The sequence below is a fragment of the Coccinella septempunctata genome, chromosome 5, assembly GCF_907165205.1.
Source record: "Coccinella septempunctata chromosome 5, icCocSept1.1, whole genome shotgun sequence".
NCBI classification, from domain to species: Eukaryota; Metazoa; Arthropoda; class Insecta; order Coleoptera; family Coccinellidae; genus Coccinella; species Coccinella septempunctata.
In genome coordinates this window covers 38,849,831-39,138,188 of record NC_058193.1, presented here as the reverse complement: position 1 = coordinate 39,138,188, position 288,358 = coordinate 38,849,831, and the positions used below count along the sequence as shown (strand labels likewise).

General features: G+C 38.8%; 22 protein-coding genes across 33 annotated transcripts in view; 8 read left to right on the top strand and 14 right to left on the bottom strand.

Moving 5' to 3' along the window:
* LOC123313683 (keratin-associated protein 9-1-like) overlaps nucleotides 1-84 on the top strand; it is a 1,532-nt gene extending 1,448 nt beyond the window's left edge. The window contains exon 1 of the mRNA XM_044898657.1: nucleotides 1-84. This exon is cut by the window's left edge and continues 1,448 nt beyond it. The gene's annotated coding sequence lies outside the window, so the exon portion shown is untranslated.
* LOC123313684 overlaps nucleotides 1-1,293 on the bottom strand; it is a 1,297-nt gene extending 4 nt beyond the window's left edge. Inside the window, exon 1 of the mRNA XM_044898658.1 lies at nucleotides 1-1,293. This exon is cut by the window's left edge and continues 4 nt beyond it. Coding sequence (XP_044754593.1) covers nucleotides 110-1,204 — 1,095 coding nt within the window. The 5' untranslated portion in view covers nucleotides 1,205-1,293 and the 3' untranslated portion in view covers nucleotides 1-109.
* A 474-nt stretch (nucleotides 1,294-1,767) lies between these two features.
* Nucleotides 1,768-17,382, bottom strand: LOC123313681 (mucin-17). Its single transcript, XM_044898655.1, has 6 exons — nucleotides 17,084-17,382; nucleotides 11,615-11,698; nucleotides 6,588-6,665; nucleotides 5,304-5,483; nucleotides 4,390-4,584; nucleotides 1,768-4,311 (listed from the first exon to the last, which is right to left on the bottom strand). Exons 2-6 carry the CDS (start codon nucleotides 11,688-11,690, stop codon nucleotides 2,291-2,293), a joined length of 2,550 nt encoding a protein of 849 aa, XP_044754590.1. The 5' UTR covers nucleotides 11,691-11,698; nucleotides 17,084-17,382; the 3' UTR covers nucleotides 1,768-2,290.
* A 4,782-nt stretch (nucleotides 17,383-22,164) lies between these two features.
* On the bottom strand, nucleotides 22,165-25,561 carry LOC123313256 (protein kintoun). The gene is made up of 2 exons (XM_044898056.1): nucleotides 23,357-25,561; nucleotides 22,165-22,912 (listed from the first exon to the last, which is right to left on the bottom strand). The coding sequence occupies exons 1-2, from the start codon at nucleotides 25,402-25,404 to the stop codon at nucleotides 22,708-22,710; spliced, it is 2,253 nt and encodes a 750-aa protein (XP_044753991.1). The 5' UTR covers nucleotides 25,405-25,561; the 3' UTR covers nucleotides 22,165-22,707.
* A 366-nt stretch (nucleotides 25,562-25,927) lies between these two features.
* On the top strand, nucleotides 25,928-28,321 carry LOC123313257 (uronyl 2-sulfotransferase-like). Of its 3 annotated transcripts, none has more exons than XM_044898059.1 (6): nucleotides 25,928-26,087; nucleotides 26,143-26,712; nucleotides 27,490-27,647; nucleotides 27,702-27,824; nucleotides 27,888-28,054; nucleotides 28,112-28,321. In XM_044898059.1, the coding sequence occupies exons 2-6, from the start codon at nucleotides 26,362-26,364 to the stop codon at nucleotides 28,234-28,236; spliced, it is 924 nt and encodes a 307-aa protein (XP_044753994.1). In that variant the 5' UTR covers nucleotides 25,928-26,087; nucleotides 26,143-26,361; the 3' UTR covers nucleotides 28,237-28,321. The 3 variants fall into 3 exon arrangements, with proteins under 3 accessions (XP_044753994.1, XP_044753993.1, XP_044753992.1); XM_044898058.1 differs by having other exon boundaries at nucleotides 25,929-26,046; nucleotides 28,109-28,321; XM_044898057.1 differs by having other exon boundaries at nucleotides 25,929-26,087; nucleotides 28,109-28,321.
* A 925-nt stretch (nucleotides 28,322-29,246) lies between these two features.
* LOC123314145 (adenylate kinase 9) lies at nucleotides 29,247-55,243 on the bottom strand. The gene is made up of 9 exons (XM_044899266.1): nucleotides 49,153-55,243; nucleotides 48,895-48,958; nucleotides 42,782-42,909; nucleotides 42,547-42,722; nucleotides 40,121-40,198; nucleotides 36,006-36,103; nucleotides 33,693-33,839; nucleotides 30,685-30,781; nucleotides 29,247-29,583 (listed from the first exon to the last, which is right to left on the bottom strand). Exons 1-9 carry the CDS (start codon nucleotides 55,226-55,228, stop codon nucleotides 29,350-29,352), a joined length of 7,098 nt encoding a protein of 2,365 aa, XP_044755201.1. The 5' UTR covers nucleotides 55,229-55,243; the 3' UTR covers nucleotides 29,247-29,349.
* Nucleotides 55,244-113,637: 58,394 nt separating this feature from the next.
* LOC123313847 (transcription factor Sp9-like) lies at nucleotides 113,638-197,527 on the bottom strand. Of its 5 annotated transcripts, none has more exons than XM_044898914.1 (2): nucleotides 197,232-197,527; nucleotides 113,638-115,508 (listed from the first exon to the last, which is right to left on the bottom strand). In XM_044898914.1, exons 1-2 carry the CDS (start codon nucleotides 197,238-197,240, stop codon nucleotides 114,177-114,179), a joined length of 1,341 nt encoding a protein of 446 aa, XP_044754849.1. In that variant the 5' UTR covers nucleotides 197,241-197,527; the 3' UTR covers nucleotides 113,638-114,176. The 5 variants fall into 5 exon arrangements, with proteins under 5 accessions (XP_044754849.1, XP_044754848.1, XP_044754847.1 ...); XM_044898913.1 differs by lacking the exon at nucleotides 197,232-197,527 and adding an exon at nucleotides 148,302-148,500; XM_044898912.1 differs by lacking the exon at nucleotides 197,232-197,527 and adding an exon at nucleotides 130,027-130,274.
* A 717-nt stretch (nucleotides 197,528-198,244) lies between these two features.
* LOC123313848 (transcription factor Sp9-like) lies at nucleotides 198,245-201,250 on the bottom strand. 3 transcript variants are annotated; one of them, XM_044898918.1, is made up of 2 exons: nucleotides 201,016-201,250; nucleotides 198,245-199,267 (listed from the first exon to the last, which is right to left on the bottom strand). In XM_044898918.1, exons 1-2 carry the CDS (start codon nucleotides 201,076-201,078, stop codon nucleotides 198,386-198,388), a joined length of 945 nt encoding a protein of 314 aa, XP_044754853.1. In that variant the 5' UTR covers nucleotides 201,079-201,250; the 3' UTR covers nucleotides 198,245-198,385. The 3 variants fall into 3 exon arrangements, with proteins under 3 accessions (XP_044754853.1, XP_044754854.1, XP_044754855.1); XM_044898919.1 differs by lacking the exon at nucleotides 201,016-201,250 and adding an exon at nucleotides 200,846-200,990; XM_044898920.1 differs by lacking the exon at nucleotides 201,016-201,250 and adding an exon at nucleotides 199,444-199,837.
* A 4,551-nt stretch (nucleotides 201,251-205,801) lies between these two features.
* LOC123314276 (putative acyl-CoA-binding protein) lies at nucleotides 205,802-208,568 on the top strand. The gene is made up of 4 exons (XM_044899446.1): nucleotides 205,802-205,945; nucleotides 207,374-207,391; nucleotides 208,161-208,275; nucleotides 208,334-208,568. The coding sequence occupies exons 2-4, from the start codon at nucleotides 207,377-207,379 to the stop codon at nucleotides 208,471-208,473; spliced, it is 270 nt and encodes an 89-aa protein (XP_044755381.1). The 5' UTR covers nucleotides 205,802-205,945; nucleotides 207,374-207,376; the 3' UTR covers nucleotides 208,474-208,568.
* A 128-nt stretch (nucleotides 208,569-208,696) lies between these two features.
* LOC123313409 (lysozyme P-like) lies at nucleotides 208,697-209,645 on the bottom strand. Its single transcript, XM_044898282.1, has 2 exons — nucleotides 209,450-209,645; nucleotides 208,697-209,028 (listed from the first exon to the last, which is right to left on the bottom strand). Exons 1-2 carry the CDS (start codon nucleotides 209,581-209,583, stop codon nucleotides 208,731-208,733), a joined length of 432 nt encoding a protein of 143 aa, XP_044754217.1. The 5' UTR covers nucleotides 209,584-209,645; the 3' UTR covers nucleotides 208,697-208,730.
* A 275-nt stretch (nucleotides 209,646-209,920) lies between these two features.
* On the bottom strand, nucleotides 209,921-217,244 carry LOC123314144. The gene is made up of 8 exons (XM_044899265.1): nucleotides 216,385-217,244; nucleotides 214,525-214,750; nucleotides 214,228-214,447; nucleotides 213,869-214,142; nucleotides 212,007-212,897; nucleotides 210,609-210,834; nucleotides 210,335-210,554; nucleotides 209,921-210,279 (listed from the first exon to the last, which is right to left on the bottom strand). The coding sequence occupies exons 1-8, from the start codon at nucleotides 217,171-217,173 to the stop codon at nucleotides 209,970-209,972; spliced, it is 3,156 nt and encodes a 1,051-aa protein (XP_044755200.1). The 5' UTR covers nucleotides 217,174-217,244; the 3' UTR covers nucleotides 209,921-209,969.
* Nucleotides 217,245-217,770: 526 nt separating this feature from the next.
* LOC123314143 (UDP-glucosyltransferase 2-like) lies at nucleotides 217,771-218,454 on the bottom strand. The gene has a single exon (XM_044899264.1). The coding sequence runs from the start codon at nucleotides 218,452-218,454 to the stop codon at nucleotides 217,771-217,773; it is 684 nt and encodes a 227-aa protein (XP_044755199.1).
* A 3,015-nt stretch (nucleotides 218,455-221,469) lies between these two features.
* Nucleotides 221,470-222,526, bottom strand: LOC123314363 (UDP-glycosyltransferase UGT4-like). The gene has a single exon (XM_044899617.1). The coding sequence runs from the start codon at nucleotides 222,516-222,518 to the stop codon at nucleotides 221,658-221,660; it is 861 nt and encodes a 286-aa protein (XP_044755552.1). The 5' UTR covers nucleotides 222,519-222,526; the 3' UTR covers nucleotides 221,470-221,657.
* A 1,037-nt stretch (nucleotides 222,527-223,563) lies between these two features.
* Nucleotides 223,564-224,388, bottom strand: LOC123314142 (UDP-glycosyltransferase UGT4-like). The gene has a single exon (XM_044899262.1). It carries the CDS (start codon nucleotides 224,386-224,388, stop codon nucleotides 223,564-223,566), a length of 825 nt encoding a protein of 274 aa, XP_044755197.1.
* Nucleotides 224,389-225,411: 1,023 nt separating this feature from the next.
* LOC123314141 (UDP-glycosyltransferase UGT4-like) lies at nucleotides 225,412-226,242 on the bottom strand. The gene has a single exon (XM_044899261.1). The coding sequence runs from the start codon at nucleotides 226,240-226,242 to the stop codon at nucleotides 225,412-225,414; it is 831 nt and encodes a 276-aa protein (XP_044755196.1).
* Nucleotides 226,243-226,870: 628 nt separating this feature from the next.
* On the bottom strand, nucleotides 226,871-231,946 carry LOC123312920 (Bardet-Biedl syndrome 1 protein homolog). The gene is made up of 10 exons (XM_044897507.1): nucleotides 231,640-231,946; nucleotides 230,776-231,038; nucleotides 230,125-230,320; nucleotides 228,418-228,631; nucleotides 228,121-228,363; nucleotides 227,828-228,056; nucleotides 227,581-227,742; nucleotides 227,396-227,523; nucleotides 227,196-227,330; nucleotides 226,871-227,123 (listed from the first exon to the last, which is right to left on the bottom strand). Exons 1-10 carry the CDS (start codon nucleotides 231,690-231,692, stop codon nucleotides 226,923-226,925), a joined length of 1,824 nt encoding a protein of 607 aa, XP_044753442.1. The 5' UTR covers nucleotides 231,693-231,946; the 3' UTR covers nucleotides 226,871-226,922.
* Nucleotides 231,947-232,205: 259 nt separating this feature from the next.
* Nucleotides 232,206-249,362, top strand: LOC123312918. Of its 3 annotated transcripts, none has more exons than XM_044897505.1 (14): nucleotides 232,206-232,340; nucleotides 233,786-235,649; nucleotides 236,929-237,026; nucleotides 245,575-245,696; nucleotides 245,788-245,980; nucleotides 246,256-246,624; nucleotides 246,684-247,102; nucleotides 247,169-247,361; nucleotides 247,414-247,756; nucleotides 247,810-248,011; nucleotides 248,064-248,326; nucleotides 248,383-248,539; nucleotides 248,723-248,927; nucleotides 249,090-249,362. In XM_044897505.1, exons 2-14 carry the CDS (start codon nucleotides 233,860-233,862, stop codon nucleotides 249,245-249,247), a joined length of 4,512 nt encoding a protein of 1,503 aa, XP_044753440.1. In that variant the 5' UTR covers nucleotides 232,206-232,340; nucleotides 233,786-233,859; the 3' UTR covers nucleotides 249,248-249,362. The 3 variants fall into 3 exon arrangements, with proteins under 3 accessions (XP_044753440.1, XP_044753439.1, XP_044753441.1); XM_044897504.1 differs by lacking the exon at nucleotides 232,206-232,340 and adding an exon at nucleotides 232,485-232,796; XM_044897506.1 differs by lacking the exons at nucleotides 232,206-232,340; nucleotides 233,786-235,649; nucleotides 236,929-237,026 and adding an exon at nucleotides 242,777-243,654.
* Nucleotides 249,363-251,452: 2,090 nt separating this feature from the next.
* On the top strand, nucleotides 251,453-264,238 carry LOC123313440. Of its 2 annotated transcripts, XM_044898325.1 has the most exons (19): nucleotides 251,453-251,576; nucleotides 252,585-252,705; nucleotides 254,186-254,346; nucleotides 255,421-255,636; nucleotides 255,693-255,900; nucleotides 256,754-256,914; nucleotides 257,117-257,251; nucleotides 257,308-257,487; nucleotides 257,538-258,141; nucleotides 258,191-258,600; nucleotides 258,657-258,968; nucleotides 259,023-259,134; nucleotides 261,820-261,894; nucleotides 262,048-262,178; nucleotides 262,267-262,404; nucleotides 262,457-262,661; nucleotides 262,716-262,867; nucleotides 263,398-263,619; nucleotides 263,691-264,238. In XM_044898325.1, exons 2-19 carry the CDS (start codon nucleotides 252,621-252,623, stop codon nucleotides 263,868-263,870), a joined length of 3,687 nt encoding a protein of 1,228 aa, XP_044754260.1. In that variant the 5' UTR covers nucleotides 251,453-251,576; nucleotides 252,585-252,620; the 3' UTR covers nucleotides 263,871-264,238. The 2 variants fall into 2 exon arrangements, with proteins under 2 accessions (XP_044754260.1, XP_044754262.1); XM_044898327.1 differs by lacking the exon at nucleotides 261,820-261,894.
* A 1,642-nt stretch (nucleotides 264,239-265,880) lies between these two features.
* LOC123314140 (serine protease easter-like) lies at nucleotides 265,881-268,326 on the top strand. The gene is made up of 6 exons (XM_044899260.1): nucleotides 265,881-265,896; nucleotides 266,050-266,397; nucleotides 266,554-266,641; nucleotides 266,963-267,150; nucleotides 267,209-267,301; nucleotides 267,410-268,326. Exons 1-6 carry the CDS (start codon nucleotides 265,881-265,883, stop codon nucleotides 267,718-267,720), a joined length of 1,044 nt encoding a protein of 347 aa, XP_044755195.1. The 3' UTR covers nucleotides 267,721-268,326.
* A 296-nt stretch (nucleotides 268,327-268,622) lies between these two features.
* On the top strand, nucleotides 268,623-270,434 carry LOC123312804 (putative uncharacterized protein DDB_G0271982). The gene is made up of 5 exons (XM_044897303.1): nucleotides 268,623-268,728; nucleotides 268,793-268,997; nucleotides 269,065-269,945; nucleotides 269,998-270,144; nucleotides 270,293-270,434. The coding sequence occupies exons 2-5, from the start codon at nucleotides 268,795-268,797 to the stop codon at nucleotides 270,373-270,375; spliced, it is 1,314 nt and encodes a 437-aa protein (XP_044753238.1). The 5' UTR covers nucleotides 268,623-268,728; nucleotides 268,793-268,794; the 3' UTR covers nucleotides 270,376-270,434.
* Nucleotides 270,435-270,524: 90 nt separating this feature from the next.
* LOC123312801 (rapamycin-insensitive companion of mTOR) lies at nucleotides 270,525-277,705 on the bottom strand. Its single transcript, XM_044897301.1, has 20 exons — nucleotides 277,333-277,705; nucleotides 277,238-277,279; nucleotides 277,025-277,178; nucleotides 276,838-276,969; nucleotides 276,593-276,783; nucleotides 276,314-276,536; nucleotides 276,085-276,238; nucleotides 275,721-276,030; nucleotides 275,497-275,638; nucleotides 275,300-275,441; nucleotides 275,143-275,244; nucleotides 274,691-275,085; nucleotides 273,735-274,407; nucleotides 273,432-273,672; nucleotides 273,171-273,362; nucleotides 272,450-272,681; nucleotides 272,276-272,394; nucleotides 272,055-272,217; nucleotides 271,613-271,998; nucleotides 270,525-271,485 (listed from the first exon to the last, which is right to left on the bottom strand). The coding sequence occupies exons 1-20, from the start codon at nucleotides 277,388-277,390 to the stop codon at nucleotides 271,001-271,003; spliced, it is 4,536 nt and encodes a 1,511-aa protein (XP_044753236.1). The 5' UTR covers nucleotides 277,391-277,705; the 3' UTR covers nucleotides 270,525-271,000.
* Nucleotides 277,706-277,909: 204 nt separating this feature from the next.
* LOC123312803 lies at nucleotides 277,910-281,311 on the top strand. The gene is made up of 5 exons (XM_044897302.1): nucleotides 277,910-278,148; nucleotides 279,581-279,693; nucleotides 279,792-280,026; nucleotides 280,101-280,239; nucleotides 280,329-281,311. The coding sequence occupies exons 1-5, from the start codon at nucleotides 278,112-278,114 to the stop codon at nucleotides 280,522-280,524; spliced, it is 720 nt and encodes a 239-aa protein (XP_044753237.1). The 5' UTR covers nucleotides 277,910-278,111; the 3' UTR covers nucleotides 280,525-281,311.
* The last annotated feature ends 7,047 nt before the right edge of the window (nucleotides 281,312-288,358 follow it).

Here is a 288,358-nt window from a genome sequence, read left to right as displayed (position 1 = left end):
TGTCCTTATAGTTTGTTTCTTTATGGAATGCGAATTTATTGAAATGATAGTTTTCGATACACAATGTACTTCTGCTTAAACTAAGACTCAATGTTTTTTTTTTCTTATCCTACCACTCGTCACATTCATCATGAGGACTTTCCATATAACTCAGTGGACAAAAAACGCAAACTTTAGTCGGTTCAAACCTACAGGCATCGTTGTGCGATTCGTAAATGACTTCTGGAATCTTCAAGACTTTAGGTTCTCTACGACAACAGGTGAACATTCTGATATCTTGCGAGGGAGGTTCTTCTGGAATACGACTGCAAGTCGGGAAAGACCGGCAGAGTACTTTTCGAGGGTTTACAATCTCATAATCGGGGTAGTTAGGAATGAATGTATCGTCTAGATCTTCATGGAAGGCTGGTGGATCGATTCTATGATCCTCGTACTCGTATAATGGACAATCATAATCTGCGTCATGGAAATCTACATATGTAGGGTCGGAACTAACCCGTGTGGTTATGTCAGGAAGATGTTTTCCCCCAGAAAATCGACTGAGATAACAGGTTGCAGGTCTGGTCTTACATTTGGGGTTCCTAAGGCAGCAGAATCTCAGGCACCTGTCTTGCAAACCGTTGGTTTTATCACAGTCACAACCTCGATACATCAAACCACCTCTCAACTCCCTGGACTGACAACATCTCGGTGGTGGGATAGCATTGTGTTGCAGTTTTCTCAAAGGTCGGTTGGCTCTACAAACTGCAGTTTCCATTTGTTCTGGATCATCAGTACTGATCAGATATAATTTTGGGGATTTTCTTTGGGTGTAAGGACATCTTCCACCTCTAATTGGTGAGGACCTAGAAACTCTGTAACTATTGGACTGGTCATATTCTCGTGGCACAGCCGACTTGAAACAAAGAGTAGTATTAGGTGAACATTCATGGATTTGAAAACATTTTTCATAGGGTTTCTCGCGATATGGCACCAGAGGATAATTTTTTTTTCGCAACGTTGATTCGAAGGGAACATTTTCTCTCCTAGGTGGACATTTTCGAGCCATAGCAGGACATGTTGGATATTTTTCGCGGGAAGTCGTTCTGTATCTTCCGAAATTTCCAGCGTCCCCTGTTCCGCATTGTTGAAGATCATTATCTTCGTTCAACAAGTTGAGCAAGGTTTTTAGTTTTGTAAGGGCGCATTTTCGTCTTCGGTCCATGAAAACTGCCGATTTTGGAATAACCGAAATGTACGAAAATTTGGAAAATTTACCTACTGGAACTTTCACAAACGTCAGATTCAATGATAATATTGAGTGATCATAGAGATATTAAAAAACGATCAGTGTGATATACCCCTGGAAACTTGTCACCTTGAGTATTATCATAGATTAATCTATGATTATGATTTTATCTATCATGCTCCTGCCAAAAATTGTTAGTGGAAAAAATTTGTTTCCTCAGAAAATCGCTTCTAAATCCTTGTAAAATGAATTGTTGCTCTTGCTGCGAGCCATGGGGTCCCCAATATTACAGAAGGTCCTGTATCGATCCTCCCAAAAGGGGAAAGGCTTGCATTAGGGGTTGCCCTCCAAGAAAAGTCATCATCAAACGTATAGAGACATGGGGGGCTCATAGGTTTACCTTCAAGCAAGACCCCTTCGGTGGAGCCAAATCGTTTCTAGAGCCCTACGATGATTTCTCTTACATGTCTGACATGATCTATGAATATCCTCAGTATCCAATAAAAAATATTAAATGTAGGTGTAGGTCATGAAAACAGTTTTCTTTGTACATCTATTTTTATTAATAATTTAATCAATACAGGAAGGAAACGTTTCAAACAAATACTTCCATTATTGAAAGGTACCTTCACCAAGTATAGCTTCAGAGCGTTTGGAAATAAATAATGACATTCCTTATCACCCTGAAAACTTTTTTGAGCAGTATCAGCCAGGTACCCATCAATTTGCACAGACCTCTCAATAAATATTATCCCAGAATTCTTCAAAATCAAGTCTTGTGGTTCATTCAGAAATTAACTCTTTTTAAAGTTTAAATATGAAATTTGTCAGTTCTCCTGTTGTTGCTTTTCACCTTATTCCTATACTTGATAAGAGGAAATCATTTCTTACGTAATTAATTGTAAATTACCTATATATCAGGAATATACAGAGGGGGAGTTATAACAGAGTAAAGAATTACGTCCAGCTATCTAAATATTTGACGTTTTCCTTGAAGCTTCACTCTTTGTCGTATCAGTTCTTAGCAGCAGCACCTTCGCCAAATCCTATTTTACCACCACTTCATTTTGCGTTCTTTTCGTAAGCCTTATACTGAGAACTGAAGAAGTCTCTAAGAGCCCTCAAAACCCCGGCGTCCAAGGGCTGTGAGCCTTTGAAAGCTAATTTTGCCAACGCCTGACCGACTTTTTCCAAAGACTCGGCCTCTTTACTTTGAGATCCAGGTGCGAGCTTCGATTTTGGGGTGTTCGTTTCTTCCAGTAGCTCCTGGAATATCTTACGAGCTTCGGAATCTTCCTCTTCCGGTGTTTTCGGTTTTTCCGTGCTTCCCAATCCCAGTTCTTGCTCTAACTCTGCGAAGACAGCGGCATCTGACGACACTTGAACGTTTTCTCTCTTGGTTAAGGTTCTATTGGTGGTTAATTTTTCGGGACTCTTGGGTACTGACGACGTGTTATTTTTTTGTAATTCCTCCACGTCGATCATCTCAACATCGGTTAATTGACGGTCTTCTTTTGGACTTTCCGAGCTTATGTTTTCTTCCGACCTTTTTTGCTCTTCGTCGTTAGAAAGGTCTATGGTGTACTCTCTGACGAATAGCATATCGTTTACCTCGGAGCTTTTGGAATCATCGGCTACACTGGCGTCTTCATTGGCCGTGAGTGCTGCATTGTTCACAGAGGTCGTTTGTTCACCACTGTATTCCCCAGAGTCCTCCAAAGTTTCCACCGATTTCGACGTATCGGTGTTTATCAGTTCTGTCAAATTTTCGGCCTTAACAGTTCCCAGTTCCGATGTTTCTGTGGAAGTTGGAACATCAGGGGTGGGATCGGATGTCGTAGTTGAAATCTCATCCAGTTCTTCCTCTTCTCGGTCGCTTTCAGCAGGGGCGTTTAGGATCTCAGGAGGCAAGGCGGCCTTCAAGTTGATCAGAGGCGTGAACTGATCGGAGTTTTCTTTCAACCATTCGATGTGGGTCGTGTTGGTGGGCACCGTTTTGTTATTCCTGATCTCCAGTATTTCCGGGAGAATTTTGAATTTTTTCTCTTGGATCTCCTTGGGAACTTCCGTCTGATTCGGTATTTCCGGTTTCAGCCACACGTCTTCGGCTAGTGTGTCTGGTTGCGTTGGGTAAGCAGGATTTTGATTTTCTAGCTCTAATATCATGGTGGGGTCGTTGGTGATTGAGATATCTGTGATGTTTATCTCTGGATTCGTCAGAATTTCGGTGATGATCATAGTTTCTGGAGTTTGGGATGGATCTTGAGAGGAGGGTACGATTTCAGTTGAAGATTCTTGGGTTGACGATAGATTCTGAGCTTCTGATTGGAAATCCGAAGATGTCGATGGGGTTGAAGTAAGATCTTCTACAGTTGGCGTTGATGGATTCGGGTTAGAAGAAGGTTTTTTCTTTTTCTTCACAAGGGAGAGAATGTGGGATGAGCTGGCTGAAACCAGGTCGTTAGTGTTGTCTTCTGAAGTGGTAGATGAGAAATCTAGGGTACTCGAAGTGAGGGCGTCTAGGCTGGTGTTATTCTCGACTTCCTCAAAACCTCCTCTTTGAAGACCCTCAGCCCCTATGAGGGTTATGATGGAAGATGGAGTACTGCTTGCATCTTTCTCGTTCACCAACTCGTTCTTCTTCAAGTAGAGCAAATTATCACCGATTCTAATGACAGGTGGAGGACTCTGAATCACCTCGGTCAACTCGCTGGATTCACCCTCCGAATCAGTCACGAAGAGGTCGTTTTCCTTCCCAATTTCCTCAGTTGCCTTCGTCTCTTCGATGATGAGTTGTCCCTGAGGTTCCATTTTGGATTCTTCCTTGGGATTGGAGGTGATCGGTATCTCCAGTATCTCCGGGATGATCTCCTGGATCGTGATCTTCGAATTCTGCAGGGAATTGGCCCCTTCTGAACCATCGGGTTGTATTTTGTTGTCGCTATCCTCGGAGGCATGAAGATAGTCGTTGGTCGACGGTTTGCTCGTTAAAGTCGACACGAATGGAGTTTCTTCTGGGGTGGAAGAATCTGGAAATGAACTCAAACTGAAGGTAACGTTGAGGGGAACCTTCTCCAAGGAATCTGAAAAGATAAGGCGTGGTTAATGGGGGGATATTTGTAGATGGCTATTTTCGTTGATTTTGTGAAGGATTTTGATACCTCTGGTGGGACAGTGGTCGTATTTAGGGCAGCATTGTCCAGGTACTTGTTTGCCCTCACAGTCGTTTCGGACGTAGCAAGAGACGTCTGCGCATTTGATTTCACCCCCTCTGCAATAGCACACTTTGCATTCGTCTCCTAGGGATGTTTCTAGCCGTTCTCCGTTGGAGTAAAGTCTTCCCTTGTACTCGCATTCTAAAAGGAAAAAATCATGAATACACTTGCAGAATTTTGCTTTAATTCTTGTAGAAAAAAAGTATTAGTTTCTATAGAAGCCCTGTGCCGAAAGGAAGATGTGAAATACAGCTTCTGAAACATTGTAGCAACGCAGGCATGATATCGAAGTAATGAAACCACATTTTTCGTTCATAACAGAACAATTATGGGAGGAGGTCGCGGAAGATGGAGAATTTAAGTACGCTGGGGTGCAATTCAGTTCGGCAACTTCCTAAGACGTTATAACCGCGGCAGAATACAAATTCGGAAACTTGTAAAACTCAGTATAACGTTTATGTTGTGACCTCAAAACGTGATAGAAATTGCAAGGAGGCCGGAGAAAATATTTTATGTAATATTGCAGTAATTTGGAGGGAGACTTACGTTGGATGCTCGAGGAAAGAGGAGAGCTCAGAGACCGCGAACGAGAAGCTGTTTTCTACCATTGTTTTCTCAATATGCGAAGTCTTTACTCACGTATTAGGGTTCGTTATGTCGAATAAAGGATCTGGGAGAATAATATGTTCATTATTATGATAAAATACGAAATGTATGAGTATAAGTAGAGATTTTTATATTATCAACTCGATTGAATCAGTCTTAAACATAGAAAAATAGCAAAGCTGTATCAAAAGAAACACGATGAGTCTCAGAAGCAGATGTCACTTTTCACTTGATAAATTTCCAAACGTACTCACCGCACTGGTAATCTGGACAGCATTCGTTCTGTCTATGAACCATTTTACAGCCCGGTTTCTTGTTAGCACATCGTAAAGCTTCGCACTGAACTCCAGGAGGTTGACATTTGCATTTCAAACACGGCTGTTCCGAGGGAACTGCCTCGTTGCTGCCATAAACTAAGTCTCCGACTATGCAAACTGCGGGATGAAAAAATTGGATAAGAATAAGTGCCTAGATGGTATTCCGAGGAGGCGTTAGATGGATTTTGACAGCCGGCTACATCTGGCGGTTTTGCATCAGTTTCGTCGGGATTGGACAGACTCAAATTCACGTGAATATTCGAGAAAATTGTCCTACACGGGGCGAATCTTTGGCTCGTACAAATATTTCAACAATTTTTTCCCATTCGGCCCTGATAAAAAGTTATAGCCATTTTGAGTTTTCATTATGAGTTGCAGCTTTTGGAAAAACGAAATTCCCTTCAGAATAACTAGCTGAATCTGTGACTCTAGATATCTGTGGATCTCTTGAACAGAGTTGCATTCAGCCAAAGTATCCGATTTTTCGAATTTCACGAATATTTTTTATCTTTGAAATGACTCGAAAACGGTGCATTATACGAGAAAATACGAAGAATACTTTTATTTTACGGGACGTTCAAATATTCATAAGAAAGCGTCCAACTCAGTTTCAAGAGTTGGGTTCTTTGGATTTTTGGTATTTTATGGTACGTAATGGCCGTAATGAGAAAACTGGAAGACGTGGGTGACATCTTGTGTTCGAAAAAGATTCATCAAAAGAATGAAAAACTATATTCCAAAATTCATTTCATTCGATGAAACCGTTTGTGTGATAGAGCTAAAAATAACATTTTTTTAAGCGTTTTTAAACGGCCTGGACCGAGCCGATTATTAAAAAATGGTTCAGGAAAAAAGTGTTTCTTTTAACTTTAAGAATCTACTGTTGAAATATTTGTACGAGTCAAAGACTCACAAGCTGCTTAAATGTGTCTTAAAGGGAACTTGAAAAGGGTGCATTTCTGTATGATAACCTAGGGACACAAACGGTAAAAATAACTTCAGTACAGCATGGGAAAGTCAGCTGAACATATACTGGTTTTTCAACAGCCTGTATCTTTTAAACCGAGTCGATTCGGAAAAAATGGTAAAGGAAGAAAGTGTTTCTTTTGCCCTCAAGAATCTACTATATCTATTTTGGTTCGGATATATTTACCACACTTTCACCAGAGTCCTAGGATAATTAATCAGGATAACAATACAAAATGCATGCATAAGCCTTACCCTGCGATTGGTTAACGTCTGCGTCGGACTCAATTTCCGGATAAACCTCCCTAGTCAGCCTCCTGGACCTTGCGGGACCTGCAAACCAGACGTATCGTTAATAAATAAGACACAATCCGTATCGTGTACCAGTAAATAATGTCCGTGGCTTAATTGTTAAATGGTCCGGATCTGCACAGTACGCAGAGTCCCGGTCTGCGACGTCAGAACGGGATGAAATAGGGACGGGGCCGATCATCCTTGAAATTCAACAAATCCATTAGGAATAACGTTATTGGGAGACAAGTTTATGATACGACCGGAGTCGGATCGATTTCCTGCGAGGGCGTTGAACATGCAGATAGACGTTTCCGAGCCTTTTGGTTCGGGAATTTTTCAGGATTATTCCTGGTGTGTGCTGATAACCGATGTGGGACTCATCGGGTCGGTGCTTATCTGGATAGGTGAGTGGATGGAATGGAAAAATTCATCCGAATGGAATAATGAACCAAAATCAACTTTCCCACCAACTCAAACTAAAGAACCAAACGCCGTGGAAGTGAACACCCTAGAATAACTCCCCCCTATTGACAAACCTTATTTGAATTGGCGAAACTTTTTCACTCCCAACAAAAACCGGGAAATTTCCTCCACTCCGTACGTTGAAAAGCACGAATCGTCAAGTTGATTCGAGACCCGGGTGGCAACTTCCAAAGGGAGATTGATGAAGGAGGAACGGATCTGGAATAGTTTGCATAAAACTACAGAGTGATAAATTACTCTCGGTTCAAGTTTGCTGGAAGTTCGCGCGTTTGCGAAGTTGCTAATTGTCGTCATCTAGTCCTAACCTCTCGCAACAGATTAGGGCTTTTTTGTGAGAGTTGCTTTAATGGGGGGGCGATTTGATAGCTGAGATCTGTAGAAATTAATATGGGGTATATCAAACAGGGTTTAATTCAGCTTAAGTACCCAATTTTCCCAATATCCCAGTTTTTTTTCATATTTGATCATCAATTTACTCGAAAACGGTGTATTATACGAGAAATTATGAAGAATACTCTTTAGAAGTGTCAGTGTGAAGTTTGAAGTCAAAAAAGTAAACCAGAGTTACGCAATAAATTAAAAGAGAGAAGATGTCCAACGAAACTGTGAAAATCGAAAAATTGGAGTATCGAGCCATCATCGAGTACCTACATGTATTTAAAAGGGTTAAGAGGTAAGCAGATTCACGAAAATATGCTTAGATAATACCCTTGGTGATCAATGTCCTTCGTATACGACCGTGAAAAATTGGACTGCAAGCTTCAAAAGAGGTAACTTTTCCATTGAAGATGATGACCAATTGGGAAGGCCAGTTCTGTGTCAGTCTCCGAAAATATCGACGCAGTTTAAGACATGATTTTATCGGACCGTCGAATTGGGCTAAAATGGATATCTGAAGCACTGAATATTTCATACGAACGCGTTCATCATATGGTTCACGTCAAATTTGGACATAAGAAAAACTGCTGCAAAATGGATTCCCAAATGTTTGAATGTTGATCAAAAGCGTGCAAGGGTAGAAGCATCGCGTTCGATCTGTGCTCGATTTGAAAACGATGTAGACTACTTAAAACGAATTGTTACTATAGATTAGACTTGGGTACACTTCTACGATCCAGAAACAGAGCAACAATCGATGGAATGGCGACACTCTGGTTCTCCAAGACCTAAGTTTCGTGTCAAAAAATCTGCTGGAAAAGTTCTTGCTTCAGTTTTTTGGGATTGCCATGGAGTAATCATGATAGATTTTTTGGCTGAGAGTAGAACAATAACCGGAGATTACTATTCGACATTACTGACCGCTCTTCGGCAAAAAATTGAAGAGAAGAGACGCAGAAAGCTATCCAAAGGTGTTTTGTTTTTGCAGGACAACGCCCCTGCACACAAATCTTATGTTGCCTTGCAAAAAATTCGTGACTTAGGGTTTGAATTACTAAAACACCCCCCTTATTCACCGGATTTGGCTCCATCCGACTATCATTTCTTTCCTCAACTGAAAAAAAGTTTAAAAGGTCGTAAATTTTCTTCCGACGAGGAGGTAATAAAAGCTGTGGAGGTCTGGTTTGCATAGCAAGAAGAAACATATTTTTTGAAAGGTCTAGAGACGTTGCAGGTTCGATGTAATAAATGTATCCAATTAAGAGGAGAATATGTTGAGTAATAAAATATTTTGACATTGAAATTTTGTTTGGTTCTATAGTAGGCTAAGAATTTTCCAATATATCCTCGTATGCACCATTCTCCATTCAAATATTGCAGGCTTATTTCCAATGTTCTTCTCAAAAAGGTCTTCAATGAAGGCGAGTGGATGTGGAACAACTTCTACTTTACATTTCGTCAATTAGACACAGTTCCAGCGAACCTAATTCAGGTTTCTGTCAATTGGGACCTTTTCCCTATTATTCCCAGTGAGCCTATCCCAAAACCACCCTTCCAAAGGGAGAAATATCGAATTCGTTCGGTATTTATCTTGTGAGACAAGCATCAGTCAGGTACAGATTCCTCTCTCGGCCCACTCAACCAACTGCCGTTCGTTCGAAGAGCCCCATTATGAAATAACTCAATTAATCAGCACCAGCGCCATAGGTTTTCGTTATTCAACGCATCAAATTAACCCCGTCTACTTTGAGATGAAATCGTGAATTATGGATCAACTTCGCTCCATCGAAGTTTTCATGTTGACTGCCACGGAGCTCCTGCTGGCTCCGTACATAATATATAAGAATTTCGCTAATTTCCAGATTCGGAGTAATTGAATATTCGAGTTCTGGAGTAGTTTAGTGCTCGCTCTAATTGGATTCCTTCGTTATTTCGATTGTGCCGGAAGAAGCTGGTTAAATTGGAGATTTCTTCTGATCGGAGTGGGACGTGTTGGGTTTTTAGACGTTCTCTGATCATAAATGCTCATTTCTCAACTAGGTATAGGTTTTGGGAAACGAACAACTGCATCAGACTATGGCAGTCCAAAATGCCGATATGAAAAATTTCAATGACATTCTTGTTATGTGTCGTCTATCGTTTTACCCATCCCTAGCAGGGCCACGAATTCTACATTTGGTAAATATAAATCGTTTCACAATAGTTAGGGATTGTCTCAATACGAGGTCTAAATCTTTACTCACTTTAATTGTCTCCTGAAAGCAGGAGCTTATTCCCGAATGCTGATACCATCAAATTGGCAGCATGTTAAAACTCCCAATGTACAAAATCCTTACTCTTCTCACGTATTGTTCGTATTCGTCCCGACGTGGGGCGTATAAAAACCGTGAGCTATAAGCGAAGCACTACAAAGCGTTATAGCGACATTTCGCCATTTTCGACATAACAGCCCCTGTAATTAAAAAAATTTTCAACTCCGCCACTTTTCCGTTCGTTCCGTCCAATTAAAGGGATACAATCGTCATTCCTGGGCCGGCAAGGACGAGTCGAAAAGTCGTGGGAGAACTTCTCAAGAATTTATCACTGCGAATAAGTTTTATGATCGAATTTTCGTAGAGAACACGGTCCACATTTCGAAGTTTAATTTTTGGACGCGATCCCTCTAGAATTGAGTTAAATTCGACGCCTTAGTCGATACGATCGAAATTGGTATTGGAATGGTGCTTTCACTTTTGCTACGGACAATAGTCGGTCTGCAGTTGGACTTGAACCATCTTAAAAGACCATCGATGTGCGGATGTATGATATAATTTGTATTCAAGTCGTGATTCACAGGTGAAAGACTCGATCACATGGATAATTAAGGCGCTTAATGGGTTCAATAGTCCTTTCTAGACGAGATATATTATATTTCGTAGAATAAGTACTAAATTCTTCAATCATAATCAATCTCTGGAGTTTTCAGACAATCAATGTCAGAAAATTTGCCGTCATAGAAGAAAATTACGAAAATCTGTGGTGTTGCTAGGGATGGGTAAATCTATGACGACAAGATCTGTCAGTAAGCAAATGTGTCCACAGAATCTATATCCGACCTCCGAACATTCAGACCAAATCGAGTGTCGCAGCCCTAAAGGTCAACAGTATCAATCAAAATCGGAAATTCTGCTCGTTAATTGCGGGACTTTAAACGCAAACTACCGCATTTCGCGAATCTGCACCTTGTTACTGGTAATTGAACGCATTATATAACTTTTCGATACGTCAAATTGCCAGGAAATTGGCTCGAAAGGTAAAATACATCGAGAGCATAGCGTAACTTTCATGAATAACTATCGTCCGAATGAACCCGACTCGATTTCAAACACAGAGGCACTTCCGTTCCGCGGATTGTAACCATCGCAGATGAAACTGTGATTCGGGATCGGAATATGCTCTCTGTGGTTCGAAACGGCCGCTTTTTAACAAAAGCGAATTGATCTGAGGGATGTTTGGATTTGACAGCATGGGATGATTGTAAATAATTGATTTATACAGCTCTTTACCCCATGTCATAATATTCTTTGGTTCTTTTACCATCCTGTTCCTGTTAGCAACTTAACAACAACAAAATGATAATGATGAGCCCTTAACTTCTAAGGTGATTTTGTGCGTTTTGAGTGCATAGAAATAATCATATGACGTAAAAGTACATGGAACCGGCAACGGTGCTCTGTATGCTTTATTAAATTTCGAATTGAAGGTAGGAATTGGCGAATTATTCGCAAACAGGATATTCGTATCTGGTTCAACAATTATCCACGTATTAAATGGATGTTTATTGTTCTCTGAACATCCATATCCATCACCTCTGAACAATTTTGTAATTGATAGAATCGTTGAAGTGGTATCATTTCAGCGTTGAGCATTTGTATTTATCGGTGTCCATTTGAATAATGGATGGAGAATTATCTGGTTTCCTCCAAGATATTGTACAATTAATGGAGTATTCAGGGTTTTCCGAAAGTGATTTGGGAAATTGTCAGTTTTGATCCGTTTCGCATTAGAATTAATGCAAATTCGACAAGGATGTTATTTCGTAACTTTTTATCTTGATTTCATCGAAGGAACACCAAGTTTGAATTTACCTGCTTCCACATAGATCCTCAGGATCGAGAAGTAAGCAATACTTCCCAAGATTAGCCCATAGTTTCTTGTCTGCATGGTCACAACTGAAACAAAACGATATTAAAGTTCATGTTGTCCTGAAGACGTAAATCAATGATTCATGAGAAGAAACACTACAAATTTCACGGGAAGTTTTCCGTGAAGTGAGTTCAAAAGTTTTGTGTTCATATTCAATATCGGCCAAATATCGGTCTTTGTTTGGAAGTAATTAACCAAAAGAAATGAAATTTTTCTCTGTCCAAAAAAGCCGTTTCATATATACATCAGTCAGCTACAGTCAAACCTTTGGTCGAAAATCATCGACCTCTAATAGAAATCCGCACAAAAGATTTCTGCAACGAATTAGAAGCAGTAAATTGCGAACGGGCACACTCAAAGAGAAGAATTTTCCCGTCCATTTAATTTCCCTTTAATTAGATCACCGATTCCGCTGAACAGCGTGCGGCATTTTCTTTTCATCTATCGGGTACATATAACGCAATCAGAACCGAAGTTCCTGAATTAGATTCCAGGAAGGCAATGAGAGAGTCAACGTAGGTACATAATCAGGCAGTCGTGTAACTGGGAGATACCTGTTTGCTGGTATACGATGGGACAAAATTGTCTCATTCAATGGGTAAATCGCTATTAGAGAGAAACAAGACGGAGTTAGAAAGGGAAACGGTGTTTTGGTGGTATTAGTTTGATGCATACCCCATGCTGCTTACAGTGGGTAGGGCAGCTGATATATTACCTAGACATATTAGATTAGATTGTTACGCAGCTTCCGCTTTATTACAGGAAAACGCTACAAATTTATTAGCAGTGCAAATGAATTTCTGTGGTTTGAAAAGAAGAGATAGCGAGGAAGAAAAAGTCGAGATGTCAGATCACATTTCGATGGCACATCTATCATCTGTCAAAATCTGACATATGTCAACATGACACTAGTTCTTCATATCAGATTCAGGAGTGGCCTGCGTCAGACTGTGAAGTGAACCTTTTAGTCAAAGAGCTGGATATTTCTAAAGGTGCGGAACACGAATATTATTTCATCCCGATGTGATAGCTTTCGCAGTATTTTTTCGCATTTGTTATCATTCACGTGCAGAATCTGCTTTGCATTGGAAAACAGACGCCAGTCCTTTGTGGAGCAGTGGATCAACGATGAACATTTAAATAAAATAATGGAATAAATTTCACCACGACTCCATTCTTGCGTTAGGCGATCTATTCTCGCGGAAGATATGCAGATTTGGACGAGTTGGAGTAACTTTATAACAGCGGATAGCTGGACGTACTTGGACCTGTTCGGACGCTAAACAGCGTCCATTTGTTTGATGGACGCCACGATTAACGTGTGATTTGCGAGGCAGGATTTCATACGACAAATCCTGGATTAATGCGGCTGCTTTGAATGTCACAGATAGATGTGAGAGATAAGTCGGATCAGGGTATGGCGTTTTCCAAGTTTCTAACGAGATTTTGGTTCATTATTTTCACTAATGAACCTTTGACATCACTCACAAAAACCTAATTCCATATCTTTTCTAGAATTCAGAGCAAATGTGGCGAACATGACCACTGAGTAACGTATGTCATAGAATGAGGGTTGGAAATCTGTGGTTTCACCAGGGGTGGGTAAATCGATAAACGACGAATCTACTGGCAGGATAGATTGGAAAGTTTAGGCAAATATGTTGGCTCAAGTTGCGTATATGCAGATCATTTCTCGAAATTCTGGTTACAGCAGCGGCGTTCGCCGTAAACCTTGAAAAACTCTGTTCCAACGAAATTCACGTCGCTGTCCAGTTCTTCGAAACGAGAAATTTCCAATCGATTTCGAAATTCGTCAGTTTAATCGGAACTGGGAGCACCCGGTATAAACACGCACCGCTTGCGAGGGAGATGCTGCAGGTCGATGCAAATTCCATGACGCTCCGGCAGTTCTCCGAGCCGAAGAACAAGTCCCTCGATTTAATTTCGAGGAAATGCTTCGGACAGACGATGCAGCCCACCACTCACTCGATGACCTAATTGAATCAGACTGTATACCGTTATTCGATTATTTAAGAATGTGGAAAACAAGAAACGGAGACGAGATGACGAAAAGAAGACGAAGCCAGATATTTCACAATACGAGAATTTGAAATTCGTATCGGTTCGCTCAAATATATTCGGCGACACCAAAATTGTTACAGTTCCACTTGATTTCCCCCCAGAAGCAAGCTTTCATAGCATTATACACCTTCTATTTTCGATTATTCCTGATCAAATTAGCTTATGAGAGCTGACTACTGTAGATTATGGATAAATCAAGATGGTACTAGCCGTTTGACTCACTTATTTCTCTGCACCAAGCCAGTCGATCACTATTGCCATTGGGTCCTAATAAATTCATTGATATTTGGTGTTTTCTTTTCTATGCCACTTGGAGTATAATAACGAGGGTCTATGGTTCAGATGTTTTTGTCGTCAACATTTAGGTTAACATTTTTTGAAATTTCTTTTCCAAGAATCACGACAAAGAATGGGAGATCGTGTTCAGCGTAAGAAAAATTATTTGACGATATAAAAAAAGGGTAATGGAAGCAGCCAAATGGAATATTTCATTAGCGGTAGACTGGATAACAAAGTGTTCGTCGGCTCAGTGAACTGATAATCCGAAGCAGCATAATGCTTTTCGAATGGGAGTTAGATTCGGCGTTAATTCAAAAAGCCGAGGTATTTTTCGGTGGATATAATTAGGAACGGTGTAAGGTCGGTCCGGAGAGAGTTGTTTTTTCGGTATCCTCATCCTCGTTTTCAAATGGGGGTGGCTTATTTAATCAATAAGTCAAATCGCCACATCCTCATACCAGTTTTCACAGAATCTGAACGAAAACCACAAAATGTTACCTGAACCTGAAAGATTCAAGCACAGAATATCAACCTTTCAAATTCCATAACTCGTCGATGAATTTCTTTTACTTTCGTTAAGTCACCGGAGACAGGAATGACACTGGAACATAGAAATGCTTCACGAATTCAATCCAGACGTCCATAAAGATAGGAATTTTTCAAATCAGAAAAATCCCCGACGTGAAGACATTTTACAGATACAGTGAGCATCATCTGTTTCTGCGATAAACCTTTATAACTGGTATAAAGTTAATTGAAGCAATTTTATTCCTCGAGCACCATAAATCAGTAATTACACGAAATGGCCACTCAACAGACCACTCTACCCATGGGAATCGGACAGGTATGTAGTAAACGACGTTGATGGTTCTTCTCCAGAAGAATTGCCCTCTTATTACACAAATTTTTGACGGACTCCACAGACATGGTTCATCTCAGCACTCGACCGAGCCTTGGGCTATAGATTCTTCTTCCGTTCAGCCACTTGAGCATTCCTACGGATCTTCAACTGGTACATGTCTAGCATCCATAATTAACCACATGAATCGAAATCCCTTACATACTCCGAAGCACACATGCCTCGTTTCATTTTTTCACGGTCGTTTCACCCTCCTCTCATTGCCTTCGTAGAATCATTCTCAGAACGTCCGGTTGAAATGTAGAAAAAAGGTATTCTATGCAGGATATATGTTGGTGAAATACTTTGGGAATGGGCACACAATTGAATTCCTCGGTGGATGTGTACTTGAAGAGTCATCTATTCGAAAACTGGTTGTTGCAAAATAATTGTTACGGCAGAAGAAAACGATCTCACGATGTGCATTGAGGAATAGGTGGATGAAGGAAGAAAACAATTCGTTCTAAGGAAAGAAAGGATGAAAATTCGCTCGTCAAGGATCAAAGGAAATATTGTATTATTGCTTCATTCGTGTGAAAAATTGCAGTGGATATTTCGAACTATTCCTCGGTGTAAACTATAAATTATGGACAGTTATGATGTTATCGAATATTTCACAGAGAACAGATACAATTAATAGTTAGTTCCAAACTGTTCAATACAATACTCCCCTACGTAGCTCGAACGGGCTTTGTTCAACTGATTTTAATTGAATTAGTTCACAATACGTGGCGTTACGTGAAAAATTGACTAAATATATCACATTATTCGAATTGGAGTAATTAATTTTATCGATTTTATCGTGGATATTGTCCATATTCAGAAAACTAGGAAAGTTACTGTTTGGGGTGAACTTAGTTTAGTTAATGACAGGAGAATGAACTTCTTTTCGAAAAAACCTTCCAACTGAGCGGAATTCGAAATATAATGAAGAAGAAAGAATAAGCAAAAGGCCTGTCTCTTTAATTTTAGAGTTTCTTCGAGTTTCTCTCTCAAGTAGGACTAAGAGAAGGTTTAAAGTTAAAGAGACTTTGAAATTTATTGAGAAACTGGCTGATTCTGGGAAACCTACCGTTTTTGACTTATCATAAACAGAGTGACCGAATTTAACTTCAATATTCATTAAATTCGAGAGATCGAAATTTGGAAAAACACTTATTATCCCCAAAAACTTGTTTTTTCCGATTATTCGGCCAAAATTTGACAGAGAAGGTAGACATTGTGTATGAGCTGCTGATTTCATTGAACTTTCAACGAAGGAAAACGTTTCTGGAGAAAATTGATATCTACACTTGGTTGATAGTTGAAAGTATCACGAAGCATCGATCTCCACAAAGAAAATGTTTCATGATGATATGCATTCCAACAGAACCACTGACTTCTTTCAACCAAACAATTCGATACACCCAAAAACTCCAACCTAATTTGTATCTGTCAAAAAATCTCGGAAATACCGGTTATTTGGTGTCAAAATTAAGTAGCTTTAATTTTCCAAGGGTTTAGGGTATAATTCGATAGAAAGTTCTTTTTATATTGCCACCTGTAGAATCGCTGGTCCTGCAATATATTTACATCGAATTCAGACAGCCTGTAGATCAAGCTGTACATAGGAAAAAGTTCCAGTACAAACATATACATATTAACTCTCCGAAAAATTTTGTGACAAGACGAGTCGTGCATTGATAATTGTTCAACAAGCTGGAAATAACATTCATTTTCCCTGAGTAGAATGAGCAGAGTTGAAAACTGCAATTTTTCTACGACCCCCACATAAATTGGCCAAATTTGTACTTCACCAGGTACAGAAAACCCTTCTTGTTTAACACCTTGTCATTTTAAAATACAGTGCAATTAGTGATAAGTATGTTATCTAGACTATTTCCGTTCACGAAATATTATGTTATGATGTGCAATGAAAATGCTGCAAGGAATGTTCATTTCCCACTTGGATGCTGTTGAGCTTTTGCGGAAACGTGAAATTCGTGGGAAACGAGTATCATTGTTGAACAGTACAGTAATGACGTCATTACCGTATCGGATACGGAAATAATTTCATTGTAGCATCACAAACAGTTGCACAAAAACAACATTACATTACAGGCGTGGAAATTGATAGAAAATGACAGTCGAGGTCCACAATCGTCGTTCTCACCTTTTGTTGTCGCCTCAACCCCAAAAGCGCATAGTAAACACACAAACGCACTCGGCACAATAGCGCTCCGGATTGTAAACAACCCCGAAAAACCGTGTCGGGGCACCGCACTGACCGTACCAGTTCGGTGTCAAAAACCTTATGCACGACCTCAAGAAAAATGTGAAAAATTCAAAATCAATCGAGGAATCCGGTCGTCCGAGTCCGGTGTTTCCGGTTTGACGGACGGTGGGCGCTTCTTCGTCGTTCGTTCGCGGTTCTAGCAGTTCGCGTGGAGGATCCTCCGTCGACTGTGCCTGAGCGTTGATTCCGCACTCGGAATCCAGGCGTGCCATGGCACAGCGACCAAATAAAAGCGCATTTTCCCTCTCTTTCGAACGGAAGGATGTGGAGGCATAGCGCTGCTATGCCCGATTCCAGTTTCCGACACATTTAACTAGCCCATTTTCGGCTATATTTGAACTCATTACGGTTCGTTTATCGATCAATCAAGAGGTTTCCCCGAAGAAGCATCGCGACATACTTGCGACATTCTTCCGGGTCCCCTGTATACTCGAAGGATTTTTAGGGAATTTTAGGCTCCGCTCTTGTATTGGCGAACCAATTAGTTCGTTTCGAAAATAACCATTATGACTCTTCAGTTTTCTGGGCATTTGGCTACCTTAGTCATAATTGCAATGCATAATTATGACTACCTTAAGGTAGCAAAATGCAGAATATTCAACATGGCTCTATAAATTCAATTCGATTGGATTCGTATTTTCAAAATATTGGAAAAATAAATTCTGGAAACGAAGCGTTGGACTAACTAACCACCTGGATGGGTGAACGCAATTTAAGCAAAGGGACATTCTTCCAATTATTCGAATGGAATTTATATGCCTAGATCTTTTCTCGGTATCGAAAAATCTATCATTGCCAATCGATTGACCATTATGAAATTATGAAATTCGAGTCAATAAAGGGGTGCGTTATTCAATGAAAAGCGTTAACCTATTACGAAATACATAGTCACAATTCGCTTGATGCATTCGTAGGAGCCTAATGCGTATTCGTTATAGCAATAAAGATGGGCAATATGGCTGAGACATCATGGCAGTAGGTGGATGCTTAACATATCACACTGTTTGTTCTATTGTGCAACGAGATTTCTCAAAAGATACTGCTTTCTAGTCATGTAGTTCCGCATGATGCATTGGTCAATTACGTAACTTTCCTCATTGTGATGATTGTTCATACGTTTTTGTTCCACGGACGGTTCGATTGTTCCCTCTGGATCTAATTCCATCTATCAAGCTCGCTTTTCGATTCCGAACAATAATTATTGAGGATAATGCAAGTGTTACGTGAATTGATTCGATCATATTCGGAGCATGTGTAATTAAAATTGGGACAGTTTGTGTTTCCGAGGGAATTTTTGGGTGGTTACAGAAAAACAGATTCCAGGCCTACTTTTATCTAAAGGGGGTCATAAGCAATGGCAAAAATCATTTTTTAATATCGATTATGGAATAAACTGATAAAAAATTCCTGTTTCAATGATTCCCCTCTGTTAAGTATATGGGTACATTGTTTGAATCTACACTCATTTTACTTCCGGAAAATTCAAAATTCTTTGTATGAATATTTGTCGAGGATTTTTCTTATAAGGTCAGAATCGTTTTTACTCTTACGTAGCCTGAATAAGTAAGTGTGGCTCTATAAGTATAAGGCATCACCTTGACTTATAGCCAAACACTCTGAGATGCATAAAATGATCTGCTTAAAACACTGACGTGAGCCTGGAGATACTTCACATTTTCAGAACTGTCGTTGCATTTCTAGGTATCTCTTTTGCGTCTTGAGGCAGTATTTGTTCTATCGTCAGTCAATAAGTATTTAGAGACGTATTCTGAATATCAAAGAGATGTTTACTTGAATCTGGCATGATTCTACTCTGGATTAATTCGAAAAATGATGTTTTTTCGAAATATTGCATCAGCGTGACAATTACATGTATTTCTGGGGAATTTTAGCTTTTTCTCGAGCAGAAAACTGAATAATTTCCACACCCTTCCAAATTCACCTATTCCAAAATACCATCGATATCAGGTTGTAGAGAATAAACAGTTCTGTTACACGGATTTTTTTTCACCTTCGATTTGGTTATTATCGAGGATACCATCGCCCTTGCTTAGGTACGTACAAAACGCTGGTGGCCTCAAATGTGACAGTATTGTTAATATAAATGTAGTTTCTTCTTCCACGTTTAAATGATACGCAAAGTCAATGTCAATCGTGCGACCTTCAAAGAAAGTTAACCATCGTTAATGTGTGTCACATTCATTAAGTTGTAATTTCGAAACCCATTCATGAAAAAACTCTGTACCTACCTTTGCCTCATCTGGACGATGATAACCAGAATTGAAAATTAAATTTTTCTCCGATAGAATCTTTCATTCGATAAGTTGATGAAGAAAATTCGGAAAGTCTACTTTGAAATATTCCAATATCTGTCGATCCAAATTCGCAACTGTGAAAAAAATGAATTCTCTTAATTCAGCATCCCCTTTTTCATTTCAAAAAGTACTGAATGGACTTTACGCATTCATGGAAACATACTTTTTCATATTATGAAGATTTTCGTGTCGTTTTTTCCTCGAAACATTCTGAACGACTACTCCAATCATAATTCACGTGAAATGAAAGTTGAGACTGTGAAAATTGTTCTGAATGGGAGAAAGGCCTTTCTGTTCAGGCTAAAAGATGAAAATACCGGTAAACGTTGAGATGTAGATTGCGCCCTTGTTCTTTTGTTGCACGATTTTCGAATATTCAAGGATTTGTTCTGTTGGAAGGGATAGATATACCGAATTCATTTCTACCTGAGAGAATCCTGGAGATTTCACTGTTAAAAATAACGTACATATACATTGAACATGCAATGAGTAAGAATGGTGGGGTACTACTATGTACTTCAATTAATTGTTGTTATGGGAGCATCCACCATTATTGGAGATTGAATTCTTTGGGAATGAGGCGCATTCACCATAATTGTCTCGAATATTTAGAGGTTCACATCTCAAAACTTTATAATTGAATTGAGGAACACTGGTTTCTATTATGACTGCTGTACTGTCATACAGATGAATTCATACCAATTCGGTATTAGATATGGAGTGAATTTTACGGAAAACAGTTCTGAAAACCTGATTGATAACTTATGAACGAAAGATAGTCATTGAAAGACGAATGCATAAGTGTAAATTCAATATTCATTTAATTCTTCAAAATAGAATTCAAGACTAAATCACATTTAAGAGTATGTATAAGACAATTCACAATTTCAACACTGATCCAGCATCCAGCCCGTCACAAATCCGTGGTTTCCCAACTGTCCGGTTCATCTTCCCCCTCTGCTCCTGCAGGTTCATGTTCCTGTTCAAAACTGGTATCGTCCATCCTCATCTGATAGTTTTCCACAATTTTCTTCTCCAGGTCCGAGTCCGTCTTGCCGCACAGGTACCACCCGAGTTCCTCATCGTCCGGCTGGAATGGAATCTTGAGCACCACCTTCTTGGCCTTTATCTGCAGGTCGGCATCCTCTATGGACAGCACGGGCAGTTTTACCATGAAGGCGTAGTGCGTGGCCGCGTGGGGGTTCATCGTGATGACACTAAATCTAACACAAACACTTCTGTCGTCGTCGTCCACGACCACCTTTTGGGAATTGGGCACTACGTCTTCCACGAGGAGGTTAAAGGTCACCTTGTTCCTCTTGTTCGAAATTATGCACAGGTACTCCGGGAGTTGGTAATCGATGCCGTCCCGCAGGAATTTCGTGCCGTAATGATCGCCATTTTTTATTAAAAACTCCTGCTCGTGTCCTGCTGGACCGAAAATCGCGAAGGGTAGCATCTTGTTTTTTCGTTTTCGAGGAAGACTGCGAGAATAACAATGAAGATTGCATATGATCGATTATAGATGACATACATATGGTGGTATATCTTTCACAGGTGGGATGTTTATCTAAGAAACATCGGCGTTTCAAAGGTTTCAGTGTAGTCCATTATTTTTCTATATACGGCCACGATATCTAGAAAACTCTTCTTGTTCAACTGTGACTTAGATACAGGGCGAGTCTTTGACTCGTACAAATATTTCAACAGTAGATTATTGGGCTGTTGAATCTTTTTCGAACACAAGATATGACCCACGTCTTCCAGTTTTCTCATTATGACCATTTCGTACCATAAAAATATCGAAAATTCTAAGAACCCAACTCTTGAGACTAAGTTTTGGACGCTATCTAATGAATATTTGAACGTTTGGTTAAATAAAGGTATTCTTCATATTTTCTTGTATAATGCGCCGTTTTCGAGTAATTTGATGTTCAAAAATAAAAAAATATCTTTGAGATTCAAAAAATTGGGTACTTTAGCTGAATGCAACTCTGTTTAAAAGATCCACAGATATGTATTGTAGATTTAGCTAGTTATTCTGAAGAAAATTTTGTTTTTCCAGGCTTGACAAAGCTCATTATGAGAAGTTAAATGGCTATATATCTTTTTATCATATCTCAATTTTGAATAGAATAGGGTTAAACTTACAGAGCTCATCTGCCATCTTGAATTTTTCAATTTTGACAGAGGAATCATAACCCCATACCATAAAACTGCACAGAGGTTAAGTTAAAGACTACCCTCCATAGATGACAGTTATGGAACTTATCCGCCATCTTGCATTTTCATTTTGACAAAGGAATCATAATCTTCGACCAAAAAACCTCTGGATACTAATTTTGTATAGAATCGAATCATAATAAGTAAAAAACTCGTCCGCCATATTGATTTTTTCAATTTTGACAGAGAAATCATAATTTCCTACCATGAAAACCCCCAGGCACTTATTTCGAATAGAATTTTTTGAATAATCATAATCACCCACCCCAGATACCAAAAAGAAGACAATTTTTAACAAAATCACAACAAAAAACGAATCCGCCATATTGGAAACCTCGTTTCATTTCCAACAGCAAAACCTTTTTTTAACCAGGGAGAACATAAAACAGTACATTTTTTCAGGGGAAAAAAAAACCGTCCTTGTTTTTTCTACGTTTATTTGAAACATTAGTACTCAAATTACATGATGAACATTTTATAAAATACATACATGATCAAAATTTCATCACTGGTGTTTTTAATACAATAAGAATTAAAGCAATAAAAACAGTATCACAAGTGTTCCGAAAATGAAAGTTGTACTAAGTACCCATTCATACAATATCACTGGGACAAGCCTGAATCCAAACAATCACCTGCCAACCTTGGAAAAAAAGCATACCGGTGTTCAAAAGCAACAACTTTCCTATACATGAAAAAAAAAAAACTAAAATTTAAAATAAATATAATTGTTTAGTTTTAGTAGTACGTCCGGGGAAATTTTATAGGTTTCAAAAAGCTATTAAAAATTCGAGAAGTCTAAATTTTTTGTTGACAACCAACAAAAATTTTTGTAGGGCAGAAAAAGATTCCTGAATGGAAGATACATTGAAATGGCAACAAATCCAGACATGAAAATTGCATCCTTGTTCTAACCTATTCTATTTAACCCATGAAAAACCTATTCCTTCTGAAAGAACTCCCTTACATATCCATTTGGAAAATATTTTCGTCCCTTTTAGGTGACTTTTCAGAGCTGAGATCATTATTTTGAGGTTTAAGGAATTTCTCCTTCTTTTCTTCCACTTCAGAGGCTTCGCTTTCGCTGCATTTCTTCTCGTGAGCCTTCTTCTTCTTCTGGGCCTTTTTCTGATTCTTCTTCCTCTGGCCAAGAATGCTGGAATTGAATCTGTACAGGGGAAAAAAAGTTCTAGAGCTCAAAGATTAAAAAATAAATGAATTGTTAGAAAAATGCAAGTACAACCACGAAAAAAACGTTTTGAAATATTTATTGATTCATAATAATGTATAAAAATACAAGTAAGGAAAGCTTAATACAGTTCATCCACTTCAAACTTCGCATTTTGCTGTTCACTTTTCTATTTCAGAAACCAAAACAGGGTTTTTCCTAAAATAACAAAATGATTCAGAGTGATTAGTTCAAAATTTTAAGTATGAAATGTTACTTGGGGATTGACATGGCAAGTAGAGGCTAGTAAGAAAAGATGATTTCTCTGGAGCTCAATCTAAGATCTGTTTCAAGAAATTGGATACCGAAAAAATATCATATTTAATGTTAGAGGTTGTAGATTGTCCGAAGTATCACAACAAAAATAGATTGATAATAAATTACCTGTAAAGCTGCTTAGACACCACATCATTGAACCTCACAGTTTTCTTCAGGCTAGTAGACATTTCAGCCTCATGCTCGTTGTTATCTTCCGGAATGGGTATATCCAATCCCTCAGGATCTAAGGAACCGATGCAATCGTCTAAGCTTGATTCAGATATGCTCCTAGAGAAGGTTTTCCTCAGCGAACTCCTCTTCAATATTCCCCTGCTCCTGCAGGGGCTCAAACTGCAACTCAGCTCGTCCCCACTGGACTCATAGTATGATCCATAATTGGTGGCACTGCCGGAATTATTGGATTCTTGCACAGAGTTTGAAATCTCCTGAGGTTTCGTTGCTTTATTTGGTACTTCTCCTTCGGAATCACAGCTCTTTTCTTTGTTTTCACTCTTAGTAACCTCTTTCTCAGAAGAAAAAGATGACGCGGTTTGTTTATGAATGGCGTTCAAAATATGGGGCTCTTCCAAAAATTTTTTCTGTAATTCTTCTTCCGACAAACCAAACATAAACCATGTACATTCGTTATCACAATTTGCAAAAGGAACTTTCAAAATAACATTATTATCCCAAACTTCAACAGAAACTGAGTCTTTCTGAATAGATTTCACTGGCAATTTGAGCATAAATGCATAATGCACCTGATAAAAACTAGGACTAACACTTACAAATTTAACATGAACAGATTTTTCGTCTTCATCAATCAATTGTTTCAAGGATTCTGAATCAACATTTTTAACATGAAGTGTAAATGCTATAGTATCATCGAAAATGTGACTGGTGAACTCAGGTAGACAGTATTGCACATCGTCTTCAAGAAACTTAGTCCTAAACTGCTCGTCACTTTTCACTAAATGTTTACTTTCACGCTCATTGTCTGTGGTAAATGATTTTTCGATGTTTTCATCTTCTGATTCTGGTGAAATAGGAGAACTGTGATCACTGTCAACCCCACTGTCTTCTCTAGCGGAATCACGTCTATATGTTTTTCTCTGAACTGGCAATGTTATAAAAAGTTTTCCTAAGGTCTTGTCGAATTTAGCATTTCCAGCATCTTTCCCGACCTGGTATGGTAAAGTAAGGTCTAATTTGTACTTGGCAGGTTTCTCACTGATCAATTGTACTGTTTTTTCAGTTACATCGAGGATTATGTCATCTGCTGATTTCAATAAGGGTAAATCAACTTCAACAATTAATTCCTTGGGAATCGTTGAGTTCAGTTTGGACTCTTTATGTTGAGTAAACTCTTCCATTTCCACATGTCGACGATGTTTAATTAAAAATTTTGGTGTTGTATAAGGTGACTTGGGTTCTCGAGAATTTTTATTGCTTTTAGATCTCTTACTTTTCTTGGGAACTTTATAACTTTGTGTAGATTCATCTGCTTGAGCATAAAGTTTATCGTAAAACTCCTTCTCTTCAGGAGATCTTTCAATAGGTCCTTCAGAAGAAGGTTTTCGAATAACACTGGCTCGGGCCATCCCTTTGTACTTGAGTTTGGGAAATCTAAGGTTATTTTTATCCAATTCCACGTCGAAGTGTGTTTCAATGGCGCTGCATGCGGTGTTATTAACCATGTTTCTAAATGCATTATTCTTCTGTGCCAAATGCAACGTATCTGGGTGGAAAAGCACATCGAAAACTTTACATCTTTCCCCTTTATTATCCAAGTCTTCAGATGGAGGAGACAGAGAATGGGGTAACGACCATTGAAGCCCCCGCGTGCCATCCTTCTCAGAAGGGGAGGAAGAGGGTTGCTTCACCAAATCATTTCCGCAAATATTGATAAAACATTTTTTATCGCCATCGAGGGTTGTTTTGATGACGTAACAGGGGGTTGGATGCAAAAATGTTATATCATTACCCCGTTCTCTTTCCAATTCAGTGATTTCATCCTCGTACAACTTCTGATTTTTGGGATCTTGCACTTCATTCACGTAGTCGATCAGTAATTTTCGAAATTCGTCCTTTTTGAGGGCCTCCCCAAGTCGGTCAATTTCATCTCTGCTGAGATCCAATTCTTTGAACCTCTCGAAAGACGGAGAGTTTTCCATGTTGAATGAGTATTCCTGGAACCGGTACTAGCACTTTTATTACGCAGTTGGCAAATGATTATATAAATATGATCAAAATTTTATCTGACAGCACTCGAATAAAAATAAACACTGTCGTACGTCTAGAATTTTCCAGTTGTTCACGTGGACTAATCAGATTCAGCCGGCAGGGCACGACGTTGCCTATAATCCTGAAAATCAGATAACCTAAAATCTTATCATTACATTTCCTTCATCAATCGTTCCCTATAATTTGCTGCGATTGTGTGGATAGTAGCATATTGAACATGTTTTTAACAGTTTATGTCCTAAAGGATGGAAATGAGGGATCTTTGAGACCTGGAGAGTTGTAGTCACATTCTTCATTTCCTTAGATTACCGGAGTTTCCGCGACGCTTGGCAAACATGCTGGAAACAAGGTCCTTCGCAGCGCCAATTTTAAATTTTTCAAAATTTTCTATTTTTAAACGTAAATAAGGAAGAACGTTAAAATTGTGCGGTTACGTTTTCTTGGAGGAAATTCGGAAGCCAAATATTGGCACAAGTTCATATTACGACCGAGTAGACTTTTCAATGAAATTTATTTTCTCACGTATTTATTTTGTTTCTCTTGTTGATCGTTGTATTTTCAACATCGATACGGTAATTAATAAATTAAGTTTTTTACAGATTTTATCAATTAGGTACATTCATCAGATTTCTAAGTATATTTGCGATCTCATTAAATACCAATTACAGCACAAACATCTTCAACTTTCATCATAACTCCCTCCTGCTCAAACAACATGAAAGTTAAGTAGGTGAGGTATTTGGTATAGATTGACCTGAGTCTGTCTGTGTTCATCGTACCATCCAAAGCACCTTTCACCTTATTCGGAGATGATACAGCACAATAAGAAATGATTTCAACCTTTACCTCACCTCTACAGAAGAAAAAGTTAACGAAATTGATGCAAAATGAACATGTACTTCAAAGTGAGATGTATCCTTTACTATTCAACCCTTCTCACCATCATAGTGTTCGTATTTTTCTTGAACACCGGGGAAGAAACGGAAGATTTCGATTCGGAAGTTATGTTTATGGATGTGGGTGAGTCATATACAACCGCCGGTCAGAGGATGGTCACAAAGTCGATGGCAGATAGGGGGAAGATGGACTTGGTGAACGGTTATTTTTTGTTTTTGAATCAGGTGCCTAATTGTGGCGGGGAGTTTTTGGTGTTGTTGTTGCAGAAGCTGCAAGGAATCAACAGCTACAGACATGTCAGGTTGGGTAGAGGCCCTAAAATTCTTTCAGTGATAGAACAAGTGAGTTAATTTGTATAAGGATTATTTTGGGGGAGAACTCTTTCGAAATGTTTCATCCTTAACATCGATTAGAAAAAGGATAGTTCCTTTTATTTAAGGATATGATCATTTCCGAAGGAAACATTTGATTTAGTTGAATACCCTGCTTATCTAGTTTTCTGGACTCAACAAAATGGTGTCAACATTTTTATCAGTTATCACATTGCCACTGCAATATGAGGAGATAATTATTGTTTGTTTTGACCAAACCAGACAAGCTTTTACTTTAATCAGTTCTGATCATTTTTCATTTTATTACTGTTATTGACCTCAGGATTATATAGGAGGGAGATAAAACCTAAATAAGTATGTTTGTTTATTCTCTATTTGCGGATTAAACTTTCTTATTGGGTCTAAGAAAAATGCAATGTATATAGCAATTTTCTACAGGAAATGACGAAAACACAGTCCGATTTCACTTCATCCCAAAGTTGAACGTTGTTATTTTAAGATTCATTCCAAATACGGCTAGATACCTGAGTTAGTTCTATTTTTATAACCTTGAGAGTCTCCAATCGTTAGATTTGTAACAACACGTTTTGCAAAAACTTTCCATTTATCATAGAATTCATCAGCTTAGTGGAAGATCTTTGTAGGCAACTCACCGAAACAAATCTGATTAATTCGGCAGGGTTCAACATCATGAAATTTTTCATCCAGTACTTTGATTTATTCCATGCTTTACGAAGAACCATGTTTTCTCAGCGAGTCCAGGATTAAAAGTGTATCAAATTTTAGGAAGAATTGATCGAAAGGATGTACAAAAGGATGAGAAATGAGGCTATTCCCTTGAGTTTCGACAAGAGCGTATACTTCGTAAACTTCACGCAGTACGACCGGCAGTTTCCAACCCACATCAACATTATCAGGGACCCCATAGAGAAGCTGTTGTCGAGGTTCATCTGTTCGAAATTTACGAAAAATCGTTTTATTCATTGAGAAATTTTCAGATCGAATTCCAGTAGGGAGAGCAGCCTGTTGAAATGCATACACATGCAGAGGAAGTGCATGATCGGCGAAGAAATTTACGAATTTAACATACCCTATTTTTGTGGACAAGATGCGAGGTGTAGGTGAGATATTCTCCCTTAAAAAGTTGTCTGTCTTTCCTCAACTCTTCATTCCTTTATCTACAGGAGCGGAAACAGTGAATGGGCATTGCAAAACGCTAAGAAAAACGTCGAGAAATTTTATCCTGTCGTTGGAGTACTCGAGGAATTGAACATGACGGTCACAGCCTTGGAAAACAAACTGCCCTTCTTTTTCCAAGGCTCGATGCAAATTTACGAGGAGAAACTATCAGGTTGGATTAAGGATAAAATTCAATTATACTTCGAATGATGAGTTTATTTTCCAGTAGTTCTTCCTAAGCTGAGCTTGAAGATGGACGCCGTCAAGAGGGATCTCCTGAGAAGCGTGCTGAAGACCGAATATGAATTCTACGAATGGATCAAGAAACGACTAGCTTCACAGATAAATGGATGACCCAGATTGTGTCGAGTGTAGTTATATTGTTATCGCAAGACTGATTATTTTATAATGTAAATAAAGTTACCTAATTCTTTTATGATTTCGATGTATCAATTGTTCCAAATCATCGCACATTCAGGAGTTTTTGTTAACACGTGTTGTTCCCACATGAATTATTCAAGAAGAATTACAAGAAGTGGGTGAAGCAACAAAGAGACGACAGGCTTTATCCACATTGATGCTTAACTGGTCCCAAACTTATTTAACCTACAGCTTTCTTTCCAGAAAACTATTTACTAGGCGCTCCTGGAAATTACTTTCAGTTTTAATAGCAATTTAACAGAAAGATTTATACAGGTGTCCCAGAATTAGTTCACCATAGGTATTCAACGATCAGATATTGACAATCTCAAATAGGTAGATTTCTTTTATTCAGATTGCTAAACGGTGCTCCATCTAGCGCACAATGTTCGAATCTGTAGGAATTGGATGGCATTGGAAGCAGTTCCTTTGAAATATGAAATATTTTGAAAAATTTTATAATTCGAGAATGCAGAATTTGAAATTTTCACAGGAAATGTCACTTTTTTCCATAGGATGACTTTCCTACATTCGAGCGCCAGATGGCGTACCGTATAGCAATCTGAATAAAAGAAATCTACCTGTTTGAGCGTTTTCTGTAATGAAGAAATCTACGATGATAAATTCCAAACTACCGTTTTCCATAGGATATCTCGCGATTTTTTTACGAGAAGACATTTCCTTCTCCATAACCTGAAATGAAATTCGTTCAAAAAAATCCCCATACCTGACGAACAAAAAATTTCCAAAAAAGTACCTCAAAAACGGCTGGATCGATTTTGAGAAAATCACTAGGCTTCGTCAGTCAAAATTGCGTTCCCAAAACGATTTTTTCGAAAATTTTTTCATCAGTTTTTTTGTACTGCCTTCCTATCATCCTGTAAACTTTTTTCGGATAGACTCCACATTGCGGGCGAACTTCAACCTTCGAATAAAACAACACCTTCAAAAACCAATCATAATTTATTCCTTAAATTAAGTTGTTATCGCAAATCATCAAGCAAAACATGCAGTGAAGTAAATAAAGTCTTATACGAATAAATATGATCATTTTTTCTTGGCGTCTTTGAGACCCGCGCCAGCATTGAACTTGAAGAAAATTATATCCCCGTCCTCCACCACGTAATTCCTCCCTTGTTGTCTGTATTTCCCTGCCGCCTTGCAGGCCGACTCGGAGCCCTCTTCCTTGAAGTCCTGGAACTTCATGACTTCGGCCATGATGAAACCTTTCTCGAAGTCGGTGTGGATGCGACCTGCTGCCTGTGGGGCCTTGGTGCCTTTCTGCAATGAAAAGTTACAGCGGCGTCAGCTAGATGTCGCGAGTCGTTCCATGATCTCACTTGTATATAGGTTATTCAGGTTATAATTGAACAGTAAATCTAAGATTTCAGTGACTTTGTATATGAATTTTGGAGATATTTTGACGAATTTAGCATTTTTGAAATGTTCTTCGAAATGTTTTCATAATATTTCACGCCATAATCTGAAATTCATCACGAACTCATATATTTCATCGACAGCCATTTCAAAATCTATGCTTCGACCACAAAATAATGACATTTGGAAATTCTGTGTTGTGACTAGAAAAAAAACGATATTTTTTGGCCGATCGCGACGCATCTCACGTATACCCATCCCCCGAGGACGTGAGGGTTTTCCGCATCCGAGTTTTTCCGTCAGAGCGAGTCGGACAGACATTCTCATGCAAATCGGGAGAGACTGCGGGACAATTTCGCCCTTAATTTATTTCAGTTTACGTTTCGCTGTCGGTAATGGCGGAAAATGGGCCCTTTCATTTCCGATTTGCATAAGGGAGAGACGGGCGTCTCCGACCCGACGTCGCAGCAGAAAATTATCGTCGTTACGAGATTCGCGACGGTACAGATGGGCAGGTTTGCTGCTTGGAGGTGGGGGGAAGGGGGAACAAACAACTTGTTTCGGAATATGGCAATTTTTCCCGTATTGTACATCTTTCTATTGGTTATGACTGTCCGGTGGATGGAAAATGAGAAATTTTACCCTTTACGCCGCCCGTTAGGTCGCGGTACGCCTATGTGGAATCACGACATGAAATAAGCTTGAGAAAAAGGTAAAAATAATTTCTTTCCCGACATAAGTCAATGATTTCACAGTGTTTTGACAATCGATGTCAGATTGTGGTAAACGTCTGTTTTGACAGGTTTGACAGAAGTCAGGTTAGGTTAGCGGTTTTGACAATCGATGTCAGATTGTGGTATACGTCAGTTTTGACGGAAGTTAAGTTGGCAGTGGTCACAGGGCGGACTATTTTACATTTGGGCCAGAATTAGTGTTGGAATCGAATAACTCATTTGAATTTTCTGTGTACGAGATAATTTTCACTCCTGCTACTATACTACTTACTTGTATTGTCCACGCCTTAACCTCGTCATGACCAGCAGTGAAGAAGTATTCCAGTTGCAATGCTTTGTATCCATTGACGACGATCTTGTCCAAAGCACTGTAAATAGCAGAAAATTCTGTATGAAGAAGTAGGCTGTAGAATTGTGACAGTAAAATTCTGTGCACGAACGTAACGCTTAGCTTCTACAGTCAAGCTAAGTGCTACATTTAGACACAGAACGTCAATCTTCAAAAGTTAACTTGACGAATTATTTTGAAATACCTCGACTCGTACAAACTCCAATGAAGCATATTCATGCATAACCCGGATTCTTATGGAGGGCTTTATTATATAGCCCTTCATAAGATCCAATAATCCGGGTATTCAACATCGATCTCACCAGAGCCAATGCGAGGAAAAACAAGAACAATTTCCGCATTGCTTGAACAAATCGTTCACTATCTGTGTTTCGTCCGATTTAAACATCCCATCTAACCAGTTTTTTAGCTCGGACTAGATGGCGCTTTTGTAATGATAGGTTTGGATAGATTCGATATTTCGAAGTTCAATCTTGCGACCATAGGAGGGTGGACCATTATTGATGATAACAGTGATCAAATTTTATCTCGGCCGTTGACGAATACAGTATTCGATGAAGCGCCTGCCTAAAGAAAAATGAGCCCTATTGTATTAAGTTCCTTTGAAAAATTCTGCTATGGGTGATTAAATCCTCAACTAATTCAAAATCTATCATTTTAACAGCTACGGGTGGAAAAAATATGATGGTAGGCATGATTTTTTGTGTATGATAGCAGCATATCCTAGTCGTAGTTTGTGACAAGAAGTGCTATACCAAAACTATATGAAAATTACCCATTGGATCGAGGTGGTAGCCTCAAAGCTACATATTTGTGCTCTTATTGTGATATTTTCCTTCAAATCACTAATATGCGTCAGCGATAGAGCTGTTAAGAATCAAAATTTAGTTTGAGACATATTGGAACCATCATTGACACTTTAGGGAGTGGATATTTTTCTTCGGGTCGTCAATTTCTTCTACATAGCTGCTCTATATTTGTGGTCTTATTGTGATTTCCTCCAATTTTGACATCATTAATAGATAATCATAATCATAACTTATTCAGACAGATGTGTTTCTTATTGGAGAGGACTGCTATATAACTGTTACTTATTAGTACTCAAATTGTGATATAGATGTGACATAATTCATTTCTGTTTCTTAGCTGTTTTGCATCTGGGCTCCTTTTGTGATAAAAGTCTCTAATTTTCACATCACCAATTTGCGTCAGCGTTAAAGCTATCCACGAACAAATTCTAGTTCGAGACATAGTTTGGACATCGAAGCGCGAGCATCTCCGATACATAACTGCTCTCTATTTGCGCTCTGCTTGTGATATGTATGTGACATGATATATTTCTGTCTCTCATCTCCTCTGTTTCATCGGCAGAGTGCTTTATACTCGAGAGGAGATTGATATAACTGTATGCAAGTCTCTATGAATGAAAATTGTTAGAAAAAGGACCGAAAATATTATCGATTTTGCCTTTGTTTTGACTGTTTTACCCGTAGAATTAACTAAAACGATATGTAAGAATCACCTGAAAGCACTGACTCATCCGCATACGACGACGTTTCTGAGAAACCGATCATCCCCAATTAGCTACCTCCGCGACCCGCATAAAATCCCGAAAATAACGACGTCTCTCCTCTCCTCCATCTAGGGGGGGCCAGCGAACAGCCCAGCCCGCCCTCTCATTGTCCCCGTCTCGGGATTATTAAATGCGACATTCGGAGAAACTATAATAAAGAAGACAACGACTGTTTTTAATGCGATCAAATGACGGGGTAATTTAATTTGAATTCCACGTTGCGGTCTACCTAGGTAGAAAGGATACCTCGTCGCCGACCACCGACGGCCGCGCCCGCGCCGCTCCGTTTTGTTGTCTGACGGCCGGTCGTCCCCACACGCCCACCGTTACCGCGCCCACAGTCCTACCTTTTCCAAGGAAGAAATCGCCAATTTTCACCGAAATTTTCGATTTTTCCTCAGTACCAAACTCGTCTGGGTAAAATCGGCATTTAGAACTGCTTGATCATCACGTGACTTCCGGAAATCACAGAAGGGAAGCGAAATGTCAAAATTATGTATCGAAACGTCAGGTCGTGGATTCCTTCTGTGGTTTCCGCAAGCCACAGTCTAAGAGATCTTCTCATAAACGCCCTGTACATTTTCGGTTCAAACTGCAAACAGTGTTATAATGATCCAGAATGGCAAAATCGAAAATGGTGAAAGAATGTCGATACATACTGCATAAGATATACAAGGCGTCTATTCGAAATAGCCTGAAAAATTTTTCGAAAGTTTCAAAGCCTACCATGATGGTAGGCATGATTTTTTTTTTGTAATAGCTGCATATCCTAGTCGTAGTTTCTGACAAGAAGTGCTATACCAAAACTAGATGAAAATTACCCATTGGACCGAGGTGGTAGCCTCAAAGCTACATATTTGTGCTCTTATTGTGATATTTTCTTTCAAATCACTAATATGCGTCAGCGATAGAGCTGTTAAGGATCACAATTTAGTTTGAGACATATGTGAACCATCATTGCCACTTCAGGGAGTGGATATTTTTCTTCGGGTCGTCAATTTCTTCTACATAGCTGCTAATGAAATATTCAAAAAAGTGTGACCCCTAATTTTTACCATAAGAATCCCAATAACCAATAACTCGTAAATCGTTGAGTTTTTAACCAAGGTATGGCACACTGTTGAAATTGCCATAAAACCAGCTATCTAACGATGCATACTACATAAGATATACTGGGTGTCCATTCGAAATTGCATGCAAATTTTTTCGAAAGTTTCAAAGCCTCTTCCTGTGTTCATCCGTATGAAAAACAGCACTACAACTCGATAAAAAACAATTGAAACGAAGAGCTAACCGACGTAACAAGTTTTCCTCCCTATTTCAGCAAATTCACACGACTAATCATTAGCTTTCTCACCTGGTGACGTTATTATCCTCCAAGAACTTCTTCCTGAGCACAGGATCCTCGAACTCCTCGACCAGCTTGTGCTCGAAGGCTCCAGAGAACGGAATGATCAGCGCCCCCGGGTCGTGCTTGTCAACCCATTCCTTTATCTTTATTAACCTGTCGGAAAAAGGGGCATCTTTTGAAAGGAGTTACAACGCAAAGTGGAAGGCTTTTCGTGTTCATCAACAATGGACGAATTTCTCTTTTACCGCAAATTGACGGCATATGTTCGACGATGTCATTAATACGCGCGTAATGATATTATACTTTTGTATAGAGTGGGTAATTGGGGGTTTGGGAATGTCGAAGAAGAAAAAAACCGAAAAAGGGATAAATATACGTTTGGGTCTTTTGTACCGATGGAAGTTTGTTGTGGGAATTTTCGTTGTATCGAGTATCAGGATTTCGATGTTTGAAGCCAGTCGAATTGAGACGAAATGATCGTTTTTATGGAGGCAAATGTGAATAAGGGAAGGGTTGAGGTAGCCATGTACAGGGTGTGACACGGATGACACATTTCCGAACTCTTTTTTAGAGAAAAAAACCCGGGGTTTCATAATGCTTGATCGGAGAATCAACCCTTGATTGACGAATAGACGTCAATTTGTTGTCAATCGATAATTCAGTCATGATCATTCAGAATATAATTCTCGCATCAAATTATGATGTTGATACGTCCATTCAATTATTCTCAATTGCTTCTTCAATATATTCAGAAATGAAAACGTTTCAGTGATTTCATTCTAGAAATCGAGTGATTGTCAAATCGTTGATCGGACAATCAAAGTTCTATGAAACCCGCTGAAAGAATGGTGAAAACCGTAGCCTCCTTCGATATTGAGTTATTGACCAAAAAATTAGATTTTGACGAATTCGAAGAGTTCTCATAACTTTTTTGTCTTTGAAGTTACAGATCTTAAACTTGAACCTTCTTAGGCACTTCTATACGTAGAATGTATTGACAAATGATTCATTCAAAAAAACCAAGTGCCTGTAGAAGGTTCAAGTTTCAGTTCTGTAACAAAAAAGTTACGAAAACTTTTCGAAATCGTCAAAATCTCATTTTTTGCTAATAACTCAAAAACGAAGAATCGTAGGAGGATACAGTTCTCACCATTCTTTGAATCTCTGAAAAAGAGCTTGGAAATGTGTCATCCGTTTTCTTCTAGCTCTTATAGTTCTCGAGATCCTCTCAGTAGACAATGACCGTTGCCCACCCTGTACTATTCATGGAAAAGAACTGAAAATAGAAAAGGAATAATAGAAGAGTCGGTAATTCAAGCATTCTTTTTCGTCTTCTAGCTTTGTTAGACTCTCAGGAAGACAAATTATTTTCTAATTGTACGGGGTGATTGACGTAGACCGGCCAGTAGAAGTTTTAAGAGAACCATCGTCAATACTGAGCTCAAACTTCGTATCTTAGGGCTTTGGACAACGATATATTTGGTACTGAGTGTGCTATTTGAAATGAGAATGTAATGTACTGTTTCCGGTCTCTTCTATGAGAATATTTCAGTTCTTTCAACACTTCTAGAGACCAGTCTACTTTAATCAGATTTCAGAGCCGAAACTAACCTGAAATTCGCTTACTCCAATAGCTCATAAACATCCTAATCCGCCAAAAGTGCTACTTTAGGCGTGAATCTACCTTAACGCCCTAAATCGTTTCCGTGAAAAAAAAACCACGTAGCGTCTATCGACGCGCAAGTTCCTCGTTGATACCGATCGACTCTCTACGTATTAATTAAAAAGCCCTAATAACGCCAACAATGGCCGACCGTCCGTTTTCCACGTGTAATTAAGTCCTTTTCTGGACGCATCGCACAGAACGTTACCGGTGTTGAATGGCCGACCGGGCAAAGAACGGAATTAGCGTCGATTGACGTTGACAGTTCGGGCGGCCGCGAATCGGTCGAGATCAAAGCAATCAGCCGTCATTATGCCGGGCTTTTAATGAACCGCGTCGATCATTATCGGTAGGCGCGGATGGAAGCGCTCGATTTCGATTGTGTAGGCGGTCAATTGTATCGAGATCGCGACGTACAGATTCGAAACGGTAGAAAGTAGCATTGACGAACATAGAATCGGACGGTAATTGAGGGCGGCCACCCTGTATACATCCAGTCGCACAAGTATGACGAAAATACGTTATGATCATTTTTAGCATAAAAAAACAGGAAGTTTGGAAATTCCAATCTGTTCAGATGTGGAGGAATCCTTCATAAAATGCACAGTAAGAAGTTAACCCTTCTGCTATCAAAACATTAAGTGGTTAATACTTACCATTTGTTCTTTTTCTTGATGTAATCTTTCTCCGAAAGATTGATGAGGTAAAGTGCCGGTTTCGACGTCAAAAAGAGATACTTATTGAGTATCTCAATCTGGAATAAATCACCAATTTGGAGTTGGAAAATTAGTAATTCAAGATACAGTTCTTCATTTTTTAAATAATATGTAATCTATCGGCTAATGAGTTAAAATTATATGATACTGATCAATCAAGTTTGCATTTAATATCTGGCTTTATACAGGGTCTCTGTAAACAAATGCAAAGGACTGAGGGAGATGATTCCTCGATGAAAATAAGCAGGGGCAGTTCCTATAAATTTTTTCGGAATGGATATCCCTTCCAAGATAGCCTTTGTTAGTTTGATAGTTACTTCTTGTAACTATGACTCTTCTAAGGTAGTAAGGTTGTAACTATGACCTAAGGTAGTCATCTGCATTGCTACCTTTAAAGTCATAGTTACTTCTTGTAACTATGACTTAAGGTAGTCATGGGCATAAGACTACCTTAAGGTAGCCAAATGCCTAAACAATAACACTGACTATTAAAGTAGTCATGGGCATAAGACTACCTTAACAAACAAATAGGAAGAATTATGAAGGCTCCCCTGAAACCCGAGCAGAAATGGGACATACTCCGAAGCTTCCTGATTCCAAGTAATATTCACTCCCTCCAGTCTCCCGCCGTGTATAAGGTCTTAAAGAAAGCAGACCAAATGATCAAGAGAGCTGCCAAGAAGATTCTCAAGCTGCCTATCTCTATAGTAGACGAAGCCTTGTACACCCCAACATCCTTAGGTGGCCTGGGTCTGTTCTCCCTGACCCGAAAGATCCCAATCATCATGAGGGACAGAATGGAAAGAGCAGCTGCAGCGTCGCCCTTATTTGCGGCAGTGCTGGAGGCCAACAGCCGCTGGGTACAACGAGTTCATCGCATGATCCACCCAGAAAGAACGACGAAGTCGGCAGTAGATCGGGCCAACGCTGTGACGCTGGAAGGGTCTTTCTACGGCGGAGGAACTCAACAGGCAAAAAACGACAACGCCTCCCACTTCTGGATAAACAGCCCACCTAGAATATGGAACACGCGAGACTTGGCGGCAATAAAACTGAGGACGAACACCCTTCCCACACGGGGATTTCCATACGGAAGCTTGCAGGCAAGATTGTGTAGGGCTGGATGCGGCAGGGTTGAATCGCTCTGTCACGTTCTTCAGAGATGCCCGCTTGGAAGTACGAAGAGAAACGCACGTCATAACATCATCGCAAGACGACTTTCCAAGATGGCTATGCCGAAGGGCTGGAAGGTGACCGAGGAGCCGAACATTCGGGATACTAGGGGTCGTCTCAATAAGCCAGACCTTCTCTGCGAAAAAGATAACGTCATAATAGTGGCTGATGTTGGAGTGTACGGGGAGTGCCCCCGTTCACTGCCTGAAACCTATGACCTCAAAAGAGCCACTTACAATCAACCCGAGTTCCTGGAGGCGTTGGCGGGCATATATCCCAATAAAACTGTCCACGTCCTCCCATTCATAATAGGAGCCAGAGGTCTATGGTGCAGGGAGAGCAACACCCTCCTCGATGCTCTCGGAATAAACACCCAATACAACCGCAGAGATCTGGTCACAACCACCATGAGGGGCAGCTGGTCGATCCACAGAAGTGTGTAGACGACACTGGGACGAACTGTAGTGTGTGAGGGCACGTAGTCGGTTGGTGTGGTGCGGTGGTATAAATGTTTCGTTTCCGTGTGAGCTGCAGTGCCGGGTGGTGCGGCATGCAATTCGCTACCTCTGACAAGTTCCACAGAGTGGAATGAATCTTTAGGTGCGTGGTGGGTCGCTTGGTGCGGGAGTGATGGCCTGTTATCCGCCTGTAGTTATAGTGTAAGTGTTTTCTGAACTGTTATTCACTCAGCTCCCCATTGTTCTTGTTTGTGAATGATGTAATGAGTTTGTTTTATACCTCCTTGGTCTTTTGGCCCTTACATGTACCCTTACATTGAATAAAGATATGTCTAGCCAAATGCCTCAACAGTAACTGTGACTATTAAGGTAGTCATGGGCATTTGGCTACCTTGTCATAATTACAAAAAGTCACTATGACTTTTCTTGACGAATTTTTAACTAACCCTTTCATTTTCGGTAGTTTTCGATGGACTATTATGTATTTGCGTTCATCTTTTCAAGCTGTACTCAAATGTCGAATTATAAAGGGTTCTATCTGAAGAAAATGTAACTTTGTATTTCCATCTTGTATACGAATGAGCTAACCATATCGTATTACAAAATGATGTAGACTCGTTAATCCCAAAACACGTCTATTTGAGATTTTTCGTAACTTCTAAGGAAGTTTTTTCTGACATCGTCTCGAGCATCTTTTGAATAACAGAATGATGAAAATTCGTGTCATAAAAGAATCTACATTGTTGCCATAGGAAAGGAAGTGAACTATGTGACTCGTTCCACTGTTCTCGTAGACCATATCGATCGGTATACCCACAGAAAAAGTAAAATCATCCTCAGGGTGAACAGAATTCAAGAGATAGCCTGTTTTTTTTTTCCACCTCGATCGAATTCAATCGAACGCTCGGTGATATATTATCGCGATGACTTGGTGCAATGTAAATGCGACCTAATAATATCGCCTCCCGGTGACTTTCTTTATTCCGCCTCGGTATCGACACTTTACGGCATGCCCACCTAGCGGCAGGCGGCCTGTTTCACGGCGTCGATATACGCGGCGGAGCGAGAGGAGAAAAAAAAAACCTATACGGGGGGGACGACAGGGTGATGAGCGATTTTCGAGTTCCATTCATCATCCGGCGGTGCGGGTCCTTTTTTTTTAACGACGCTCTCTGTCGAGGGGGGCTAATTGAAAAACTTGTACTTGCGACGGCGCATTTTCCATTTCGTCGTCGGCGACGATTTATTTTTTGGTTATCCGGTGTGCTCGTTTCCATATCAATTTCGTATTTTGTCTTCGTAGCCTTATACAGTCTGAATACGGGGTGATTCACCACTATGGCCTATTGTAAGGCGTTTAGGGAGAAATAATCGTAATTTTGTGGTGAAACATTTTCAGACCCTGCAACTTTCGGATATAGGATTTCTTATTTCAAATGGCAGTTGGCACACCCAGTATATCTTTGCGTCGTTCGATAGCTGATTTGATGATCGATTTCGGTTCAACTGAGTGCCGTATCTCGGATGAAAACTAAACGGTTTATGAGTTATTGGGATTTCTATGAGAAATTGGCTAAAATAGGCCACTCGTGTCTGAATATTTTCACAGGGTAGGTTTTTTCCATAAAAACCTTCAATTTTTCCATTGTTCGGCAGTATGACACTCTTTGCTGTTGGCGCCGAAAATGTATAGGGTGTTTAAGAAAATCATCAAGTTCAAAAATCGAAGATTTTCAAATAACAACCAACATTTTTTCCACTTCATTAAATTCTACGTGAAAAAAGGGTTGCTTACCCAAATAAACCCTTTACAAACTTTCGAGGAAAAACTCGATGTAAGGGAAAACAACAATTACGAACTGCCTGAGTAATCTGTCACGTCTAGAAACCACAGAAGCCAACAAATTCGATGCTCCGATAAAGAATTTTGACATTTCATGAATTGTATCTGATAAATTGTTTCTTGAGATTGTTGAGGATCCATAATTCATGAAATGTCGATTAGTTTCCTTCCATTTCTTCCATAAGAATCCCAATAACGCATGAAGAGTTGAGTTTTTACCCAAGGTATGTCACACTGTTGGCGTGAATTCATCTATCTAACTATGCAAAGGTATACCGCGTGTGCCATTTGAAATGAGAAAGAGGTACGTTGTTTCCGGTACAACCAGAAGTTCCAGAGGTCTGAAAATATTCCAGGCAACAGGTAAATATTCCATCACAAAATTTCGATTAGTTCTCAAATCTATATAACCCTGTATAAACGTCTAATCGCACCGAACCACCCTGTAGATAGATGAAACGTCGGCTTCATTCAAATTGGTTAGATTTTTTAGTTTGAGAAAATAATACTGATGAAAATAATAAAGACACAACCAAAAACGAATGAAAAAAGGAAGAAATAAAAAAAAATTATATACTCACATCCTTAGAATCCCAGTCGGCAAACCTGATGTGGTTCTTCTCTTCCACCAGCACATGCTTAACCTTTTGTAACGTATCCTTTGAACAAACAGTACGAAAAAATCAGGATAAGGGGAATTCCAAAGTTTTGTTGCGAATAATGAACCTAGCATGGACAAATAAAAACACATTCCACTGAAGAGTAAAAATTTAGCGTTTATTTTCCCATGCTACGTTCATTTTACGTTAGCCTGGAATACGTCTTTGACCTCTTAAGCTTGTAAAAAATTATATCACTCTATTTTCTGACAAGAAATCACCCCTTGACAATAAATCCACATCCTGTATAAAATTCCTGAAAGACTCTCATCAAATGTTGACTCAGGACGCGTTGAGATTTTGCAGAGAAAGTGCACAAGCAATAATTTCCCAAGTCAACTGATGAGTATCGTTAAAAGAACACGCCGAGATGAGAAAAAAAACCGTCGCGCGACTCTCCAGAGGGGGCTCGTGCCGCGTTGGGGCGTGTTGCCCCCCGGAGGGTCGACACGCGGGGAGGTACCACCTACAGGTGTTACCTCATTAATCCAAACGTCCGTTTAGGATGTAAAATCCGTGTCCGATACGGCATTCTCCGGCTCGGCCACGATGTTTTGATTTATGATTTGTCATCTTGAAAATGATACCGAGGTTGTAGTGTCTATGACTATCGCTGGGATGACGAGGTTCAGAATGCCACGAAACAATTCATGAATAAAACGATCGATGACTTATCAGAATTGAAATGGGCGAAGGTATTCTGGCGTAGGAACAGAAGAATCAGTGAAATCTGGACCAGGACAAACAACTTTGGCCCACGTATGGAAGCTCAGAAAGTACTAATAACTGGACACTGAAATCTATCCAGAATCATGAGCATTGTAAGTTGTAAGTCTTGAAATAGATTCAGCGTATTCGAAAACCTATATTTTCATACCAAAGTTTGGGATATCTAACACTGTTTAGGAGAAAATCGAAATTTCTGTTTTTCCACTTTTCATTTTCGAGTTCACTTTGAAGAGCTCTCTGGAGTGCAATTTTCTATTGAATAACGAACTGTTTGGTTTTCTGGAATTTACAGAACAGCTTCTATGCACTTCGTATCCTAAGAAACCAATAGAAAACCCTGATTTTCAAACAGAGGGGCAAATATGTCACTTTAGGGGGTCAAACCCCTTGCTCATTTTCGACCTAAAAATTCGGGATTTATGAAATCCAGTTTTTGTTCTGAGATTGAAGCCTAAGCAATGCTGATTATAGAACTGGAAGTCCCAATTGGATCGGAGGAATATAACAGGAGATATCGCAGATTGACAGCGGGTTTCATAAACCTTTGACTGTCCGATCAACGAAATCATTTAAACCTTTTCATTTCTGAATATATTGAAGAAGTAGCAATTGAGAATCATTGAACGGACGTTCAAGATCATAATTTAATTTTAATGATCATGACTGAATTATCGATTGAAAACAAATTGACATCTATTCGTCAATCAAGCGTTGATTCCCCGATCAAGCTTTATGAAACCCGGGTTGAAATTTGCAGTCTTTGAAAAATGCCATTTCGCAGATGAACATCTGAACGAAGGGAGATAGGCTTCTCGAATTGTTTGCAGTAGATTCGGCGTATTAGAAATCCTATATTTTACTACCAAACTTATGGATATCTGTTTACGACAAAATCGAATTTCTTGTTTTTCTAGTTGACTTTGAAAGGCTGTCTAGAGTGCAATATCCATTGAATCTTCCACTGTTTGGTTTTCTGGAATCACCAAAACAACTTATATGCACCTCGTATGCTAGGACACTATTAGAACACCCCCATTTTCAGAATGAGTAGCAAATAAGTCATATCTGTTAGGAATACTGGTGATTCTTGTTTAGACAGTCTGAGATTCTTCATTTGAATCTCCCATAATATGGATGAAAATCTAGTGACGATGACTGTCACATCTCAAGTCATTCCGTCGACTACAAACGTCAACTGTCAAGTCATACGAACGTTTGGACACGACGGTGACATTTGATAATTACGAATCGATCGAAGACTTTTAACAGACGTACAAAACACGACATTGTCGTCGGTTTTCAATCGAAACAGCGCCTCTGCAATCTTTCCTTCATTCATCGCAAGGAACCCGCTGACACCTCCACCTACAAATAGCTGTCAGACGTGAGTCGTGTCGAATCAGAGATTACGACCGACCAGATCGCTGCTTTATGATGTAACGGCGGACGTAATGAAATCTTCGGGCCACACAACAAGTTGTCGCTCATCTCCCAAGACCAACAATGGGTATAAGAGGTCGCATCTGTCAAACTTTACCTTAACCAAGACGCGACACACTTCTGTGACGTTTGGATGTTTTGATGCCAAGGAAATTAAAAAGAAATCTATCCAGACTTACGTATTCCGGTTTCAGCTTCTTGTCTCCTCCTCTCTCTACAACCCTACCGAGTTTGTCCAGAGCCTTGTTCAGAGTTTCCTCGTCCTTCAGTCTCAATTCTTCGTTGATGATCTCGAGATCCCTGACGGGATTCACCTCACCCTCCACGTGGGTCACGTCGTCGTCTTCGAAGGCTCCTGAGAAAATTGAGCGTTCTGGAGTTCTTTCGGAGGTCTTAAGGTTTGGCGATACTTACGACACAGGTGGAAAATGGCGTCGCAAGCGCTGATGTGGGACAGGAAAGCGTTTCCGAGACCTTGTCCTTCGGAAGCACCCTTGACCAGACCGGCTATGTCGACTACGTTCAGGAAAGCCGGGACTTTGCTGAAAAAAAAGTATGGTATAACCATTACCTGCATAATACTGCATTTGAAGCTCTTGAATGCTCCAAAATTTCATGCTTTTTGAGCAATGTATCACATCACTCGATAAGACTGATCTATCTGCGAAAGAGGACTTTTTCATAGAAATTCTAAATATTTGATGCCCTGTGTGTGATTTTGGGGGACCAGAGCGTTCAGCATCATCGGTGCTTGAATGGCCGCTTTAATATTTAGCATAAGAGTCAATAATAGTTGTTTTCTCTAGTGAAAATTCACCATTATGCTTGTCAAGGCACTGTTCGTCTTCAGGAGTATTTTCTTCATAAAAAAACAGTGTTTGATCAACACACGGTCTCAAGAATAACCAAAGTGAAGCCACCTGAACTACTGTAACCTCTTAAGTCTAAAATGACGACAGATGAAAAATTTGACAAGTATGGGCTCTTAGAACGTCAGTGTTACCCAGAAATCACGCAGGTATTTAACAAGGTTGCCATATACATGGTGAATCTATGACTCGTAAAAATAATTTAACAGTAGATTCTTGATGTTACAAGAAAGACTTTTTTCTATACAATTTTTTCAGATTCAGCCCTTATAAGATACGAGGATGTATTGATATCTAGTTAGCCTAGACAAGTTCCATGCATAAAACAATATTGCGTTACCATAGCAACGAACAATAACTCATTAGAAGTGTCAGTGTGAAGTTTGAGGTCAAACAAGTAAACCAGTGTTTCGTAATTAATTAAAAGAAAGAAGATGTCCACCGAAATTGTGAAAATCCAAAAATTGGAGGATCGAGCCATCATCAAGAACCTCTATTTAAAAGGGTTAAGAGGTTAGAAGATTTACAAAGATATGCTCAATACCCTTGGTGATCAATATCCTTCGTATGCGATCGTGAAAAATTGGACTGCAAACTTCAAAAGAGGTAAATTTTCCATTTAAGACGATGACCGATCGAGAAGGCCAGTTTCTGTGTCAGTCCCCGAAAATATCGATGCAGTTCATGACATGATTTTATCAGACCGTCGAACTGGGCTGAAACGGGTATCTGAGGCACTGAATATTTCATACGGACGCGTTCATCATATAGTTCACGTGAATTAAGACATGAGAAAAATTGCTGCAAAATGGATACCCAAATGTTTGAATATTGACCAAAAGCGTGCAAGGGTAGAAGCATCGCGTTCGATCTGTGCTCGATTTGAAAACGATGTAGACTTCTTAAACCGAATTGTTACTATGGATGAGTCTTTGGTACATTTCTACGATCCAGAAACGAAGCAACAATCGATGGACTGTATCTCTTAAACCGAGTCGATTCAGAAAAAATGGTAAAGGAAAAAAGTGTTTCTTTTAACCTCAAGCAACTACTGTTGAAATATTCGTACGAGTCAAATGCTCACGCACTGCATGTATCAGACCAGTGATGTAGTAGTTTACCCAAAAATCATTCTGTAGGGAATCTCCACAGCTATAATATCCCATAAACCGAAACTTTCCGAAACCCCCAAATGAACGTTTATTAAACCGTTGTCGCTGACAAAAACGGTCGGAACGTTCGTTTTAATCAATGACCACAGAAATACGGAATATAATACGACGATGCGATGTAGTCACAGACGCCAAATTGTTATTTAAACGATCCCGTATAGACGGGCCAGTTTAAAGATCGACAGACACATACCGAGGTTTACGGCGTGTCCCAAATTATCGCGGACGATTTTTGTGTTCCCACCGGTCTATGGGCGCCCGACAAATTGGCATCACCCCTATTAGGAAGGACGATTAGGTGTAAACTTGGAACGGCGTCGGAAAAATGGGAATACTTATGCCATTCTTAAAAAAAATGGATCATTCAGGATGGTGACGGCGTTCCATTAATAACAACGTTTCATTGTTGCCCTATTGGCGACCCTGGTATTTGACAGGTGCCCTTGAGGATGCCTCCGGTCACTGACGTTCAGAAGATGTAATTTGACGGATATAGCGAATTTTCGACGATTACATAATTCCATTTTAACGCGTCCAACGATAGATCTTCAAAATTCCATTTGAAAAGAGATTCTGAACGTGAAAGATTTTTGTCTAAGACACCCTGTCAGAATAATAAAAAAAACGATGATTGTACATACTCGAGTGTGTCAGATTAATAATAATAATAATAATAATATGCATTTATTTTCCAAATTATCATCACGACAATAAAGAGAAAACAAGTCAAAAGAAAACATTACATAGCTTGATAGACTCCAGAGAACAAGAAAATCTGCTTCAGCGCTCACAGGCGCACTTAAATTCAGAAATCGAATAAGGTTCAATATTCATGATGAGTCGGTGAAGTGATTTACGAAAAGTAGTGTATTCCTTAATGTCCCTTATGTGTTTCGGGAGAAAGTTAAAAAGTTTTATTGCTGTGTACATAGGATTATGTTCGGTGAGAGATAACTTATGAGTGGGAAAGAAGTATGCGAACTTTCTCCTTGTATTATTCGTGTTTTCAAAATCCTGAAAGTAGTTCTTATTTTTGTGCATAAAAAGCATGGTTCTGTATATATAAAGGCCGGGAAGAGTCATAATATTCTGCGCTTTAAAAATGTTCCTACATGATGTCCTGTAGCTCATTCTAAACATTGTCCGCAGTGCCTTTTTCTGTACAATGAATACACGTTCCTCCTGTGATCCACCTCCCCAGAATATGAGCCCATAAGCCAGCAGAGACTGGAAATTTGCGAAGTATACCGTTTTTAAGGTATCCACATCGACTTGATCTCTCAATATCTTGAACGTATAAATGACGGAATTCAACCTGGATACTAAGGCATCACAGTGCAACGTCCATCCCAGATTACTTTCAATCATCACGCCTAGCAGTTTGGTATTCTGATTAACAGGAACCTCACCTTCACCAAGTGTAATCTTCTCTGGAAATAATAGATTAGTTCTAATGTTAGAAAATATGACAATGTTGGTTTTGTCTGCATTCAGATTCAACTTGTTTTCCGTGCACCAACCCTGAATACGCTGCATTGTTTCTCGTATGTTTTCTGATAGGGTCTCAATATTGTCACCACTCACTATGACATTTGTATCATCCGCAAACAAGCAAGCATCCCGACGCACCGGCATATCAACCACGAAATTCTCATCCTGAATCCTTGTGGGTAGATCATCGATATAGACCACAAACAGGATCGGCCCCAATATTGTGCCTTGAAAGATACCCTCCAGAACAGAGGCCTCAGATGACATATGCCGCCCCCCAGGCGAGTCCAAAACGACAGCCTGTCTTCTGTTGCCATTAATTAAGATATGTATGGTTAATATCATGTTGAATAGTATACATTCCCTTAATCTGACAATTTAAGCGTGACGGAAGAGTGTGGGGGGTGCCAAACTTGCAAAAAAAAACGCCACGTGTATCTACATTCTCGAGCTCGGTGACTTTTTTCTCAATTTGAAGCTAATGATTCAAGGATAACGGAAAAAATATAATCTGACAGTTTCAGCAAACCGAAACAATAATAATTGGACATAAAGGTTACGAAAATCAGTTTTTTTGAATTATCTCCTCTCCCGGGCTTCAAATTGTTTTCCTATTCATTATAAAAGTTGTATAGCTTGACATTCTCTACGAATTTTGTCCGAAGCAATTTTCTCTACGTTTGAACGTTTTTGAGATATATGACGATGAATGAACTTTAGACTGGGTTTATACATTGACCTTGGCCTTTTGCATGTGTGGCTAAGCTCCTCGCCCTTATAGCCCTCTAACTCGAAAACAGTTGAGAGTAGGTAAAATTGCTTCAGACAAAAATTGTATAGAATTTTATTATCTACAACTTTCATAATGAATACAGAAAGGATTAGAGTTACAGGAAGGGAGATATTTGACAAAAATGTCTAGTTATCATCTTCAAACTGTCAGATTAAGAAAACTACCCCTGATTAGCGGCAGATTAATGGGTCAACACGTCTACAACACCGAGATTAATCATCTGTATGAAATCTGACACGTTCGAGTATGCACAAGTAACGATTTTTTTGCATTTTCAAAGGACAGTCAGTCTCTTGAAATTTTCGTTGGCTCTCTGAGTTTCATGTGTAAGGAACGTAACGATCCCAACGCAGTAACGCTAAATTTTCCATTTCGCGATTAAGCCGTCCAATCGCATTAAGGTCGAACCGCCAAAGTTGCGCGGGGCAAATTACAACCTTCAATACGTTAATGGCTCGGCAAATGGAATAAGGCCGAGGATCGTCGTCGATATAATCGTCCCGGGGTACGTAATATCGTTTCCGTGTCGTCTGGAATCCTCCCCATTTAGCGTTTTAAAACGTCCCGTCGGCGGCGACCGCCTCCGAGACGGCATCCGCCGCAAAGATTTTTTTTTTAGCATTTCGAGCACGCGAGACGTACGGCGTCAAGTCGGCCATCTACGCGGAAGTTAATGGTTCGAAAACGCTCCAAATTGCCGGTTCGGCAGTGGCGGCTCGTGATCTAGTTCACTAGGGGGCTACTTTTAGTATAATAATAAAAATCGAATAAAAATTTGAAATTTTAAAACCAGTTTTCCGCAAAATTTTATGCAATTTATAATTCTTTTTGAAACATACCTGTTCTTATCTACTTGCTCGTTGTGCTTAATAATATTATTCCGGTATTCTAATTGAGCAGCGATATTAGTCGTAACCAGAAAAGCTAATTCTGTCGAACAATTTACATGCTTGGCAGATAGCTCATGCTTCTTAATTTTTTCATTAAGGTGCTTCAAATCTCTAAATCCTGCCCTTGCCCATACGTTATCAATTGTTATACACTTGTCTTGAGAAGTTTTTGGAGTTTTATCTGCCTGGGTTAAATTTAAATCGGGAGTCGGTCTACCCAGCAGTTGAATACAGTTTTTTTCCGCCAGCGAAAGCCTCGCGAAATCAGTTTTTAAAATATTTTGAACACTATTGTCCGCCGTGATTTGAAAACGTAAACAAATACGAACGCACGCTAAGATGTCTATACGCTAGCCGGCAGCGGCTAGCTAGAATGAAGCGGATAGGGGCGACTTTTATCGTAGCCCTTTTACTCCTTAAAACGACCGACACGAAGAGTTGCGGCTGGAGCCGAATGACTGTCCGAATGCAAGAATTCGGGGCTACACGATTCATCGCCCATGCAGGGACGAACTGCTAGATTATGATTGAACTGCAGGAGTCGCATGAAAGTTTTACATTAATAAATTATATAAATAACCGTGGAAAGTAATATTTTCATTGAAAATCGTATGGGAAGGTAAATAGCATAAAAGGATTGATTTCTTGTGATTTCTTGTATTGGGGGCTGTAGCCCTATAGCCCTCACAGACCAGCCGCCACTGCGGTTCGGTCTCTAATTGAACGGTTCATTCGCAAATGGACGTCTGGGATCAGTCGATGAATGAACGGCAATTCTTATTCTGCACTAGGATGAAAGAATGGGGAACACGAGGATTTATTGTACCCCGAATCGTCTAAACTTTCAATTTTCGAATCAAAATACCCCTCTTTCTTCTTCAAGACCACGGCCGTTGAAGCATTTCGAAAATTCAGTTTTCAAAATGTCCTGAAGTGAGTCTGCTTCTAAGCAAACTAGCTTAAGTAAATGTGAAAGATTGTTGATCCCAATCTACCCTAATGAAAGAAGATCTGTCCATCTCAAAACTTAAGTAGCAACCCCCGTATCTCTATGTTCAAAGCACTTGCCATACGGGGACCCCAGCAGCTTCCAGTTGTGTCGTCTGTGTTTGTAACCATGGACGTCCCTATCTCTGTGACTGTGACCATGAAGTTTGACAGATCAGCGAATAATGAATAGATTATGATCATTTCAATCAATGATTTTGCGAACAGAATACACTTTATCCTTGTTCGTCGAAAAATATACTATACTCATGTTACTACTGGTATGATTCTGGTCAATATCATTAAGATAATCTCTTAAACTTACCTTAAAGGTTTGAAATATTCGCACAGATAGTCATATCTTGCATCTGGCACCGGAACACGACTTGCTGGAACAAATTCTTCTATAAGATTGATTGACTACACACAAATTAATCTGATACAATCTACAGCAGACATTCTATGACAAGCAAAACTCATCTTGAACTCAAAATGTATAACTTGGCCTAAATAAAAACACGGAAACGATTGAACTTATACTTTATTCAACAACACATAACATAAAAACCAATCCATCCCATCTAATCCTCCCCCGGTCCTTCCATCAAGTTGAACGCCTGATCCGGATGGATCTCGGTATAAGACCAAGCGGGCACGGTATCCCCAAACCGCTCTTTGATCCACTCCGTGATCTTCAACGCCGGCACCGGCTCCTCGTAGTAAATGAAGGGGTTCCTGTACTTCCTGAACATCTCCAGGTACTTCAAGAGGTCCTTCCTCCTCTTCTTCATGAGATCCAGCGCCTCCTTCTGGACTCCCCTCTCTTCCGCCGACAGACGCCCGTTGTCGATCTTCAGATGCATGGCCATGGTCAACAGGGCGGACTGCTGGATGGTCAATCCGGGAAGAACGGGTCGCATGGCCGCCGTGGCCTTTATGGCGTTTATGACGTCTTTAGCCACGAACTGCTCCAAACAACCAAGCGGCGGTAGGTCCTTGTAGTTGAGGGCTGGATACTTGACGTCTTTGAGCGTTATCGTGACGTTGAAGTAGGTCATCGGGGATTGTCTAAACTTCTTATCGCATTCCTCGGTATCGCACATGTATACGTAATTCCCGAACTTGGTGGCGTACTCCAAGGTACCCTTGACGCTCTTCATCTCATCCCTGCCACAGACCACGCAAAAACCATTCTGATATACGTTATCAGGCTCGTCATCAAGTTTTACTTTCTGCGGGAGATCGACCGGTAGCTTGTTGGGGTTGTAAGGCGGTAAAAATTGACAGGGCGTCTCCAGGAACTCCTCAATGTGATCGGCACAAACGTAGTAAAAGTACTTGCGGAAGTGCACCAAACCGGTACGATCCGGTGGAAAACCGCCGGAAACCAAACTGTTCGAATGGTACAGACAACACGGACAGTACGTCTTGTATATACTCTCGCGTTCCATGAACTCCAACGGCGATACCAACATGTTGGCCAGACGCAGAGGCCAACCGTCTTTGCAATGGATGAAGTAGTGCCTGATCTCGTAAACCGCCGCTTTCAAGAAATCGTACGCCTTCTCCCATATGTCCCACATGCAGGTGTTGATCGGCACCCTAACCATGTTCTGGTATTCACCGTCTAACCAGGTCCTGTAACCCTCCTGGTCGTTTTCCCAAATCTTATAGCGGTACTCCATGAAGTGCTTGCTGTAGGGAGGAGAGAATATCTTGGAGGCTTCGGTCGAGACGTAATCGTAAACTCCCGGATCTTCCGTGTACAGATCTATCACCAATTGCGGCATCAAACCCATGGACGTCAAGTATTTGACTTCTTTCGCGCTGTTGGGGAAGCCGTCCATCACGAATCCCTGGGTGACTGCACGTGGATCGTACGTGACGGCCTCGAAACAACTCAGCACCGTTTTTTCCTTCAGCTCCAGCCCCATTCTCAGCCTGGATTCCATGGAGAGTCCCAGAGCCGAATACGGAAGGTAATTCATGACGTATCTGGCCGCCTGACCTTTGGACACGACCTTCAATCCGAGTTCTATCCGAAAACGATCGGCCAAGGCCGTCTTGCCGCACTTTGGCGGCCCAATCAGAGCGATTCTGATCGGTAGAAGGGGAAAATTGAAGTTATCTATATCGACGTACCTCAGGGGATCTTTACGGAATTGTTCTTTACCCTCTTTGCCCACCAAGAAGTAAATATATTGCCTATGTATCATCGGGAACACGTTGAACTGTTGCTCCATGGGAATAAACAGCTGGACCTTGACGTCCTGCTTGTGGTATTGGATGGGGCAAGTCCTACCGAACATGCTGAGAAAATAGTACCCGCTGGCCAACAGTCTCTCGGCCACCTCTATGGAAACCTCGTAGGTGCGTTCGAAGAACGACCTATTCCTGAACTTATAGCCGTCGACGGCGAGAAGGGCGGCGTACTGGGTCATCTCCAATTTCTTCTCCGAATTCAATTCTTGGTAAGGTATCGGCGCCGTCAGTAGCATCTCCTTGATGAGTTTCAGGAAATCGATCTCCCTGGAGTACCTATCCTCGAATTCCACCTTGATCTTTTCCGATACATCCGCTATGTTCTCGATATCGATGTCGAAAAGAGGTTCCGGGAGTTCAGCTGACAACTGCTTGTTTACCTCCTCCACGTCGGCCTGTTCCGCGACCGAATCGTAGGTGACCTGAGACTTGGAACGGAAGGAGGATAGCTCTTCGTCCGTCTCCTGCAAATCTTCCATATACGGCCTTTCCGGTGTGGCCTTTTGGACGTTTTCGCCCTCGTTGACAACGCGTTGCTTCCTCTCCGCGTACCTCTGCTGTTTCTTGGCCTCCATGAGTTGTTCGAACCGCTCTTTTCTGCTCTGTTCCCACTTGGTGTGCAGTTCCAGGTGTTCTATGTGCCGTTTGGAACGCACCTCTTGCATCCTGTTCTGCCAATCGTCCAGTTCTTTTCCGAGGGTTCTTTCGTAGAGTTCCTTCTTGGGAACTTTCATACTTATAACCACGTCCGGTATGGTTTTATGATTGGTTATGGCCGTTATATCAGATGGTCTCTTGGGAAAATCGTCGATGACGAATCCCATAGTTCTGTAAGGTTCCTCGAACCACAGGGGATACAGAAATTCCTTGAGTAATTCCTCCTGTAACGGCGTGTCGGTATGTAAGTATTCTTGTATGTTCTGGTAATTCTCGCTGTTTTCTTTTTCGGCTCCTTTGGCCCTCAGGAATTCCATGAAATCCATGTAACAACAGGCGAAATTCTTCGATATCGTTTTGCTCGTCGATGTTCTACCGCTTTTTGAATGTCCTATCACGCATATTCTGGGAGGAGGAAACGATCCGAAAGGTTTGTCGATGGGCAGGTACTTTCTTGGTTTCTTGATGAAAGCGTCCAGGTCTTCCTTGGACGAACATAAATAAAGTTTCCCTTGGAATTTCGCAGCGTGGTCTTTCTTTCCCTCCCACAGCACACCTTTCTCGTGGAATGTTACGGGACAATATTTGAATGTATCTCCGTATCTTCTATTCGCCTCGAACTCTTCTTGCCCCTTCAGATCAACACCCTCGCCAGCGCCTTCAGCGTCCGCGTTATACCCGAAATCTGTGGCTTCCTGCAAACGGTCGTGGTCGCTAAAGACCTCGGCGGGTAGACGATACCGGTCTTCGAAGGAAGACAGGACTTCTCTCATGAGATCCACCAGCGTCTTATCTTTGACATCCAAGACAATCGCGTCTTTTTTCATCTTCACCAGGAAACCGAGTATTTGTTCTTTGGAAACGTCGAATTCCTCCAGTTCGTTCTTATAGTTGATCTGGGATTCTCTCCTCTCCAACAGAACTTCCTCGGTGACGTCTTCAGGATCTTCCGGTTTGATCAGGAACTCTTTCTGGGTGAAAACGTCACCTAAAATATCCTCGATTATCCTATCTCTGGTAGTTTCGTGATCTTCGTCGACGACTCTCTCGGCTAAGTCGGGTCTGTCGATGCTGCGGAAGAAGCCGCGATAATCGTGGAACAGATTAGCTCCCCTGGTTCTGAAACGATCCAGGAGAAAGTCGCCATTAGAAGAATCTTCCAGAATTATTACATGGTCCGGTGGACACTCGTCGTAAACCCTCTGGAAGAAGTTAAAATCGTAGCTGAAACCGTCGATTATCCATCCACCCCTGCAATTCTCGCGTTCCATGTATTTGGCCTCTTCCTGCCTGATGGCGGTGCCGTACATCTCCAGAAAGTCCTCTTCGCCCAGGATTATTTCGTCCATGTCCGATTTCTGCACGTAATCCTCGATCTCCTCGAGTATGGACTCCTCGAGGACGGTCACGGGGACGTAATCTTTCACGGTCCTCCTCAGCTCTTCCGGCAGGTACATCAGCATCCTGTCGGGATGATCCACCAGGTCCCTGGCGGTGGATTCGTTCAGGAAGATCCCCTCGAACGGGACCTCTTTCTCGATGTCTTCCCGGTTGACCTTGAAGCCCATCAGGACGGGAAACGACGAGAGTTGGAGGTGCACGTCCGACTTGGATCTCTTGGCTTTGAGCACTTCGTTGTCGATGTAGTGGCGGAATTTCGATAGCCATATGTTGACCTTCTCCTCGAGGATTAGCTTTTCCAGCTGGTGATTACGGATGAGGTCCGTGTTGATCATGGTCAGCTTGTCGGTTATCATCGCTTGTCTCATCCTTTCCAAGAGGTTCTCCCGTTTTTGATTGACGAAGTTTTTGTACAGTTCGGTCGGCGATAAAACTGTCGAATTGAGGTAGTACCCGAGGCAATTGGATACGGCCGTTTTGCCCGAACATCCCGGACCTATAACGTAGAGTTTTCCGTGAGACCTCGGATTGGGCGGTAGTAAGAACGGTCTGGGGTTCCTGTAGAACTTGATGAACGCCTCCTGACTCGATAAGAAGAAGATGTGGTTCATGAATTGGACGGCATACGCTGGATCGCCATCTACGTACTTTCCCTCGGTCATGGCGACAGGACAACGTGGCCCCCAATCGCTGTATTCCCACTTGAACATCGTATTGACTATTTTCCTGCGGCTGAAGTCCTTGAAGCATTTCTCCATGTTCTCCATGTTCAGTTTCTTGGGGAACTCGGAATCTTCACCCTCCGTCCCCATGGTATCCGTAGATATGATCTTTTCGGGCAACAGGACCCTCTGGACGTTGGAGGTTCTCAGCTTCCACTTGACCGAGTTGAATATCCGATTGGTGCAAGTCCTACCGTCCACCTTCAAGTAATACTCCGGGTCGTGTTCCAAGATCACAGCTTCGATTAGACTGGCGGCCACGTCGTGAAAACGCTGCAGCTGAGTCTGCACGTGTGCTGGGAAGTCCCTGGGTAGTTTTACCAGATGGACCAGTTCTGAGCTATCTTTTAGGAATCTGGATACGTTCTCGAATATCTCGTCTATGGGGTTCAATACTCCCAGACCTAATCTAGTCTGGTGGGAGAATAGAGAGAGGAGGTTCTTGTCGGTTTTTTCCTTGAGCAAATCTATGACAGTCTGGGAGTATATGTCATACCTGTAGTCTCTTCGTTTACGTATCACGTCCTCGCTCTCGCAGATCATGTATATGATCATGAAGGGACCTTCGAATAGGTCCATGATGAAGTTAAGCTGTTCTTTATAGTTCGTACTGATTTCCGGAGGATCGCAGACCTCAGTTTGCAGATCTCCGAGGTCTGGTGGAACCACGTTGTCGACCAAATCGCGAACGGAAGGAATTTTACCAGATTCTTTTCCTTCCAAACTCTTTATAGATTTTGAATCAGATGCGGGGATATCGGTGTACTGGAATTCCCCGAATTCAACCCTGGAAGCTCTGTAACTACTCGTGTCTTCTATGCTTCTCAATCTCGGCGTAGACGGCATCAAATTTGGGACAGGTACAACGGTGGCTTCGTACGCGTTGTCTAATATCTCCTCGAATATCTCTTGAACGGTGAAAACGGCGGATTCTGCGGATACCGGATCCTCCTCGTAGAGATCATTGGGGATTACTGGTAGACCGCAAAGGACGAAACCTCGGTGAAGCACAGATTCAGTCTTGACTCGTTTCTTGATCAGCCTCAGTATGACGTCGATTCCTATGGCCCTTCCGCACCTCAGATTGAACTCTATGCATTGACCGGCCCTGGAACCAGACTCCATCTCTTCCTTGATCAGGGTTTCAGGGTCCAGGTAGACGCATTGCCAATAATCCGCCAATTGTTTTCCAAGATCTTCTTCGCCGATGGAAGGCTTGCCGAGGATGAGGAAAGATAACGGTTTGGATTCCAAATAATCGATTTGGGACTGTCTGGTCGAGTATAAAAATTTCCTCTTGGTATTCTCGGTCTCGTTTTTGAAGGAGGTTGTGGTGGTTGAGGACGATCTCAAGCCCAGGAGATGGTTCGTTCTTGCGAAAGCATCCACTTGCTCGGAAAAATTGTAGTAGCTGTTGCAGAAGGGAAACCATTCGTTTATGTCGAAAGTTGGCTTTTTCTTATCGTTCTTATCGTCTTCTACCGAAAGTTTGGAGTAGATTGGACCGGTTATCTTAGGTAGGAAGCTTTTCTGGCAGATGATCAGAGGGTTGGAATTGTAATCTTCCAATTCGTTATGATCGATTTCGGTCAATTTACACAAAAGATCGACCGACATTTTTAAACTTATTTGACAATACAATCGAAATATTGACGTTTATCGTAGGTTAGTTTAATCATAGACTCGTTTAATCTGAAGAATATAGAAAAAATACTTATTTTCATTTGGGTCGATGGTGCAGAAAGGAAAGTTCTCGGCAGCTGCGGAGCTCTTCGTCAGAACGTTGAAAAAAGTCGATTTTCCAACATTTGGGACGCCTACGATTCCTACCCTTAGGTTGGTACCCACGCGTCCAATGAGAGGCTTCTTCTCGGGTTCTTGGACTTTCTTCGGCGGCATCTTTTCTGCTGCAAAAAGTAACATGATCAGTTGAAAAACTCAACTTGATTAGAACACATAAACATAATTCAGGAAATATAGGGAAAATATTTCGTCTGGATGCCAAGAAGCTTTGAGTGAGTTGAGTATTTGCATGGGTGGCCGCACTGGTTATGAAAAAATTCCCAAAAGCCAATGCATTCCTCATTTTGTGCATTGGCATTTTTGCTTTCCGCTATTGGAATCACAAATCTTTTCTTTTTATTCAGGATTCCATAAAAATACCGTTAGTAGTTCCACAGCGTCTCTTTTTTCACTTTTCCAAACATTTTTGAAGTAAGAATCGTTCAAAACGACGAAAATAATCGTTTCCTTGCTTATCTTATGCAAATCAATGTTCTATAAAACCGGGAAATAATAACAGATATTAAAAGAGGAAACTGCAACTTAATAATTTCGTTAGATCGGGCGCTCTCGATTCCACGCGAAATTGTACATTGCGAATTTTTTATTGTGTGCAGCTTTTATGAAAAATACGACCTAATGACCGGTTTCGAGAATGCGCACGCTGCAATTTCGAATTTACCACCATTTCGCCACAATTCCTATTATTGTAATTTTCCGATGATTTTTCCCGCTACCGCCGGGGGCCAAGCCAAAGGGTAATTTCTTCATACAGATAAACTCCTAAAATTATAGACCAGCTCGCCTGTACTTCGGCACAGCAAAACGGCAATCACCCAACCGAAAGGATCCAATTCCGACCTATATTTTCCTTTTCATGAATTATCCCACAAAAAATTTCTAACGTTCCGATTCTGGCTTCTCATACATGCGATAAATAGCAAGTACTTCAAATACTAATAAGATATCACATTATTATGAAACCTGGAAAATTATATACATAATATGGAACACTTTTATTGAAGGTGTTATGCTCTCACTGAAAATATTGAAGAATTCTGTAGGTTTTCCTAGAGCGGCACTCTGTCTACTCCATAAAAGATGTCGCCACTTCCACGATACAGAAAAAGAACCCTAGCTTCCACATGGCTATGCTCTCATTAAAACAACATTATTACAAATAATTTTTATCAGCAATTTCAATAGACGCAAAACTCTGCCAGTTGAAGAATAATTCGAAACCCCTCCATCACTCATCGGCTCAGGGAGTTTCATCAAGTAATATTAAATACTAATAAAGTGTGGAACTAACCTCAAAATCCTTTGAAATAGAGAATAATCGCTACTAAATTGATTCCGCTTGAATTTCTCGTTGATAAAGCACCAGCTTTGAAATACCGATCGCCTGCAGCAACTCAAAACAGTTTTTTCGCACTACTTTTGCAAATTCAAAACATATTTCACAATTTAAACGCCTGCGATCATACACCGACACAAAGAGGCACAGACATGGAAATCTGTGGTTGATTTCTTAGGGAATTTCGTTTGGCATCATTCATAAATCATGTAATTTCCTAAGTAAATTATTTGGTAGGTTGAAAATTCTTTCATAATTTCAAGTTTGAATTCCTAATATATTATGGAATTAACTAAAAATGAATATAAACCAACGTCTCAATGCGCATGTGGGGATTGATGGATGGCAGGTCCATTGGCTGGAAGCTGTCGAAATTCAAATGATTGAATTATTTTACATATAAGTAGTCTCTAATGAAACACAAATTGAGCCTGTTTGGATGAAACACCTCGGAGCTATTGACGAACAGAAGCTAGAAGAGGACAAAATAATTACAGGGTACGTTCGGATGATGCTCTATGAATTATCCACGAGTATGCCATAACATACATTAAAGACCTTCGACATCAAACAAGAAAGAAGAAATTCGCCGCAAGGTTTTCGGATTTACATATAAAACGAGAATATAAACGAATTTAATGCGTACTCAACTGAATAGGAGTGTCATTTAAATTCTTCTATAATAACTGAACAGTTAGGTTCTTTTGGCTTGTTGGAGTTTTTCGATACCAGAGATCATTATGTATTTTTATGGCGCTTCCAGAAGGTTTTTGTTGAATCTCTATTTCCAGGATATTTGGGTCCATAGAGACTCCACCTCTATGGATCCAACACGACTTTTAGAAAAAATTACTGTGAATGTTCCCTTCTTATTTCATTTTCAGTAGTGGGTTTTTTCTATGATTCTTAGTAATGATAGTTGAGCGTGAATATCAGAAACGAAATAATCAGTAAACATTGAATATGAAGATTTTTTGACGTAATTTTCGTGAATATTAGTGATAAAAGTGTTGGTTCCTTGGTTATAAACTTTTTTGCACATCTTCTAGGTAGGTTCTTATGCTAACTAAGTAAATTACGACCATATCTCTTCGAATTACATTTTTACGTTGATTAAGACGCCATGTTAACACCCTCATTGTTGTTAGACTTTCTAATGAGCTGTAAAATGTCAAACATCTCCAATTAACTGAAATATATTAACTTTTTTACGCCTTAAAAAACAGGGAAAAAAGAACTGATGTACCACCGCAGCTGGACGGGACTCAATGATCGATATAAATTCCCGTGCATTCCTATGGGATCTTCGTCATTTATAATTAGACCCAATTAACTTAACCAGATAAGTATACGGATGCCTGGTGCTCCATTCAGACTGAGAAAACTTTTCCAATTTTTAACCACAGCTTTAAACGTGACATTCTATGTGAGCCTGTTAACTCTGAGAGAAAAGAAGGTTCAATAATGGTGCTTTCCTTTGTTCCTGTCATTATTCAGGATAACTTAGGATGTTACTTGTTTTTTACACGAGTATTTTAGCCAGCTCTCTGGTTGACTGCTTGATGTGTAATGGAAGATCATCGAAATTCATTGTCAAGTAGACTATAGAATTTTGACAAATGAGATTCTATGTTTGAACGTAGAGATTAGTTTGTTTAACCCTTAATAACCTGAGTTTCTATGATTATTCTAATTTAATAAAAACCCTTTATTGGAGTTTACAAGACAAAAACAACTCAATTTTTCTTTGAAAAATGTATGGTTTTTGAGAAAATTTGTGTTACATATATGTAACTCTAATAATATGGAGCTAATAGCTACAGTTACTGAGAAATAAAATAGAGTCGCCAGTGAAATTTGCGTTACATATGTGTAACACTAGGTTATTATGGGTTAAGCTAGGTTACTTACAAAAACTTTTCCTTCTGTGCTAATAATACCTAAAAAATGATATAAACAAAGAATATCATCATAATAATAATCTTCATTGATTTTCTACTATATTGCTTCGATCCCTCCTTTATTTCCCCAAATAAAGACCCCTTTCCACGACTAAGTTGGACCGTGTGATCAGTCCATTAGCGCCAGGGGGCATAATCACCATTCCTTCATTTTTAAAATGACCGTAAATGACATTTTGATAGGCGTCCGCGGTCAGACAGGCCTACTGGATATGTTTGAGGCTCATAACGAGAAGGGACACACGATATCGTTCACTTATTCCTACCTCAACTCTTATTTTATTTAAAAGGTTTAACGACATCCTTGTAATTCGAGTGATTAAAAGTTAATTATGGAAATGGAGGATGGTTCCAAACATTCACGAGTTATTAGGGAAATTGAAAGGGTTTGTTGTGGTTAATCTGATTGTTGATGGGGCGTCCGTTATTTGGATACGCTTCGGAAGGGGCTGGCTTCCGACGGCCATCGACAGAGGTTTCATCGAGCAAGAAACCGATGCTTTTGCATATTAGAAGTTATAAGTTCATGTCGTTTAAGTGCTATGCTTGCTTTGGCGTTGGTAGATCAACACAACGGTAGTTCAAATGCCACTTAGTTCCAATGACCGGTAGTTCTAGCGATTAGTAGTTCTAATACGTGGTAGATCCTCAGTTTATTGCGAATGGAAGAATTTCGAAAATTACTGACGAAAAACGATGAGAATCGGATCTTGGAGCTTGAAATTCGCCAGAGGAATGCGTCGAACGCTTGGTAATTTTTCGCTCGAAGATCCGCGAGATCCTTATTGTAAATTCAAGCGAGAAAGACAGGCAAATTACCATACGGAATCAATTAGACTCGTACAGGTAATAATTACAGGCGGGTTGACTGAACGTACGCTATACGAATAAATTATAAAAGTGTTTTCCAATCAAATTAATTTTCCGGGCACTGTAATTTCTCGGAACTATCGCCCGTCGTAATTATTCAGCGTTATTAAATTTACGCAGAACCGATGATACGGCCGATCTCGTCTTTTTATCGCCGTCAAGAGATATATTAGCTGTGGGACGCCGTTTGAGAAAGTTTGAGTTATTATGACAAACATCAGGAACCTTTGGATTCAATTTTCGTTCTGAAAAAGTAAAGTGTTCCACTACTTTTGTTCACCCCTCTATATAACAAGAAACAAAGTAAGAAACTTCGTAGAGATTTCGCTTTGTTTGCAGGAGATTAGAAGGTTTTAAAACAATAAATGAGTGAAAATTGTGCTAAAAACAGTTTGCAATTACGTTTTAACCTCAATGAAAATGATTTTCCCATGTAAAGTCTATGGGAATTTTGAAGTTAATTATGCGATGCATTCAAATATCTATCCATTTACCATAACTGTTTTTCTTTTTTTAGAATCCAAAAAAATCGTAAACTAGTTGATACCTATCTCATATTGGACATATAGAACATTTTCCTTTCAATTTCCTAGAGAATAAGGCTCATTCCTATCTCAGAAAGAACTCAAGGATAAAAGGAATATTGTGCAGAAGTTTTGAACACTCTATGGCTCCCCTGTCAAAAGTTTGCTGAAGTAAAATTAAAGGAAAAGATGCATTAGTGAAATGATTCCTATCAATCTTCGTCACTGTCTGAATTCTAAAACTGAAATCCATGGTTTAAGCTCAATTTTGTAATATATTCAATAGGTATAAGTCAAAAAATCCATAATTCCCGTTTACAAAGATTCACAACTCTGTGTTGGCACCATCTGTAGTTGTTTGTGAAGGAGATCTCGATGATTGTTGAAGTTGATATATGTCATTATAAGTCTCCTATTGTTGTTGAAGGGTTGATGTAATAAGTTTGTGGAACTGTTCATACATGTTTTGGTATTTAGTATAATAATTTGACTATATTTCCATTCCTTTTACGGTGTCTCTGTGTTATGTAAACAAGAATGAACAACATTCGGCTCACGATGAGTTGCTCTTGTGTATAGGTAAGTGGTTTTTACATTCGTGTGTTATTCATGATTTGTTATACTTAAAGTAAGGGTGTGCAAACTAACAGGTACAAAATGGTCAATGGTGGTGATCGTACTTTTTCGAATACCTACTCGTCACCTACGTCATAAATGGTGTTCTGGTAGAAGTTACACATTTTTCTCCAACCGAATGGATATAGACGTCACAAATATCACGTAACACCGGGTGTCGCGACCATTTGGTTTGGTGTAATGAAATAATTTCACTATGGTAAGACACGACCTCAAATATTTGGTACTGAGGTTTGGGAGGTTCTTAGAAGGATCGAAATTGTGATTTGAATTGATTAGATAGAATTTGTAATAAATCGAAAGAAAAACGTACTATGCTTCTGGTTTTGGCGGGATGATTGGGCTGGTGTATCTTTAAGCTTAGTAGTCTAGTCTACCTTGGATAGCTGTGCTTTAAGTCACTTCCTGAGCCAAGTAAATGTGAATTTTGATGTTATTTCTTACGCTATAGGTCACAGCTTTGCTTTTGAAGATTATATGAAAGGCCTTGTCTGCCTTATGGTTTTCTCCAGAGGTACCATTGGGGTACATGTGTTATCCGTGTGATTACGCTGAATTTTTATCCTATAAGTGGCATATATCATCGTGTATAGGTAGGTGAATCAATTTTTTGCGGTGGATGCCGAGGCAACTTTTCGAAAACGCGAAAACAACCCGAACATCGCAAAATTACCATAATGGTGTCGCCGATCTTGGCAATCTACCTGATACCGCGACCGTGGAATCAAAATGCATTCGTGCTTTTACCTCATTAGTAAATGAATATGATCAGGGAACTAACGTTTTGATACCAACTGTTCATTATACCCCAATGATTCTCTTGAAGTCGCTGTAATTGCAAGAACACACGTTGCTGCCATATAATTTGGGCAGAACGGGGTTTTTCAGCAGTGTCCATCCAGACTCGTATATACCCTCTCGTATCCGCCATCGTATGGAGGTACGAGAGTAAAATATAGTGGTCGACAGTCGGGAGCACCAGAGTTAGATACGCCCAATTTAAATATTTCCAATGAGAGGGTTCCGTAAGTTTTTATGGATTCGTGCAAACCGTTTATCCGTGTAATAGAGCCCGATAATTTCCATATCTGGACTGATGACGGGGTCGCCATCTTGGTTCAGCATACCCCGGCTTCCCTGATTATGGTGATGATCGTGCAAACGTTATGTGCTGCCGGCCCAAGGCGCCGTTCCAATGGCTATCGTTATTACCCTCCGATTCGGATTATTTGCAGGATTTCCTCGAGTTTTTCGTACCCGCCTAAGATGCAAATTGTATTCTTGACGTGGCGCCCGCGGGTCCTCGGCAATTTGCGGGATGCGAGCGGAGGTACGAATGTCAATTAGATGATTATCATCATCTGGCCGGCGATCCGCGGGGACATAACGTCGATAGAATCGCCACCTGTTTCGTTGCGATGTCGGTGTGTATCAACCAGTTGTGGCAACTGCTACCTGTTGTCGAGCGCCGATAGCGATGGGGTTGATATCCATCCTTTACTACACTTAATCTACGGAATCTTAAATTCGGCCATTAAAAGAATCTTTTCGAAGGCCGACTGAGGAAAGACTCCTCAAAAGAGGCTGGGACCCTTAATGAGAACCATTGGTATCAAAAGTAGATCGAATATTAGCTCAAAGCCTCGGAGAAAGACTTGTAAAGAGCATCCGAAGAGGTTTCCTCAGAGAGACCAGCGTTTACGATTCAAAGATGACATGGAAGTGTTGAAGGGCCTCTAGGATGGAGAAAATATCACCAGATCCCCAGGTTACACAATGCAATGTTACATTCCTAGAGGAGCAACGCCTTGGACGATCCCAAATACTGGTGGTCTTCAAAACTCTGGAACTGGAGGACAATGGTAGATTTATAGGTTTATCTACTTGTTGGTCAGACTACCTCTGACCTTCCATTATGAGTAGTTCTGCATATGTTAATGAAGAAACAAGTTCTGTTAGATGAATTTCACCCTCTTGTCGCAATCTTTGGAGATTGGGAACGTTAATATCTTATCAGATGGAATAAGGTCTAACTCTGTCTGTCGCAGAGAATGTGTTCAGTAGTCTCTTCTTCATCTAGCACAGCCTGCACAGGATTTCATCGACAGTATCAGGTTTGCACAGATTGAGAGTCTCATAAAGATTGCTGTAATAGTGTAAGAACTGAGACACTTCTCGAGCAGTCTGATTTCCAGCCATCTGTTAATATCTTATGCTGACAACCGGTTTGATTCAGGTTTCTTTGTGAGTTTTTCTGATCTCAGCCTTTTAAGGCCATTTCCTACGTCCAAAAGACTGAAGATTGACCCGACCTAACCCAAACCAACTTCATCCAACCAAACCCAATCCAACCTAACCTAACTCAAACCAACCTAACCTATTTCAAAGCAACCTAACCTAACGCAGACCAACCAAACTCCACCAAAACATAACCAAATCCAGATCCTAGCGTGACCAAGACATTCGATTTTGCGTTGCTCTTTATCGCTGCCATTATTAACTTTGTGCTAATATTGAAATGAGAAAACATTTTCTTTTCATTCAATATTGATCAGATTGTGATATCACAGCGGGTTTCATAAAACTTTGATTGTCCGATCAACGATTTGATGGTCACTCGATTTCTGAAACGAAATCACTGATACCTTTTCATTTCTGCTAATATTGAAGAAGTAGCAATTGAGAATAATTGAATGGACATCACAATTTGATGCGAAAATGATATTCTGAATACTCATGACTGAATTATGGATTGAAAATAAATTGACGTCTATTCGTCGATCAAGCGTTGATTCCCCGGTCAAGCTTTATGAAACCCGAGGTTGATTTTCATGCAATTTCAAGGATTTGTCATGCATATTTCGGGATCTATATAACATGATGTTCTTCCTGAATGAAATAGAGGTGTATTAAAACCGGTAGCCTAAAAATCGAACCAATTTCACATAACATACCAATAGCCTCGTTATCTCCGAGCATCGACGTATTTCCTGTCGTTAATAGAGACATCTTTGCGGTCGTCAAAGACCTGCGAAAATATCAAAGTGCACATCCGAGAGACCGACGACAAAAGACGACGTCCAATTCCGAAAACCGCAATCGAAACATTTGTAACAATCAAAAACGCATAACGACTTCATCCACAATGGTCCTTCCACATGCGGATGTCGGAACTTTGCTAGTTCGTAACGTCTGCGTCAAAACGGAAAGGAACCGCAAAAGTTGAAAGAAGAAAAGGGCCCGAAGTGTAACGTTACCCATTCTCGTTGTCGGCAGGAAGTTGCCACAGTAATTCACGTTTTGTCACCTCATTGTTGGCCGTGACACAACCTGGATGCTGGATTGTATGAAGCGGCAAAGTGGAAGTTAAAAAGGACATCAATCTACACTTTATGGAATCGTTTCGTTATGCTGCATCCGTGAAAACATGAAGTTATTCATGTATTTGTTAGACATTTGGTATTTTATCTCAATTTTCTCAACTCTACCCTCCATAATCTCAACGTATAAGCAGCTCTGCTGCCTCTTTTTGACGTAATTACCACAGAAACCCAGTCCTACTCTTGACAATCTTAAGCGAGTAGTTGTTTTTCCTTCAGTTCATCGTGATCGTAACCATCAGACTCAGTGAGTTGAAATCGCCTTGAAAACGTATAGCTCGCTTGAAATAGCCAAATTTCTAGATAATACTGATGGTAAGTTAACTTTCTTAGGGCTATGTTAAAAGATCTTAAGCGACCTATATCTGGTCCATCTTTCCTTCAGTTAATAGAGACTAGACTAGACTTGAACCCATATCCCTCTGCTTAAACCGAAAGCAAACTACAATTTATTACATATTTTTTTCACAATTCATTGAATTTTATTACTCATTACATTTGCCATTCTTGAGTTATGCCTGTTTGGTCTAGATTCTACCTTAAGCTACACCACCCACTTGTAACTTTTGATGTAATTGTGATAAAAATGAACATTATTTGTGATTTACCTTATCACATTGTTAACTGAAAAAAAATTGACGCGTGTGTGAAAATCACGCTTAATTGTCCAACGACATTCGATCCTCAAATATATAATCAAATTTTAGCCATTAACGCCTGCTTTTCCTCACGCTGCTCCTCACAAAGACCTCACGTGGTCACCCATCATCCCCCCCGGAGGGGGTCCCGCTCTAGAGGGGGCTGTTTGGGCAAACAAGCGCGTGTTGTACGCCTCCAAAATCCCGATGAATAGTGCGGGAGGAGCACCATCCACCCGGACGCATTTCAACCACCTAGACATTGTGCCAGTGGAGGTGCGTTAGGTGTTGCTGTCGGTCGGCCCCTTTCCCGTGCCCTGCGGAACGCCCTGTACAGCTGTCACATTGTAGCGCAGCAACAGAAGTGGCATACGACCATGGGCGTATTCGCGGGTCCCAATTAAGAGGCATGTGCCCCTGATAATGGGACGCAGGAAACGGAAGCAAGCTGGAAAATCCGATCTAAGTTATTGTGTGACTTTACGGTGTCTTGTTACGTGGCAACCATGCGATTTTGTCACCTTCTCGGCATCTCATATGGGATGAGATTTGCAGAAAATTATCCCACTCAATTTCAGATGACAGGAACAGATGGTAATTCGGGAGGTTTAAAACGTGATATTGATTACCCAGCCATATAGATACACAATACTTATCTTATAAGGATGGAATTTATGTGATTTAGGATTCTCATGATACGGACAATTTTCTAGTACTTCAGGTCGGATCCATTGCTACATGAGCTAAGACAGCCACGTCCCTCGCTTCGTCTCTGACTGTAGTGAGAGTAGAATCTTCGCTATCTGCGATCCAGAATATGTATCAGATTTAGATCTGCGATAATTTTCCTGGAAGAAAAACTACTCGCAAGTTGACCATCGAAAAATTCCCAAAAAGAAGGGGTCAGTTAGAACTTCCTCAAGACCGAACGGTTGTGCCGAAATCGATGAAATTCTCAGATTTTCCACTAGAACAGTTGCTCTTTCAGAATATGTATCACATTTAGATCTACGATAATTTTCCTGGAAGATTAATCTACTCAAAAGATGACCTTCGAAAAATTCCCAAAAAAGATGGGGTCAGTTGAAACTTCCTCAAGACCGAACGGCTTTGCCGAAATGGATGAAATTCTCAGATTTATTACAAGAAGAGTTGCTCTTTTAGAATATGTATCACATTTAGATCTACGATAATTTTCCTGAAAGATTAATCTACTCAAAAGATGACCTTCGAAAAATTCCCAAAAAAGATGGGGTCAGTTGAAACTTCCTCAAGACCGAACGGTTGTGCCAAAATGGATGAAATTCTCAGATTCATTACTAGAAGAGTTGCTCTTTCAGAATATGTATCACATTTAGATCTACGATAATTTTCCTGGAAGATTAATCTACTCAAAAGATGACCTTCGAAAAATTCCCAAAAAAGATGGGGTCAGTTGAAACTTCCTCAAGACCGAACGGCTGTGCCGAAATGGATGAAATTCTCAGATTTATTACAAGAAGTGTTGCTCTTTTAGAATATGTATCACATTTAGATCTACGATAATTTTCCTGGAAGATTAATCTACTCAAAAGATGACCTTCGAAAAATTCCCAAAAAAGATGGGGTCAGTTGAAACTTCCTCAAGACCGAACGGTTGTGCCAAAATGGATGAAATTCTCAGATTCATTACTAGAAGAGTTGCTCTTTCAGAATATGTATCACATTTAGATCTACGATAATTTTCCTGGAAGATTAATCTACTCAAAAGATGACCTTCGAAAAATTCCCAAAAAAGATGGGGTCAGTTGAAACTTCCTCAAGACCGAACGGCTGTGCCGAAATGGATGAAATTCTCAGATTTATTACAAGAAGAGTTGCTCTTTCAGAATATGTATCACATTTAGATCTACGATAATTTTCCTGGAAGATTAATCGACTCAAAAGATGACCTTCGAAAAATTCCCAAAAAAGATGGGTTCAGTTGAAACTTCCTCAAGACCGAACGGTTGCGCCGTGGTGGATGAAAATTCGATTTTCTGATAAACGCTATATTCTCTCCATCAACGAACCTGTGTTTTCGTACGATCCCACTGAATCGCTTGGATCCACCTCGAGACATCGAATACCATGAACACCCGCCCCCAAAAAGATGAAATATCGTCCTATTCCGAGCTACCTTTCTACCCCGATTTTCATGCCCCATTACGGTCACCTCAGAATCAATTAATATTGCCTCTAATAAAGGCAGATCGAAAGCGGTCCCGATTTGTTACGCACCTAGTCCGGGAGGACTCTTAACGAGATCATCTCGGAAAAGGACCCGCTGGCGCCTCGCAAGGATATCGTTCCTTTCGGTGGGCGGCGGACCCCCGGAGTTACCCGGTCCATCTGACACGCGTCAATCTTCATTGTTTGTCGGGATGAGAGGAGTGTTTTTGATTACGCCGCTTCCTTTCTGTCCGATTTTCACGATTCTATGGATGTTTTCGTGGACACCCATGTCGTAGGGGACCCACTCCTGACATTCGTGAAGCTAAATTGAGGACTAAGTACCTTGGGGAAGTTTCAAACGAGTAGACTGTTCAAACAATCCTAGATTAGGGCGAGCAGAGTTAGAAGCTTGAATCTACATGAGATCTGATAACATTTCAAGTGAAAGACGAATTTTTAAGTGGCCCCATCATTTTCTCTCGTATTTCCCAGGAAAATCATAGCGGAGCTAGAAGTGATATATACTCCGAAAAAACAACTCTTTTAGTGACAAATCCCGAAATCTCATCGACCTCAGTCAAAGCGTTTGGTCTTGACGAATTTTCGAGTGATCTCATATTTTCCGGAATTCTTCGAATATCAACTTTCGACAAACGTACCTCTCAGACAAATTATCGTAGAGCTAAATGTGACACATATTCTAAAAGAGCAATTCTTCTCTCTTCCAGTAATAAATCTCGCAATTTCATCGACCTCTGTGCAACCATTCAGTCTTGAAAACTTTCTGAGGGACCCCATCTTTTTCGGTCAATTTTAGACAATTTTCTTTTCTAGAGAAATCATCGTAGATCTGAATGTGACAAGTATTCTGAAAGAGCAACTCTTCTAGTAATAAATCTGAGAATTTCATTCATTTCGGCACAACCGTTCAGTCTTGAGGAAGTTTCAACTGACCCCATCTTTTTGGGAATTTTTCGGTGGTCAACTTGCGAGTACCTACCTAGTTTTTCTCTCAGGAAAATCATCGTAGATCTAAATGTGATACATATTTCGAAAGAGCAACTCTTCTAGTAAAAAACCTGAAAATTTTACCCATTTCGGAATAACCGTTCGGTCTTGAAGAAGTTTCAACTGACCCCATCTTTTTGGAAATTTTTCGATGGTCAACTTTCGACACGTGTAGCATTGAGGAACTTGAAGCGATGTATATTTTGAAAGAGAAACTCAATGGCTCTCTTTGCAAATGGGAGATGTGGATAAGTTTTCGATTACTCAGGGAGCAGAGAGCTTTTAATTGTGGTTTTATCGGAAAAACGTTTGGCTAATTCGGCTTCTTCACTGTTTTCCTCATTTGTCAACCTCGTATCACTCCGCACAACACGAATTTAACAAGTTTCAGATGCTCAAGATGTCTCTCTTGGAACCTAATAGGACCTCGTTAATGCTACCGAAAGATGATCGAACTTTATGGACCGATTCATGCGTGGCCACTACCACCCTCAGTTAACGCAAAAAACGTGGTAGTATTCCTGACGTATCAACTTGTTAGTCGTTCTGCTGAATAATTGCCTCCGCGATTTATAATTGGAAATTGGAACGTTTTCAGGTTTCGCCTGTCGGGACCTGTCACACGAAAAAGAGCCCGTAATTTCATAGGGAACTCGTGTTTTGTCGGGATTTTTATCGGTTCCATGTGCGGAGAAGACCTCCGCGTGTGGTCCCTCATCTTTCACCGTCCGATGAACGACATTTGCAAGAGATTTCGCAGTTATAAATCTGGAAGGAGTTGTGGTCTGCTTTGAGCATTAAGGAAATTAAGATTTTGCAGTTACACGAGCTTTCACCGGATGAATTGATGGCCGTGGCGACTTTGACAAATCTCGGTTCTCGATTCCGGATAGCGTTTCTTGGCTCACGCCAATTTTCTCTCGTCGTGGAGATGATATTATATGATCCAATTTCTCATCAACATGATGTGGTTATGCAAAACCGTTCGGTCTTGAGGAAGTTTCAACTGACTCCATCTTTTTGGGAATTTTTCGATGGTCAACTTGCGTGTAGTTTTTCTTCCAGGAAAATTATCGCAGATCTAAATGTGATACATATTCTGAAAGAGCAACTCCTCTTGTTATAAATCTGAGAATTTCATCCATTTCGGCACAACCATTCGAGCTTGAGGTATTTTCAACTGAACCCAACTTTTTGGGAAATTTTCGAAGGTCATCTTTCGAGTAGATTAATCTTCCAGGAAAATTATCTTAGATCTGAATGTGATACATATTCTGAAAGAGCAACTCTTCTAGTAATAGATCTGAGAATTTCATGCATTTCGGCACAACCGTTCGGTCTTGAGGAAGTTTTAACTGAACCCAACTTTTTGGTAATTTTTCGAAGGTCATATTTCGAGTCGCTTATCTCTCAGGAAAATTATCGTAGATCTAAATGTGACACATATTCTAGAAGAGCATCTCTTCTAGTAATAAATCTCAGAATTCCATCCATTTCGGCACAACCATTCGGTCTTGAGGAACTTTTAACTGAACCAAACTTTTTGGGAAATTTTCGAAAGTCATTTTTCGAGTAGATTAATCTTCCAGGAAAATCATCTTAGATCTGAATGTGATACATATTCTGAAAGAGCAAGTCTTCTCGTAATTAATGTGAGAATTTCATCCATCTCAGCGCAACCGTTCGGTCCTGACGAATGTGTGGATATGGCTCCACAAAAATCCATACCTATATACCTACTTAAATGAATCAATGGCAGTTTTCAGCCGCTGATTCCGTTCTTCATTGAACACGGTGATAAAAACTACGAAGACCGGTCACATCTGAACATCCCACCCTCCCACGTAGATCTCTGTATATCCTCATCGGAAACAAATTCTTCTCCATTTCCTCCTCCGGCCATGAATAACGCATGAACGCGTGTAGGAGATACGACCGTGGGCGACCACCGCAAACTACATCTCTCGGTCCTATAGAAATCGGGCATAAAGTCCAAAAGGGGGAGTCGACGACAATTTCTCCGCGATGTCGTAAATAAAATATGCGTAATTATTATGAATTATTGTCCGGCGATGCATGTGGTCCCGCTGAAAGAGTTTAGAGACCGTCCCGTCGGGATTTATGTGAAAAGTTGCTGCATTGCATTTCCAACAACAACGGTCGGATCCTGGAAGAGGTAGTATTTGTTCTCGAAGGATCGTTGGACCGATGATCCTGCTCTGAATGAAAATTTATCCAATATCTCTTTCAGTAGGGGTACAACAAAGATAACCTCACTAACAGTACTCCAATTCACTGCTGTATCCCGTTACCGAGAGTAGATTTACAAAAGGACCCAAAAAAAAAACTTCTTAGGGCTAATTACGACTGTGTGCTGTGACTGAACAGACCCAACCGTGACCTACAGATCCTTCCACACTCCGGGCATGGGTAGTCACCAATCAGATCTGGCCGCCGCTGTATCCCTCTAGAGTCTCCATTATAACTGTTGACCAAAGACCTCCACTGTGATCTGTCTAACGCTAGTTGTTCCCAGTTATGATTGCCATCAACTGATTTTAGGGATTGATGCAGTATATCCTTAAACCTCTTATACTGGCTTCCTGGTTTCCGAGCTCGCTCTGTGAATTCGCCATACAGAGCTATTTTGGGGAGTCTTGTGTCTTGCAACCTCAGAATGTGGCCGCTCCATCTAAGTCTGGCCTTGTTACTTGAGTCTCAATTGTTGAATAACTCGCGTGGTGCAAGAATTCTGCATTCGAAACTTTGTGGAACCATCTGATGTGCATTATTTGTCTTAGATGACGTTGTTGCGTTTGTTCTAGCTGTTTAAAGTGTCGCCTGTAGGGCGTCCAGCTTTCGCTTCCGTAAAGAAGCGTTGGGAGGACCACTGCTTTGTAAACAGCTGTCTTGGTCTTCAGATTGAGGTCGTGATTTTGAAACACTCTGTCTTTCAGCTTCCAGAATGCCCTTGATGCCGAATATAGGGTTGTGTATTTCCGTGTCCAGGTTAGCCCTAGTATTTATGAAGCTTACCAAGTATTTGAACTGCTCGACCTGTTCTAGAGTTCCATCCTCCAGGCTGATATCTGTTTGAAGGTTTTCAGGCGGACTTACCAGGATTTTGGTTCTGTCATTATTGAGTCTTAGGCCTAAAACTTCGTATATATGTTTATATCTGTAGATCCTGTGAGCTACTAGCGATAAGTGCGCAGTCGTCTGCATATTGAAGTTCCTTGATAAACTCTGTACGGGTTTTTGCTCTGCGTGCTTCAGGTTAGATTAGATTACATTAGATTAGAGAAGGTCATCCAACCTCGCATGCACCTTGATCTTAAGATCTATTGTGCATCCCAGCGCTGTTTACCAGTCAGGCAGTAAAAACTCAATGAACTTCAACACCTTTCTGGGGGACACATCCATCACTTGTTCCGGCTCTAGGAACCATGAACCAAGGTGCTGTAGCCTTTTCCGATGAACAGCTCCGCAGCACTCGCTTAACAAGTGTTTGGCTGTTTCAGTGGCTTTTTGACAGAAGCGACATGTGTCATTGGGCGTTTTTCGCATATGTTGGAGATGATACCTCACGGGACAGTGTCCTGTGAGTGCTCCCGTCAATTTCCCCATCTCTATCAAATCTGAATCTTATTCCAACACCTCTCACTGTCATACTCATGTCATTTAACACGTGATATCGTACGTTTGGACTACTGAAAATGATACAAACTTGGGAGTCTCAGTATCCTCAGTATTTTCTGGTGAAAATTGTCATGTTTCCTGTTCAGTAATCCAAGGTTACATTGTTTTTGGCTGTATATAGTGAGTCTCATTTAACTGTCGGTACTAATTGATCATGCTTTGTTTTTCTAGTGTAATCCAGCTTCAAGGTATAGGGGTTTCATTCGACCTGGACCCTTTCCTCTCACTAGGCCACATTGTCACAACAGCTGTATTCGGGTTCGGCTTTTGGACGGTCCGAGGATGGTTCTAGAACTGCGCAGAGGATTTAATACTAGGGCGCAAGAGTTTTGCGCAGTCCTAGAACAATTCTCGGACTGTCAGAAAGCCGAACCCGAATACGACTATAATTAAACCGTATTAACGAACCCGAAGCTCACTCGGAACATAATTCTTTATTTCGGCACAACAATCTCGCTTGATCCTTTGAAAGCACGAGTTGTAAAAATCCACCAGATGTTCCGTTTTCGCTCCCCGTCAACGGTCCCGCGAAATCCCGGGGAGGTAATGGGTACACGCGTCTGGTTGAACGCTATCCAGCGGCGTCCTAAACGCTTCTTAAGACGCCAAGAAAGGACCGTGTAATTGCTACGTATTAATTCAATTTGCTAACACTTCCGGCCCTAACAATGACCGAACCCTTTTGTGCGCCTGGTACGCAGGAAGCTGCAGTACCCGCGGAGTCGGAATTACAGGTCCAAACCCTGCAATTTGTCCACAAAGGATACATTGACGTATGTGGGACAAAGAGTTCTGTTGGAACGATGGGATTGGGGGCGTCGTTTCTGGACTATAAGGGTGGAAACGGTTGGAGAAAGGCGCACCAACTGTTTCGATAGACTCTTGTAGGAACGACGGGGGTAAGTGTTGCCGAAAAGAGGAAAAGCGTTGACGTGGAATCTAGGCTTTGTGCGCTTGTCAAAATAAATGATCTGGTCCGTTTATCCATCCAGGTACTGAACTGGACTAACTGATTTTCCAATATTTCCAAAACGACTTATTCAAAGCTGGTACTTTAAATCGTTAAAGTTGAGCTGGGTTCAAACTTTAACTCAGCTTTTGAACTTGAACCGAAGGTGCAGAATTTGAGCGCCATGTCACATTCTACGAATATTTTGATACTGATAGCTTTTTTGACAATTTCTTCTTTATTTTCTAGCGATCTGGAGGAAATACTTCATCAGTCTTCATATGGTAAGTTGTCCATAAATAATTCAGAATTCCAGTCTGTTGGTCAAAGCAAATTTGAAATATATTCACAAAAATGCACAGAGATTACATTGATGATATGGAAATGAAACAAACATGGTTTTTTTGTCCCTCAAGTAACGTCAATTCGAAATGATGCGTAAAATACGAGGATATATTGAAAAATTCTAAGCCTACTATAGAACCAAACAAAATTTCAATGTAAAATTATTTTAATACTCAACATATTCTCCTCTTGATTGGATACATTCATTACAGCGAACCTGCAACATCTCTAGACCGTTCAAAAAAAAATGTTTCTTCTTGCTCTGCAAACCAGACCTCCACAGCTTTTATTACCTCCTCGTTGGAATGAAATTTACGATCTTTTAAACTTTTTTTCAGTTGAGGAAAGAGATGATAGTCGGATGGAGCTAAATCTGGTGCATAAGGGGGGTGTTCTAGTAACTCAAACCCAAAATCACGAATTTTTTTAATGGCAACATGAGATTTGTGTGCAGGGACGTTGTCCTGCAAAAACAAAACACCTTTGGATAGCTTTTCGCGTCTTTTCTCTTTAATTTTTTCCCGTAGAGTGGTCAGTAATGTCGAATAGTAATCTCCGGTTATTGTTCTACCCTTATCCAAAAAATCAATCATGATAACTCCATGGCAATCTCAAAAAAATGAAGCAAGAACTTTTTCAGCTCATTTTTGGACACGAAACTTCTAAGGTCGTGGAGAACCAGAATGTCGCCATTCCATCGATTGTTGCTTTGTTTTTGGATCGTAGAAATGTACCCAAGTCTAATCCATAGTAACCATTCGGTTGAAGAACTCTACATCGTTTTCAACTCGAGCACAGATCGAACGCGATGCTTCTTCTACCCTTGCACGCTTTTGGTCAACATTCAAACATTTGGGAATTCATTTTGCAGCAATTTCTTCTTTTCTCATGTCCAAATTGACGTGAACTATATGATGAACGCGTTCGTATGGCATATTCAGTGCTTCAGATATTCGTTTTAGCCCAATTCGACAGTCTGATAAAATCATGTCATGATCTGCATCGATATTTCGAGAACTGACACAGAAATTGGCCTAGCCGATCGGTCATCATCTTCGATGGAAAATTTACCTCTTTTGAAACTTGCAGTCCAATTTTTCATGGTCGCATACGAAAGACATTGATCACCAAGGGTATTAAGCGTATCTTTGTAAATCTGCTTACCTTTTAACCCTTTTTACAGAGGTACTTGATGATGGTTCGATACTCCAATTTTTCAATTTCCACAATTTCAGTGGACATCTTCTTTCTTTTAATTCATTGTGTAACCCTTGTTCACTTTTTTGACCTCAAACTTCACACTGACACTTCTAATGAGTTATTGTTCGTTGCTATGGCAACGCAATATTTTTTTATGCAGGGATCTGGTCTAGACTAACTAGATATCAATACTTCCTAGTATAAAGCACTACGTTCAAGCATGTCATATCGACGTAGGAGGATATTTTGGAAGTCGGAAAATTTTCCTAGGAGTATTTTTTAGACACGAATATAAAAACTAAAAGGTTTACAATATTTAGTTTTCTAAATGCTACTTTCATAAATTCACCCTCTTTTGATCGATTTTGTATAACTGTGTGACAGGAAATGATGAAATAATGTCGCGTATGTTCGTCGGTGAGGGTTTTTCACATTTTCCCATGCCCTTTAACCATAATGACGCAACCAAGTCTCCCAGTTCAGACCTACGGAAAGTTGGGATGCAAAATCCGAAAGCAATCATCACCGGCGCGTTGTTCTACCTGTCTTTTTATAATTTATTTGGTCCAACCAACCTCTGGAAGTTATAATTTGCTGCTGCTGATGGGATTCCACTGGCGCCAGTGGCTCATAACGCGGCACTTTCGTCTTAGTAACATCTTTAATTGACTTTTTGCTAATTTTATGATCTCGTTCACAGAAAGCCGACCAGAGGAAGAAGATTCCTTTTGTCTCGACTCAATCTGGCCTCTCCAAAACGCCGCCTTTAATGTTTTTCTTGACGGTTTTCTCATTAAGGTTATGAGGAATGTCCATAGTTTTGCGGTTGGGAAAAGTGATAGATAGTACCATTTTTCTTCATAAACGGATTGTCTATACAGGGTGTGTCTTTGATTCGTACAAATATATCAAAAGTTGATTGTTGAGGTCAAAAGAAACACTATTTTTTCTTTACCATTTTTCCCGATTCGACTTTGATAAAAAGATCTAGCCATTTTAAGTTTTCATAATGAACTGTGCCACCCCTAGAAAAACAAAATGAACTTCAGAATAACTAGCTAAATCTGTGGCACCACACATCTGTGAGTCTTTTAAAAAGATTGATCAAATGAATGCAAAACTATATTCCGAAATTCATTTCACTCGATGAAACCATTTGTGAGATAGAACTAAAAATAACATTTCTTTATGGTTTTTCAACAGCCTGTATCTTTTAAACCCAGCCGATTTGGAAAAAATGGGAAAGGAAACAAGTGTTTCTTCTGACTTCAAGAACCTACTTTTAAACTATTCGTACTAGTCAAAGACTCATCCTATATATGTAGTTGCATTGAAGCACCACATGTATTTTCTAACGATCGTTATCGATCGAAAATGTGTTGTCAAGTGGGATATGGAGTGTTACAGATCAATATTCTATGCTTGAAGGTAGTGCTTTAGTTGTTAAACGAGATAACATTCTGTGGTTTCCTTCCTGAGTCGAAACAAACTATCTTGTACAAGAATTTGCTAGTATAGCTACCTAGTTTGTCTATGCATACCTATTCTTTGTGGTTCGTTTAATCTTTTAATGTATATTAGGTTATTCTCATTGATATTTATATTTAGATATTCTCAATTTAGATATAATGGTACAATCGAACCCATCAAATTTCGTGTGATCAGTGGTATCTTCACGTTTTTGGTTATTGTCAAACTGACGTAGATTTGTTTACATTTCTTTTTCGCTCTTTTCCGCTCAACTTGTGTTGAGCCTATAGCTACTGGTGTTAACTGCTAAGATCCTGAAGCGCTCTCAAAGTAGTCCTGTATTTTCCCCAATAAACGTTTGTAATTCCCCAAATTCATGACTATTCGATGGGACCGTTCTAGTGTCGGAATTTCTACGAAAACCACCCGCTAAATTACAGACCTAACTGTCAAATTTCGTGTGACAGTCGTCGAAGAACGAATATAAATGACGGCGTGGATTTTCAGGTACCACCCACCGCATAGAATTAAATAACAAACAACGTAGAAATTGTTTTCGATAAATAATGAATTAGACATGCATAGTTAACGTAAATAAATAGACGGAATGACATGGTGCAATATCCACAATACAAATGACAGAACGCGGATCGCACAGCGGTAATTTATGAAAATGTAATAGAGACATGCACATCTAGGTAAAATTACGTTTCAGGCGTATAATTACCCGGACGATTCCCATAAATGTTTTATCGGTAATTACCGAGGATATACTAACTAGGTACGTACACCCGATGTTTATTTGAGCCAGAGAACTGTTACGGTAGCGTGCTTTTTTTTTCCTCGAGCCAGAGGGGTATATTTTGCTCCGGACTCCGGATTTTATTTTGATGAATGGACGACTCGTCTAGTGTATCGGTTCGCAGGATGCAATCTGTGGTTCCAGCGCCATTTTGTCGATTACGCCGACTTGGGATCTCGATGATGGTTCTCACGGGGTCGGTGGGTTTATATGAATTTTATACAGCTTTCGCCTCAAGAGAAGGCTGAGAACATGCGCGTTTTTTGCGAACTGGGGAAATCGGGGAGAAACTACAGAATTTCTCATGATTAGGTATATTATTTTCATTGATCACGCTTTGCTGGTTGAATGTGTTTTAAAATCGGCGAGTAAATCTCTAGAGATACGATACTAGATTCACTCTTTTCTTGACAGTTTGAGTGTATCTACCACAGTTAATAAGAAATGCCTGTCAATTTTGCATCTGATGAGAAAAGTGGAATAAGAAAGGAAATTTTTTCATTGGCATTCTATACAATTTATCGCCAAAACCCTTATGTTCATTTCGTAACAGAATAGGTCTCATAGACTTACAATTCTCGGTCCCTGATTTCATCTTGAACATTCAGAAATGGAACCTTAGGTGTCTGTTCCTCCACTACCCACTACTGAATGCTTTTCATTCGTCAACTGTCTACAAGGGCACAGAGAAATGTCACCAAACTAATTTTGAAAGAGGAAAGATAGTCAAGGCAGCAAGTAGATCATTGCTGAATTGTTTCAAACCACTATTTTTTGAATATATCGAAAATAACTTCAAAGTTGAGCTTTGCTGTTCGACTTTTTCACACGAAAGGCATAGAATGCCCTGTACGAGGCGTTTATGACAAAACTATCTTATGTTATTCAAGAAAAAATGTTATTTCAATTCGCTCATTGTGCACGTCAATCACGTACAGAGATTCTGGCTGCTGCAGTGGCGTTTGTGCCATATTGATACGTTAGTTTCTTCGTTTTATCCGGTAGTTGAAATTTTGCTTAAGATTGATGAATGAATGTTGTAGATATAGAAGTTACAATAGTTACAATAATAAATCCATACACAATTGTACACAGTAAATGAAGCAAAGATTCAAAGAAACCAGAATTCATTTTCGGACCATGCCAAACCTGAGGATTTTTCATCCATTTAACCTTGGAGCGTGAGATTCTTATTGACTTACAATAATGATTTCCAAAGGCCTTAGGTTTAGATAATAAATTCCCTCTCTAGAACTGTATATCTCTTGAATTCATATGAAATATCGACATTTCTCATTGATTATTATAGTCCGTCAAACTTCAGAAATCATGTATACAGGGTGAGTATCTTAGTCATACAAATATTTTAACAGTAGGTTCTTGAGGTCGAAAGAAACACTTTTTTCCTTTACCATTTCTTCCAAATCGGCTAGATTTAAAAGATATAGGCTGTTGAAAGACTATAAAAAATGTTATATTTAGGTCTATCTCACAAACGGTTTTATCGAATGAAATGAATTTCGGAATATAGTTTTTCATTTCTTTGATGAATCAAAACAACAAAACAAGATATCACCCACGTCTTCCAGTTTTCTCAGTATGACCATTACATACCATAAAAATACCAAAAATTCAAAGAAACCAACTCTCGAAACTGAGTTGGGCGCAATCTAATGAATATTTGAGCGTTTTGTGAAATAAAAGTATCCTTCATATTTTCTCGTATAATGCGCCGTTTTCGAGTAATTGGATGTTCAAAAATAAAAAATATCTGTGATATTCCGAAAATTGGGTAGTTTGGCTGAATACAACTCTGTTTAAAAGATTCACAGATGTGTAGTGTCACAGATTAAGCTAGTTATTCTTAAAATAATTTTGGTTTTCCAGCAGTGACACAGCTCATTATGAAACTCAAAATGACTATATCGATTTATCAGGGCCGAATCAGAAAAAATGGCATAGGAAAAAGTGTTTTTTTCACCTCAAGAATCTACTGTTGAAATATTCGTACGAGTCTAAGGCTCAGCCTGTTTAAAACATTACTGAAATATTCCTTGAGACCTGAAGTTCAGTTTTTCGCAGTGGTGGACATCAAACGGTCCAGACCTGAATCCTATGGATTTTTTGTACTGCTTAGGACTACCAAGTGGACGCTTTTCCCCAGTTGCTTCAACTTATTTCATCAATTTTCTCTCAAATAGAAACTAAATAGAAGTTGTTGAAATTCTCCTGGTCGGACTCGATATAGAGGTATTTCGAGCTGGTTCCGCTAAAGCCCACGGCGTCTCGGCATTGGTCGACCGCAATTTTTCGGCCGACTTCTCCAACGAGCCAACAACCGAAGGATACCGTTTCCATGGAATTAATTCACCACGATATCAAAGGCCTCCGTAAATAGCCAGGTATCGCGTGCTGGTCGACTCCCAGTCCCCACCTGGTGCTCCCTCGCTGGGAGCCAATCGTCTCGGAGAACAGGCGGAGCCTTGGCTATCATTACATTCTCATATTACATATTCATATATTACAACGACCATTTTATCCAACGTTTCATTACTTCTACCTCCTTTCGATATTTTCCAGCGATAACGAAGGCCGCCGCGCGGCCGCGTTCCGCGCGCGCTACTTTCGGAACGCACCCCTTTCCCGAGAACGCGATCGACGTGATCTGCACGGAAAAAATGGCTACGGGAACGGATATCGCGATGAAAATGGGTAGGATAATGTCGGAATTATGTATGAGAATTCATTCGGATACAATCGCGAGCGTTTTCTGACGAGGTTTAACTAGACGGCCGCCATCTTGTCGACCACAGATCGAATTCGTCGTTTGGAATCGCAAAATCTGTCGTCTTGGTAGCTGGAGTTGTCAAATTTGACAATTGTTGTCGAACTTATTCGATTATCTGCTCTGTGAGTAGTTTTCTATATTTCTGTGGTCTATAATCGATCAATTTTGGTACCAATCAAGACCAATTCGGTTTATATGAGCCACAATCGGTATTGCCAACCGACACATTTCACTGAAGCATGGGAGAATTGAAGCAGAAAAATAATATTACTTTTCGCTTTAGTTTACCTTCATACCACGCTGACAATGCCAGGTCACGTCCGTACTACTATAGTTATTCAGAGGAAAAATGTCTCAGTGGTTGATTACAAATGACCTCCCCATTAAACGTTCGTGTCCGTTCTTCATTGGGCCGAAAGAAAACATTCTTACAAAAAATCACCTTAGGTATACATACAGGGTGTTTCTGAAATCCTGATCTTACTTCTTCATTACTCCATTTTCTGAATCTCTTTCAACTGACACATCAATCCGATAGCTTGACGTTTAAAAATATAGATTACTACGCTAACGGGCCCTCAAAAAAAAATCCAAATGTACAATTCCGACCTGCTAAGTCAGAATTCTGAGTTACAAGTCGGAATTCCGAATTTCAAGTCGGAATTCTGAGTAACAAGTCGGAATTCTGAGATACAAGTCGGAATTCCGACTTGCAAGTTGGAATTCTGAGTTACAAGTCGGAATTCTGAGATACAATTCGGAATTCCGACTTGTAAGTCGGAATTTTGAGATGCAAGGCTGCAGGAGGGCTAAAATAGGTATAATGACTCTTGTTTTTTTGCATTTGATCAGTGAATGTGTTTTTGGCTTCTTGGAGGAATTTTGGATGAATGAAATGATAGTCTATTTTTCTCTTCGGTTGCACCATAGCTGAGGTGTCCCAAAGCTTCGTGCTCAGTGCTTGTGAAAGCACTTGGAGTATTTTTGTACTCCCGAGAATTATGCTCTTTCTTTCAAAACCTTTCTTAGTGTTTAGTGATTCGAGCACTATCGAAATTCCTACATGCAGTTTCAAGTTTCAGTTTGCAAGTCGGAAAAATTCTGAGTTACAAGTCGGAATTCTGAGTTACAAGTCGGAATTCAGAGTTACAAGTCGGAATTCTGAGATACAAGTCAGAAGTCTACTTTATAGAGGGCATTTTGCACACATGATTCGGCAACAATCGAATGCAACAAAACATTCAACCAATTCTAGCTCCACCACTGTCTTGCATCTCAGAATTCTGACTTGTATCTAAGAATTCCGACTTGTATCTCAGAATTCTGACTTGTATGTCGGAATTCTGACTTGTAACTCAGAATTCCGACTTGTATCTCAGAATTCCGACTTGTAACTCAGAATTCCGACTTGTAACTCAGAATTCCGACTTGTATCTCAGAATTCCGACTTGTAACTCAGAATTCCGACTAGCAAGTCGCTTTCGTACATTACTGCAATAAGTAATCAAAATTTAATCAATTACTTTTGCAAATTCTTCTAACTGAGTCAAATCATCATTTTTGTTTCCCGTCTTTCAGAAGCTCGCCTCGTGTTGTCGTTTTCGCATTTTAGAGTCGAATTAGACTATCATTGCCTTCTCCACTCGCATTAGAAACGATCATTCCACGATTCATCCGAATAATTCAAACTTCCAACACAATGGATCGTAAAAAGTTGAACGACCATCCGAAATATTCATGACAGTCAGTTCTCACAATCCCTGACGCCTCTCAATTAACACCGAACGTTCCCATAGAATCGCGTATTAAGCCCGAAATTTTCCAGGAGAGCGATCCGCAAACGGGCATCGGTATAATGCCCTTTGTGTATCCCTGTTTCGCTCCCGTAAGGTCCCCTTCGCGTCTAGTTTGACGTCGATGTTTCCAGCTCGACAGCTCCGAATGGCCCCGGTCGAGAACTTCGGGCTAATCAACCGATCTCCCGGACTTTGACGTGTGCCACCCCGCGTCAGATTAACATTCATCCCGTTTTAAAATCGACGTCCTATTGTCGTCGCCCGTCGCGCGACCTTTCAATTGGCGCTAATTTGAAACTTAGCCGGAGGCCGAAAGATTCGGCGAGAATTGCGGATTTTGGATTGAGGGTGCGTTGGCACCGGGGTTCTCGTACGAGAAGTTGGTGTCGAAGTGTATGGTCACCTTTATTTCTTAAATTGGTCGATGTGTAACAACTAAAACAAGCATCAGAATTTTTTCGTTGTTTGTATACTGATACTAGTCTACGTACGAAATTGCAGATTTCTAGGATTTCAGGAATTGCACTTATAGGCTCGGTTTTAGAATCGGTTGAGAATTACAGAATTACTATGGTTAGGTTGCCAAAGCTCGATGGTTAACCTGGCGTTTTACAATGATTTTATTCCATTTTGACGTTTAAACACGACGTTATTCAATCCATAGAAACAAATAACATGAGCACGAGTGGATAAACGTCATATTGCTCTTGTTGCTATGGATTGAATAATGCCCTAGCAACAATCAATCGAAGCGACACCTTTAATGTCATTCCATAAATTAGCTTGTTTTCTGGAAAGTGTAATCAAAATGGAATTTTGTATACAACACGTGAGTTATAAATGTTTATACATTCGAAGAAATTACCATGAACCTTAAGCTAACTTTTACCTAATAGTAGATTAATTGATAATTTTCTCTGTGGAAGAAGTGACATTTATCTGAATTCGTAAATGTAACCAACATATGGTTGAATCGGAAAATTATAGAGATTCAACGTTAAATCGAATTCTTTCGTTGAAAATCAGTTCAAATTTTGACATTCGATAAATATTTGGTGAGTACGTAATGTTTGTGTACCCACGTATACCAAGAAGCATAAATATTCCCTACAGTTTGCAACCACCCCACGAACAAACTTTGATTATACCATCCTGTTAGATGAGCGATCAAATGTATATTATCTTAGATACTGGGAAGGCATCCTTTCGATAGTCTGACCCAAATCTTTTATAGTAAGATCGTTATTTGACAGTTACTCGATTTTCAAAATATAAGCACTGAAACCTTAACATTTCTGAATATATTGAAAGAGTTGCAAGAGAGAATCATTGACCTCGGGTTTCATAAAGCTTGATCGGGGAATCAACGCTTGATTGAAGAATAAATCGTTCATCATAATCATACAGAATGTCATTCTTGCATCGAATTATGATGTTTATACGTCCATTCAATTATTCTCAATTGCAACTTCTTCAATATATCCAGAAATACGAAGGTTTAGGTGATTTCGTTTTAGAAATCGAGTGCTTGTCAAATCGTTGATCGGATAGTCAAAGTTTTACGAAACCCGGGATCATAATTTGATGCTAGAATGTTATTCTGAATGCTCATGACTGAATTATCGATTGAAAACAAATAGACGTTTATTCCTAAATCAAGCGTTGATTCCCGGATCAAACTTTGTGAAACCAGCTGTGAATCTTTTGAAAAAATATCATAATCGGTCTATGACAGATCACTTCAGGTCATCGAGGTTCCTCTTCCTCTTCATTATTGCTATATACGTTCATATATTATCAAAATCCTAATAACATAACGATATTGAACTCTTCAAAACGATTCTTGGCAACTGAAATCTCTATAATTAAATCGTTGATTGAAGTATACTTATAAATTCTGTGATTCAACTTCTGGTTAACCGATACCCTCGGTTAAGTTTACTAATAGTCAACCCCTTTTTGAGTGATTGTGAAAAATCTGAACTTGTGGAATTTCCTCAACCAAAAGGTAACCTTAGATTGTAAAACCGTCATTGACATCATATCTCTAAAATTTTATTATACATCAGGTATTGTCCAACCATAAGTTATGCTGAGCATTTCTCTTGACGTTTAAAAATGGTACAAATTGTTGAATAATTTGGAAATTACTTTCGAAAACTCACATCAAACTATTTACAGATTTCAAAATGTGAAAACGAAGTTAACTGTTTCTTTAACGTTCTGCCTCTTAATGTTCATGCATAATTTAACCATTTTTCATGCTGGAATTTTTGGCCACGTAAACCATGTTGTCTCTACTGATATCACATGTTTTGATCGCCGAAGAGGTAACAATGACTCGGTGGCGCTACTCTGGAAAGCTTTCCAGCGTTACGAACAACAGCCGGAACAAAGACCCAACCGAATTTAGCATTTAACATAAAAAAACACTCAGCCAATCATGTCGTCAACGCGGGCCCGGGGCGGATGTAATAAATGTCCCGATCAGACGGTCCGATGTAAAATTACCGAAAATCGACGGCAACGATTTGAATAGAATAGAGACCAACAAAAGATATCTTGGCGCGGTTACCTTAATTGAGGCGTTTCGAAGGAGAAAAATCCGCAATCTTTTATGCGGGACGCCGTAGAGAAGAGGCCTTTGTGCGTCGCTGAATAATAGGAAAAGAGTTTTATTGGCCCGGTCGTTTCCTGACACCGGGAAAGTATTCAATTACCGGGCTCTGTATTCTTTCTTGACGCCGTTAAACGGATGTGGAAGGCTTTCAAAGGTTGTATCTTTATGTGTGAGCGTTTAAGTACCGGAGGATCGGTTTTCCCTGCTGATTAAGACTGACATGTGTCTATCAATAGCGATCGATGCGATAGAATATTTCGACCCTGGGGGTGAATCGATCCAACGGGCTATTCTGTGAGTTGGCCGCAATTAAACTGCTCTTTTGAAATTAAAGATATTGATGCATATTCCTCCTATCATATCGAATGACCCGGGTCATTTTTTCGATTGATTCGAGGTCGTAGATTACGAATATTCAATTAGATTTTTCCTAGGATCAGTATTTTCGAAAATAAAACACTTTTAGTGAAAATTTTCGGAAAAATTTGTCAAATTTGTGGAGCTGTAGAATCCAGAAAAAAGGCACTGGACAAATACTGATTTTTTTTTGTGATATAGTGATCCTTCGTGAATAGAAAAATCTAAATTTCATTGACCTACTGTGACTAGTTCAGATTTTATGATTTTTTCCGCGAAGGTCTGAAATTTCGAATTTTTCATCGACCATAACTTGAAAACTAATTGTTTCAGCGAAGATCAGTTTGCATATTCGTGATCTACGCCCTCGATTTAATAAATATCCCAATTTTGGTGGGAATCGGGAAGATCGAAAATTTTGTCAATTTTTCCATACGTGTATGGAAAAAATGCGATTTTTTGAAAAAAATTTTTGGTCTCCGATTGGAATCAAATTTATACTGTTGACTAATTCGAGGGCGTAGATAACGAATATGCAAACAGATGTTTTTTAAAAAATTTATTTTTCAAGTTATGGTCGATGGAAAATTAGAAATTTCAGACCTTCGCGGAAAAAATCATAAAATCTGAATTGTTCTCGGTAGATTCATGAAAGTTGGATTTTTTTATTCGCGAAGGATCAATCTATCACCATAAAAATCAGTATATGTCCAGTGCCTTTTTTCCGGTTGCTACAACTACTCAAAGTTGACCAATTTTGTCGAAATTTTCCACTAAAAATGATTTTTTTCTCAAAATATTGATGCTACAAAAAATTTATTTACATATTCGTAATCTACGACTTCGAATTAATCAGGAAAATGACCCGGGTTGCTATAGCTAAATGAATAATTTTTTGCTCGGTGGTGAAGCGCGGGTAAACACAAGTAGCAGACGGAACTTATTCTAAATCCGAATTTTTTTATTATATTTTTCGAACTATACCGACCCTGATTGATTTTTTGATTGATTCGAGATCTTAGATTACGAATATGCAATTAGATTTATCCTAGGGTCAGTATTTTTTGAAATAAATCACTAGTAGAAGATTATTTCTAAAAAATTGGTCAACTTTGAGGAGCTGTAGCAGCCAGAAAAAAGGCACTAGACAAATGATGATTTTTTTTTTTTTGGTGATAGATAGATCCTTTGTAAATGAAAAAATCTATTTTTCATCCACTTTCCGTGAACAGTTCGGATTTTATGATTTTTTCCGCGAAGGTCCAATATTTCGATTTTCCATCGGCCATAACTTGAAAACTAATCCTTTCAGTGAAGATCGGTTTGCATATTCGTGATCTACGCCCTCGATTCAATAAATACTGCAATTTTGGTGGGAATCGGGAAGATCGAAATTTTTTCCAATTTTTCCATACATATGCATGGAAAAATTGCGATTTTTTTTTTAAAAATTCTTGGTCTCCGATCGGAATCAAATTTATACTGTAGACTAATTCGAGGGCGTAGATAACGAATATTCGGACAAATATTTTTTAAAAAATTTATTTTTCAAGTTATGGTGGATGGAAAAGTCGAAATTTTGGAATTTCGCGGAAAAAAATCATAAAATCTAAACCGTTCGCGGTAGGCGGACGAAAGTTGGATTTTTCTGTTCGCAAAGGATCAATTTCGCAACAGAGTATAGATATCTGACCGACGATTATCATATAGCCGGACTCCTTCGCTATATTAGAACGTTGTCCCCTCGACAAATTCGATTATCGAATTATTATAATAACCGCTGAAAATTATAGTAGACGGTCGTCATTCTATTCCTCGAAACGAATGTTGTTGCGAAAATATCAAGTTTACCTTCACTGGCCATATGTCTGACCGCTTCCTGGGTATAATGTTCCGCCAATGCTGCATAATTGGCGGTAATTTTCGAAAAAAATGGGATAAGGGAATTTTCAGAATGCATTAATAGAAAAGTCGGTGTTTCCTATTCAAAATTTGGGATTTTTTGGGTGAAAAAAGGGTTACGTTCATCAAAATTATTGTACCTTATTAAATAGCGCATTTTTCTTATCGCAGTCGTGGCAGTATTCAGATAAACGTAAAGGGAAATTGTCATCTTTTCTGAATATCTAAAAATTGAGCCATTTATTGGTATTCGTATGGATGTTTTCGGAGAAGACTAAGTCTAATGTTAGTGCTAAGTTCTTTTCACGTTGGTCATTATAAATTCATCCAATTCTTCACCAATAATGGAATTCTGTGAAGCAAAAAGACTGCAACTGAAGAAAGCACTGTTTCTCCAATAAAAGACGGAATTAAATATCGTTTTTTGATTGAGGCCAGATTCTCTTCACTTCTCATGATAGCTGATACGTTTTTCAGCAATGTAGAGAATCTCCAGTGCGATTTTCGAAGATGCAGTCGTGAATTCCCCCGTTTCTCTCCACGGTTGGAATTTCCCATTTCCTCCAACAAGTTCAACGGGAACTTCACGGGACAATTATCGTCTAAATGGGACTTCCGGATCTGCTCCTTCGGGTTGGATCGGCCTTAATGGGAACCGAGCACATGTATATCCTACTTGCGCTAACTAATTATTGATATTAGTCCTTGCTCTCCTATTATTTACCGTCCGTTCAACAGGAAAAATAAGTATTAAATTACATACAATTTTTGTGAAACACATGTGCGGAGTTGCTCGGCTATTGTTACGTGCCACATATATATTGTTCTGTTAAATTTTCATGCAGACATGCGATTGGTTACCGTCGGTTTCTATATGCGAGGGCGGTATTTCGGTGCACCGAACCCATTCGGGTTGAAAAACTTCGAGAATACGATCAGATGTGGGAGCTGAAGATTTTCCAGTTTGATCAGTCGAATCGATGAAGCTAGGGCGAATTTTTTGACACACTAAGTCAATGTGTTAGTTGAAATCTTTTATTGTTTAAAATATAAATAAAAAACCGTTGAATTTAGAGGTTTACGAGGATATATTGAAAAATTCTTAGCCTTCTATAGAACCAAACAAAATATTTTATTACTCAACATATTCTCCTCTTGATTGGATACATTTATTACAGTGAACCTGCAACGTCTCTAGACCTTTAAAAAATTGTTTTTTCTTGCTTTGAGACCGCCACAGCTTTCATTACCTCCTCGTTGGAAGAAAATTTACGACCTTTTAAACTTTTTTTCGGTTGAGGAAAAAGATGATAGTCGGACGGAGCCAAATCTGGTGAATAAGGGGGGTGTTCTAGTAATTCAAACCCAAAATCACGAATTTTTTGCATGGCAACATGAGATTTGTGTGCAGGGGCGTTGTCCTGCAAAAACAAAACTCCTTTGGATAGCTTTCCGCGTCTTTTCTCTTTAATTTTTTCCGTAGATTGCTCAGTATTGTCGAATAGTAACTCCGCTTATTGTTCTACCCTTATCCAAAAAATAAATCATGACTCCATGGCAATCCCAAAAAACTGAAGCAAGATCTTTTGCAGCAGATTTTTGGACACGAAACTTCTTAGGTCTTGGAGAACCTGTGTCGCCATTCCATCGATTGTTGTTTTGTTTCTGGATCGTAGAAATGTACCCAAGTTTCATCCATAGTAACAATTCTGTTTAAGAAGTCTACATCGTTTTCAAATCGAGCACAGATCGAACGCGATGCTTCTACCCTTGCACGCTTTTGGTCAACATTCAAACATTTGGGGATCTATTTTGCAGCAATTTTTCTCATGTCCAAATTGCCGTGAACTATATGATGAACGCGTTCGTATGAAATATTCAGTGCTTCAGATATCCGTTTAAGACCAATTCCACGGTCTGATAAAATCATGTCATGAACTGCATCGATATTTTCGGGGACTGACACAGAAACTGGCCTTCCCGATCGGTCATCATTTTCAATGGAAAATTTATCTCTTTTGAAGCTTGCAGTCCAATTTTTCACTGTCGCATACGAAGGACATTGATCACCAAGGGTATGAAGCATATCTTCGTAAATCTGCTTACCTCTTAACCCTTTTAAATACAGGTACTTGATGATGGATCGATACTCTTTTAATTCATTGCGTAACTCTGATTAACTTTTCTGAACTCAAACATAACACTGACACTTCTGATGAGTTATTGTTCATTGCTATGGTCGTGTCTTTTCACCATAGAATCAACTAATTATTTTTGGATGTCGATCGAGAATAAAACATTTGATTTATTGAAGCAGCAGATTGCGTATTTTCTGCGGTAACGATCCGTATACGATTCGGTCACTCCTTCAGGTGGCCCTTTAGCCCACGATTGTTCCCCGAACAAAAGCTATGAAACGTCTTCTGTTGAATCCGTGCAATTTTTCCCCAGAAATCGCCACAAAGCGGACTGGGCAAGAAGTCAAACACCATAATATCTTGTGGTATCGCCCTATTGAACTGCGATCCATTCATCAGACGTCCTCTGCAATAACTCAACGTTTGTCATTAGCATTCACCAGATAGAGATCCGAACCGGCAGATATAATAAATCAGAAACATATTGGATAAGCCATTGTCGCCGATGTAACCTAACCTCAAAGCGGGAGCGACGCGCGGCAGCACATCTCACATCTCTCCACGACCATGAATGGTGAGTTAGGTCTCCCTAGTTAGTAATAGCCTTTAATGGACCGCTATTGCCATGAAATATAGATGGAAGAACCCCCCGGGCTGTGCGGCAACCCCTAACAATGAACTTTTACAACTCCGATTCTCCACGCCACTCGGTGAGAACCCCCTGGTTACTTTTAGCGGGTCATCTATTTGCCGGAGGATGCATTATAGGAGATCATGTTGTTGTTTGGGTATTGTTTGGTACTCTGGCTTATGCACTTAGCGATTTCGCAGCCGAGCACCGTGTGAGCTTTTGTTGCAATTTGTCTTGTACACATACGATGTAATTCCGAATCTTTATGCCCGAAACTCATCAACTAAACCCTCAAAAAATCGTATTTATCAGGAAATTACAAAATATATTAGGGCTATCAATAAGAAGGTTGGATGGGACGTCTTTAGAAAGATCAAGATTGTGATTTGAATTAGTCCATCCTTCAAAGGCTACAGGTGGATGGTGTAGCTCCAGATGTGACCTACATCAGACAGACATACGAGGATATATTGAAAAATTCTTAGCCTACTATAGAACCAAACAAAATTTCAATGTCAAAATATTTTATTACTCAACATATTCTCCTCTTAATTGGATACATTTATTACAGCGAACCTGCAACGTCTCTAGACCTTTCAAAAAGAATGTTTCTTCTTGCTCTGCAAACCATACCTCCACAGCTTTTATTACCTCCACGTTGGAAGAGAATTTGCGACCTTTCAAACTTTTTTTCAGTTGAGGAAAGAGATGATAGTCGGTACTAGCCAAATCTGGCGAATAAGGGGGGTGTTCTAGTAATTCAAACCCTAAATCACGAATTTTTTGCATGGCAACATGAGATTTGTGGGCAGGGAAGTTGTCCTGATGCAAAAACAAAACAGCTTTTCGCGTCTTTTCTCTTTAATTTTTTCCCGTAGAGTGGTCAGTTATGTCGAATAGTAATCTCCGGTTATTGTTCTACCCTTATACAAGAAATCAATCATGATGACTCCATGGCAATCCCAATAAACTGAAGCAAGAACTTTTCCAGCAGATTTTTGGACACAAAACTTGGACACTCTTGGAGAACCAGAGTGTTGCCATTCCATCGATTGTTGCTTTGTTTCTGGATCATAGAAATGTACCCAAGTCTCATCCGTAGTAACAATTCGGTTTAAGAAGTCTACATCGTTTTCAAATCGAGCACAGATCGAACGCGATGCTTCTACCCTTGCACGCTTTTGGGTTTTTGGAAAGTTTCCAAAAACGTCCGAGAGGAAGTATCATCTTTGATAATTATCAGATTCTACTGCTCCTCGAAGAGATGAGAAGTTCATGATAAAAACCTGTACAGTATTTTGTCGAATATGCAAATATACACCCTTTATTCAATGTTGTTGAGTTGTACTTTCTGAAATTCTTTGAAACCCCAACAAAGGTGTGAGTCAAAGCGTACAATAATTGATCCCGAAAGTAACCATTGAAAATTTCCAATCGTGAATGAAAATCGCCATCTCCCCTTTCACCAGATCGATCGATCTTAGCCTGCTGCACCCATATATGAAAAAATATGACAGATTGGCGGCATACAGAAGGTACCAGTGACAAACATCCGCCTGTAGCTGTCACTGCCAAGCGATGAACAATGGCAAGTTACCCTAACAACTGGTGCAAATTATACGGCACTTGGCTTTATAACCGTTTAGGAGGGATTGTTGGCATTATCGAAACGGATTCTGGGATCCGAAGGGAAGTTACTGTATGAAATCTAATGGGCGAGTTTTATCGGCGACGGATAGCATCTGGAAAGGGTGCGGAGATTCGGATTCAGCGCGGGTCTTTGACTTTTGGACCAATTTCGACGGTGGGGACCTCTCATGGAATAGAATATCAACGAGAAGTCAAAAATGGCCCAGTAGAAAATGGTCTGGTATTATCCAAGCCCAAGTTACGAAAGTTCAAAAAATGACGCCCACTCCACTAGCTTCAAAGTTAGTTGTAAGGAATATTGAGACTTTACATAGAGGCTGTATAATGTATGGTGATTCTGCATGCCAGAACTTCTACCCCACCTTTCCCTGCAATTTTTCCACAAGTACCCACTCGCCATAATGTCGACAACCTTATTTTTTGTCATCGAGTGTCGTGACGAATCCAGAAATGTATTCCGACCATGCCGGATCGCGATTTCTAAACAGCTGTCCCGTAATAGACCGACAAGCCCTCTTGCCATTCATCCACCGGTCCAAAGAAATCCGTGACAAATATTTCGAAAAGGAGGCGTTAGAACGCTGCCTGCTCAGATGTGGGACTTGAATCGAAGGCAGTTGACCTTTGATGACATTTGCGCCGAGGGAATGAGCGTTGTTTCAATCGGCGTTACTAAACTGCTCGTCAAAAGTCGAGGGTGTGGGTTTGATTTGTGTCTAGTCTTCGGAAAACCCGATTTCCTTTTGAAATATGTAGAGTTATTCGATTTTTCACGGTTTGAAACCATTCGAGAGAAATATTTCAACAGTAGATTCTTGAGGTCCGAAGAAACTCTTTTTTCTTATACCAGTTTTTCCGATTCGGACCTGATGAAAAGATATGCCCATTTTGAGTTTTCATAATGAGTTGTACCACCTCTGGAAAAACAAAATTACCTTCAGAATAACTAGCTTAATCTGTGACACTATAGGGGGAGCGACCACCAAAGTAGCGTAGAACTGACATGGCACATACATGACAAAGGCGATGCATAATTTGTGTCAGTTGCGTGAAATAGGCTGTTCTCAGTTCAAATCTAAAAATTCTGCATCGCCTTTGTCATGTGTGTCTGCCATGTCAGTGGTCATTGCTTCGCTACTTTTGTGGGCGCTCCCACTAAGGAACTTTCAAAAAAAATGCATTCGGTTAAAGTAACTACTCAGTTTTCCGAATATCACAGATATTTTTTATTTTTAAACTTCAAATTACTCGAAAACGGCGCATTATACTAGAAAAAATGAAGAATATTTTTATTTTGCAAAACGTTCAAATATTCATTAGATAGCGTCCAACCTAGTTTCAAGAGTTGGGTTCTTCGAATGTTTGGTATGTTATGGTACGTAATGGTCATAATGAGAAAACTGGAAGACGTGGGTGATGTCTTGTGTTCAAAAAAGATTCATCAAATAAATGAAAAACTGAATTCCGAAATTCATTTCATTCGATGAAACAGTTTGTGAGATAGAACTAAAAATAACTTTTTTTATGGTTTTCCAACAGCCTGTATCTTTGAAACCGAGCTGATTTGGAAAAAATGGCATGGGAAAAAAGTGTTTCTTTCGACCTCAAGAATCTACTGTTGAAATATTTGTACCAGTCAGAGACTAACCCTGTGTATATAGTACATACTACTGAGAAAATCTTAAAAATGTGTATTTCCGACACATAGTCCACGATTGACTCTCTACGATCGTTATAAGTTGATAAAATTGAAGAAAATTATTGGGATGATATGGAAAACATTAATATCTTCAACATTAGACGAGCTTTGTCACTATACTCCATTCACTTTTATTTTAGCACTCGGTTGGCCATGGAAATTTGACACATTTCACGCTGTATAGTACGAAAATGTGGGGTTATGACGCTTGTCAAAACATTTTTGGGTTTCAAATCAACGCTATGTTGACCGTTCTACGTAAAAGTTTCTGTTATTACGTATTTTATCACAATGTCGAATCTCTTCGGAAAATATGTGACGAACATAATTTAAGTTTATACAAACTGATTGAAGGCATACCAAATCCAGTTATTTGCATGGAAAATACAAGAGATCAGAATAATATCATAATATGCACTAGCTTGAGGGGAGTTGATGTTCGTTATCTTCCTTGGCTAAAGTTTGAATACGTTACATCAGTTGTAGATTATAAATAAATTTTCGGGAACTACGATGACATTCATCGAAAAACATGTAGTGAACTTTTCGCATTAATTCACTCAAACATAAAATTGTCAAATGCCACCACTTTTGTGGGTCCCCCAATAGAAGGAAATTCTTTGTCATCCTCTTCATTCACAATATTTCTGATTATGGAAATATTCAGCTGAAATATAAGTCGTTTAGATTCAGATGAAACATTATATAAATTCTCTTACATTGAATATGTTCGCTACCGTCTGACGTATTGTGGATTTTAGAATATCAGGATGTAACTATTTGAATGAGCGGACCTGAATTCTAAATAGCACTTCCTGAAACCCTGTCTCTTTTTTCAATCACTTTCGGCATTTTCGCAATAAAAGTGATATTAGTTGTGGCAACGACGTTATGACATTAACGACATTTCATGAATGCCAACCTTACTCGGTTCTAGTTACAAAAACTTGAGAAAATTATTTCATGGCCAACCGACTGCTAAAATAAATTTGAATGGAGTATAGGTATGGCAATCATCCTACTAGAGAATTAAAGGTAAAAATCCTTATATTTGCATCCTGTACAAACGATGGAATGTCAGAGTGATGAAATGATAGAATGAAAGTGGAAATGAGAGACAGCCATAACCTTCCCCTCCCACTTTCTTGCTCTGCCGATCGTCCTTGTCAATTAACAATGGAAAGTGGCCCCATCATAAATAGAGAGACTTAATTATAGGATTTAATTGAAGCGTATTATCATTACCGATGGGTAATGAACGAGGAAAGGCTGGCAATTTCTCCCGCCTGCCCACACCCATCTACGCCTCTTGGCAGCCCCCAGTATTCCTAAGGGCGTTTTTGATCCATCCTCCTTTTACTCCACGATATCGACTCGGGACACTCCGTCGAAGAGTTAATTGAGCGAATCGAATATGCACAGATGAATTTAATCGACATTTCCATTCTAGGTTCGTCGTGACATCTTCACAATCCAAAATCTTCCACTGTAGAAGAGGTTGCACCTTACATCGATACCTGATTGTTTGGGGGACAGACTGAATACGTTTTTTAGTCCATAACCCGAAGAAAAATCGACCGTTTTTATCCGGGACCCGGGTTGGCGTTTATGCCACCACAAATCGATGAGTTTCACACAAACAATAATCACGTCGGCATAAAAACGCAAAAAATGTCATTATACACCGAAATTATGTCCCATCATAGTCCACGAAACCCCTTATTAGTCATTAATATAATGAAATCGAATCATTCCGACCAATTACCAGTTCAAAATAACGTCCGATAGAGAGCAACTCAATCATCCGAGTCGATGTGCACTTGGTCAAATTATATCTTGGTCTCAAAGGGAGATAGATACCTATATAACGTATAGCAAAGGCCGTATAACGATCAAAATGTGTTATTACTGTCTATTCCAAATGTTTGATTACAATAATTCCGTACCTGAAGACCTTCTAATTCGAGTTTTGGGACTGTCACGTATCATTATAAAAAATTTTGATGGCGAGGCACGGTTCATGATGGCCGGGACTGTCTCGGATTGATAGGTCTACCAGTTCATGTATTTGCGGACTGTTGAGATCGATTCGGAGTCGGGAAAACCTACGAATACGTATTCGTGAAAAAACAACGAAGATTTCCATCTCATAAGAAAGGTATCTCATGGAATCATGGTAAAAGGTTGAATAAAATTTTAAATTTCGTGGATCTGAGTTTGTTTTTCATGGGAAATGTTTGAAACTGAAATAGAGTGAGAATTGAGATAAGAATAATTACAGGTTACAAAGAGAGGAAAGCTCTTGAGACACGAAAGGATTTTTTGGAAGCTTTTTCGAATTAATAGTTGCCCAACACTTGAAAAAACCAATTTTTTTCAAGAATACAGATTCTTTATCGTCATGATCGTTGTACTAAGTGCTAAAATGAAGCATATCTACTGAGTATCAATTGAATTGGATCGATTTTCCTTTAATTTTGAGGAGGAGAAATTTTCATCATGATTTTCGACTCAAATTTGGCACAACTCTCTTGTTCAACTAGTTTCTCCTTCATTTAATTTTGAGAAGAAGAAATTCTCATCATGATTTTCGACCTTGTTCAACTATTTTCATTCTTTTCGATAAGAAAGAAAGGTGTGGAAGACTCTTTCCTCAAATATGTGCCCTATAGAAAAAGAACGAGAACCAAAAATATGCTACCCATTCGCTAACATCGATCTATTCAATGTAAGTTTTTGAAGAATGATGGGATTTTTATTTATTGACTCGGTAAATACATGTGAATACGTTTCATGGTAACCTCGACTCCCTCGTACTCGGACAAAGGCATGAAATATTCATTCAACTGCTTGAGTGTGATCATTGTTACGTCCCGATACAAACCCCCAATAACACGATTCTTACCCCAAAACTACTCTTATACTGAATGAAATATCGTTAGCGAAATCTGTTCCTTTCGAAAAGTTATAAATTATGGGCCAAGTTCTGCCAGAGTATTATATCGAGGTTTCATCCATCCTATGGGATTGCTCTCGAGCATGTTTGTACAACTCTTAGAGCGTCATTATAGTTTTACACCTATCTGTGCTTTGGAATCCGCATTGACAACGTTTGTTCGGCTTGTATCTATTGTTAACGTATTTGCGAAGAGCTTGGTGGTCTAGTATGGATGAAAAGGGCTATTCAGCGAGGATTCTGCGATATATTGTGACATTCAAAGCCGGGGTCATTGTGAAGTGTAGCAGTTTTGGTGCTCGGGAGTAATGTCATGGGCAATTTGTCTGTTTTCTGGCATCTAGAGTAGATTTCATGGAACAATACTTCAAATAAGAACAATAAACTGCCTTTTTTTCAGGGAATTACTAATTTTTATGATAACTGGTGAAATCTCATTTGTATTTCCTAAGTTTTCGTATGTCCTCTTTCAATTCCTTTCAAGTGGAGCAATTTCTATCTCTTTTCATTATGTGGTGAAGGAATTTTCGATCAGCGCATCCACCACAGTGATAAATTCTTACAACCACAATTTAAAAGTACTTTCAGAGAAAAGTTTCGAAAAGAATTGCTCCAAAAAAGATCGTTGGGGCACCATGCTCTCAAACTCCTCATTTCACTCAACTGTCACTGGCTGGATTATTAAGATATGAGGAAAATTGGCATTTCTTCAGAAAATTTCAATACAATTTCGTTTAATTCAACTCCAAAACCTTCATTCCTATGTTGAGTACTCAAGAGAGTCATTTTCAACGAATTGAGACCGAAAGAGTGTTCTAAAAACATCACTAGATAGCTTAGTTCAACACTATCCTTTCAATTTCATAGTGGTAAAACTGATTTTTCAACTCTTGTGAAAAACGGATCATAATATCTAGAATTTCACGAAAAAAGGCTGAAACTCTCTAACTTGGAATGAATTCGGTAAATAGAAGAGAGTTTTTCTGTTGTAAATGTCTTCACTGTGTACACATTTACTTACATCAGAAAGAGCGGTATTTAAACTACTAATTTACCTGGCCAAGCATATTCTAAACAAAAAACTGTCACTGAGTTGCAGACTCGCACTGTATATCTTCTATATTCTTAAGTAAAGCATCCAGGAGACTAGACTTACCCAATAAAATTGGGTGTGTAGGTGTTTCGTGCTATAATCTTGAAATTCAATCTTTTTATCCACGATTTCCAGTCAACTGACCGAGCCCTAAAAAATTAAAACGATCTCCGCCATCTTTATCTCATAACGGCGATTCGTTCGAACCTAGGTACCAAAGTAATAATTCCACACACATTAGGGGATATCGAAAATAATGCGTGTTAACCAGGTGTTAGCCTCCATTCGGGATTTTCATATTTTGTCACCCGTTTTGTCCTCCGTATGGATTTATCCCCCCGGTAACAATGCGCCACTGGTTTTTTCCTGTATATATGCGGCACATGGGCGTAACCATCGTCCCCTGGAATTACTCGATTTGATACAGGGACTCGTCCCCGGCATTGTGAAAAATGATTTGTTTAAAGGGCGGGAGCCAGTTCTTATGAAAGGTGCTATCATAAAGGACACGGTGATGTTGACAAATTTTATGTTACCGTGCGTAATTTTTCAATAAACCCATGAATTCCGGAAGAACGCCCACTTTCTCTTTATGTGCGTCCAGGATATGGCTAATTTTAACGTGTCATGTTTTTTTGGCGCATGCTACTGGTCGGAGTTTTTTCGGCGATGGTAATTAGGTGCTGTGGCGTTTTTGGGGTGGCTGCGACTGTATCGTGTAAATGGAGCTGAATTTGCATACGTTTCTTGATATATTCCGTGATGAATTAAGGAAGAAAATCAAGGAAAAGTTAACGAGAGGTTGATTCATCCGTGTTTGTGATCCTCTACACTGCTTTGTCGGTTAAATTCAAATTAATTCAGATTCACTCAAGACCTAGTCTGTATCAACATAATTTTTCCTTTCGAAATGCCCAAATGACCAATTTACCACGAATTTGGTACGGAGTTAATTTCCTATACAGGCGCCTCCAATTAACTTAATACACCCCTGCAGGACATGGACGTTGACACCATGGCTCCTGAAGATGTTCACGAATTTGAAGGAATTACGGTATTCTTCCAGAACGCGCGATTAGCATAGAAATAGCCGTATCTAACGTAAGTTGATTTTTAATTCGATGAATTGGTCGGATCTGTAAATACCAATTAGGAATTTATCAACAATTTCGATGCGGTAGGATGGACGTTGAAATTCGGATAATGATATAATGTAACGTACGTTCGAAAGAAGGTTGATGTTCTTTTATTTCTTGCTTCTTCTTCTGATAGATTCAAAAAGGTGGCTTAGGATGAGAAGATCTAAATATTTGAGGTTTCTACAGCTGTGTTGTCCATTTTAACATAGAATTTGCCTGAATTTTGACTCTGAGTTTTCCAGTCTATTGTACATCACTTAAATCGAATTATAAATGTCTGAGGAAGTCATTACGAGCTCGAAACCAGTGAAATCCATTTGTTTTTGTGTTTCTGATGAATTGAAAGGAATGACTTGATAATTGATACATTTTATTCCTCATTATTGTTGTTACAGTTTGCCCTTGATCGATCGAATTTGAAACTTAACTATATCCTTGATGTCTAGGAAGAAAAATTGAATTTTCGAAGAATCACGCCATAATATCTAGGATGTATGACTTCAGACTGTGGACTCATGTGTAGAACCAGTACAGTCAACTTTTTTCTCTGTGAAAACAGTTGACAGATTAATGATCCACGTGTTTAAAATTTTTTGCCATTTCTAATTCTCCTAAATCGCCCCTCAATTGAGAATTGAAATTGAGGAAAATTGAGGAAATTAAAGTTGAAACCATACCATCATTTTTCATGAGATAGTCATCTCGTGTCGATATACTAATGGTACTTTTTCATTCGGTAATCAACGATGAAAAAAAATCCGATCAAATAGTGCGAGTAAATTGATCGACAATTGCTGGCAATCTGATATCTTTTTTTCTTCATGCTGTTTTCTCAACAATAAATAATTGATTTTGAACAACATTTTTTCATATTCTCTATATGAGTGGCTCAGACCATAGAGAACAGGAAAAAACTTCCAAAACATAGGTTAATGTTCTCAACGATCATTCATCAGAACACGAGATGTTACAAATGAATAATAGTTCCCAATTCGGACCTGATGTGAATTAAAGGAGTGCTTACTGGAGTGGGTCTAAAATTTAACACTTTAACAGCGGAAATAGCGGAGAAGGTGTGTGTATACTACCGTCTGAAACGATGAAGATAGAATCGACTCGAGTTGGCAAAGCATGTCATCTATTTAGCTGAATGAAAAACCCGGTATGTAATTCATCATCTTTTTATGTCTCCTGTCTCGCCATCTCATAAGACACTCTAATGAATCATACTTTCAACACGTCTTCCAACAGATTGCTGTGAAAAATTGGTGTGATTTCTCACAATTAGGGGGCGTTGGAGTTGTTTTATGGCTGTCAGGATTATTTTTGGTGAGCATCCTTCATTTCTGGAAGAGAGAGGGAAAATCCTGCCGATAAAATGGGGAAATTTCGTGTTAAAAATTAGGAAATTTTATAGATGAAAATAATTTCATTCATAGAAAAGTGAGGATTGGAAAGAAGTTAAAATACATTCCGTCCAGAGCTTTCTTCTTCGAAGAAATAACATCAGTCTGTTCACAAATGTGACTCTGACTCGTGAAATTTGAGCTCAAGAGAATCACTTTTTTCCTATACCATTTTTTTCAGATTCAGCACTGATAAAAAGACATTTTAAGTTTTCATAAGCTGTGCCACCTCTGGATAAACAAAATTTCCTTCAGAATAACTAGCTAAATCTATGAGATTACAAATCTGTGGATCTTTCAAACAGAGTTCGGTAGAAAGTACCCAATTTTTCGAATTTCACAGATATTTTTCATTTTTGAATATCAAATTACTCGAAAACGGCGCATTAAACGAGGAAATATGAGGAAATTATTTCACAAAACCTTCAAATATATCATTAGATAGCGTCCAACTTTGTTTCAAGACTTGAGTTCTTCGAATTTTTGGTATTTTTATGGTATGAGAAAACTGGAAGACGTGGGTGATATCTTGTGTTCGAAAAAGATTCATCAAATACAGGAAAAACTATATTCCGAAATTAATTTCATTAGAAAAAGCTGTTTGTGAGTTTTTATGGTTTTTTAACAGCCTGTATCTCTTAAACCGAGCTGATTCCTAAAAAATGGTATAGGAAAGTGTTCCTTCTAACCTCAAGACAAGAACTCATGTTTTAATCGATTAATCATTACAACAGAATGTTGATTACAAGACCGACTTAATGTGAATTCTATGAAACTAGAACCTAGTATTGATTGATATTCGCATTTTCTTGATGAAGATATTAATGAAGTCGTGTGCTTGCTCTCGCTTGAGATTCAGATATTCAAACATAGTTATTTCCACATTTATTAGACATGTTGAAACCAATAGATCCTGACAAATTAGACGAGTCAATCGTCGCTCATTTCATACCGAGGCATAAATATCAAACAAGGGGCTGAAATAAGGTTATCTTTGCATCTATGCGCATTCATAAACACTGATATGCAATTAAAAATACAATTAAGCTGCAATTAGTATTCCGATGATTATACCCCCAGCAATTACGATATTATTCTGTTCATGTTATCATTATAATTATTCGAAATATTACACGGCTTGTATATGTGATATTATATTTTAATCATTTAATTACAATACGGTACTGGATGATAAAAAGAAAACCGTTCGTGTTCTTAACAGCTCGTGGGAGAGAAAAAATTTGTAGGAATGCGTCTAGAATTGAACGGTAATCAGGTGAGTCGATTGTAGAAACACTATTCGAAATAGAGTGTCTACACCAGAAAAATCACCCTGGCAAAGACGGAAGCTTCACGAAAAACGTAAAGTGAGATGGTGGATACAGTTTATCAGGATTACGTTCATCGTTTCCATTTTTGAGCGGTAAAATAGGTTCCGTAAAGTTTTGATTGCGACACAGGGTACTGTATCATCATTACGCATCCCTTTCCAACGTCCCATCCCATTGTATCTCTAGCGTAATCCTCCCCGATGTCAATGAGACCGATGAATGGCAAATTAGCGTTCGAATCTGTCCAAACACGCCGGATTTCAATATCGCGTAGCCCTGTGATCCCGGCCAAACAGGGCATTAGAATAGCGCGTCGTTTGATCCGTCAGAGGGCGCCCGGCACGCGCCCGGGCGTCGCCTCATTCGACGCCGGACAGCGTCGGGGCGGAATCGACAATGCGATTCGGCTCTTTGAAACTTAAGCCGTCAAAGCTTTCATTATTCCGGGTTTTCGCATTAACCTTTATTGTGACATGTCGCATTTATATGGCCCCCGACGATGGCATCGGTTATTTCAGTTTCGATTCCTGATGGGGCGCCCACGCCGGTGGAAAGGGGGTCACGTGTGGGAGGGTGCGATGGGAGGCGCTGATCGACGTTTTGGGTGGATTTCGAAATGGGAATTTCTGCGAAGGGAATTTTTTTGGCGATGCCTGATGACGGTTGTGTTGACTTTGCCTCCCGTTGACACCTTTGATGTGTCCTATGACCCTTCCTACTTCCTACATACACAGGGTGGTTCAACGAAACGATTTTCGGGCTTTAAAAGGAAAATCTGCAAAATCGCTCGGATACGTCAATTCTTGATTCGAGGGGGAACACCTTTTCTTCTTTTTTCATCCTCGTAACTTCAACCCCCTAACGGGGGTGAACACAACCCTTTGATTTTGAATAGGGATGGGGGTGTTGCGATACCTCATGTTGAAGATCTTATCGAGTACTATCTGATCCTGAAATTTCACTTTAAAATTCCCCTCGATAACGAAATGACAGATAAGATAATGAAAGAGTATCTACTTTCTTCTGTGATTAGTTTATTGAATGCTGGAAATGGGCACCATTCACTTCTATGCAGTAATATAAGTTTTGTTGAAAACGTTCACGTACATTAGGACTCAAGATTTCTGCTGTAATTTGACGGCATTCATCAATGATCCTCGTTAGCAAGTCATCCAAAGACTAAGGCTATGGGTGGCGTAAATCTTGGATTTCAGGTGAGCCCATAGAAAAAATTCCAGTAGAGCTAGATCAGGTGATCTTTGTGACCACTTGAAATGTCCCCTTCTTACAATCCAGGGGTGAGGAAAATTTTCATCTAAGAACTGACGCACAGGTTGAAAGAAATGATCGTTAGATAGTCTTCTGCATCCTCCAAAACTTGCACGAGGGCTGGATAAATAGCGTTCTCCAATAGATCCGAATAATTTTTACCGGTGAGATACCCGGCTATAAATAGAGCCGATTATGTGATTTCCATAAATACCCGCCCAAAAATTTAATTTTTGGGGAAGCTGAGTATACACCTCACGAAAGAATCTTGGATTTTCATCTGACCAATACCCACAATTATGCCAGTGTACAATGTCGTTGAGGTAAAATGAACACTCGTCCGAAAAACAGATATCGATCATGTAGCTTTGATTACCGTTAATCATTTCACTGACCACAGAACTGGAGTCGGCGATCTGGAATCGGGATCATATTGATTGAGTTCCCGAATCAATGGTATCTTATCTGTATAAGCAGACAGTCGATACCTTTTTACCTGAATGAGATGGAATTTATGTCATTTGAGGATTATCATGATTCTTTTGCGTGAAACACCTGATACATCGGACAGTTTTCTAGTACTAAAGGTTGGATCGATTGCTACATGACCTAAAACAGCCACGTCCCGCGCTTCGTCTCTTTCTGAGGTCAGCTGTGAAGATGATCCTCAGTAGAACAAGGGGTATCGTTTTTGAGAACCTCTTCCCTTCCTTGCCCTTTCATTCTACATCCTTGTGTTCCCTTTTCTTCTCTTTTTCCTTTGCCTCCCTTTTCTCGCTTTCCCTTTTCTTCCCTTCCCTCCTCTTCCGCTTATCTGTTTTCCTCTGGTCCCTTCCCTTCCCTTACTTTTCCCCTGTCTACCTTCCCTTCACCTTTCTACTCATGTCTCCTTTTCATTTGCTCCTCATCTGTTTTCTGCTTTTTCTTTGCGTCCATTTTTCTTCTTACTGTGATTTCTCTCTTTTCCTATCCCTCCTACTCTTAGCTCTCCTTGGAAGGTCAACAAGACAGAGAAAGTTAGAGACAAAGGGGAGAAATGCGCAGAGGAATGAACAGATCGAGTAGTAAAGGTATGATCATGCTGGGTAGACTTGTTGAACCTTTCACCCTTGGCGTTGGGTCGATCAAAAGACGTTTTTCGTCGACCGTATCGCATATCCTTGAAGCCGGTCACCTATCACGCCGAATAATTCACCCAATTTCCCGTCTCATTGCACCCGAATGTACATCGGCGCGATTTTCTCACATCTGCCAATTCGTGAAAGCCGAAGGCGTCTCTGGGCCTGCCCACAGAGTTTTTCTGTCTGCACGGGGTGGAAACACACTTCCGATATATCGGCGAAAAAAAAAACGCCGTATCGTGCCGGCAGTCTTCTATAATTGAATTAAGAACGCGCCGCGGCATCGAGGAAAATAAACATCAGCTGTCAAGTGAATTTGATTACGTTCGACTCTATGCCTCATTCAATTTATCAGAGAGGTGTGTCTCCGAAACAAACAAACTCGAAGCGATTAATCCGCGGATTATGAACGTGTCCGGGCGATGTTATCGCATGGCTGCACTTCGGGTTTTTAATCGGGAACGGGGGCATTGTTTTCCAATTACGGAAAACGACGGGGAACTCTAGGGGCTTTTCTTATTTTCGGAGGAGGTCTCGGGGCTTTATTTGGCGCCTTTGAAGCGGCGAACAAAGGGTGCCGTGCTGGGGTTTTGTGGTTCGGTGGCGGTTTTTACGTTGGCCTTCTTGGGGGATGAAACTGATGGGAAATCTTGGTACGAGTTCAACGCAGCGAAGGTCGATTTTGTAAGGAAAAGTATCACAAGAGTGTTGGCCTGCAATGAAAAGATCTTGAAAATTTCTTGAGTCTTGTCAGAAAAACGTCAAGACAAGTTTTGATATGTCAAGAAAACGTCAAGACAAGATTTCGGAACAATTCGAAAAGTCCCCAGAAACCTCACTTCAGACCCAAGACATTCTATACTCCATTTTCTTTTCTTTTCTCCATTTTCTCTTTATTTAGCAGTCGGTTTTTGTTCAAAGGTGAAGTTCATCTTGACTTGAAACTTCCTTTAATTCCTTTCACTTCCATTGATGCAAGATAATTTTTGTTGAAGAATTCAACATTCTTATAATTATCTGTTAATTCCTTCGGGAGATACCCATTCCCAACCACTGCATCATATGCATTTCATCTTCGGGTTAATATTTTTGAAATCTACAACTGATGTAACGTATTCAAACTTTAGCCAAAGAAGATAACGAACATTACCTCTCCTCAAGCTAGTGCAAATTATGATGTTATACTGATCTCTTATATTTTCCATACAAATAACTGGATTTGGTATGCCTTCAATCAGTTTGCATAAACTTCAATTATGTTCGTCACATATTTTCCGAAGAGATTCGACATTGTGATAAAATACGTAATAACAGAAACTTTAACGTATAGAACGGGCAAAATAGCGTTGATTTAAAGCCCAAAAGTGTTTCGACAAGCTTCATTACCCCACATTTTCATACTATACAGAGTGAAATGTGTCAAATTTCCATGGCCAACCGACTGCTAAAATAAAAGTGAATGGAGTATAGTACCCTCGAAAAATCTTTCATCCCCCATTTAACCGTTGACAAATGAACACCGCATCCTCTCTTCCAGCCTTATTTATCGACGCGGGCTTCCGTTCAATTAAAATTTTTAAAATAAACGCCGCCGCGTCCCAAACATCGTTCGAAAATTATGAGTTACAACGGCAAACAGTCCGCGTATCGGTCGTAGACGCTCAAGATTAATAATGACAGATGGGTTTATGTTAGCGATGACATCAAACAACAAATCCAGAGTCTCATGGACATGTGTAGCTTATAATTTTTTATTTTCTATTGATATCATTACACCGGGCTCAATAACAGTATAATTGAGGAAAATTGGTCGTGGTAGATAATATAATTGCTGCTTTGAACACGCTGTTGTAATTTGTATTAAGATTGTGAATTTGTTTCTCTTTCATTTTTCCGCTATTTCTGCTGGCACCAATTAAATTCACTTAATGGTAATTGTTCTTGCTCGTATAATGTGAATGTCATAGCATTAGTCCTAATGGTTCTTTTGCATCCGATATTATTCAGTTTTCGACTGGCTGTGTGCAATAACGAACCATTGCAATAATTGTTCAAAGGATGATTAATTATATCGCAGAAATTCCTAGAATACCTACCTTTGAACTTCAGGGTATGCTGGTTCCTACAAAAAATTAGTTTTTGCGCTATTGTTTCTGTATAGTTTAGTAGATACGAGGATATATTGAAAAATTCTTATTCTACTATAGAACCAAACAAAATTTCAATGTCAAAATATTTTATTACTCCACATATTCTCCTCCTAATTGGATACATTATTACAGCGAACCTGCAACGTCTCTAGACCTTTCAAACAAAAATGTTTCTTCTTGCTCTGCAAACCGAACCTCCACAGCTCCTCGTTGGATGAAAATTTACGACCTTTTAAACTTTTTTTCAGTTGAGGAAAGAGATGCTAGTCGGATGAAGTCAAATCTGTTGAATGAAGGGGCTGTTCTAGTAATTCAAACCCTAAATCACGAATCTTTTGCATGGCAACATGAGATTTGTGTGCAGGGGCGTTGTCCTGCAAAAACAACTGGTCAGTAATGTCGAATAGTAATCTCCGGTTATTGTTCTACCCTTATCTAAAAAAATCAATCATGATTACTCCATGGCAATTCCAAAAACTGAAGCAAGAACTTTTCCAGCAGATTTTTGGACACGAAAATTCTTAGGTCTTGGAGAACCAGAGTGTCGCCATTCCATCGATTGTTGCTTTGCTTCTGGATCGTAGAAACGTACCCAAGGGTCTCATATATAGTAACAGTTCGGTTTAAGAAGTCTACATCGTTTTCAAATCGAGCACAGATCGAACGCGATGCTTGTACCCTTGCATTCAGCAATTTTTCTCATGTCCAAATTGACGTGAACTATACGATGAACGCGTTCGTATGAAATATTCAGTACATTCAATACATGTCAAAACAGTAAGAGCAGAGTCCTCGAAAGATTACGAAGGATAGCCTATGAGAACGTGGCCAACGATGCATGGGCATTGGATCTTCAACTTATGATAGATGAATGAGCACATGAGTCTGTCCAGGGAAAGAACGATCAATGATGAAATCAGGAATCATTCTGCAATTCGAGCATTGAGTTTGCAATGAAAATCGTTAGATAGACGTGCTAAATCATAGTTTGAATGCTACTCTGAAGCTCACAACTCATAACATTGAAAGCATGAACTCAGGATCTAGATCCATCTGAGCAATGTTAATATCCGGTCTAACCATCCGTTGCACGAAGACTCTCATAAATGTCTTCTATGATGGGAAAATATCGAAATGGTCGAATCGCGATAAATCCAGTGCGGGAATCTCAGCATCTAGATCGTAAATATTCCGCATTGCTTTCTTGCGCCAAGTGATAAATTGACATGTTAATAGTGATTGAATCAGCATTTAATTATTTGATTATAGGCAGGCCACAATCGATAAAATATTTCCGCATCGGAAAAAAAACGTCCATAACTTACTATTCGGCTCATTCATTTGCACCTGTCGCACGGCGTACATGCACTGAAATTATCGTGTACTAATTGCTATGCAGGTATAATCATTCACGTCTGAAATAAGGCCGATATAGAGGCTGATGGCGGCCACGGGTTGAATGATACGAAAACGACGGGGTATAAGACGACCAGGAGGAGATTATGGATTATCGATTCGGAGGAAGAGCTGGTGTTGATTTGTTCCTAGTGGGACCTGGTGGTATGCCAGATAAGCCGGTTGTCACATCTACCTATACTATGGTTGAATGACTGGTGACATCTGGTTGTAACGTTCCTAAATGGGGAAGCTAACGAAGAAAGATGCAGTGACTAGTTGGTGCCTCAGAGAATCGGTTATATTCTCTAGATACCAGAGGATATAACTACCCTCTAGACACTAGAGTGTAGACCCAGAAGGTAGTTGGAGAGTTTGGATACATTTCAAGAATGCAGATCCAAACAAGTTGAGAAATAGTAATAGCGAGGATATTTCATAAAAGTCCAGGAGTAAAATTGAGGTTTGCTGTGAAAAATTGATATTACGTTAAGGGAACTTTGACGGGGTTTTCAAGGATGGTGTAAGATGACTCTCTTAAGTTTTCCAGCACTGAGACCTTGTGATCAATGTCCTTCGTATGCGACCGTGAAAAATTGGACTGCAAGCTTCAAAAGAGGTGAATTTTCCATTGAAGATGATGACTGATCGGTGAGGCCAGTTTCTGTGTCAGTCCCCGAAAATATCGATGCAGTTCATGACATGATTTTATCAGACCGTCGAATTGGGCTAAAACGGATATCTGAAGCACCGAATATTTCATACGAACAATTAAGAGGACAATATGTTGAGTTGTTGAGTATTTTGACATTGAAATTTTGTTTGGTTCTATAGTAGGCTGAGAATTTTTCAATATATCCTCGTAAAACGTGCATAGCTCAATCGAAACATATCCATTGGACCTGAGAAACTCTCACAAAATTTTAGGATCTGCTATTTGACTACTCATGACTACCTTAATAGTCATAGTTACTGTGTAGGCATTTGGCTAACTTAAGGTAGTCTTATGCCCATGACTACCTCAAGTGTGATAGTGACTTTTTGTAACTATGACAAGGTAGCCAAATGCCCATGACTACCTTAATAGTCATAGTTACTGTTTAGGCATTTGGCTACCTTAAGTTAGGTTTAATTTGTAACTATAGGACTCTCTTAAGATCACCAAATGTCCAACAAAAATAAATTTTTGATAGCTTGATTTCTTTTGAACATCTAAGGTCTCTTGTGAATGCTTGCCAAAAGTTATGGTTTTTGAGAAAAAAAATAACGTATCAACAGGTACGTAGCGTGAGACGTTGAGGTTGGGATTACTCCTTCAATTCAAAGAAATCTAATTTTCCGTCATATTTTCCGGCCGCGAAACAAACGCAATACGTCATTTCCCGTTCGACCCGAACACGCCCCCTACAGGCGTGATGGATAAACAGGCAATTGGACCCTTTACTTTCACAGATGGTTTGAAAACGTAACAGCTTCACGCGCTTAAACACGTCGTACATCAAAACTGAAAATGTGCGATTCATACGTCGAACGTTCGCTATAAACGCGTAAATATAGACCGGTCTGTCACACTCGTACACTTTGTCACTCGGTAACGTGTGTGTAGAGTGGGCTTTAGTCGCGGTAAACTGCTTGTTTTAGCGTTCGCACTTATGTTTCATTTTTAACGGAGCATGTACATGTGTCTAGTTGGTTTTATGATGGATTGTTATCAGGAGAGCATTCTCTGTTGGGATAATTGTGAGCAGCTGTTTCGGGATAGGTTTTATTACCTTTGCTGCCGTTATACGATATTGCTCCGAATGTACCGCCGATAGCGCATCTCCGGCATAAGAAGACTACAATATTTTCAAGTCTCACTGCTACTGAATTAGCTCAAGAGAAGGAACAGAAAATCAGGTTCTTTTCGATCTTTAGCTTCGAAAATTCGTGGTAATTTGGTCTATGGTCTTTGTACAGACCGCTGCGTCTCGCCGATAGCTTAAAAACCAAACTAAAGCCGAAAAATCGACCGTCCAAGATATCACTCTAAACCCGGACAGAGAACGACCAAAAGCAGCCCGAAAATTTGAGATTTTTGACGTTTACCAAAATAAAATATAATAATAAGGAATTTTTGTCCAAAAGCAGCAGTCACTTCAAGAAATGACCCCTGAATCGAATCAATTCAAACGTATTCCCACTTCACCTAAACGGACAACAATTTCCGCGCATCTATTACTCCCGAAAATGCCGATAAATTTCCCTAAATTATTCAGTTCGCCATCGATGGATAATTGAATGAAATTTGTCACAAATCCCGCTATTAAGTACATGATTTTGATGCTTGTAGAAGGGCTCCCACTGCGAGATTTATGCCCCGGTCGTTAGGCTCCCCCAAACTAACCGGGGTTGAAATTATGACTACAACACAGACCTCGTTAAGGGATTGAAATCTAAGATGCTCTTGTTGGAGGGTTGAAAATGGGACGGGGAATTATCTGTGTCCCCTTTCTGCGATCCTGGCCGTTCTGGAGTGAATTGAGGGTGGAAAATCAACTCGGTTATACATTATTTGATCCCCGTTCCGTGGAATTGAGGAAACTGAGGAATTGGTTCGGAGAAAATAGAACTAGAGGAATCGAAATCATAGGGAAATGTGAGTCTTTCCCTAGAAAATTTCGTAGATGTGTTTTCTGAAACACCCTGTAACTGAATACGGAATGGAGGATGAAAAATTGTAGTTTTTCTATCAGGAATGGTGACAAATTAAATGTCAGTCTGTATTTGCTTGTCATAGTTACAAAAAGTCAATATCACACATAAGGTAGTCATGGGCATAAGACTACCTTAAGGTAGCCAAATGTCATGGTTATAACTATGACTATTTAGATAGTTATGGATATTAGATTTAGAAGAGTCATAGCTACTTTAGGGGCCGGTTTCAGGAGCTGCTTAAAGTTTCAATAAACTGGCAATTATATTTTATTTCTGTATGTATATACGCTATAGGCGTTTTTCTATGATTTTGATATTGTAACAGAGTCAGTATGGATTGAAGGGTATATTTGAAATTACAGAGGTGAAATAAAATCCATTCAACATTTTGGCGTCATCTTTTTTTTTAAAAGGGCGCATAGTTTGTATACCGACTCCCGTTCGTATGGTACAACTGCACAAGTGGAAACGATTCATTCGAAAATTGAAAAATGGTTGCTCGGTCACGATATCTCGAAAAAACCGACTGACCGAAATGAGAGACTGGACATCCCGGGTGTTAAACTAGAAGAATCGTTAAATCCGTCTAGGTAACACGAGATCAAAGGATCCCCTAGCGACCCCACCGCTCGTCGACTCCAAAATTGACCGATGGCCCTGATCGACCAGAACAGAAATATGATTATAATGAGGCAAAACGACCTTTAGTTTGAATATCACACCACGGTCGGTATCATTTCGGACCGTCTCGTGTTTCACGAGGACTCGCTGAAAGGAGTTCCAGGAATCGGGGCTTATTAAAGTTTGTAGGAGGTCTTGACACGGGACGAGATCTGCATATAGGAGGATGTTTGACTGGCCGCTGAAAGACGGATCACGGAAGAATCCGAGGGTGAGTTATGACCTAGCTCAGGTCATCCCAAATTTTGCAGATGATAGAAAATTTAGGGGAGCCCACGATGTTTAATGGTGATTTACTCGAAAGTTAACTGCGTTGGATGTACGTCATGATTGTGAGACTAGTTGTCACTTATGGGGCGATAATCTAAGAGGATATATTGAAAAATTCTAGCCTACGATAGTACCAAACACAATTTCAAAGTCAAAATATTTTATTACTCAACTTATTCTCCTTTTAATTGGATACATTTATTACAGCGAACCTGCGACGTCTCTAGACTTTTCGAAAGAAATGTTTTTGTTCTGCTCTGCAAACCAGAACTCCACAGCTTTTATTACCACCTCGTTGGAAGAAAATTTACGATTTTTTTTCCAGTTGAGGATAGAGATGATATGTGGATAAGGCCAAATCTGGTGAATAAGGGGGTGTTCTAGTAATTCGAACCCTAAATCACGAATTTTTTGCATAGCAACATGAGATTTGTGTGCAGGGCCGTTGTCCTGCAAAAACAAAACACCTTTGGATAGCTTTACTCGTCTTTTCTCTTTAATTTTTTCCCGTAGAGTAATGTCAGTAATGTCAGTAATGTCGAATAGTAATCTCCGGTTGTTATTCTACCCTTATCCAAAAAATCAATCATGATTACTATATGGCAATTCCAAAAAACTGAAGTAAGAACTTTTCCAGCAGATTTTTGGTTACGAAACTTCTTAGGTCTTGTAGAAGAAGAGTGTCGCCATTCAATCGATTGTTGCCTTGTTTCTGGATCGTAGGAATGTGGCCAAGTCTCATCCATAGTAACAATTCGGTTTAAGAAGTCTACAACGTTTTCAAATCGAGCAAAGAACGAACGCGATGCTTTTACCCTTGCACGCTTTTAGTCAACATTCAAACATATGGGGATCCATTTTGCAGCAATTTTTTTCATATCCAAATTGACGCGAACTATATGATGAACGCGTCGTATGAAATATTCAGTGCTTCAGGTATCCGTTTTAGCCCAATTCGACGGTCTGATAAAATAAAATGTTATGAACTGCATCGGTATTTTCGGGAACTGACACAGAAATTGGCCTAGCCGATCGGTCATCATCTTCAATGGAAAATTTACCTCTTTTGAAGCTTGCACTTCAATTTTTCACGGTCGCATACGAAGGAGATTGATCACCAAGGGTTTTAAGCATATTTTCGTAAATCTACTCACCTCTTAACCCTTTTAAATACAGGTAGGTACTTGATGATGGCTCGATACTCAAATTTTTCGATTTTCACAATTTCAGTGGACATCTTCTTTCTTTTGATTCATTGCGTAACTCTGGTTTACGTTTTTGACCTCAAACTTCACACTGACCCTTCTAATGAGTTATTGTTCCTTGCTATGGTAAATGGTAACGCAATATATTTTGTATGATGGAACTGGTCTAGGTTAACTAGATATCAATACATCCTTGTAGTTCTGAAAAAGTAGGAAACTCATAGTCAACTCTAAAGAATCTCTCGTTATGACGTTTGTTTGCGGAGAATAGTGAAGACATATTCGAAAGGAAATTGTTCGAATTGGGTAGCGCAGTTTCGATAAGATCGGGGCATATTTCCACTGCCGAATCTACTCCGAATAAAGTGAACATAATTTAATCGATGCGACATCGTTGAGGGTCTGTTTATTTTCCCAACGCTCAATTGAAAATACCCCGTCGGCAATCGGCCATAAAACCGAGAATAAAATTTATATCCAATCTGGCTTCTGGTACGCGTACATCGGAGTAAATGGACCCCATGCAATCTACCGCGAGCGACCGCAACGAGTGAGAGTTTGAATTGTTAAAATACCCCCGGAATTCTCTCTACATTCGGTTTAATCATATCGGGGGCCCCCCCGGTGCCGTCATCAATTCAGGGAGTCTCTCCTAATGGAAACGAATATACTGCTCGTGCCGTATTGTCTGGATTATTAGTGGTATCCAGGGATTGGAGAGGGACAGGGCCGTTCTAGGGGGGTTGGAGATTATGTGTTGGTCGATACGTTGGTAGCTGGATGAGCTTTATTCGAATGGCCAAGGAAAAATGCTGGGTATTTGACCAATGGACTCGTTATTTAAGAATTTTCTTATCCATGAATCACAAACTGAGGAAAAAAAATCGACGAATGCCTAAATTCAAAACTGGTCACACGCCAACAAGAAAATCTGCTAATAACTCAAGATAAGATTGGAGTTTATACGATTTATGTCTCAAATTTATTGGTTTCAACTTCTTTCAGTTATTGGGGGTAAATTTCCACAAGAATAGGAAGGAGGAAATCCAAGCATAGCTCGTAAATATGTAAAGATGTGGCATAAATGTATGAAGGAGAGTTGAATGATAGTCGACACAGAACAGGTCGCTGTCAGATGACGTTAACGTTTGTTAAAGATATGTGATCTCTTTTCTAGTGAGGTTTATTTGTTTTACAATTCGTATCCTCTGTTTTTAACATCTTTGTTCGACACAATGAACATGGGGAACATTTTGATTCAAATTATGTATTTTTGTATTCGTAGCCTTGATCCAAAACTACACTGCTGAACAATTGAAAGGAATCACTGACCCAAAAGCGTTGGATAAAGAGAAAGTTATACCTACGTGATCCTTGTCAATTGTTGAGCAGTGTATTCAGGGGGTGGCTTTGACTCGTACAAATATTTCAACAGTAGATTCTTGGGGTCGAAAGAAATACTCTTTTCCTTTACTATTTTTTCCTAATCGACTCAGTTTAAAAGATACAGGCGGTTGAAAAATCATGAAAAAAATGTTATTTTTAGTCCTATCTCACAAACGGTTCTATTGAATGAAATGAATTTCGGAATATAGTGTTTCATTCATTTGTTTCATTCATTTCAGAACACAAGATATCACCCACGTCTTCCAGTTTTCTCATTGGGACCATTACGTACCACGAAAATAGCCAAAATTCAAAGAACCTAACTCTTGAAACTAAGTTGTACTCTATCTAATGAATATTTGAACGTTTTGTAGAATAAAATTTATGTATTCTTCACATTTTCTCGTTTGATGCGCCGTTTTTGAGTAATTTGATGTTCAAAAATGAAAAATATCTGTGAAATTCGAAAAATTGGGAACTTTGAGCAAATGCAACTGTTTTTAAAAGATCCAGAGATCTGTAGTGTCACAGATTTAGTTATTCTGTAGGTAATTTTGTTTTTCCAAGAGAGGCACAGCTCATTATGATATATATTTTTATCAGGGCCGAATCGGAAAAAATGTTATAGGAACAAAGTATTTCTTTTGAACTCAAGAATCTAGGTACTACTGTTAAAATCTTCACACGAGTCAAAGACTCACCCTGTATAGACGAGACGTAGAAAATCCCCCTTCACATCAATTTATTAGTTTTTGAAAAAGATGTAATGCTTAATTTTGGATGGTGGGTGGTTGCGAACTTTTTTCATAGCTCCATGTCCTCGAATACAACCCTGTGCGAGTTGTGCCCTATTGTGAAATTATTACTCCCAATCTAAACCGCACAGCGTGATTGCACAGTTTGCTAATAATATTCTGGCTTTGGCAATGCGTTGAAGAGCTAACAGTTTTATCAGATTAGGCTATCATCAGTCACCCTCTGTGTTTTCGATATAGTGCCTTTCAATTAGAGACACTAATTCAGAATAATGTTTGATCTTTCGCTGTCCCTACTGATTTGGGGGAGATTTTGGGGATTTAATTTTGCGCATTTAATCGAGTAATCCCTGATTCAGTTTGACATCGGGGAAAATATAGTCCCTGTGCTTTTTATTATCTAATTATACTCTTGCAAATCGAACAAGATCTGAGATTGTTAACATACAAGGAGTACTTCATGATATTTCTCAGGCTGATGAGCAAACGATCTAACAGCCTGAGCTCAAGAAAAATCAATTATGTTGATATTATATTAAGACAATTCTTCTTTCTTCTCCAATTTTGAAAAATTTGGAGAGTTCAAAGTTGAAAAAATGTGTTTTCGAAGGCATGACCTTTTGTGATTTTCACTCTACAACTAGTATTGGTATAATATTAGATCAATACATTTTAGTTTGAATAGAAATTATGGTCTTATACTCACCTTCATTGTGTTTTTCGTTGGGTTAGCCACTTGAATGAATATATATGAGGGTGTGAAAATTAAACCAGATGTTGAGTCAAATTCGAAAATTATATTTAATGTCAACAAGTCACAAAAGCGTTTAGTACGATTTATACATATATTTATTGTTCACAATTTACAATATAACAGATCTTTGGCGGAGAGAAAAACATTAATATTCTGCAACACAAACGATTACGTCGTATTTTACATTAATATCACGTTCATATTCATAAATAAATCTGTGCGATTGCGCGTCTGAAGGTAGACCCTTTATATTGATATGTAACGCAATCTAATTATGTATATCATTTTCTCCTCACCTAATCTGTTCGGATAGATTAAAATTATTTATAATATGTACAATAAAATTTCAAGCATAATTCTCTTAATCCACAATATATACAGAGTTACGATTTATGTAAATAACAAATTTCATTCTTATATGAAATCGAGTAACATAAGAATTTAGCAGTTTAAATCTTCAAAGTGACTAAGAATTATTTTACAAGTCTTTACATAATCACACTTGGAGCCGCTTGCGCTAGTGATGAAACCCTGGATAGAGCAGCGCTGGGCCCCACCTAGCTCAAACCAAGCCCGGAGACTTCACATCTAACCCTGTGACCATATCCAGACCCATGTTAGATGATGGTGGTGGCGTCTGGTTGATAGAAGCTGGAGAATTCACGTTATTCGTTAAATCGCTCTGACTGTTCTCTTCCGAATCGCTGCAAGACTCTGAACTTCCCTTCTTGCCCGTACCGTTGTGGGTCTTAACGTGCTTGGCTAGGTGATCCGACCTCATGAAACGCTTGTTGCAAATGGGACAAGCGAAACGTTTTTCGCCCGTATGGGTCCTGAGATGCCTCTGTAACTCGTCGGACCTGGTGAATCTTTTACCGCAGAACAACCAGTTGCAAACGAAGGGTCTCTCGCCGGTGTGCCACCTCAGATGGGCTTTCAAGTGCGACGTTTTACCGTAAACTTTACCGCATCCAGGTATGTGGCAGCTGTGGATGTTCTTTTTTCTCAGGTGAACGCCAGCAGGGCCCAACCTTTCAGCTTCCTGGCAGTTTGGACAGTCGCAAGTTGCTCTACCGGTGTATCTCCTCTGCGATCTTGGAGAAGGTACTTGGGGTGGTAAACTTCCAGCGCCCCCGGTTGGGGATGATGCCGGACCGGTGTGGAGGCCGAAAGATGCAGTGACGCTCTGAGCCCCAGGCAACATGGATTTGTAGGTGTCTTGTAGTAGGTGTTGCCCCGAAGAGAGTAGATGGTTGGAGGCGGCCAAGGAATGTGTAAGACTGGAGTAATCCGAGGAATAATTGGCGGCGGCCATTTGGGCGTGCATACCAGCGGCGCCGCTCATATCTAGCCAACTGCCAGCGGTGGAATGGACGTCCCACCAAGCGTTAGCGCCTCCGACTGAGTCGCTCTTGATTCCGCCGTGGTGAGTGGCAGTGGACATCGTGTTGAACGGCCAAGATTCGTACGGGTGTCTGGAGTAAACCGAACCGAGCGCAGCATGATGGGCGGTGGCGGCACCTTCGACTTTACCGAGCAAAGAACTCTGATGATGATGATGGTGCGAATTGTCGGCTACCGAAGGTTGAGTAGTGGCCCCGGGAAAATACAGGTCGCTTCCGTAGGAAGCAGTGGTCGGGACGCTGGCGCAGGAGGTCATCACCGATCTGCTGGTGTAGGAGGTGTTGCCCGAGGAAGAACGCTGGGACGCCAGAGAGTTGGCCACCGAAACGTTGGTGCTTCCTGGAGACGGGGCCCCTTGCGGACTCTTCTTCCACGGGTGGAAACCCTTTCCAACAGCCGCGTCCGCCAGTGGAGGAGGTGACTTGCTCGAGAGCTTGTTGCATTGGGCGGCTAGCATAGCCAGTGGCGTTCCCCTCAGACTGGGATGGTCCTGAAACAAAGAAATCGCATTTAGTAATTTGATAAAATTAATGTATATGGGAATTTATGGTTGAGGTTGAGAGAAAGAGTGGCTTACTGAGCTTTAGGAGCGTATTCATTTAGGTGTCACGATATAAATCATATGAGGCAAAGTGCTGGAGAGTGCTAAGTGAATATCGGAAAATCTAATGGGATTAGGTTGATTGAATACTAATGGTAAATCAATAAAGTTCCCTATTTTCAATTACAGGCCGAAGACTATCGAATGTCAGTGTACCAGGGTCTCGAATCTTGAAATATTAACCCCCTGTAGCAATGGTCGAAGAGGCCATACGAACGAATTACCGATATGAGAAATGTGCATCATCCTCAATCTTCATTATTTATTCATGAAACTCCTCTCGACTCATCTTAGCCGTATAAATTTGTACCCTCGAACAGTAGCTACCAACATAAAGAAATGGAATGATCCCCGTCCTCCGGCTTATCTCGATTCGGGATCTCGACCGCCAATCAAAAAATGCCACTGGGCGTATTAAATTTTATCGAATATTCTCTCGTTGTGAGGACACCACTCAGGCAACCTTTGAGTCTCTTCCGATGCCCTGGCAGACAAAAGATCCGAGAGAGCCCCAATAGGTATTAGGAGCCAGCGGACTGACAGATCCGTCTGAAATGGAGCCCTAATTATTGTACGTCTTCATGTTGCGTTATAAGCGCCGGCCGATACGGAGGATGACTCTTCGAACAGATTCGTTCTATTAATGACGGTGCAGAAATCGATAATTGTGGTGCCAGTCTGTGATCTATGAAAAATGATAAAGTAATGAAAATAACGACCCGTATTTACGGACTCATCGCTCGCCTGAAGTGTCTGATGAGCTTGACTCGTTTACGTCCCGAAAAATGTACTAAATTACGATCCCGCTCATTAAAATTAATCGCCGAAGGTTGTTGATTTTGACGGAGTAATCGGACAAGTTCGACGCGGTTTCCCAAAAGAAATCCTCTCAGGCCTGAACGCTTACTGTCAAAATTCCATCATTGATATCCATTTTTAGGACGGTATGAAGAATATCTTTGTACGCCAGCTTCATATAGAAGTTGGTGCAGGATCTGCATGCACACATAACTGGCGCAACTATAAATCTCTGGTTTCATGGAGAATTCAATTCATTAGACCACGGACCGCCGCAATTACACGACCGCAGATAGTAAGCCGAATACGCCGCAACTATGGGCGTCCTAATTTACAATGGTCTCTGTTTCTGTGCCAATTAGCCGGACATCATTTGCCGCAGAGGAGTAATTCTAGTCGGGTGCCACCTAATTAGGCCTCGTGAGGGCTTAATGAACGCTGAACTTTATGACGGATCGAAATTGGAGGCTGCAGACTGACTGGTCGCCGAGAAAATTGATGAAAAATACGCGTAAACGCCGTCGGCGGAGATTGGGGCGCTAACTTCTGGAAGGTTCGCGACGAAGATTGGCCATTTAACCCGTTGTACTCATTCGCTGATGTAGAGATTGAATTCAAACTGTGAGAATCTCTTGGAGATCTAGGTAGAAGATGTTAATGCGTGAGGCGTCTGAGTTAAGGCGTTGTAAATAAACTTTTCTATATCGAATTCGTTAAAATTTGGGAATAAATAGATTCAACTTCACTTTCTAGACATTTATGGTTAATCCGTTACGCAAAGCATTCGAACTTAACAGCAAACATACAAAATTGTTGAGAAATTGTTCGTCCTACTTAACTTCAACACCCTATATCTTTGGAATGAATCAATTTTGGACAAACGTCCATATGAACTTTTCTTCGTAAAATATGCCTAGAAATCACCTCCTGCACTTGCTGTGACAATTTGAGCGAATTGAATTGAGTCGTTTCATTACGCCTTCCCATATAAATTGGCGTTTGGTATGATAACTTTACGAATTCACAGCCGAATTGGATCATTTCTTCACAGTATTGACAGGAAAATAGTATCGAACTAAAGCCAGCAACAACTGTTTGAATTCACCTCATAGTTTCGTGTGAAAATCGAAAAAACAGCAAAACGGCCGAATGTAGGCTTATCGGCGCTTTATAAGTGTAACTCGGCATCTTTGTCGTGTTTGCAGGTATATTTTTTTCAGATTTATGGTTGAATTTAGGTAGAATTTCATGAAGCATGATCAGTTAACGATTGATATCGAGAAATTATCCAATTTCTGAGAATATGGTGAAATGTTACTCGGCGGACAAGAACCGCCGACGAATTCAGCACCTTTCCCGCTATCGATCACGGTCTAAACGGACGGCGAACGACTCTCGAACCGACATTTACACGTATAATAAAAACTTTCACGCTTATTACCATTGTTTGCCGTGCATTAGGCCCCTCGACGAGGGGGCTGACGCCGTTGCCGACGTCGAACGCTACCTGGCCCGCTTGATTAATGACGATCCCGTTCGCGGAACGCGAAACTTTGTTGCATGTGCAACTCTGTGCTCCTCGTCGATCTGTGGTCGGAGCTGGCTCAATCAACCGGCGTAATGAAAAGTTGGCGCCTCCGAGTCGCCCGCGAGACACGCATAGCTACACAAAAAGAATCGGGAGACGTGAAGAGTGGCCGGGTTATTACGGAGAGCCGAAGGTCCTTCGGCAGAGACGAAAGGACGCTAATGGACGGTAACCCTAGCGCGGCGTTGCCGTTTCTGCCGTGTCATTTTTCAATGTCGGGCCGACTGGATGGGTTCTTGTTGCCAACTGTTCGGATTTCAGTGGTGATTAGACCGAATTCGTGAAACCGCCATATCAGGGTTGCCAACTGAAGTAAAGGTGACAAGCATGGTAGGTCTGGAAGAAGTACAACTTACAATTATACAGTTTCCTTGACTGGCTGAATTTTTAAGGTTTTACTGCAGGTAATTCAGATAGGCAGAGCTGTTTGTTAATTATACGAGTTATTGGGTGATAGCGAGCACTATCGTTGCGATTATGGCTTTGTGGTGTTTATATAGCATCGACTAGGCGAGTCTACGAAAACTGCCGCGCCGCAGCGGAAAAAAGATTGCAAATTGCGCGAGTGCGGCCCGATAAGTGGCTCGATAATAAAGAACATGAAAACGAAAGAGCTGTATCGAAACGAGCCATTACTGTAACGACTCCTAATTAGTTTAATGTCTCCAAGTCCTCGCGCGAGGCCTTAGCCAAAACACAAATTCATTATTCCGTGAATAATTGATGAATCGGACGCGAAATGGAGTGTTAGACGTAGGTGTGAGGGGTAAATCAACCGAAATGACTTTTTAATAATGATATATCTGCCGTAATAAAGAATAAACAAGGATAAAACGCCGGCAAATAGGGAAAAAGCCATCGGATATGTCGTAATGGAGAATTGATTGGTGTACCGACGGACAGACACAAACTAGACAGCTGTGACGTCGTAGATGGCGTGACACACATGGCCGCCTTGTTTACTTGTTTTGTGGGTTATTCTGAACCGCTAAGTTGTTTGATGTTTGGGGTGTTTGGTCAACCCCTTTCTGTATTGGTGCGCAAAATGGGGTTTACGACCGCGTTCGAGGTTTACCGTGCCTACCCCCGACGCCGGTGCGGTTTGTCGAATTTCCTCAAGGATCCCACCTCAATACTAGGATATTTTAACAGTAGATTTTTGAGGTCGAAAGAAACACTTTTTTCCCATACCATTTTTTCCAATTCGGCACTGATAAAAAGATATAGTCATTTTAAGTTTTCATGATGAGCTGTGCCACCCCTGGAAAAGCAAAATTACCTTCAGAATAACTAGTTGAATCTGTGATACTACGCATCTGTGGATCTTTCAAACAGAGTTGCATTCAGCCAATGTATCCAATTTTTCAAATTTTACAGAAGCTCCCAACTTAATTTCAAAAGTTGGGTTCTTTGAATTTTTGGTGTTTTTTATGGTACGTAATGGTCATAATGAGAAAACTGGAAGACGTGGGTGATATCTTGCGTTCGAAAAAGGTTCATCGAATAAAGTGAAAAACAACATTCCGAAATTCATTTAATTCGATAAAACCGTTTGTGGCATAAGTAAAAATAACATTTTTTATGGTTTTTCAACAGCCTGTATCTTTTGAACCGAGCCGATTCGACAAAAATGGTATAGGAAAAAAGTGTTTCTTTTGACCTTAAGAATCCACTGTTAGAATATAAATAAAATTCAAAAGTTCGGGTAACATAAACATAAAAAATTGATTCTCAAACGTATCTTTACGTGTTCGATGAGTTAACATGGGTCTTTCGAGGAATATACCGAGATGAATATCAAATTCCTTAATTTCTCCCATTCTCGTCCTTTCAAAACGTCGGATATCCTACAGGGTCGAGCAAAACAACGCATTATGCCGATTTCCACCCGCATCATTGTGCTCGAATCTGCTTACCAACCATGCGGAACTAGGTCTCGTATTTGCGCCCATTCAATCACACTTGATCCTACTCGAGACCATAAGAGGATTAGTCGTTACACTCTTGACAACAGCTAAAAGCACAACAACAATAATCCTCTACCTGCGTCCTTCAAATCTCGAGTGTTTACCGAGCTTTCCACCATCGGGGAACGCTTATGTGTGCGTATATCTGAATGGCATTCTCCGGGCCCATCCGAGCGCGTTTTTTGCGACAGTTTCCAAGCTTGTGACGCAACCGTACGGGGAAAAAGAGGTGCCTTGTACATTCCGAATCCGATACTTTGGTCGATGTCTCAATTTATGGGCTCACCTGTGCGTAGATCTCGTGGGTGAGTCGTTGTCATTCGATACTTTGGCATCGATCTAGGGTTGTACATTGCGATTTGTTCACACGGTGCATTCAATCCCTTTTCGGGAATCGCTACAGTCGATCGATGGTTTTTCGAGGTTCAAAGGGCTTTGAGAAAGGCGAAACTCTAGTTTCCTGTCGTGGGGGTGAAAAAAACTCGTACTCGAGTTACGATTTTGACTACTGAATGAAATCAGAAGAAGGGAAGATTCGGATGCAATTCCTTCGACGGGATCTCATGGGTTTTGACGTAATAGCAGGTGGGTGCTGGGAGGATTCGATTTCTCGTAATACCTGCATCATAATCCTTGTTCTAAGGAACTTGTGGAATCAGAGAACTCTTAAAATGTGAAAAAATTACTAATGTTGGATGAATTGGAAGTACACATTGATTTGGTCCGATTTTTATGGTCAAAAATGTATTCACTGCAGAATGAATTGAATGAATAGATGATTCAAAGTATTCTCTATTGCTGGCTAGAACTTTTTTCCTTCTCTGGCACGATTTTCGAATGCCATCTCGAAAAAATGCCTCGCCTTCGAGGGGATCCAAGTTGAGAGCCAATTTTTGATTTTTTCGAAAGGTGTGAGCTATTATATTGGTCAATATCTGGAGAATAACGTTTCACTTGATCGTTTTTGAATTTTCAATCAACTGTTCAGTTTAGGAGGCCTTGCTTTTGTATGATTTCCATATCAATTTCCATGCAGCATCCAGGAAAATGGGCGTTTTAAGTGATTCTTATTCCATTGAGTATTCGACCATTTTTCGAATCGACTGTCAGGCCCAACCAGACAATGTAACATCCAGAGGCGAATCTGTGAAACTCACAGCCTTCAGGATGAGAGCCGAGCTTATATAAATCATAGCCACCGAATTTGACCCTCATCAACATAAGAAACGACCATCGACTCGGGCGTTTCTAGGAAGGAATGGAAATTAATTTGGCTACTAGCACAATTTCGTCGTTTAATAATTATTTGTCAATCTTCTTACCCTTCAGGCCCGAAGGGCATCCCAGGTCTTTCGGTTCTCTGCTACCGATTATCATTTTTTTTCTCCTCCGTACAGATTTATTCGAAAATTATGCGGTAAGATGTTTGGACGCGTTGTATTTTAATTATCCTCAGTCTTAATGTGCTGGTGGGAGAGCTCCGTCTGGTAAATTAGTATTGGGGGCCTTTGTCGGGTGAAACAGACCGGTTTCCCTTCTGGGAAATGTTTGAAAAAACGTGGAGAATCCGAATCAATAAGCCTGGATATTGGTTTGAAAGCACCACCGCGAAAAATTGATTTTTATCGAGTTGGTTAGAGTCATTATTATTGGTACTTCTTCTATCGCATGTGAGCTCTACGCAAATTGGTCGGGACATGTTCAGAACCTTGAAGCACCCCTTGGAAATGGCTGAGATCTCATTGTCGTCGTTCTTGAATCCCGATTGTGCCATTCCTCGCGATTCATAATTCATAAACATTTAACAACCTTGTTGGACCCATTACGAGCCTTTCAAGCAAAACGGAAAGAATTATTGGAGTAATTGGTATTTATAATCAGGAACGCGAACTGGTCTTGTGTACATTCATTATACGAAGGCAGAATCTGGTTTATGGTCTACGCCTATGCTCGATTCAGCGAGAACCGTTTCGTATTTTGGATTTTTGTCGTGTTTCTGGCACGGTGAGAGGAAGAGAAAGTATATACGGTGGGGTGCAGTCGTTTGAAGGAAAAAATGTGGAAAGTTCCACGGCCTGTTTTTATCTCCGACTTAGAAGTTGGGCAATTTTGATTCATTTGTCGAAATGAGGGCATGATAATCGGGAAGGAAGAAATTTTAATAGCTTTTTGGAAAATGTAGGTGCCAATCAACAATAAAAAAAGGATTGAAAAGTGTATTGAATGTATCGTATCTTTGCAGATCCTTTTTGTGTCTTAATCATTTAATAAACCTTGGAAAAGCGATGGCTATGGAAGCCAAGTGAGTTTGTATTACGTTTTCAAGAAAAGTTTTGACATTATTTGGTAGTTTTTTCTGGTTTTGTTCTCAAGTTTAAGCTTTCTTCGCAGAACACCTCAACTAATAAGATGTTCTGTGGTGGTATCAAAAAGCTTTATATCAACTCAACAGGAACTTTTACATCTACAATTGAGACTTGATACAAATAAGGTTCTTTGGATAACTTATGTTCGGTTGTCCGCGATAATCATGCATTAATAGGAAATCGAGCATTAATAGGTGTCATTAACGGATGGTTCCTAACTGACTTGTGCGGAAAAATAATTTGTTGTTAACAAATCCTTATAAACGCGAGAAACAACCGCGTTGAGCTTGTTTAGGTCAGCTCGCCTTTCTCTAATCAGAGCTGAAAACATATCCGACGATCCCCCGCGGGCAATCAATAATAACGCTCCTAATTAAAAACCAACCCGTACCCAGAATTCAGTAGCGCAGCTTCCCACGCCCGACCTATAATAATGCTTCGAAACCGTATTAAAACATTTCATTATCGGACTTGGTATTACGGACGACTACCGGTGTTAACTCCTCGTGGCATGATGAACGCAAACATAACGAAACCCTCAAGTGTCTTAACGAGCCAACGTCGTAAACCGGGAACGCGGGTAGGTAGAAGAGCGAATTTATATGCATGAGATGCCCGAGGTACAAACTATGTTGAGATTTTTATGGGTCAGAACGGTAGAGAATGGACGGCGATACTGAAAAAGGAACGGACACTTCCGAAAACGGCCTTTCAAACTGCCAGGGACGGATTCGCGAATTCGAACTCACGAAAATGTCCCGAAACAGGTCACAGCGCATGGAAAACGACGAAAACTAATATAAAAAATCTGGATAGAGTGAAAATAACACCATTTTAATCTACGTCAATGGAATTGATCCAAAGAAGGAGATGCTTGCGTTATAATAAGATATATTGCGTGATGGTGATGTGTGAATATGAATTTTCGAAAAAAATATTTCGTCTCAGCTCAGATAAGTCCAAGATTTTTCATGACAGGTTATATCCTCATATTGTTCGGTTCAAAATGGCGAGAAATGCAACGTGTGTCGAGTCCGGCCCTGTATGTCAGCCCGAGATACAATCCAAATTATATGTACCACACTTTGTAAACTCACAATACACTCTTCTCCGAGAATTCTTCGATGGAACGTACATAAAGCGAACGTAAAATGAAGTAAACATTACAATGTTTGCAAATCCTTTTTTTTTCACGAGAATACAATGTTAGTAATATTTTTCCATCGAGAACTGCAAGGATTTCGTTGTATTCGGAACAATGGGCTTTTTGACAAGAGGAGCCATACTTTGAAAAGAAATTTACTGCTTAATATTGTGGAGAAATAGCTAAATCAAAATTTCGTGGGTTCCCTTTCTAAAATATGTTTTTTTCTTGAATCTTCAACCCTGGAAATCGCTGGTGTGGATCCACAAGCAAAAAACGTATAAAATCAACTTTGGTGTTGAACTAACCTTCAGTATTACCCTCGAAAATCTCTAAAAGAGAACTGACAAACAATTTTCATCTTTTTTTCTCAGAAAACTACGTGTTCCAATTGTAAAAATTTCGGGTGGTTCTAAATCAGAAAGCGAATAACCACGACAGAACAAGAGGAGAGACAGGAAGTCCCTGGAATATAAAAATGATTAATAGTCCGTCCATACAGACTTTCGGGAGAGCTTCAACCGCAAAGAACAACATCTGGATTCATTTCTCATATATGTATATGGAAGTTACCTGAAATTCGCCGTAAAATAACCCATTAATAAAAATGAAATATCTCAATTTGAGGGAAGACCATATGTGTTCGGTTTGAGGGTCAACTCGACGCTAATTGGCTATCAATTTGAGTCGCTATTTGCACGCACATCTAGTTTTATGCGCTAACGTCATCGCCGGAAAAATAACAGAATTCGTTGTTGGTTAATAATTGCTGTGTGCTGGCTGAAACCGAACGAATTGGTCGGAATTGAGATGGAGGCGACACTGACAAATCGACGGGTTCTTAATTAACTCCCGAAAGAAGCTTTTATGATTAAAACACGCTGGATGTCTTAATGGGTTCTCTATTCACGAACTATCTATTTTTTTCTTCGAATTTCACTATTATACTTCGAATATTTAAAATGTTTCATGAGTTGATAAACAGACGCAGGAAAATAGTTGAGTACGGTTTCGATACCATATACAGGGTGAGACTTTGACCCGTACAAATATTTTAACAGTAGATTCTCGACATATAAAGAGACACCTTTTTCCTACAACATTATTTTCGATTCGGCACTGATAAAAAGATATAGCCATTTGAAGTTTTCATTATGAGAAACAAAATTAGATTCAGAATAACAAGCTAAATCTGTGCCACTACAAATCTGTGGATCTTTTAAACAGAGTTGTATTCAGCCAAAGTATCACAGTTTTTTTTTTATTTTTGAACATCAAATTACTCGAAAACGGCGCATTATACGAGAAAATATGAGGAATACTTTTATTTTACAAAACGTTCAAATATTCATTAGATAGCGTCCAACTTAGTTTCAGGAGTTGGATTCTTTGAATTTTTGGTATTTTTATATGGTACGTAATGGTCATAATGGGAAAACTGGAAGACGTAAGTGATATCTTGTGTTCGAAAAAGATTCTTCAAATAAATGAGAAACTATATTCCGAAATTCATTTCATTTGATGAAATTGTTTGTGAGACAGAGCTAAAAATCAAAATTCATTATGGGTTCTTAACAGCCTGTAACTTTTAAACCGAGACGATTCGTAAAAAATGGTAAAGGAAAAAAGTGTTTCTTTTGACCTCAAAAATCTACTGTTGAAATATTTGTAGGAGTCAAAGAGTCGTCCTGTATATACTAAGATCGACATTTCATGAAAATTCATAGATATACAAGCAGCATTCTCTATCAATACTGTCGAGAGGTGTAGAAAATTATATGAAGAAGATAGATTCCCCTTACACTAAACATAAATGTACAGAATAAATGTCAGAATCAACAAAGTTCCTTCAAGGGTTGTTTCATTTGTGAATCTGTCAAACGCAGAAGCTAAGCTCACTTCAACAACCGATAAAGGTGCTGATCTTACAACAATAAAACGACATTTCAGGTGTAACAGTAAGTTGTATTGAGGATTGTATGTTTAATAAGTTTGATACAGCAAGAAAAATACAAGGTTCTGCTTGTATTAACCGGTATTTAAAAGAAGAGACATCCACTGATTCGGCAAGAACTGAAATCGATGACAATTACAAACTTTTCAAGATAAAACAAAGAAAAGAATGCCTATTAATATGAATTCAAACAATTAATGAGTAGAATGTGATTGATTCATTATTTCCCCAGTGGATAAAATGGTACTCGGTATGGTGCATAAGTGTGGAAAAAACTTCAATTATAAGGTGATTGTGGATGAATGAAATTAAGCGCGAAATTAACATCTGATTTTACCTTTCGTACTCACATTCCTCATCTCAGAGATCAGCAATGTACAGGGGGGTCTACCGCTTCGACACTGCTTGTACTGGACTTTCGTTTTGGTCGCATGCCGTATAAATGCATCCTAAATGACGCGCGCCGTCATCAGATAGACTTAATAGCCTCCCGCGAATCGAAAATTTCATTAATTGTCCCTCATTGTCCTTTTCCCATTCAAATCAACCGACGGCGGACCGGATTTTTTACGTTTGTTTGCACACATTACGAGATTTTCATTATTACATGCGAGCAATTTAAAATCCATCAACTGTTTAATGTTCTCTCCGCGGAATTATATGTGAAATTAATTATTCCAACGACGTTGGTAATGAGATATTTTTATTGGAAGTTCCGTTCTAGATTAGGACGTTATATGTACGCAGATCGGTCCGACGCACGAGTTGATGGACGTGAAAAACGGTATAACGACGCGTTTTTTCTGCGTTTCGCGGTTTTAATTGCGCATGCAATCGGTCTTAATTTGAGTTAATGCTTTCGGCTTATTTTAATGACGGAGCCGATTTTAATTGAGTGTCGGTAAGGAGCGAATGAGTTCGTTTTTCATTTCAGCGTCACTTACGTAGGTAAACGTAATATCGTTTCTATGTAAATATGGATAGATTCCACTCGAATGACGTTTAATTTCTTGCCTTGATCGAGTGGAGGGAAATTCATTAAGCGTTTCTAGGAAGGGACACGCGCTACGCTGGAAAAAATGCTAATAAACGAGTGATTATTGGTTTTTTCGATGGAATCGATCGATGAAAACGTTCAGGATCGCTGGGGAATGAATTATTACTGCCAATGAGTGACAGTAACGTTTGAAAGTGGTGTTGTAAAGGAACAAAGCTATTCTGGTATGTGAGCAAGTGAAATTGTCGAATTTCGTTGGGCAACAATACAAAAAATTGTATTGACTTTTCAGTCGGTGTTTGTCGGCAAAGTGCCCTCTGCGTCTAGACCAAGCATCATAGCATCATCGGCGTATCTACATATTACCTGAACTGCCGCTAAACTTCGCCTATCAACTCCTCGACCATATAAGCTTAACAAGTTTCAGAAGAAATAATTATAAAAACCATCAAAACATCGCGCGCGGCTAGGCCACAAAAAGAACACAGAAACTGGCCGACCAACTAATAACCCTGACTAGCAGTTCCTAACAACCGGCTGAATAGAGATTGAAAGAGTATGAAGGAACGTCTTCAGATGGTCGGCCGAAGGCTATTTTGAAGGAGGAATCGATCGGGCCAAATTTTGTTATTGCGTCGTTTTTTCGAGCTAGATATTCTGACTTTACGGCGGTTTTTTGCAGAGGGCGCAAAAAAGGTTTAGAATAGTGTTTACACAAGGAACACAAACAGGCTTCTACTTTTTTCAGCACATTGTACCAACGCAACTAACCTAAGATTAGGAGGGCACATTGATAACTCGTCTTTTTAGAATTCAGTGGAGCAACAATACTGGGTGTTTATTAAAGGTGGCACGAGAAACGCCGAATACATTATTTCGTGCAAATAATGCGCGTCTTTGAGTCGTACGAATATTCTAATTGTAGGTTCTTGAGGTCGAAAGAAACACTTTTTCCCTTTACCATTTTTTACGAATCGGCACGGTTTAAAAGATACAGGCTGTTGCAAACCCCTAAGAAATGTAATTTGTTAGCTCTGTCTCACAAACGGTTTTATCGAATGAAATGAATTTCGGAATATAGTTTTTCATTTATTTGATGAATCTTTTTCGCACACAAGATATCACCCATGTCTTCCAGTTTTCTCATTATGACCATTACGTACAATAAAAATACCAAAAATTCAAAGAACCCAACTCTTGAAACTAAGTAGGACGCTGTCTAATGAATATTTGAACGTTTTGTAAAATAAAAGTATTCTTCATATTTTCTCATATAATGCGTCATTTTTGAGTAATTTGATGTAATTCAGAAGTATCTGTGAAATTTGAAAAATTGGGTACTTTGGCTGAATACAACTCAGGAAGATCCACAGATGTATAGTTTAATAGATTTAGCTTGTTATTCTGATGGTAATTTCGTTTTCCAGGGGTGGCAGAGCTCAATATGAAAGCTTAAAATGGCTATATTTTTTTATCAGGGTCGAATCGGAAAAAATGGTATGAGAAAAAAGTGTTTCTTTTGGCCTCAAGAATCTACTGTTAAAATATTCGTACGAGTCAAAGATTCACCCTATATGAGGTGTCAAAAATACCCTTTTGTATTGTAAGAATTGAAATGGACCAAGATATTTCGTTGGCACTTCCGATATGTCAATAGTCTTTCATTAATTCGAACAAAATAGCATTTTGAACCGTAGGCAATAACGATCATTCTGTGTTTGTAGCACAGTATTATGGGATCGTGATTTTTTTCATCATGGATCGCTCTGTTTCGTGGCCTCATGATGAATCAGAGGTAGAACCGCAAAAGTTTCATAAAACCGCACGTTCAAACTCCTTTTCACCACACGTATTATACGTCCACAAAGTCTCCGACATATGCGAGGCGTAGATTTAGGCATAAAGCGTATTTTTACCGAATCCAGGTCAATCTTCACCCTTGCCCTAACTAACGGCTTTCAATCATCTTTCTGATAGGGGATTGACAACCTGGAAAATTACAGCGTTGCTTTTAGAACGCTGCTCAACAACTGGTCTACATCCATCGGTATCTGACATTCGGGGTTTTGTATACCTTCTTCCGATTCAATTGAGATTTGCTGAATAGATAAACTCTGTAATTTGTTTGAAGAGAAAATTTTGACTTCGTTTTGCGTTAATTTCTAAGAGCTGGAAATTATTTTTGCCCTGAACCTCATAATACGAAAAATTTAAAAACTGGATTAAAGTATACTTTGGAAATCGTTTTTTTCCTATTGGAAAGATTTTGGTCCTTAGGATATTGAAATGTCGTGGTTTTCATGACGGAACAATTTTATAGTATCTCTATCTATACTATCAGGGGTAGGACAAAAAACATTCCATTACCTTTTATGGTCAGGATGCTAGACCATTGATAGGAAGCCCGTATATAAATTTCTCTTTATTCTTGGCTTTTGTTGAGTAACATCTGTTAAACATGTGTTCTTCTAGGAAAAACTGGGATGTTTTAAGTGTTTTTCAATCGTACTTATTCTTTTTCTACTTTATCAAGCTCTTGCCCTCTGAAATCCATCAATTGTACCTAAAGTTGATGGTATTTGTTGCTAAACTTGTTTTTTTCCAGTTTGAACGCATAACTTGCTGGTTTGTTTCTTCGAATTAACTGTGACTACAGTATACCTACTGGGATGAGTGAGGAAACCTATTGAACTAGCAATTTGCGCCGCATTTTTGTCGGAAACCTCAAAGACAATGAGACGAAAAACTTCGCACGACCCATCATCTCGATTTCACCACCGAAAACCCTCCGATAACCGTCAAAAAAGACCGGGGCGATGAATATTCAGGGCAACAATACATCATAACCGATCCGTTGCACGCGCAGCACCGTCTCTTCTGCCCGTCGCTCGAGCTGTCACAGCGTGATCGCTGTCGAAATGAGCAAAGTACCTTTACCTCATGTAGCTACTGATGGATCTGCACAGCGGGACGTGTTCCGAAGAGGTATTAATCCTAATGGTGTTTTAATCCCTTCAACACCAACTGTTCGATGAAATGGGATCGACACTGCTGTCAATTTTCACGAAAAAAACAGGAGAGGTGATGATCGATTAGAATGTTTCAAGTTTATGAGTGAGAATGGCAGTTTAACGTACAGTCAATGAAGGTCGTAGAGAATTCGAATTGTTATCGATGTTTTCAATTGCACTAGGTTTTAAAGGGCCATAGTTTTTTGTATTCGTCACTGAAAATCGTCATTTTACTCTGTGGTTTCTATTTCATTCTACTGAATCACAGTTGGTTGAAAGGATTGAACAGTGCCAAGGTAAAATGATACTTTTTCGAAAGATTCCAAGACTCCAGCTGACTTTCTAATTGGATTAAGAAGAAAACTCACTTTCAACCTTGAGAAGCTGTGAATGTTCGCAGGCAAACCCTTATTTTTCCGTTGTGAAAGATTCATATCCAATGTCACTTAACTTTCAGGTATATATACGAATATGATCAAGGTAGTCATTGAAAAAAGCTCTGGATAGGGTTGTCATCTAGACATGACAAACCCAATTTCTGACAATTGAACAAAATCGAGAAAGATAAAAGTGTATTCTTACCGCAGCTTTGACATTCATGGTCATAGCGGGTATCTGGGCTCCGTATAGCTGCCCAGCGGTGGGTGTCATATCCGTCAGCATGATGCCCGACAAAGCCAAAATATCACTTTTCAAAGATGCACCTTCGACGATGAGAACATAAAACCGTAACGAATATCGATAACGAGAAACAATGGACTCGTAGAACGCACCTGTAACGACTATACAAACGCGCAAACCTATAGAACTGGTCGCAAGAGCCGCTATCCTGGCTCGGTGGAATTTTGGGTAGGGGTTAGGATACTCTGGAAAATCACAGGTTCCCCTACTGACCGTCTGGCAATGGAGGCGCGGCCCCTCATCCCGTCCAATGGGACGCGTTGCCATTGATACGTGGCCGCGCCCACCGATATCCAGTTCCTAAGAAATTGGCTCATGCGCGTTGGCGTTGGACCGTGGATACCTAACCTCCTGGATGATGCCTCGTTATGCCTATCATTTCGCGCGTTCCGTATAGATGGCTCTTTAACGTGAAAGCGGGCATTATATACGTCGTCCATTGAAGGATGGAATTGAGCTAATGATTCGGTTAGAACCTGTCAGAGAGGTGTTATTTTCAGTAGCAAGTTTATCTCCACATGTAGATATATAATAACATGGATTTAAATGTTGGCATTAAAGATATCGAGTTGGTTTCATTGAGACTGTAATTTGGGTATGGATTTGATGGCGATTCAGGGCATGGTGATTGAATACCGTTCAATTTTTCAACGGCCGCTCATTAGTACAATCCTATATATTTATCTTAAATTTTTTTTCGAGATTCAGTGGAAGGATTCACTTTTATGGCTCCTTTTCTATCGGAATGTAGTGTCAATGATCTCAGATATAACAATTTACAGCATTAAAACGTTGATTAGTTAAATTACATGAAGTATAACCTTCAACGACCTGAAAATGACGATATAAAGGAGAAGTACATATTTTTTTCTACATTAGCCAGTTTTACTAGGGACACCCTGTATATATTGGATGGCTTTGTCACTTGTACAAACCATTATTGGGTTAAACTAAAACCTGAAGAAAGATTTCAGGTAACCCCTTAGAAAAAAGTCCAGTGGAAACAGATCAGGTGATCTGGGTGGCCACTCGATATGTCAGTTTACTAGACATACTTAATAATTTAGGTATATCCACCCATAACTTGTGTCTTTATTCAAGCAGCCCCATTGGTGATCTTCTTCTCCAAAAGAAACGATGTTTGTGGAGAATTCTGTGTAGCAGAAGAATTTTCTATTAGACTGGGTACCTTCAATCTACGAAAGCGCTGAAGGGCCACACAAAAAAAAATCCAAATGTATAATTCCGACTTGCTGAGTCAGAATTCTGAGTTACAAGTCGGAATTCCGAATTGCAAGTCAGACTTCTGAGTTATAAGTCGGAATTCTGAGATACAGGTCAGAATTCTGAGATACAAGACGGAATTCCGACCTACAAGTCGGAATTCTGAGTTACAAGTCGGAATTCTGAGTTACAAGTCGGAATTCTGAGTTACAAGTCAGACTTCTGAGATGCAAGACAGTAGTGGGGCTAGAATTGGTCGAATGTTTTGTTGCATTCGTTTGTTGCCGACCCTATCTCTTTTCTTTCAAAAGTGTTTATTGATTCTGACAAGCTCACAGAGCTTCTGAGGGGTTCGTCGTAACCCACGGGGAATCAGGATAATATGATAATATATAATATATCTGTAGTATCCATATATGCTCGTAGGGTGACAATAAGTCGATCGCTTCTTCCTGTTTTGACACGATTTGCGAAGGCCTCTCGCGAGCACTTTATAGGGATTACTAACGACTAATGGCCAGTTTCATAATCAAACTTAAAGCCCCTTCAATTTTAAAGCTTTTCTTCAACTCCACCGAAACTGACACTAAACGAAACTTAAAGTGACTTTGAACTTGATTATGAAACTGGATGTAGGAATTTCGATAAAGTGCTCGAATCACTAAGCACTAAGAAAGGTTCTGAAAAGTTCCCAGGAGCATAATTCTCGGGAGTACAAAAATACTCCAAGTGCTTTCACAAGCACTGAGCAGGAAGCTTTGGGACAGCTCAGCTATGGTGCAACCGAAGAGAAAAATAGAATATCATTTCATTCATCCAAGAAGCCAAAAACACATTCACGGATCAAATGCAAAAAAACAAAAGTCATTAGACCTATTTTAGCCCTCTCCCTGCCTTGCATCTCAGAATTCCGACTTGTATCTCAGAATTCCGACTTGTATCTCAGAATTCCGACTTGTATCTCAGAATTCCGACTTGTATCTCAGAATTCTGACTTGTATCTCAGAATTACGACTTGCAAGTCGGAATTGTACATTTGGAATTTTTTTTTTGGTGTGGTACTTCAGCGCTTTCGTATCAATCTACAAGTTGCCCTGCGCACACATAAATTCTCGATCTTGAATCAAATCTAGAGTTCCACCCCCGCTCTAACCCCCGTAAGAAATCGCCTAACCGCAAACTTGGGAAAAAAATCCGACCTAATTCCCAACTCCCTCAAAAAAAAAACCCGTGAGTGTTTCCCAGGACGACCCGATGAACCATTACGATCATCAGCTGGCATGTGGCAGACTGCCCTTTATCTAGCATCTATAACCCGGACTATCAGCCTGGCCGAGGGGGCTGCAGGGGGGGCCCGAGCCGTAATTACGCCCCATCTCGGTCAATATTAGCGGCGCCTGTTGTATACCAGGCCCGCATTATCGTCATTATATGTCGGAGTCATCATCATCATTACGTTGACTGATCAGACTTCAACTTCTCGACCGGCCCGACAGAGACGATGCACTCCGAAGTTGACCGGCCACGTCTTGCACACAAGTGGGTTATCAGACCGAACGCCAAATTGGTCCGGTAATCGTTGTTTTTTATCGCGCATTCCTGCTGAAACGACGCGAAGTTTCGTGGCTGAAATATCTTCAGAACATGACCGAAAACCTTACGTCGTCTGGTTGGTTGACATCATCCGAGATCGGTGCGATCAAACTTATGATTTCTTAGGGCTAATTGCGACTGTGTGACCTCCAGTTACTGAAGAGACCAAACCGTGACCTACAGATCCTTCCACACTCCGGGCATGGATTGTCACCAACCAGATCTGGCCGTCGCTGTATCCTTCTCGAGTCTCCATTATAATTGTGGACCAAAGACCTCCACTGTGATCTGTCTAACGCCAGTTGTTCCCAGTTATGATTGGCCTTAACTGATTTCAGGGATTGATCCTTAAACCGCTTATACTGGCCTTCTGGTTTCCGAGCTCCCTCTGTGAATTCGCCATACAGAGAGCTATTTTGGGGAGTCTTGTGTCTTTCATCCTCAGAATGTGGCCGCTTCATCTGAGTCGGGCCATCGTTACTTGAGTCCCAATTGTTGTACAACTCGCACACTGCAAGACTTCCGCATTTGAAACTTTGTGGAACCATCTGATGTGCATTATTTGTCTTAGATGACGCACTGAGAAAAATCTTGAGGTTACAATGTGAAATTACCCACATATTAGCTGGACAGGTTACAGTTACACGGTTGGATTATTTTTTTCACAACTAATATCTGGATGTTTCTACAAGGGTGTTGCGAAATTTCATGAAAAATGTAAAACTATCATGTATATTTACAGTGAATATGAAATTTACAGAAAATATGTGTTAATTCTCTGTGATATCACAAGGGTTGTAATATTCACCTGAAAAATTACAACTGCAATGCAATATTACAATAAATTTGCGAATTTCAACATGAAACGGTAATTTCACAACATTATTGTGATCTAAATTTTTTTTGAATCACAATAATTTCGTGAATTATCACATGAAAATGTGATTTCACAACGTTATTTCACAAAGTTATTGTGATTTGAGAATTTTTATTGTGAATTTGCGAAGAAAAAAATGTTGTGTTGTAGAATTACAATGCAGAACAGTTTTAATTTTAAAATTCCTTCACAAATGTGCTTATACAATGTGTTATTACGGCGGTTGTGAAATTACCACGAAAAAATATAATTGTACAATATGATATCGCGGCACAATTTCCTTCAAGGATAGAACACTTTTTATTTACATGTCTACAGCAAGAGAAAAATCTTACGCGAAATTATTGAAATTTATTATGGTCAAAATATTTCTCTCGAATATGGAAACAGAATAAAAAAAAAGATCAATCGGTTTCCATTAGAGAGTTCCAAAGATGCCGCTTGAAATTTAATAAACAACTGATGATCTTACGAAGGCCAAAATTGTGCTGTTCTTTTTCCGATCCACGAAGAGTCTCATCTGAAGCTGACTTTTCAGAAGCTCATCTAATGGCAGCTCCAGGAGCTTTCCGGTGTAGATCGGTGAAGGAAAGAATTTTTTTGTTGTTATAACTATTCTGTGCATGTCTAGGAGTGTGTGTACAGGATTTTTTTTTAATGCTTCCTCCCCTCCTCATTTTGGACTGCTGCCTTATATTGATCTGTGTCCACACACCCCATTGCCTGTACCTCTTTCTAATTTTGATCCATCAGTACAACATACAGTCCATACAGATGACTTTTTGTCTAATTTATTCATCGCATTGAGACAGTCCACAATGACGTTTTTTGTAGAAATTTTTTTCTCGACTTGTTCTTTATATGAATACATTTCTGAAGATATAAATAAAATATATCTTATTCTATTCTTTGTATAATTCATATAGGAGAATATAGGTTCCTGCATTCCTCCTCAACCATAATCGAATAACAAATTCTGTCACTTGGTCAGAAAATATTTTGAGTAGGTACCTACTGCTGACAAAACTCGTAAGTCTGGGTATTTTTGTAAAATATCTATTTTAAAAATGTGTTAAACACATTCATAGCTTGAGCGTAATATTACAATATGATTGCAAATATCAAGTCATTTTCCACCTATGCGGTACGTGACGTCGCTCGGCTGGATCCGAATTCACAGCTTCAATGGAATTTCATAATGCAATTGTAAAATCACAACTTTTATCTGCTTCCAGATTCATTCTGTGGCCAATCAAAACCTTTCCTGCAACTGGCACCTGCTCGTTGCCCAATCCCATATCCTATCGTAGATACTCACTAACTTACCCCATAACCCAATTCATTCTGGAATGATCCACTGTGTCTTCAAGAACTCTGAAGTGCGAAGAGTTATACATGGTTCAGTTTTTTGTTTAATATGATTTAGTTCTTTCAAGTTCCAAGTATTTCTGCCTTCCAAGTTCCTTCAAGGTTTCAAGTGTGTGACAAAAGTAATATATACTGGAATATTGGTAAGTGGATAGTTATAATTTTTTGAAAGCGATGTTTATTTTTTCGATTTGTGGTTTTCCTTTGGCATAAACTAATGAAAAAAATTGAACACCGCATGCATACAACTTATTATTCATTTATTCTGTATCGAAATATTGCCTATTGGATTCCTACTTATTTAATTTTTTTTTTCAGGAATAAACCACCGATACGAATTCTTTATGGAAAAACGATATGTGTTTACAACCTATGTATTCAGGGAGGCCCTCAATTTAATCTATGGAGATGTTCCGAAGGATGCATTTCAACATTCATCCGGATTCTGGAAGTAAGTCAAGCACGACAAAAGCAAGTTTTATAGAAAACAAATTCATAAATTTATCTATTCCAGAAGATTGTGTCTTTTTTGTTGGAAAAAGACTAGGTATACTTTGTTTTTGAATTTTAAGTTTATACTCTTATGATATGAACCGCTAAATAAGCGCACACTCATATCAATATTTTCAGAAGCTGATATTTCACAGTTGAATGCTTCACAATTATGTTGATTTTTTTTTATATTTTGAAAAAAATGTTTAATCATTTTGGATGATATTTGTGGTTGTTGTTTTTGTTTGATGTAATGTTTCATATTGCTTTTTATATTGAAGATTATATTAATTTCATGTTGTGGTTGTTTTTTACCTGATATAATGTTTCATATCTGTTGTTTTCCATATTGATGACTATATTTTATGGTGTAGTTGTTATTTTTAATTAATTTAATATTTTTCTCCATATTGATGTATATTTTAGGCAGTGATTGTGCCAAATTCAGTTCTGTACAACTACTTTGATGAATAACAAAATAAAGACAATTATCCAGTAATTTTCATGGTTATTTCACGAAGTAATTTTAAAAGGGTGTGGGGTATTTCTACAATGAAATCTGGAATTTTAACAAATACTTGAAATTTACAATTAAATTCTGTGAATCTGCTCTGTTTATTCACAACATTATAGTATTTTACGGTCTAATTGATGCTAAATTTCACGACGTATTTTCGCGAGAACAAGAGGTGATTCCACAATGAATCCTGTAATTTTCCAAAATTTTTTAATTTTACAATTTATTTCTGTAAAAATCCTTTGCGAATTCACAGAATAAATGTAATTTTACAGTTGTGATTTCACAATGAGTATTCACAGGTTTAGTTTCTAGAAAAATCATTAGAATAAATTTCATGTGAAATCACAACCAACTTGTGATTTATATTTTCTGTGATTTTACAAGGTTTTCGTTTCAAAATATTCCTTGTGAAATTCCAGTGATTATCGTTGGTCACAAATAACCCAAGATTTTCACTGTAATTTCACTATTTCGTTCTCTCAGTGCGTTGCGTTTGTTCAAGCTGTTTAATGTGTCGCCTGTAGGGCGTCCAGTTTTCCAGTTGGGAGGACCACTGCTTTGTAAACACCTGTCTTGGTCTTCAGATTGAGGTCGTGATTTTGAAACACTCTGACCTTCAGCTTCCAGAATGCCTGTGATGCCTAACTGATACGATTGTGTATTTCCGTGTCCAGGTTAGCCCTAGTATTTATGAAGCTTCCCAAGTATTTGAACTGCTCGACCTGTTCCAGAGTTTCATCCTCCAGGCTGACATCTGTTTGAAGGCTTTCTGGCGGACTTACCAGGATTTTGGTTTTGTCGATATTGAGTCTAAGGCCTTCAACTTCGTATGTATGTTTGCAGGTGTCCAACATTATCTGTAGATCCTCTGAGCTGCTAGCGGACCTCATCCAAAGAAACGACCCACAACACCCACGTTCAGGTTGAGGCCTTTCCAAGAACACCTTTTAATCCGAAGGCATATAATATCCAAACAATCGGCCGATAAATAATCGAGTTAAAAGACCGACAGATGCGGTATTGAGCGATAAAAGAAATTAGTTGTGCGGACATTCCAAACAACAAATTGTTATATGTGCTCATTTCCAGTGACGGCTCGTGCCCATAAGGTGTGGGTCGGCCAGACCCAGGATATACAGGGGAATATCCTGAAATAAAATTAATATCTATTTTTTCAACCAATAACTGAAAATGAAAACGTGGAATCCCACCATAATCTCTGTTTTTCTAAAATTAAATATTGATATATTTTTTGTCGATTAAGTTTCTGAAGATAAGTTGGATAGGGTTGCGGCTAAGGGATGGAAAAAACTATTCAATTTTATTTCCCAAAAATAAATGCAATCAGAAATGACATGTTTTTCAGCATCTTGATGTTAAGTTATTGGTTGAGAAACTACTCATTGATAGAAGAAGGAGGTAATTGAAAATCAATTGGTGGGTTTCAGTGTCTTCATTTTAAGTGGTTGATTAATATTGAAGAAATATTAATTTTATTCCAGACTTATGCCCCATCCTGTAGATATAGTCTGATTTATTTTTATACAACAGTGTATAAAAGTTTCGTTTTCAATGCGATATAAAGTCTTGTTTTTGGAGAAAGAATGTACAATACTTCTTTGTTTTTGCCCAGCTTTTGAATAATAGTTTTATTCTTCTTCGGTGTCTCTCTGTAAATACCGATAACAAATTTATTACAACACAAAACGTCAATACGAATCAAAATTTCACTGAAACACATCTACAATTTTGATTTTAAGTGAAAATGTACTAATTTTTCCTTTCTTTATTTCACCATTCTTCCTTCTACTGTCACATGATCTTGTGACCGGATGCAAAGTTTGTTTCGATTTGCTACTACTCCAATTATTCAACAATTAAAGAAATTTAGAATCCACTCAGATTATCAAAATTTACGAAATGAATCGAAGAAAACTGATAAACACGTGCACCCCTTTCTCTTATTCTACGACACTGACCTAATTCAATTCATAATATGGGAACAGCGATGCGGATGCGATTCTTATATCCCCACTCCGAGGCTCGGCCGGCCGGCCTACGCGTATTCAAGAAGCTTCGAAATCACCGTGCCCTTATAAATTCACTAGGAATTACGAATTTTTATGCTCAAAAAATCACTAAACTTCTCTTATACGGTCGGAATACTCTTTTTCAAAAATTAACTATTCATTTAATGATAAAAAAATCTAACTATAATTAGGGATATATTATATTTTCATTGACTAAAACTACTCTTAAAAGGTGCGAATACGCTCTTTTCTAAAATAGACATAATATTTAATGATTAACTATTCATTTGATAATATAATATCTTAGAATAGACAATGAGGAAATCTAGAAATATGACAAGTAAACGACCAAACCATAGCAAGGTAGGCCCAACTCGTGCTGGCCGACCGTGTATGTATCTAGCAGCGACGTAATACGATGTTCAACTTGGTGATAACTGCGTGCGACGTAGGTGCTGTATAGTACAATAACTTGAAGCGTTTCGCTAGGCTACTGCCGGCTGGCCGACCTAGCGTGTAGCGTGTTTATCGTAAGGAAAGAGAACTTCGAAATAAACTAACTCAGGGCGACAGGGGCGTCACGTTGATCGAAATAAGTTGTCGTACGTATTACTAGGGAATTAATCGAGAATTTAATATCAAAATTAATCATTTGGAATAAGTTTTGAAGAATAAAATAATTATAATTATTTTCCATTTCTCGATTATTTTTGGGTCGGCCCGGCCGACCCTGCATACCCGGACGAGCCGTCATTGCTCATTTCAATTTATCCGATTTCCAGCCACTGGCCGGTCCGTTATTTATTGACAGTTCCTCGTAGATGTATATTTGTCTTAGGGAAGATTTACGGTCCATTGTTTGACCGTCACAATTTACATTGTTCGGCTTGCAAGACTGGTGTCAATAGGAGATAATAGATATTGGAGGTATTAGCGGATAGTGCGCGTCGTTACCTTGAATTGATACTTGGGTGCTTGGCAGGACATGGGGTGGTCATGAAATATGCGCGAAGTCCTGGGATGTAGAGCTTGTCTATACGGAAAACTTAGAGCATGATTGAAACCTCAACGAACAGGTATTTGAAAGCGATTGAAGGATGCCCTGAAATGCAGCTTGAAAGACAATCAGAGATGTGAATGTGTTGGAAAAAGTCTCACTAGTCTCAATGCTCAAATTGAAGTGGATATTCAATAGCAAACCTACTTTTTGCACTTTAGTTCTCAAAGAGCAACTTTTCTAGTAATGAATCTCGACATTTCATCCACCTCGTCGTAACCGTTCGATCTTGAGGAAGTTTTAACTGAACCCAACTTTTTGGGAAATTTTCGAAGTTCATCTTTCGACTTTATAAAACTTTATAAAACTTTATTTCTACTTAAGCAGATAATATACATGCTCCTCCTACAGCCTTAATTTTATCTTCAGCTTTTTTGGAGAAGAATTTTGCCTTAACAATGACGGGTTGAGGTGGAAGTCTTCCTTTTCCCAAAAGCTTGTAATATCCAGCTAGACTCGTATCTCCCAGGAAAATTATAGCGGAGCTAGAAGTGATATATACTCCGAAACAACAACTCTTTTAGTGACAAATCCTGAAATCTCATCGACCTCATTTTTTTGGCCAATTTTTCGAAGGTCATCTTTCGAGTACTTTTTCTTCCAGGAAAATCATCGTAGATCTAAACGTGATACATATTTTGAAAGAGCACCTCTTCTAGTAAAAGATCTGAGAATTTCATCCATTTCGGCACAACCGTTCGGTCTTGAGGAATTCTCAAATGATATTTGCAATTTTTGAAAAATGCCATTTCCAAAATGAAAATCGGAACGAAGGGAGATAGATAGGTTAACCGTATCCACTTCAATGTTTGAGCAGTCCAACACCCCAAAATCCAATAAAACCGCCTTACGCCTATCTCAATAAACAAAATCTTAATTGCCTCCTATACAGACTAGATCTGGGTAAAGATCTATCGAAACATCGACGTGTTACCTGATCTCCCAAATTACCAGATATCCATTAGAATATTAACTTGTTCCTCATGGAGGAAAAGATGGTATAGATAAGACGACGATTATTATAATTTTCTTGGTGAATAAATGGACGGTGCCCAAAATTGGGCGTTTCACGGCACAACACCCATCTCGTTATTGCGTTTTATGGGCATCGGAGCAGAGATGTTTTCAATTAAATTTTTAATCTCGGGGGAGGTAATTGGGCAGAGTATTCGATGGGTTCTCTCGTGTATATACCTCTTTCAGGAATACGCATCGACAGTTTCCCACAAATCTGGGATAGGTTCGACTGATGATCATCTGATGCGATATAAACGATTCGATGAAGGAAATTACAGTTTTTCACATAAAATGAAGTCTGAACATGGGAGCGCCAAACGAAACTCAATGAGTGCGGTGACTTTTTTTCTTAATTTTAAGCTAATGAGTCAAGAATAACGGAAAAAAATATAATGTGATACTTTCAGCAAGCCGAAACAATAAAAATTGGTCACACAAATCAGTTTTTTTGAATTATCTCTTTTCCTGAGCTTCAAATTGTTTTCGCATTCATTAAGAAAGTTGTAGAGCATATCATTTTCTACAAATTTTGTCCGGAGAAAGTTTATCTACGTTTGAACGTTTTTGAGATATATGACGATGAATGTACTTTAGACTGGGTTTCTACATTGACCTTTTTACCTGTTTATCGGAATTACTGTCTCAGTTGCGACAACCGAGCATTGAAAATAATCATCACGTATTATTCCACATAACATCCCATTAAATTCGTCTGAGATCGTACGTCATAACCCCGAATTCGTATAGGTTTAACGCCTCGACCAATTAGACGAGTCGGAATGTGTGTGTTTAGGCGCCGACATATCTAACGTTTCGGTCCAGTTCAACGTATCATCAAGGCACCGTGTCCAAGTCTGGAAGCCGCTAGGACATGACCCACGAAATTATCAGCGTTCTAGCCCCGGCATTCCCACTGTATATGAATAAGTCCCTCTATTATATGATCGTAATTATGAGCAGTCTCTCAGGAGCGTTAATAGGGCATCGTCGAGCGGAAAGGCGCCACTATTTTGGCTCGGATACGGAATAAATTTGAAAGTTTGTGAAGGTAACTCAACCGTCTGGTAGATTCGGTGAATTTAGGGAAAACATCGAATTGGAATTTTGGCGAAAAAGTCAGAAACCACGAGATTGGCATCTTCTACTCTTCGATGGGTTTATGGTGTTTCAGTTGATTGTCTTGAATGTTGGCGTGACTGGTTCAATGAAGAGATAACAGTTGTTATTAAGGGGTGAGCTTTACGTTTGGCTCGGATCTTTACCCATTTATGCTAAAACCAACTATCCCTACATGATTTATCAGTTGAAGCATTGTCACCACGCAAGCATCCACAAGCATTCGATGCATTTGTGCTGCACTTTTATTCAGATTAAGGTACAAAACTTGAACCTACCCCAAAGTCTTTTGGTTAACACATAATCTGGCATAGTTAACATAGGAAAGAACAAGGTTTTTGTACGAAATTCAGAACTATATGGACTGATCTCTAATCTCTTCGGAACAACCAGAATCAGCTTCCACTACGAGGCATTAATAATAGTCAAAGACTAATTTGTAGTGGAGAAGACTTGATGGTATTTCCAAAAAATTAGACGTTACCTTGATACAGCGTGAGTCTTTGGCTCCTACAAATATTTTAATAGTAGAATCTTGAGATCAAAAGAATCGTATGCCATTTTTTCCGATTCGGCCCTGATAAAACATTTTAAGTGTTCATAATGTGCTGTGCTACCCCTGGAAAAACAAAATTACCTTCAGAATAACAAGCTGAATCTGTGACACTACACATCTGTGGATCTTGTAAACAGAGCTGCATTCAGGCAATATGTAAATCCACTTTTTCAAATTTCACAGGTATTTTTTTATTTTTGAACATCAAATTTCTCGAAAATGGAGCATTATACGAGGAAACATGAATCATACTTTTATTTCATAAAACGCTCAAATATTCCATAGATAACGTCCGACTTAGTTTCAAGCAAGGGCGGCTCTGCCATGAGAGCACATGAGCACGTGAACCCCCAAACAAAGTAACGTAAAATCAAATTTCCTCTCTTAACTAACCAATAAATTACCGTTCTTAAGTTACAATATTATTTTGTACCTAGTATCTATTTATGAATAATACGAACATGACCCAGCGACGAAGACAGTGCTTTTCTCTACTCTTGCCGTCCACATACGTCGGTCGCACGTGCGAACGATAGGAGGGGTTTACGTCGAATTGCCTGACAATTTTTATGAGCAGGCGGAGGGGGATGTACGCCGTTTTAACTGAAGCAGGAGCACAACTTCGCTGTGCTCAAACGGTTAAATCTACGGAGATCACGTTCGGACTATTTATCCCTCGACACGCGACGTAATTCATTAGGTGAAGTAGAAATTATACGTTCATTGTTTGCATTATGAATGTAACAAAATTTGCTGTGGAATATTTAAAACAAAATTTTAATTCATTGAATTATGAAGAAAAACTCCGCGTTAAAAGAAATGGTAGACCAAAACCTGAGCGGCATTACTTTTTTGCCCAGACAAATTTGAAAACCGTTTTCCAATGCAGCATGTAGATTCAGCAGTGGACGCATATCCATTTTTTGATAAAATTAGGTTGAAAACCGAATTGGAGATTATTTACAGAAGACCTGATTTCAGAAATCTTGGCTTGTTGAAACTTATCATTGAAAATAACCTATAACTGATATTTTCTGCCACTTTTTCCCTTTTCCATTTACTTGTGACAATTCCGATGACGACAGCTGAAGTAGAAAGAAGTTTTTCAACATTGAAGAGAATTAAGACCTTTTCAAGAAGTTCGATGAATAAAGAAAGACTTACGGCACTAGCGATGCTATCTATAGAAAAAAAATTCATTGAAAATTTACAAAATTTTAACGATGTGGTTATAGATAAGTTCGCTGCAAAGAAGGAAGGAAGAATGGATTTCATTTTCAAACACTGTACAGAATGGTGAACACTTATGTAAATTCGTGAATCTTTCTCATTCAATAAAATCATTGGCTTTTTTAATTTTGTGAACCCCTGCTGCTTAGGCCCACGAGCCGCCACTGGTTTCAAGAGTTCGGTTCTTTGAATTTTTTGTATTTTTGTGGTACGTAATGGTCATAATGAGAAAACTGGAAGACGTGGATGATATCTTGCATTCGACAAAGATTCATCAAATAAATGAAAAACTATATTCCTAAATTCGTTTCATTCGATGAAACCGTTTGTGAGATAGAACTAAAAATAACATTTTTTTGTGGTTTTTCAACAGCCTGTATCTTTTAAACCGAGCCGATTCGGGAAAAATGGTAAAGGAAAAAAGCGTTTCTTTCGACCTCAAGAATCTACTGTTAAAATAACAGCATGAACCCACATCCGGAAAGGGCTTGTGCTTTCGAAATAGAGGCTATGAAAGTGAATTTTCTGAAGACGGTTATTTTGGGCTTCTTCTTCTTCTATGGAGGAAAACAAATGAAAATTTGTGTATTTCTCAGATTTTCGGGACTCTATGAGTGAATTACTGCAAATGTCAACTGTCAAAGACATGGTGGGAAGTAATATTTTTTGAAACTTCAGTCCTGATTTACTGTTGTGATTTTTCACTGGAACACTTTTTATTTTCGTATATCGACTGGTTGTCCAAGTCGCTCTTCATCTTATCATGAACGATTTTCGACGAAATTACCACCGCCAGCATAACGGCAGATCGATCCAACACCCCCAACGCCGACGTGAATATTAAATTGCCCTAAAACGGGGGTAATTCCCGAAATTAAAATATTGTCGCCGGCTAGCAGGGGTAGACTGATTAGTAAATCTGGCGATTTCTCGGCAATATCCGGCTACGGCTCCCCCAACGACGATTTTTAACGTCCCGCGTGCCCCCCCGGGCCCGGGGTGGCTGTCGGTGTCTGTCTGCCGGCCGCCCCCGGCTAGGGTCGCGTTTAAAATCGTATTTTCAATTTCGACGGCGCCGCCCACCGATAATATGCAAATTATTGATGGGACGATTGGGTTCGTCTGAACAAGGGGTGGTTATAGTTCGAAGGAAACGGATTTGACGGCGGCGGGAGTTTTAAATCGCGCGGAACGACGTTAATTCGTGATTTCGGTCGTTAAATCCGCGTAAAACCGACAGAGATCGATCTGATGTATCGTATTTTTTTATCCACCCCTGACGGGAGCATAGATTTCGGTACCTTCTATGATCCTAAGGTACAATTCTATGATTTTCTCGCTGAATGTCAGTTGGTGACGTTTAAGCTGGATTATGCCGTGTTTGCGGTCAATCGACCAATTGCCACCAGGAAAACCGAACTCCGCAGCCGGAAATGGCTCAATTCGCGAGCCACGAAAAATCGCACCGCAATATACCTGTCAAAATTGCGACCTCTACCAGATGCTCGACGCCGACGTCAATTTTTCCGACGACATGTGTCGTTCGGTACACGCGTGGCCGAGAAAATAACTAAATTAGTTCCAGTTTTTATGCGCGTCAGTTTCTCCCCCTGGGGGGCGAGATTAATTATCGTAGGTGGGGCAGCCACCTCGTCGTCAGAGGCCAGCGGACGTATGCAAATTTTATGGCGTTTAATTTGCTGCCCGGAAATTATGAGAGACGTTGATGGATGCGCGACCTATCGGAAAAAATCTGTTATGGTGACGATCGAAAAAAAAACGGCTTGATTGATTTCTCCCGGTATTTTTTGGCCGGACAGCCATCGGGTGGCGATTTTTCACGAATCTCGTCGTTTGGTATCGCGAAATCCACAGGGCCACAGGGTGGTCAAGCAAAAATTTAAAACCTCTGATGATTAATCTGATCTGATGAATCTGATTCTCTCGAAAATTGTGGGTATCAGAATATTCCAAACATTTCATATTCCATGAAAATTTTCTTTGAAAATCCTTGTTCCTTGAAAAAAGGGTAAACTGAAATTTTGAGGAGAATATTTTACTGAATTCCCGACCAAGAACAATATTGTTGACTTTGTCAACAGACTTAATTTGGACACTTTGACATGGCGCTTGATGAAACTCTGTGAAACTGGCAGTAAATTTTTTCGAAAATACGGAAAAAGCAGGGATTCGACTTTGAACTGACCGATACGGGACGACTCAATTGTTGACTTAACCTCCTTCCTCTCTTTCTACTACTCACCGCTCAGGCCACTCATTTTTTCGCATCCTGGAAGTACTTACCTAGAAAAAAGAACAGTTATTAGCGTCGTCATATGAGGATGATTAGAGGAATCGAATTGCTTAAACACGGGAATTACCGAACATAACAATCAACAAAATTGATGATACATATTCAGGCCTTGTAGTCTTCAAGAAGTGGTCGTACATAATCTCGATAAATTGACAAAATTAACAGGTTTCTCTTTGAATTAATTGAAGGTTCAGAGGCCTGAATACTCATGTAGGTTTTCGCCGATATCACATCGCGGACAATTAGGTGTATTATGATCGAGAGATAATTGGCCCAAGATGAACTAGTTCAACGCAAAAAAATGGCGAAGATCCTGCGATAGTGGCAAAAAACTGGAGTCTTTCAACGAGGCACAAAATGCGTATTTTTCATTGATTTTCATCACCCTATAAGACATTCATCAAGTGAGCAATTTGTGGGAAGAAATATTCCATATTTAAATTCCACTACAACTCTCTTATCTCCAATAAAATGTACCTTACAGACTGAACTTTCGATAATTCCTCGATTTGCGTATGTAGATTTCAAACGTGCCAGGTTTTCACAGACGACCTCGTGGATCGTGGCCATATAAACGCCCCAAGAAATCGTTGAACTCCATTTCCATACCGAATCTGTTCACCCGTTCAAAAGTTGCGCAATCCAGCTACCAGATTTCACACAGAACTGGTTCACGTTTCTGTAATTGGTTGTTTGGTATAATTCCACGTCACACACAATCTTTTTTCATGATACGCGATAGGAGAGTTTAATTGAATGAATCGATGATGATTGAAGACGTTCGGGTGATTAGGAGATGATGAGATCTTGACAATGAAATTAGCGATAAAGGATGGGGAGATTGTGATTATAAGATCGATATTTTTTTTACATCCAAAAAAGATAATCTCGACGAATCATCTTCTGGTATGTTAAGCTTTCAACCGCAACTATTCTCTTCGATCCCAGAACAATTCGAGTGGTATATTACAAGTCTAATCCACCCGAAATGACTGTAATTACTTCTTGTCATCATTCAATCTTCCGTCGATAATTTGGTGGCGGATGATTGACTTAACGGCATCAACAGATAAATTCGATAACTATTCGACCACGAAACATGCGATTCGTCTATCAATTCCGTGAATTGCTCTGGGAAAACCCTGAAAAATTGAGTTGTTATAGAAATTGGAGAGGCCTGTTATGATATCAGGGCAAGAACCGAAGAGATGGTACTATGTAATATGTTATACATACGTACCTTTATAAATTATAGGAAAATTATTGGAAGTCAATTCGAGATTCTATGATATTCAGTTTGGAACTCTTTAGTAAGGAGGGTTACAGAACAATCCAAAGCCTGCCCACTGAACCTAGCGTTGATCTGATACTTTTCAGTGCATGTAGAGATATATAGAGTACAGAGTCTTTAACTTGTACATATATTTTAACAGTAAATTCTGTAGGTAAAAAGTAACACTTTTTTCCCATACCATTTTTTCCGATTCTGCCATGATAAAAAGAAATAGCAAGTTTTCCTTATGCCTCTCCTGGAAAAACAGATTTTTCTTCAGAATAACAAGTGGAATTTATGACATTACACATACGTGGATCTTTTGAACAAAGTTGCATTCTGCCAGAGTGAACAATTTTTCAAATTGCACCACGTATCAAAATAGTGATAAAAAATAAGGGTTGCTCTTCGAATTCTCACTGTATAACAGGATGTGAAAATCTTGCACGATTTTCATGAAGTGTTGATTCTCCACTGAAAATTTCTTCTGGAGAAAACCCATCATTTCTACTAAAATTATATGTCATTTTCATTTCACGCTTTGGCATAAGTATATTGGTAAAAAACTATGTAAAAATTCCGTAATGGATTTTTTTTTTAACAACCCAATTTGGTAGAAAAATACCTTCCAAAATTTATCCATGACTTTTTTCAAGGTTCGGAACTTGAGGAATTGAATATGACTTTTCTCCTCTAGCATTTTTCCGAATCAGCTGGTTTCGAAAAATACAGGCTGTTGAATACCCATAGGATAAAGTTATTTTTAGTTCTCACAAACGTTTTTTTCGAAGTGAAAGGAATTTCGAAATATAGTTCATCATTAATTTGATGAATCATTTTCGAACATATCACCCACGTCTCGCAGTTTTCTCATCATGACCATTACGTACCATAAAAATACCGAAAATTCAATGAAACTAAGTTGGTCACTATCTAATGAATATTTGAACGTTCTGTAAAATAAAAGTTTTCCTCATATCTTCTCGTATGATGAGCCGTTTTCGAGTAATTTGATGTTCAAACATGAGAAATATCTGTGAAATTCGAAAAATTCAAATTTGACGGAATGAAACTCTTTGAAGGATCCACAGATGTGAAGTGTCACAGATTTGGCTGGGTATTCTGAAGGTAATTTTGTTTTTCCAAGGGTGGCAAAGCTCATCATGAAAATTTAAAATGGCTATATCTATTTATCAGGGCCGAATCGGAAAAAATGGTATAGGAAAAAAGTGTCTCTTTTGACCTCAAGAATCTACTGTCGAAATATTTGTACGAGTCATAGACTCACACCTGTATATCAGATGGTGGATTAAGAGCCTCAAGAGTTGGGGTTCAGTGGTCAATTTCTAAATATTTCGAAGAAAGTAATGGTGAAAATTTTGCAGCTCTTTCTCTGTCTAGATCAATACTCATAGAGCTTTTCATTGATCTATCGACGTTTTCTAAACCTCCAGACCCTAGAGGCCGAAGCCATGACCAAAGAGCTCATTAACCCATAAAAATACTAACCTCCAAAAACTCCGCACCGGTAGCTGCCTGTGGAGACGTGGCCTGGACCTGATAAGGATACGTGCAATGCATACTGTCCCTTAACTTTCTGTTCCTCAATCGAAAAAAAAAAAATAACAAAAATGTCACCGTCTCATAACACCAAGAACCAATATAGTCCTCGAATCCTGCAAGCACACTCGCGCCGTGCGTATATCGATGAATTAAGCCGCCAACACACGCCCGCGAAAAAACCGACTGAAGAGGAGAGAGGAAGGTGGACCGAAACAAAACTGTCTGAGGAGCGGACTGCTGCGTGGATGCGGCTCACGCTAGAGGGCTCGCGATGCGTTTGGGGCCCGCCCCCGCTCGATGGGGGCCTCCGGACCGGAGAGTCACGTTCTCGAGGCTCATACGGCACGAAAGGGGGGGCTCGAGGGAAAAATCGTCCATTTTATTCTGGCCGAGACGGTTGGGCCAGTTTTTGGAGGTATCGATGAAGAAAGCTGTTTGAAATCCCATAAATATAGGGCAAATTTTTTGACTGATGCTCCAATAGATGAACGAAAAATTGTGTCTTCAACTATAACATATTTTGTTCCTTCCTATGTTTCCCTTTCATTCTAGCAGTGCATTATTATTGTTCTGATTAAAATTGTATCTATATTATTCACAAATCGTTCTCATGGTCACTTTTTGAGCATATATTTAAGAGCTATAAAGCTTCGTCGTTATTATTGCAAGAAAGGCCATGTTTGAAGTTTTCTGACTAACTCTGATTGGGATAGAAATGTGAATGAAGCCTTCTCAGCAGTAATGAGGCAAGTTGCTTTCTCTCCTAACGTAATTAAGTAATTTTTACACAGTTGAAATTTTCAGTGGAATGTATTTTCTTGTGAAACTTCGTTTGTTGGCGTCCCTGTGAATGGAACTTCCAAAAATATTATTACATAGATACTTTTCATGCAATTGAACATTTGAAAGGGTGTTTTCAACATTTATACCAATAAGAAATAGAAAATTCTCGCCTTTTGATGCAAGAAAATTGTCTCTCTATCTATACATATTATATTTATAGTAGGCACCTATTTATATTCCACTAGACATCTTCAACCCTTTTTATATTGTCTCTTAAAAACTACGATGCTTGGGTTTTTTATGATGGTGGATGGGTTTATGAGCTCTTTGGTCATAGCTTCAGACTCTAACGTCTGGAGGTTAAGAAAAAGTCGATAGAGCAATGAAAAGCTCTATGAATATTAGTCTAGACAGAGAAAGCGCTGCTTGGGTGGAAGTTGCAAAATGGTGCATGCTCCTACTACATCACTCAATAAATCCCCGGTTTGACACATATATGCAAACTTTGTTGACAGACCCACATGATTTCTGGGTAGTAGTGATCTTCAAGCAGTGCCTTCTTGGCAGTATATCACATGTTGACCATCAGTTTAGAGGGTACAGTCGTTTTGGTGACCCCAGTTTTGTTATTTCCAAGTCGATCAATAGAAAGCAAATGTAAAAGACTGAGAAACTGCTGTCTAATAAAGACGATGCTCCGTATCGAATGACACCGGTCAAATGAGATGAACTACGTTTCGAATTGCTACTGCACTCTCTCAGAGCGTCACACACAGGGTGTTAAAAAGTCAGAAGAGCACTCTCTTAAAGAAGAGTGTGTTGGTGATCAGAGAAGAATCTCCAAAAAAAAACCGTTTTTCTTAGTTAGATTAGAGGGTTATTGAATGAAGTAGTTTAAACTTTAAACCATGTAATTGGCAAGAACAGAATATATATCGTTGTTTGATTGCTGTGTCAAAATTGTTGTCTTAATCCTTCCATCGATAATTTCAACCTACAATCGCGATAAAATTGCCTCGTTAGAACAAACCGAACGTGTCAATCAACCTGTCCATCGTACAAGTTCTCTAAATACCGCATATGCATAGATGAATCTCGAGAAACACGAAAGGTTGTCAACAACGGTAGCGCAAAGTTCGGAATGACTATGATTTGAAATCCTAGGAGGCGTTGCCTCATCGTTGCACGTCTATAATTTCGCGATGTTTGGAGATAAAGATGGCGAAATCGTGAAGACACCAGTTTCGTATAGACGTCTTTCAGCACGCCCGCCCGCGGTTACACACGTTTCTACGACTGTGCAGTTTTTATCACTGTTATGCAGTCACTGGTGCAAGGCAGATGAAACTTGCTACGTAGACAGGCTCGGGATGCTTTCGAGAAAGTCTAAGAAGATTCTACGGGTTCAAGGAAACGTTGTTTACGTGTTGGATGAGATCTCTTCCATCGAGAGAGAAAATACCAACGAAGTCAAATGCTAGAGGTTCAGAGCACCTGCAGACTGAGGTTTTAAGGTTTTTTTGACCCAAAACTGCAACTGTAAACAGGTCAGTTCATTAGGAGGAAAAGGAACGAAGTCTGGTACAATTTAGCGTCTGGAAAACACTAACAACATTTCCTAGAGGTACCATACATCAGTAGTGAAAGACCAACAGCATGGAAGTGTGTTTTTCTGGCAGCAATCTTTCAGATTATCCCAGTAAAGTGAGAAGAAACTGATTTTCCAATTCCAAGCAGTTGAAAGCTTTGTTTGGGACATCCATTCCCCATAAAGTCACATGAAAACCTTTCCTCTAATCTGGAGCGAAGAGTTTTTCTCGTTCCACTTTTTACACACATTTTTCTCTGTTGGATTCACGTCTGCGGAAGTGGATTGAGATTATTGAGAAGATGAACCATCTGCTCCGAATTGATGATGTTTCCAGACTGGTCCGCTTGACCCATTTATAGGTTTCTTCCCACATATACGCATAATAAATCTCCACCTTTGCGCAATATATGATTTTCGTGTCAATTCCTTCAGGAGAACAGATGACGAAGGTTCAGGGTTAAGATTCCAACGTTACAGCGGCCGAAAATTATAGATTAGCCCGTATAACCCGCGGCATCATCTACTGGTTAAAAGTCGAATTATTGTGTTTTGTTCCTACACGAATGCCCCCTGTAATTAAAGGCTTTGTTTCTGTGATTTTTTATTTCGTCGTGATTTATGGGGTAGATTGCCGCGATACTGGACCGGATGATTTGTTAGGGAGGCTGTTGAGGAGGTTGTTCGGTTGAACCGTATTTGAAGTTTTAATTCTGTCGAATTTCGTCACAGAAATTGGTTTTTTTTACGATCATCTTGAGTTCAACGATTTTAGCGCTTTCTTAATTTAAATACTGACATGAAAAGAGAAGAGAGAATTTTGTATATTTCCATATAAATTTAATTATCTAGTAAAAAAATGAACAGGTTGAATGCTTGATTGGAAAGCGCGGGTAGAAAGCGCGGGTAGAAAACGAGGGTAAAGAAGTCTAAAGCCTACTTCTCTCTTGTTTGGATTTGCATGCTTGAAACAGAATTTTTCGAAAATTGCAAATTCCAAAATGTTCTTTGTGTTTTGTCCTTTCAATGTCGTATCATCTCGTGGATAAAGAGCGCGGGTAGAGGAATCGAAAGCCTATTTCTTCCTCATTTAGATTTGCATGCAAAAAACATAATTTCTTCTTGTTTTGTCTTTTCAGTTCCGCATCATCTCATGAAAGTTGATTGTTGTACTGGCATAATGACAATAATCCCCGGTTTGGCGTCGACACCTTCTACCAGCAGTCGTCGACTTGTTAGCACGCCAAATAGCGACACGAGTGCTCAGCCACCTCCTTCGTCCACGAAGACTATAATTCGGTTTTATCGCGAAACCCTGAGCCAACCTTAGAACGCCCAAATGACAGCCTGGATGGTACTCCGGCTACCGAAGAAATAATCTAACAGCGATTCGTACAAGAGATCCATCCAGGTGTTTGCTTCTCACACGTGCTCGCTCCGGGAAACTCCCAGTTCCGCTCTTTGACAGCCCGGTATCGAGTTTCTGGGACACTCCCACCACGGGACTCCTTTATTCCTTGTTTTAACGCGGATCCGAGCCGTATATCTGCGCTGTATATCACTCGGATCTTCCCTTTATGTTACCTAAACATGCTAGAGGACTCTTTTATCCTTATTTTGTAACCCCACGACCGACGCCTCTCCTTCTGTTATTCCAATAACAAAGCGCTTGGGAATTATTCGGTCTATCTTCGTGTTTTTTTTTGCCCCGTCTGATAAATAGGGCCTTTCCGGTCTTCTCGGGGGTTGTTTTTTCTTGGAGGTGGACTGGGATTAGCCGTCTGTGTTGGCGATTGAAAAATGAGGGGTGATGCTCGGTCCGACAATGGATAATGATGCAGTTTCGAGAGTGTCCAAACCCGTCTAGTCGCTTCAGGTCCTGTGCGTTAATATAACGAATGATATGCAAAGATTGGAAACTCCTAGAATTGCCAGAAGAAAAAGAACGAGACAGCAGTAGTGTGCAACGCACCGTCCAATTGTAATACTGAAGGATGCAAACTCCTGCCTTTTTCTTGTTTTTCTGTAACTTTACTTTCCCATGTAGTAAAGGAAAAACTCTGGAATTTATAGTAGGATGTATTTGTATCTAGTTTGCCTAGACCAGTTCCATGGATAAAAGAATATTGCGTTACCAAAGCAACGAACAATAACTCATAAGAAGCATCAGTGTGAAGTTTGACGTCAAAAAAGTAAACCAGAGTTAGGCAGTAAATTGAAAGAAAGAAGATGTCCACCGAAATTGTGAAAATCGAAAAATTGGAGTATCGAGCCATCATCAAGTACCTGTATATAGAAGGGTTAAGAGGTCAGCAGATTTACGAAGATATGCTTAATACCCTTGGTGATCAATGTCCTTCGTATGCGACCGTGAAAAATTGGACTGCAAGCTTCAAAAGAGGTAAATTTTCCATTGAAGGTGATGACCGATCGGGAAGGCCAGTTTCTGTGTCAGTCCCTGAAAATATCGATGCGGTTCATGACATAATTTTATCAGACCGTGGAATCGGGCTAAAACGGATATCTGAAGCACTGAATATTTCATACGAACGCGTTCATCATATAGTTCACGTCAATTTGGACATGAGAAAAATTGCTGCAAAATGGATCCCCAAATGTTTGAATGTTGACCAAAAGCGTGCAAGGGTAGAAGCATCGCGTTCGATCTGTGCTCGATTTGAAAACGATGTAGACTTCTTAAACCGAATTGTTACTAAGGATGAGACTTGGGTACATTTCTACGATCCAGAAACAAAGCAACAATCGATGGAATGGCGACACTTTGGTTCTCCTAGACCTAAGAAGTTTCGTGTCCAAAAATCTGCTGGAAAAGTTCTTGCTTCAGTTTTTTGGTTTGGGATTGCCATGGTGTAATCATGATTGGATAGGGGTAGAACAATAACCAGAGATTACTCTTCGACATTACTGACCACTCTGCGGGAAAAAATTTAAAGGAAAAGACGCAGAAAGATTCCAAGGTTGTTTTTTTTTGCAGGACAACGCCCCTGCACAAAAATCTCATGACGCCAAGCAAAAAATTCATGATTTAGGGTTTGAAGGTTCGCTGTATCCAATTAAAAGGAGAAAATATTGAGTAATAAAATATTTTGACATTGAAATTTTTCTTGTTGGTTCTATAGTAGGCTAAGAATTTTTCAATATATCCTCGTATACTTACTATTTCAAAAGATGTGATGGAGAAAAATCACTGGTGGAATTTTCCACTTCAATAGGGCCCTTAAATTCTACCCCTTCATCTCTCCCTCAATTCTCACCCAATCAACATCGAAATTCAAATTTATTTCTAGAGAAAATTCCAAATTGAGACCTCAATAATTAGAAGCAATCATCCCAACGAAAAAAAAAATGCCACTTTCGCCTGAGAAACGCCACCTGACCGTCCTGAATTAGCCACAATTAATTCAAGTTTACCGTACGATCGTTCTTTTCGTAGGAAAAAAAACGTATTAATAATGCAGGCCGAATTAGATCGATTTTCTATGAAGCAATAGACCAAATGACGCAATTATCGACGAATTCTCGTTTCGCCACAGAGAATTTCCGAAACGACACACTTAATCATCATGAATAACTTAATTTGGAGAAACGAAAGCGGTCTTTGGGGTTTGTAATTCGTCGAACAGCCTTCGCATTCGGTCATCGGCGATTGTTTGGAACAATTTTAAGAGGCCTTATAGGACGAAGAAAGAAACATCCATATATGTCGCTCGTGATTTGAGATTACAGACTGATAAAAGGAACTTTGGCCTTCGGTATTCACTTTATAATACTTCGATTCAATGGAGAATAAGAGAAATCTGTAGAAATTAGAAAGACGTACTCATTTAATTATTCACTTCGTCCAGTCCAAGGAAAGAACTGTGATAAAATCCAGTTTCACGACAACCAGTTGCGTGTAATTAAGTAAGAAGGATATATTGAAAACTCCTTAGCCTACTATAGAATCAAACAAAAAATTTCAATGTCAAAATATTTTATTACTCAACATATTCTCCTCTTAATTGGATACATTTATTACAGCGAACCCTTAACGTCTCTAGACCTTTCAAAAAAAATCTTTCTTCTTGCTCTGCAAACCAGACCTCCACAGCTTTTATTACCTTATTACTTTTTTTCGCTTCAGGAACGAGATGATAGTCGGATGGAGTCAAATCTGGTGAATAAGGCGGGTGTTCTAGTAATTCAAACCTTAAATCACGAATTTTTTGCATGGCAACATGAGACTTGTGCGCAGGGGCGTTGTCCTGCAAAAACAAAACACCTTTGGATAGCTTTCCGCATCTTTTCTCTTTAATTTTTTCCTGCAGAGTGGTCAGTAATGTCGAATAGTAATCTCCGGTTATTGTTCTACCCCTATCCAATCATGATTACACCATGCCAATCCCAAAAAACTGAAGCAAGAACTTTTTCAGCAGATCTTTGGACACAAAACTTCTTAGGTCTTGCAGAACCAGAGTGTCGCCAGTCCATCGATTGTTGCTTTGTTTCTGGATCGTAGAAATGTAGTCTCATCCATAGTGACAATTCGGTTTAAGAAGTCTACATCGTTTTCAAATCGAGCACAGATCGAACGCGATGCTTCTACCCTTGCACGCTTTTGGTCAACATTCGAACATTTGGGGATTCATTTTGCAGCAATTTGTCTTATGTCCAAATTGACTTGAACTATGTGATGAACGCGTTCTTATGAAATATTCAGTGCTTCAGATATCAGTTTTAGCCAAATTTGACGGTCTGATAAAATCATGTCATGAACATCATCGATATTTTCGGGGACTGACACAGAAACTGGTCTTCCCGATCGGTCATCATCTTCGATGGAAAATTTACCTCTTTTGAAGCTTGCAGTCCAATTTTTCACGGTCGCATACGAAGAACTTGATCACCAAGGGTATTAAGCATATCTTCGTAAATCTACTTACCTCTTAACCCTTTTAAATACAGGTACTTGATGATGGCTCGATGCTCCAATTTTTCGTCTTTCACAATTTCGTTGGACTTCTCTTTCTTTCAATTTATTGCGTAACTCTGGTTTACTTTATTGACCTCAAACTTCGCACTGACACTGCTAATGAGTTATTGTTCGTTGCTATGGTAAGGCAATATTTTTTTATGCATAGAACTAGTCTAGGCTTACTAGATATCAATACATCCTCGTACTTATTTTTCTAATTCCACGCTGTGGATTTTCAAAGGCTTATGAAGAAACCCGTCGAACACGTCTCGCTCCTCAAACACAAAAAAATAGATAGCTCCTCTAGGTACCTCCTAAAAACAGACATGGCAAGGTTCACACGACCCTTGTCTGTTTTTCACCAAGCAATCCGATTCGGAATAACCCTTCGAATGAGAAAGGAACGGCTAGGGCAGACGAGACCGCCTGTAATTAAATATCGCAACCCTGTAATTATAGCCAGTAAATTTCTATATGCGGGGGCATCAGCACAAACAGATAACGCTTCGATCTTCAGTCCCATCTCTCTCTCCCGCTTCACCAGGGCCAACACGGGCGATTTGATAAAAAGCGGCCTTTGGCGAATTGGCCCGCGTGATCCGTTTGATATTTTTCGTGTCGAGGACGCTACGAAAGATGGTCACTCTATCTGGGATCGATCGAGAGAATATCAAAAGTTTGACGACTTTTTTCGTGTTAGTGCAGAGATATCTAAGAAATATATTCAGGAGAAATTGCAACTGAATTTCACCCTTTCAATTACAAGGAAAGAAAAGAATTTCCTCTTGCATAATTCGTACTATACTATGTTTCCTGAAAGAAGCATTTATTTTCCGGTATACATATTTATAATACCAGTGCTGAGGGTCATAAGTTTATCCAGAAATCTCTCACATTAAACGTCTGTGCATTACGAGTACTTTTGGATCAACCCTGTCATGGATAATGAATGAGATGAGCCTCCAACTTGAGAGGACAATCCAGGGGACTTACATGCTTTGATATTCCAGCATAGTCCTTGCATTCTTTTGTAATCAGCCCTTAACAGGGTTTAAAACTTCAGAAACAGCTTGGTATCTGAGAGAAATGAAAGACTTGATGGTTAGGCTCCTTGGAGACTCCTGTAGCCACGACTAAGGCTACAACAAGCATGAGGTGTGTTCACAAATCATTTCGGAAAGAAATACAAATGTCTCAGTCATCAATCCTACATCGTAAAAGTGTCTCCAAACCACCACACTCGCTAACGATCGCCCTCTATACCGAAGAATGATTAGTCGCATTCGTCAAAGCCAAAACCGACAAGTGTCACCACGATAAAACGGAAGCATCAATCACGAGAATCGATCTAGGCGCGAAAGACACACATTTACCAAGTCACGAAATTCATAAAGCCTATACTATGGGTTCTACCCTATACCAACACTGTTTTCATCGTCAATTATCTAAGACATTACGTCCAGGTCGAGAGAAGGCTGGTTGCCACTAAGTTATAAATAATTATTACAAATGGCCATAGCGCATGCTTCGAAAAAACTGCTTTTAATAAGCACCTTCTTCATTATGGCCTTCTGATGCATCATGGATCAGATAAGTGTATAATTATAACGTCGCCTAAGAGGCTGTTATCTGCTAAGAGCGTCTTCGACCCTTCTTGGCACTCTTCCTTCCAAGAAGTTGTGGACGAAATTATGGTATGTTTAACCATTATGGTTAGTTTTTGGGGTTTTGCAATGGGGAGTATCTTCTGTGAATATATGATGGTAAAAATGCCATTCGATAACTGAATGAGAGATTTCCAGAACTACGAAATGACATTTAATAGAGATCTATCAACATACAATGAATATAGATGCACAAAAATTGAATGGATATTGACTTATGATATACGAAGAAAGAAAACCTGAGAAGGTAGACCACAGGTTACAGTGAAAGAACGCCTTTCAAAGTAATCCAGGAATCTCCTTCTGAGTGCTCCAGTTCTAATCAACTTTCATCTGCCTACCGATTCTCGCCTAGTCACCTTAAATAAATCCCATTAAACGTTCCAAAGTGAAAATTGTGGAGACCGTCATTACCGTGTTTGTGACCATCGACTGTTGCAGTCAATTTGTCTCTATCTTGATCCAAACGTCACTTCGTCTTCTTATCGGCGTTGGCATCTCGGTGTTAGAGGAAATGTTTCGCAACATTTTCATGGGCTGCTGGTTGACGCAGATCTTCACAATCGATCGTTCGCTATCTGATCGGGACGTAGAATTAAGAAGATTCGAGTAATTTGGTCGCAGGACAGATGGGTGGGAGTTTATTCGAATAGAACCAACTGTTGTGGTTTTAGGACTGACATCATTGGAGGTAGAAAAGAGAAATTCGTGCAACCAAAAATATTCATCCTGTATAAAAACATTCTTAGTTTTCCAATCCGCCCCTAATATTTCGTTTTGTGAGCTAAACAGGTACAACCACGGCCATTTCGGTAATAACGATATTCATTACTCCGAAATCAATTCCGCTGGTTATGCTTATTGTCGTATGGCATGAAAACCCAGGCTAACAGTTCAAATTAGGTCCTACGTCATGTGAAACCATCATTTATTCTGGAGGATTAAGAATTCCGATTTTATCCGACCTTATATTTCTTGCTTTCTTATCGACAGTTTTTCCTAATCTACGTACGAAAAGTATGGTTTTAATGCGTTACCTCACGTGATAAGTGTTAAAAGACCATTAAGATATGGTGGAAATAGGCAGGGGGTTTCAAGTGATCCGAATCTTTGCCGGATGGTCGAAGTTTCAGTCGATATTCTTATTTGACCGGCTTGATTTTGTGGTCAAACAATTTTTCTGAGAAAATTTTCACGAGCTACTGGTTGACACTCCAGAATGGGAAGTGGCTGATGATTTTACTGCAGCAATAGGCTGGGTTAGGTAAAGTTAGGTTAGACACACTTGAATATGAAGTGGTTGATGATTTAACTGCTGCATTAAGCTGGATTAGGTTAGGTTAGGCACTTTTTAATGTGAAGTGGTTGATGATTTTATTGCAGCATTAGGCTGCGTTAGGTTAAACACTCTTGAATGTGAAGTGGTTGATGATTTTATTGCAGCATTAGGCTGCGTTAGGTTAAACACTCTTGAATGTGAAGTGGTTGATGATTTTACTGCAGCATTGGGTTAGGTTACTTTAGGTTAGACTCTCTTAAATGGGAAGCGGTTGATGATTTTACTGCAGCAATAGGTTATTGTATCGAGAGAAAATTGAAAAGGTCCTCTTCTATCTTTGAATTTTGAGTTTCTAATAATGTGTATTATAGCAGAGCCAAAAGCCTAAGGCGGCGATCATACCAATACTAATAAAGTAGGTATCTACCTACCTATCTACCTTTACCTATTGTCTATGATTTGACGCATTAACCAAAAAATTGATTTTGCGACCTAGCAACCTTTAAAATACGGCAAATTTGAATCTTAATATTTCGCGAGCCTCTTACTGCATTGTTTCATATATAGAACAAAAATAATGAAGCTGACAAAATAAAATAATTAATAGGTATGCAATTTCTTTTCTTCATCAACTTCAAGCACGAAACAACACACTTCTAAGTTTCGTTGCATATTTTCGAAAGCGTGTTTTTGATGTGTAGGTAACTTTAGAAAAATTGATCAAATTAATCATTGTATTTTCTTGTTGTTGGGTAGTCGTAGGAACAACGTGTGAGGTTCTACCACGTCGGCCATCTTATTTCTTATCTCGTAGATTCCGGGATAGGATTTTGTTTAGAGCGATTTATCAATGTTTCTCCGACCGCTTTGGTTGGTCGTCGGTTCTGTTCTGACCGCCGTGAAGCAATTTTTTAATTGGTCTACGCCGAAGACCCGATCTCTTAGTATGCAGCACAACCTGACGACGTAGGTAAGGGTCACGAACAGACCTAAAAAACGAAATAAAAGCGGTCATTTCAATCTCGAATCCAAGCAAGGATTCTCCTCCATCTTTTATCTCACGCTCGCTAAGGCCTCAACGTGTTTTTTTAATTAACTCCTATACCCCGTCTCTCTCGTTCATTGCGCGCTCATTTTTCGATTAGCAGTTTTCGGGAATTGATAGGTTTTCGTTTTATGGGATGAATGCTAATTAACACCGATAAAACTATGTGGGAAAGTCTGAATTATCGTGTTAAAGCATGATAGAATATTTAATTAAACGCCTTATCAGTATTTCCATCTATGATCGAATCTTCGAAAAGTTATGAAGATGTGTTTAACGGTTTCCGAGCTGCGGCAATTATGATTTTCGATTAATTTATAATGATGTTATGGTTCGGGGTTTTATATCTTCCATTGGTTCCAATATATTATCTATCGGTATCTCTGGAAGATATACTCTCAAGTTTCACAAGGGAGTTAGACAATTTTTACATTTGTAAGAAAACTCTATTTTCTTTGAGCTCCTACTTATTTAGTATAATACAAAGTGTCAGTCTATAAACGAAAACAAGATTGAAAAACAAAAATTGCGACAATTCTCAAAGAAGAATGTCAGGACCATCCCTATAGCTGTCATTTTGCTCCATGGTGTTACTAATGCGTATTCCCCTATGAACAATTTGTATAGATATGTGTACAAAAACAATAAAGATAAATTTCTACCAATATATATGTTCGGTGGCAGATATATAATTATTTCTCTCTGCGATCAAGCGACATGAGTCATGTTTAATAGATTCCACATTAAAAAACTGTTAGAGCTCTCTATCTCGACCTTATACGCCGCATATGCGGGTAGAATGTTATAAATTTTTTCATATCCAAATCGCCGCCGACTGGATAATTTTTCCTGGGATATGATTTATGGCATCTGTGGACTCCCGCATAGTATTGATTTTCAGGTAATGAAAATGTTTTTGCTTCGGGGAGGCAGTATATCGGAGATTAGGTGTGCCCTTCGACAGGGTATCATCGAAATATGAAAAAGATTTTTTCGATGTCGTTCGGCATGTGTAGTCGGAGATTTTGAAGAATTAAGGCTATATGTTGTTGATAAAAATGGTACTGGGTAGGTTATCAATATATTCCTGTATTGAGTTCTTCATGGCCAATACTATTCACGATTTATGTGAACAGTCTACTACTAATGAAGAAAAAAGGAGAGGTTATCAGCTTCGCAGACGATACTGCAGTATTGTATGAAGCCGAGAGTTGGGGGAAATTGAAGTTAGAGGCCGAAAAAGATCTCCTCAGGATAAAACAGTGGTTTCAAGAAAACAAGCTAACCATCAATTTAGAAAAAACAAAATATCTACCGTTTTCTTCTTATCAATCGGGTCTTCCAATGATGGGTAATATTGAGGTTGACAAAGATACTTTAATTCCTGAAGCCGAACATATAAAATACTTAGGGGTCACAATAGACCGACAACTCAGATGGGACAAACACATTGAAAACTTGGTAAAAAAACTAAGATATTTACTTCCTAAGTTCAGATACCTCAAAAAATATTTGAATATAGCAAACTTAAGACAGATTTACTTCGCCCTATGCCAATCACAAATAAAATACGGAATAATTGGATGGGGAGGAGCATATGACAACCAAATCAAAAGAATTGAGGTTATCCAAAAGTGGATATTGCGGATCATTTACGAAAGGCCACTTCTCTTTCCATCGGACGAACTATACAAGATGTCCAGAATTATGGACCCCCATCAATTGTTTGCCCTAGAGATGCTTCTCATTATAAGGTCAGGGAAACTACATATTTCGAAACATCAACATGATTATGGGACAAGAAATAAAATAAATCAATATCTTGTTCCTAGAGCCGAGAAACGCATAGGACAAAGATGTTATACGTATCTAGGACCCCGCCTACATTCCATCACTCCTGAAAAACTGAGAACAATTAAGAACTCCTATAGCCATAAGAAAGAAATGAAGAAGTGGATATTCGAAAAAGGAAGAAGCTTCTTTGACATGTTTATAAAACAACAATGATATCACAACAAAGTAAGCAGTAAATGAACAGAACATGAAGCAGACAAAATTTTGATCACCCACAAAATAGAACAATATCTTTAAATGACGCTCAGAAACTTTTCCAAGTTAGTCTAACATTATTGAGGATACTGTAAATTATTTTGGTTGAAATATTTCTCACGTACAGGCTTACGCCTCTGTGAAAGATGTTTATCCTGTAGTTTTCAGAATAAACTATATTATTATTATTATATTATTATTATTATATACAATAGTAATGAAAAGTTTTCAACTCGGGCTAATTCTACGGTCACCCACCGTGAGACACCCTGTATAGTTTATGTAATTTCAGACTGGTTAACCTCCATAAAGGCAAACCTGAAAGTTCTATACCAGAATTTCAACGAACATTCCCATGGAACCGACAAAATACGATACCATAAACTAAAAAGCAACACATAAATAGATAAATAAATCGATACAAACATCCATTTCGCGGAATAATTATTCAAATCGAGCGTATAAATCCGGGAATAGGAGGAAAAAACCATCTCCCAACGCCGATGCCGCAATAAATAAAGATATTTTGATGGCTCATGCTCAATTTATCCTATGTATTACGTTTAATTGACCATATGACAAGATTTATATGGCGGACACAGATAGCGATCTTTATCTTGATCCGAATAAACGCGGCTGAAAACGCCGATAAAAACGGCGTTCGCCAACCGGCTACCCGGAAATTTATTGGATGTCCTTTGTGCGGATTAAGCCGTATTACAAATGTCAAAATATTTTTAGGTTATGTCGACAGTTGTTTCCGTCACGATTCCAGCGGCTATGAGTTATGCATGAGTTGGCTGGGATGGGGTTGTTTGGGGTTTTCCGGCTGTTTTTTTTTTTCACCCCTCGACGTACGAGAGGACTTGATGCACCCAGTTTCCGATTGATCGATCTCTGAAGCTCATAGCTTTCTAGGACTGAAATCTAACTGAAGAAGACGGTTGATTAATAGTATCATTAAAGGGGGGTTAAGATGGAAGTAATGTCTATGAAAAATCTGTTTTAACAATGAATGGGGAAACCCTGCTTAGGCACCTATTTCTCAAGATGAAGAAGATTTATGCAATTTTATCCATGTGGTCGAAATACTGGATGCTGAAGGCTGCTTGCCTTATCAATGCCTATGTTTTTATAGTCTATCTTAGAGTAGAGAGAAAACAAGATAAGCTGCAGTGTGCAGTATAGGAAAGAGCATATGTACCAAAATTTTGACGAGAGCTTGCGCTAGTCAAAATTTTACTTCACAACCTGTTGACTGTTGAAATCGATACTTTATGTCGAAAGTTCCTTTATGGCTTATTGAATACCTATCCTGTCTCGTAGAGTCCATGCATGGTCCATCAGGGTATTCAGGGTGAGTATTTGACTCATAAAAAAAAGGATAATTAGGAAGAAGAATTATTCGAGTAGATGTTACTTTGAATCGTCAGGAATTGAACTCTAAGAGTCACTTGCTTATATCAGGGGAAGCTGTAAGGGCAGAATGAAGAATTGATCCAACAAATTTTTTCACACTCCTCAGAGAGTCCATCTCAGGTTATGCTACTAAAAAGGATTGATTCAAGCAAGACAATAATTTTAATAGAACCCCTACAAGTGAATAAAATGGTTCTTAAGGGTGGATATTCTTCAATTACATTGAAAATTTTGGATGAACTCCTCTATATCGTCCGAACTGTTGAGGGACATAACCGAATGGTTCTGCCAAAAATGCGCCCGCGGTTGTCATAACAACAATTAAATTAGGACAACGTATTAATTATGGATTGAATGGGGGGATAAATTACCGCCGACAACGTGTAATACATTATTTGTCCATTAATAACGGGGCCGCTGAGAACCACGTCGTTTTTCAGCTGACAAAGAAATAAATCGTTCAATGTTTCACAGACGCTCAACCAGACGAAATTCATATATCATACATGCCTCAGCACTTGTTTCTCTTTTTCCCTGGCTGTGTTTAATTGTAGGTTAGGTTGGCTTTCCGTGGAATTCATTAATGGATTACGATGGAAGAAGCGGCATGAATGTGGGAAGCATAAATCATGTTCGTATCGATGATATATTTAGCCGAGGGATTTATCTTATTTATTTGTATTTTCTTTTGTTGTGGGTATGTCCCAACATTCATATATCTGATTCGATTCGTCAGTGATTATGCTTGAATTTCAAGTGGTATACCCTCGAATATAATACGTAGGCGGCTGCCTAAGATGATAAGATTTTGAAACCAAAAAATTCACATATTGGCAAACGAAGAATTAACGAATTAACTGACGCGAGCAAGAATCACATAAAGTTCTCGCCTCTAATTATTATTACAAGCACGTTCATGCTCGAACTGAATATGTCATTCTAGCAGCTTTTGATTAAACTGAAAAACATAACTCGTTCAAAGGTATAATTACATATTATAACGTGTCAAGACTGTGATTAATCTGAAGATATCTGTATTTATACACATATTTAATGTTTTGCTCATTACCAACGGGTGCCTCTACTGATCCACTGATATCGTGATAGTATTACAAAGTTTTTGTGATTTACGAGTAACAAATCACGCTCGTTTCTGGCCTGTTACGAGCATTAAACCATTTCCTCAATTTGAACTGTTTTAATGCACTTAAGCTCTGCGTCAACGAAGAGAATTCTTGTGCCACCAATGTGCCACATTTTTCTGGCTCTCGATGAACTGATTTTCAATGGAAAAAAATCAGTTGGTTGTCGTGTAGTCGGCCTCTTTGCGCCATTAAGTTTAAAGGCTTCTAAATTAAAATCGTGTCTTCGCAGATTCAGTTCTGGCATCCAAAAACGACAAATTCATAGATCACGTACGAAAACAATTACTCTTCATTCCTGTTAATGACTTCAAACCAACGGCCGTATATTGCAGCATTACAGAGTCAAGGTGTAAGTAATTAACGGCACTTTAGTGCCCATCGAAAAATGAAAAATAATATGCTGTGTATACTATTGCGTGCGAAACAATTTAACCATTTTACAGCCGCCGAGGTATATACCTATATCATGACCAGGTAGTGTATAAGTGAAACCGACAACAAATTGAGGAATACACACGTGAGAGTAATTGTTTCCTGGAAATGCATGGGTATTAAAATTGTTATGCCGCGAAAAAATTGAGGAATTCTCTTAATTTACACCCGCGTCTCATGTAACGAGCTAGAGATGTATTTCATTGGCTTGAAATTGTCGTGATTTACTGTGATGGAAGGCCATTTCGATTGAGTCGATGAAAATAAGTACTTGGAGGTAGGTACACTCCAAATTTTTGCGAACTAAGACCTCAATAACTCGGTAAACTGGAAATTATGGTTCCCCGAAAGAATCCATGTGGAATACCACTATCAGAGCGAAAGCAAACGAAATAATTCGATTGGATTTAGGAAAGGAGATCTACGATTACTTTTATCGAGGGATAAACGACTCGAAAGCTGACCTTCGAAACATCCTGAAAAATATGGTTTCAGTTAAAAATTCGTCAAGACCGAACGGTTGCGCCGAGATGGATGAAATTCTCAGATTTATTACTAGAAGAGTTGCTCTTTCAGAATATGTATCACATTGCCATCTACGGTTACTTTTATCGAGAGAAACTCGAAAACGACTCGAAAGCTGACCTTCGAAACATCCTGAAAAATATGGTTTCAGTTAAAAATTCGTCAAGACCGAACGGTTGCGCCTAGATGGATGAAATTCTCAGATTTATTACTAGAAGAGTTGCTCTTTCAGAATATGTATCACATTTCCATCTACGGTTACTTTAATTGAGAGAAACTCGTAAACGACTCGAAAGCTGACCTTCGAAAAATCCCGAAAAAGATGGGTTCAGTTAAAGATTCGCCAAGACCGAACGGTTGCGCCTAGATGGATGAAATTTTCAGATTTATTACAAGAAGAGTGTCAGCAAGTGAATTTCCCAGAATAGGTCGCCATATTTCTTGGATTCTTGCCCAGTCACGCGCTCTAAATACGGAATATTTATTTATTCAAATGAACCTCCACCAGGTCTCGGTGTTATACTGTGAGTATTGTTAAAAGACCTGGAAAGATTGATGTCTTTTCTCCAGATATACATCGGGCCATAATGAGTCGTTTCAATTGCAAATGCTAGGTCGCATACTGGCACGCACCCCTGTGAATGGCGTAAAAATTCATTTCTACCTTCTGGACGAAGGGAGTAATTGCTCCAATCAAAAATACTTTCAATATAAGATCATGAGATTATTTTGTGGGAGGTGAAAATTTGAGCATTTTTTACTTGTTAACCATCTGATTAAGCGTGTCTAGAAATTTAGAAGATTTAATACGAATTAATACGTCAAAATATAGTGCTCAGTTCTTGACCGATCAAAACTTCATTTGTAGTTCTTCGATCGAGCTTCCAATTTCAAGATAACCTATGGCATTACGTAATAGTTCGAGTAGTTAGTTACCGATGGAAACTTGTGGGGGAAAGGTGGTCGAGTTAATTTGCTAACCGATAATTAACTTGATGATACACCGAACTGATTAGAATGATTGGGAATCGTCGGGAAAATGTCGTGACCTGTAATAATAAAATGTGCCCGTTGTTTTGAGCGGTTAATTTCGACGAAATGGAATTAGATTTGATCGGAAACGTAGCTATAGAGTCGGCTATCTCGGGCGAGAGATGATTTATGTGGTAATTTGATGAATTCTTGCCCTTATCTTCGGGTGGAGTAGTTATACGTCAAATGGGGAATTCTCCTCAATTTGGGTTATCACTGCATATGCATAAGTTTATTTAAACTGAATAATTATGAGTTTCATTCGTGATTTTTTCAAATGCACCGCGGAAACTATTCAGAATCATTCTTCAGATATGGGGTTTTAAAATTTAAATCGTTTGGATCCGAGTTTACGATTTGGCAACAGCGCCTACCAGACAATGAAAAGAACAATGTCCGATCAGCTTGTTTATAAAATGACAGATGTTGATTTATAGGTGCCTACTTACTGGCGAGCTTCAACTGCAACCAGCCATAAAAATCCCATAAAATTTTACGACCTTGCTCGTTCGTCGCAGACTTCATGGACAGCCATCTTTGTCTATCTCATCAAGATAATGTATTTGTTGTCCTTATCAAGGCATATTTCAGTCGATGTTGCCAGCTTGTGCAATTCTCACAAAACGCTTTAAACTTTAAATACCCATTTTTATTTTTAAGTGCTTTCCTATTGGGTATACTTGAGATGAATATCTACAATTTGACAGTGGAAACAGTCAAATTTCAATTTGTCACATACTTCATCTTCACAATTTGCCGTCCTGAAGAATCATTCCAGCAAACTGAAGGAGAAGAAGCTTCAGTCAACGAGGCCTTCACGAACCTCGTTAAAAACTCTGACATTTCGACGTCAAAAAAGACGCATCTTTCGACACTTGTGACAGATATCACCTGAAGCCCAAATGACAAAACGGCGAATGACAGTCCACGTGAACCACGCCTCCTCGTGTCCATGGCAACAAGTGCACGCGGCGGGAGTGTCGAGAGCTTTCCGCCCACGCAGGCCGGCATCTTAAACGCAGCTTTCTTGATTAAAAGCGCCGCACATGCACCGCAGAGTTTTCCACACGTTCGATCGGGTTTATTGCGGAAGACGCGTGTCATAACACGTGTTTTTTACGAGCGGGGGGGGGGGGTGAAATCTCTTCCGTCGCTGACGTGACAAGTGACAGTCAGAACCGAGGAACACCCCGAATTTGTCATAAATAACGATATTAATTAGCGCGGGTGGGTGGGGCGGTTGGGGTTGGGAGATGTGTTATTGTTCGGGGCACGCCAACGTCGGAAATGTTTCGAATTCATCATTGTTGTATTATTTTTGGTCAGAGCGTCGAGTTTTTAGGTCGTTGGCTTGGTGGGTTCCTGTGACACTGAATCGGGTTGTCTTGGTGGCCGGGAAATTTGAGGAAAAGGATTAATCCTCGAAATATTCGAATTGACGCCACTAGTTTCCGAAATTTCCGATGCCCAAAAACATGTACAGGGTATCTGAAGCGAAACTGTGAAGTTTCCCCTGACCCCTAACTACCTACGCTCATGCACAGCAGAGAGCAATACAGAGTTGCGTACCTATTTTAGAATAGAACCCCTTTCAGTTCATTCTACATTTGAGTAAAGCTTAAATTCAAATGTAGGTACCTTGCTATACACAGGGTTAGTCCGTGACTCGTACAAATATTTGAACACTAGATTCTTGAGGTCAAAAGAAACACTTTTTTCCTGTACCATTTTATTCGATTCGGTCCTGATAAAAAGATAGAGCCATTTTGAATTTTCAAAATTAACTATTTCACCTCTGGAAAAACAAAATTCCCTTCAGAATAACTAGCTAAATCTGCGAAACTACATATCTGTGTATCTCTTTTAAACAGAGTTGCATTCAGCCAAAGTACCCAACATCAAATTACTCGAAAACGACGCATTACACGAGAAGATATGAAGAATACTTTCATTTTACTAAGCGGTCAAATATTAATTAACGTCCAACTTAGTTTCAAGAGTTGGGTTCTTTGAATTTTTGGTCATATTATTCCGAAATTCATTTCATGCGATAAAACCGTTTTTGAGAGATCCAAAGATAACGTTTTTTTTTTGGTTGGTTGGTTTTTCAACAGCCTGCATCTTCTAAACCGAGGCCATTCGAAGAAAATGGTAAAGAAAAAAGGGTTTCTTTCGAAGAATCTACTGTAACGTAAAAATACTGTTACAGTATTTTTACGAGTCAAAGACTCATCCTTTATAACCTGATGGACCATGGACTCTATAAGACAGGATGGGTATTGAACAAGCCATGAAGGAACTTTCAACAAAGTGTTGATTCCAGCAGTCAACAGGATATGAAGTGTGTGAGTCAAAGACTCACGATGTATAGGCCAGATATTTGTCTTCAGACTTCTCTCTATGATGTCTCCATTTAGAGAGAGAGATCTCATAGCTGGTTGTTTTCTTTTCCGTGTAACTTAAATCACTGTGGTGTTGGTTGTGTTTTGTGTTGATCTTTAGCCCCAGTATGTGAGCTAGTTCGATCATGCAAGATAGTATAGTGATGATCGAGAAATCCACCATGCAGTGTTGATACAATAACAGTGGCGTCGAAAACTAATCAGAATCGTGTTCAAGACAAGACAATCACTGCCTCGTCCGTTTTGATCCATCAATAATCCCGTCACCTATGTAAACACATCATCGGGACAAACGCACCTATCACGGCCGACTAATGAGCTGGAAATTTACGGTTAGAAAACTATTAAAACAACAATAACAATAATTTCGTGGGGAATTTATACGCAATTTATGGCTAAGCGTCCGTATACGGAAAAATTATCGGGCCGCTAGATGATGGATGGATTGACGGGTCGGAGCGCCTCGGAAGGTATCCCCGGACTGTGGATCACGGTAATTTTCTCGTCGTATCGACTTGACGTACGCGACCGCAGACATGTTTCGATGAGATATTTATGGTCGATGGTCCGCCGGCTGTGTCCAAATCACGCTCCGAATCGACGCTGAGTTATGGCCGGAATTAAGAAAATCGCCCGGATTTGGATCGGAGTCAAGTATCGTATCGTACATCGGATACAGTCATTCATAACTAGGGATGTCAAAGATACATCCATGTTTTGGTAAAATATTTCGGATAGGTACGAAAGCACTGAAGTGCCACACAAAAAAAAATAAATTTCAAATGTACAATTCCAACTTGTAAGTCGGAATTCTGAGATGCAAGTCAGAATTCTGAGATACAAGTCAGAATTCTGAGATACAAGTCAGAATTCTTAGATACAAGTCAGAATTCTGAGATGCAAGTCAGAATTCTGAGATACAAGTCAGAATTCTGAGATACAAGTCATAATTCTGAGTTACAAGTCAGAATTCTGAGATACAAGTCAGAATTCTGAGATACAGGTCAGAATTGTAGTTAACGACGAACCCCTCAGAAGCTCTGTGAGCTTGTCAGAATCAATAACGCCCGTTAAAACTTTTGAAAGAAAAAATGTGCCTATACATGCCTTAAATGAGACAATTCTGCTCTACAGAGGGCATTTTGCTCACATGACTCGGCAACAATCGAATGCAACAAATGTCATTCGACCAATTCCTGCCCCACTACTGTCTAGCTTCTCAGAATTCTGACTTGTATCTTAGAATTCCGACTTGTATCTCAGAATTCTAAATTGCAATTCGAAATTCCGACTTGTAACTCAGAATTCTGACTTAGCAAGTCGGAATTATACATTTGGATTTTTTTTGTGTGGCCCTTCAGCGCTTTCGTAGATAGGACACTTTAACAAAACAACTTATCTCGAAAAATGGCTGCCACGGGACAAACAAGGAACAAATCGATAGAACATAAAATGAACTTGGAACAGTTTTGAAACAGCTGATCGAGACAGGACTATTGACGTCACTCCAGCACAAGGACCAATTATTCAACAATTAAAGATCGTCCGTGGACATTTATTGGGGCACCCTGTACCTCCGAACCCTCCCGTCGCGCTTCCAAAAACGCCCTATCCTAATGACATCACAGCATTCCGCAGAGAACCGAGAGCCATTTCCATCAACCTCCTCCGCGAACGAATTGATAAGATGACAATCGATATAGCGAACCCTCCAGGTGTATGTATCTCTTGGAATCGGGCCCATTGTATTCTAATTTCCATCGCGGATGGTTCCCGGCCACGCAACCGGACAGGCCGCCGCCCAGCTATCAATAACTCGCCCGTGTTTTACGCCCACGCGCCCGGCTTTCATTTGTACAGTACCGTCTTGCCGCTCAGCCATCCGGGTCCGGTCCCCATTGTCTCTCGCGTCTTCTCGCTAAGGAGCCTTGGGGACGTATAGGGAGATTTGGTTTTGAGGGTGGTACATTGTTGTTTTCGGACTTGGGGCGGTCGCGGATCGATCTGGTCGTAATTGTGGCCTAATGGTAGCACTCGTTAGTTCATTTCGAAAGGCAGATGGGCGATAAGGGGTCAATGAGAGTCGATTTCAATAACTTCATTCGAAACAGACTTATCTGAGAATGATGGGATGAAATCCTACTAGCGAGCAACTTGTATAGCAATAATTTAGTTGAAGTAGCAATAATTTGCTTCAGATAGCAATAATTCGGTTTAAGAGTACTCTATTCGAAACACAGTTGCCTAAAATGGCACATTTCAATGCCAATAATCCATTTCCGGTAGCAATATTTACTTCTAAGTAGGAAAAGTTCAAACGACGCAATTATCCATATCAGGTAGCAATAATTTATTACAGGTGGCAATAATTATTGAAGTAGCAAAGATTCTGTCGAAGAGAACTCTACATGAACTTAATTCAAAACATTTGTTCAGCAATAATTCATTTCGGGAAGCAATAATTTAGTTCAGATTGGTATACATGAGTTAACGTAGCAATTATTCAGTCGAAGGGTACTCTACATAAACTGAAATGGTGAAATTTCAAGAGTCAGAAACCTTTGTTCAGCAATAATTTATTTCGGCTAACAATAATTCAGTCCGGGTAACAATAATTCAGTCCGGGTACCAATATTCACTTTCAAGTAGCAAAAATTCGAACGAAGTTGCCTCGAATTGTGAAATTCAAGAGTCAGAAACATTTCTTAGGAAATTATTCATTTCAGGTAGCAATAATTAAGTACAGGTGGCAATAATTACTTAATTCATTCGAAGAATATAAACATGAATGTTATTCGAAACCTTTGTTTAGCAATAATCCGTTACAGGTTGCAATAAATAAGTTAACGTAACAATTATTCAGTCGAAGGGTACTCTGCATGAACTTTATTCTCAAATGGTGAAATTTCAGAAGTCAGAAACATTTGTTCAGCAATAATTTATTTCAGGTAACAATAATTCAGTCCGGGTACCAATATTCACTTTCAAGTAGCAAAAATTCGAACGAAGTTGCCTCGAATGGTGAAATTCAAGAGTCAGAAACATTTCTTAGGCAATTATTCATTTCAGGTAGCAATAATTTAGTACAGGTGGCAATAATTACTTAATTCATTCGAAGGGTATTCTACTTGAATGTTATTCGAACCCTTTGTTTAGCAATAATCCATTGCAGGTAGCAATAATTTAGTCCAGGTTGCAATAAATAAGTTAACGTAGCAATTATTGACTTTGCATGAACCTGATTGTCAAATAGTGAAATTTCAAGAGTCAGAAATAATCGTTTAGCAATAATTCTCTTCAGATAGCAATAATTCAGTCAACGAAGAGTAGATTTAGTGGGATGTTCTCTATTTATCGAGACCTAATATCATGATAGCAATTATTCGGTCAACTATGCTGGTGTACAGGATATGCGGTGGGGTGAGATTTTCCCAGCGGAAAAATCGAATTTCCACAGCGATCCCAATCGGGAAAACAAACACTCCAGGCCCATCAAGTGCCCTTACACTTACAGAACCGAGTGGAGAGGGTCGAACGATCCAAGGCGCTATGTGTACTCGGGCTTCGGAAGGGCGAGACCCGACGCCGGGACGCGGGGCGCCGTTCCGGACGCTCTTCCAGCGTCGTGCGGTTACTGATTTATAAGCTCCGACACGCCCACTCTTCAATCACCTCGACGGAGGGAACCAGGAAGCGATGTTGCCAAATGAGACCTGACAATGGACTCCGTATCGCGATAAGTGATCGGGGGAGAATAACGAGGCGGCGGACTGCGTGAACTGAGGAGGACAGGTGTGACGAAACGTCGTTCGGTGACTTTCCATTGCGCCCAAGCGCTTTGGTATTGACTTAGTTGGGGAAATGTGGTATTTTTCATTTGGAATGCTCGGTACTCTACTTGAGGACATGAAATCGACTCAAGATTCGTTTTTACTCGTGTAACTCGAGTGGAACTGTGAAACATTGAGTAAGTTCTTGAATTACGCTCTCACTAGTGGAGTTTTCTGATCGAGTGACTAATTTTTCTGAATTCCCATTTGATTGAAAGCAATTGGGGTTGAATTTTCTGCCCCCAATCAATTTGAATCGAGAAAATCTGAAATTGTGTATACTCGTGTAAAAGTAGGTACAATATCGACTGGAAATTGATTTATAAACCTTGTAATTTCTAGCGAAAACACTTTCGCGTCAACATTTCTCCACGAAATATACCAATCGACACTCGTGTTCATATTTTCCACAAGTTGCTCACGAGTTACACGAGGTTCACTGAAATCTCCAAATATCAAACTCGTGTAACTCGTATATAAGTGTAAAATATTGACACGTGTATCAATTGGATCACCTAAATTTCAAACTCTTCTCCTGTAGTCCATTCAGGAATTCAGAAATTTGTGTGACACTCGTGTAAATTCTTTATGATGATCAGATTTCCTGAAAGCTTAGAGATTTTTCTATGCAGCAGACAGAAATAAGGGAGCCACTTGAAGTCAAGATTTCTAGCGTTAAGGAAAACCCCAAAACTTGGCAACGCACCCATTACCGCACCCCATCAGAGGGCACGCATCTTTTTCGGGGGTAAGGGCAGAAAAAGGAAGCTTTTATATCCACTCACAACCCTCGAGAGTCAAAATTCGCATCGGGGTTAATATCGGACTTTTGTTTCAGCGTTGGGGTTGTTTTGTTGCGGTCGTGGTTAATTCATTGGTTGTTTATGTGCGAGGGTCGTTTTTCCCTTTATCGGGAAAGAATGTACGTCCTCTTGATGCTCTTGGACGTAGACTATCAATTTTATTTCAGCCGTGATAGATTGAGGTGCTTTCTGCTTGTATGGCATCACAATTTTCACTTTTTCCTGGATGGACGAAATGTTTTAATAATTGGTGTTGAATTTCTTTCAATTTCCATTTGAGGAATGAAGGTTGCAAGAAAAAATAGACTTGTTAAACACAAAAATGACACAGAGATTAACAGAAGCTTGCTTCATTGTCCATAATTTTATCAATTTGTTCCATTTCTTGAACATCACTGAAGAAATTTGAACTTTGCTCTGTTTTTTAGTGATTTGTGACATTAATACTGATAATGGAGATTCTGGCTTTCTTCTGACTTCTGAACAACCTGCACATTTAGGGAAGTTCTTCAGAAAAAGCTGTGAAAACCGATCAAAAGTTCCGATGAAAGCTAGATGGGATCATCTCTCATTTCTTTACTTCGATTCCTACCAATATTCCGCTCACACATAAATTCCCAACCCTGCACCATCCCTCGCTCGAGGCGCCAACCGACATCGCTAAAAAAGATTTATCTTTCTCACTTTTCCACAAAAAAAACATCGGAATCAGAGCCGTTACACCTCCCAAAAATCCATTAATCACAACGAAACATTTAATTCCTGTCCAAAACAACCCCGAAAAAATCCTAACTCTATATTTAAAACTAAATTAAGGAAAACAAAAGCTTCCTACGACCGACGGCACCAGGAGGCAAAAGAAGTAAGAGGTCCCGGTACCGCTCTCATCTGACAGCTCGCCTAAGAAAATCACAGTGTAGCCGGCCAAATGTATGTAATTAATCCGTTGTCTTGAGATGTTAAATGCACGATGGGTGATGTGCAAGTGCCACCAATAAATAAATAGGAGAATCCTTCTCTTCCCCCCGATGCCAATTTGAGGTGGAATTATACCGGGCCCGATCATGATTTACCATCTTCCCTTTTGATATGACTTCGGCGATGATTTGTGCGTTTCGTGGCACGTAGGGAATTTTATAATTGCCGACGTATGTTAAGAGAACCTTCCGTGAACGTTGCTATGTCGATCAATCAATCTGCGAAGTACAGGTGTTCCGAAAATCATACCTAGAAGTGGAGTCTAGGTTTACCTATCGATGTTCTGGTAAAGGATTACATTAGGCTGCTGGAAAGATGCTTTGAGCAGCCAAAGTTACTCCAGATTAACACGCAGCACCAAGACTTTGGAATGGCCAAACCTTTTCTCTGTTGAGCTTCTTCTGCTGTATCAGAAGTTCTTCTATATCACTCTTGAGAATTGTGGAACATGCTACGAAATATTGAGCCCCCCTAATGTCCACCTCCTCACAGCACCATCCATCATCACTCCCGCGACAAATAGGCGGTTATGCCATACGTAAACCAACCACCATTCGTAGAAGAATTCCTTGGCACTCATCTAACATTCCGAAGATGAAAGCAGAAGCCCATCAATCCCGTTCAATTCAGCGTAAACAAACATATCACTTCTTGGACGAAACGTAGTTTTCGTCAGCACGTGTGGAGGCTGGATGTGGACCGCCCTTCATTATGCGACGTAAATGTGTCCTTGCACTTTTGCGGCGGTTGAGCGAAAATGCAGACCCCGGAGGTTATTAGTTCCGGTCGAACGAAAGCCCTTGATTGGATTGGGTCATTTACGGAATTGCCGGATTTCTGTAAATCGAGCAGTTGATTTAGGATGATGAGGTGGAGATTTTTCACCGGGATAATTGACATCTGTCCACGGAGTTCGTGATTTGGCGACAATTGGCCATGGACGTTCTGGTTTAACTGTTTGATTTATATTCATTCGTACGAGGACATATTGAAAAATTCTTAGCCTACTGTAGAACCAAACAAAATTTCGATGTCAAAATATTTTATTACTCAACATATTCTCCTCTTAATTGGATACGTTTATTACAGCGAACCTGCAACGTCTCTAGACCTTTCAAACAAAATGTTTCTTCTTGCTCTGCAAACCAGACCTCCACAGCTTATATTACCTCCTCGTTTGAAGAAAATTTACGACTTTTCAAACTTTTTTTCAGTTGAGGAAAGAGATGATAGTCTGATGGAGCCAAATCTGATGAATAAAGGGGGTGTTCTAGTAATTCAGACCCGAAATCACAAATTTTTTGCATGGCAACATGACATTTGTGTGCAGGGGCGTTGTCCTGCAAAAACAAAACACCTTTGGGATAGCTTTCCGCGTCTTTTCTCTTCAATTCATAATTACTCCAAGGTAATCCCCAAAACCTGAACCAAGAACTTTTCCAGCAGAGTTTTGGACACGAAACTTCTTAGGTCTTTGAGAACCAGAGTGTCGCCATTCAATCGATTATTGCTTTGTCTCTGGATCATAGAAATGTACTCAAGTCTTATCAATAGTAACATTCGGAGTCTACATCGTTTTCAAATCGAGCACAGATCGAACGCGGTGCTTCTACCCTTGCACGCTTTTGGTCAACATTCAAACATTTGGGTATCCATTTTGCAGCAATTTTTCTCATGTCCAAATTGACGTGAACTATATGATGAACGCGTTCGTATTAATTTATTGCGTAACTCTGGTTTACTTTTTTGATCTCAAACTTCACACTGACACTTCTAATGAGTTATTGTTCGTTGCTATGGTAACGCAATAATTTTTGTATGCATGGAACTGGTCTAGGCTAACTAGATATCAATACCTCGTCGTATTTTGTCTAGGGAAACAAAGATGATCTATGTTAACGAACGATCTTCTGAAGAGGTGACAATGTGGTACATATACATGCACATATATTCTTGCTCGTGAGAGAGATCAGGTCGTATCCCCAAGATGTATCCAGATATTCTTGCTGCAACTTTAGCTGAAGTAGACGTAAAAGTATAACCTTAATCGCCCTATATATATTAAATCTCACGCCGTAAAAGTAACCGTGGGTAAGAGAGTTCGACGCCCCCTCATAAATAATTGGAAACAAAGATCGTAACATATTACCCAAAAATTAATACGAAACTAGCTGTGCCGCTAATATAGAGAGAGAAGTGGGCCCCCCCGTGTAATTAAGGGAGTGGACAGGGTGACTTTGGCCGACGGCCCGGCGCCGCTGCTTCCGATTATACGATTTACCTGACCAAATCGATTTCACACGTGAAACTCGGCAAGCGGCCAGCGGCGTACCGTCAAAAACAACTCTATCAAAGTTTACGTCTCTTTTCTCCATCCACCTTCCCTTGGAAACGACTCTAGAAACACGAACAATGTCTGAAACACATTCTGACAGAACAAGTGGCTTCAGAAGATTGTAAGTAAGAGAAGTAAAAGCTTGTATAAGGTATACAAAGACTCAAAATCGCAAAATAGGCGACAAATGTCGTGAAAATGGACCTGAGAGTCCACAGCGTTGAATTTCTAGCTACTCATCTAGAATGAACAACATCAGAAATAAATTGTGAAGATCCTAGTGGCTTCCTAAACTCTTTCTATATTGGCCTCGTCGCGTCTACGCCTCTGGACCTCGCCTAATATGTTAGAGGCTCCAGAAGCTAATTAATGTCCGGTTCTGTTTTGCCACACAAATCGTTTTTATTATCTCTAATGTAGTTATGACTGACATGAGGCTGTTTTACAAGACGTGCTGTATAGATAAAACTCCTTTTCGGCACTGCTCCATTTCGTTTGCTCCGAGGCGATAGACTCGTGAATTTATGTGAAAGGTGATTCATAAAAAGCGCCAACTGCGGTGGAAATTTACGTTTTACAGCGTTGTTGCGGTTGTTTATCCAAGAAATGGTTAGGTGTGAGTTGTTGCCTCGGAAAATGATATTTGGTGATAAAATAGGGGTGCCTTCATGTCAGGAACATTCCGACTCTGAGAAGATCGAACCATTGCACCGAGGTCGATGAAATTTCGAGATTTATTACAAGAAGAGTGGCTCTTTATGAATATGTATCACATTTAGACGTACGCTGATTTTTCTGATGGATACGCGTGTCCAAAGTTGACTTTCGGAAAATTTCGAAAAGGATGAAGGATGGGGTCACTTAAAGACTCGTCAAGATCAAACGGTTGCACTTAGGTTGATGAAATTTCGTGATTTATAACTAGAGGAAATGCTCTTGTAGAATTTGGATCACATGAAGCTCTACGACGATTGTCTTGGGAGACACGGTTGGACGTAGTTCTTTCTTCGCTTTGCTTTTTCGTAAGCATTAGTCTCCTGATCATTTTTTGCCTATTATTTCCATTTCATGACTCACCCTGTGTAGAAATTTGTTCCATAACCAACAGATATGTAGCTTTCCTTTCTCGTCACAATCAGAGACGAGGAAATAACAGAAATTGAGAGCAATCTTCCGAGTTCACTCATCCCATTTCCTAGTACTCTTCAGTATTCAAAGGGACCTCTCGCAGTTTCCGGGTCAGCAGAATCCGTAGGTTTCCAGATAAGCCGTCTAATGGCCCGGAAAGGACGCGGGAGGAGAGCGGGGATCAGCAGGATTCAGCATTTTTTCGATTACTCTCTCCGGATTGTAGCGGATATAAAAGATGCTGCGATGTGTTATGAGGCAGCGATCTCGCCCCGTTGTCGACCGTTTTTTGCAGGAAATGGAAACGTGTCGAAATCGTGTCAACCCCCGTTTTATGCGACTCGGGTCCCATTGTTGGATAGGTCCGCACTTAGCCGGTCTTCGGGAAGTTGTATAATTTAGACGGTTCGTTGGTTTTTCCGGATTTATGGGGATTTTTCCGCGATCGTTTCTACGAAGGGGATTCGTTTAGTCGACGATTAATTCGCGAATGGGATTCTCGAGCGTAAAGGTAGCCACACACGTCCGGACGACCGTTCTCGACGTGTATGGACCCTTTAGCGCCTCAAAACCTCCAAAAGCGACCCCCGCACGAATCGATACTCCCGGCGCGTTCGAGATACGAAGAACTACCCCAGACGTAGCCGTATAATTGCCGAATTTCGGCCCGTTTCGAATTTCCCGATACTCGCGGCTCATTTGGGAAAATTAGCATAGACATCGGGCTCACACTCCGCTGGCTCGGCTCAAAGGACCGTATGCAGATGGGGTAGAGACAGATCCCGTAGCGGCATTATAATCAGATCGCGGCCAATGGGGTAATTGACATCGTATGGTATCAAAGGTGCGCGCCCTCGTTCAAATTATAGGCCCGCTCAGGGGGGTGTAATTATAGCCTGTCCCGAAAGAAAATTGCCCGAAAAATATGCCGGAGAGCGCGTCGCTCTCTACGAAATTGCCTTTTGGTCCTTCGCTCTCCCGGATGCTCTCTCGTTATTTATCGATGACGTTTGTCGGTTTCTATCTATCGCTTTTCCTTATTCGATTCTTTGTTTCTGTTCGTTGCGGTCGGTGATTGACGGGGTTTTCAATCAGCGAGTGGAGAAAATGGCAATTTGGCCACTACCACTTAATGATCGGTTGGGGGTCGTAAATCACCGATGGGTGGGGGAACGGGAGGAGAAACGGTTTGTTTTTCGATGGGTTCACAATTTGTGTTTTCTGTACCTCAAGAAACGTTTCAATGCAAACTCTCGTGTTTTACTTTGAGAAAGAAAAGTTTGGAGAAAATAATGAGACGTGACTTTATAGGTCAAAATATGGAAAAAACTTGATATCAACCTAGGTCGTTGAGTGAATCCTATGGACGATAGAGCCCATCCATCATAACCACCGCAAAACCTGTATTTTTTCAACTATACTACTCAAAAATTGAATTGGATAATTTGCGTAATCTTAGGGTCTTTGACTCGTACAAATCTTTCAACAGTAGATTCTTGAAGCCAAAAGAAATACTTCATTTCCATACCATTTTTTCCGATTCGACCCTGATAAAAATATATGAGCATTTTATGTTTTCATAAAGAGCTGTGCCATCCCTGGAAAAGCAAAATCATCTTCAGAATAACTAGCTAAATCTGTGACATTATACATCTGTGGATATTTTAAACAAAGTTGTATTTAGCTAAAGTACCCAACGTAGTTTCAAGAGTTGGGTTGGGTGTTCAGTATTTTTATAGTAGGTACGTTATGGTCATAATGAGAAAACTTGGGTGATATCTTGTGTTCGGAAAAGATTCATCAAATGAATGCAAAACTATATCCCGAAATTCATTTCATTCGAAACAACCGTTTGTGGGATAGAACTAAAAATAACATTTTTTTATGGTTTTTCCACAGCCTGTATCTTTCAAACCGACCCGATTTGGAAAAAATGGTAAGTGAAAAAAGTGTTTCTTTTGACCTCAAGAATCTACTGCTGAAATATTTGTATGACTCGAAGACTCACCCTGTATATAAAAGAGAAATACGGTAAACTTTCCTGAAATGGAAAGAGTAAGCAAGATTGCTGTAGAGCAAGAATATAGTAGGAAAATGAACAAGCTGCAGGCTCAGAAAAAGGTTCCTTCTGTTACAAACACCTTTAAATCAAAGTATAATATAGGGTGAGACTCTTCTAGCTTTTCGTAGTTCTTTTACTCTGTTCAGCATTGTTTCAATAAGATTATCACTGAAAGCTGGAGTAAGGTTTTGCCGAATGTCCTTCAAAGCATTCCCTAGCTGTTTTAATGTCTGCGGTGGGTCCGGTAAGCGGTGTAATTGAGGTGAGATTGCAGGCCATGATATTCGACCAACTGTATGAACGATTACAAATCCAATAAACATTTTCAACCCTACAGAATGTTCTACAAATCAACAGTAGTACTAGTAGTGATTATTAATCATCATAATCACTGCCTTCTGAAACTTACACATAATTTCCATCGTTATTGAAGGTTTCCATCCCTTCTGACAGCGGTCGACGTATCAAGTCATCTCCTCTCTTCATCTCTCGACGTGGACTAATCAAACGGTCCTCCAAACGATCTGGATTCTTTTATGTTTTCCCCGACACCGCCGTTTCTCTGGGAGACGGTTCGGACTCATCCGAATTAAAGGAAGGCGCCAACCGTGACGGACACAACGAAAAATACAGAAGACCACAAATGACCTCGCAGGCGATGCCAGAGAGCGCCAGGTAGAGCAGAGATGAATCTACATAACAGAACGAAAGTCGGACCGCAAAAATCGAAGATTTTGCACGAAAAAGGCGGAATTTTTTAATGGGGAGTCTAGTACGGATATCGATTCGGCCACTGGGTTTTTGTGGGGTGTTTTGAAACATCGACGAGTTGCAAACCTCACACACGACTTGTTTTATGCAACATCCACTTCGATCCAACATAAATTTCTACAGATTCCGATTAAAACGTCGTAACGAACATTAATTCCAAACATTCATTAGCGACAAAGAATCGTCGAGTCCCAGTGACGATGAGAAGTGGTTGAAATTTTGCATACAGATTGAGTTTTTAAGAGGGTAATCCAAAGCATACACGAATATTTCACTGTCTTGGCCGTTGAATCTCCTCTGCCCAGAACCCCCTTGGGGACTGCTGCATCTCATACGAAATTATTATAATAATTATCCTCATTCAATACGGTATAAATCATGCGTGAGGCCGAAGGACTGAATAATTTATGGAATATGCGAAATTATGCCAAGAATCGAGAGCTACTTTACAATTCATACGCTGTCCTAAATTGGCGTTTTCGAGAGAATTTTCAGGTATCTCAACAAAGAGATAATAATAATGATTACGGCTTATATTTACACTTATAGATTACGTACTGTGGTATTATTGAAATTTATTGCTTGATCCCTTAATCGGTTCACTTATGAGCTGGAAAATTAGCTATTTAACAGTATAAACTCACATATATACTACGTTGAATTGAATTGAATTTTCGCCTTATTCAAGAATGATTTTTAGTTTAACACTATCTATTTTCGAACGTCGCATACTGCGCTAAAAAGTTTCCAATTTTCATAGACTCTAATTCCCATATTAATTCCGAGAAATGATCTTTAATGGTCCAAATTGGTGCACGGTATCTATTCAGAAGAGAACGAGGTATAATTACCGACATGCAGTCTAATGACCAGAAATAAAACAAGGCTCATTTCGGGTCCCGACAGAATAGATTCATTAAGTTCTAGGAAAAACTTGGCACGCAACGGGTCCACGTCAAAATATCGCCGAGACGGAGAACAGAGGCTTTGTCACTTTATTCCTCATTTATCTCAGTTGTAATGATTGCTGGACCCTAGTTACGAGTGTTTTGTTGATGATCTTCGAGAAAAATACATGTAGATCTCGTTTTTCAGTTATATTTAAGAGGAGATTCAGTTAAAATCTGAAACATCAGAGACCTGGTCATTTATATCACTCGAATTACTACAGCATATCTGGCCAGTTTTATGTCAAGTACTAACAAAATAGGGCAGTGTATGGTGTTTCTGAAAAGACCATACGTGATTAAGTGAATTACTTGGATTTCATGAGAAGAAATTTCCGACCAGAACTTGAAAAATATTTTTTTTTAGAAGTTTGCATATCCGCGCTCCACTATTGTTATTTCAAGTCCGAACAAAAAATTATTCATTTAGCTATATCGACCCGGGTAATTTTACTGACTAATTCGAGGTCGTAGATCACGAATATGCAGTAAGATTTTTTCTAGGATCAGTATTCTGGGAAATAAATCACTTTTAGTGGAAATTTTCGGAAAAATTGGTCAACTTTGAGGAGCTGTAGCAGCCACAAAAAAGGCACTGGGCATATGCTGATTTATTTGGTGATAGATTGATCCTTTACGAATGGAAAAATCCAATTTCATTCACCTACCGCGAACAGTTTAGCTTTCATGATTTTTTCCGCGAAGGTTCAAAATTTCCAATTTTTCATCGACCGTAACTTGAAAAATAAACTTTTTTAAGAATATATGTTGGCATATTCGTTCTCTACACCCTCGAATTAGTCGACAGTATAAATTTGGTTTCGATCGGAGACCAAAAATATTTTTCAAAAATATCGCAATTTTTCCATGCATATGTATGGAAAAATTGGAAAAATTTTCGATCTTCCCGATTTCCACCAAAATCGAATTATTTACTAAATCGAGGGCGTAGATCACGAATATGCAAACAGAACTTTGCTGAAAGGATTAGTTTTCAAGTTATGGTCAATAGAATATTCGAAATTTTGGACCTTCGCGGAAAAAATCATAACAACTGAACTGTTCGCAGTAGGTGAATGAAAGTTCGATTTCAGAATTCGCAAAGGATCAATCTATCACCAGAAATATCAGCATATGTCCAGTGCCTATTTTCTGGCTGCTACACCTTCTCAAAGTTGACAAATTTTTTCGAAATTTTTCACTAAAAGTGATTTATTTCCCAAAATACTGGTCCTAGGAAAAATCTAATTGCATATTCGTAATCGTAAGTGTTTCTTTTGACCTCAAGAATCTATTGTTGACTCACCCTGTATAGTAACAAATTTTTCATGTTTCATTGCAACTCTTGATGTTAACTATTCTACTCTTTGTTTTTTAATTTTCGGAAGTACTAACAAAACAGGGCAGTGTATGGCGTTTTTGAAAGGACCATCGATTCACCTTCAAACAAGGAGTGACTCAAACCCCTTTCCCATTTAAGATTGTAGGGTATGCTGTCATCTGTCAACTTTTCGACATAGATGGAGTGGCTCGTTGTGAGGAAAGTCGGAAAATTGTGAACAAATTATGTGCAACCTTCTGAGACAAATTGATACGTCCAATAGGCTACACCGGGCTCCTGTCCCTCGATTGGTTTTCGATCTATCGCCTAGTTCGTGTACTTATCATGTCCCGATAACCATCGGGTGTGTGTAGCAACGAGAAAATCCGTGGCACGAACTCCATTCCCCCTTTTATCGAGTACCACCCAACCCACAACAACGTCCGCGATGATTAAATACCCGGCGCAATACCCAGCGATGCGCCCTGATCGATAACTCTCGAACCGATTGTCCGATTTCGTGATCTCGCCATCTCTCTGCTAAACCGACCATCGCGATTTATGCACATGCACATTAAGCCGTCGCACGTATCGGCCTTTTAATGCATCCGGTCGACTCAACCTGGTAGAAGGTATTTTGCACATTCTGATTGCCCGATTCCTGATTACCAGTCCAGTTATGCGAAATTATCTCTCTCTGGTAACATTTCAACTTCCGATATAACAAACCCATTATTTACCACCGCCATCAGCCGTCAGTTGCCAATTCTATTGGTTTCCTACGTTGATTTCTGCGTAATTGCCCCGTGAGTGGTATTTTCTGCTTTATCTGCTGGAAAGAGTTGTAATTGTCGTGTTCGTAGTAGATTCTTCGGATGGAATACGAAATGGGGCTCCCATATTCGTCCCAGAAGCATACTGGCTGCTCATTATAATAGAATAGAGCTAAGCACTGAGCTGTGGGCTCTACGGGACCGCTCTACGTCCACAAGGCCCATTTGGACCTTAGCAAGAATATTCAACATCCCCTTGTCGGCTCAGAAATCTTCTAGCAGAGTCTGACGAGTGCAGATTCTGTTGGGAGTAGGAGGATCAACTGGTGATGAAGCTTCGCCATCACGAGAGAACACAAAAAATGCTTTGGACCAGGAACTTTCAGGAGCGAGGAGTTCTTCTTGAAGCCAACCGAGATACTGGAGTTCATTGGAACTCTAGAACTAGAGGGTGATCTGTAGACTACGTAATGTCGAGAACAGCTCTGATCGGGGCCACTATAGACCTCAAGGTCGCCATCCTTCAAACACGTATCAGCCTGGAGGATGAAACTCTAGAACAGGTCGAGCAGTTCGAATACTTCATTAATACTAGGGCTAACCTATACTCGGAAATACAGAACCGTATTAATTCGGCATCACGGGCATTCTGGAAGCTAAAGGTCAGAGTGTTTCAGAATCACGACCTCAATCTGAAGACCAAGACAGCTATTTACAAGGCAGTCGTGCTCCCAACGCTTCTTTACGGAGGCGAAAGCTGGACGCCCTACATGCGACATAAAACAGCTTGTACAAACGCAACAAGGTCATCTAAGACATAAAATGCATATCAAATGGTTCCACAAAGTTTCGAATGCAGAAGTCTTGCAACGCGCGAGTTGTACAACAATTGAGACTCAAGTAACGAGGGCCCGACTCAGATGGAGCGGCCACATTCTGAGGATGCAAGACACAAGAATCCCCAAAATAGCTCTGTATGGCGAATTGACAGAGGGAGCCCGGAAGCAGGACAGTATAAACGGTTTAAGGATACACTACATCAATCCCTAAAATCAGTTAATGCCAATCATAACTGGGAACAACTAGCGTTAGACAGGTCACAGTTGAGGTCTATGGTGCACAGTTATAATGGAGACTTGAGAAGAATACAGCGGCGTCCAGATTTGGTTGGTGACTATCCATGCCCGGAGTGTGGAAGGATCTGTAGGTCACGGTTGGGTCTCTTCAGTCACAGGAGGGTACACAGTCGCAATAAGCCCTACGAAATTATAAGTCTGTTTTTTTTATGTCTTTTTTGAAGGTACAGCAATAATGAATGAATGAATAAGGTTGCAATGCAAACCCCTCTCAAATATATCTACCATATTGATACTTTCGAATTAGGTATTACCTTTTGTCGTATCTCTATGACTTTTTTTAGTTCTGCTCTGGTTACTCTATCAGTATTGGGATTCAATTATACCTGTTCCTCGAACAACTGCAGAACAGAAGAATCTTCACTTGGATGACCGAACCTGGTCGAAAGACCTTCACGATCAAAAGCAAGATTTGGAATATTATAAATTTCAAAACTGAAGGGATTTCTGACGATGAAAGTGATCCTTCGCAGAGATTATGTTCTTCACCGTGCGTTCTTCGAATAAGTTTGATGAAGGCTGTATTATTTACATTTTCTTTCTTGTTCTCTGACCTTAATATCACTGGAAAAGAAGGTCTTCAGTATTAAAAGGTCATTTCCTTTCCAAGTGGTAAAATATCTCAAAATCCTTTGGTCGCCACCACAAAGTTCGTCCTATCGACTCTGCCTTGCTATGACGACCAAATTCTTGCCTTCAGAATCGCATATTCGGCTCTTTATCGGTAAAGGTCCCTTGGAGCGAATTTCCCACCAAACGTAAGACGGGAAAAGGTCACGCTTCTCTAGCATAGACACGTATTTCGGATTCGTGGAAACAATTTAACTCACTTTGCATCGCACATCACGCATGTATCATTACCGAGGGAAATGGTATGCATAATCGGACCGATTTGCCGCCATTTTGAATGGGTTCTCGGTATAATCCTACCAGGCCCGGAGGAATGCAACTGTTCCATCGACATAAAGCACCGATAAAGACGCCAATAAGCTAAATGGGATAATTTCTAATCATTTCCACGAAAGTGACCATCAGACCATTAGCCGAGCTCACCTATCTGCTTACCAACCGATGATTTGTGGTTCGCGAAATTGTTTTAGGCTTGTTCGTGGCGTTGTAAAGTGAATTTGTAGTCGTGTTGGTGTCTTATAGCTCGATGGGACGTGGTTGGATTTGTCACGTATACTTCTGAGGTCACCTTGGAGTTTCCACGTGCATGCACATCTTTTTCGAAAGCGTATTCGCGAAAGGGCTGTAGAAATGATCATACTAGAAGCTATTGTTAACTGATTTCGAATCTGTAATCTTCCTGGGTCAACAAATTTTATAGCATTTGACAGAAATAGTAAGTAATAGACGAATGTGTCGAGTACCTAGCTGAATCAACAGACAATGACATCATTCGAGTGCCAGGATACTGGTTTATTTGAGCCAACCAGCAAGCTGACCACCTGACTGGAAAACCTTCAAGAAACTCCTAATGGTCTGAAATCCACCAGAGCAGAAGCTATAAATTGAATAACTTATAAAGCGTCGCTGTAGTACTGTTGGATCAATAATCTGATGATCCTGAACAGGAAAGCCTAGCTGGAATCACTATACGTGTCACCCCTTGGTTAAGTCTTATCCAGAAAAGATTGGTAAGATGGGGATCCCTATAGATCGAGGGCGAGATCTTTTGTAATAGAAAATTCTGCCCACGAAAATCCAAAAGAGCTACAAGATCATTTTATTTCTCACTTTAAGAGGGTAGACGTTCACATACCTAGAAGTAAAAGATTGATCAACCCTTGGGTTTGTTCGAAGTGAGAACAAAAGGTTTATAGACAAACCTACCTTGAATAAAATGCTAGAATTTCGAAAGTATCTTTGGTTTTGGAAAAAATTTCATTCAGACTAGAGTAATCCACATATTATGATATCACTATATAAGACGCATCATTTTTCTTCATATAATGCTACCAACAACAGTATCTTGAATTATCATAACATAGACTTTGCTTCGTAATTAACCTGTCGTTTCCCCCGAAGGTTTCCAACCGTCTCGAATGCAAAAATGCAAATTCTTGTCAAGCTTAAAACAACGAAACGACACAAATCGAATGCAGAAATGCCGCTGGCGATGGTGGTAGCAATTTTTTATTCCGCATAAGTGTAAATGTCTTGTTGATTCTACACGCACATGTTACAATACGAACGTCTAGGCTGGGACGCGGTAGAAATGCCTCAATTTCGTAACATCTGCCCGTTTGATTGGTCTTTTCCTGTTCGGAGGGGCTTTTTTCCAATCTTGACCTATTACCGATTGACGGACGTTCAAATTCTATTCGGATGTTATTTGCCTTCTTGGAAAGTTATTGCTAAAAATGAGCATTTGGATCGATAACGAAAAACATAAAATTTATGTAGGTATACTAAGTGACTTAGAAGACAGAACACCCAGTATTAATGAATTTATTACGACTTTTTTTGGATTGATGTGTCTTAGGGTCCTAAAGGTTGCACCGAGGTCGAAATTTAGAGATTTCCTCCCGTGCTTTTTACCCTTGCGACGTGGAGAATTCGTCAAGACCAAACGGTTGGACTGAGGTTGATGAAATTAAGAGATTTATCACTAGAAGAGTTGCTCTTTGAGAATATGTCATCACATCTGAATCTACGATGATTTTTCTGGGAGCTACGAGTATCAGAAGTTGACCTTCGAAAATTCCCTAAAATATGGGGTCAGTTAAAGCTCCCTCAAGACCGAATAATTGTGCCGAAATGGATGAAATTCTCAGATTTATTTCTTAAAGAGTTGCTCTTTCAGAATATGTACCACATTCTTATTTACGGTTACTTTTATTTAGAGATAAACGACTCGAAAGCTGATCTTCGAAAAATCCTTAAAAAGATGGGTTAGGTTAAGAATACGTCCGAACGGTTGCGCCTAGATGGATGAAATTCTCAGAATCATTACTAGAAGAGTTGCTCTTTCAGAATATATATCACATTTCCATCTACGGTTACTTTTATTGAGAGATAAACGACTCGAAACTGACTTTCGAAAAATCCTTAAAAAGATGGGTTCAGTTAAGAATACGTCAACACCGAACGGTTGCGCCTAGATGGATGAAATTCTCAGAGTCAGTACTAGAAGAGTTGTTCTTTCAGAATATGTATCACATTTCCATCTACTGTTACTTTTATTGAGAGATAAACGACTCGAAACTGACCTTCGAAAAATCCTTAAAAAGATGGGTTCAGTTAAGAATACGTCAAGACCGAACGGTTGCGCCTAGATGGATGAAATTCTCAGAATCATTACTAAAAGAGTTGCTCTTTCAGAATATGTATCACATTTCCATCTACGGTTACTTTTATTGAGAGATAAACGACTCGAAACTGACCTTCGAAAAATCCTTAAAAAGATGGGTTCAGTTAAGAATACGTCAAGACCGAACGGTTGCGCCTAGATGGATGAAATTCTCAGAATCATTACTAGAAGAGTTGCTCTTTCAGAATATGTATCACATTTCCATCTACGGTTACTTTTATTGAGAGATAAACGACTCGAAACTGACCTTCGAAAAATCCTTAAAAAGATGGGTTCAGTTAAGAATACGTCAAGACCGAACGGTTGCGCCTAGATGGATGAAATTCTCAGAATCATTACTAGAAGAGTTGCTCTTTCAGAATATGTATCACATTTCCATCTACGGTTACTTTTATTGCGAGATAAACGACTCGAAACTGACTTTCGAAAAATCCTTAAAAAGATGGGTTCAGTTAAGAATACGTCAAGACCGAACGGTTGCTCCTAGATGGATGAAATTATCAGAGTCAGTACTAGAAGAGTTGTTCTTTCAGAATATGTATCACATTTCCATCTACTGTTACTTTTATTGAGAGATAAACGACTCGAAACTAACCTTCGAAAAATCCTTAAAAAGATGGGTTCAGTTAAGAATACGTCAAGACCGAACGGTTGCGCCTAGATGGATGAAATTCTCAGAATCATTACCAGAAGAGTTGCTCTTTCAGAATATATATCACATTTCCATCTACGGTTACTTTTATTGAGAGATAAACGACTCGAAACTGACTTTCGAAAAATCCTTAAAAAGATGGGTTCAGTTAAGAATACGTCAAGACCGAACGGTTGCTCCTAGATGGATGAAATTATCAGAGTCAGTACTAGAAGAGTTGTTCTTTCAGAATATGTATCACATTTCCATCTACTGTTACTTTTATTGAGAGATAAACGACTCGAAACTGACCTTCGAAAAATCCTTAAAAAGATGGGTTCAGTTAAGAATACGTCAAGACCGAACGGTTGCGCCTAGATGGATGAAATTCTCAGAATCATTACTAGAAGAGTTGCTCTTTCAGAATATGTATCACATTTCCATCTACGGTTACTTTTATTGAGAGATAAACGACTCGAAACTGACTTTCGAAAAATCCTTAAAAAGATGGGTTCAGTTAAGAATACGTCAAGACCGAACGGTTGCGCCTAGATGGATGAAATTCTCAGAATCATTACCAGAAGAGTTGCTCTTTCAGAATATATATCACATTTCCATCTACGGTTACTTTTATTGAGAGATAAACGACTCGAAACTGACCTTCGAAAAATCCTTAAAAAGATGGGTTCAGTTAAGAATACGTCAAGACCGAACGGTTGCGCCTAGATGGATGAAATTCTCAGAATCATTACTAGAAGAGTTGCTCTTTCAGAATATGTATCACATTTCCATCTACGGTTACTTTTATTGAGAGATAAACGACTCGAAACTGACTTTCGAAAAATCCTTAAAAAGATGGGTTCAGTTAAGAATACGTCAAGACCGAACGGTTGCTCCTAGAGGGATGAAATTCTCAGAGTCAGAACTAGAAGAGTTGTTCTTTCAGAATATGTATCACATTTCCATCTACTGTTACTTTTATTGAGAGATAAACGACTCGAAACAGACCTTCGAAAAATCCTTTAAAAGATGGGTTCAGTTAAGAATACGTCAAGACCGAACGGTTCCGCCTAGATGGATGAAATTCTCAGAATCATTACTAGAAGAGTTGTTCTTTCAGAATATTCATCACATCTGAATCTACGATGATTTTTCTGGGAGCTACGAGTATCAGAAGTTGACCTTCGAAAATTCCCAAAAAGATGGGGTCAACCATTCGTCAAGACCGAATGGTTGCATCAGTTTTATGAGCCAACTCTTGCCTTGTAAATTGACCGAGTGAAATGGCTTGTTGATGCTGTCTGCTGAAATTGGTGTCGTTCTGACACTGACGTTTACTAGAGAGAGAAAAAAGGTTTGCTTGGTGGATGTTGATGAAGAATGGAAGGATTTTTTCCTCCCAACAGAAAACTGCAAGGCTCCGAAGGTACATCATAGCAAATAATGAACCGAGGGAGGAAAATATTCCACGGCGAGTTTAAGACTCCGATAGACGCATAAAACCAATTTGTCACTTTCCCAGGCTCGACCATTAGCGATTTCACGTGCTGAAACCGTACCGATCGTGTAGTGTTCGCTGAAAAATTTCCATATTCCGTAACCTCCCAAGAAACCTCGGCACTTCACGGAACAGTACGACGCGAATCGGTGCCCGATCGGAAAAAAAGACCATCGGGACTAAATCGAGTCTCGCCCGGGGCACGTGTTGTGGTATTCCTCTACACCCACGTCGATTTGTCGAAGAATATCCGAAGAATGTTTTAATATCCCCATTATATGCCGGTTTATCCTCTCAAAACGCCGATCGGGACCGTGAGCATCAACGCTGTGTTTTTTTTTTTCGTTTCATTCGACTTTGTCGAGCATGGTCGAGCGTGAATTTTTATGGGGCATTGTGAGACGGCTATCTGTGACGTCGTCGTCGGTTGTTTTCGGTGATTGCGAAATTGGCGAAGGGGGATTGGCTGGCGATGAACACGAACGGAGCAGAGAGAAATTTCGGTTTTGTGACTCAATAAAACAGGGTTCGTGGAATGTTTGCAATGAGGCTTCATTTTTCATGCGTAATTGAGTGAATTACCAGGATTTTATGAGAAGAAATTTCCGACCATAACTGGAAAAAGAAATAAAAAAAAAATATCTGCTCTCCACCACCGAAATTATTTTAAGTACGAACAAAAAATTATTCATTTAGCTATATCGACCCGGGTTATTTTATGGATAACGGATATGCCGTTAGATATTTTCTAGGATCAGTATTTTGCAAAAAAAAGCACTTTTAGTGGAAAATTTCGAAAAAATTGGTCAAATTTGAGAAGCTGTAGCAGCCAGAAAAGAAGGCACTAAACATATGCTGATTTTTTGGTGATAGATTCATCCTTCGCGGATTCAGAAATGAAATTTTTATTCACCTACCGCGACCAATTTGGATATTATGATTTTTTCCGCAAGGGTCAAAAATTTCCAATTTTTCATCGATCGTAACTTGAAAAATAAATTTTTTCAAAAATATCTGTTTGCATATTCGTCATCTACGCCCTCGAATTAGTCGACAGTATAAATTTGGTTCAGATCGCAGACCAAAAATTTTTTTCAAAAAATCGCAATTTTTCCATGCATATGTATGGAAAAATTGAAGAAATTTTCGATCTCCCCGATTTCCACCAAAATTGAAGTATTTACTAAATCGAGGGCGTAGATCACGAATATGCAAACAGAACTTTCCTGAAAGGATTAGTTTTCAAGTTATGGACGATGGAAAATTCGAAATCTTGGACCTTCGCGGAAAAAATCATAAAATCTGAACTGTTCACGGTAAGTAGAAGAAAGTTGGATTTTTTCATTCGCAAAGGATCAATCTATCACTAAAACAATCAGCATATGTCCAGTGCCTTTTTTCTGGCTGCTACAGCTGATTGAAGTTGACCAATTTTTTCGAAATTTTTCACTAAAAGTGATTTATTTCCGAAAATACTGATCCTAGAACAAATCTAATTGCATATTCGTAATCTACGACCTAAATTCAATCAAGAAAATGATCCGGGTTTATACAGCTCGAAAAATAAAAAATTTTGGATTTGGAATAATTTCGTCTGCTACTCTTCCCTATCGTTTGACTTGAACACATCTGTCTGCGATCGGTGCTAACCTCACTCAAACTGAGGAAGATTTGTTTAATTTTCGTTTGATAAACGTCAAAAATCTCTAACTCGGTACTTACGAGGTAAGTACTTATGAACCAATCACAAAATCATCTGAAAAACAGTTTCTTCAATCGACAAATCCACACAGCTTTCCAAAATTGAATGGTACAGATACGATAACGTGGAATAAATCCGATAATAAATGTTTCCTGAGAAGAACACAAAAATTATATGAGAATTTTTTCACTACCTATTAGGAATGACCTTTCGAAGAACTGTGAGAAACAAAAATGATTTATCCCATCGAAATTCCCAGATTGAACCATCCGCTAATCTCTTCATTCGATCTCCATCCTCCTATACGTGGCCTTAGATCCTAATGGCTCGGTTTCGATCAAAGGATAATATCAGTGCCAAACATGGTATAAAATATAGAACAGGTGTTATCGAGATTGGAAGGATAAACCGAGTGGATTCAGTGTGGCGTTCAAAGTTGCCGGGTCTGCTTAGAAATCACTAGCTCTGGTGAAGTCTGGTCTTTTTAATCAGGGGAGGGAAGCTATGAAATGAAGTATCAATTACCCATCAATTGATGAGAGATGAACTAAGGTACTTTGGCCTTAGCAATATGATGTCAATGGATTTCAGAGTGAAATGAGAAGTCAAAAAATGCTGATTTCATTTCTAAAAGTTTTCATTATGCAGAAAGAACATGTCAACCACTATATGGTTATTGCAGATAACTTCTTGTTCTCAAAGGACACTCCCAGCCTCCCTATCCATCTGATCTCTTTCTTATCGCGAAATTGAAGAATAAAGACAACATTCGAGGCCCATAACCTTCTTTTTTCACATGTGTGATTCCTTCAGTAACGAAACCGTCGATTTTTGATCGACTCTGCCTTTGACGTGGCAACATCGGCCACGTCCTAGAAAAACCTCACCACCAAGCGACTCGTATCCATCTCGCCAGCATAGTCCAGCGGCTGGGAACAGAATCACCACGCCATTATAATTTTCAATTCGATTATCTTTCCGATTACTATCGACGTAATTATCTCGACGCGACTTTGTCGAGGAGGCCTAGAACTAGTTCTTAGAAGAGACTTCTATCGGTTGTGTCCTTCTTGCTACCTGCCTCGGTTCACATAGCCAAATTACCTAACGTAAAGTAATTTTTATAATTGCTGCGGGATATCGTGCACGCCGCTTATTAAATTCCGTGAACTGTTTTACATCGACGACCTTCCGACTACGAGGTCGTATAGAGATGTGCAGCTTCTGCAGAGTAGACTCTTTGAGGCTGATTCGACCATTAATTAAGAGTGAAATCTTTCGATTCTTATGGTGGGTTCAAGCAGAGTTTCTGAGAACTCACTTCATCGCCTTAGATTGGTTCATTTCTTAGGTCTTCGTTCTTAGGAACTCGTCACCATCACATAATGGCAAAGAGTTCAACGCCAGAGCTTTTGCTGATCCAAAGAACTGAGCGTTTATGCCGAGATTGGTGACCTCAATGCAATGCATCGTGCAGCTTGACGTAAAAAGGGTACAAGTGAAAACTCAACTTCAATATGTTTATCTGGTAGAAATGGCACTTACAGAATGATTCGTTGAAATCTGAATGGATTGTCGCTCTTCCAAACGAAGAGAATTCCCAATTTCTTTTCCATTGAGAAACTGATAATGTCATGTATATAATACAGATCATGTTTGAAACATTATAATAAACCTTCTAAGCGCAATCGCTTTAAGTTCCCTTCTTCGGTGTAACTAAACTTTAACTAGAGCACCTGCAACTCTCTTGTGATTTTTTACCTTTCCGAGCAACTTCTCCTTACTGGTATTTCCAATACCAGTGATTATTTTAATTATTGCAACAATTTCCTCGGTAATGGTGAAGTTGCCGTCGAGATTGCAACACGCAATCTTTCACAGAAGCTTCGATTGTTGAAATAAAAATTTGAATCTCCTTCGGCGTTTGATCGGCTGAAAAAATCGACATGCAACTGCAGAAGTGTTACGAGATCAGTCTCCGTCATTCTAGGCTGTATCTATCGTTCAGCTGGGAATTTGTTTTCTTAATTATACCATCTATCGTTTTTAGAAAATATTCACAACTACTTAGCCAGCAATACTGTATATAGCCTGCTCGAAAATTGAAGAGAGGAAATATTGCATTACCATAGAAACCAACAATAACTCATAAGAAGTGTCAGTGTGAAGTTTGTGATCAAAAAAGTAAACCAGAGTTACGCAATAAATTAAAAGAAAGAAAATGTCCACCGCAATTGGGAAAATCGAAAAATTGGAGTATCGAGCCATCATCAAGACCCTGTATTTAAAAGGGTTAAGGTTAAGAGGTAAGCAGATTTACGAATATATGCTTAATACCCTTGGTGATCAATGTCCTTTGAATGCGACCGTGAAATATTGGACTGCAAGCTTCAAAACAGGTAAATTGTCCATTGAAGGTGATGACTGATCAGGAAGGTCAGTTTCTGTGTCAGTCCCCGAAAATATCGATGCAGTTCATGACATGATTTTATCAGACAGTCGAATTGGGCTGAAACGGATATCTGAAGCACTGAATATTTCATACGAACGCGTTCATCATATAGTTCACGTCAATTTGGACATGAGAAAAATTGCTGCAAAATGGATCTCCAAATGTTTGAATGTTGACCAAAAGCGTGCAAGGGTAGAAGCATCGCGTTCGATCTGTGCTCGATTTAAAAACGATGTAGACTTCTTAAACCGAATTGTTACTATGGATGAGATTTATGTACATTTCTACGATCCAGAAACAAAGCAACGATCAATGGAATGGCGACACTCTGGTTCTTCAAGACCTAAGAAGTTTCGTGTCCAAAAATCTGCTGGAAAAGTTCTTGCTGCAGTTTTTTGGGATTGTCATGGAGTGATCATGATTGATTTTTTGGATAAGGGTATAACAATAACCTAGTGTATCCAATTAAGAGAAGAATATGTTGAGGAATGAAATATTTTAACATTGAAATTTTGTTCGAAAAAGTATCGATTTGAACATCCGATGCTCGTGTTTAGCAATTATTGCTATTGTCTGATTGGTATTTGCTTTCGATATCGTCCCTTACAGGACCAGATCAAACGGCTTTCACGTCGTCAGATGAGGTCTAATTATTTGCACGATACACCCCGATGCAGGTATAACATAACAATGTTGTCACAGGTCAAAACGGCGTCGCGTTAGTTTGTGTATATTCAAACCGCAAATATGCGTGCGAGCGATTGATTATTTCAGAGGGGTTAAATGTTTGAATTAATAAACTGTCACGATGACGTAGCGACTCGATGGGATAGTTGCTGTAGTAGATGGTATCAAGTACCAGCATACCACACGATTATAGTAAGGGAATCGTACAAACATTGACGTGAATATCAATAAGAGCCTTATAAGAATGCATGCATTTTAATCAACTTCCGATATTTGGCGCACAAATGATTTTTTCACCACTTATGCTTGGAAATGGTCAATAAACTGCTCATTTTGAATCGTTAAGAGATTCTTCTATGTGTTACTCAAAAATAACATTGGAAAATGATCACCTTCCCCTCTCATGTGCGCAACTTCATGAATAATGCAGCTTCTGCGACATCTAAAGCCTCTCTTCCATCCGTCATATTCGACTCGAAGTACGAGAATCATCAATCAAAAATGCCCTGTGTGAGATCATTGAAATATCACGCCGAAGCGGGATAATCATTTCCGAAACAGATGAATGTTTTCGGCACTCAATCGGGTGCATATTTCAGTGGATATAATCTGTTCACTGCTTGGGACTAATTCGACAATCGATTAACAGCGGGAAATCCTGCTGAGGATACCAGCAGTGCGAAATAAATTAAGGGAAAAAGAAATGAGCTTCCAACCTCAACCAGTCGTCGAAATAAGACTTTGTCAGCAAAATAATCGATTTTCACCATCTCTAGGTAAATTGAGATCGAAACGAGTTCAATTTTCTCAAACTGGATATTTTTCAATGCAAATTATAACCTTCGCTTGTTCAAGACCTCCCAATCTTGCAATCAATCATTTCTTCAACCGTCCCTTTCAAAATCAATTATTCAAAGACACATATTGAAGTTTTGAAATTTTCCACCCCTTGTCCGTCAGTTTATCCTCGATATTTTCTCAACAAATGACGAAATTCAACTGGTAATTTCGGAACGGTTAAAAAGATATTGTCTCCATAACGACTTTTCAACCGGTGCGTACACAGGACTACCCTTTGATTCTCCAATTCAATTTATAAAGCTTATGATTAAAGTTCATTGAAAATTCTCAAGTTTGTACGTTTGTACTTCGAATTAGGTATATTGTGGGGTTAGACAGTTAGAATTATTATCACATTAATGTGTAATTTGATATAGTAGACAGGTTATTTTGAGAGGAATTGCTCGATTTGTAAGTATTAATCTTCGTGTACACAAAAAGGTTTGTTCAAACTTGATGGACAATGATATTATTTCTCGTTATTCAAACTGTTTTCCTCTGAAGAATGAAATTAGTTTAGGTCTATTTGGAGCTTAGTTATACCTATGTTTCAGCAATAAAAACATGATAAAAGATCAAGATGTATGTAGAGGCACAAATTGTTCTTTCAACTATACTTTTTCAACATCCATTTTGAAATATTGAATATTGAAATAAGGAACTATCAATTTGAGAGAGGAATTATGAACATAAGATAATGTAGATCTACAGTCATCACAGATACTTTCAATCAAAAGAGTGAAATTTTGAGCATATGTTGAGAATAAAATGGATCAAAACGTTTCAAAAGCATATTTTGAGCATAGTTCTCCATTTCACCATAAGAAAGTTTAGAAGTGGAAGATTCAATGTCTGAATTTTTCTCTTTTGTAACCAAAAACTTCAGATTCACTGTTATAAATTCTCATTTAGGTATTGTATTCAGTTTATCTGCCAAGTATGCTAGAAACGTTTGGTAAAAATACCCCACGCACAAAGTGAACTGTATTTTCAGTAAGATACTGATGAATCTAATTTCTTCTTGAATATTCTACAGCGAATATCCTTGTTGAATCAGTTTTTACTCCAATATGAGGATGATTATAAGAAGTACAAGCGTTTTTTGTTTAGGCTTGTTCAGTTTTACCCAAGCTGCAATCATCCGGCGGATAAAGTATATAAATGTTGTCCATTCTGTACACTTCAAGAGAAAAGGTATCTCGGACAAGATTTGCGACTGGAAACCAGTTTGAAAGGAGAAGACGCATCAGTATTTCATTGGCCACCAAACGAGATGAAAAGAGAGGCAAGAAAACAGCAAGGGAGGCTTAAACCAAATCCGGACTTACAGCTAACATCTCAGGGGAACCTTGTCCCTTCTCCCTGTCCTGCCGGTCGTCCAGTTTGAACCCTTGACAGCCGTCGCTCTCCCCCAAAAACAATACAGAGACACACACAAACCACACAGTTACAGTTTTGCACACCTCAGAACACCTCTTAATCCTCAAAACGTAAAACGGTCGTGTAAGTGACAAGGACGATAAGTCATCGGCGAAACAATGCACGCATTCAAATGTTTTGATTGGAACTGACTTAATTCTTGCGCCACTTGTTTCTTGCCTTTTCCCCGGTTCTCCAACCCCACCGCGTCTCCACAAAATCACACTATAATTTGCGTTTTGTTTTATTTCAAGTTCCCCGCTCTCCTCAGGACGGCCATGTGGCCGTAAACCCGCCCAGATAATAGCACCCTCAATTACCGCGCACCTACAGCCATCTATCGGGCCGGACGACACCGCCGACTTGCGGACAATCACTTCAGGTGGCAGCAGTTTCCGAATCGAGCTTATCCCTGCCACTTTAATTGTCGTATTCCCCTCGTAATTACAATATTTGCTCATTCAGCATACATCATCGATTACGCTGATTATTATGAGTGGAATGGACACTAATGAACGTTCTGAAATTATATGTTTTCATTTCAGATTCTGTAAGGAAGCGAAATCTACCTTTTTTGATGAATTGATAACCTGAAAGTAGGGTGATAAAAATTTTACATGGTTTTTTCAAACTACAATCGTAGAATAAATAGCAATAACAGTTTTGTGGAAAAAAGTTCGCAGTTTCTAAAAGGCCAGGCATAACTCGAGCCCCTGCAATAAATCACCAGTCAGACAAGAACCCAAATGTTAATAAATCACACAATACAAGACCTGCCTCTCAACTCCTGTTCACTTTCTTCTCTATTTTAGGATTACAAAGAAAAATAATGATCTTTTACGACAAAAGGTTCGTGTGAAGACACAGAGAAGGATGGTGGTTGTTTTTTCGAATTTTTATGGACTTGGAAGAAAACTATGTGTTCATAAACAACTTTATACACTTCTTTATTAAAATCTGTACAAAATTTACAAAAATCAACAATGGTCCCTCTGAGTCCAATTCCATATTATACATTTCGTTAAAAAAATAATATTTACACCTAACTAAAAAAGAGTCATTATCACGAGAAGATTGTTTGATAATTACTGTACATATTTTGGGGAGCTGCAATGAAATTCATGTTGAATTGAGGTTCTACGTTTTCGTTTTTGACGGGCATTTTGGTAGATTCGCAGGAATCTGCGTTGGAAGGCGGGGGTGAGGGAGATTTCTTGGAATTCTTGTGGGTCTTCAGGTGTTTGGCTAGGTGATCAGACCTCATGAACCTCTTCGTGCACACGCTGCAAACAAACCTTTTTTCGCCGGTGTGGGTCCTGAGGTGTCTCTGTAGCTCGTCGGATCTGGTGAACCTCTTGCCGCAGAACAACCAGTTGCAGACGAAGGGCCTCTCGCCAGTGTGCCATCTCAGATGGGCCTGTAGATGCGAGGTCTTTCCGTACACCTTATCGCAGCCTGGGTAGTGGCAGATGTGGAGTTTTTTCGAGGCGGGTTTCCTGAGGCCGTTTTCTTCGTTGATACAGTTCGGACATTGGCACTTTATGCAGCGTCTGGCTTTCGAGCCCAAACCAGCCAAATCAGTCATGGAGATTTCCGATTTCATCATCTTCATCGATAGCGAAGACATGTAGTTCTGAGGCCATTGGTAGGTGTGGTACTGCTGAGTTGGCATGGTTTGCTGTGGTTGATAGCCGCTGGTGGCTATATCCGCTGGAGGAGGAGAATGCTGGAACCAGTACTGGTTGCTGTGGTAGCCTCCTTGATGGGAGTAGGGCGACTGGTAGTGTGTGTAGTCTAGAGACGGATGGGAGACTTCCAAGGGTGTCTGAGGGAGGTATCCATCGCTGGAGCAAGACGTGGTGGAGGCTGGCGAAATCTGCGACTGCATCGCGAACGGTTGGTGTCCATAGAATCTGGAATAAGTTCCCACGAGAAGCGGAGACATCTGTAACAAAACAAAAAATGGTCAAATACATTGAAAGTTGACAGGCAGTAAATCTTGTAGTTAAAGTCTTCAACTACAAGCAAAATCCGATGAATCTTCAGTTCAAGAGCCATAAATCTTATAATTTGCTTTTCTCTCTGAATCATAGTACCAAGAGACTGTCAGTCACTGTTTACCTTCGGCTACTGGGGGATTTACCAAAGCCCTAATCTCTCTGAAACCCAAATGTCGACTTAGGACAACAACAAAGTATCAACACCTACAATGATACCCCGGTCAGTCTCTTTCTTCCACATCTGGTAATTTGTTAAGAGGATACCGCTGGAGGTTTAATCGAAAACCACATTTCTCTTTAGGCGCCGTTAGAGGATAAGTTATTGTTACCCTAATTCCAAGAAAGAACGTCGGTGTTTGAGTTCTCAAGGCATAAGGATGTATTAATATTCATAGAGATTCTCACGATTAATAATATCGGACATTTAGGTCTCATTTGGTCCGTTTAGGAGATTGCATCTAGAAATATTCTATCAGTTCACATCGTCAGAATCCCGATCATGGAACAAGTTGAATTTTGACATAAAAAATTTAATTTTACCTACATAGGAGCAGAAAAAAATTAAAGAACAAACATTTACATTGATTAAATAGCATCTAAATAGGGGCTGCTCAAAAAATATTCTACTTATATAGAAAACCCGCACTATTTTTGACAAAGAATCGATTTTTTCTCAAATATCCATATAAAATATCCAACGTGTACTTTCAGTTCACTTCACAATAACAACTGAACTTCATTGAATGAATGAAGATCAGAAAAAAAAATCTAATGATAATTTCATGGAAAGAAATATGGAAAAAGTGTTCGACTAGAAAATGAAGAAAATACTGAGAAATTAAAATTTTCTTCGAGTGACTCTGGATTGAAATGATGAAAAATAAAATCACAGATAATAGTGTAAAACAAATCTAATCTGAAATTGATGACCAGAGAACTTCAGAAATTGAAACAAGAAGTCAAGATTTTTGGAAATGTTAAAAAACAAATTCGAAGTAAAATTCATAAATTAGGAAAATGAGCAAAAAATGAAATCACATTATAGAAAAGGGAAAATGAAAAACGAATTGAGTGAACGAAAATCCATTCAACTGACACCTTAGAAAATGTTCAATGAATTGAGAAAACCTGAAAACTCTCAGTAAAGTTTGAGAAATAGACTATTCTCAATTCTGAGAAATATTTTGAAACAGAGGATGATAATAGGTAGTCGCCTTTGCTGAAAGTGATGAATGAAACTAATGCTAATCTTGTTTCTAAACTGTGTCCGAGATGCTATCTTAGTGAGAATATTGTAAACTAAAAAAATTGTTAAATCCTAAATGAAATGTAAATTTTTGATATTTTCTTTGATGGAGATTTTCAATAAGGTTCACTACACAAAAAGGAAAAATATGATAAAATCGACGAAAAGCTAATCGTAGAAAAAAAAGCTATACGACCATAAAAAGTTAAAAAGAAAATGTGGTAATATTCCAATGATCGCCAAGCGGCTGGAATAAAATTAAAAAAAAAATGTAGACCCGTTCTTGAACGTATAGGCACTTCCGTCAGACGCACAACTTGAACAAATCGACATCAGCACAGACCAATGATAGCTCTAATAAAATTGTAAGCGTTAATGAAAGGGTCCCGGACATGATTACAGTAATTACAACTGAAGCAAGTAAGAACGGCAAAAGAACACACGCACCTGAGTTTGCGCACTTGTCTGTTGGCAGTACTGTAGCGGAGTCGCTGCGGCCGAAGTCATCATCAAGCCCTAACGGTCACTTAAACGTTGCACTAATAACTGAGATTGCAGATTGCGACGGAGGTCGTTTCGGCTCATCTAGTAGGCCGATATAAGAAAATCTTCGGTGCGCTAGAGGCGTGGCATGCGCAATGATGCTGCGCTAATTTGGGCTGATGCGGGCCCTGGAGCCAAGACGAGGATACGGGGGTTGGATGTACCCTCGGGCCAGTCTTGAGATTATCTCGATCGTTGTTTTCCACATTACCCCCGAACCCCTATATATGTTGCATCGACTCCCACTGTCGTGGCTCGTTAAGGTCCCCCCTGTAGGTTTGGGTAAATATTTTTGGGGCCCACGCCTCTCCCCAAGATAAATATCGAAGTGTGCAGGAATCTGTGCATTGATGGATGGATTATTTAATCGACAAATTTCATTCGGCCATAAGAAGAAATGTGAGAAAATGCTTTTTGAAGGGTTGATACAATGCCTGTCAATTCTAGAATTCGCAGAAATTGAAGAGTTGAGGTGTTTTCAGAAAATTCAAGATGTTTCCTCAACCACTTCATTGATAACCTGCAACTCTCAAAATATGGGGATAAGAAAAAGTCGAAATCAATTTTTTTATGGGGCACCATTCTCAAAAGAGGTCGGAGGTTAATAATTGTGTAATCATTTTGATGAATGGTCCAATAGTTAATTCAACAAGTTGCAAAAAGAGCACACACGGTTGCAGAAACCTTAGCTACTCTGAGAAGCAACTGAAGACTAGAATTATCGATAAAATTAATCAAATTAACAAAGGAATCCTTTCATTTCCTTTCAATCTGTCAGAGGAAAAAGTGAGAAGTGATTGGATCGAAGAGGAGGACATTTTCAGCAACTATTTTAATTATTGAAAACCCTGAAACCTGGAACACTTTGGTTTAGTTAAGGATTTCCATCAAGTATTGGCCACATCAATTAAAAACTGAGTTTTAAGCGTTCCTAATACTGAAATAATAAAAACATTTTCCCTTAATTGAAATAATATACCTCGATTTATCTGAGATTTACGTCGTTTGTGTATGAAAATCATGAAATTCGGTTGAAATTTTCAAAGAGAATTATTCCAATCGCCTGAGATTGTTTAGATTCTTCTTCCCTTATTCAAGGAATGAAATAAGCAGGTTAGAAGAAATCATTGTTGAATCTGCTAGTAATAATTCAAGATTCAAACTTCCTTCTGATTTAGATTAATCCTGATATTGATTTCATTGCAATATCTCACTTCTCGGCATGTCATCATGTTCATATTCATGAAAATTGTCATTGGGTATTTTAGTCAATTCAAGTGTTGTGGTAGTTAATTTAGTTAAAACAAATTGAAAATGGAACAGGAATGGTAAAATTTCAAGATTCACATCAAATGTTACACTGATTATGGCAATAATTGTGATAACTCCTTCAACTAATCTGAATTCACCGAAACCAAATATTTTTCGAAAATATTGCAGATACGTATGTTTTTTCTTACATCTTTCATGTAAAAGATTCGGAACAAGTAAAGAATCGGTAATTTCATGTTTTATTGGCTGAATATCGGCAAGAATGGAAAAATTCCATTTTATAGCGGGCAATCATCATTTGCCTTTCTTGTGGTCAGTTTGCAATCCTCCCACACCAGCCTTCCGGACAAAAAGACCTGCAAAGCCGGTTGCAAGTGCAACAACAGGGTGCAAATTAACACAGATCATGGGCTGCCATAAATATGCCTATCAACGGGTCATTGTTGTTTGCGCAGAAAACATCCCGGTAAGTCACAGATCGGTGGTAAGACAGAAGATCAGCCCCATAAAAGTCAACCCGGGATCCGTCCGGCGGACAAAAGGGGCCCCTTTTCGGACTAGCCGAAAAGAACTGACCACGTCCTATAGGTCCTATCCCTTGACACTTTCCTTTTGTCGGTACCTGTTAACATCGGGGGGTGGTGTAGTCTTTAAAAATCATCAACGATCTATGGCTGGTGCCTTTGTTTCATGCCGAAAAATATTGTTAATCGCTTTATGTAATGGAAAAACGTCTGGACAGGGCGATCGGTCTCCAAATATCGGGATCGGAACCCTATAATCTTGTTTGCATTGGTACCTGCAAGTGTTTCTGGATTCAGCGCTGAGATAAATTGGGCGGAAATCATTTAGGAAGCTTTTTAATTAGATTTTTGGGAAGGAGCGTCATAAGTTCATGAGATATGAGAATTACACATCCACATTGTGGATTTCATAGGTTAAATTAGGTTCAACTTCAGAAAGGAACTCCAGATTTCGTCAACTATCATGGAGTTCTTTTAGAACGCGTCATTTTCGTGCTTTTGCAACTTTTGCTTTCATATTCAAGTGTTTTTGAGTGTTTAGATAACGTTTTTTGCTGAAAAATATAAGTTACAAAAAAGGAAGATAATATGCAGATGTCAGGTTTAAAAAAATAAACCACTAAGGAACAAGGAAATATTTCATGTTATAAACCTAATTGAGGTTCAATTATTTCCTTAGAAATGTTCTCTAGTATTAGCCTTAACTATCAATATATTTCTCCAATAAAACCTGTTCATTCAAAGTGACTTCATTGTAAATTGAGTGTTATTACCATCCTGCATACCCTTTAAAATTAAAAAAAAATAAGGCGGCAGGGATTTTTGGTTGCCATCTTGTTTCGTTTGAAAAATATACACCTTGTTAATCGACATGAATGAGTCAAGCCTAGAGTGGCCCTTGAAGAACGAAACACTGTAAATTGAAAGCACAGCAAAGAAAATTCGAGGCACAGAGAAGTTTCTTTAATACATTCTTATACTTTCATGAAAGTAGAGGACGACACCCAAAATGGTACTTTTTGACCATTATTTGGCTTTGATTGATACATTTACAGTGACTCTATCAAAAAATGTTTGATAGAGCCATTGTAGATTAATTGTTTGCTCGCGCCATCTATATTTGTATTGCTGATCCCAGAGTGGAATATTAATCTCGCAGGGAGATTCCTTCGTTTTCCACAAAGAAAGTTTCCTTTTTCATTGGATAGTAAGTTTTCTTCTTTGCCTGAAAATTAAGCGCTAGCATTATATGGAAATAGATGGCGCTCAACCGTAAACAGAGATCTGTAGAGAACTAAAATATTTTTCTCTCTCAATCTTTGTCGTTCATTGGACAATAAAGATTCAATCTCAAACGCAAGTGCATACAAAAAAATCGAAATAAGATATTGGGATATAAATATAACATTGTATTATATGATACGAAAAGTATCAGTTTTGAGACCTCATGGCTTATCAATGTTGGGTTTGATTTTTCAAAAACCATTGATAATAAGAATTATAAACGAAAAACATTTTTCTTATTCATCTCGAATTAAGTGAAATAAATTAAATGTGAAAAATTTTGATTTACATACCAGACCTTTTCGAAAAGTGAACAAGGTATCATGTTCTATGTTGATTGAATATTGATAATAGTTATTTTTCAATATAATTACATGGAAATTCTTACGAAAAAATGCAATCATAAGTCAACGACTTTTCATTAGAATTACAATAAATTGATACTCTCTTTCTACAAATATTGCTACAAATGTGAATGTTTATTTCGAAACGGGCCAAATTTTAATTTGTATTCCTTTGTTTTTTGATCTTCCACGATGTTTCGTTCAAGGAAGGTCCACCACATTAATCCAGTTTTTAAACGAATTTCGACATTGAAACGTTTGAAGTTGCCAGTATTCCTCAAAATTCTTTGGTTTCACACAATTTTTTTCAATCATTATTTTAATATTGACATTGTGCAGATGTCAATAATTTAATTTATTAGAGCACAAGACAATATTTTTCCCTTCTTCATGCGATGGAAATCGCAAATACTACAAAATCGTTGAACTTTGTAGATAATTCTGGAATTACATACATTCGAAAATATATTTTCCAAAGATGAAAGGAAATTTATAGCATGCTGATCCAGAAAACAATGGATTTGTGTTTACTTTACTGTCCATCTCAGACGTTATTGTCAATTTGAATACATTTGAATGGTATTCTTATCACAATTCAAAATTATGCTTAATTTATAATGTTATAATGCATTCAAAGTATCCAAGTTATAAATAAAATTGAACTAGGGCTGAATTTGAACTAGTACTATGTAGCAACATTTTTCATGAAAATTTAGAAAAAAACTTACAGAATTAGTTTTCGATTTCGGTTCAATGGAATCATTGCCAATTGCTTCTCACCTACTTCGTGCAATACAGAAAATATTCGTGTTTCAAAAAAACTAATTTAGGTTTAGCAAAAATTGAAATATACTACTTGAATCCCAGAAAGGGAAAAAAACAAATGAATGATTACGAAACTCAAATTTTGCATGAGAATAATGTACACAATTTTCAATCATAGGTTTCTTCAATTTTCTTGCTATTTCTGAAAGATCCATGAAAAAATGAGGATTTTCTTTTTCTCTCTCCTTATTTAGGTTGTATGATATGCGTTTTTCTTGTGGTTGTAGCATTGAACGAACCAAATTTTCCAAGACTTATTGAAATCCCCTTCAAAACTCATCAGAATATGAAGGTGAATTCCGTTTTAACAACAGAAGTAATTCGGATATTCGATGGGAATCTCATAATTTCCTCAAAAAACCAGTTGTAATTAAAATAAAATATTCCTCCAATTTCCCGAGAAACGTTAGTTTACGACTCGAAAGTCTGTCATTTGGCAACGCCGCTGCCTCGTCAATAAAAGTGGGAAGGATAAGTTCGGAATACCAGCAAAGCAACCGGCAATTCCTGTCAACGAGCGGCCAAAGTAAAGGTCTCTTAACGTCTTCAATTGTGAAAATCGCTGCCATTTCCCGCTGAACTAAAGTGAGTACATTTTCCATGTCCTTTTCCCTTCATTCGGGCCGTTTTGGTTATGGGTTCGTTTTAGGTTAGGAAGAAAAGTCATTGCGACAGGGCGAATCATAATTTTGTTGAGTGCGTTTCGATGCTTCGATAACGTCCTTCAAGATAAACCTTGAACTCGAGAAAGATTTTCGGAATGATCTTTATTCATCCCGGAGATTGATTCAAACGAAAAAAAATTTGTAATGGACTAGTTTATTCATTTTTTCGTGGGTTTTTCTATGATTGTATCTTAATTTTGGTTGATCAGTTTCAATATTTTCCAGCTTTTTTATTCAGGAATTTCGGGAATGACAACTTTCATTCAAATCAAAGTATGTAAATTCAAAAATTTGGACATACTCATAAGGAAAATCAAGAAAATGAAAATGAAGGAATGCAAGTTGCATTCATCGTTGAAATAATTTCAGTCCGACCGAATATTTGTATAACGGCTTCTCTGAACACGTTCCTGTTATGGCTAAAGTTGCCAAGGAATGTCTCTGACACTATTTTTCTTTCCGAGTGATTTTGTATGTCGAATTTATTCATGCCAGGTACAATTCTGCGGGAACACATATTCGCTTTCTCTCTTCCTTCCCATAAAGAGATCGTTTTTATGGATTTAATGAGAATGCTTGTTTATTCATATCCGAAAACGTTTAAATTTCGAAGTCAATGTTATCACTCTTCCATTAAACAAATTTCATTTTTATGGTATTATTCGGAAAAAGTCTCAATTGCCGCATGTTCAAGGTTGGACATTTCACGTACCAATAAAAATTCGAATATAACGTTCAGAAATTGGTGAAAATTTATATGATAGGTATCATATAAATAATTGTTCTAATTTAACTCTTTTTTCAATGGACGTTTTTCACGTTTTCTTCGAAATTCAGATGACACATTCAATTGAGAAATTAAAGGAAATTTGCATGATTAATTATTAGAAGAACTGTGCTGATTGGACAATTTTCTCCTGCCATAATTCAATTCTTAATTGATGGACGTCAATTATTTCTCTTTAAGTAATACTGCTTGAGATGCCCATTAGTTTTTTATAAAATCGTGACTTATATATGAAATCAATTTTTCTTTGATTATCCACTCGTTTATTTACACCCTGAATATGATCATCAAAAAACTTTAATTTTAAAATTTCGAAATGCTTAAATTACAAAAAACACAATACTTTTCATTGTACCTTGAATTGTGGGTACTAATTTATTCAGTTGTTTGTTGGTTGGAAGGGCTTCATTCAGTATTGAATTGTGAATTATTAATCAAATAATCCACCTCCCATAGAAATCTATACTGAATAGTAATAATCTTCAAGTATTCCATCAAATATTCAACTAACATTTATTGTAAGTATCTATAATTTTATTGATGTTCTTTCTTTTTTTTCAGGTCATGTCTGTAGACGCAGTAAGTTGAAACAATATCTTTAGAGCCAAATTTCTCATTTTCCACTGTATATTATATCTATATCTTGAGAAAAACGATAAATGTCAATTTCAAAAAGATATCACTTAATCCAATACTTTTGAGTTGCATGGAAAATTTCATCAGAGTCAAATATTGCCAGGACACTTTCAATTATTTAATTTTCTCGTCGCAGGACACTCCAGTATGAGTCAAAAGTCAAATGATTTATAATAACCTATTCAATCTTTATCGCTCTACAAATAACCTGTCATTATTAATTCAGGTGTTATCGATGACTATGTGTACCTTAAATCTTACAGATAACGGTTTATATTTCAATATCAGAAATGTTAAGCCAATAACCACGTATCCTTCTCGATGTTTTACTTCAAATGAAAATATTTTTGTGACGAATCGCACTTTGTAGGTTCACTGATAATAATTCATAAGAAGCCGCGATCGATATTATAGCTTCAACCTTCATGGGATTTCCTTTCGAATTGATTTCGAGGATTCGATGTCAATTTAACGTCGATCAACTGCAAAATTGCATAAAAAATGAAGGTTACGGTTAAAACCATACTTTCTCCTGGTGATATCTATATCCGATTTCCTGGAATGATATTAGCGGAATATCCATTAACTTTTCATGGAAACTGATGCATTTTAATTGTTGATTCGATTCTCCGTATGGAAATTAGAAGAAAAATACATAAACAATCAATTAGTTAATATTCCAACATTTCCTTATTCTCGTTTTGTTGCGCAGAAATTCAACACTGCCGTAGAGGATGTCAGGAAATTGAAGGCTAAGCCTTCTGACGATGACCTTTTGGAGTTATATGCCTTATTCAAACAAGCAACGGTAGGAGACGTCAACACCTGTGAGTACCGCATGAAATTTAGTCGCAAACCTCTTGAACGTATGTAATCTTTTCCCAGCTCGACCTGGTATGTTGGACCTCAAAGGAAAAGCCAAATGGGACGCGTGGTCCAAGAAGAAGGGAACAAATTCTGAGGCTGCCAAAGAGCAATACATCTCCAAGGTCACCTCTTTGATTGAGTCCATTGGTTTACAGTAATTTCCGGAAGATTTATATGCTTTATATCGAAACTTAAGCATCACTTTATGAGCATTTCATAGTTTTATAAGAAATATATTTGTTATGTTGGTCTAGTTACTTTTTTATTCGGAGGATTTCTTGGGTGTGCTTGAATATCGATGAGGTTTTTTCAACGTATTCTGTAACTGTAAAAATCTTTATTAAAAGTACATGAAACCCAGAGAAAAGCAAAAAAATCGAAAAACTATTTCAATTTATGGAGATTAAAAAAATTCCTAGAAGCAACCATGCACCCAATGGCTCATGTCACCCTTGCAGAATTTGTATGTTGTCCAAGCGTTGAAGCCGTTACCGCTGAGTCTTGTGTGTTCGTTATAGACTTTCTGTGCGCATCTGACATCGTTGACTATGTCGGCATCCCTGAATTTCCAGCAAGCTGTGTTACAACCCTTACCGTCTCCTCCACCCTCGCTGCACCAGTATATCTGACTGATCTGCAGGATTCCATGGTCGCCAGAATTCCAATTACGAGCGGCTGTATCGAAATTTGACTCCTTTTGGGCTATACATGTCCTGAAAAAAACAAAATGTGTGTGGGACAAGAAATTTCTTCCTTTATTTGGAAGACGACTACATTTACGGTGTTGTACGAGTTTTTATTGAGGATCAGCAAGTCTAGAACTAGGAAATTTCAAATTACGAAGGCTATGAGGCTCCTATTCTGCCATTTCTGAAAGAATGATGAGCTGAAGCCAGGAGCTTTTGCGATAATTAGTGCCCAACTTATATCCCCTCTTTTTGAGATGAAAAATTCGAAAATTGCATGAGAGGTGGAAGAAAGTGGTAGGCAAAGAGCTGATGAAACGGTACAGCTTCTACAACGTCTTCAAAATTGCTTTCTGCATTTTCAATAAACAGAAAAACAAGTATCATTCAACCTTCACAGCGAAGGTTGAAGATTTTCAAGAATTCTTAGTAAACCAAGTGAACTTACCAGGTCGGGATTTGATCTCTCGGCACACCTAGCTCAGCCAACTTTCTAGCGAATTCACATCTTCCAAAAATTCTGGCTTCCACATTCAAAGCACATAAGCACAAAGTAAATCCAAACAACGCTAAGGAATTCATTCTGCTAACTTCCTACCTCGTATAGGAAGGGCAGTATAGGTAGATGAGATTTGAGCAAGCGATCAAGAGAACACTTCCTTATATCTCTTCCATTTGTTGGCGGTTTTCCTTCTAGCTCGCTATCTACTGAGTCTTGCGGCAAAGTTTCAAAATGTAATTTCCAGTTGCATCCACATTTAAACACGATAGGGTGACGAAACAACCTCACACTGGTCAAGACAATGTGTGGTTGGAGACTTGAAGATATCTTAGAAAAATTACGGGATATAATACAGCAATATTCTATAATAACGTTTCTTGAACTCTATTGAACATTCTCAGAATAAATAAATTATAATATAATATTCACCTATTTACAAATCATTATCAAAATATTTTTCCCTAATTTATTGCTGTTTCACCTTCTCATCTTCAGATTTTCGTTTGAACATTTTCCTGAAAAGAATTCGCGCAATTTTCATCGAGAATCTGAACATAAAAACGCTCACTATAGCTAAAATTGCAACTACAACAACGATAAACGCGATGACGTCTAAAAAGAAATACTGGTAAAGTGGAATGTTGGCTGAAGGACTCCTCAAGTGATCTGTACCACCATGCCTCAACACGTACTCTGTCCACCAAATCGCCGTCTCCAAAGCTTTCATAGGTCTATCCCTTTGAATTTTCGAGTATCTATCTATAGTGTTTTTGTATCTGAAATGCAACCATGTAATATTGTTGTCAAAGTATCAGTAGAAGCTATACTCACAGTGGATTATTCAACAATTCTTTTATAGTATCCATTAGACTTGTTTCTGTGATGGAAGATAACTCTAAACTCAAACCAAGTTGCTTGGTTACCATCCTCTTAACGTTGTGCAGTTGATCTCCAAAGAATGGCACCCCCAGCATCGGAACGCCATATTCAAGAGCTTCTTCCATTGATTGCAACCCTCCCTGTGTTATGAATAGTTTTATATTTGGATGCCCTGAAAAAAATTGGTTGTATTGATTCAAATTTCGAGAAAACCGTGGGTACCTACTCAGAACATCTTGTTGTGGCAGCCATTTCCTTATTTCTACGTTCTTTGGTTTACCAGGCAGTGTTTCGTTGGCGAATTTCCATAACACCCTGATTGGTGAGAGATTCTCGAAGGTCTTCTTGAAGATTTCCAGAACTTCAGGTGTTAAAGCGTTGCTGTCGACTGTTGAGCCAAAACTGAAGTATATAAAACCTTCTTTCGATTGGTCCAGATATGTCTGAAGATCCTAAGATATAAGAAACTCATGTAAAATGAATCAAAGAATTTTTTTTGATCGATTATCGGAAAAGATGTTCTACCTTTGGCAATTCTTTAGGTTCTGTAAGATGCAATCCTCCCCCTAGGTTGATGGTGATTGGGGTGATTGGCCTTGGAGAAAAAAATACGGGATTTGCGTTTATGAACACCAAACTAACCCTGTCTTGTATTACTGAACTCGGAGGACAGTCTTCGCCGAAGTACCTGGGGTTATACCTGCTATCGAATGATTTCAACAGTACTTCACTGATAACCTTCAGCATGACAGTGGCTGAGGTACTGATCAACCTTTCTTTGAAAGATAGGGGGTGGGATAAACCCACCTCCGACATGGGATACAGCGCTGGATGTATTGCATTTCCCACCGAATTGTGAAGAGTGGGATGCCCATCCATTGTTGTGAGTCCAATGAAAGGCGCCTTTAATTTGTGGGTAATAGAAGGCCACTTAGGCATCAGCATCTCCACCATCACAAGATCAAAACTACCAGGTTTTTCCATCAATTTAACTAACTCTGGATGACCGAACTGGTAGTCGAACATCTTATCTGAAGTTTCTATCATTTTGTTGACGAAATTCAACAAACTGAAATTTTTCACCATGCTCTCCTTCAATCCCAGCTGGCTCATGAGATCGTAGGTGCCGCTAAAATCTATCTGCGTTATATTCTCGTTCTTTTCCATCAGATCTGTTGTTATCAACGTCAATTTGTGACCTCTTCTCGCCAATTCAGTCCATATGGGCCTATAAGTCATCTGGTGACTTAAAAATGGCGATGGAACTATCGCAAGGATGTTGGCGGAGTCGACCAAACCAAACGCAGCCAAAATAGCACTAAGGAGGGTAAAATACCACATGGTTGATTTGATGTCTTACTATTTGCACGATCACCACGACTATGAAAGATTTGCACGACAACGAATGATTTTTCAGATCATAAATAATATCGGAGATAAAGAATCTAGAGTATTTCATCTGTTATTCCAGTTATCCAACTATGGATAGATGATTCGTCAATATAACATCGGTGGAATATGTCAACTCATCTCAGAGTGGAAAATTTTAGGATTTTTAGGGTTAAAAGTGTTTAAATTTCAAGAAATGGTAATAGTGCAAAGGACGCATAATATTCTGTCTCACCTTCGGTAATGGCCTCGGGTCCAGGAGATGCAAACCTCCCTGCAAGTTGATGGTGATTGGAGTGATGGGCCTGGTCGGGAATAAAATTGGATTCGCATTCATGAACACCAAGCTAGCTCCAGCATCTATCACAGAACTAGCGGGACAATCATCTCCAAAATAAAGCTTGCCGTAACGATCTCCAAACGGCCTCAAGATCAAATCGTTGAGGTATTTCAATCCAACCGTAACTCCGGTACTTATCAACCTTTCCCTGAATGAAAGCGGTGCCGAGTAGCCGAGCTCCAACATGGGGTAGATGGCAGGGTGCATAGAATTTCCCAGTAAAGCGTGGAGGAACGGTGGTGCGTCCATGGTGGTGAGCCCGATGAAAGGAGCTTTGATCTTGTGCGTGATAGACGTCCATTTCGGCATCAACATCTCGATCATGATCAGATCAAACCCGTCCGGATTCTGCATTACCCTGACCAAGCCTGGGTGGTTGAATTGGTATTCGAAAAAAGTGTCGGCTACCTCTTTGAACTTGTTGAATACGTTCACCAGACTGAAATTTTTCACCATCACATCTTTGATCCCCAGGCTATTGAACATATCGTACGTCCCACTGAAATCTATCTGTGTTATGTTTTCGTTCTCTTCCATCGGATCTGTTGTTATCAGGGTTATGTTATGGCCCCTCCTGGCTAGCTCAGTCCATATGGGCCTATAAGTCATCTGGTGACTGAGGAAAGGCGATGGTACGACAGCCAAAATATTGGCGCAATTTGAAAATCCAAACACTAAAAATACCGAGAGGGAAAATACTGGAAGTTTCATCATGGTTTTCGCTAGTACACTCTCTCGCAATATACCTAAAATGCTCAGTATTGTTTCTAAGTAGATATATCTATCTCAAGTATATTCATCCCAAGGATTACTTAAGATTTAATACTAGATCAATCAGTGGTTGATAAACAATCGGAGTTTTCATAGATCAAGATTGCATATCTATCAGATTTTTTGTTCAACATATATACCTTTCGTTTAGTTTTCTTCTTCTTTTATTTTGTATGTCCCTAGACCATATATTCACAAATCTTCTATTGTAGGTTCAAATTTAAGGGCTTATTATACGTTAATTTATTCAAACAATGTTCGAAATGATTTCACAGGGTTTGAGCTAACTGAAATTCTGAAAGTTGTAACATGCCTTTGCTTGCAAGGTGATAGGTATTAAAAAGATAGGTGAAATGTCCCCATTGTTGGGTTGATTGTTAAAGTGATTTATGGAGTAGATAATGCCCACTTACGTCTTCTTTCTGTCATGCATAAACGGTGCAATTCTGAAACGGAATTTCTGGAAAAATGCCATTTTTTTTCAATTATTTATTTTGGTACGTTGTGCTTGAAACAAATTTCTGTAGAATTTTTCTGGAGAATAATTCAAATAACAAAAACGAAATGCTTTTCATTCAACTGAAAAGAACAAAACAATTAAATTATTGCGTATAAACTGTGGAAAGCATAAATATCCAGAAAATCAATTGATTATAGTTATGGGAAAAATAAGATAATAACCATATAATAAAAAATTTATTAAAATTTCATTATTATACACAAAGAAGTGATTGAGCAGTCAAAAATTTTTATCACCTTATTTCCTTTTTACAACTTTGATGAACTCCGCTAGGAGTCACCAAAATCACCTTCCAAATGAGGTGTAAATAATGAAAATAGAATAAAAAAAGTTACTGTCTTTCTGAACTGTATCACAAGCAAGATAATATCAAATTTATTGCAATACAACACTTTCGGTGCTGAGGTAGATATTTTAAATTATTTTTTTTTAACGATACAAGAATACGATCTTAATCCTTTTTCACCTTACGTTTTAAGAACCTATATAAAGCACGTATCATACTTAATGTCAACTTGATGACAGATTTGACGAGTCTGTATGAACAATAAGAAAAAACTAGTAAAAATGCAATGACATCCAAAAAGAAATACTGATATAAGGGTATATCTGCAGACGGGCTTCTTAAATGTTGAGTACCATGCCTCAACACATACTCAGTCCACCATACTGCTTTTTCGAGGCCTTTCATAGGCTGATCTTTGGATATGGCCGACAATTTTTTTATGTTAGTCTCGTATCTGAAACAAATGAAATTTGATCAGAGATAAATACCTACATAAATATCCTAACTTCTTTTGGTGATAGTTTAAGATTATTTCTTACATCGGGTTCTTCATGAGTTCTTCCAGAGAAGCCTTAAGAGATTGTTTGGTCATTTCCTTCGGAAGTAACTTGACTCCGAATTTCTTGTGATGCATTTTGTTGACATTATTGATCTGGTCCCCGTAAAAAGGCATTCCCAGCATTGGTACTGCACTATCAATTGCTTCTTCCATCGACTGTAAGCCACCTTGAGTTATGAAATATTTAACATTGGGGTGACCTGCAGAATGAAACATTGAGTGTTAATACTAGTCGTTGAACATTAGAGGAGGATATTTTGTTGTTGAATAAACTCACGTAAAACATCTTGCTGGGGTAACCAGTTTCTGACCTCGATATTCTCAACACCCTTGGCCACATTTAGATCGTCGAATTTCCAAAGGACTTTCATCGGTGCCATTTCTTTGAAAACGCTAACGAAAATATCTTTTTGTTCTTTGGAAAGATAATCACTGTTGACCGTTGTTCCAAAGCTGACATAGATGCAACCGTCCTTGGTTCCATTGAGGTATTTCTCCAAGTCCTGTAACGAAAAAAAAAAGTTAACCAAAAAAACAAAAACCCTTTCAAAAAATCACATCATATGTTCAGAAAGAACGCGAACTCTCAACAAAAAAATGTATAAATTTCGAATGGGCGATGTACCAACCCCTACCTTTGGCAAAGGTTTGGGCTCACTAATATGCAATCCACCACCCAAATTGACCGTTATTGGAGTAACAGCCCTTGAAGCAAAGAACAAGGGATTCGCGTTCACAAAGATAGCACTAGCGTTTCTTTCCAATTCATAAATATCCGGTATGTCCTCTCCCACATATTTCTTGACGTATCCATTTCCAACATACCCAAAAAAAGGCTTCATGACACCGAAATAACCAAGATGGAATGCGATCGATTTCACCCTTTCGAAAAAGGAAAGTTTGTCCCCGAAGCCCAGATCAGCAAAGGGGTAGACGACTGGATTGATGGCGTTTCCTACAGCATTGTGCACTGAGGGTGGTGCATCCATGGTGTTGACGCCGATGAAGGGGCAGTTGAATTTTGTACTGAGGGATGCGAATATTGGCAGCAACAATTCCACGAATAGCAGGTCGAACTTCTTATTCTCGTATAAGTTCAACAAATCAGGATGGGTTAATTCGTACGTCAACATGTAATCTGCTGCTTTGGAGAACCCCTGGAGGACTGCTAGAGGGCTGGTGGTGCGTTGTGCGGACTTCGCAAACTCTTTCTTTTCACTGTAGACTCCACTGTAGTCTATCTGGGTGATGTTCTCATTTTGTTCCATAGGATCGGTGGTGATGAGCGTTATTTTATGGCCTCGCTTGGCCAACGCCCTCCAGAGTGGCCTGAAAGTGGCTTGATGGCTGTAGAAAGGTGTTGGGATGATTGCTAAGATCTCTGCACATTTTGCAACTTCACTAGCGCTGAACACCGACAGTAAAATTAGCAGGAACCTCATCGTTTTTGAACACTGTGCGTTTGTTCAGGTGGTATGAATCTAACTAATCGTTATTAATATTTCATAAATTTATCACACAACTGAAAATTGAATTGTCATCATTCTGATAACAGGAACAGAACAACAGGTGATCGGGAATTCACATTCGTAACTGATGATAACGTCGAGATTTCTTTCTCCTTGAAATCCTCCAACCGAACATTCTACGAATTCGATATCCAACCAAGGGGGACAATGGGGGCCATGGTTCTCCCTTCCCCTCTTGAGAGAAATATTTTTTCGAATATTTACTTCTAGAAGAGGTTGCTTTTCAGAATGCATCATATTTAGATCTACACCACGATTTTTAATATCAAAATTTTGAATGAAATAAATTTATCTAATAATTATATAATTCAGACCTTTAGAGACAGATTTTAAGATAGCGTAAACAATAGAATGAATGATAAAGTACAGGCGATAACAAAATAAAAAAAATTATCAATAATCAGTACAACTATTCATATTTAAATAGTTCTTGATCTTCATGACTAGGGATAAAATTTGGCTAGCTATTTGGGTACAATGATTGTTCTATAAATACGGTTTATTTTTGTTGTCGCTTTATTGTATTTAATCATTCATTCTTTCAAGCTTAATTATCCTTGAAACCATGATAAAGGATACGGTAAATCACACACAGAATTGGATATTACCTGAGGTAATGCTTGTGGCTCGGCTATGCTCAAAAACCCACCCAAATTGATAGTGGTCGGTACCACTGGTCTCGGTGGATGAAAAATAGGATTGGCATTGATGAACATCAAACTCATACCATTGTACATGTATAAAGAATTAGGCAATTTTGCGTCGAAGAATTGACTCATGAAGTCGGTTCCTCGATCAAGATATATTTCGGCGAGTAGGAATGAAAAAAGTGTATTGACAGTACTCAAAATCCTTTCCTGAAGACCCTCGTATTCGAAAAATCTATCAGTCAAGGGGTAGATGGCCGGATGCATGGCATTTCCCGCATGGTAATGGACTAGAGGAGACGCGTCCTTGGTGTTGATTCCGATGTATGGACAACCATAAAAAGCTGGGAAAGAAGGCCAGAACGGTAGTGCCAACTCCAGGAAAATCAGGTCGAACGACTCAGTCTTCAATGCTTGAATTGAGGGATCGTTCAGTTTTGCCAACATGTTCTTATCGCTGGCCATCAGATCGAACATGGAAGGCGTTCTGAAAGGATATGGACTGTCACCCATGTTGTTCTCGAACTGGTAGTACTTGCTGACGTCAATTTGCGTTATGTTCTTGTTGGGCTCCATCATGACTGTGGTTATGAGGGTGATCTTGTGACCCTTCTCCGCTAATTTCCGCCATAAGGGTAGATACAGCGTTTTGAAGTTCACGTCTAAGGCCGGAGCTATCGATAAAATGTTCGCACATTGCATGAATTCACACACGCACAACAAAAAGGCGATGGTTGATAAAATTTTCATGATGTGGTGGACGATCAACGTGACACAGAAGGAACGGGTGTAGACTACCTCAACATACGCTGTTTCTGAATTTCACATTGAGGGAACATGCGTAGAATCGTACACTTTCAACGAAGAATATTTTCATTTCGTTTTTATGTCCTTCGTGAAAAATGTGGAATAATTTTTTTAATATATTTTGATAAACGTTCAGGTTAATAGTATTTAAGATAGAGAAAGCTATTGAAATCCTGTGTTCAAGAATTGAACACAAAAATTCCTTTCAAATCTTGATTCAAAAACCAAAAAAATAACGAAAGCCCCTCCTTAGATGCAGCAATTTTTAATTTTTCTCCTAGAAACCAGAAAACTGACAAAAATTAAATAGACATTCTACGGCAGCGAAAACGTAGCTTGTTGACCTTCAATATGAAATATTTCAGCTTATTTTGTAAACAGTTTCACCTCCTACAATCCACTTTTCTCACGGGGAGAAAGAGTTTTTACTGGAGTTTTTCTCTCAGCTCTAGTATCATACGCAAAAATTGTATACATGTATAAGTAGCATGCAATTTCTTTTCTTTTTACGGGATTTCTCCCTCAATATCAGTCAGATATTCAAAATCTAACATGCGGAAATGCAATATATACGTATCTCACCTTTGGAAGGTCTTTCGGTTCTGTCAAATGAAGCCCCCCTCCCAAATTGATGGTAATAGGCGTGACAGGTCTCGGTGAAAAGAAAACTGGGTTGGAGTTGACGAAAAGCAAACTGGTGTTCCTATGGATTTCAAACATATCCGGCAGTCCTTCTCCAAGATATTTAACGGCGTAGTCGTTACCAAGGGGAGAAAATATAAGATGAGACAGCATGACAGCAATCACTGTGAAACTAGTACTGAAGAGCCTTTCTTTAAATGTCAGCCCATCGCCGTATCCGAAATCAGCGTACTGATATAGGGCTGGATGAACAGCATTTCCAACCATCGCGTGTGCTCCTGGATTGGCGTCCATCGTGCTCAGACCAATGAATGGACAGCCGAATTTGACGCTCAGAAGAGGCCAGAGTGGCAGGGAAAACTCCACCAGCATCAGATCGAAAGTCTTGTTACTTTCGATGAGTTCCGTCAAACCTGGATGGGTGAACTGGTATCTCATCATATCATCCAACATTTTCAAGAGCGTCGACATGAGTTCGAAGAAATTGTAACCTTCTTTAAGCATACTCATGAAATTATTTCTCTCGAAAACGTCGTACATTCCATGGTAGTCTATTTGGGTTATATTTTCGTTGGGTTCCATCAAGTCCGTGGTGATTAGTGTGATTCTGTGGCCCTTTGCGGCCAGTGCTCGCCATAGTGGTCGAAAGGTGTTCTGATGACTGAAAAATGGCGACGGAATCACAGCTAGAATATCTGAGCACCGAACAACTTCACTTGCACCGAAGAAACACGCTATTAAGAGTAGAGATCGCATTCTCTGAGATGGTCTAAAGTATAATCTGTGAGACAGAATGACCTCCTGCTTCAGCAGCCAATCTCGAGTGGCCATCATTATCGATGAATAGAATCTTTATCTCCATGTGCGTAGTAGGAGTTTGGAAAATAGGTTGAGATGCGATGAATAACTGTGTTAGCAATTTTATCGGATTCGTCGGTGGATCACAGGTTATCCCTTTATCCAATTTGTGAAACATAAAGCACGAATGAATGTGGTGAAAACTAGATTTCAAAGAAAAACCTAACAAATATGATTCTACCTTCAGATTCTCATCAAGGCATAAAATAACATAAGATTTTATTCTTCGAAAATCTCACCTCTGGTAGCTTTTTCTGGGGCGTCAAATGGAGACCGCCTCCCAAATTGACAGTGACAGGTGTCGCTGGTCTTATCGGGAAAAATATGGGATTCGCATTAATAAACAGCATACTCATGTTCTTGAATGTCTCCTCGCTAGTAGGCAAATCATCCCCAATAAGAGTCTTCATATAGTTGTCTGTGAAAGGGGTGAGGAAAAATCTGAACACCATCTCTCCCAAGACAGTCATTAATGTGCTCAAAAGTCTGTCTTTGAAGGAGAGTTCTGCTTCGAAACCGAAGTCTGCGGAAGGATACAAGGCAGGATGAACAGCGTTACCAACTGCTGCGTGGTGTGTTGAGTATGTGTCCATACTGGTCAAACCGATGAAGGGACACTTGAATTTGTAGCTAAGCAGTGGCCACCCATGCTGCGCAAGCTCCACCATCATAAGATCGAAGGTTCTGTTGTTTTTCAGCATCTCCACCAGTTGGGGTTGGGAAAACTGGTAGTCCATATTGGCTCTCGCCAATTCCTTCATCATCAGAAGGGGGTCAAGGATGCTAGGGCCTTTCTTGAGTAATTTGCCGAATCTGTTCTTCTCGAAAACTTCGTAACAACCATGGTAATCTATTTGAGTGATGTTTTCATTGGCTTCCATCAAGTCTGTGGTGATCAGTGTGATTTTATGGCCTTTCTTAGCCAGCTCACGCCATAAAGGCCTAAACGTAGCTTGGTGGCTGTAGAATGGGGAGGCTATAACAGCGAAAATATTGGCACATGTCACAAATTCACACGCGCACAAAAATAAAGTAATGGAAAATACTAGCCTCATGGTGCTCTGAAGTGAGAAACTAATATCTGAGTACTCATTCGAAAGAGTGAATGAGATAGGAACGAGTTGCAGTAGATATAGTGGGATATATTCTCCTCCCTCTCCTTGCTTATCAAGTTTTCCGAAATGATACGTTGATTTTCAACTTTCCAGGGAAAGTGATTGTATAGAAAATTTTTAAATTGGATGATATTAGAGAATTTGCTTGAATTAATGTATTTTAGGACTTTTGATGTGTTTAACTCGTAATAAATATATCAACACATCAACCGAATTTCCTTTGTAATACAGTACTTTTGAAAAAAAATCGTTGTGGATAAATTATGCTCATTATATTATAATTTCGTATATCTGTAAGCAATTTTTCATTCCTTGGTTATCTCATTACTTGAAATATATTGTATTCTACACATTAAACCTTGAAATCTACGAAATCATCATGACACTAGATTTCAAAGAAAATCCTAACAAATATGATTCTGCCTTCAGATTCTCATCAAGGCATAAAATAACATAAGATTTTATTCTGCGAAAATCTCACCTCTGGTAACTTCTTCTGGGGAGACAAATGGAGACCGCCTCCCAAATTGACAGTGACAGGTGTCACTGGTCTTATCGGGAAAAATATGGGATTCGCATTAACAAACAGCATACTCATGTTCTTGAATATCTCCTCGCTAGTGGGCAAATCATCCCCAATAACAGTCTTCAGATGGTTGTCTGTGAAAGGGGTGAGGAAAAAGCTGAACACCATCTCTCCCAAGACAATCAAGAATGTGCTCAAAAGTCTGTCTTTGAAGGAGAGTTCTTCTTCGAAACCGAAGTCTGCGGAAGGATACAAGGCAGGATGAACAGCGTTACCAACTGCTGCGTGGAGTGTTGAGTATGTGTCCATACTGGTCAAACCGATGAAGGGACACTTGAATTTGTAGCTGAGCAGTGGCCACCCAGGTTGCGCCAACTCCACCATCATAAGATCGAAGGTTCTGTTGTTTTTCAGCATCTCCAAGAGTTGGGGTTGGGAAAACTGGTAGTCCAGAATGGCCCTCGTTAAATCCTTGAATATCAGGAGGCCATCGAGGACCTTAAGGCCTTTTTTGAGTAAGTTGCCGAAACTGTTCTTCTCGAAAACTTCGTAACAACCGTGGTAATCTATTTGAGTGATGTTTTCATTGGCTTCCATCAAGTCTGTGGTGATCAGTGTGATTTTGTGGCCTTTCTTAGCCAGCTCCCGCCATAAAGGTCTAAACGTAGCTTGGTGGCTGTAGAATGGAGAGGGTATAACAGCGAAAATATTGGCACATGTCACAAATTCACACGCGCACAAAAATAAAGTAATGGAAAATACTAGCCTCATGGTGCTCTGAAGTGAAAAACTAATACTTAAGTACTCATTCGAAAGAGTGAATGAGATAGGTACGAGTTGCAGTAGATATAGTGGGTTATATTCTCCTCCCTCTCCTTGCTTATCTAGTTTTCCGAAATGATACGTTGATTTTCAACTTCTAGGACACTTTCCCAGGGAAAGTGATTGTATAGAAAAATTTTAAATTGGATGATATTAAAGAATTTTCTTGAATTAATGCATCATAGGATTTCGATGTGTTTAACTCGTAATAAATATATCAACATATCAACCGAATTTCCTTTGAAATACATAACTTTTGAAAAAAAATCGTTGTGGATAAATTGTGATCATTATATTATAATTTCGTATATCTGTAAGCGATTTTTCATTCCTTGGTTATCTCACTACTTGAAATATATTGTATTCTGTGTAGAATACCATTAAACCTTGAAATCTACGAAATCATCATGACACTAGATTTCAAAGAAAAACCTAACAAATATGATTCTACCTTCAGATTCTTATCAGGGCATAAAATAACATAAGATTTTATTCTTCAAAAATCTCACCTCTGGTAGCTTCTTCTGATGCGTCAAATGGAGACCGCCTCCCAAATTGACAGTGACAGGTGTCACTGGTCTTATCGGGAAAAATATGGGATTCGCATTAACAAACAGCATACTCATGTTCTTGAATGTCTCCTCGCTAGTGGGCAAATCATCCCCAATAACAGTCTTCAAATAGTTGTCTGTGAAAGGGGTGAAGAAAAATCTGAACACCATCTCTCCCAAGACAGTCAAGAATGTGCTCAAAAGTCTGTCTTTGAAGGAGAGTTCTTCTTGGAAACCGAAGTCTGCGGAAGGATATATGGCAGGATGAACAGCGTTACCAACTGCTGCGTGGAGTGTTGAGTATGTGTCCATACTGGTCAAACCGATGTAGGGACACTTGAATTTGTAGCTGAGCAGTGGCCACCCAGGTTGTGCAAGCTCCACCATCATAAGATCGAAAGTTCTGTTGTTTTTCAGCATCTCCACGAGTTGGGGTTGGGAAAACTGGTAGTCTAGAGTGGCCCTCATCAAATCCTTGAACATTAGGAGGGCATCGAGGACCTTAAGGCCTTTTTTGAGTAAGTTGCCGAAACTGTTCTTCTCGAAAACTTCGTAACAACCGTGGTAATCTATTTGAGTGATGTTTTCATTGGCTTCCATCAAGTCTGTGGTGATTAGTGTGATTTTGTGGCCTTTCTTAGCCAGCTCCCGCCATAAAGGCCTAAACGTAGCTTGGTGGCTGTAGAATGGGGAGGGTATAACAGCGAAAATATTGGCACATGTCACAAATTCACACGCGCACAAAAATAAAGTAATGGAAAATACTAGCCTCATGATGCTCTGAATTCGAAATAGTGAATGAGATAGGTACGAGTAGTAGTAGATATAGTGGGATAACCAATAATTTGATCTTCAACTGAATATTCTCCTCCCTCTCCTTGCTTATCTAGTTTGCCGAAATGATACGTTGATTTTCAACTTCTGGGAAACTTTTCTAGGGAAAGTGATTGATGATTAGGATTTGTATAGAAAATTTTTAAATTGGATGATATTAAAAAATTTGCTTGAATTAATCTATTTCAGGATTATTGAGGTGTTAAACTCGAAATAAATATATCAACATATCTATCAACCGAACTTCCTTTGAAATACATAACTTTTGAAAAAAAATCTGTGTGGATAAATTGCGATCATTATATTGTAATTTCGTATATCAGTAAGCGATTTTTCATTCCTTGGTTATCTGATCACTTGAAATATATTGTATTCTACACATTAAACCTTGAAATCTACGAAATCATCATGACACACAAATATAAAGACCGTGAGTAGTAGACGATTTGATTGTATCAATTAGCTGGTGAGGGGGGGATAGAAATATTACTACTGTTACTGAAAATTATTATGGTCCAGTTTGTTTCCATGCTATGGGCAGATCTACAGTTTTGTTTTTCAAAAACAAACTCATGATACCGTTCATAGAGTTGGTATACCGTTGTTAAAGTATTGATACAGATTTTCGACAACTTTGAAGAAATGGCGAAAACGCCTTGTTATTGTAATGAAATTTTTATAGTACTTCCACCATGAATTGTGCCATGTATATGTTTGTTGAGAAGCATCACCTATAATATCAGATGATTCTGTGGATGCTTGGGAAACATATTTTTCACAACATTGGAGATTGGTCATTTTCACTCAAGAATTTTAGATTCCATTTCATATTTCCACATGAACATCCAAACCATCTTGATGAACAGAAGATTTCAGAGATTGCCCTAATCGATTTTTTCTTTAATAGAACCTATGAAATTACTCTTCAATAGGGGTGGGTTAGACCACGTATAACTTGAAGTGAAGCTTCATATAACAAGAGATATTATAATTTCCTCACCTCCGGCAATTTTTTGGGCTCCGCCAAATGTAGACCTCCTCCTAAATTGATAGTAACCGGCGTGATAGGTCTTGGCGGGAAAAATACGGGGTTTGCATTGATGAAGATCATGTCTACTTTAGCCTGTACTTCTTGAGATTCTGGGAGGTCTTTATCGATGTATTTCCTGGCATATTTCGTACCAACGTATGCCATAACTCTCTTGAACAGCAAATCACCTATCACGGAAAAGGCAACACTTTGAAGTCTTTCTACGAATGATGGATCTTCTCCGATCCCCAAATCTGTGAAGGGATAAATAACGGGATGGACAGCATTACCAACGGCTTCGTGCATCGATGGATAACCATCCATGGTGCTCAAACCTATAAAGGGACATTTGAATTTCGTGCTCAACAAGGGCCAGCCAGGAATGATGAGTTCCACTATCATGAGATCGAATTTGTCCCTCTTTTTTATGAGTTCAGCAAGACCGGGATGGGAGAATTGGTACTCCAGCATGTCGTCGATCCCGTTTGAGAGCTTCTTTATGAAAAGTTGGAAAAGATTGTCGTCGTTCTTTAACAGACTTCCGATGGCCAGATGATCGTAAGTTCCGCTGTAATCTATCTGGGTGATGTTTTCATTGTTCTCCATAGGGTTTGTGGTGATAAGCGTGATTTTGTGGCCTTTTTTGGCAAGTTCTCGCCATAGTGGTCTGAAGGTAGCCTGATGACTGAAGAATGGGGACGGTATGACAGCTAGGATATCAGCACATTTCACGAGTTCACTGCTGACAAATATTAAACATACAACCAAGGTTATTTTCATGGTTGCCACTATAACAGATATCTACAATAATATCTACTAATCATCTAATCGTACTAGAACCATCATCCAGATGTAGCTGTTTTATTCTCGTTCATAATCTCATTTTACTCGTATCTACCCCACTACCAAAGTTCTTGAGCTTAGACTTTGTCATACCAATTACGTAATTGAATAGGTTTTGATAGTTTCCTTTTTATGCGTTTGGGGAAAGGTAACAGTTTTTAGCTCAGCTATATTGGTACTCGTGCGTGAAAAGGAAGTTTTCAATTTGTAGGACAAGTTTTGAAAAAAAATCTGTGTGTATGAATTGCGATCCTTATATTGTAATTTCGTATATCAGTAAGCGGTCTTTCATTCCTTGGTTATCTGATTACTTGAAATATATTGTATTCCACACATTAAACCTTGAAATCTACGAAATCATCGTGATAAACAAATATAAAGACCGAGAGTAGTAGACGAATTGATTCCATCAATAAGCTGGTGAGGAGGGATAGAAATATTACTACTGTTACTCAAAATAGCTCGAACATAATGATATATTATGTTCGAGATATTTTGAATAGCTGGAAATTTTTATGGTGCAGTTTGTTTCCATGCTAGCACAGAATTGTACTTGTAAAAATGAGCAGATCTCCAGTTTTGCTTCTCAAAAACAAACTTATGATACCGTTCATTGAGTTCGATTGACGTTGTTTAAGTATGATACCGATTTTCGACAACTTTGAAGAAATGGCGAAATCGCCTAGTTATTGTAATGAAATTTTTATAGCACCTCCACCATGAATTGAGCCATGTATATGCTTGTTGAGAATCATCACCTATAATATCAGAAGATTCTGTGGATGCTTGGGAAAAATCTTTTTCACAACATTGGAGATTTGGTCATTTTCACGCTAGAATTAAAGATTTTAGATTCCATTTCATATTTCCGCTTGAACGTCCAAACTATCTTGATAAATGTTCAGATAGTTCCAGTCTGAACAGATTTTGGTGATTGCCCTAATCAAATAACAAGAGATATTATAATTTCCTCACCTCCGGCAATTTTTTGGGCTTTGCCAAATGCAGACCTCCTCCTAAATTAATAGTAACTGGCGTGATAGGTCTTGGCGGGAAAAATATGGGGTTTGAATTGATGAAGATCATGTCTGTTTTAGCCATTACTTCTTGAACATCTGGGAGGTCTTTATCGATGTATTCCCTGACATATTTCGTACCAACGTATCCCATAACTCTCTTAAACAGCAATTCACTAATCATGGAAAAGGCAACACTTTGAAGTCTTTCTGCGAATGATGGATCATCTCCGATCCCCAAATCTGCGTAGGGATATATAACGGGATGGACAGCGTTACCAACGGATTCGTGCATCACTGGATTACCATCCATAGTGCTCAAACCGATTAAGGGACACTTGAATTTAGCGCTCAACATCGGCCATCCAGGCATGATGATTTCTACCAACATGAGATCGAATTTTTCCCTCTTTTTCACGAGTTCAACAAGACCGGGATGGGTGAATTGATACACCATGAATCGGTCAATCACCGCCGAGAACTTCTTCACGAGTTTGTACAAATTGTAGCCGTCCTTGAAGAGATTTCCGAGATTTTTTTTGTCCAGATAATCATAAGACTCGCTGTAATCTATCTGGGTGATGTTTTCATTACTCTCCATTGGATCTGTGGTGATTAGCGTGATTTTATGGCCTTTTTTGGCCAGTTCTCGCCATAGTGGTCTGAAGGTGGCCTGATGACTGAAGAAGGGAGTCGGTATGACAGCTAGTATATCCGCACATTTCACGAGTTCACTGCTGACAAATATTAAACATACAACCAAGGTTATTTTCATGGTTGCCACTAACAGATATCTACAATAGTTCTAATCGTACTAGGACCATCATCCAGATGTAGCTGTTTTATTCTCGTTCATAATCTCACTTTACTCGTATCTACCCCACCACCAAAGTTCTTGAGGTTAGAGTTTGTCATACCAATAACGTAACGATGAATTGGTTTTATAGTTTCCTTTTTTAGCTCAGGTGGCTCGAGCTATTGCATATTTACCATCGTTTTATCTATGAAGAGCTGTCATGAGAATGCGATATTCGGTTTCGAATTATCATTATTCTTATCATTCCTTTTTTTTTAATTATATGCCTACTTTTTTGTCGTATTGAAATAATTTATGATATTGTAACGTTCTCGGTGTTAATTAAATTGTCTTTTTTCACACAATGTCTAATTCATTAACACACTGATAAAAATTCACTTTCACTACTTTGCACTTCGTAACTCTTCTCTGTTCACTCAGATCTTTTCAGAATATTAACTACCCCTCGAACCCACTGTGAGTCTTTTATATCGATACGCCCCTGTTCGAGAGCTATCGCGATGTCTTCGAGCAGTGGCAGGGACGTATTCAGGGGATTCAGACTCAAATCTATACTGAGGCAATAAAGTATGAAATAAAGAACAAATTCTTGATATATTTTTATTCATTCCAACCTTTTTTATGCACTGTCCATCGAGTTAGTAAGCTAAATCGGTTGGTGGCATATTGATGGTGGCAGCAATTACTGGAACATTTTCCTCCCCTTTCATTACGAAAATTCTCAAAATCCTCTGTTTTGGATCGCACAAAATCATATTTGTATCTTCTGGTACGTCCGATAGAACCTCTTGTACCGTTGTTTTCAGTTTGTAAGACAAGTTTGGAGGGATCAACGGGATCTGGAAGTAATTTTCAGATTTAAGATGTGTTCCAACACTGTATCATCTTTTTTTTTAAGTTCATACACTCACTTTGAAGATATACGATGACAATTGGTATTTATCGGGCCTGACATGAAAAACAACAGTTTTATCTACAACAGGTGATTCTGTACTTATATTTTCCAAGCTGAGGATGACGGTAAATTTCGGACCTAACCCTAATACCTTGAAAAGAGAGAAGAAATCTCGTCAAATGAAATGTGGTGCGTGATTTCTTGAAAAAAGCTTACTTGGGCAGAGAGTTTGATTTGCTTCTTTTCATTACTGCTGCCTATTTGATAATTTAAATTTTGCGCCATTTCTCTCGCAGCTGTTAGTCGCAACCTTATCAAGTCTTGTTGAAAGTTTCTGTGCATTGCTGAAATTTGGAAAAAAAAATCATCTTCCAAACTTTCGTGATATGAGGCCTACTCACATATGGGGTCCTCTCTTTCACGCATACTCTGTTCCAAGAAGAGTTTGCTTCTCTTAGGAAGAGGAAGAGATTTGTTCTGGTTCAAGATAGGCATGCTGGCATCTTGATGGGACAGGTTAAAGTCAGCTGTTCTTTTTAGTATCTTGAAGACTATTGCACCGTCTACGAAATGAACACCATCAGAATCAAAGAAAATTTGTGACTCCGTTATATTCGAAAAAGAAGTGAGGAAAATAGGATGTGATACCAAATGTTACAATGACCATGACATGTTCCTCCTGTCCCATTTGGCCGAAAGTCATGCAAGATGGGGAATCAGGCACAACGATGAAATCAACGAGTCTTCTTCCTTGGTACAACTGGATCAGCCCACCTTTTTGACCAACGGCAACCAAATGAGCATTCAAATATTTCAGTGCTACTAAGCATAAACATGTTATTGGAACGTTCATCTCTATCGACCACAATTTCTGCCCCTGAAAGTCAAATTTTTACTGATTTGATAAATACAATTAGGGTAATTTCAAAATCAAAGCAGACCTTCCTAGAGTACGTATGAAGCATCTTGTCTGTGGTGGCTAAAACTATAACATTATCACCAGGAACGAAGATCATATCCATGATGGTTTTATCTATATGAATGATACTCTTTCCTTCCAGCCAACCTCTCCTGAGTAAGCAGACTTGATTCTCTCTAGTAGCTATGATGATTTTATAATCCACATCATAAAGCCCTGTGGCTGTAGCTATAAACGGTGTGTTCTTGGTGTTGCAGACGTTTGCCTAGAATCAACTCATGGTTTCTAACTAGGACCGAAATCTGGTATCCATCCATACCTGTGCCAACATCGAGAAATTTTGAGGATCCAGGATGTAGACTATCCCAGTTTCTGTCGCTATAACTGGACACGCTATCGATAATGGATCTTGAGAAGTTTTTTTAAGGGTGGTCATGCATGTGATGAGGTTGATCTTCATGGGTTCGTTGTTTACGTAACTCAAAATGTGTTCTTCTCGTTTTTCTGGCGGAAGGTTCAACAGAACTTGCGATCTTGAAGCAGAAGACGAAGTTTTCGGTAACTGAGTCTATGGCGGATGCGCACATGTACGTTGAATTATGAATTAATTAAGGATACATGATTGGAAATATCAAATTGGGAGAGGAATAATCATGTTTTTTTCAGATTTAATGAGAAATTTTGCTTATAGCAGACAGATTTAATACAGAAAACCTTGTGAACGATTTTTTACGATATTAATGAGTAAAATTATCAAGTTGTTGACATTTAAGCAAGCTGGCTGCTTTAATAAACTTGTTTGGAGATTTTTAACTCTGAACCGGCATTTCCTCTGAACTAATATGTTATCATTTCTTCTTCTGGAATACGGGAAGAAGGTATTTGAGAAAGTATCCTTCCAAATTTCATGGATTTCCATACTTCAAGGATCAGATTTTTATCTTACATTCTTTTTCTTTGAGTTTCATGAATAATATTCGTTTAATTTTGTCTAATTTGAATCCTTTCACACTTTATGTCTCACAACTCAGAAGATTACCTTTAGTATTCTCCTATTCTTGTAATTGCAAGAGAGAACGAGCAATTGTTTTTCCATTATTACGTGAATATCACATGGATTCATTACAGTAATTTAAATTAATATCAGTTACAACACAACGCAAGATGAGCGTTATGGAAAATTTCAGAGAAAGGAAGATGATGAGATATTTTATAGCGATTTACAGTTGAATTTCCATGCTATTATCATCTATTGTTAGTAAATTTTTTCGGTTCTCAACCAAGAATTCCTGTCTTCTTTGAAGAATAAGAAGCTTCCTCAGTGATTACGTAAAAATTCGAAGAAAAATATGAAACACCAGTTCTACAGTAAGAGTTTCTTTTTGTGTAAGAAAAAACAGTATATTTCCGATGTATATTTTCAGTTAATATTTTTATGAGAAAAGAACTCTCTCAAACGTGACCTTAGCTCAAAACTCTAATGTTAGGCACCAAATGGTAATTTCTTCTAGGATATGAGTCATCCTATGTCTCGAGATTCCTTGATACAGTTATCATCAAGTAATCTCTTGAGTCCTCCGTGTAGAATCGATACCGGGAGGTCCGTAAAGGTGTGTGCATACTTAATCAATAAGCTCAGTAACACCTGCCATGAGCTGAGCTCAATGCGCTTTCTTTTGCGCAATATATGGTCAATTTTATAACTCATTGACGTAGTTTCTCCGTCCTCGATGTTGGCTGTAGTAATATCGACGAAAATTATGAAGCTGATTCATTGCAATTCTTCTTATTTTGTCTCTGGAGTTTCACTTTCTTCCGTCTTTTCCAAAATTGCCACGCTTGTCGATTAATATGCGGCTGTAACCTACTTGACCATTAAGCAACGATCAATAAATTATTTAATAATTGAATATTCATCTCTAGACATTCGAAATTCACAGGAAAGGAAATCGATTCAACGACAAAATAAACTCAGACGAAATAGTATTTTCCCAATAAGAGTGGAAAGTGATACTCCTGTGCCTACCTAGAACTTAACTGTTGAAATGGTATAGTTTGAAGTCTGTCCATAATGCCTTGTATGTCGATAGCTGCATTTTTATCTATACTTTTCCAGGTGTCATATTCTTCGGGTAAGACGGGTAAACCGGGCAGTGAGTATTTAAAGAAAGGTTTATTGTTCTTGAACATAAGTAGTTCATTTACACACCCCACTCCAACAACTGGAAAAATTAGTATTAGAGGTTGAGATCTATCGTTTTCATAGAGGAGTTCTTCATGATCAAGATGATAAAATGGGTGAAACCATCTAATTTTTGAAAACCAAACACATAGATGAACAATCAACATCAGATGATAAAAGTAGTTAAAATTGAACTACTCGATTCATCAATCTGAATCTAAATAAAACATTATCAACTCATCAGAAGTTAAACATCGTTCCAAATTGAGTTCATTATCTTCATTTACTCTTGTCATTCTCTTTTCATCAGATGTTTCACGAATTAGGAATTGATTCGGACATGAAAAAAAATCCATCAACCATTGAAAAAATTATAGGAATAAATTTCACTGAAACTTTCATTTGCATTTGATATCCATAATTGCCATTTTTACGATACGAATGCATGAATAATAAAATCGAAAATGCTTTCATTTTGCCAGATGACGCTCATACCTGGTGTTCTAGGATTCAACCTATCGTGGTAAAAACTTATTATACTACTAGGTACATCAGGTAGCACATTATCCGTAGTCACAACAGTGCCTTTGTAAACCTTCAGTCTGCATTTGGTGTCTTTCTTCAGTCTCAAATCCGTGATCACCAGTCGATTTTCACCGTCACCAACAACATTGGACAGGATGGCGCTTCTTGGAAGGGTGTTCAAGCCTGCACTTGTATCCAGATGGGCGTCCAACCATCTAGAGATTTTCAACTCGCTAAAAAAATTCCTTGATGTTTAAGAAGCCAATTCTTTCTTTATCGTTCATAATCACAATCCGAACAATCCACTCGAATCTGGTCAAAAATCTTGTGTGGGTAAATATCACTAAGCACAATTTTCCCTGTAGATGATTTACATATAAAAGTACTGAATCTCTCACTCAAGTTGGGTTATTGATCTCCATATCTAGCTGATAGTGTTTGGAAAAATCTAAATTGGGACGATGTTACCTATCCGATTATTAATAATAACAACGCAATGGCTATGTTTGCCATCGACTAATAAAAGATATGCACATGAGATAAAGGGGTACTAAAACTGATAGCAGTTAAAAAATTACATTCGCAAACGCAGAACTCTGATTTCAAAACGATTGCGTATACTGTCATTTTGAAATGAATATGGGTATAAGGAAGCTGTAGACAATGTTATCTGTGTGAAAATTTGCATTAAATCGAGATTTATTTATATATTCCGTGAAATCATTTCTGCTACAAGCTACAACATAACATCAGATATGTATCTGCTCTAACAGATATATTAAATATCATATTTCTCATTCCAATGTGTCATTATAATGTTTTGCATTTTCGTACCTTCTACTCATTTTCAGTTTAAGTAGTATAACTTTCTTTGGTGCATCACACATGTAAAAATAAACTGACTGTATACTATCGCCGTTTTTGTTTGTGATGAACTGGATTCGGTCGCTGTAGTAACTGTAGATCGATTCAGTTTACATTCCAGCATTATTTTGTTTATTCAAGTAAAACGATGAACTTTTATATTGACAATGGCGTTTTTTTCTGATTCAGATCAGTTGTCTTTTGATTTACTTATTTGATGGTTCAGCGATTTCATTCGTTCTGAATTCAAATATTCTATTTCGTCCGTAATTGCAAATTCAACCGGAAATAATGTCGTATACCGGGTGAGTCTGCATTTTGTACATTAATTGTCTGTTTTCAACAAATGAAATTATATATTTCAGACGAAAAACTGCGAGAAAACAGGAAAAAATTAGAGTGTATCTGCACATGAAAGACAACAGCTTTTCGCATCATTAAAAATAATGAAAAATAAATACTTTTGACGAAGGAGCTACCTGCGCATGTCCATGTCTGAGAAGAATCTCTGTTTTGTTCAATTTTTGGCATATGAATTTCATTTTCTCGTGTCAAATGGAGGCTCAGTGTTTCACTCTTCAACTGACCAGTCATGATTGACCGTTACAATAATTACCAGTGGTGAAATCCGAATGGTATTTCGCAAATCGCTCGCCATCAATATTCTTAAGGTAAACATTTTAAAATTGACCGTTTTGCGGAATGTTTATCAAGTACAATCGACTACGCAACTAACCGAAGTAGGCTTACGAGAGAGACCGAGCAGAAACGAGTCACTTGGTCCCCGAAAGCACAGAATGATATGTGTGGATATGTGCTTCAGTCGTGAATCCGGCAGATGTGATAGGTTCAATGAATCGTGTCCACAGAAACAATTGAACTCGTTAAAGTGGTGCCTTGTGGGCTCGTAGCTTAATAAGTGAACTTGAGTTTTTTTCTTCAGTGAATGCCCTCTTGATAGAGTCGCGTTTTGTCGTTTTCTAGTTTACGGTGTCGTCACGGTCCTTTTGGATGCTGCAGCATCTCTGAATGGAATTCCATTCACGTTGGTTTACAATATATACAACTCCGTAGGACCATGGTCAATATTGGACCGCATTCTTGAGTGCACGAAGTGGATGATAATGGTATTTTTCTAAAAATTGAACTGTTGATCTTTTAATTCATGTCAAACTGATTTTCAACAAATATTTGTACGATAAAATATGAAATAACTTCTTTTCACCTTTCACAAGATTCTTTAAAAGGCGTAGTATAATTCTTATAAAATGCCAATCTTATTTTTCATTGTAAAATATAATTTGTGTAATATTTGGAATGCTAAAGAACTTATCATTAAAGAACAATTTCAATCCCTTTAAAATTCCATAAGAACAACTCTGCTCAAAAATTATGACTAACATGTACCTATACCATTCAAAGGAAAAATGACTTCAAATGTAACTTTGAATGGAACAAATTTAAAGGTTGAAATATTCATTGAGATTTCTGCAAATTGACAATTTTATCCTCAACCACTCTATCTCATATTCATATAGAAATCCCCAATATACCATTTCATCATTTATTGGATACCACATCAATCATTCGAGTTATTTCATCTTTCACCTTCAGCAGAAATACGTGGAATACCAATCACCTGATCATCTCTTAGAGTCGACCAACTAGTTTTCAATTTATCTGTCGGAGATGAAATCATAAAAATAAATCTGTGATCACAAAGAGTCGGATAAAACATCAACGAATGGATGGTTCTCAAAATCTTTTCCTTATCAGGACTTTAGCAAATAATAAACTCTTTTGTTCGAGGGTTTAATGTTCTTTGATATTGGATTTTTTATCGAAGTCGATAGAACAATTTATCAACTGCAACCAATGTTTGAGTCATATCCATTGATGGAAGAAATTTATTCTTCACCCAGATTTCCAAGAAAACATAAGCTAACAACTTATGTATCAGTGAAACTGACGCAGACTATGAAACTATGATGAACAACATAATAATAATTGAATAATTTTCTAAAACAATCATAAAAAAAATAATAAAGAAGTAAAGACCAAATTTTCCTTGAATACACACTCATATGTAATGAATTAAAAAAAAAATTCATTTCAGGTTCATGGTAGATCCTCCTGCGGAGAAATTGAAAAAATATTATTGATGGCTTCCTCAAATCCAGCTCTTTCGATATGGCGATACGGTCTCCATTGAGAAGAGACGACTATCGACAGAATATCGAGGACTCAAGGCACAGATTTCTGGACGACCTTCGTGGAGAACCCATAGAAGAAGAAAAATCCAAGCAGAATGAGACGTTTAAAAAGAAACAATCTCGAAAAATCAGTTTCAAAGTGCGAAAAGTATCGTCCACGTATCGTAAAAACTCCACTTCGAGTCTTCATAAAACAACAATAACAGCGACTACCGTGGCAGAGCTCACTTCAAAATTTAACGAAATAATCGAGAAAAACAATGCTCCAAGAGAAGAACTGAAAATTAGAAAATTCGTAGAGAGATTGAACAGTTTCAACAGCAACCCTAATAAGAAAACAATGAAGAATACAAATTCTAATAGTACAAACGAACAAATCCCTAAGGAACTGAGTAAACCTAGCATAAAGAAGAAACCAATTTTAGACGAGAAAACTAAGTTACAGACTGTTAGAAGAAAACCCTCTTATATCAAAGCAGAACTTAAATTGAAAGAACACATTCGAACTGAAGATAATGAAAAGGGGAACAAAGATGAAAAAATTACAGATATGGATTCCTGTTCCTCTGGTTTCGTTAAAGCAGCGATTAAAAATTTCGAGAAGAAAAATTTTCAACCTGCAGCTACCAAAAGAAGCATGACAGAATTACACAAGATAGATTTACGGGAATTTCCAGAATGTGATACGAATAGAAGAAAAAGTTGTAAGCCAGATATAACAGTTCCATCTGGGTTAAAAATATATGAGGATATAAGTTTAGTTGAAGATTCAACACCAGCAATTGTTGAAATTTCGAAAAGTAAACCAGGAATAGTTTATGTGGCTTTGGATGAATCAAATTTTACTAGTTCACGTGATATTGAATCGCCACCTCCACCCTTACCTTCAAGGCTGAACAAACCAAAAGAACCCTCCAGGGAAAAGGAATCAAATTCAGAAACAAGAACTGAAGAATCTCAGGTTAATCTTATTATAGAAGAAATTGAAACATCCAAAACGGAAGAATCGTGCTATTCCGTTACAGATATTATTGGCAGAAATTTCCCAACATTACAACTAGAGACAGAAGAAGCAAAGCAAGATTTCAAACCGAATGCTTCATTCTTATGGAACAGGAGTCCATCAAAACCCTACGAAGACATCGAAACATCAGTTGCAGCTTTAAATTCAACCAACGAAGAGAAATTATCAGATCTACCTCCTTTCAGAACTCTACCAAAGGTTGCCACAAGCGATGGCAAGGATTATGAAGAGCTGGATGAGAATGATGGCTACGAACCTTTCGATCTGAAAGCGGATTACGAAGATGTCAAATCGAAAACAGAAAAAGAAGAGGACCCGTATGAGTTCATAAGCAACGGAACTGAGAATATTTACGAAACACTCCCCTGTACCAGGCAAAGCGAACCCTTACCAGAAACACCACCAGCCCTACCTTTAGAGAAAATAGAGGAATCTGCATCTAATTGCTACGAGTCGATTTACAACAACGACTCCAATTCGACTATTTTGAACGAGGAAAACAACTATGAGAGTATTTATTTCAGAGAGTCGAGTGAGAAAAAAGAAATTTTTGAAAAGGATATATCTGGATCTATAGTGTCGAGTGAACAAAAAACTAACAGTTTATATGGGACAAGTTTAAGAAGCTGGAACGATGGAACAATCTACAACAGTAGTGCTACGAGTGATATCAGTTTTAGTGATAAAAGTGAGTGGGTAGACGTTAGCGAGAACGAGTATGATGGTGGATCAAAAATCTTTATGTGAGTATATTTGTTATCGATATTCATTCGCATTTTACTCCACTCAGATGGCACTCTGAGAGTTTTTTGGTATACCATAATTACAAATGAGCTTATAAATAATTAGTAATCATTCATACAGATATTTCACGCTTAATGAGCACAAAATTGAATAATCCGATAACAACAGAAGTTCTCAACCAAAACCACTGCATTATCACTTCATTGAGTCATGATTATCTAAGTTAGAACTCTTAGATTTTGACTGCAGTAATTTTCTATTAGAACCACAAGGGCTTATCAGAAGATATAAAAACATAAAATAAAATACGTTTTTCATGATCAGTTTTTCATTGAAGAATGGTGGAAAATACGTATTTCAAACAGTTGTGAGTCATCATCTACAAGGGTAGCACGTACTCCTTCTGCATTTTTGAAGATTCATGGAACCCTAGAGCCATGAAACTTGGTCACTTGATCTTGTAGAAGAAACCTCACGAAGTTAACCCAATCTGGGTTCAGTTTATGCTCGAGTTTATGTCTATTTTCCAACCATTGTATCCATCGTTAATTTTCATTAGTATTCGCGCAAAATGACTGTTTGCAACGGCCTTGAAATTTAAGGTAATTCGTTTTGTTTTATCTGAGAATGAGAACACCACAAAAATTCCAGAGGGCGACTTATTATTCATTGTTTGTTTCATTTCAAAGGTTAATTATTTGGCCAATAAACGAATATAGTACCTACACATTAATTTATAATTGTTATTATCACAGTCCTATCACCTCTAGTTCTATGAAGTATTAAACTGATGACGTAAACAGATATTTAAATTTCCATAAACGTCGTAAAATTCAGATTCTGATATCGTTCAACAGAGAAGAAATTCGTGGAAAATTCGTAGCACTCCCAGTTCACCTTAATTGATTAGCGAAATTTCTTGGTGAAGCTGGATTTCCGAAAGGGAGTGTTACTTATGACAAAAAATGGAAATGATCCATTTCGAATAGGTTAATTTTCCAATATAGCAGACCTTCGAAAAATGATAGGAATCAATACATATACCTATTCGGCAAATCATCATCACTTTCTAGGCTTCCATGTATTCATCGGAAATGTAGAAAGAAAATCGAAATCCCACAACTTTGGGTATTCCAGAGTTATCGGTGAAGTAGATCACTATAATGTTTCAAAATTCCAAACCACATGAGCTTTGAATGTGTGGTCAGAAAATTCCTCCAATTTCAGACGCCTTTCACTCCACCGTAAGAAAAAACTAATGACATTTTTCTCTTCAAGCATCAAGGAAGCTGTGAAAAACAAGAAAAACAGCTCATGGTCCGAACAGTGTAGACAACATTGGAATAAAACTTCAAAATTAGCATCCGCCGACCACGGTAAGTGATTTAGAATATTATGTGTCATTATGATCTTATGTGGAGAAAGTATACACTAACTTATAGAGTAAATGGCATGAATTTGCGGCCTGAATTGGTAAACAACTGTGTACATTAAAAGCCGACCCCCAGAGATCATTCTAATGAGTTGTAGGTCATCGGACTAAACGCAATAGGATGTACTGCATCTTCAGATAAGATTCAGAACAAACTGACTTTTATTGAAGTGGGCGTTCCATCCAGGAACTATTTCTGGACTTTATGATTAGGCGTTCATGAAATAGTATTTAACAAGTATCAATTGTTCGATGATTATCTGCAGAATTAAACTATCTTTTCTTCCATGGTATTTCGCAAATACTTCACATGCTTAATGGCAAAATAGGTAATTGAAAGTGTGAGAAAATAATCTTCTTCAGGTGCCATACATCAATACCCTAGGGAACTATATGATGAATTAAGTACATTTCAAAATCTTCGATCGTTTTCGTCGTCAATTCTTTCCGATATCCATAAATGAAATACAGCATAGAATCTGTTGAACACTTTTTCCCATTCAGTTGAAAGCATCTATTCATCTTCAATTATTGGTATCTCTCCAATAAATTTTATTGACATTCAACGTGATCTAGGTCAATAAATTTTATAGACGCAGTTATTAAAGTATTAACGATAATTTATTGTTATCAAGCTAATCGCGCATAAAATATTGGAAACATTTCAAAAAATTCTCTGTTCTTAGCTATTTACCGATAAAATTCCAAAATCAATTCAAATTGTTACCACTGTGTGATGTCACAACCACTCTCGATTCTGATTGGTTACATTACTCCATTGTATATAGTGACCAGATGTGCATATTCTTCATAATTCAATTGAATACTGCTTGAGTAAACAGCAGAACATGAGTGGCGTTTCATATAACTCTTTATAGTCTACACAATTTTAAATGAGTTATTTGAAATGCCCATTGTCCTCTCAAAGCGATGACTGCTGATTTGCAAGTCAACACCATTCCAGTCATGAAGTATGTTGAACTCTTTCACCGACGCACCTGAAGAACTGTTCTGAATTCCAAGAAAATGTGCTGATGTTAGTTGTCGAAAAATCCCATTGTGAATGGATGGTGACCTTCAATTTGTACATGGGGCACCCGGAAAGAAACTGATCTATATCTGTTCTATATACAGTAATTCAGGGTAGAATATGTGATCTCTCGACCCTATTGCAAAACCCTTTTTTTACACATTATGGTCAAACTTCCAATAGTCTAGCAACTATTCCTTCCTCGGAAATTGCATCAATCCATTGTGAATAATGGTAATAAAATATTCAAACCAACTTTAGTCACACTCGATTTAACGCAGCTAATATCGTTTAAATCACTCCAGATATCTAAATGTAAGTAAATAAGAGTCAGTTAGAAACGAGGTAGAAAGTTGGATTGAATTAAATGAGCATAAATCGAAGAGAACAGAGGAGAAAAGTCTTAAACCTCTGCCACACAAAAAGTATTGAGATATATTGTTTTCGAAAAGTAAACTGTTATCTATGTACATCAATGTGAGAAAATTTTATTGTTTCTGTACCTATTTCTGGTTATCTAGAGGCTGGATAAATATAGAGCTATATAGAATCTGGTAATAAATAGTCTGCCACTATATTATGCAACTCTTTGAGTGTTCTTGCACAACTGCAGCAGTAGGGGAAGCAATTTTTCCTTCTGGAAACCACTTGGATTGGTCATTTTCAATCTGAATAATTTTATGATTTGCTTCATGGTGTTTACGGTAATTTATAACGGTGTATTGCGATACACACACTCCTGCATGTTATTGCAATTCGCATTGAAAGCTTGTTTCTGTTTGGTTTTATTTGTAAACTTGAGACCGCAATGAATGAATCGTTGAAAAGTTCATATTGAATTGCTTGTACTCGTTACTCGTTTTATATGTTTCCTATTGTTTCGATACTTCATTAATGGGTCAATGGGATAACGAGGTAAAAACGTTTGGATTATGCAAAAGTACCCTTGAGCGTATACACCAATAATTCTGAAGATTATCACAAATTATGTTTGCATAATCATGAAAGAGGTACATTTCGTTCATTAACTAGAGTTGGGGCTTCCTATATTTCTACCAAAACGCGTATTGAAGATACCTTCATCAATTGAGGATGGAAACTTCCACATAACTTTCCAAATGTTGTCTATAATCACAGGTTTATCGTATTATCTTCCACACCCACCCAGATCAACTTTCAACAATGTATCCATACTGATGAAATCTTGAGTATTTTCCACATTAGCTTACATTTCCTCATCAGTCATCACTGATATAAAGACTGGTAATTATTTTATGTGTTTTCATTCCCCAAAATTTATACGCTCTTGAAAAGCGTCTAGCATAAGAAAAACCTTCAATGTTGAATATCTTCACTTTTCAAAAGGAGAAGCAGATGTGTTCTATTCTTCATATACCTACATCAACCAGATTTAATTGAAAATCTGAATCTTTGGAATCCTCAAAAGGTATTTTCTATATCAGTGTCCGCAGATGGATTCTTGTGATCCTTTTTGGGAGCTGAAGTTCCTGACTAACATCGATCTGCAAAAACTGTCAGCTGGGAGCCGAACTCCGGAATTGACAGCTGTACTAGCAGCTGTACGAATAGGTATCTCTTTTGTATCTCTGAATTTGGCCTCCTATTACTGGGTCACACTTTGGTCACGGGTGGAACACGAGCCTGAAATCAGTATCAAAACACCCACATCCTTGACAAAGTGAGCCTACAGCTCCTTTCAAACCTCAAATTCGTTATTTACGAAATCTTCGTAATACCTATACTACATTCATATTTGGAATCTTTGAGGTTTGCCCACATCCCCTGATGATGAATTGATCAATGCCAATCGAATACTTGAGAATGCACAAGACTTTCAAAATGTCTAGAGATCGTACAGCTTTATTATTCGTTTTTCTTTCTGGAAACTATACATGTCACAACAACCTTGACTCTGTAAAAATTTCATGTGAGGATTTTCTTCGTGTTACAATCATTATATCGAAAATAAAGAACCAAAAAGATTTCTCTTTTCTTCGCGTACGTTCTACAATCAAGTCAATGGTCCAAATGTCCGATGGGATTGGCCACAAATCATTAAATCGCCAGACAATTGTCGAAGAATGGAATATTGATGGTTGTGAAGGAGGTGAAGGTGATTTTGTTCGTGAATGGACCTTTCTCCCAAGTTCATTGTTGGATATTTCTACATAAGTGAAAAAACTACAGATTATCAGGGAGTTGTAGAAAGTTGAACGATCGAAAAATAAAAATGGAAGGTTGAAACGGAGAAAAAGCAGTTTTTACTGAATACAGATCATCGAGATTGGACTGGAATTATGTTTATTGTTTCTCAAATCATAAAGATCGTTTGCGGATTTGTGGTTTATTGCCGGAGGCCTTTGGGTCTCATTTTTATCCGCACAATATGGACATCGATGGATGCGGGATAACCCACGTTGAAAACCATCGCCATAAAACAATAGAACACCAAACAATCGACCGTCAACCGAAGACTTCCCTTGACTGGGCGTACGCGCCTAGCATGCCAACTTGATATAATGAAATGATAAAGTCAGAACCATGAAAGGTCGCAATTTGGACGTGAGAATCATCCTCGATGACATAGAATCGTCTATTAATAGAAAACCATAGTCCGGTAACCAAGATTTCGTTTGTTTTCATTCTCGAGATGGGTTGCGAAAATCACCGTGAGCTGGAAAACTTATGTGGGCGTTATTCAACGCACGAGGAAAAGAAAGTTTATGGTATTTGTGCTACTGAAACACCGGAAACGCGAGGTAGTACTGGCAGTAGGCATGTACGTCAATTTCAGGGTGTTTTGTAAGGCTAATTAGTTCACGCGATAATTTTTTTATTGGCCCCAAAATGATTTGTTCAAAAATAAGTGAAGGATTCAGTTTTTCTCTTCATTGAAGCAATACATTTTCAATCGGTGAAATATTATGTCTTGTATCCAGTCAAGGAAAGACGAGCTACCTTCAGCTACCCATTTTGAAATTAAAATCCACGCATTGTTCTCAAACTCAAATATCGTGAGAAAAACAGTTGCGACATCCTAGATAAACAAGGATTCCAAACAAGAAAACAATGATTAACCTAATTTTCTCAAAATTAACAGTTCTCCATCAAACAATACGACTCAAACACGTCCTCATCCTATATGAATCACGTGGATAGCGGTAAGCTCTAGGACCATATTTGCGAATATCATCATCATCTCAGCGCAGAAAAAAGTTCTAATTCGTTGCACTAACGACTTGACGAGCTCATTCTTCGAGTCCTACACCAACAACGTCGATTCTGTCGTTCTCTAATGCATTATACATTTTACGGTTAAATTATTCTGAACATTGCTAGATTATGTTGCGGGAAGTACGACAAATGGTGCAGCCTCATTTTAAGGACTGCGCTGCAATGGTTTCAAGTCATGATCGCTTGGGGGCTTGGGTAATATACGTGGATTTTTGTGATGGAAAAAGACTTTCTTGTCTCGAGCTCTGCGAAAGGATTGTTGAAACGTTTTTGGCTGTAAAGCCTGAATGAATGGATGAATGGTCCATTCACCAGGAATTATGAGATTACGCAGTATATAGGCTGGGCAAAATGGAAGTTGTTCGACGATCTAAATCATTTTCGTGGTTTTCCATTTTCTCTCCCACATTATCGAAGGGTTGGATACGTTTTAGATAGGTCTACAGGGCCAAAAATTTTACCTAGCCACGGTCTGATTATTCTATTTTCATTTGGTTTCTTTCGCGGCCAGCGAGATGCAGCGGTTTGGACGAAAAGGCCATTTTTCGAATCCTCTAGAGTCGCTCACGAAATCATTATACAGGATGTAAATGAATAGTTGCGAAAAAATTCAATTTCTGTCAGTTTTTTGGTTTCTGAGAAAAAATTAAAATTTACTTTATCGGTGCTACATATCTTCTGGCAGCTGTATCTGAGCAGAAGCTACTAAAAGAAATAATATGACAAGAATACTTTTGAAAAGAATCGCCCGTTAAATTCAAGACTGTTTTTTGAAACTACTTTTCCATTATTCACAATACTTGATTACTTGCTCCTTTCTGTAACAAGTGTGCTGCCTATTCAATAACAACAATAGAGCATTCCGGAAGAGACACTGGCTGACTCCGTGTGGTTTCTCAAAAATGAGCTAATTTCATGATCAGAGTTATACCTCTACACCATATAAGCAATTCTACATTCTAATTGAGCTGAAAGAACCGTTTTTGCACATAACCATTGAGTATTAAACCTCAAGTATTGAGTATTACTCAATGACGATACCAACATGGAATAGGGCATGATGTGTTGATTATCTTTTCAATTTTTACTTGGGAACATTCATCCTACTCCTAAAATTGGCGGAATCGCTAAGGAATAAAGTATCATCTCAAAACTCGCCTCCGCCAAAATTCTACCGCTGCGCATTCGCCAATACCAACTAAGTAACCTTCTGAGCAGCTTTTTCCCCTTCCCCCAATCAAATTCATTCACCATGACGCTATCCATCCGATACTTACGCACTGACCCTACTGAATCGCTCTCACGATAACGAAACATCGGTCAACATCGGTCGGTTCCGGGGACCACTTAACTACCACCAATGACGAGTCCGATTCGTTTATGAAAATCTCGGAGTTACAAGGTCTTCCAGAAGGAATCCAGAATAATTCAGATCCTTAAAAAAATTCGTCTATTCAGTACCGCTCCTGTTATTTCGTCATAAGCAACAGTTCTAGTTCGAAATCTAGGAATTTCGAATTTTTCGCGGGTTATTGGGATGCCGCCGTGATGATAGCGTTCGGTTGATGAAGAAGTGAAAGTACCATTGCAATACTCCGGGAGACGTGCATTCAACAGTCAAGGTATCTGGTCATGGCAGCTGAAGTGGATATGGCACCTTGTTCAGTTTTTAACTCTTTGTGAACAGTGTGTTATTACCTTGAATTTTCAGTGTAGAAATCCGAAAGTGCTTCGCTCTTTGTGAACCATCGGAAAATCCTCGTATACTTTTCCATCGATGTGTTGTGTATTAATCTGTGAAACCCCAAAATGTACCAGGATATTCCCTTGAAGAACCACGACCCTGAACAGATAAAAAACACCTAACGAAACCAGTTCGATCAAAATATCATTAAGGTACTGATACTCAACTGGAAGCTTCATTAGAGGGTCACAAAATGAAAAATGACTGCCCGAGAAACCCACAAAAGGTCTGTTTCTTTATTCGCCAGAAGTCAAATATCACCCCCAGTGCCCCCAGTGCGAGCCACCACTGTCGGTCGAAAACCAAGGCGACAAGTGGGTGATAAAGTGTTTGTGTGCTCGCCTACCGCCGTGTTTTTCGCTTATAATGACGAAAATAGCAAATTCGTGGTGTCGAATACCGACGCCCAAAAGAACATTGAGGACTGTGATGAAAACATGGACTTGAGATGCGAGGAAATCAGAAGGACCAAAGATTTGCCGAAGCTGGTCAGCAGGATTTTCGAGGAGAGCCTCGAGAGTCAAGAAGTGAATTTTTACATAGGTAAACAGCAATTCCTGACCAATAAAGTCAATCCCCATGTAATTGAACATAATTTTTATGTTGACGTTATCCTACAGGACGTGAAGCTTTTGTAGAAGTTTCCAAGGTCCGAATCTTTTGTCATATTCTGAACACAATGAATCAGAAGATGCGAATAACAATTAGCGATGTTTATTGGATGATTGTTGGTAATGAAAAGAAAGATCTTCTTCAATTGATGCAGCAGACGAAAAATTAATGCCTCTGTACCCTACCTAGAATATTGCTTTAAGAATTGCAGACTAGATGAAGATAACTCAGTCAAGAGCCTTGCATTAGGTTCATTAAATTTATTACCACTCATAACTAAATTGCCAATCTGGTAAAACGAAAACTTATGCTAAGATTCAGCAGCCTAGTCAAAAAAATTTCATTCAAAAATAATGTGGTCTCGCTAACCAAATATTGATACCTTGAATTTGCTTATATGGTCTATGATTACTCATTTGGATATTTTGGTGACGTAATGGATTATAAAGCAACAATCCAGTTACAGTTTACACCGGGTATATGTTATTATACCTGTTGACTGTTATGTAGGTAGACATGAATGTCCACTTTTGGATTCTTGTTATGGTTTTACGTCATATTTTCCACGTTCACAGGAAAGTGGTGGAATCTGGAAAAAATACTTTTTAGGAATATAAACGTATTCAGTACCAATCTGTGTCTTTAATACGAAATTTTGAAATTTTTGTGTGAAATTATACTTGTTAGAGTCTAGTTTTTATTGATGAGAAGATGCCTATGCATCTTTCTACGATTAAGTGATCAACTACAATTAAAAACTTATTTTTATTTATCTCATCGTTTGTCATTACTTATCAATGATTCATAATAATCATCCAAAGCTGATAGATATTTATAATATTCCTAGTAAAGCTGCGGAAATGAACACCTTAATTGGACATTGAACACTTAGGTATACGACGACAGTGTAAACAACAAAAACAGAAATTTATGCATTTGCAGAATTCTATTCTCGAACAAGATTTCTCCCTCAGTTAAACTGGAGTCAATCAGAATTAAACTTATGTTTAACACCAACACTCAGTTAGCAACTTAAGCGATTTAATTTTAGGGAAAAATTGCACATTTATTTCAAATTTTTTCCATACTTTCATTCCAGAATCCGTAGATTCCGAGATATGTACCTATTTTCGAGATCAATTCCCCAGTTTCGACTCTCCATTGAAGCTTTTCAAACATTCCACCCATTTACCAGATTATTTTAGCTAAAAATCGTTTGTTTTTTCGTGAGTAACGAAAATTTCAGCACAGCCTAATTTTTTTTGCAACGTTAGAAAGTCTGAAATTCTATTTGTGTAGGAGTGAAGAGTATAAATTTCCCCGTTTTTACCGTCTAAAATATTAATTTCGATTGTTATCAATGCATTGTTATTTTATGATAAAAACATAATGTGAACATTAATGAATGGTGAAATGGAAATGAATCGATGTAAATGCGTCTCTGAAAGCGAACACCATACGGGAGATAACAAAGAAAGTTGAGAAAACTCTTCTTTGAGATATCAACGGAACCAATTATTCAATTAATCACCTGCTGAAGAAATGAAGAACTTTGATCGAAGCATCGGACGGATAAATGACGAGTAATTGATAGAGCTCTTAGTTATATAATTATGAAAAATTGTTGTAATGAAGCAACCAATTCAGGTCAGCTCTTAACATTTATTCTGTACCTGTTACGATGTCAATTGAATGAGAATAATCAATTCTCATTGACGTTTCTAGGTTGAGAGTTGAGTTGAGTTCCATAAAAGGGTCAATCATAAGATTTTTTTTATTTATCAATAAATTTATGACTATGAGCATCGAAATGGTTGAAAGTTCGATATTGACTCTATTTTTACGTTGCAGGAGCTGATAGCGACTCTGATCATCATTACGAAACTCTGAAGAATTCGGAGAATGAAGAGCCAGAAGTTTGCTACGATTCATTCGCCAGCGATATAGATTCAGATGATTCCTTCGAGAATTTGGTGAGTACTACCTCAGTAACATGTTTCAAAAGAACATCGCAGGAACCCACTCTCTTTTCACTCGATTAAATTCTCTCATTTTTCGATTCAGGAAAACGAACAAAATAATGGCGATCTGCCACTTCCTGCTGCTCCAAATTCAAATGACGTGCTTACTAGACTGGCCGCTTCCGCTAGCAAACACATGAGGAAGTTCACCAAAAACCTGTCCATGACAAGGAACGATATATCGAAATCTCTGACCAGACTTGCAAGAAAAAAATCCAAAAATGATGTCAGTGAAGGTAGGTTCGAATTTATCCAGATTAAGTTAGTTTTGTTTCTTCTTCTCTTCACATTTTAACCCTAAATCCAGACTAGGAAGCTTCAGAATTTCAAAATTCCAATAACGTGGACTCTCGATCTATCGAAACAGATCATCAATTATACAACGTCTTCCTCGTTCTTTCTCTACAAATTAAAATTCTTATCGCGCCTCCTCGGTACACGTAATCTACTCGCAAGCAGTGATCTTTACACTTTCTCGCTTACGTTAATTCGATCAATTGTCTGTTTGCAGTGGAGAATAACTATGTTAATGTTAATGGGACCCCGGCCACGACGCCAACTTCTGAAGTGAATCCTCTGACCAGCGCCGAAGACCTCAACAACGAGAAGAACAAGAATTTGAACAGGAAGGGCTTTTTGAACAAGATCAGGAGAAGCATCATCATGTCGCCCGAGCAGGCCAGTGAGATCACGTCCAATTTCAAGGGGAAAAGTACTTTTTACTTGACGCCGACCATAAACGTGGACGATGAGTACCCCGATAAAAAACTGGAAGATGACAGTGGTATATCGTTGTCTCCTATCGATAGGAATTCAAGGAATAAGCTGGTGAGGCCCCAAGAACCTCCACCACCAGCTCCTATTCTACCTCTGAGTGAAGGTAACTTACACAATCCTGACTTATCTTGAAGACTTCATAAGATTCGTGATTTTTTCTAGAACTGAAGAAAGCCTTCAAGGAGAGACGTACCACTTCCTGGTATGCCGAGGTCAACCTTTGCAAGAGTCCGGAATTAAAAGTCCAGAAAGAAAAACGACCGAACACTTGTTGGTATGACGAGATAGGTCTATACCAGAACTCGACAAGCACACCAAGTACCAGCTCGGCGGAAAACAGCGGTACCAACACCAACGTCACAATCAGAACAGATCTTAGTAGGAATAGTCCGGAAGGAGAGACAAGCGAGAAATATTACAATCTGAAAAACGAAAACGCGTATTATAATGAGAGTGTAAATAGTCTGAATAGCAACGGGACCAAGACTGATGTTTCTTTCGTTAGTTTACCAGGTGAAGACATACAGATGAGGCTGCAGAATGAACCCTTGTACCAGTTTTATGACGCAGCTGTCTTAGATGTAAGTTGGTCGTGGTAAACTTAGCTAGTGGCCAGAATATTTACATCCCCTTAAATCCATTTTCAGTACGCTTGTCACAATGGAATCTCCGACTTGGATTCAGATAATTACGAAGATGTTGAGAGGAGATCCAATACAGAACTCAGACCACCATCTAGACCGTCTGCCATGGAACTAGTCAGCTCCAAGAGGAACTCTTTGGCCTTCACTAAAACCCTTTGGTGTCAGATACCAGAAGTATTACAGTCTTCAGTATTGAGTAAGTTCTTCTGTACCTTTTTCGATTCACCCTAACCAGCATATTCGTATAGGTACCTTGAGTTCGCAACAGAAGAAGTTACAAGAGGCCAAATTCGAAATGGTCACTTCCGAAGCCTCCTATCTCAACTCCTTGAACGTTCTGAACGACCACTTCATCAAAAATCTGAAGATAACCTTGACTGATTCCGAGTACGATTTGCTTTTCGGTAAAATCGAAGCCGTCAGGCAGAGTTCTGACAAACTGATCTTAGATTTAGAGAAATGCTGGCAGGACAACATCCTGCTGCATGGAGTCTGTGATATTATACAAAAACACGCCGAAGAAGACTTTTCCGTATACATTCCATATTGCGAGAACCACACGCTGTTAGATCAAATGATGAAGAAATTGAGGTACGTGGTCCTTGCGATTTCTCTTTCACTTTTTAAACTTGTTTCGGTTTTAGGGATCGAACGTTTTTTTCCGATACCTTGAAACAGTTAGAAGCTAGTCCAGTTTGTCAGTGTTTGTCCCTGTATTCATTCTTGATGCTACCGATGCAGAGGATAACCAGATGGCCTTTACTCCTCGATGCCGTTTTGAAGCGGTTGGAACCACACGACCCTGAGTATTCAACTTGTCAATATGTTCTCGCAACCATAAGCAAGGTATGGATTATTTTTGGGGTTATGATCGAAGACTGACCTCGTTTTGTTCCAGATTGTGAGTCAATGCAACGAAGCTGCCAGAAACAAGGAACGTGAGAGAGAAATGCTGGATATCCAGTCCAAGATGGAATTTGGAAAAGGGGTCCCTCCCATAGAATTGGCAATTCCGAACAGGTGGTTGATCAGGTCAGGTGGTGTGGTTCACATGCTGCCCAAAAGCGAAGAGATCAAACTGACCTTTGGAAAAAAATTCTCGAAGACCACGCTCAACCTGTTCTTGTTCAACGATCTTCTCATAGTGGCCAAACCTAAGAGGTAGAATTTCGGTTCCAACGCCAACAGAAAGGTCCTAATTTTATCTCATATTTCAGCGATGGTCTCTACACAGTATTACATTACTGTTCCAGAAATTTCACGGAACTGAGTACGTCAGAACAATTGCTGTCTTTACCGGGAAAGGATATGACCGGAAAATATCTGTTTTTCTTGACCCTGCTGGAAAATCAACACAAGAAAACTGTCGAATTTGTAAGTCATAATATATCGGATTCCTTGATCATTATGACGTTCATAAATCACTAGGGAATTATGAGCCATTATTCACAGATGTGATCTGTCAACATTCATTAATCACTAGGGATTTATAAAGTCTTCGCCTAAGAAAGGCCATATTTAAAGGGTACTTTGGAATACCGTCGATTTTTTTTTCAGTTGCTGTCGTGCAGTAGCGAAAGTGACAAGCAGCGATGGATTGAAGCACTCTCGCCTCCAAAATCCGAAGATCCCGATGAGGTTTTGTACGAGTGCTGGGACTGTCCGCAGGTCACTGTGATCCACAACTACACAGCTGAACAGCCAGATGAGTTGAATTTGTCGAAGGGAGACGTCATCAACGTTTCGAGAAAAATGGCGGATGGTGAGTAATTCTTTCTTATCATGATAAAAAAAAATTAATCGGTAACAGACCAAATGATCGAGTCGAAAATATATACGGGCTTCCCATGAAGGGTGAAGTGTGCTGTGATCGATATACACGTAGATGAAAAAATGGAAAAAAAAATTTTTTCTTTTTTTTCAGGGTGGTTCCAGGGTGAAAGAATAAGAGATGGTCAAACAGGCTGGTTTCCGGCCAATTACACTGCTGAAATCGCGAATCCACACGTTCGAGCGAGAAACCTGAAGCAGAGGTATAGATTACTGACGTTTTCTGAGAATTATCTAAAAACTAAATCATAGTCAACGTTTTTTTTTACTGGAAAACTTGTGATATTATATTTTTACTTCTTTATGTGTATATTCATTGAATTGATTTATTGTTATGTATATTGTTCAATAAAACGTATATTTTCTATTCGAAATCGTTTTTATGTGTGATCCTAATCTCTTCCTAAAAAAAATCGAAATCGAATTCACATTTCGTCTTTTCAAAATTGTTATACTCACAGATTGAGAGTATATTATCAATTTTCAATAAGAAAGATGAGCGAAAATACAAGGTATAAAAAAATTGGATTAATTTCAAAAGATTAAAATATCCACTTCTCTAGACCAACGATTGGTGACACTCTTGTCCATAAAATGATAAATTTTAATGGTGCATAACAAAGATTAGGCTGCGTTTGAATCACTGGGACTTTGAGGACGTGTCTAAGAAGGGCATTGGAGAGCATTACAGAATACTGAGTTAACTCACTAATCTTTGATAATATCATTGAGTATTTTAATACTCAAAGATAGTACGAAAGAGCCGCGAAAAATTCAAAGAAATAGGCAATAATAGGAAAAAGGTCTGTTACTTTGGATCTAAAGTCAGTGAACCACCGATAGATGGCAATACCTACTCTCATGATCGCCAAGAGTCCGGATGATTCTTTCTCTTTGGGAATCTGCAGTGAACCGAAAATTCCAGGCAGAATTCTTCATGTTCATTCCCGAAATTTAACAATTGAAAATAAGGAAAAAATGCAGATTTCAACATCGAAAAAAATCGTTTGATACATATCAGAAAGATACTGGGAGTTTCATCGATGGCTATTCAATAAACAAACTTAACATTAAAAAAGCGCAGGGATATAGATAAGGAGAAAGAATAGCCATCATATCTAAGAAAAGCCACGCAACATGATGAAACTGTAAAAATTTCAAAAAATACTGTGGTATTTTGCTCGTTTCGATATTTTATCAGTAGAATTCCAAGAGTAAATCCTAAATTCCCTCATCCTATTTCAAAAACTAAATTTCCAAAATGAATTTTTCTGAGATAATTCTTGAATCAGTTAATTGAGACACAAGGAGAGAATATAACCTTCAGGTTTTGTAAAAATATAAAATGACGCACCTCTGTTTACATTTCATCGAACAAATTCGATAATATCTGGGGCACTTTTACTAATTTTCCTTCGAGTATCTGAATGATATTGTTGTACAACCCGAGGGAAAAATTCAAACGCAGAACCCTCACAATAATACGACGATACAGGTTAGCACTGATAGAAATACGGAAAACGAGGTATCAATATTCGATATTCAAATCAGGGGTATAATTAGGTCAGTCTTTGTTGTAAAATTCAACTGAAAGGGGTTCGGGATCGTCCAGGAAATGCAGTAGCGTCGAAGAAAGCAGGTGCCTTTCGAGAACAAGATGTTCGAACAGGTACAAAATTCATTTCGTCAAGAATGATGGAGATTTTTCTAAGAAGGCAAAAAATTTATGGTCCATAATGCGGTGTAAGTTCAATTCTTCATCGGATACTGTATTCGTTGCCAAATCACGAGGAGTTAAATGAAAAAAAGTTGTATTGAAAATACCATACCAGTAGAGCAAAAGAAAAATTCAATTTACTATCAGATTATTTGATTTTTCCAACAAATAATCATATAAGAAGAAACCAAAATCTAAAGATGTTTCAGGTTCAAAAAGTCTTAGACAAAAAAGTTTTCGACTATAAGAATTTTAAGTTCGTTTTCGAGTGGTAGTATGGAGTTACAAAATGGCGTAGACGCAAAATATTTCAAAAATAATATAGACGAAGAATAAAAGTTAATACTTCATGAATAGCACTTCTTCATGTTGGCAATATCAGCCTATCAATTCAAGAATCTCGAAAACCGTGAAAAATTCATTTTCTTAACTTTCTAAACGTTTTCTCTTCAGACGAGAAATCTACGAGTTATTGTTAGCCAGCGCTAACCCTATACACAATCGAATATCCTTACCGATTCATCCCCTAAACGATCATCAATCAATTCCTCTAGGGGCGCAGAATCCTAAAGGAAATATTAAAATATTTTCACCGGATTAATTTTTTATGATCATGGAAATTGAGGACGCCCATGTCCGGAGCATCAGAGGGTAGTTATCCGGTGGTGTGTTCACCACATTATCACTGGCCGTCAACTAGTTCGTGTCAAAGTACCCGCCACTACCCACCCCTTGGCTTTTTCACTATTTGGACGTGACCATACCTAGTGAATTCAATTATTCATAATATTTATTCTCATTGATTCCGGACTTCATCGATAATTCCACAAGCCAGTTGTGCTGCTGGACTTTATAGCCAAACAGGTGAGTTTGAGCACGGCGTAGAATCGAGTTTTTTTCATCAACACAAAATTTCGTGGAAAAACTCGTAAGGGTATGTTTCCTCCTGATATTCCGGATCTAATTTTTTCATGCCATTTCCTTCTACGAATTTTTCCTAGAATTAACGATTGTATCTCCAATACGCATATATTTTGATTCGTAACTTATAGTGCGACAAACTATAATTACTACAACTGAAGTTTTGAGAAGTCCGAAATAAAATGAACATAAAAATCCGTCAATTCTGCAACTTTTCTCACCAAGTTGGGAGTTTTAATACTCTTTGATCAGCATGGTCTTTCAACAAACAATCACAATATCTGAAGGAATAGTTTGCTTTGCTTCGTTTTCCATCATACCCAAAAAAATGGATTTATCAAATTCAGTCAATCGATGTTATTTTTTCTCAATTATCTGCTGTTTTCTTGATGTTCCCATGATAAGGTTCGAAAAATCGGTTAGTCCTATTTTACAAAAATTGAGATCAACCAAAATTTACAAGAATCCGCAATATTTGTCCGATATAAAAAATCGGCACTATCTTGATAAACTAAATATAAAATTTTCACCGAAATCTGAGGTTTCCTTCAATTTTGGCATATTGTTTCTTCCGAACTTGAGAAGTCTGATAAAGTTTTGTTATCCTTTTATCATGAAGACTTGAAGTTGGGAAAAACCTGGGTGGAAATTATCTATTCCTTTCCTCTTCCATAAAAAAATGGCGGCACCTATTGAAAATATTATTAAAGATTATCAAACTACGTTCCATGCGGAGTTTTAAATTTTCTGGAAACCTGAAGACATGCCTAATTTTCCTGCCGTTATGATTTATGAAGATAAAGTCTCGACCTCATAGCGTGCTCGTTGAATATTATTTCCAGTGTTTAACCACCCCGCAAAATGTAATAATTGAATGAAATTTTTCTCGCGAATGCAATTGAAGTAACATTGAAGCACGTACGTTCGAATTGAAAAGAGCGGTATCTTTAGGTTCTACCCAGAAAACAGAAGATGTAACCAGAAATAATGCCAGCTCTGAGAACCAAAAACAACTTCAATGGGAAAAATATGCCACCTAATGGATTATACATCCACTCCAGTCCACCGAGGGGTAAGTTGTCAAATAGCCAATAATTTTTAAAAGTATTTTTATGATATACCTAATGATTTATCAATGAAATCATTCTGAATAAGTAACTATGAGTTTTGGAAGATATGGCAAAGAAAATCCAGTGTATTTTATCGAAAATTGATATGAATATCCATCGTATTATCATATCTCCCTCTTCTATCAACATTCAACAGCAAAATCGCGTTTCAACACTGAAAAAATATATACACCCTGTATAAGTAGCGCCCTCATACCACGCCCGCTGTTGGAAAACGATGAGATCAGAATCACTCTACCGTACAAACATTTGCTTTTACCCTTCCTGGCTGTTTATCATTCAGAAATGGAAAGAGCGTAGAATTTCGCGTGTCCATGAAGGAGTGTTAAAATAATTCATAATGGAGAGCAAGTAAATGGTGGCCATTTTATGTTTACACAGAGCTTTTGAGGCACGCAAACTGTCTCTCTACCCGGATTGATTTGATCTATCATGCGAACTAGGATACATGATCGAGTGTTGATTTAAGGGCTGTTTAAGTATTCATCGATAATATATGGATACTGAAAATATGCCTAAAATGTTCCTAGCCTTTATAATGAATAGAGCAATTAAACTAGATTTCTCGTATTTTCAAATAAATAGGAAGCTTTCCATTAGACAGTTTTTAATTTTTAGTATAGCGACATTCCTTTTTCTTCTCTGAAATTGAATTACCTGTTCATCGAAAAAATTCAATTCAATTTTGAAGAAACAAATCGATTATTTGCTCACTATTCCTCGTTTATATCAGTCATAATGAAAAATAAGTGGAGTGCACAACATGCAATGGAAAAATTTCCACGTATTTGTCACACTAGTACAATTCGTTTTTCATTTTCCGGACATTGGTCACGTCAGAAAGGCCATTACCCTTCGATCGATCCTCCAAACAATAAAACTTTTCATTGTCAACCAATAACCTTTTTCCATGAGCTTTGAATTCACTTCAGTTCCAACAAAATCATCAAGATACGAATTGTTGTTCGTTTTCAGTCCTGGAGAGACATTATTAAGGGTCGAAAAAATTGAATATGCATCCGTGACTATAGGAAAATTAATTATCACCAAAGGGAACTACCCTGAAAGTGTGATTTATTACCTGTCTCATGCTCTACCAAAACCGGGACGAATATAAAGGGTTTCCTAGGCTTAATGGCCCCAAATTTCCAATTCTTACGGCCTATTCTTTGTAATGACAATGAAGCTATAAAACCAACAACAAAGCAAACTGCCTGAAATGGAGGAATTTTCTCTAGGGTCGTGTAAAAGCAGAATGATTTTTTTTTCGTTAGTTTTCCACTTTCCTTCGAGCCAATATGTTGGAATGTTTCTAAAATGGGGCAGACACGAATATCCAGAATTCGAAGGTAGAATTTATGCAGATATTCTCCATTACCAGTGTCCTGGCTTTACACAAAGCGTCAATTTTTACGTTATTAGTGCTTCAGATGGGCCCTGCTCACATCAAGCAAGCTGTGAGAAGTGGAGATGTCGACAAGCTGGAGCAAATTGTTCTAGAAGGCCACGGGAAGAAACTCTTGAACGAACATTCTTCAGATTATAGGACGCGGATGTATTTGAAGTCCGTGCCAATGATTTTGGTAAGTATAAATTCATGTACCTAAGTGAAAATCGTGTAATTCAGATTTCAGTTTCATAAGTGAATTTTAGCTTAGCGAATTTCCAAGTATAAGTTTTGCTAGACAACAATTTAATAATCGGTTTGATGCCATATCACGAACAAACATAATAAAACGCATACGGGTCGTTTGTATTTGGTCATGGTTGAAAAAGTAACTGTTCATATTTCTGCGCCTTCTTTAATTAAGCTTATCATGAATGTGTGCATAACTTACTTGGATAAAGTTTTATAGGTGCATAAATATTAGTATCGTTTTATCCATATTGAAAACAATTAATCATTCAGAAATTGCAGCATATAGAGGTACCTATAAGCTGCATACAGGCTATTGAAATAGTAAATAATGTTTTATTCTCGTTAACAATAAAAGAAATGAAGCTATTGAAAACTACAACTGGATAGAAGAGTATTCAAATTTTTTATCCCTGCCAAATTAAAAGCAGCATCCACTGAGTGCTACCCAGATCTACTTTGCTCTCCCTCTATTCAATTTTAATGAATATTCAATAGTTTTTGGACGCCGAAAAATTTTACAGTCATTAATAATCCATTCTTTTGACGCAATTAAATCTAAATCATTCCCACAATCTAGATCGTAGTAATTGCTGCCTTTCTCGCTCAAAGTGTGGTTTCATTATTTCTCAATGAGTCTCGCGTGAGTTTTAGAAATCCTTGGCAGGGTGCTCGTGAGTAAAAACTCGACAACCACCCCAGAAAATGCCGCTGTTCGATCGGAAGTCTGATAATCTTACAACTACAAATAATTGTTCACTCATTATAAATCTGAGAAAAAAAAATTTAATCTGGTGGTTGGGTGTTAGGGTCAATTCAATGTATTCTCGCAAACTGTACGGTTCAGTGCTTTGCACGTGAAAATGGACTCGAATTTTGCGAATAATCCTTCAAATAATTTCGAATCGAGAAGATCAAATGATGATCTTTCCAAAGTAAGTCAGTTATTCGTCCAATTTTTGCGCGTAATTTATCGTTAAAGAATCGTATTCAAAATGGATTGATTCTGTTCCTTTTTAAGACACAAATAGGTCTTCTGCACGATGCTGTGAACAGCGGTAACTTGGACGAGCTCAAAACCACTCTGGATTACAACAAGGATAAAAAGAAAAAACTGGTACTTGCCAAAGATGAAAATGGTGTTGGACTTCTTCATAAAGCAATATACTATGATCTGAAAGATATTTACAAATATTTGATCGAGAAATTCCCTAATACCGTGTCTCAGAAAGATATGGTAAGTTATCTATTACTCTTCAACACACAATTTATACAACTTTTCATTCCCTTCAGGAAGGGAGAACCCCCTACCACTATACTGCTGCTTGTAAAGATCCAGCTTCGGTCCAGAAGATGCTGCTGAACGCAGGTGCTGATTTCTCAGTGTTAGATCTGAGGCAACACTCTGGGAAATATTACATGAATCATGTCAATGAGCTGGAGCTTCCTAGTGCCCAAAGTTCAGCCAGCAGTACCAGAAAGACTATAACAAGTCACGAAGGTGAATAAATTGTAGTTCTATTCCCTCTATTCAAAACATGAAAAGATTTGAAGTAGGTATATTCTATAATATTCTTTCCTTTTGATTTATTCTTTAGCCACACTTCAGAACCATTTCATTGACCTCTGACACGTCAATAGATATCCAACAAAGAAATTCATACATCGATTATCCGAGGAAAAGTTCTCCGTTGAGAGTGAAACGTGTAATTTGATTCGGGAAATTTCCGATCGATCAAAGTTCGGAAGTAGAACGCTTAAGTTATTAATCAGTTCTTCCTGAAGGAAAATGCGACGTGGATGAATGAAGCTACTGGCACTTAAAGTCATGACAGCGCAGATTGGTTCATTAGTTTCAGAATCGACAAGAAAACATAGCAAGAAAAATTTAACAAAAATCATACTTCCAATATTGTCGATGAGATTGTGCAAATTCGAGAATTTCATGAATAAATATCGGTCTTATTTCCACCGTCAATTCATCGGTTATAACCGAAATATTAATTACTACGAAATCGGAAATTCTCCATTGAATCTACAGTGTTAGAAACAGTTTTCCCTCCTTTAATTCCTTCAGGAATTGTGTGAATTCCTCATCGTTCATATCTATTCTACTACGCACGAACCATCAGGATATATCGGGAAATAAGTCTCTGAAAACAACCCCATCAATCGATTTCTCGAGTAAATTATTAAATATCCGCGGTCACATGACCCCCTACCACATGAAATGGAAATTGTTTGTATTTTCACCCGATGTAACCGTCTGCGAAATAATTGATGGCCATTTCCATCGAGGCTCCGTTCAGTTGAGGTGTTTTTAGACGTGTTGAACATGTTGGACCATTCTTCAGGTCTGAACTTCAAGAAGTCGAACATCAGGATATGGATTCATCAGAGGAATCTCGGGAATCTGCAGCAGGTTGTCTGGGAAGGCAACGGCGCAAAGTTGTTACCGGAACACAGTAATAACCCGAAGATTAAGAAGTTTTTGGACGCTGTACCTCATATTATGGTATGTTCATTCTTCTTGGATTTACTCATTTTTTTTTAAATTTATTATTTATTAATTTCAAACGAATTTCATCATCTAAATTTTATATCCTTCATCTACTCAATTTGTTTTCACATATACAATTCTAATGGTGCGAAACATGTCCACTGCTACTTCTGGAATTAGTTATATACTCAATCCTACAGGCTGGCTTATATTTCAGGGTCTAGTGAAAGAGATCCACACAGATGTCATCAATGACGACCTAGACGCTCTTAAATCTAGAAGGGCTGGTGGTAACATTCCTTCCATCGTTTACTATGGAAAGGATGCCAACGGTTTAACACCTCTCCACAAGGTATGTTCATCAACATCAAGCTTCCATACATGTTCGTTTATTTTCCTCAAACTCAGGCTGCAGGATTAGGTCGGACAGAAATAGCAGAATATCTCCTAGAACAAAATCCGAAATCCTTAGACGCTGTAGATAATGAGGGTAGAACTCCCCTTCACTACTCCTCGCTACTCAAGGACAATGGAAAAATGGCGAATTTCCTCATAGAAAATGGCGCTGACGAGTCGGCCCTGGATTCGGTGAGTATCGCCTCGAATCACTGATAATTTTTGACGGAATCCCATTCCAGAAACAGAAAACCGCCGCCTACTACAGAACTAGAGCATCAGAATTAGACGCAAAGTTGCTTCAAGTGGTACCAGAATGTCCGAGGACAGCTAAGGGAGAATCCTACCTTTCAAATTGGGACTGGAGTCTTTTAGCTCCTTCTATTTCGACAGAAGATCTTTCTAAACCAATCAAAAAAGCTAAAGACGTGGTTATCAACAACAAGAACGGTACGGAAGAAGTTAAAGATGAGAAACCAATTGAAGGAAAAGACTCTGAAGAAAATGGAAACGTCGCTGATGTAGACACTGAAGAAGATCATGCTGAGAATGGTCACGAAGAAAATGTTAACAATAACCACTTGAATGATTACCATCCAAGCGAAGAAAACAAGCCACAAGATGATAACAACAACAGTGATCACTTAGGAAGAGATGTTTTAGATGAAAAGCCTGAAGGTGACCCAGTAGAAAGTGTTCATGAGGATCATAATGGCGTAGATAATCAAAATGGCATAAATGATGATTTTGAGGAGACCCCTGAGGAACCACTCACTGAAGATCCACCACTAGATAATGTAAAGGAAGATAATGTAAAGGACCATCACGAAGAAAATATGAACGAAGGTATACAGCCCATTAAATTGAAAACGTATCCTTCAAATTCTATTTTCAGATTTGGAAGAGAAGAATAATATCGAAGAGGACTACGAGGATGAAACACCAATTAAAAGATCCAGACCTAGCAGCACAGCCACCACCAAACCCATGACAGGAAGCGCTGAAGAGGAAACCAAGGATGAATCGAACTCCAAAAAAAGCTCGGCCAAGAGCAAAACCTCAGATGCAGAACAAGAAGGTGTCATCGAAGGAGTTGTAGATGGAGAACATGAAGTTGAAGTACTCAATGAGGAAGGTACTGGTGGCACAGAGGAAGAAGAAGTAGATGTTGATGCACTTATCGGATCTGGAAATATGGAGAAACTGGCAGGTTTGGTATTGAGCGGCAGAGGGAAGTTGTTAGAAGGTAAAAAGAGTGAAAACCCGGAATTGCAAGCTTTTCTCGATAACGTGCCGGTGTATATGGTGAGTTTTCATTCAAAAAGTGAAATTTCATTCGATTTACGATTTTCCACAACCAGGAAAAAATAAAAAGGATTCACCAGGCTGCAAGGAATGGCAGTTTACGTGATCTTCAAGCCGCATTGGATCGGCGTAAATTTGCTATTGCAAGAGACGCAATCTCCCCTGACAGCGCGTCTCCTCTGCATGTAGCTATCATTTTTGGCAACACCAGTATTGTTAGATATCTCGCAGGACGTTTTCCAGAGACCCTACTGGAGAGTGATATCGATGGAAGGACACCTCTTCACTATGCGGCCACCATTGCAGACAACAGCCACTACTATAACCTACTGATACATCTTGGTGCTGATATGAGAGCTCACGATAAGGTACGACATTTGAAAATTCGCAGATTTAAATCTTCTAAACTTTGTCGAATTCAGTTAGGACATGCACCGGAGTATTACAAATCAAACCATTCGGAAATGTCTCATAGAAGTCTCTTGGAAAAATATGGTGAAGCTCAGTTGGCAGATGAAATGCTGAATGATAAAGGTAGGTTCACAATTTTTCATAAGATAACGTTTTTAGTGGCTTTAGAATGACTTCAAAACGAGGAAGAAGCACTGGAATAAAAGATACTCTGAAAGGATTACCTGTAGTTTTGTACAGTGTTGAATAATAATTATATAAGAAATTATTGATTTCACAGGAAGCCAGAGTACAATAGAAAAATTCTTGGGATATATTTATCGATACGGCACAAGTAAATATCAGAGGTAGATCATGTACTGCTTGGCAAGTAAAGCATAGTATCGATGTATATTTCATATTCCACCATCTATTGAATGTTTTTCGCTTGAAGCCAAACAATAAGTCAATATGGAATTGTACCCTCAGATTATAGATTAAAAACTATCATCATCTTTCTGTTTGGGTTGAATATCTAATGACCGTCTTGATTTCATAGAAATTCTAGGCTCAGACGTTGTGAATTTGAACTTTCTGAAACTGTCCATAAGACTTTAAAGCAAAACTTATTTAATTCTTCAAATGTTACCAATAGAAACGGTAAAATGTTAAAGTAATATTCTTGGCGATGTAAATTTACACTTCGTTACAATAAAAAAGTTATTGAAACATTTTCTGATAGAAACAATTCACCACCAACAAGATTTTTTGGTATCTTTTATTCCACTGTAACATTAGAATGGTTTTCCGACTGAAATTTTCGACTTAATGTGTCCAAAACCGTCTCAAAGTGCACCATTCTTTGTTTCAACCTCGTGCCAGTTACAGACGACGTGTATTCGGCGAGAAAATTGATGGACGACGAGGATATGTTGGAAGTTCTGGAAAAATGTTACACCGTCATTCACGGCCGGAAAAATTCTCATGCTTCTGCGGCATCAAACACCTCGGAACTGTCTCAAACCGGATACAACTCGGCAGCTTTACTTTCCAAACATTTAAAGAGGCACGTTTTCGAGGAGGTTCGCCTTGGTCTAACTAGACTAGACCATAATTTGTACGATATTATTTGGCCCAGTGTGAAGAAACTACCGACTGGTTTCGGCTTTCATGACGCTTTAGCTCGTGACCTACCTTTAGGGATCATAGCGCCAGATTTTTACGTATACAAAGTCTTCAGGTATCTCCTTGAACCCATAATAAAAAACTACAATAACATAAACCTTCAAAATGAGCTGTGGGAGCATCCTGAAACCAAATTTTTCGAGATTCTCGACGAAGGGGGAGAGAACAAAAGCGACGTTGCTGACATTGAGTTGGACTTGGATCCAAACAACAAATGGATAGTATCAGGTCAGATAATCAATTTTTTTAGGTACTGAAGCGTGAAAAAAGGGACTCAGTCTACGTTTTTGAGCTAAACGCCTTGAATTATTGGAAGTCATGACCTCAAGCAGCCCTAAATCCTTCTCCTTTCCTTGTTTAGTTGGCTCTCCTCAATTCAAAAGCGCAGTGCTGTGTCCCAAAGCTTCTGCTAGGAAGAGCTGAATGAAGAACCTGATCTAAACATTCTAGGCACACTGGAATGTACAAGAAATTTAGAAGACTACGAAATTCCCAAAACGATGACTGTAAACCAACTCGAGAGTGTCGAGAGAATCCTCACCAGCATCTTCCTCAGTGAACACGTGGGGAATTCCCTTTTTCCCCAAGCAAACGAGGAGGAATTGTCTCGTGGAAATGGGACCTATTACACCATGAACGAGGTCTTGGAGGAACCTTCAGAAGTCAGATCCATGCTAGCAACTAAAAATCTTCTGATACCCTTATGGAATTTACCAGATTCCGACAGATTACACGGCAAACACTGGCCATACGGTAGGGGAGTCTTCGTCAGCAACGCTGGCAACCTCGCAGCCTGGATCAATGTTCTGGATCATCTCAGAATCGTCACCAGTGCCCCTCAATCAAAACCTGGTAACATAGGTCTGATATACTCCAGAATGAGCCGTCTAATGACAGTTGTCGATAAAAGAATCATCTCAAGAAAAGATTACAATTTCGGCTATCTCTCAGTAAGGCCAACATCGGTGGGAAACACTCTGCGTTTCGCTTTCACGATCAAATTCCCACAGCTCATCAAAGAACCCCAAAACCTCCAGCACCTTTGTGTCGTGAGAGGCCTGGACTACCGAAGAATCGACCAGTCGGAGTTAGTGGAAGTAAGCAACCAGCAAACGGTTGGTATTACTGAACAACAGACCTTCGAGGATTTCGCAACCGCCGTCGCCAACATAATCCAGTTAGAACGTGACTTGGAAATGACCAATTCGATCCATATAGCCGCGATGTTCGTGAACATTTTCCGAAGAAGAAAAGCACCCCTTTCCACTCAAGCTTAGGTGGAAACATCTGGTCGTTATTTTCATTTTTCATTCATTTTTTTTTATGTAGGTAATAAGGAAAATGTATATAGTGCCAAAATTCACATTTTTTAACTTTCTATAAATTTAAACCTAATCGGAGGATTAACCAATAGGTCAGTACAATTATGTCGAAAGCAATTTGTTTGGTTTTTCAAAATGTGTGACGTCGAATTTTCACCATTTCGCACCTGTGGTTGTTCTTGTTTCTGACGTGTGCTCGTGATTTGTGCGTTTTTGTGCTTTAGTTGAGAGTATATCGAGGAAAATCACGCAAGAATTCGTCTCACCTTTTCTAGAGGAAGATTGCTGTCATTCGTCACATTAGTCTCTCTTTATGTTGCAGATGGTGGCGAACCTGACAAAAAACAAGTTGATATGCCGTTTTTCGCTACCGAAGAGGGTAGATATCTAGCATCTTGTGAGTTGAGTATTCGACTAAAAATATACATGTAGCGAATATTTAAACTCGTCTGAAAAGTAGAAAAATGTGTCCCAGATTTCGTTCGCATGTCTATGCCAGTTACATACCCAATGGCGGTTGATTCACTCTTGAAACCAAGTTTTTTTTCAGCACTTGGAGATCCCCTCATAAAAGGCTTAACTGAAGTGGCGAATAAGAGGCCAGACGATCCGATAGCCTACCTCGCTACCTATCTCTACAATTTTGCCAACAATAAAAACAGGAGCCGCCCTAAAACGCAGGTAAACAAGAAATGCTTGAACTTGGACAACGCATATATCTACAATCACATCGAGAATAAAATTGAAACATTAGTTTTTCTGTGTGCAGGAAACAAAGCAAATCATACAAGGACCACCTGATGCCGAAACAGAAAATGAAGCTGTTCCATCATCAATTGATGTGGTGACAGTTGAACCTGAGGAGAATGAAGTAGAAGAAGATTCGGCATTCAATAGTACAATAAGGGTAAGAACATCAGAAACTTAAAATAATTAAAATTTATTTTTAATCTTCTCAGGATGAACACGGCCAGAGTATGCTCCATTTTGCGGCTGCTAGAGCTCATGGTAGAAATGCCTTATTTCAGCTTCTTCTAGAGTCTGAAATAAATGTAGCATTCAGAGACGAATTGTACAGAACTGCTAGGGATATAAGTATACAGGCAAATGTACCAGAAAACACTGTGGAAATAGATAGATACGTTATGCATATAGCCACTAAAGGTAACTTCATTATTTATATTCATGGATATTTTGTGGATACATTTCTTTTTTAAGGAGAAACTGATAAATTAGTAGAACTACTCTTGGATGGATATGATCATATAACAGATATCGTTGACGAGGATAATACGCCCATATTTGAAGCTGTATCTAAGGAAGACCAACCAGATACTTTATCTTTTCTCCAATCAATCTTAACATTTGAGGTAGGGAGTGATAAATGTAATAATATACTTAACAGCGGCGGTTTTAGAAGTCAGTTTTACATTTTACAACTATGACTTCTAAGGTAGCCAAACGCCCATGACTACCTTAAGGGTGATAGTTACTTCTTGGGCGTTTGGCTATAATGTTGTCATAGTAACAAAAAGTAACTATGACTTAAGGTAGTCAAATGCCCATGACTATCTTAAGTGTCATAGTTACTTCTTGGGCGTTTGGCTATATAATGTTGTCATAGTTACAAAAAGTAACTATGACTTAAGGTAGTCAAATGCCCATGACTATCTTAAGTGTCATAGTTACTTCTTGGGCGTTTGGCTATATAATGTTGTCATAGTTACAAAAAGTAACTATGACTTAAGTTAGCCAAATGCCCATGACTACCTTAAGTGTCATAGTTACTTCCATGGCATTGAGCTACCTTATGGAGTTATAGTTATAAATTGTGGCTCTTCTGGCACATCGCCTCTCGACATTGTGAAACATTGAATAACCAAATTCGTTAATATTTCAGGAAAAACGCGAAAGGGTACACCACGTGATCAGACAAGGTTCTATAAGAGATCTGATGGAACTTTTGGCTGATGAAAATGACACCGGAAGCGGAAAGTTGTTAGCTGTCGGTAAAAACAGCTACGGCAGATGTACCCTCCACATCGCTGTGCTCTGGCAACAAGAAGAAATAGTAGATTACCTTGCTAATACATTCCCCGACACCCTTAGCCTGGGGGATAATGTGAGTTCTGAAAATTTCAATTCACTTTCAATCACTGATGAGGATTTCCTAACCTCAATTTACTCTTTCAGCTGGAAAGAACGGCTCTACACTACGCCATGGGGGTGGACAAAATGGAGACTTTAAGTAGAGTTTTGATAAAAGCGGGTGCGAAAAGAATTGCCAAGGATCTGAAGGGTCGACAGCCCACCTATTACTTCTTGAACAAATTGGATATAGCGAGGTTACAGGAAGAAGAAGAAACTTTTTAACTTGTTGAACTGAACACATAAAATAGAATATACGAAACAGGGTTGGAGCACCTACAATTTAAGTAAGCACAAACGTTGGGATGGATTGATAAAGAATAGTTTTGATATCGGGATTCCATTGCGATTTCTCTTATATAGAAATACCATAAAATATTTTGACTGACGTGAACTGGTTGGTTTGAGGCGTGAAGTTGTGAAAGTTGTAGTTGTAGTCTATTGATAAATTTTATAAGAGGATTTCCAAGTATATATCTAGAATAGGAAAGGTTGTTTCTTTACTTCACTAAAGTTATATGTTGATTTATGATTTTGTTTTAAGATTTCTATTCCATTTATAGTTTTTCAATAAAATTGTGTCCACAGTTTTTACTTTTGGTTTCTCTCGCTCAGATAAACCCTGCTCCCCACCCCTTTCTTATACCCTTCCAGAGACTCCCTGACTCATCTGTTTTAAACCTGGTCACATGCGCAATAAGGAACAACAATAGGGAAACACAAATTGAACTTTCAAATAATTTCAATGATTACAATCGTACCGAACGAATTGTAGACATGATAAAAAGGATTTTAAGAGATATTCTCATTGAATTTCATTACGAAAACTTAGATCGAACTATACAAGTTCAATCATATAAAGGCAAGACGCACAAAGATCGTCTACCCTCTGGCTTAAGTAGTTTGTATACGGGGTATATACTTAAATGTAGCCTGACTGCAGTTAGTATATTACCGCCACCCATAGAAGAGGTAGAGCACCGGTAACCCATGCAGTTTTTTCCAATAGTGGTGCGTGTTTAATGTTAAAAATGAAAATTAACACTGTGTTTTTTCAATTTTTATACATGCGGATGATTTTGAGTGTTCTTGGATCATATTCTCCATACATACGTGAGTATATCCTTTCATATACATATTTGAAATTCGCAGTTTGGTATAGAGTAGAATAGTTTTTCTTCAAATGAATATTTTTTCGATGACATTAATGAATATTGGCTTAGAAAAATTAACTCTAAACAGTATTTAGTTCGCGTTTAGTTCGTGAACTTCCTCGAGCAGCTGATAAACATGTAGGTAATTGGATAAGAAATAACTGATGTACTGTTGAACTGACACTCAGTTAATATCAGTTTTGAGAAAAAACCATTTTTAATATTTTTTATACCATTTCAAGTCCGTACATTCCTACTCTCCAGGAGTGAAACATAATTGAGATATGTTATTTCAATTATTCTGGAAGAATGTGTCTTCACTTACCTATGAACCTTTCGTTTGAGATTGTGAAATAAATTTCTGGAACTCTCAGCAACTAAGGAAAAAACAAAATTATTTATCACCTACATTATATTTTCAACAAACAGCAATCAAGTTCACCTAAGTAATATTTGAAAAAATGTTCAAATATCTTTCCTATGACCGAATAACACCCGTACGATGTTCAAAATCGAAAGATCACATCGAAAAACTACCTCCTAAACTACAACAGTCAAGGATCCCGAAGAACAGAAATTCATATTCCTAGAAATGTACATTAAAATATCAAAAGAGGTGTGTTTACCACCCTCTTAAGTCTTAAACTGTCAAGTTGTTCATCATGAAGTGATTTACAACTATTTGGCATTCAAATTTAAATCCCATAACCCATTCTTTTCATGGTGCGTACCTGACTTTAACGAAATTTTTATGGCATCTACCTAATGGGGTTCTTTTGAGTTGTGTATTAAATTTTACATCCCAGAGAACAATTCATAGAAAGAAATATTTTGTGCATTTTGGATTTTTAAGCGTATTTGTAATCATTCTGAAATATTAATATTGCATACATCTTAACAGCTTGGTTTGTTATTCTCATTAAAAAAGCACAGCCGTCATATTTTACGAGTGTAAAGACTCTGGACCCAAAAAAGATCGAATTTTCAGTGTTGAAAAAATGTTGGAGATTTGAAGAATACTAGGAAAAGCTCATAACTGAAATCAGGAACTTTTGTCGACTTGTTCAAATTCATAACGTTAATGATCACCCATCCAGGTATTGAACTCGCCGAACGCTTGGTTACTCGAAAAAAGTTTGTGGAAACACTGGACTCGCGTTTATTTCCAAATTCTTTTTGCCTTCATCATCATCATCAAAAAAAATGTATAGCGAATACTATTACAAATTGTCCAATTTTCAATTTTGAAGGACCCAGGTGCAAAGGAGATGGAGATATCTGCATCGACATTTTCGAGTGTCCGTACTTCGTCAATTTGCTGGAAGTCACTAAGAAGACAAGACCCCACTTTGTGATCCAAGAAATGAGGAAAAATCAGTGCGGTTTCGTCGACGATCATCCCAAGGTATGCTGTACGCCCAGCCAACTTTCAAGGAGTGAAATGAAGGAGGAACATTTGTCTGGTATACAGCATGACAATCTGCAACTTCTTCCATTGGACACGTGCGGGAACGTTCGGTTATATTCCAGGATAACTAATGGTGAAAATCCTCAATTGGGACAGTTTCCATGGATGGCGATGTTGTTCTACACTACCAGTGAGTACAAAGAGTCTTGTAAACTTTTTTTTATCGAGTTTCATTTTGAATTTCCACATACCGTTTGGTTCGATATCTACATACATAATAATTAGTTGCAATGCCTTGTAAAAACTGTAGAATTTCTGTATAACGGCGAATTGGTATTGTTTACAGGTAATGGCCCAGATTTCTTGTGCGGAGGAAGCTTAATTTCTGATAAATACGTGTTAACAGCGGCCCACTGTATCCATGACAACATTCTGTAAGTAAATATGACACTATTTTTTCAATTAAAGTAGATGAAGAAGATACATAAAGGAGGAGCAATTCTGTTCACAGCCGATTAGAAGGGTGATGACGCAATGGGTGGGTTGTAATAGCTTTTGGGCCTCCTTTGCTATAATTTCTTGCGCAGTACCTAAACATGCTTTGAAATAATTTGGTGATTTTTCTCTGATGACGAGGAAGCTGATGTGGATGTGGTATCACACTCACGCTCAGTTTCTGGATCGTCGATTAGTACACCAACAAAAAAAAATCTATTTTCCTCGTTCCTTTTAATATAATGAACAATTTTTTTTAGAGGCGTGAGGGTGGGTGAATTCAATATCATCACAAGCAAAGATTGCCAGAGAAATTCAGGGGTGTGCGCACCCCCTCATCAGGATTTCCACATTGACACCATAGTGATGCACCCAGAATATGACAAGAAAACGCAATCTAATGATATTGCGTTGATACGTCTTTCGGTACCAGCGGACATGAACAGTGGTAATTATCATTTCGATCAAGATTCACCACAAAAATAACATTCGATCGTATTTTACAGATTACGTCGGCCCTATTTGTCTACCCCTTTGGAATTCTACCAATCCAGATGGAGCCACCATGACAGTAGCAGGATGGGGAATGACAGAAAATGGTAAACAATTTTGGCAGATACTCCATTTTAGTTTTGATGATATTTCCATATATCGTAGCATAAATGATGATGTTTTCTTTTTAATTTCACATCGTTCTCTTCATTCAGGTTACAAAAGCCCCATTCTGAAGAAAGCCGAAGTTCCAGAAGTACCCCTGGACACCTGTCGCAAAATATTCCACCACTACGCTGAAATCCTGGACACGCAAATCTGTGCCGGTGGCAAAAGGAAAGACTCCTGCAGTGGCGACTCCGGAGGGCCCCTTTTCAACATCGCAACAGGAAATGGCAGAGCGCGATATGTGCAAGCAGGCATCGTCTCTTTCGGCCCCAAAAATTGCGGTACCTTCGGCCTGCCGGGGATTTACACCAGGGTGCAATCGTATGTCGACTGGATTTTGAACCAGTTGCAACCCTGAAGATAGAACGAAGGCTAGTTCTCAGATCTGCGTAGTGTCGCCATTACCTCCTCATAGCACATGTTCAACCATGCTAGATAGAAAATTTCAGGTTTTCGACAAAACTGGCGACCAGTCAGGGAAGATATTTTCATTTCCGATGGTCTTATGCATCACCCCTGCGAAGTTCTGAGAATAAGGCTATACCTCATTCAAGTGACTTCAGATAGACTTCACCAAGAAGTTGAATATTGGCATAAGAGATCAGCTCAAAAAGATACACAACAAAACAAAACTCTTCATTCAAATCTTTTATATTTGTATTTTGTATTGAATTGAAAAAAGGAGGTAGAAAAATCACAACCTAGGTTATGATTTACTCTTATCTTTCTTATGTATATTCTTGATAGAGGTTTAGTTTTATGCCTTCAAAAAATCTTTCGAAAAAAATTCATATAAAACTTATATGTACTTACCATGCTGTTACCAAAAAGTTTCTTGTGATATTGACGATATATTTTAGGTTTAGGAGAACAAAGTTGAAAAACGAATAAACATAGAAACTAATATACATTATTTGAAACCTTTGTATGATATATTTTTTATGCATTATTTTGGAAATATATTTTTGAAGACTTCTAAAGGTGTAATTTATTTCCCCATTATACTTATTTATCAATCCAGGCAATCCATTTATTGTTATTCTCATTAGAGGACAAAAACAGTTTTTCAAAAACTTATATTGCTTTCGTTCAACTTCATACGATAAAAAACCAGTAAATCATCCTAGTAAAATAACTGCTGATTCATAGCAGCAGACTAACAAAATGTGGGAACTCACCCTATAAATCCATTTTAAAACGAAACTGAAAAGTTTCACGCACTCGAAAATTCACCAGATAATAAACGTCTAATAAATCTATGACCATTTTCCCCAAATTCATGAACGTCAAAAAATTCAGAAACTTCATCACAGACATTTCAAAGTTTCTTATTTTCGTTTTGATTTTATTGGGAATCCTTCGCAAGGTACACAGATTGGGATTGAATGAACGACGTTCGATAGAACAAATTCAGATTATGCTTTTTGTAGGAATGCTAGAGCCAAAGTATCCTTGCATGCTGAGTTATTCAACGAACGACGTGATTAACGCTTGCGACAGTCGCGACTCCTATGTGTTTAAAAAATTCATAAACGCCGCTATTTATGTGGAGAAAACCATCCAGAAAATGGCGCCCGACCTTCAAAATTATGAGAAGCATCTGGCCGAAACGATCAAAATAATGAAAACTAAAAGGTAAACACTAACAATCCTTACAACGATACCTACCACAGCATAACTCACTGAACAGTCTTTCCCGAAGGTGCTCTTGCAACATAGACGCAGATAGTTGTCCCTGTCACCCAACTATGGCGTCAGGGGACGGTCTGAAGGGTACAAGAAGCGAGACACGGATAAACTGCGAGGACTCTAACTTTTCCGAGAACCTAGAGAAACTCAAGAGCATCAACAAAAACATCAACAAGACCATAATCAAACGTCCAATGCAAACGAAAATTTCGAAACAAATCATCCAACCGATACTACAGAAAAAAATAAGTAAACCAACCTTCAAACTGCAGTTATCTGAACTGGACGACGGTCTGTCACCGAAAGCGGTTCCCTCAGAAACTAATTTGGGACAAAGCAGGAACCGGGAACCGAACAAGGTTACCGAAAATCCCGAAATTAATAAAAGTTATCTATCGGAGCTTGATACTAAGAACGAAATAGTTCGCAAGTCCAAAACCGATGACCAAGAGTCCGATAACGAATCAGAAGGCAGCACGACATCAAGTTCCACCCTGAGTACCTGCTCACAGATAACCGTAAGAAGAAGCGACAAGGGTTTCATGTGCGACACTAAAGTATCACTCTCCTCACTGACTTCGTTCACGCCAACAGATAACAACAGCGTGCGACAATGGTTGTCGAAAAAAATGGAAGAGCAGAAAAAAAGACAACAGGCTCAACGAGAAGAAGAGCGTAAAAAACAATTGGAAAGGGAGAAGATACTGCAAAAAGAGAGGGAAAACTTCAAAATGTGGTTGGCGGCGAAAAAGAGAGACGAAGATAAAAGAAAAGCTGAAATGGAAAGGCAACAGCAGTTAGATCAATTGAGAGAGTTGGAGAAACAGAAAAGACACCTCGAGAATCAAATCAGGTATCAGATTTGGTTGAAAAGGAAGGAAGAAGCTGATATAGGTAAAAATAATGGAATGAAGAAACAAAGACGTTATCAATTTGATGATTTTAGAAAAGAAGAACCAGGAACAACTGAAAATTTTGCAGGCCAAGATAGAAAAGGAGCGGAGGACAATTGCGAACCAAAAGGCTTTCGAAGAATGGCTAGAATTTTCCAAAAATAAACCTAGGCCTCTTCCACTCAATCAAGGACTGGATAGTAAGTTTACACATAGACCACTAAAATGAAACAGTCCGAAATGCGGCAACGCCGCATTTTCAGGGCAACCTTCCGGCCTATTTCATCCTAGTGAGCTATGGGTTCACCCATCCGAAACGATCTTCACCACTACCATCATCTTTTGCAGGTTTGAGGTCATCTCTGTCTGTCACCTATGTCAATCCTGTTCCTTGGGTTCCTAACATAGATTTAAAACCAGCTTCTCAATAAAAAAATACATAAAATATACAGAATTGTATAAGTTATTGGAATATATGAATATACAATTGCGCAAATTATTTTTCCGAGATATGAAATAATTCTGGAAGAGATTAACAACTATAGCATCCTTTGATTTGGGGAAGATGAAAAAATTGAACTTTGTAAAAAACTTATTGTTTTATTCAGAAAAATTAAAACAATTCTTCATTTTGTGAACAATATAGTGCAAAACAAATAAGGAATAATGTTGTTATATTTGGCTACTTTCTATTCAGAACTTGTAAGTGATCACTAACTAAAAATATCACATTTTGTACTAAAATAAATACTTTGATGATAAAGGTACATACCAACCAGCAACTTATACAGATATGGTATTACCTGTGCAACAACCAAACCAGTAAAAACTTTCTGTAAAAAATAAAATAGGAAACATAATAAAAGTAATAAAATAAAAGATGTTAAGGATACTGCGATAGGAACAATATTTTTGTTTATGTATATTGAATACTTATTGCTTCTCACTCAATGATCCTGTTGAAAACTGAATCATGTAGGAATACCAAGATACTTTAGTTGGCTGTATAGTCTTTGAACATCTGAAAAACCTTATAAAATTCTAGTAGGTCAATTTTTACATATCCCTGTGTTTGATAGGAAATTTATTTTCTTTATACGACAATTTCAAGTCATTTATATCAGTTATACTCCTAAATGAGGAACTAGAAAAAGAGTTACTCATCTCCTGAGTAGGAGACAGGCCGGCGGATTTTGGTCTTTGATCCATTTCATCAGATTTCGTATCAGAATTCACTGATTTTGTTCTTTGGTCATCGTCCTTCAAATGGGAAGTTCTCAACGCTATTATAGTCATTGCTTCTTCAAACATGTTCACGTAATTAACCTCAAAGAACAGTTCATGAATTACCCTCCTGACGTTCAAGCGATAATTGTTCTCAGAAATTATTTTACAAGCCTCGGAATACAGACAAGGATCCTCAAAAAGTCTGGGGTTTTCCTGTTTGAGTTGTAGCAGAGCTAGCTTCGACTGCTTGTTCCACAAAGGATTGGAGAGAAGTTCAATGTACTGCAATATCTCTTGCTTCAAAGAACCTGAAACTAATGCAAAACATATTTCGGAAATTCATATTTTATCATTTAAATTCATGATCATAACCTCAATAGTTGTAAACTGTCAAAGACTTATAACTTTTGAGGTTATTTAAAACATGCGATTGTATCTAACCTGAAGATCCCGCTTCATCAGGTGCTCTGCTGCCTTCGCCAACAGAACATTCTAAACATTCGAGTTTATCATGCGCAAAATCCATATTCGGCTTAATAAACTCCAATTTTTCGTCCATTGCAGAGAATGAAGATGTCAAGGATTCATTGTCAATGTCAGATGTATTAGTACAAGCGGAAGATTTAGTACCGGCATAGTTGGAATGAACTAAGTCGTCCTTGATAGGAAACAGATCATTCAGATGCTGAGGCACTGAGATTCCCATGTAACAAGGAACCCCAAGTTGAAATCTTTGGTGTAAATGATTGTTTTTAGCACTGGATAAAGACGATAAACTCGAACGTAATATAAAATCCTCTACCGACGAATTTCTTTCTGCAGGATTCCTAAGAATAACATTTAAAATGATTAATAGGATCAAATTTTTTCATGGAATACATACATATCATTGAAGGGTATGGTGTGGGGACTTATCGCGTCAAAGTCGTTACTGGATTGTCGGCTGTTTCTCAAAAAATGTAAAGTTGTGTATCCTAACAAATCTTGATTGCTCAACTTGTGGGAGTTACATTGTTGGGACGATTTATCGCTCGAACCAAGATATCCTAACAAAAAAAAACAAGATTTCTTGTCCATCTTCGCACATGAATGTTTTTTAATTACCACTCTGTGCAGAATCTCTCCAACCAGACTCAGAGTATCTCCTTATCTTCTGCTTCGGTTTAGTGAAAGCCACAACATTGGAAGAACTTGGTATGGGACTCAATGTTTGGACTTGCATTCTAGAAAATTACTTACATCAGTTAACAGCATGCAAGAGTATATTCGAAATCTCACAATGGCAATTTTGATCCTGAGTTGAAATCGCCCGAACTCATACTAGACTCCGTAGATCTATTACTGAACTGTTTGGACATCCCTACTCGCTCCCGTAACCTCTGCTCGTAATTTTTGGACATCTCAAATGTTTTACTCTCCGACATTGACCGCTGATGGAACACATTTGAATAATTCCTGTTATTGGGAAGTGTTGAGGATTTTCTCCAAACCTTATTCCTATCAAAGTTATCTGGAAATGAAGATTATTATAATAATGAGCCAGAAGATTCGCTTATGCGGACAGATGACAAATTTTTTCACAATGGTCATCAAAATCTTCTTCTTTCTCGCTTCAAATCGGACGATAAAACAATTTTTCCAAGTCACCTGATGCAACTAATCAGATAGACTCGGATTTACTGAACCATTCATTGTCCAGCCATATGTTTATGTTCTGTTTCGTTTTTTCGATGCCAGAGTCACCTTCCACAGGCCCGTACTCGAAATTCAATGAAATTTGGCGAAATTCTAGGGGTTGTAGCTCAGCCATCTTGAATATTTTATAAAAACAATTTTTGGTAAAGTGACTCAGTCGGATGACTTCTACCTTCTGTCAAAAACAAGCCTTACAAACTTCTCAAATATCCCCTCTCCGACCTCCAAGCCATCTCTCAGTTTACTCGTAAAAAGAAACACTCAACACCGATAAAAACGATCGATCGCAAATTCATTAAATTACCTGGACTTCCAAGACGAAAACCACTGTCCCTATAACTTCTACCGCCTTCGAACAAACGATTGTAAGTCGGGGAAGCCCCGAAGCTGTATTCCAAAAACCCATCTTCAGATCCATTTTCGGAGTCGCTCGGTATAAGTTCTTCGTGCACCAGAGGCCAGATTTCATGTCTGTTGTGACGTGCACTGATCCAACCTTAAATATTCACCTATTAACTTTCACCTACCAGCTATTGGGGAGGTTAGGTTAGGTTACCACACTTACCCATCTTATACACTTCATCCGCTCCAGCTTGAGTGGTACCAATCAATCCCAGCGCATAATACGCCGTCGCCCTAATCGAATAAACACTAGCATTTTCCGCCAAACATATAAGTTGAGCAACGACCTCTCCCAGCAGAAGTTCGATACCTTCCGGAGAGGTGCACAAGTGAGCCAAAGCCCAAATACAAGCTTTCATCTCGAGGATTTCCTCATCGGAATTATACGGACCATTTGTTATAACCTAGAAACGAAAAGGAGGCGATGAAGGACCAAATAAACCGCTCTGCCAGCTCTCAATCTCACCTTCACGAATCTAGCGATAGAACCATGCTCCACCAGAGCTCTGAAACCATCGGTCAACCTAGAAAGCTGCCCGTATAAATGAGGAAGCAGATGAAGGTCCTTATAATTGAAGGTTCGCGCGTTACTCAACCTCTTATCGTATTTTCCGTCCGGCCCCCTCTGGTGAAGAGTCAAGGAATCGGAAATATCGTCTTCAACTTGCTTGACATATCGATAAATGAAACATTCATCCCATTTCTTGATCTCGTCAACCAGCCGATTATCCTTGCAAAATTTTGAAAGACCATTAGGGTGAGATAAAATCCTCGTTTGGAGAAAAGTTCCCCTCCAACCGAGGTGGTCGAAGTCGTTGGTGGTGTTGATGATAACTTCGAGACATTCCAAAGATTCGCAAGCCTCGTGAAGTATAGATAAGGCACACAACGATATAACCTTAGCTTTGTCCCTCAGTTGTGCAACTAATAAAGGGATACCCCAGCTGGCAAAGTCGGGGATGCCGGACCTCAGTAATATCAGTAAGAACTGAGTGGCGTATAAGCGTGAACTCTCGATGTTACACCGCAATATGGCTGCTAGAAGATTCTGGCATAACACATTTTCACTGTAGTCCATCGATGATATTATTAACTTGATGTAGCAGTCGTTATTAGTTGTTGTAGCTAAGTTTTGTAAACTGAAAAAGTGATGTTCATAAAGACTTTCCCGGATACTAATCGAATAATAGAAGTTTTTGGTCTTGTGGACATTTCGCCTAAAACTGCATTCATTCTCGACGAAAACAAGGCAATTCTTCAGTAGATTTGTCTTATCTAAATTACAAAGAAACATAACCTTGGACTGAGATGCTTACTGCACTTGTAGGTGAAATACCGACAAGATCACGACTAATAAGTGAATCTATTGACTTTTTTCACCATATTTCATCTCGAATGTGTGAATAATACTTTTAAACTCACCTCTGGAACATGTTGATTTGATTAAGTATATTCAAGCCTAGTTCTGTCGTCGCTAGTCTACCGACAAACAAAAAGTAATATTGACACTGAGTATTGACCATATGCTGAGGACTAAAAAGACAATCGTGAACGCTTTTTCCGCTAGTTAGGGCGTTGATATGGCTCAAAATATCGGTGAAGAGATCACTTAACAGCTTAACACATTCAGGTTCGTTTAAATCTACGAGAAATTGGATGAGTTCGATTCCCACCATGGTGTATGCCAAGCACACTTTAGATGCGCTCAGATCCATGTGTGAAAATTTATTGTTGGAAGGAAGATAAAAATCGACTAAGCGTCTGAGGAACATTTTGTGAGAACTTTCAGTCATGGTCACTTTTAGGTTGCTTTGTCCCTGTAAAGAAACCCGATAATTCATAGTAACGCAAGGAAAAAAAAAAACAAATTGTACCTTTATAATTATCCTAATCAAGTTCCAGTTCCACTGAAGATGATCTTTATGAACTGAAACGCCAGTTTCTTTCACGATATCACCGGTAGAATTCGTAACGAACTGAAAATGAAAAACGTTGACTGGAAATTTCCAATATCGAATAATTTTCACTTACTCTTTTTATTTTCGATTTTATACCTCTGCGCCGTCTTTCATTCATCAGTTTGTTCATTTTGTTGGTAACTCTAAAGCAGTTGCCACTTCTCAAAATAAAATCTAAATACAGGCTGTGTGAAACAGGCCTCTTCTTCAATAACCTAAAAATATGGGGAGTTACGTTTCCATCGACAAAACAAAGATGATATCGCTTACTTATGGAACTGAACCAAGGCAGTAATGGCCCCAATGGCTTGAGGACAATTTTTTGTTGCATAATCTAGGAGGGTTGGCAGGGCTGAAGCAGAATTACAGCATTCTGGTGGCAGTAAAAGTTGAATAAGACGTAATAATTCACCTGTCAAAAACAAATTTGACAGTTTAGGTTATGGTCTCTCAATGACAGGCTGAAATTATGAAAGCAACAAATCATTACCCACCCAATAAAACTGTGGCTCTTACACTTATGAAAGTGTCGCTTGTAGCGATCACTTCGACAAGTGCCTCAATTAGGCCGTTATTTTGAAAGCAGTACAAGAGGACAGCTAAATGCATATCGATAATTCTTGGAGTAAATTTCGCAAGATGAGGTATCATTGTTTGGCCTTCAGCAACGACAAAACCTTCGTTAAGTCTCCACGATATCTGAGGTTCACTAGGATCTACGGCACTTAAAGCGACAGACAGTTCGTCTGTCCATTCCGGTTGTGGCAGGCCCAATAATTCATAAAGAAGATCCAGTATAGCTTTCTAGAAAGATAAAAATGAACACTGCGGAGATAGCTGCGTTATGCATCATCTTACTCTGACTTCCAATTGATTCAGATGCAGAATACCTATGATGGCTATCAAACCAGATTTGTTACTAGGACTACAAAAATGTAAAATACCAGACCAGCTCCTTAAAATAGTCAGCATTGCTAATCTGCTGCAGTTGAACCGCAAATCTCTCTCATCTCTGAAGTAATAAAATATTAAACAATAATTCAGGCCACTACATATATATAAAATTATTCAGATGTCAAAGACCTACCGATTTTTATCTTTCCAATCATGCTTATAATGAAAGTCACAGTAAGGGGTAGCAACGGAGTCCAAATCAACATCCGTTATTTCCCTTGTACAAGGTTTATCTAATAAGTATAAAAGGACGCCGCACAAAGATTCTGAAATTTTGGGCATTTGACATTCCAATAAATTTCTCGTGATGGCAGCAACACCACCTGTTTCTATAAATTTGTTACTATTCAAGACACCTGAAATAAAATTTTAGGTTATGTTAATATCGCATTTTGGTGAGGTTTACATTTACCTAATTCGCACAATGTAGCAAGACATATTCGTAACATTCTGTCTTTTTCTTCGATACCGCTATTGGCTAGGGAAATAAGACACCTAGCTAAGCATTCATGAAACTGTGATGGTGATAGGAGAAGCACTTTCCTTATAAGTTTCATGGCTTCCAATCGTTCAGCGTCATTTCTAAGTGATAGATCAAGACACCTGAAGTGGATCAATTGTTATAAGATAATTCCTAAAGCAACAAGGAATTCCTACCTTGCAACCAAATACGGTATTGACAAATTATTGAAGGGTACAACGTCATTCTCACTGGAAACAGAGTGTCTTATGGCTTTCAAACCAGCAGAACGAACATGGGGTGTTGAGTGTACCAATGTAACTCTCAAGCTACAAATTATTTTCTTTTATTTTCCACCTAATATTACACCTATGTTTTATTTACCAAATGAGAACTTCTCTTATGTGATATCCAACTGTTCCAAAGTTGCCATTGATTTTCTTTGAGAAATCAACAAATGCCTTCAAAAAAATCAGTTTATCTTCCTTCTCCTCACCACAAATACCAGTTATCAATTTTTTCATAACATATTCAGGGTCTGAGGAAAACAAAATCATCTCAGATTTGAATTAGAACACAAGAGAAATGTATACCTACCTAATGAAATATCAATAACTTCTCCGGCACTTTTAGTTTTTCCTGAAAAACAACGATTTAATTCAAAGAAGGAAAACTTTATCATTCAAACTAACCCCTTTTCAGTCTATCCGGCCTAAGTTTTGGATGTTTTAACATCCAAGAGGTCATCATTATTTCGTCCAACAATCGGTCCCACTTTACTCTTTGGTAAATAGGCCATACATTTAAGTTTTTATATTTCCGAGAATCGAAATGCGGTCACTTCCCAATATAATGAATGTCAAACATTTTCTAGGTTAAAAACTACGCTGTTGATGAACAACTGTCAAAATCAAATATAGTACTACTTCGCAAAAAGTACTACCGAAGACAATTCAACTTTTTCAAGTTACCTTTTGACTACAATAAAATCGAATTCTATATTTCAAAAATAGGAATAATCGTTGAAAGACAAGAATCAGTTAAACGATATGATTAATGAACGATAAAGAGAAAAAATTCTAGAAAAAGTGTTTTTGAATATGACATATTGTCCTAACATTTCAATTCATTTGAGCCAAATAGCAGCAGGTGTGCCTAATTAATAAATGGTTCGCTATTTTCGATGGTCTTCGCATCGTTGGAACGCTGGCGCGTTGGAAAATCGTTGATACGTACTTCATTTGACGTCTGTTTTGTGGTTTTTCCTTGTTTACATTATACATTTATCCTGAAATCTATTAAGTCGGGTTATGAGGACAATATAGGACACAATCATAGAAATTTGATGTTTGTAGTAGTATAAGAATAAAAGTGCGGAAGTTATAGGACACAATATTGAGTGAGTTTGGCAAATTTGCACTAACCTACATTCACACAGAAGAGTGCAAACCAGCTGGAGTGAACGTTCAAAATGAAATGGATATATAGTATTTTATTTTTGATACTCGGTGAGTTTGATGTATTTATTTCTATAAAATCAGTGATAACCACAAATTCTTGGATCAAAACATGAATGTTAAGGGAGTGGGTTTAGGTAGTAGGGAAGTAGTTGTTTATTTTTTGATATGTGAAGATTCTCGTAAATGATAGGACAATTAGAGAATGAAATGATATAAGAATATCCCCTATTGTCATTTCCATCTAAATTCCATGTACGAGTGACCCAAATTTTGATTCTTTTGCGAGAAAAAATTTTATTCCTTCGAAAATCATATAGTCAATTTATTTCTGATGTTAATTAACAATCTACTACTGGATTCAGGAGTTTTGGGCGTATTACTAGACATTTTTCAATAAATTGGTTCATAGTTATCCTTCTCAATGAGATAAAATTAGCTTCAGATACTTTTGCCGCTCGAATTGATAGTTGACCTTGATAATGTAGAAATTTTAGATCAATCTGCAATCCGCCCCTCAGCTAATATATCGAGAAATATACGATGCAATTTACAAACCTGATAAATAATGACTTTTTCAGGGAAAAGCATTTGCAATGAGTACCTACAATTTTCCTGTCATTTAGAAGCGTATAAAAAGCCCATTTGGGTTACATAATTGTAAACATGATGTTTTTCATTGTTTTATTGTATCTGTCGACCTTGAACATTCCACGGTTATATCTCTTTCATTTCTTCTCTTGTGATTCGCATTAATTGTAATATTGTAAACGGTTTCTGTAATTATTCATTCTTGACAAGATATATTTTGAATTTAATGCGCTATCCTTGAATCTATTTATAGAACTTTTGGAGTTGTTTTGGTGGGTTTCGCGAGAGCAATTCGAAGGATTAGCCGCAAAAAAGAAATCGGCCTAGTTATTGATATAGCTAGGATGAAAATCCCTGCTCAGAGTTTCAGAAGTCGAAAACTATCGAATTTCGAATCTAATGTTGGACTTTCATATTTATAGAATCAACAGGTACCTGTATAACAACGAGGCAATATCATGCGATTTATCTTTAGTGTTTGAATAAAAGATGAATCTGCTGAGGAAAAATTTGTCATGAAAACTCCGCGAAACTAATTAGATAGTGATTTCTTGGTCAAACACAATGCGGGGACAATTCTATTGTTGGAAAATTCATCATTCGCGGTACACCGCGAAGATAAGGTTTTTATCAGAATTGAGGAAATTTCATCCATAATACGTGCAATTTAGTACGAGAGGAATTGCAGGGGATTGTAAAGTTGAGATCATTTTTGTCAGCTCCAGCTGAAGCATGAATTGCAATAATGAAGAAATTAAAAACTGATTTTATGAAGGTTTACATTATTCTGAAAGTACTATTTAATAAATTCTTCTTAATGAAAAATTGGACATGTTTGTTGATTCAAGACCTGCAATATAAGTTTTTCACGAAAATTACCCTTCTTCCATAGGTGTTGTTTATGCAGACGAAGTGGAAAAAGTAGAACCTAGCGCAATTCAACAATTTCTTCAGCAGAGATGTTACAAATACGCAAAGGAAGGAGATGCATACGATCAGCTGGTGGTGAGTTGGCCTAAAGATTAGGAAAATCCTTCCTTCTTCATAAACTTTACATATAATGAATTCCGTATGACAAAACGAGCGACGCTAATTTTTTTCAGGGACTTTCCTTCGACTTCTACAAGTACGCTGAATACACCGCCACCTTCTTGCCAGACCACATCGACCATTTCTGTAAGAACGAGAGGCCGATCCTCAAACTGAAACTGAAAGATGTAAACAAACAGATGCTTAAATGCCTGGCCAGTGACGAAAAATTCCTTCCTCAGTTTGTGCAGGATACATTCCACTACTTCATGGAATTTTTATGCGCCAACGAAGGCTCCAGCGTCAGAAGTTAGTCCTAATTTCTTGATTTTTGTGTTCTCGAATCGGTACCTAGTTGTTATAGGTCGAAATTCTTTTTGCAGCTTTCTTCAGTACGCACGGTAAGGAGTGCAGAGGGTCCCTGTCTAGGCAGAATGCTACTGATGAAGTCGGAGCTTGCTTTTCACGAGTTTTTCTCACGGTGAATGACAAGGGATTCATGACGAAAGATGCCATATGCAGGTTAGTTCGGGAATAGGTTCATGACTTCAGAAATTGTCCGCTTGGAATCAATCTCTTAGCTTTATTAAGTGTATGATTTTTGTTTACAGCGATGTTGGTTTCGTGAACGGATGTTTCTCTGGAATTCTCGACAAATACTGCCCAGATTTCGCTGCATTCAAGGAGTTGAACAAGCGATTTTTCACCTACGTTAATAAACCTTGTTCAGGGTGTATATTCGGAGTTAATAATATGGTTACTTTCTTGTGCGTGCTTGCCGCCTTATTCTACAAAAAATTGTTTTAATCTGGGATATGGTAAGGTCCCCGGTTCAAATCTGATTTTTCGAATCAATTCTGGAAAAGATGTACAATAATTATTAATGTCTAAAAACGATTATACCAGCAGGAGTGTAGAATCTTAATACTCAGGTCTAATGATCCATATTAATCTCTATTACCTTCAACCACTTATCTTCTTTCTTTTCAGAGATCTTTTTTATGAACGCAAAACGCATGGCTTATACACCATGTTACAACCAATCATTCGAGAATGGTTCTAAAATTGGCAAATATTGCAATATTTGATTGTGATATGAATATTTATGTGATCAAAATTATATTTTTCTTACAGCCTAAATTTTCTAGGTATATCGATGACTTAAAGTATTTTACCGCGACTGAGGGAATTGCGATTTAAAAATTCGTAAATTTATCTTTGAATGGCACTTCTCATATTTCAAGTGGATAGTTTTTGTCTTGTAGGAAATCATTTAATCCAACTGTTATGTTTGAAATCGTAGTCTTTGAATCCTTGTTGCTTTCAATGTCCACACTGTAATTTTTGGTGCTTCTTATCGATGTTTCTTCAATCTATTCCGAAAATTCATCGATGCCTATTTGATCATGATATGTATCGGTGAATTTTTTCCATGGATGTTACAGTCAAATGCAGGAGAATTGAACGAATAATGACAAAATTTTCCATTTGTATTTGCTGATCCTCACTGTATTATTTGTTCATACACATAAGTCTCACACGAAAACTGGATGATATGTGAATGTGTTATGTCGAAATAAATGGTTAAGATTTATTTGTGTCTTTATTTACATGCAGGGTTGGGATAAGGTATGGAAACAAGAAGATATCTTTGAAATGAAAGCAACGGTAGCAGGTAGGTTATTCACAATAACGCATGTGATGCTATTTTTGAAGATTTCGAAAGGCCGTGTTATTTTGAATTCGAAAAACCAGGGCAGGGCCAAAAACACTACTCTTTGCTCTATTTACCCCTGTCCGTAATCAGTTCATACACTTCTAACCTCAATATTGTGGAACTCGCATGGATTTACCTGTCCTTACCAAACCAAGAAAAAAACCAAGTGTTGTTTCAATTGACCAACATCATTTTTTGGTCCTTCGGGTGGGATCTGATTTATCCTTGGCTGAGGAAGCTGGAGATGTTATTCGCTGGCGCTGAGATCTTGTTCTAGTTGACTTGTAATGTTCCCTGAGTTAGTTTAATAAATATCGTTCTTTTCCTTTTATAAAAATCAAGTTGGTTCGATTTTTAACTTAGTTTAATACGTTTTTGAATATCCTTTGTCAATAATAAAACTATTAATGACGAAAAAATACGGAAAAATTAAGAAATTTTGGAAAGAATTTATGAGAGATTTCTAGAGGGTGATAATAATCGAGTATGTGTACGGGGTGTTTGAATGAAATCATGGAAGAAATGTTGACTCACTAATTCGAAATATCTTTCCAGTTTGTTGAATGTTATCGAAAATTACAAATCAAGTAGTGATAACACTATTAGCAAACTAACAAATGGGTATCGAAAAGACCACCCCTGGTTCTTCGAGCTCATATTAATCCGGGGAATTCACATTTGAAAGATAACGGTGTGTTCAACAGTGACAAACTTACGCCGGAAGAATTTCTGTTGAAAAAAGCCGAACGTGGTCCTGCGTGCGCCAAAATCTGTGGGTTCCTCGGGCAGTTTTTAATTATCCCATCCGGAATATAAATGAGCCTGATGGTGAATCTCGAAACTCGCAACATCTGCCTATTCCTACCACCAAGCGGAACGAGTCAAATCCGAGGATGCGACAGCTGTTCTGTCACGTGGATTTTCGAAAAAGTTGGAAATGTGGACGATTGGTTCGTGTTGGATATCGGAAACGACCTATGCTATCCAGTTTCTTTGGGGGATGGCACGAGCGTTTCGATAAATTGGTAATTCTGTGTTAGATTGAAAAATTGACTTTGCTTCCAATGAATTTCTGGAACCAAGAACATGAAAATTTTTATTTTGCGTTTTCAAACGTGTATCGTGTATACTTCGACGAATGAGAAAAGAACTGTCGTTATATGTTTGGAGCTTGTAATAATTCATAACCAGAGTGAGCATCAGTTGGATTTTGCCCAAAAATTCGATGTCCAGTGGTCCAGTGAGAGTATCTCGAAAACTAGAAGAGATAGAGCAGAACAGATTGCACCTTCTAGAATTTCTTCCAGGAAACAATGAATGGCTTTCTAAGATGCTTCGTTTTTGAGGTTTTAGCAACTACATCGAGATTTTTACGATTAGATAGAGTTCCCATAACTTATTTGTCTTCGAATTTAGAGATCTGAAACCTGAACCTTTCTACCAGTTTTTTTTTGCGTGGATTCCACTGAAAGTTATGGTTGTCACCATAATTTTTTTGTCTGGAAGAGAGCTCGTGAATGTGTCTTCTGTTTTGCTTTTCTATAGGTCCCCTACTAAGCGTACAATATCGACTTGAAAATACGTCGGATTTTTCTGAAAAAAAGCTGCATACTGCGAGTAACAGGGAACAGGAAGTTGTTTCTCATCGTCGACAAATCAAATTATCCAAAATACACACTTATCATTTAATTAGAGAATTATCACGCCATCTCCAAACAAATTTGCATTTCCTTCGCAAACGAGTCGGCACCAAAAGATTAATTTTCGTAACTTACGACGTGCCATATCCTCTGGTGGGCCTGGGGACCTCAATAATTATCTTGTAGAGCCCCGGATGGGGAACGCCAGGTGCTCCTCAGCCAGACCAACCATCCTCGGCCACTGATTTGGATTGTTCTTGACGAAATCTGAAAATATTCAACATACGGTGGTCGGCGTTCGAAGAAGTCGAGCAGTGCTGGAGTAGAGTGGCGCGTTTTAACGTACAGAGTGCGCAAGTTTATTCGAAAATTCAATTTTCAATTTTATCGTAAGGTGAGTGTTGAATATTTGTTTAACAATTTATTATTATTATTATTTTTTCATGTTTTCGATTGAATTTTCGATAATGAAACTGTGTAGTACGATAATTTTTCATCATTCATTTCTCATGTAAGAAAAATTCTTGGATATATTCACGATGTAAAATTTTTCCATTATTCAACTAGGGTTGATCAAAATTTCTCGATAATTATAATTTAAAAGCGTATTTGAGAAGATGAACTCAAGGTTCACGTATTTTTGATTGAAAACAACGAGAATTCAACCAAATGAAAATGCGATTCTGAAGATTAATCAAATTTTTAAATTTATTTTTAATTCGAAAAAAAAATTGACTTGATTTTGCAATGCAAGATCAGAAATCAAGAAAATTTCGTTAATTTATTTCTTTCAATTAACTTTGGTGATTTATGAATGAAAATTGTAAAGCCTTCTTGAAAATTTTATGATTCACGGAGATACGTAGTTCTATTTATCCAATTTAGCTGAAAAGCGAGTAGCATTTATACCACATAAATGCTATACTCGGATATACATCCTGTATATTTAAAGGATGTAAATGAATTATTGTGAAAAAGTTGATTACTTGTCAAAAATAGTGTAGGATTTCCATATGTTTTTCTTCTGTGCAGCCTTTGCTTAGGAATACATTCATGAAAAGTAATTTTAAATTCAGCAGAAAACTCAGAGAAACTAAGTTCAGCAAACATCTTTACATAGCTGGGGATGCTAAAAAAATGATAAAAAAGACCCAAATTATTTGCGCCGAGGAATCACCCTTAAAACTATTCATTTATAACCTGTTAATCTATGATGGTTATTGAAAAACCAAAAAATTTTCATTCTGTTTTTTTTTCGGCTATTTTCGTTTGTTTCATTGCTCTCCGTGTATGTTACCCAGGTGACCAACAATGGATGAGGGATACAAACTCATCATTTCTAAAAAAAATATAATTTTCATGAAATTTTCTGCGTTTTTTCGTTTCAGTCTGAAGCATCGCCTATAGTTCGTTCAAACCAGGCGTTTTTTTTCATAACTCAAGTTCTATAATTCGATCTAGCGGACAGCTGCTTCGAGTCCATTTCAAGACACAAAAAGTCCACGGTAAAACGGCCCTATGTCCGAAATGAATAAATTTCGTGGATGATAATCGAAATATGACCAACATGTGCCGCACAAAAAACTAATTGCCGATGCTAGGGGTCGGAAAGTGTTAAATAATTGTTATATTTCCGACGAGGTATTTCCTGTCCAGATCCTCATTACGATAACAGGGACAAATGTTGAATCCTCATTTGAATAAGTTGAAAGGAATGATTTTCGAAGTGGTTGGGATGGCAAGTGATGTAGAACAGGTGTGAAATTTGTTGGAAAATCAAGATCAATTAAAGTCTTTCAAAATGTATTTAATACTACTATAAGAAGCAATCTTGCATCAATAATTTTTGTTGGCATCTCCGAAATTTGTGAGTTTTTCGAAATGACACTTTGGCGCCCAAAAGAATTGATCAATAACTCATTTTCAACTCCCTCTATTGCAGAGGAGCTGTATCAAATACTCCAGAATCTACATTCTTAGCAGTTGCGCTTTTCAAGGAATCAATACTTCATAATCTTCTAATAATGGTCTATCAATTTGATGTTGTACAATGAAAACGATAATTATTCAGCTTATGCAAATGGGGGTTGGCAAATCTGAAAGTTATTGGAAAAAATCAGCAATCTCAATTCATTAATTGTAAAAAACATAAGTTTCATCTTTCTAAATCGACTCATTTGATCGTAAGATCGTAGCATCAAAGTCAAAAGGCCGAAATAGACGTTTAATGTTCGAGGCAATCAAGAACTTAGCGATGTATCCATTCGAAAAATCTCTCCAATTTTAAAAACCCAAACTGGTCTCTAGATCACCTCTTCCGCAAAATAAACACGAGCGCCAGGTGTTACTAACACGTTAATTCGGTCCATCTTTGAAAGCCATCATGCATACGCATATCGAGTATCCCCTTACAGCTTGTCCATGCTCTGGTCTTTGTAAAGCTCTGCTGGAATCTTGCAGAGATAATCTGCACAGGTGAGGACTCAATAGGCCTGCAAATCATCAAGATTTATCGTCAACAACTTCGTTAAATGACGATTTGTTCACCTAGGTGAGGGTCAGAAACAGATCAACCGATGGAGTGGTGAAAACTTCTTCCTAATTCTTTTCAGCTCACTAAAGCAGGAACAGTTTTTGACGGATATCGATTTGTGTACGAAATATGAATGAATAATCTTCCAAGACGTTAAAATTGCTCATTTTAACGCCAGCTATTCGAATATTTGTAGTATTGTGTAGTGATGTTGTGAAATTTATTCATCGGTTTTGATGATGATTAATTTAAGAGTTTATTCAGTGGTTTCCTCTAACCTTCTTGGGGTAGTTATCACTCTAAATCGATCAATGAGAGGAGAACCTTCAGGGAGAATTATTACCGACTTGGAAAGAACCATTTCGAACATGACCCAGTTCGATATAAAACGCGTTCTATCGACCAAAACTAACGAAGTCATCGGCCGTCCATTGTCGAAACCAACATAAAAGCCACGCGCCTGCAGAACACACAAATACCATTTAAAACCCTCACGTCAATTCCGATACCAATTTGCCCTAATACTCCCCTGTCAGTCGATGAACCTTGCATTGCAGCTGCCGCCGGAGAAAGATCTCCGAGTCCACCAATCACTGCTCATTCTATACAGCACCTGTCGGCCCCAAGGTAAAAACCAGAAGAATTTTGTTTGTTCATTTTACTGGCAGACCACCTCCTTATCCGTGGGGCTTGTGGCCATAATTTGCGATTTTACCTATTAACGGGCGGTAGTTAAAATTTAAAACCCATTCAGCGGGCTGCGGGATTTATGGGTTTGGTGTTATTGAGCTGGCTCAGAGCTGTCCAGTAAAAACTCATAACATGTCATGCGAAAAGTTCATATTGATGGAAATCCTGAAAAAAAGTTACGAGTTACATTCTACTTGATGAAAAATGGGAAAAACCACTTGATTGCCAACCACCTGGACTGTAAATCCACTCAAAATATCTTCAATGAAGCCATGAAAAGTGATGGAGTAGTTTGTATCAAGAAAAACATAACTTACTGTGACATTTTTAATAAAATTCCGAAATACATAGGATATTTTTTTCCGAACGCCTATACATAGTCGATATGCAAATCCCCACAATGTAGAGTAGATTGCGTGCAATGTGATTTTGTAATTTACCGTGAAACCCCTGGAACTAGATTCCGTAATACTTAATTGTTTCGTGTTTAGCAGTGATTTTGTATAAATTATTCTTCTAGCACACGGTGGAATGGAATTGATTCGAATTTTGTGAATAACTCCATTGGTTGGGAAAATTCTGAGTGGATATTGGACGATTAAAATAATACATTCGCTTTGTTCAATGCTTTTACTTATGAACCTGTCAAAAAATTGTCGCACTGTTGAAGTGAACTTCGAATCAAACTTATGAGTACTTAATTCCACAAGAATTTGCGAGTAATGTCTAGATATCAGACTTCTCTTAGAAGTTATTGATAAACAATTCCTCAGAAGCTTCTTTGTATCATTCCTTTCGGCTTCTATACCACCATAAATTTGTTTTTCCTATTATTTCTCCTCCTTTGAAATCTTCAATAACCTCATGGTTCTATTCAGCGAAAGCAATTATCAAAATGACCATTTAGACAGATCGTTATCGTAGGAAGATAATTGAGTAAATTTTTTTCTGAGAGGAATTTCAATGAAATTAAGTTGTATGTTTTCCAGTTCTAGTACGAAAAAACCTGATTACCTGTTGCCGCTGGAGAGCGAAAAATTCCCAACGTGCAATGGATGAAAAGGGAAAAATACGAAACTTGATAAATTGCTATGTGACGTTACGTTCATTTAGAACGTTTCGCAGAGCTTCCAGCTTCTTGTTAATTGAATTCTCTTCTCCACAGTAGTCATGCCCCTTCGGCAGACTTCAAAGTCAACATATAAACCCTCTCTTACTATCTTCTCGTATTAATTCAATAATGCTCAATTCGATGTTTGAGACAGCCTTCGGCGTGTCAACATCCACGTAGGTCAAATATCAATTAAGCGCTCTTAAATTAGTTTTGGAAGAAAGTGTACCTCACTAAACGGAGAGTCACTTGCGTTAATGATCAGAAATTGAGGAACAGTTAATTATAATTATTTTTATATCGATTTGACCAATTAATAAATTTTTGGTGATCTCTAGAAGACAATATTTAGTTTCTCACTTTTTATTTGGCCTAATGGTTGCATTCGAAATGCAAGGGTTGAAGAAAGAGAGTTGGGAAACTGCGGAAGTCCACGTCTTTTTCATAATCTGCTGAAAAGTGGGATTTTTTCTAATCTCATTTTAATTGAGTCTCAAAAGTTTGTAGCTCAGTTAACGAAACGAAAAATTCAGCATCTGTAAGTAGATTTTTAATGGGAAATTTTATGAACCGGAACATATTTCAGCGTAGAATTTTTAGAATAGTTTCAATCATCGATAATTCTTCTTTTCCGCAAGAAAACTCAGAATCGCTGGCTAGATTCATCGAACGAATACGTACCTGAAATAAAATGTGGGAGTTTATACGACAACTGATTTTCCTAAAGGAAATATTCCTACGTCGTAAGGAACCTAATAAAAATAAGGTTGGCTTTCCACCAATATAGGCAAGAGCAAACATTGATGAGGGAAATGAGGCTTGAACGGAATATTTCATAAGCGATATGAGTTTTCCTTTCCCAGCGCCCCTCAAATAGATCCTGGCATTTTATTTGCAGGTTTTCCTCAATTTCCATCGGAAAATCCAGTTTTTTTCTCACTGCTTTGATA

Bases quoted from the DNA above. Each gene is read 5' to 3' on its own strand.
- LOC123313681 (XM_044898655.1), bottom strand. From the start codon at position 11,690: ATGCAGACAAGAAACTATGGGCTAATCTTGGGAAGTATTGCTTACTTC. The intron at 5,484-6,587 runs GTAAGGCTTATG...TTCATCCCGCAG, and splicing joins AGACGTTAACCAATCGCAGG to TTTGCATAGTCGGAGACTTA. The intron at 4,585-5,303 runs GTGAGTACGTTT...TTTTCCTTTTAG, and splicing joins CTGTCCAGATTACCAGTGCG to AATGCGAGTACAAGGGAAGA.
- LOC123313256 (XM_044898056.1), bottom strand. From the start codon at position 25,404: ATGGAAAACTCTCCGTCTTTCGAGAGGTTCAAAGAATTGGATCTCAGC. The intron at 22,913-23,356 runs GTAATTTATTAT...TCCCCTGTACAG, and splicing joins GTGTCTAAGCAGCTTTACAG to ATTCAATTCCAGCATTCTTG.
- LOC123313257 (XM_044898058.1), top strand. From the start codon at position 26,362: ATGAACATGTACTTCAAAGTGAGATGTATCCTTTACTATTCAACCCTT. The intron at 27,825-27,887 runs GTGAGATATTCT...CTTTATCTACAG, and splicing joins GGACAAGATGCGAGGTGTAG to GAGCGGAAACAGTGAATGGG. The intron at 28,055-28,108 runs GTTGGATTAAGG...TTTATTTTCCAG, and splicing joins TTACGAGGAGAAACTATCAG to TAGTTCTTCCTAAGCTGAGC.
- LOC123314145 (XM_044899266.1), bottom strand. From the start codon at position 55,228: ATGTCGGTCGATCTTTTGTGTAAATTGACCGAAATCGATCATAACGAA. The intron at 42,910-48,894 runs GTAAGTTTAAGA...CTTTTTTTTCAG, and splicing joins GAATATTTCAAACCTTTAAG to CAAAGTCCCGGCTTTCCTGA. The intron at 40,199-42,546 runs GTAAGTCTGGAT...GTTTGTTCAAAG, and splicing joins AGAAGCTGAAACCGGAATAC to GATACGTTACAAAAGGTTAA.
- LOC123313847 (XM_044898912.1), bottom strand. From the start codon at position 130,107: ATGCTGACGGATATGACACCCACCGCTGGGCAGCTATACGGAGCCCAG. The intron at 115,509-130,026 runs GTAAGAATACAC...TCTTTGTTTCAG, and splicing joins CCATGAATGTCAAAGCTGCG to GACCATCCCAGTCTGAGGGG.
- LOC123313848 (XM_044898918.1), bottom strand. From the start codon at position 201,078: ATGATGACTTCGGCCGCAGCGACTCCGCTACAGTACTGCCAACAGACA. The intron at 199,268-201,015 runs GTGCGTGTGTTC...GTTTTGTTACAG, and splicing joins AGACAAGTGCGCAAACTCAG to ATGTCTCCGCTTCTCGTGGG.
- LOC123314276 (XM_044899446.1), top strand. The intron at 208,276-208,333 runs GTGAGTACCGCA...ATCTTTTCCCAG, and splicing joins GGTAGGAGACGTCAACACCT to CTCGACCTGGTATGTTGGAC.
- LOC123313409 (XM_044898282.1), bottom strand. From the start codon at position 209,583: ATGAATTCCTTAGCGTTGTTTGGATTTACTTTGTGCTTATGTGCTTTG. The intron at 209,029-209,449 runs GTAAGTTCACTT...TGTTTTTTTCAG, and splicing joins AGAGATCAAATCCCGACCTG to GACATGTATAGCCCAAAAGG.
- LOC123314144 (XM_044899265.1), bottom strand. From the start codon at position 217,173: ATGAAAATTTTATCAACCATCGCCTTTTTGTTGTGCGTGTGTGAATTC. The intron at 212,898-213,868 runs GTGAAAAAGGAT...GAATATACTTGA, and splicing joins ATAGGTTCTTAAAACGTAAG to GATAGATATATCTACTTAGA. The intron at 210,835-212,006 runs GTGAGACAGAAT...CTTATATCTTAG, and splicing joins ACCCGAGGCCATTACCGAAG to GATCTTCAGACATATCTGGA.
- LOC123314143 (XM_044899264.1), bottom strand. From the start codon at position 218,454: ATGGAACCCAACGAAAATATAACCCAAATAGACTACCATGGAATGTAC.
- LOC123314363 (XM_044899617.1), bottom strand. From the start codon at position 222,518: ATGAGGCTAGTATTTTCCATTACTTTATTTTTGTGCGCGTGTGAATTT.
- LOC123314142 (XM_044899262.1), bottom strand. From the start codon at position 224,388: ATGAAAATAACCTTGGTTGTATGTTTAATATTTGTCAGCAGTGAACTC.
- LOC123314141 (XM_044899261.1), bottom strand. From the start codon at position 226,242: ATGAAAATAACCTTGGTTGTATGTTTAATATTTGTCAGCAGTGAACTC.
- LOC123312920 (XM_044897507.1), bottom strand. From the start codon at position 231,692: ATGTGTGATGCACCAAAGAAAGTTATACTACTTAAACTGAAAATGAGT. The intron at 227,743-227,827 runs GTATCACATCCT...TTCATTTCGTAG, and splicing joins CATGGTCATTGTAACATTTG to ACGGTGCAATAGTCTTCAAG. The intron at 227,124-227,195 runs GTGAGTGTATGA...AATTACTTCCAG, and splicing joins TGTCATCGTATATCTTCAAA to ATCCCGTTGATCCCTCCAAA.
- LOC123312918 (XM_044897505.1), top strand. From the start codon at position 233,860: ATGGCGATACGGTCTCCATTGAGAAGAGACGACTATCGACAGAATATC. The intron at 235,650-236,928 runs GTGAGTATATTT...TTTCTCTTCAAG, and splicing joins GGTGGATCAAAAATCTTTAT to CATCAAGGAAGCTGTGAAAA. The intron at 245,697-245,787 runs GTGAGTACTACC...TTTTCGATTCAG, and splicing joins ATGATTCCTTCGAGAATTTG to GAAAACGAACAAAATAATGG.
- LOC123313440 (XM_044898325.1), top strand. From the start codon at position 252,621: ATGCCAGCTCTGAGAACCAAAAACAACTTCAATGGGAAAAATATGCCA. The intron at 262,662-262,715 runs GTAACTTCATTA...TTCTTTTTTAAG, and splicing joins TATGCATATAGCCACTAAAG to GAGAAACTGATAAATTAGTA. The intron at 263,620-263,690 runs GTGAGTTCTGAA...TTACTCTTTCAG, and splicing joins CCCTTAGCCTGGGGGATAAT to CTGGAAAGAACGGCTCTACA.
- LOC123314140 (XM_044899260.1), top strand. The intron at 267,151-267,208 runs GTAATTATCATT...CGTATTTTACAG, and splicing joins ACCAGCGGACATGAACAGTG to ATTACGTCGGCCCTATTTGT. The intron at 267,302-267,409 runs GTAAACAATTTT...CTCTTCATTCAG, and splicing joins ATGGGGAATGACAGAAAATG to GTTACAAAAGCCCCATTCTG.
- LOC123312804 (XM_044897303.1), top strand. From the start codon at position 268,795: ATGCTAGAGCCAAAGTATCCTTGCATGCTGAGTTATTCAACGAACGAC. The intron at 268,998-269,064 runs GTAAACACTAAC...TCTTTCCCGAAG, and splicing joins AAAATAATGAAAACTAAAAG to GTGCTCTTGCAACATAGACG. The intron at 270,145-270,292 runs GTAAGTTTACAC...CATCTTTTGCAG, and splicing joins ACTCAATCAAGGACTGGATA to GTTTGAGGTCATCTCTGTCT.
- LOC123312801 (XM_044897301.1), bottom strand. From the start codon at position 277,390: ATGATGACCTCTTGGATGTTAAAACATCCAAAACTTAGGCCGGATAGA. The intron at 276,239-276,313 runs GTAGGTCTTTGA...TTATTACTTCAG, and splicing joins GATTGGAAAGATAAAAATCG to AGATGAGAGAGATTTGCGGT. The intron at 273,363-273,431 runs GTAAGTGTGGTA...TGAATATTTAAG, and splicing joins GGATGAAGTGTATAAGATGG to GTTGGATCAGTGCACGTCAC.
- LOC123312803 (XM_044897302.1), top strand. From the start codon at position 278,112: ATGAAATGGATATATAGTATTTTATTTTTGATACTCG. The intron at 278,149-279,580 runs GTGAGTTTGATG...CTTCTTCCATAG, and splicing joins TATTTTATTTTTGATACTCG to GTGTTGTTTATGCAGACGAA. The intron at 280,240-280,328 runs GTTAGTTCGGGA...TTTTGTTTACAG, and splicing joins ACGAAAGATGCCATATGCAG to CGATGTTGGTTTCGTGAACG.